The following is a 288,358-nucleotide window of genomic DNA, read 5'->3' on the forward strand; positions in this document are numbered from 1 at the left end:
GTGCTACCAGCAAAAGAGGGGTGGGTGTTCAGTTCGGTCCTGATGTCACAAGTAACTTCCTCAAGACCAACAAACTTGACTACATCATACGCAGTCATGAAGTCAAGAACGATGGTTACGAGGTCGCTCATGATGGAAAGTGCATCACTGTTTTCTCAGCTCCTAACTACTGGTAAGCCCCTTACTAAGCTCGTATTGTTATCTGTCCAATCTTTTAATAGAAAGGCCAAGGTTCACGGAAGAACTTTACTGATTTTTGGCCGAAATGTCAAGGAACAGCAAGGTTGTTTTTACAGTTAGTTTGTTAAAGACTTTATTGCGTTCTGTCTAGTCCATATTCCGTTGTATCAGCTTATTGTTCTATACAAATGTAAGGTATGTATATTTGTGTTGGCTCAGGTATAACTTACTGTAATGTTACTTCTTTGTAATTTTTCAGTGATTCCATGGGCAACAAGGGAGCATTTATCACATTGAAAGGCAAGGATATGAAGCCGCAATTCACAACTTTTGAAGCCGTGGTAAGTACTTATTTATCTCTCTTAATCTCTGTTATTATAACATAATACTCAGAACCTTTGTTTATTTTAATCTATTCTGTTTTTATGTTGTTAACCTTTTCTACTTTAAATTTCAGATGTCAACCAACATTAATTTTCTGCATTTTAATGTTTATTTCTAGCAGTATCATTTTTCAGCAAATAGTTTTTTGTTGATATAGATGTTGAATAGCAACATATATTTTGTCTATATTGTTTTAATCCATTTATAACAATTTTTGTAATTAATGTAGCAGTTGAGACACCATGTTGTAACATACAAGAGTGGTCTGAAAAGTTTCCGACCTCAACATCAAGATGGCAGCACTCGTAAATAAAAGCTACTGGATATTGTTGATCCTTCTATTGACAGTTTTCATCAAATTTTCAGCCATTTTTGATGCACAGTTTTTATTTAACAGTCGTTTGAGTGAGTTGTAAGGTTTTTGTGTGAAAATGGACAAAATCGAGTATTGAGCTGTCATTAAATAATTGTTTTTGAAAGGCAATACACCTTTACAAATCAAAGAAGAGTTGAATTCTGCATGTGGGGACTACATACCACCACCATAATTTACCACTGTGAACTATTGGGCTGCTGAATTTAAACGTGGCTGTAAGAGCTTGGGAGATGAACGTTCAGGACGTCCAATTACTGCAACTACCAACAAAAATATTGCCAAATTTAAAAAAATAGTGCTAGACAACCGCCGAATTAAAGTGGGAAAGTTATCAGAGGCTATGAACATGTCCAAACAACGTGTTTGTCACATATTAGATCAACATTTAGGCATGAGAAAGCTGTCCATGCGTTGGGTGCCGTGTTTGCTCACGTTAGACCAAAGAAGTGTTCGAATGAACATTTCCAACACTGTTTTGGCGCAGTTTAGGCAAAATAAATCCAAGTTTTTGCCCTGTTTAATTACTGTAGATGGAACTTGGATACACCGTTATATGCCCAAAACAACAAATTCAGTCCAAACAGTGGACTGCAGTGTGAGAACCGCAGAAAAAGTAAAAGCTGTTTTTTTCAGCTTGGAAAGTGATGGTAACTTTTTTGGGATAGTCATGGAATTATTTTTATACATTATCTTTAAAAAGGAAAAACATTACAGGAGCATACTATGCATCATTACTTGACAAGCTGAAGGCAGAACTTACGGAAAAACAGCCACATTTGCGGAAACAGAAAATCCTGTTTCATCAAAACAATGCACCATCTCACTCAGCGGTTGCCGTGGCGAAAATCCACAAATTACGGTTTGAAGTCTTGTCCATCCACTTTACTCACCAGATCTAGTCCCAAGTTACTTTTTTTTGTCCCCTCATCTAAATATTGCGCTCGGACAACAAAGATTTTTGTCAAATAAATCATCTTTGTTTTTCTGCAGAGAAAAATGCAGAGTACTATTTGGATGGTTTACAGAGATGGGAGCAATGCTGGGAAAAGTCTGTAGAGTTACAAGGAGACTATGTAAAAATATAAAAGAATTTCAGACAAAATTTCTTGTATCTTTGTTAGGTCGGAAACTTTTCAGGCCATCCTTGCATTTGTATTGTTGTACTAGTGTTTTTACATTACTATTATTATTTGAAAGTTTTTATTTAATTTTAGTGATAGATAAATAATTGATAGATGCTATATAAATATTGTATCTACAACTTATTGAACTTAATACTCAGTAATAAAAGTAATTGTTGTAGGAATGTTATAAAGTAAATGTTCTATAAAGGTTGAATAGAAGGAACTACAAATAGTTTAATATTGCTTTATGCTACAACCTAAATACTAGTATATTGTTTTATTAATATTATAATATTCTTGGTAGTACAAAATTCTAACACTATTTTCTCTCTGTTTCAGCCTCATCCTAATGTAAAGCCCATGGCGTACGCTAACGCATTACTTAATCTACCATTCTTAATGTGATAGTGGTACATGAACTTGTACATTGTTGTTACCAATAGTTCAATTTTCAGTGACAGTTTTAGTTTTCATCATATTTTGTTCATATGTTCAACACAGGTGGTTAAAAACTAAATTAGATTGAGTAATCTTCCAATTGTTTCTTTATTTATTTTTGTACTGAGTACAAACAAGTTTCTTGTTAAGTTAATGGTGTAAAAGACTAATATACGTTCAGTATAAAAGTCTTGAAAAATACATAAATTGGCAATTGTTCACCTTTTTGTATCTCTTTAATCGGAATGCCAGCTTGTTATTTTATCATAATATATTAGTCTATTAAATTTTATATAAAAACAAAATAAAATTGTAAAAACATTGTAGCAGTAATCACAGCTAGAACAAATGTTTTGTACACTTAAAAGTGAAGTTTTAATTACAGAAAACGAATAAAGAGCATACTGTTTTAGTCCTATATTTATTCCTCAAAATATTATATTTTATTAACCCTTCAATGTGGGGATTTCCAAGACCTCTAGTTTGTGTGAGTTTTATTTGCTAATGAGCGTATAATGACATGTTTATGCTATATTTAAATTAAGTATAAATAGTGCAGAAATGTTGAAAAGTCAGAAATAATGAAACCCCAAACATTTTTCACATTATGCAAAAAACAACTAACTTTCACAGATAGACCTAGGCCTACAACACTCACAAACACACACCCACTAAATCAATTTTGTTATTTTTTGCACTTACTGGACATTAGTATAGTATTTAGACCAAAACTAATAACCTGTACTTTTGTCAGAAATCAGAAATTTATTGTCATGTAACATTACACAATTATTGTAGTAGATAAGATCTACAATGAACAGGTGACTCGTCAATATAATTTAAAATATACTTATCCTTTAAAATAATGTATAAACATAATTAATCATTCATTCATGAATAATCGTTATTTAATCACACAAACAGTGATCCAGTATGTTTTTATATATATATATATATATATATATATATATATATATATAAATTTCACTGTATTTATTTCATCACTCATTATTTTTAAATGTGTTTTATGTTTTGTAAATTGTTTTATTTTAGGGTGAGAATAGCTACATCTAGCTTTTAATTTTAATATGAATAACATTATAACCTGTACCTGAATAGTTAGAATGTAATGTTTCATGTGTGTTTATATATGTATATATATATATATATATATATATATATATATATATATAAAATAATTATATATATATATATATAAACACACATGAAACATTACATTCTAACTATTCAGGTACAGGTTATAATGTTATTCATATTAAAATTAAAAGCTAGATGTAGCTATTCTCACCCTAAAATAAAACAATTTACAAAACATAAAACACATTTAAAAATAATGAGTGATGAAATAAATACAGTGGAATTAATATATATATATATACATTAAAAAGTTTTAAAATGGTTGGAGAATAATTATTCAATGAAGGTTGCATCAATTAGAAAATCATTTTCTGAATAATATTCTTTCTCTATTAAGATATTTTGTAATTTTATAGAGAACTTTCCTAGAGCCAAAAGGATAGAGATATTGGAATTTTGTTGTAAAATTTTAGTCCTTTGTAATAAGGAGCATTTCAAATAATTTAGTTCTATGGATTGGGTATGTAAGTTTGTCTCTCTGTCTTGTAGTGTAATCATGATCTTTTGTGGTGATATTATTAGGTAAGTTTTTATGGGTATACATTAAGACCTCATATATATAAAGTGATGGAACGGTCAACAAATTTAGTTTTTAACTGTAAACCTACATGATGATCTAAAATTCAATTTTTCTATATTCTCAAAGCTCTTTTTTGCAATTTAAAAATATAAAATTGCTTTGGAGGAAGAACTCCATGCCAATATGCCATATTTCATGTGAGGAAAGAAATAACCATAATAAACTGTCATCATCACTTGAAAACTGACAATATTTTGTAAAACTTAAGGCAAAACACGCAGAACTCGGCTTACTTTCTAATTTTTCTATGATGTTTTCATCAATGTATAATCCTAAAAACTTTACTGTATTAGAAACACCTACCGAATGCTCTTTATCGTCAGCATACAATATTAAACCTTCCTCTGTTACTCCCTGTAGGTCATTTATATAAATTAGAAATAATGTTGGACCTAAAATGGATCCCTGAGGCACCCCCTTACTTACAGACTTCCATTCAGATTCATATTTTATGCTTCCAATTTTAATCAAGGTTTTTTTTGTTTCCTAGATTGGAAATAAGACTTAAACCAGTTTAATTCTTTTACACCATAAAATTACAATTCTTTAATAAGAATGTTATGCATAACACAATCAAAAGCGTTAGATAAATCGCAGAATACACTGGTAGTGGCCCGTGACTCATCCAGGGCTTGAGAAACCTCATTTACCAAATGAGCCAGGGCCCCTTCAGTGCCATGACCTCTCCTAAAGCCAAATTGGTTCTTATGAAATAAGTCATATTGTTCCAAATATCCAGTCATCTTTGTTACTGACTACAAAACTTATTACAAAACAATTATTATTTTACCAACTCGTGAAACACATTGTAAACACAAACTGATCTGTAATAAACAAAAGTGCAGAGCAGACGTCATGTTGCAACACAGTCAAAATTGAGCCATCTGTTTGGTTTCTATAAACAGCTGATAAAGAAGAAAACATTTTTTGTGAAGACGAAAATACAGAATGCAATGTCCTGTTTGTAACAATGCAAAATATTGCTGGAAGTAGTTCAAACTGATGCCGCTAGATCACATATGTTTATGGTCTGCACTAAACCTTCACATTCACGTGATACCATTGCAGTCGGCCTCGTTCATCGGCCATAACTGTCTCGTTAAACCATGTTGAAGGGCTAAAGAGATCAAACGTTCTTATTAGGGGATGTGAGCTGTACTTCTTTTTAAGGGCTGTGAGCTTTTTAAGTGAAATTGTGCCTAGGGATATTTCTGATAATTTATGTTGCCTTTTATGTATTTTATTTCTTTTGTTATATGTCAAATATGAGGTAAATTATAAGTGAAGTTGGTCTATACAGTTCTGTCTATATCTATCTCATATTGACTGATATTTAGTAATAATCACTAAAAATGAAGTAAATATCAATTAAAGGAAACCATCAAGACTCAACAACTGGAGAGTCACCGATAAAATAAATATTACCCAAAGTAGTAATAAATAATGTGTAAAAATACAGGTATTTTATATCACTGCCGAAAATCAGTAATTAAAATTAAACCATAAATAGAATTATTTTGTTGTGGAATAGTTTAAGGTAAACGTTATTTATTTATTTTATTGTTCCAATAGTACTAAGAAAAAGTTATTTGCAATGCAGAAAAAGATCTGGGCAAAATAAAGGAATCTAGCAGTATTTGGCTGAACGTTAGAGAAGCTTATCACTCAGAAGGCTTGTATAATTTCTCTTGTGTCTATCTGTCCGCACAATATATTGATGATGAATTGATATATAGATTTCATATTTTCTATGAAGCTTCACTTCCATAAAGACATCAAGTCCAATGATGGTGCATGTCTATCCATGGAATTTGGCTGAGTGTTAGCAAAACATAACGTTTGGCAGGACATCTAAACGAATTGAGCTATCAACTTAAAATTTTGTATATATTGATATTATTAAGAGGGTTATCACCATTCCTCTTCTGTCTTGTCTGTCTATTTTCCAAAGAATATCTCAAGAATTAATAACTTGTAACTTTAACTAAGCAACATCGAGTTTGTCTGAACAACGTGAGTGTAAGGGTAGTCTAACTGCTCACAGAATATCTCGAGAACGATGTGACCCATAGTCTTTAAATTTTATATATGAAACTTAATTTCTTCATAAAAAATATCAATGTGCTATGAAAGAATGAGTATATCTTAAGAACTAATTAAAGTTATGGACTTTGCATGTATCTTCATTTCTACTTACATAACATAGAGTTTGGTGATGGTGCAGGTCCCTCAATGGGTTTTGGTAATTTGCGTATCTGCAGTATATCCTGAGAACGAGTTCATCTGCACATTTTATATTTTGCGTGAAAGTCTTTATAGACAGGATTGAGTTCAATGATGGTGCTTGTCCCTCCGTGAATTTTGGCAGTACATCTCAAGAATAATTTCATCTGTAGATTGTAAATTTTGCATGAAACTTATTCTTTATAGACAGGATTGAGTTCAATGATGGTGCATGTCCCAATGAGGGGATTTGGCTGAGTGTTATAAAAATCTATTTTTGAAACCTATGGTGTACTCGTACCTTGTAAGGGATGTTAACAGTTTACAAAGTTAATTGATTTTTTGCATATATTTGTCAAAAGTTGTCTCAACAATAACTATTGTTTCAGATTAGTAGCGAGTCTTACCAAATCTAATTTACACTTACAATTACTATTCATCCATTTACAGATTTTTTTATTGTTAGTTGAGGAAAAGAAAATTATCTTAATTTTTTGTACTAAACAGGCAGTTATATCAAAAAGTTATAAAAATCTGGTCTTATAAAATTACGAAATGTCATATATATATATATATATATATATATATATATATATATATATATATATATATATATAACATATTTATACATGATACACATATTATGTACTTGTTTTTCATGAAATCCATAGTTGCCTCACTTCCAATTGTCTTTGTGGAAACTTTTGGGACAGTTGTTTTCATGCTGTTGTCTATAATCTATATTTTGAAGTATTCATGTGAAATAGACAAGCTATATTTGCATATGCACTAACTGTAAGTGCATCTACATTCTAAAAAACTATTTTATATATTTTTTGCTTTGTTACTCTAAAGATTCTATACTAGAAACAAGAAGCAAACTAGAAATTTATTTTAGAAACTATGGAACAAAATCTATTATTCTTTTTTTTACTTACAAGTTTTTTGTAAATTTAAAATGATATATTTGTCTCTCTCTCTATTAATATTAAGAATTATACAATTCAATTCATATAGGATAGTTTCATTAAACATTCCCACAAAATTTCAGTGTTTGGGGTTTGATTCAGCTTTAAGGGTTATTCCAAAAGTTTTGAGGTATGACTAGAGCTTTAGTGGAAAATTATCTTCTATAATATAACAATTTTTTTTTTAATTAACACATTTTTAATGCTCACGCTAATGTGTTTCCATATAATTCAAAGTGACAAAAAATTGTTTTCTAAATTTCATTGTTTAAGTTTCATTGATTTTTCTTGAAAATATGTTTTTTTCCATGCGTATTGAGGTGTTCATCACGTTTTGGTATGCACATGACAGTCTTACATTCTTTGTTTTACTGTAACATTTAATGTTTGTTCACATTGCCAGCAACATGGATGGAATCAGAAGAGGAAGTATGATGTTCATCTTTAAGTGCATTTCTTATTCTAAGGGGTGGCCTACCACCAAGTACTGAGACCTCAAGGGTCTGTTGTGTATGATTGTGCAATCATGATGTGTACTATGAAAACTAACAATTTACAATTTTAAGCAATCCTACAAAAATTAAAACAACCGATCAGGTCTTCCTGGAAAATTTAATGTTACACTTACTAATATTTACAAATTTATATATTTACCAGTGACCTACTCCAGCTAGTAGTTTAGGATTGGCAGGAGCCTTTCCAAAGCATAGTTAAAATCTGTAATAGTCATTGTTTTCACACACTAACCACCCTACTGCACCTGATCCATAGTCTCGTGGGTTCAAATTTTAGTATTCAACAATTTTATTTTAATATTTAAATGACTTCTACTTTTGTAAGTCTGATAGACAATAAATTAAGCAAATATTTGTTTCTCATGCTATAATTATGCATATCCTGCCTAAAAGTGTAATTCTGCAGCTCCTCTTTTATATTTACTAATCATAAACAAACAAGGATGGGTCATAATTTGAAGCCTCTTAAATAGTGGTAAACAGGTTTGTCTTTATGAGGTATTTAAGAAAATGTTAAGTAAGCGCTCATCTTTTACATTTTAGTATTGTTTCTGAATTGACTGCAGTCCAGCATTTGGAATTGTAGTTGGGTCCAGTAAGTACTTGACATTGTGCAGCATCTGCAACTCTGTTAGTTATCTCATTTCATTTTCTCAAGTATCACTGCTGCATCAGACAACACAGATTCTTTTAACCAATTGAGATATGAGAGCCAATCTACTCTTGAAACGTGAGATCAATTTTTGTATTACTGGGAATTTTTATATGGAGGAAATTTTTAATGCATTTATAAAAAGTACCTCAATCTGTTAAACTGTTTATTCTTCACCACTATACAGTACAATTACCATCTGGCGAAATGACGAAACAATCATCGTTGTGATTCATGCTATCATTGTGACAAATGATAGCGTTATAAGGGGCAACAAAGAGACAGATTTCAATATTTGACAAGCCTAAAGCGGATGGCAGTAAGTACAAAATCCTGCCGCAGACTTCTGTCAAATTGTGTTAAAGATATACATCATGTCTATTTTTGTTTTGAATGTATTTTTATATCCAGTATTTTTTTTTAAAAGGGTTCTGTCTAGGCTAGTGGTATTTTAATAAGTTGTACTGGACATATTTAAAAAGAAAACTGTACAAATCCATTTAAAAATTTCTAGTGACCTCTCTGGGAATTGTACCCTTTATGTCAGGTCAGAGATCTGTAACAATTCCTCTTCGCTATAAGAAAGGTCAAATAATACTATTACAACATTTGTAATTCTGGTATTTCACATATACATCATTTTCAAAACTACTTGTTAAAACATACTTTGTGCAAAATCTTACACTAAAGATATAAATACAGTTATCAAGTGCATGCCTGTACTTAACTCTTGTCCCAGTTGGAAAAGTTAAAACTACCAAGACAGGTACATTCACCTTGGGACAAGGCTTGTTATTTACCAGATGATAATGTTAGTGGTTGACATAGGTACGTTATTATTAGGATAACATCCCAAACTTAGTGTTTTAATGTGTAATTCAGTAACCCCTGTTCTAGAACGAATCAAGATAGGTATAAAAACAGCTGAGCGTATGTTAGCAGTTCTTGCGATTGCAATCTTTTGAAATGTTGTGATTTGTTTCGAAGTTGTATTGAATAAATGTCATTACCAATTGATATTCTGGTTTAAAGTCTTATTGTAGACGTTCTAGAAATCCTCAAAAAAAGCTTTAGTACTGCTGCAAAAAACTCACATTAATGAGCATGCCAGCCCTTGTAAGCGGCAAAGTTTGATTTGAATTTTGCCTTGTTCTGCGTTTGTCCACCAGACTAAGGAGTTTTAGATTATTTTGGGTACGGTATATAGCTAAAGGCCATGTGTTATTTTTGCCTCAGTTTATGCCAACAAAGCATCTGTATGTCATGTACCATGAAGCAGATAATTTAGATTACACCAAATAAAACAGCACATTTCAAGGTCTGTAATCTTATTTCTTTCTCAGATGAATAATGAACCTAACACATCTATAACTGATGTTAACATAACCAAAGCATTGAGAGACAATGTCAGAAATGGCAACAAAAATGTTGTTTTTACTGCATGCATACTTTAAAAAATATGCACATAAACACTAATTATAATAAACTGAATTAAATACTGTAGTACAGGTCCACAATACATCTGCTCTTTGCAAATCTGTACTGACTAAAGCCAGAGAGGAGACATATATTCCACTCTGATATAGCATGGAAAAGTATAGAAACCATTTTGAATAGCCACAGCATGACATGTTTGTTTGGCTGTTCATGTATTTCCACACAATCCAGTCGGAAACATTCAGCATTGCATGTTAAAAGTTGTGCATTCTTTGTAAAAATCAATTATTAAATAACTTGCCTAAAGATTAGGTGAATATTAGCCTGGTATTTCCAATACATCGATAAAGCACATTGATTTGCACTCTTCAACAATAACTTATTTTGTTCGTATTTGGATTATATTAACTCTTCATGTAACATCAGACTAATAAAACCATAAACATATTTTGTATAAAACTACATAATAATTAAATTACAGACTTAAATTTTGTATTTGTTTTATACACACAATTAATTTTTTAAAAAAAATTCTTTTTAACTTATTGCCAATTTGTAGTGAGTAAAATAATTATTACAAAATAATACCACTTTTTTATTTAAAGTAGAAATCTCACAGAAGCAACTTTAGTGCTGACGGTCAGCTCTAATATTACCAATATCTAGATAGAAGTACTATAGCAAACTTCATCTACTAGTCTCTTTAGTTTAACAGCCTTGGTGGGATTGTAGAGATAAATTCAGTCATAATTTATAAAAGTCTTTTAAGATTCATTGTAAAGCGTAATAAAGAATATTTTTTAAATGACTCATTAGAAACTTTATTATATTTCTATTAAATTGTAGGTTTGTATTAATTTTTATTACAATTATGAAGAAAAACAGTAAAATTAGTTGTTTATTGATGAGGTGGAGAAACAGCTACTTGTTTTTCCTTAAGCCGACATAGGGAACTCTGTCACCACAAATTTCTTGATTCTATTTTGTTACGTGACATATAGAGACAACATAGTAATTTTTTTACACTAGATCAAGTTCATATAAATTTTAAACCGCAGCAGCAGTGCCTAAACAAACTTCTAATTCTAATTTTTGTTCTAATATTGCCCTAGATGTTTTTTCTGTCAGCTATCAATAAACTGATGAATTTTTGTGGAAAGGTCACTCATTTAGTTGCTTTATATCACAGGGTAGATGTTGTATTGTGATATTTAGTGTAATATAATTTAATTTTAGTTTATAGACAGAATAATGGATCAATTGTTTGGGAGCAGTGAAGTCGATACTTTTTATATGCTTCCTCAGAATCGATAAACCAATACAATGGAGTATCGAAGGACCCAACAGAACATAACGAAAGTCTTACTAATAAAGTAACTTCAATACATGTGTCAATTGGTAAAATGTCAAATTTAATATGATTATAATCAGTTGGTTTATTTTGTGATTTTCTCGTTGCCATCATGGTTACCCATGGGACAAATGCAAATTTATTTTTATCTTTAAATTTTCACAATAGATTATTTCTTGGGTCAAGAGGAATATATGTTTTCCCAACGTTTTAAGTCTCTAGTACATTTCTATCAGACATTTTCGCATGGACAGACAATGACTCAATTTTTAGAACGTCCTGGTGTCATTGTGGTTTAAAAAGATTTTAACTCTTATAAGCTATTATTACGGTCATAATTGAACCGTAAAAACAATCGTGACAACCGTGTTTTTTTTTTCGTGTGTGTGGGTATGTGGTGGTGTTTTATAAATGCTTCGTAAAACATAAAATGACAAAAAGCAAGAGGTTTTGTTTTAATAGTTAAAGACAAAAAAGCAAAACTGTAGGGTCTGGTACACTTATATAAGAATACTCTGATTCCGTCAACTTCTAAGCCAATCACTGATAATTTAAGGTGGACCCTCCCACCAGCTTTACCACAGACCAATGAGTCATAAATGTATACTAGACCACAAAAAGACGTGGAAATTAAACATGCTAACTCCCGCATTCGACCACCATTAGACCACACACCCATCCTGACTTGATGTCTTGAAATATGCAGATAACTCACTTAGAATAGCAACACAATATTGACATAAGAGTTGTAATAAAACGCTTATTTAAATGTTATTTTTTGTGTCTAGGTTAGGCCATAAAATCAGAATTGTTAAGGATTTAAGTCTCCCAGTTTGTTTATTAATTATATTTACTTAATTTTTATTTTTAAATAAATTTTATTAAATTGATTCTCATAGAGGCCACCACAATGTATTTGTTAAGAGTAAAAGAAAAACCATTGAATTTCAAAGCTAGTATATTCTAAAATGATTCCTTCCAAATTGGAGTACAACTGTTCTGCTACCAGAAAGAATAAAATGTTTACCACAAACAGCAAGTTAAAAAATATTCTGTTTGAAGAGGAACTTTATTGTATGTCAGACTTTAAAAACACAAACTTTGATAAATATTGACAACCCAAAACCAATTTTCAGACTTTAATATCAACTAATTATTTCAAAGTGTATTGACGATTGTACTGCCTTTGGCTTATTCAATGAAAAACTATTCTATTCTATTCTAAGTTGTGGCTTAAAAGTGATTTTTTATTGTTACTTCCGCTTAAATTACCTGTCTCTTATCAAGCTATAATTATTTATTTTTATTATTACAGTACTAATATATCAGTGGAATGGCTCAGGTTGTCAAGCTACTCCCTATTTTAGTATTAACTTAAATTATTATTATTGAAAAAATGGTCTCAATTATCAGGTATATTTAGCAAATAAATTTAGTTTTATTATATAAAGTATTTAATTTTTATTTAGATATTAAAGCTACTTCTAAATGTACTCTGGTGAATTACTATGAAAAGCCTTTTTGAGGTCTCCTGTATCTAATTATATTTGTAGTATTATTTAGTTTTATACAGTGATATCTACATTATTATACTATTCACGAAGAGTGCCCTGTTATAGTATTTTACACCAAATTTAAATGTAAGGTTAAATCTCACGTTTTTGTAAAATAACAACTGTTTTATAGTAACTCATTTAATTTATTGCCCTTTAAGTTGAAATATGTTAACAAGAAAACATGTATACTTTGCTCACATAAAAGTTTATAAATAAACAATTTTTAAAGCCTTACGTAGTTTTTAATGTACATGCTATTTGATAGAAATTTAAGTATAAGTTAGATTTCTGTATAGGCACCATGTTCTTGGATCAACCAATAAGCTGTGTTCTACAAAGCATAGCTATGGTGGGAAGGGTTGATCCAGTGTTAATGTTTAGTTCCGGTTTACCTTCCTCTTAATAGAGCGTCTTGAATCTGACGCTGTCTCAGACTTGACTCCTTTTGAACTTCTTCGTCACCATGCCTGTGAAGTTGGCACATAATTGTTTAGGTTGTTTTCTATTCTTTAAATTATTTGAAAGTCTTAATTTTGTGGGTTACTTTACAGTAGCCCACCCACCATTTAACTTCGAGAAAAATGCATGCCTGTCAATAGTTTTTCATTAGTTTACGTTGGTTTTGTCATTCCCCGACATTTGTTTAGGACGTTTTCTACTTTTTAAAATTACTATTTGAAGTCATGATATCTGTGAAGTTAAGCCTCTCAAAATAGCCCACCTACTTAGAATTCATTAGAATCGTTAATTTTTGTTAGTTTAAATTATTTTTTTTCATTCTCGACATTTGTTTAGATTGTATTCTATTTTTTTTTGTTTTTTTTTTTTTTTTTTTTTTTTTTTTTTTTTTTTTGTTTGAAGGTCTTGATCTTCTGGTGGGTTGGCACTTCCACAAAATTAAGACTTTCAAATAATTAAAATAAAATAGAAAACATTCTAAACGTTGAGTTTGACAAAACTAACAATTCCCACCAGTATTAAGTGGGTGGACTTTGGTAGCCCACTCATGAAATGATGACTTTCAAATAATTTTAAAGATTAGAAAACAACCTAAACAAATGTCTTGAATGACAAAACTGAGGTAATCTAATGAAAAACTAATCATTTCAACCTGTTTTAAATGGGTGAGCCAACTTCAGGCAACCCTCCCACAAAATGAAGACTTTCAACTTGTATTGCTAAAGAATCCAAATTATTTGTGTCAGCCAACTTCACAGTAGTCCACCTAAAAAGTGAAGACTCAAATAATTTTTAAAATTAGAAAACAATCTAAATAAACATTGGGAAGGAAAAATCTAAAAAAATACTAATGATTCCAACCAGTTATAAGTGGGTGGGCTATTTTGGGTGAGCCAACTTCACAGCCATGTGAAATGAAGACTTTCAAATAATTTATAAAACAGCATAAAACAAATGTTGGGAATGACAAAACTAATATAAACTTATGAAAAGCTTTCAACTTGTATGAATTTTGTCTCGAAGATACATGGTGGGTGGGATAATGTGAAGTTGGCCCACCCATATTGTTATATCAAAAACTAATGGAAAGAGATCAAAACAAACATTAAAAATGTCTAAAAAAAAAGTAAACTAACGATTACAACCAGTTTCAAGTCGGTGGGCCAACTTTACAGATGTTTCTTCATTGACAACTTTTTCGGATCTCTTCAGATGAACATGACTCCAGAGTCCAGGAGTCTAAATTTGATGAAGCATCAGATTCCAGATGCTATCCAACATTCAAATTGAATCAACCCCCTCCACATAGCTATGTTACATGTAAAAAACTTGGTTACTCCATTGCGCTTAAAAGCCGTGTCTGTAATATCCTAGTGTACTTAATTGTGCACCTAATGAGACGATGAGAATACCTCTTCACCTAGATTACACTATATGTTGTAGTCCAGATGTCTCTTGATGTCTAAATGATGTATAGAGTTCATTTTGAGCTTCTTTGTCAACAAGTTTTTTAGATCTCTTCAGACAAGCATGACTCCAGATTTCAGGGGTCAGATTGGAGACAGCATTACATTCCAGATGCTACAGTGAGGGGAAGATAAACTGGAGCTAAACTTAACATTCACAAGCATCTTTGTTGTTCAGATGTTCCCTAGCTTTGACTGTGTCTGGCCAATACCATGGCGTATAAGTACCAAAAAGAGGATTACATTTGGCAATGCTTTGATGTCTATTGAAAGCAGTGAACAATTGCTACTTTTTATGCCTGTTGAATACCATATGTCAATAAGTCTCTTTGTTAAGTATGCACATCAGGTAAGAAGAAATCTCTGGTTTAATTCACGAAATCAGAACATTCTTAAAATGTTTAACATGTATCATAATAAAGGGTTTATATTATGCAATTTTAACAACCAATTTTTGTATTGTTTTATAAATGAACTGCATCATTTTGGATTAATTTATGGTAATAGAACTGGTTTACTTTTATACTGTACAGTACACGTTTCCAGATTAATTGGAACTGGACGTGATCCGAATAAACTGGGAATATAATAAAACTACAATAGATTACATAAAATAGGGATTTTAGTTATTACATATAACAGTAAAAGAGGGCCAATTTATTATTTTGTCTTACAGAGATTATTTGTTATAGATGAAAATAAAATAAATAAAAAGAATTATTGTTTACTAGTTTGTAAAAAACTCAGTCAGTCTCTTTTGTTTTACTATGGCACGTTACTTCTAGAAGTACAATCACACATACATCTAAGCCATCATTTCTGCTAAGTATCAGACTGTCTATAAAAGAACCATTTCGGTGGTTCTGCACTGTCACATAAGTCATGATACCTTCCAGTTTTTCACTTCCAGATGTATTTTAACTACTCTCTGTTATCGTGTGAGAACATGTACCAAATTTACAGCAATTATCAATCCCTCAAAGGCTTAAATTAGCATCGTTAATTTGTTACTATTATACTGAACACTGAACATGTGTTAATAAAAATACAGATTAAACTGAACATATGTTATTCATTAAAAAGTTTTACACACTCCACTGAGTAAAACCAATCCAGATAACATGGAGATCTGGGTAAATGAGGTTTGAATAAAAAGGGCTGTACTGTATCTATAATGAATGAACTGAGAATGATATTGTTTACTTCTTAATACAGTGCTTTTTGACTCTGGATTTGCCTGTTGATATTCCAGGAAATTGTTAGACACTATTTTGCTAGTTGTACACATCATCATTCAAACCTATGCAAAAAGTTTATTATTGAAGTAAAGTATATACTATTGTATATTTTCTTTTTCAGTACATTGTAAGGATCATTTATCTACAGTTTGATCTATTTTTATATTTTAATTTAGGATTTTGTTGGCAATACAAATGTATAAAAGGAAAGTAAGCCAAAAATTCAAAAGTACAACCTTATAAAAATATAACACTTTTTTGTATTTTTCTCAAAATACATAAAATGTCCCTCAAAAGGTTTTTTTATACAACACATAAAAGAAATTCAACTTGCTATAAACTATGTAATTTTTTTTAGAAAATAGTAAAATTTTGCATTATTACAAATCACATATTTACATTAAAACATTTCTACACGTTTTCAAAATGGTTATTAATTTCAAAACTTTCGCTATAATATACCATTTGATTCAATCACAAATTTATAATAAAATGAAAATAACTAAATATTAGCGATTAGTCAAATCTAGTAGCTTGTCATTATAGAAGTGCCGCTACTTGTGTTTGCAATGGATGTCTTTCTTTGAACCAAACAGTAATAAACAGATGTTTGAAAATGATGCTCACGTCCAAGAAGAAATTCTGAACACAATGATGTAACCAACCTTTTCTCTGAACAAAACTTTCCACATCAAAAGTAGAAGAAAAATCCCGTTATTTTACATTTTATTGAAGTGGGCAAGCAGAAATGGGAAACCAATGTTTTTATTGTAACTGTATAATTTTGGTGGATACTTGGTATGCATTACTACTCAATAAATAATGCATCAAATTAAACTGTGAAACATCCCAAATATTCTTATATACAACTTGTTCTAGATACTTAAATCTGATTTTCAATAACAAGTTTTGGTTAAAAAGATTACTGCAATTCTAAAGATGAGTTTAAGAGACTACTTGTTTGACAGATCTAGAGTTAAGTAAATTATATGTTATTTTTATTTTCAGTTGGAAGTTTGAAAAAGTGTTGAAGTGGATAAACCAAGGCAAAAGGTTTCCTGGTGAAACATACAATTCTGAAAATTTTAATAAGGAATAGGATATTCCATTATTAGTACAAAAAGTCGTCTTTACCTGTACAATCTTGTTTTCTGTGCGAGGTAACAGCTGAGTTTAAATAATAATAATGAAACAAATATAATTTTATTTATAAAAATTATGTAATTGAAACACTATAACAATGTAGGTAATTTAACACAAATTAATGACAACATTAATGTTTATTGTTTCTATTTTTGTACTGCTAAATAAATTAGTAGAAACAGCCGATTTATTTATTTATTTTTACATTACCAATTCAATAACACCAAGAAATGGATTCATATCAAAGCTTAAGTTGTTTTTCATTGTAGAAGTCTTGGAAACTCAGCCAAGGTATACACTGAATTGTCCAAAAGATATTTTTGGTAGTTTTTCCTCGAGGATTTTTCTGTCAAACCTTAGATTACGTGGTGTTCTTCAGATCACGCTCGATATACAAGGGAGTTTTCTTGGAGGGGGTGTTGGACGAGAATGTATCTTGTATGCATTCTATTCTAAGTGTGAACATCCTGTGAACCTGATCGATGTAGAGGCTAGTAACTGTCAAAATGACACGTGTTTTGAACGTCTGTTTACAACTACAAGTATTTCAAATACTACTGGTAACGGCAACAAATTACTAAATAATTCTGGTGTTATAATACATAACTACTGAGACACCGGAAGAATCTCCATCTCTTCCCTATTTAAGTTGGGAAAATGATGGTACTCACAACTGCTATAAAAAGAAAATTACTCAAGATTGTTAGCAATCTTTACGTGTTTGATGATACTGGTTTTGATTTGTATTCAATCATCTTTAACATGGGGGCATACAGGAAGACTTATGTTATTTCTCACCTAATTTAAGATTGTTGGTTATTTAAAGTCAAAATCAGATCATCTTTATTTTACATAAACTTCAAGTTTAGTAATTGCATCATAAAATACAATACTTAAACCTTTCATCTTAGTTGTCTTGGGTCTTCCATTTATAACACACTACATTCTGAAATGCTGACGTATACAGACTTTTAATTAAATTTAAATTAGTGAGGTGTTAAGCAATTATGCTTAAATTCCTTAAATTATATCTTATACACTGGTAATATTACTCTATACCATTATTATACTGACTGCAGATGCTGCACCATAATGCGTGCTTCTTAATGTCTAGGATGATTAATAAATCAGCACTGAAGTTGTGAAATTAATTATAATATTGTATTGTGAAGAAGCTGTTTTCAATTATATAAGTTTCAATGTCAGCTGGCCATTTGATTTTAACCACCTAATAACAATACTAAAACTCATATACCGTTACACCCTTATTTTACATCCTACAATTATGGAAGATGTCTCACTTCAAAGATATTATGTACCCAAACACTTTTTAGTTCTTTTTTTATTGATTATTCAGAAAAGCATTCAAACAATCATTTGAATATTCAAAAAGTGAACAAGAAAAACTAAAAAGTGATTGGATGTGTATAAAGTCTATAATATGAAACATTTTCCATAATTCTATGAACACGAATAAGGCCATAAAATTTTATTTAAGTTTAAAAAATTGTACTCATGGGCTAAAACTTAAGGTTGTTCACTACAGCCGGCTCTTAAAGTTAGTACAGTTACTTCTGTGGTATAAAGAAATATTTACAATGTTTACTGAGAAAAATGTATTAATAATCAAATCACTTTACAAAATTCTCATGATGTGGAACTATCCATTAATTGCATCAACAATCATTTTAGTTAACTGAGGTTCCAGAGTATCTCGGTTGTTTCCATTGACCTAAAAATACACAAACTTTTAAATAATAATTTCACATTAAATGAACTAAGAAAAAACACTTCACTGTTTCATACTCTCTCATCTCGAAAATAAAAATTACGAGGGTCATCTAGAAAGTAAGGTCCATTTCACTGTAACTATTCGAGTGATAAGCGAACAGCGCAATGCACATACACGTCATCTCCCAGCAAACTTTGTGTATGAAATGATGCCATTTGCAGTGAAATTTGTAGAATGCTGTTTACTGTGTGAATTTAAGATGTTCAAAACAATTTATCAACCCGCCGATAATACTATCAGCTATCCAGTTTTTGACAGCAAGGAATGTTCCAGCAGCTGATACTCATAGACAGGTAGTGAAGTGTAAGGCCCTAATGCGATGAATGACAGTACAGTGCAGAAGTGTGAGAGAGCTTTCATAGATGGGCAAGAACATGTCCATGATGAACCACGATCTTGCCAACCATTAGTGATCACGGTTGGTCAATGTCGTTGATGTAAAGATTCGTGAAGGTTGGCGATTTACAATTTCATTATTAGCCGTAAGTAAAACGACATTGCACAAAATTGTCTCTGAACATTTGAAATTTTGAAAATTGTGCTAAGGTTAAGTTCCCAGGCTGCTTACTGAGGAACTAAGAAAAATGGGTTGTGCTCTAGAGTTTTTGATCCGATGTCATGAGGTGGGTGATACACTTTTAGAGAACATTGTTACAGGTGACGAGCTGTAGGTTTCTCACATAACCCTAAAAACAGAACGCCTGTCAATGAAATGGCATCACACGATGTCACCAGTTAAAGTCAAGGCCAAACAAACAATCTCAACACGCAAAGTTATGGTGACTATGTTTTGATATAGACATGGAATATTGTTAGTTGAGTTTATGGAAGAACAATAAATGCAGCTGCTAATTGCGATACTCTGACAACTTCGATGTGCAATACAGAATAAGCAATGTGGTCAATTGACATCTGAAGTTCTCTTTTTGCACAACACCAGACCCCACTCTGCCATCTAAACCCAAAATCTCATCAGATATTTTGGTTGGGAACAGATTAACCAACCACCGTACTGCCCAGACTTGGTGCCGAGCAACTTTTTGGCTACCTAAAGGAGTTTCTCAGCAATAAGCCCTTCGACACTGACGACGAAGTGAAAGAAGCAGTTAAAGAGTGGTTATCCTCACAGGTGGCAGACTTCTACGACATGGCATTCAAAGATCATAGAATGTTATGACAAAAATGGAAAATATGTTGAAAAATTATGAAAGATGTCAGGAATACAATAAAACAATTTTTTAATCTGTTGTTATTTATTTTTTATAAGAAATTGGACTTTACTTTCCAGATGATTCTCGTAAAGCCATGTCGTTGGTTAAAAAAAACTTATTACATTTTACATCATTATGTTCCATCACATGCTCAGATTAACACTTTTCAAACTGGATGGAGTCTTTCTATATAGATTCTTATATATGATTTTAATACATTGCAATAACCACACTTAGAGGATTGTTAAGATAAGTAAATATTCAGAGGCTTTCAATTATGAGAAAGAAAATGTAATAAAAACAAAATACATCTAGATTGGAACATCATTATTAATGCATTTTACTATCTAAGTACTGGGTAAAAATCAAGCAATAAAACAACTAAATTGATTTTGTACTAAATTCATACCAAGCCAAATATGCTGTTACACAATAATAAATTATTGTGTTAGGCCAACTTAAGAAGATGTAAAATAAAATTACAATAATCTTTTTTTCATTATCTGTTAAAATCTTGCATATACTCAATAGAGCTCAGGCCTATTGCCATGCCTATTGTACAATGTTGTTGTAAAAAAAACCTGCTGCTAGTCACTTGTTTATTGTCTGCCACACAATCAACCACATCTATAAAATTGTGGTATACTGAATTAAATATATTTATTCATCAAAGTGCATCTATTATGTACCAAGAATCTTGTCATCTTCTTTGGTTAAAGGTTAGTTTAAACAAAATTATAATACATATATGTGGGTGTTAATAAAGTCCCGCATGGGCTTGATAATTCCCAAACGATTACAAGTTAAACAATAAAACTTGCTATATTATTACTGCACCTATACATCTACTTTTTGAAATAGCTTTATTTTTTGTCATGTCAGAGAGGTGGCCCACAATGAGTCAGAAGAAAAATTTAAATAAGAGCATAGGTCAAATAGTACATAAAATTAAAGGTTTTTATTACTAGAGTACAATGTCACAAACACAACCTCAAAAGGTTCAACCTTTAAAAAATTGCCCTGGTTTAAAGTTTGAAACATTTACAATGTAGATCCTGTTCTAGGTGGTTTAATATTCTTCTCTAGGTTCAAGTTGTGAAATTTAAACTTAGTAAATAAATACTGGACTTAAGAAATAGTTTTAAGGTAGTTAGTGACAGTTCACATTCAATAGAGGATGGTCTACAAGGAGTTCGGAAGAAAGTTGCTGTAACTTAATCATATTCAGTAAAACTTTAAAAATCTGTCATTTTGTTCTGAATTAACCTTTTTAAGTGCTGTTTACTGTATTCATCTCTGCAATCCAACCCCTTTGAAATGTACATCTTGAGCTATGCTTACGTTTGTTCACCAAACACTTTTTACATTCTTAGCCTTTCAATGTTAACATCTGAAAGTACATGTTTCTGTGATATTTCTGTAGTTAGCAGTCATGTGTTTGAATATATTTACATATTATAATGTATTTTTTGTATTTCACATAAGTCATTACCAATTTACATTTTTACTTATGTACTATATTATATAAATTTAAACATTTGTTTTATTTTATTTTGTTTAGGATGTTTCGAAGTATGAAACTCTAAACTATTTATCAAACTGGATTACTACTAAAGCATTTTATAATATTTAATCAATTTTTTATCATAAAGTTTTGATTTTTTATAACATTTTTAAAAACCTGTTAAAGTTTGGTTGTGCCCTTTTAAATTTTAGGTAACATTAAATGCCTTTTAAATTGGCTTTACAAGTCTAGAATATAGTGCTCCTTTACACAAAGTTTGTGGAGAAGTCACACCTATTTTAATTGTCACTTGTCATAAAGAGTGAAAAGATTCAGATCACTGAATATTTCCGCATCAAGTTTATATGGCTTCCACAGAAATTAAGAAACATAATCTTACCTCAATGACAACTGCAGAGGGATGTTCTGATTTCAACCGATCGACATAAGGTAAAGGTCTGACTGGTATTGTTACAAGTAGCACTCTGTTCTCACAGAAAATCTGTTTAACTTTATTACTGAAGTCTTTACTGAATAATTCCATTTTTCCAATCTCATCAATGATTCCAACTCCAGTTTCCTGAAAAAAGTTGAAAAGTGCTGAAACATGTACACCATTTGCATCTTTGCTCCTGCAAACATTCAAATGTTCTGCCATACTTTTCCAGATTCTGACCATTACATAAAAACCAAAAAGCAATTGTTTGGAAGCTTGCATTGATTCTTTTCCTCTAGATGTAAAAGTTACATTTTTGCATATATAATTATATTTTTGTGTAGCTAAACAGACAATATGAAGTAATGTTAAAAAATCTGAATTAGTGGTGAATCCATTGGAGAAAATATATAATAGGTATGTAACCATTTGGATGTCAACATAACCTCTTTCATTGTATAACAAGGTTCCTTGTGCGCAAAAGACTTACACTTAATTTGTAGTTCAAAATAACATTCCCAACTCAATAAAATTTGGTTTACCCCAGAAATCCATTCTTGAGCCCACTATATTTTCATTGTGATTTAAATAAAATTTACTTAAAACTGACAATCAATACAATACGTAAACAATTTTATAATCTTTTGTGTCCAAAAACAACAACACAGTAAGAAATTGAATGTTATTAAACCTGTTTGGTAACTCCAACCAGTTTTTAACCAAAAATCTCTCACTTTGAGTCTCATACGTCAACGGTTGTTTAATGTACATAACTACTGTTTCTCTGTTTAGTGGATATCCAGCCGTGCTAATGAGAGTGAGAGATAACTGTCTCTCCTTGTTGTTTTACAATAGCAGTTAAAAAAGTGTGAAAAAATTGAAAATCACAAGTTGTCAGTGTAGTCAGTAATATGGTTGTAATTGGCTAAGCACAATAAAACCAATTGAGAATTATCGCCAACTCTGTGAAGTTTATGGGAACAATGTGATTACTGAAGGTGGAGTGCGTCGGTTTAAAAATGGCTGAACTAATGTGCACGATGACGAACAAAGTGGATGGCCAAGCATTGTGACTGATGAAATTGTCTCTAAAGTCGATGAGAAGATTAAAGAAAACCGCTGATTCACAATAACAGAACTCTCGCTTAGTTTTCCTCAAACTTCAAGGAGTTTCTTACACAAAATTGCTACACAGAAGTTAGGTTCCCACAATTTTTCTGCAAGATAGGTACCAAAAATCTTAACAGAAGCCCATTAAAATCAGCATATGACTGTTTCATTGACATTTTCGGACACTTACGAAAAATATGGTGACTCAATTACAGGAGACGAGACTTGGGTAAAACACTTGAATTGTGAAACCAAATTACAGTCTATGAAGTGGGGGCACACACACGATGTGGAACTGCGGGGGGATGTGACTATCTGGTTGAAGTCTCAGACGGCAAAACTTTATAACGCTGGAATTTCAAAACTAGTTCACCGCTACGATAAGTGCCTAAATGTGTATGGTGACTATGTTGAAAAATAGTAGTTTAGGGTCACTTTCAAATGTATATAATACAATCTTTTCTTGTACTTTGTTTTTTGTTTGTATCCAAACATGATCTACTTTCTGGTTAGTCCTATCAATGAAAATTTTTCATACTTTTTATTGCCGAGAAACTTAAAACATATATTGCTCTACAAACTAAATCATGGACACCTTAAAAGACTTGATTGGGTATTTTATAAGTACAAAAAGTTAGAATTGTATTTTCTACAAATTTGGTAGTTATGTTTTTGTACATTATCCAGCTTTGTTCAGTTACCCTATATATTCTTGAAAGGATCATCTGTTGAAAATCTGTACAGATGTTCAGGTCATTAGTGTTAACTTTTTTCATGTCACAATATTGGCCAAGAATAAGAGATGAATTGTTACTGCCACATTGACAGCTTCACTACCAGCTAGGATTTCACTTGGATTGTAACACTGACTGTTTCTGTATTGTTCTTATATGTACTCACAGACTTGGCCAACAAGGGCAACACTGCTTGCTCAAAGGATGGTATATTCACTGCATACTGACCCACTATTGGTCCATTATGTCGTACTCCTGGTTCACTGGAAATGAAATCACATTTCAATTTACAAATGGGAATTTGTTTAATACAGAGCCAATGTATTTTATTGAGGTACTAAATTAAATATATTCTTTATTGAGAACAAAATTTACCCTGAGTTAAAAAAAATCTATTTATATGTTCCAACCATGAAGTAAAAAATCCCATTGTGATATTTATAATAAATAAGAAGATGAGTCTTGTATTATAAAGATGAATCTAGTTAACAAAAATTATTAATATCTTAAAAACAAGATACAAATTTAGACAAATCCCAAAGTAAAATCAAACATTTCCAACCTTTTGACGTGACAACGTCTTAAATTAGGTTGCGGCTCGGAGTCACTCATGAAAAAGTGTAACGCCCGGTAACGTTACGATGCCCGTCCAGTGGGTCCGCCGCACGGGATCCGCACGGGATAAAGCAGATAACTGTGGGTCCGCCGCACGGGATAAAGCAGATAACTATGTTTATTCGTGAAAATGTGGAGTGCTTAGATTCGTCATTTACAACAACTACAACAATAAAGGTAAATAATTGTACACTGATATTTCATTATCGTAAACTATGATTCATTGATTAATTGTTAGATTGACACAAAAGTTGAGAAACTGAGTTTATAGGTTATGTCATACTATTGACAAATGTTGATAGTGTTAAGTAAATTATTAGTTTAAATCACTCTGCAATCAATCGTAATTCAGTCGATTGAGAAGAAACAGCGCATATTGCTAGTCAAACATTTAAAATAACAAATTATAACCTCTAACCTGTCATAACAGTGCGACCAAACAAACGAACTAAACCGACCAATCACCACGCGCGAAGTTAGAATTTAACTGTGTTTAGCAAGAATTTCAAATTCCAATTTTAGTAAATGTTTTATTCAACTTTACCATTTACAATAACAAATTTTAATTAATTTCAAATTATGTACAATGTTTTAGTAAACAAAATATATTTCTATAGTTAAAATTTGTGCAATTCTTATTTTCATTCAATTCCTTGTTCCTATTGTGCAATTTAATAATATTCATATCAATAAATATTCTACCGAGAAAAAGACGTTGTCACGTAAAATCTTCGCCCGTAAAACCGACTTTACAGGCAACCATAATTTTTTATTTTGATGACTTATTTGAAACAAATGATTCCTATGCACTTTTTAAGAGAAAAATATCAAAAATGTGACACAAAAGTAAATTAACACACTTGGCACATTACTTAAGACATCACACACAAGCACTATGTACTTTCAGTTTGGACTCTTTTAACATCAAAGATGTTATAAATATTTAAAACACGTATACTTTAAATTAGTTCAATAAGGCAAATATCAATTAACTGTGTTACTAAAATTAATATATTAAATTAGATTTTTAAGAGACTAACAGTTTTGTGATCAAATCAAAAGTAGGTCATTTGAAACACAAATTAAACAGATTAAAATACACATGAGTGAGGTACAGAATTAAAAGTATTATTAATGTAATTAAAGTTATATTATTAATAACTTACAACAGTTTTTTTATTTACAAATTTTTAAGAAAAAATAACATACACAGACAGATAAATACATGTTAAAGACCCATGGTTACATTTAGACTTCACTTCTTTTTGTATAGGAAATTATTGTGAAGTTTATGAGAAAAGTTAATAAACTATTACAACATTTCTCCTAACAGAATTCTTGCTAGCACAGCTCACTGTCCGTCGAGCGTAACTACAGGAAATTATTGTGAAGTTTATGAAAAAAGATAAAAACTTCCTGTTTATATACAACATTTCTCCTTACAGAATTCTTGCTAGCACAGCTCGCTGTCCGTCGAGCGTAACAACATCAAATCCCTGACGTCTTCCTCTCACTCTCAACTCTTCAGTGTAGAATCCATAGACTGGAATATTCAGTTTCTTCAAAGATCCACAAACCTTTTCCACCAGTGTGGTTTTTCCACAACCTAAAAGAATAATATACTGTATATAGTTAAAGAAATATTAAGATAGCTTTAACCAATACAGTACTAAATTATTGCATTGCTGTATATATTAGTATAAAGTCAGAGAAAAACTTTAAGAATTTGAGATAATCAAGTGTGAGTAACAATTTTTGTTAATTTGAAAGACTAATCATAGAGTGTTTATCATAGCAGCTTATGTGAAATTCAGTTTAATGTTTTTATTGTCTTTGATAATGACTTAATATTTATGTCTTACTTAGATCCATTATTGAGACTTGTGAATCACTACTGAACTGAGTATCATGAATCATTCCAATACTGGTTTAATGTCACGCAAGTTTTGTGACAAATTCGTGTAGTAAAGTATATTTATTCTTTATAGTCTTTTCTTGATAATCATCAATTTAAATTTAGTGGCCTATTCTTTTTAAGAGCCAGATAATCCAATCTTTTGACACAATTTCAGGGATAGTTCACAGAGGAGCTGTCAAAATCGCAGGAATTAGGACAGGGTTTTGCTTGAGACAAAATTATGCACAGATCGCACTCTTTTAAACACTAGTGTCCACATTTGTACATGCAGGTAATGTTTGATGTCTTTTCACACATTTGGTTCATGAACAAAATATGGTTATAAATTTAATTAAATCAACTTCTCTTAAAAATCATGCTTTTTATATTGTAAATAGATGAAAGACTTTTTCATGAGTATTAAATCCTCTACAGTACAAATTACAGTAGAGGATTTAAAACACAAGACAAACACATTAAAGATATTAAATGACAAACACTCTACACTACAGCTGAAAAGAAACAAACAACGAATAGGAAGAGTGGTTCCGGAGGAGGAAAGGAAATTACGCTCGGAAAGGATGAAGAAATATTGGGTGGATAAAAGAAGAAAGACTAGAAAATATAAAGTGACTAAAGTGGTCCAATGTAGGCCATAAAATTATAAATAAATAAATAAATAGATGAAAGATTGGTTCATTTAAATCAGAAATATTTTGTTTTACTTTTAAGGATTATGTTATGAAAAAGAAGACAAACATATTTTTAGTTGAAAGGTAATAAATGACAGTTAATATATGTATCAGGAAGTTTTGTAAGGGAAATCTAGATTAAGTAATAATGGTCTTGAGATATTTTCAAAACTAAATCTACAATTTAGCTGGATACTGTAAACTGGGCTCTAATAAGTTTGTTTCTCTGCCATTATCTTCGTTTCCATATTTATGATCACTATCCATTAGTATACTTTCTGTGAATTGTATGGCTATCTAATAGGACACAATCTTAAATTTTACATCAATAATCTTAAATCTTGGACTGTATTATTCCATTTATTGACATAGATTTATAATAAGTATATATCTAACTAGTTATCATTTTTTTCTCATATAAAAATTGAAAAAACTCTATTAAAAACCTTCATTGAAACACACAATTCTTAAACTTTTGAGTACAAGATAAAAACGTATAAATTTTAAAATTAATTAGATGAATATGAATGATACTGGTATTTTATGAATGATATAAAATTTTGCAACCAAAAATAAACTTAAGTCATATGGCAAACTGTTTAGCATATTTTTATGGAATAAAATTCAAGAGGCCTTTTATAGCCACGTTAAGACCAAGACCTCGAAGGTAATATTATTTGTCTTTTTAAATCTTAATTTTATAACAAAAATGTTCAACAGCTTGGTTTGTTACATGTTTTTGATGATAGTAAAGATTCATCACTATCATCAATCTTATGATGATCATTGTATTAATAAATTACAACGGCACTACAAGTACATATTTTAAGGCTTTATAAGGGGGTATAAATTGTTCCATACCTATATATCAACCTAATTTTTAGATAATACTCGCAAATCACAAAATTACCTGGTGGACCAGTGAGTAGAAACTGTCTAGTTTTTTTATTCATATTCACAATTTGGTTTTTAACGCTTGTTTGTTATGGGTGTACTTGACCATGAATCCTGAAAACAAAAACACATAGATAATTTCAGTTTTGTACCATACAATTATAAAAATCTTTACTTGCATTTTAACCCATAGCACATAGTAAAGCAGACTGATGTAAATGTGAGTTGTTCTGTTCAGTAACATTGTATAGTTATTTAGCACTTTTAAGACATAAAAAATTGTGTACCACAGCTAGTTATTATATTGTGAGTTCCTTTATTACACTAAAGGTGGACTAGTTGTTTTACATGTGAAATGTGCTTTTCACTCTTACATTATACCTGTTCAGCACTCTAAGGGATAAATAAAAGAACTCCTGTTTTAAAATGAACACCATTGGATAAATTAATACAAATAAACTTTACAACTAAATAAATCAATCTACTTTTGTTGTAATATTCGTAATGGTGTAGATTTAATAATCAACCATTTTATTTCTAGATTAGATTTTATACACTTTTATGTCAATTATGTGCAATGGTCAGACTTGAATATGGAAATAAGCTTTACTTTATTTTTTATAAAAAAGCCATTTTATGTATTAAATATTTTTAAAGTAAAAAACAGAATGTATAGTTTATGTAATCACTATAAAAAGTGTTGAAGAAATTTATTCTTTCTTACACTTTTTTAAACGTAACTAAACTGCTTAATTTTAGATCAGGTGCACAAAAAATTATTTTAATCCACATTTAAGTGGCTCGTAAAATAGCAGAAACAAACCATCTTTCAGTACTACTCCCACTGTTATTTTCAGTCACATATTTTGTTCTTTCCATTGAAATATATGTTTTGTGCAATCAACACAATTTCAACAGTACAATATTCAGTGGTGTAACTAAGACTTGGCTTTGAGGGGTACATATCAGCTGATTGAAGAGCACACTACACAGAGAGATATTGAATACACCTACATTTAAATTAGATAGGCCTAATTACAAGTAAAACGTTTAATGGCCGCATTTCAAACAAGTGAGATTGCTGTTGACTGAATATTTTTCTTAATTTTTAGGGCTCTTGTGGAGGGTTTTATCTTCCTCATCCTCGCAAAATTACCCCACTGACACTATTCCTTAAAGGGAGCTTTATTTTAGCTCTAAGGTTAAAAATGGTACTAAGGAAGATTTAGTATTCATTCACTACTCTGGAAGTATTGGCCTAGCAACCCCATTGTGCTCTCCTTCTACATAAATGTAAATATCGAACAAGTCATCATAACTTGAATAGAAATTAAATAAGAGGCATCAACTATATTCTATGTAGAATCACAAACCAAATTTATTAAAAAACGGAAAATACAGAACTTTTTCTAAAGACATGTTAACTTTAAAATAATGGAACTTGTATTGTAAGGGGTAAAAGAGTTTAATCCAAAACTCAATAAATTAAAATTAATTTAAATATGACAATAAGTAATTAGTGTTCTTAATGTAAAGTACAGCTGGACTGAAAATTGAAGAACATGAATTCTAGAATTTCATGTTGATTCATAAATAGAATAGTTCAAGATAATCTCATATAAATATAGCTTATATATCTATATTTGGAGTGTTCGCAACTGATTAACTCAGCATTAGTGAACTAAGAGATTTGTTATAAAAAATACTCTCCACTATTATGTACTTGAAACTGCTCTACAAGAAAATAAAACAGAATTTGTTAAATTAAAGTTGAAAACAATGATCCTCTCAGCAACTTTCATTTCAGCGTTTGAAAGTGCGCCGAATTGTACATTCAATTAATGGGAATATGTGAGAATATCAATTGTTAGTAACCCACATATGAATGAAGTGATTGTACCTAACTGTTCCTTGAAGTCTGTAGTATACATAAAAAGATCTTTATCTTATACTATTTAGGCCTACCTGTAGAATGTGTAGTACACTATCATGTTCTTCCAACACTTTATCAACTTAGAGAAAGTAATAGTTTTTCCCAGATCATCTTTTTTTAGCTTGTCACACTTGAAAAAACCGTCATACACATAAATAAATGCTAAATCCGCATCAGCTAACCATATACAGATCCTTGAAAGTTCTGACTTTGTCTTTTTATCTAGTTGTCTGACGGTGAAAATACTATTATTTATGTGGCTGACTTTTAATTATATTAAGGTAGGAAAAATATATGAGAAATAATTATCTTCTAATCAAACCATTTCATACCCTCTTATTTCGACCTACATCAAATTTAGCATGGCAGACAACCAATTTCTTTCTTAGGAAACATTTCTTTATTGATTTCAAGAACGACCACGTTTTGTCCTTATATAACACAAATTACCTTTCAGACTCTATAGACTATAAACCAAGAAAATATGATTTTTAATAATAGTGGTACCAATTTTTATTGTTGTCTAGAGATCTTAAATAATAATGACTGAGATCAAATTTAATCTTAAATGGAAGCAAGTATTTGTAAAATACCAGTAATGTAACAAAGTGTTGTCCGAGGATGACTTTTGCTACTGCAGTAAAATAGGAACTTAGGTTCTACGATAAAAATAGGTGAATCTTTGAATCTTTTACTTATTGACTTCCCTGTGCTCTGCAATTTCGTTCTTCTAGTGCCTATGACGGCGGGTCAAATTTAATTAATAAGTAGTAAGAAAAGTAGTTACATCAATTGACTATAAACATTTTATTATTACTTGCTATGTTTTATAATACATTAATATAACATATTATTGTGTATAAAATAGTATATCAATATAGTATACACTCATACGGATCATGTTGCAATTCAAGTGACCAAGGGTTTGTCTTTGTTAAGAGTGTTGAAAAATAATTTATCTGCTGGTGTACTATGCTCATATTTTTAGTTATTTAAGGTATGGAATTACTTTATGAGAACGTTCTCCATGGTCAAAAGACTCTTTATTTTACAAATACAGGCTTTCAGAATAATTTGTAATATTCCTTCCCATGTACATTGTAAACCACATTTTATCAAACTTGGGAGTTATTACACTGCCATCTATGTATATCTTTTATCTTTTTTGTTGTTTGTGAAAAGTAATATAGTTAATTTTCAGGATCATACTGCTGTACATAATCATGATACTAGAAACAAACATAGGCTAATAAATTATAGGTGTACATACAGCTTGACCCAGAAGAGCTTTCAGTATCTGGGTATTAAATTTTATAATGTTTTATCATGTAATATTCAGGTTATACCTCTGAACTTATTCAACCAATGTATAAAACAATATTATTAAAGAACTGTATCTACAGTGTAGAGAAATATTTTGGCTTAAATGACTTTGTCTAAAAATACCTAATGTAATATCTTCTAACCTTTGTCATACTTGTTAAAATAATGTGATTGACAAATAAAGCTTGATTGATTGATATATTAATCTTAATAATGTTATTGTAAAGAAATTTAAAGTTATTTTTTTAGTTTATAAAAAATGTACAAATAGATTTTCCATAAAGGATAATGGGATTTTGAGCAAGAGTTACTGAAACACACTTCAAGAAAACTAAACAATTTAACATCGACCAACAGGTTAAGAACTAATATTCTTTTCATGTAGAGGAGCAAACGTTGACCTTGCTTGTGCCGAACCAACACTACCATGCTGCTAATCTGACTCTCAGGTTACTAAGATGTTAAAGATATATGACAGAACAGATGGCATGCAGTTACTGCCCTGAACTTTAAAGCATATAAATCAGCCAAAACTTTTAAGACATTTTTATAACTCTCAGGGCTGAAAAAAACATAAATGTAACTTTAAATAAATCAACTAAATAATTTCTTGTAATTTTATTATACAACCAAGGAATTCTGGTTTCAAATCTTCCCTTAAACAGTTAAGTAAATCAATTTGATAAAATGAGTAACAATCACATAATTTTCCAATGTAATTTTTATTTTTGTTGTTGCAATTTTTATTTTGTGCATGGTCTTTTGAGATCAATGATTTAATCTTCAGATAATTCCACAAACAAGATGAAATCATTAATTTTGAAAGGCCTGCCAAAAAAATAAAAAACATTGGAAACTTGTATGATCTTTACTAGTGTTGTACCAAAATGTTCCAATTGCTCCACGAATCTTCAAGGTAACTAATTTATATACACAATATTTGTGGTATGTTTAAAAATTAAACTTAGCTTTATAGCAAAAGTCCTAATTCTTATGCTATGTATATTATATTTGTTTATAAATACGCTAATTTTAATGCCAACATGTTAATCAGCAATTCCACAATGTTCTACTATTTTAACTGCGGATATTAAAAACCATTACATAAGTGATATTTTACAAAACATTATCTTACAAGGTAGGAAAACTTCATAATTTTAAAATACATTTAATGAAAATTTACGGCATAAAATGTTAAATCTTGAGTATATAAAAAAAAAAACAGGTAAATGGAATTTATAGGGTTGAAATCAACAAGCACATATTTAATAAGGTTAACTTCATTTATTTACACTTTTTTCTTTTTCCTTTGAACATTAGGTGACCTAGGTGGAGATGTATTTTTTATTTCCTCCAAGACAGCAGGTACTTGTTCCAGAATCTGTTTATCATCTAATGCACAGTCGTGATCTACCCAGTACTCTTTTAGTTTGTTTATCACTCTTGCAGTATTCCGATCCACTGGAACACATTGTAAACATTATTTTTGTTATTCACATATAAATAAGTTTGTTTAATTTAAATGGTATTTTTGGACTGCATTAAAATTTCAACAGTCATCTACAAGCCTTCAAAAATAAATTGTTACTTTTCTTCTTCTAAGGGGTGGCCAATTTTAAAGTACTTAAAATTTGTGGGCCTATTGAACACTTTGAAAGTATGAAAAGAAGTTCTAACCGTTTACACTTTCTACAATCGTAAAAAGTTATAAACAACTGACCAGTTATCCTTTAGAAAATTTACCATCATTTCCAAAATGGCAAAATGATCCTTTAATAATACAACAAAGTCAAAAAGCAAGTTTTTCATAGTCTTGTCTTGTTCATTATTTAGGTTAAAGGATAGATTATTATTAGAGGTATCCACTTCAATTCCAAACATCTTAACTTAGTCTTTAAGTATTATAACAGTGTAAATGTTTCAATATTATATATAACATAATAAGCATATAAACAACACTCAAGTGCTGTTGTATTCAAGTACAATATTCCTAAAATTTCAGTTCTTAGTTTAAAATGTAATTAAAATTTCTTTTTTCTCTTAATTCTCCTTCACTATATGAAGACATGCATGTCCCGTAATTAAGCCCAGTATCTGAGAAGATAAACATCCGCTCATAGAGAGATCAGATACCACCTTATGGAAGGATAAATAAAGAAAAATCAGTTTATTAGTTTGTATATTGTAAGAAAAACTATGTAAATAATTAAACACTGTGAAAGTTATCAGCTTTTTAATAATGTAATTAGTAGAATCTATTATTTTTGTAGTTTCATCATTCAGAATGACTTTTTATGCAACAGCAGCATTTTGTCTAAATTATTTTTGGTTGTGACACCATATATGCCATAGAGCATAAATTAATGAAGGTATTATATATTGCTTTCAAAGTTTCCAAGTATCACATTTCAGAAATTTGGCACAGCGGATAAAAATCAAAGGACATTTGTGTACAACATAATCCACATGCTCATCCCAAGAGAGATGTTCATCAATGACGAGTCCCTTTCAATGATAGAAAACGTGTGTCTGGAGTGAATTTAGAACTGTTTTCTACTTGATAAAAAGTTATGAAAAATGGATTTAGAGGGAATTTAAAAGAAGATTGTTATTATCAACACATTTGCTGCGGGGGACTGGAATACTAGGTTCACTTAACCCTGACTTATTGCCCCAGTGTAAGGTTAGTGGGGAAGGTTATGAAGCTTGCTGAGTGCAGTGCCGGTTCCACTATTTTTTTTTTTACACAAATCGTTCATGGATTGCCATCTTGGTTTTTTTCTCTGTTGCATGTTGTCTTTAGTGTATTGTGACTGTGTATTCATAACTGTAGTCCAATGGAGGAGAATAATGAAATTGTTGAACACTTGTTTTCTGACAGAGAAGAATCCAATTCTGATGATTACGACTTGTGTGAAAGTGGATATTGTTGTTGTGGGGGAGGGGAAGAGAATTGTAAACTTTTTTCAACACATAATTATTTTAAAATTAAACAAACTGATTTGCGGGAGCCAATGGGGATGGAAGCTGAAAAACCAGTACAATATTGAGTATGGACTTGATGTGAACTAGCACAAATGTTGGTGTGCTGGAATTCTAGCCCCAAAAAATGAAGGAATATTGCCTTTAACTTACCAAAATCCATGATATTGCTAATAATTTACCTCAAAATAATTTATTACTAGAATATAAAACAGAAAGATGTTTTTATTATAGGAAGTAGTAACACTGAGCATTTCTCAGATCTCACTTTTTGATTATAGATATAAATTTTGCCACTTTTAGCTTATTAGGAAAAATCCTACACTAAAATATATTTAATTACATACAAGTTTCTGAACCATAGACATGGCTTATTAAAACAATATTTAAATTAAAAAAATTATTTCCTGCAGAGAATTGATTTCCAAAATATAATTTTTTCAGCTATTCAAATACTGGTAAAAATTGAAAACGCCTGTTAGTAGAAGAAATATCGGGAGTTGAAGAAATGTCTGGCATTACAAGACTACCTAGCCCAGCATCCAAAGTCATTAACCACCAAAAAAGGGAACTTACTAAAATCCTTTTATAAAAAACTCATATATTTGAAATGGAGCTAAGTTATTACCAACTTTGAATTTGATCAATTTATAAGTGGTTCTAGCTTTTTTATTTGGATTTATGCTTTAGTTTAGCCTAAATTCTAGTTTGCAAATCTTTGTCTCTGGAAATTCTAAGATGTAGAGCCAAGATAATTTCATTTTGTTATTTTCATTTCATCTGTAAATAATTTAAAGCTGTTTTTAGTAACAGAACATAGTTTTAGAAATATGTACATAAAAACTATAGACACACATAGACTACTATAAAACACATTTACTTTTTCAGATTATCAATGAAAGCTTGGTAGACCCCTATCCATAATTTATTTGACAAATCTTTCAAAAATACTTTTTTGTTATCTTTAGAAAATTGTTAATAAATTTTGTTAGTTACATTTTTATTTTTCAATTTGTATAAAATATGTGAAAAAGTTGTGTTGCTGGTCCCAACTTACTCGGAACACCATGGTCTTTTAACACTCTACCACTGACTGGGAACCTGGGAATCTGCCACTTAGCATACTCATCTAACAATGCAGTCTCATGCTTGTAAGTGAGCATCTCCTTTATCCACTCCTGGATAGATGACAACTTGGCACGTTGCTGCAGCATGATTGTGTTATACTTGCACCACCTGTTGACATAGAAGACATTTAAGTAAAAATATATTCGTTCAATAATTTATATAACATTTAAGAATAATATTGATTTATTAAATTAAAAATATTGTACTAGAAAAGTATTAAAAAGTTATTTCCTCAAATTCAAAAGTGTGTAATATTAGCAATAATTTATAAATCTACAAGAAGGTGTGTTTGATCCAGTATTTGTGTAGAAAGAGGAAGAACTCACCTTAAAAAAAATTTAAGTTCCATGATTCTTATAATTAGTTAAAAAATTATATTTATTTAAAAACCATTAAAATGAGTGGTAGTGTAAGAAAGTTGTCAAAATTAGGAGGTGGCAGTGAAAGTGTTAATATTTTGCATAGTTATCGTTATTTGAGAGAACACTAAATGGATGTGAATGTTGAGAGTCACTCCATTTCACCTTCCTCTTAGTGTAGTGTATGAAATGTGACGCTGCCACAGACTTAACTCCTGGAATCTGGAGTCATGTTCGTCTGAAGAAATGCAAAAAAAAGTAGACGACGAAGAAGCTCAAAATAAACTCTTTATATCGTTTCGACATCAGAGACAAAAGTAGTGAGAGAAAAAAGTAATTTATTAATGTGTCAAAAAATATATGTCTAAAAGTGTGGAACTACAGTTGCTGGGTATTAGAAAAAAGTCAAGGAATTAATTTCATAAGGTATCGGCTTATTTTATATTTGAGATAATGCAACCCTTTGGAAGTTTGACAAATGACTTACCTTAAAGTAATATTGTCATTTCTGTGAGCGATGATAAAGAGTCCCATGTCTCTGTGAGACGAGGACATCTTCAGTCTTGCATTCAAATCCAAAAACTGAAATCACACACATTCAGAAACGTTTGTATAGAATAGTTTATAGTAATAGATATAGTATTCTATAACAATCATACTATAGACAACAAAAGAGCCAGAACTTCTGTGCAGTAGTTTTTTTAGTAGCTGCACAACTGGATCAGTATTAGATAATGACTTTTATATCTGATCTAACCTCGAGTCCAGAGAATCTTCTGAAGCACTGAAAACTCCAAAATGCCGAAACATATGGAATTACATACGGAGAGTCTTAAGACTCTGCGTCCATATATATTGTGTTAACATTTGTGGTCCAAAGTCATTTTCAATCTTTATGATTTATTTTAGAGAAGGGAGAAGAGTAAGCAAAGTGTTATATTCTTTGTATAAACTGGGTACCTTTAATGATTATGAACAATATTTTCCTTCATTTATTTGCTGTCAACTTTCCCAGTCTAGACAATTGGGTGCCAAAATAAGCTGTAGAAGGAAAACTTTAAAACAAGTTTTTTATTATTTTAACCTACAATCAACCCCTCTTAATGCTAACTTCCAACCCCTACCAGCAGCGAACGTTGTTTGTATTAATGACTCATCAGAGATCTCTCCTCAATATCTTGCCCTTAATACAACTGATCTGAAGTTGGCCTCATCCCAGATTACTGATTTATTTAATTATTTAGCTATTATATGGTATATTTAAATAATACACCATTTTATAAATCAGTCACAATTTGCAAATTCTTATAAATTGCACTATTCTTCGTAGAAGTAGGCAATTCCTGCAGAGATTGATAATTTTAATGATCTAGGAGGTTTTAGACTTGACATCCTCTACAAGTAAGAATCACAGGTCATTGCAATTAGGATCATTGTTGAAGTTACAAGAGCCTCAATGCCTCTCTTTCATCCACTGGCCACCTTGGCCATGTCCATAGTAAACCTGTCTTCATTGACTTGCCCCACATACTTGATGTGGTGTAGACTTGTGGCCAACTAGGGTAGAAGTGCTATCCACCAGGTGCCTGATTTTACAACCAGGTAACCACAAACTAACAAGTAGAGCTACAATAACAAGAACTACATTAAAGTTTAACATGTTTACTTCTGCGTTTAAGCAACACCATCCAGTTTTTGTGTTCTAAAATTTTCAAATTTCACACTCAAAAACAGTACATATGAACTTATTTTGTATAAAAATTGTGTTTTAATCAAATCATAAGTTTCCGATTATTGTAACTCTACTAGTTAATTTGCGGTTGACGTTCAAACTCGGGTATACTTTTTGATCCGAGAGTATGTCCGTAACAAGAAGTAAAAAGGCATAAAAACAAAAGGCATAAAAACAAATCACTGAATTTTGTCCACATATTAAATTTAAAGAGTTATACCTGTACCAAAGAACAACAAATTAAGACAGTTTGTGGGTATTAACCTCCTTCCTGTATGTGTCCGAATGACATTGAAGCATTTAAGCAAGGGTATTATCAGAAGAGATGTACTAGTGTTTGAAAAATTAAACTTTTTATTACCTCGTCTTCATTCCTGAATAAAGGTGTCATCCTTGAGACTGGATTCAGCTCAATGTTTTTGCCACTGTTGTATAGTTCAATAAAACTTTCCACATCTGGTTCCTTTGGCATTCCTGCAAAAAAATTACTACCATAATATTGATTTTCCCCTTGATTTATTTTATTATATAGAAAAGCATGTATCCCATATTTCAGTGTACCAAACATCTTTATTAAGAATAAAAACTATACCCAAAAAAATTATGCGCATTAAAACACACTTGTAATGTTTTCTTACAATCATAGAAGTAATCATATAAATATGGCAAAACTTTGTATATATAAAGTAGATAATGCAATATTGTATATAAGTATATTTACCCATGTGTGGGCCAAGTCCACATTTGATAATGTCCTCGACAAGGGAACCCCAGAAGTTGCCAGCCAATATAAGTGAGAACTCCATCCATATTCTCTCTCCAGATATCTGAGCAAGACCGGCCCCATTCTCCTTGATGGCATCCAAGGTGTCTCTGTCATGGTTATCAGGCACTTCTGCTATCCTCCCATAAAACCTGCACATTACTAGAGTTAAGCTGGACAAGGGTACTCTAGAAGTTGCCAGCCAATATAGGTGAGAGCTCCATCCATATTCTCTCCCCCAGATACCTCAGCAAGACCGGCCCCATTCACCTTGATGGCATCCAAGGTGTCTCTGTCCATGGTTTTATCAGGCACTTCTGCTATCCTCCCATAAAACCTGCACATTACTAGAGTTAAGCTGTACAAGGGTACTCTAGAAGTTGCCAGCCAATATAGGTGAGAGCTCCATCCATATTCTCTCCCCAGATACCTCAGCAAGACCGGCCCCATTCTCCTTGATGGCATCCAAGGTGTCCTCTGTCATGGTTATCAGGCACTTCTGCTATCCTCCCATAAAACCTGCACATTACTAGAGTTAAGCTGTACAAGGGTACTCTAGAAGTTGCCAGCCAATATAGGTGAGAGCTCCATCCATATTCTCTCCCCAGATACCTCAGCAAGACCGGCCCATTCTCCTTGATGGCATCCAAGGTGTCTCTGTCATGGTTATCAGGCACTTCTGCTATCCTCCCATAAAACCTGCACATTACTAGAGTTAAGCTGGACAAGGGTACTCTAGAAGTTGCCAGCCAATATAGGTGAGAGCTCCATCCATATTCTCTCCCCAGATACCTCAGCAAGACCGGCCCCATTCTCCTTGATGGCATCCAAGGTGTCTCTGTCATGGTTATCAGGCACTTCTGCTATCCTCCCATAAAACCTGCACATTACTAGAGTTAAGCTGTACAAGGGTACTCTAGAAGTTGCCAGCCAATATAGGTGAGAGCTCCATCCATATTCTCTCCCCAGATACCTCAGCAAGACCGGCCCCCATTCTCCTTGATGGCATCCAAGGTGTCCTCTGTCATGGTTATCAGGCACTTCTGCTATCCTCCCATAAAACCTGCACATTACTAGAGTTAAGCTGTACAAGGGTACTCTAGAAGGTGTCAGGCAATATAAGTGAGAGCTCCATCCATATTCTCTCCCCAGATACCTCAGCAAGAACCGGCCCCATACTCCTTGATGGCATCCAAGGTGTCTCTGTCATGGTTATCAGGCACTTCTGCTATCCTCCCATAAAACCTGCACATTACTAGAGTTAAGCTGTACAAGGGTACTCTAGAAGTTGCCAGCCAATATAGGTGAGAGCTCCATCCATATTCTCTCCCCAGATACCTCAGCAAGACCGGCCCCATTCTCCTTGATGGCATCCAAGGTGTCTCTGTCATGGTTATCAGGCACTTCTGCTATCCTCCCATAAAACCTGCACATTACTAGAGTTAAGCTGGACAAGGGTACTCTAGAAGTTGCCAGCCAATATAGGTGAGAGCTCCATCCATATTCTCTCCCCAGATACCTCAGCAAGACCGCCCCATTCTCCTTGATGGCATCCAAGGTGTCTCTGTCATGGTTATCAGGCACTTCTGCTATCCTCCCATAAAACCTGCACATTACTAGAGTTAAGCTGTACAAGGGTACTCTAGAAGTTGCCAGCCAATATAGGTGAGAGCTCCATCCATATTCTCTCCCCAGATACCTCAGCAAGACCGGCCCCATTCTCCTTGATGGCATCCAAGGTGTCTCTGTCATGGTTATCAGGCACTTCTGCTATCCTCCCATAAAACCTGCACATTACTAGAGTTAAGCTGTACAAGGGTACTCTAGAAGTTGCCAGCCAATATAGGTGAGAGCTCCATCCATATTCTCTCCCCAGATACCTCAGCAAGACCGGCCCCCATTCTCCTTGATGGCATCCAAGGTGTCTCTGTCATGGTTATCAGGCACTTCTGCTATCCTCCCATAAAACCTGCACATTACTAGAGTTAAGCTGGACAAGGGTACTCTAGAAGTTGCCAGCCAATATAGGTGAGAGCTCCATCCATATTCTCTCCCCAGATACCTCAGCAAGACCGGCCCCATTCTCCTTGATGGCATCCAAGGTGTCTCTGTCATGGTTATCAGGCACTTCTGCTATCCTCCCATAAAACCTGCACATTACTAGAGTTTAAGCTGTACAAGGGTACTCTAGAAGTTTGCCAGCCAATATAGGTGAGAGCTCCATCCATATTCTCTCCCCAGATACCTCAGCAAGACCGGCCCCATTCTCCTTGATGGCATCCAAGGTGTCTCTGTCATGGTTATCAGGCACTTCTGCTATCCTCCCATAAAACCTGCACATTACTAGAGTTAAGCTGTACAAGGGTACTCTAGAAGGTGTCAGGCAATATAAGTGAGAGCTCCATCCATATTCTCTCCCCAGATACCTCAGCAAGACCGGCCCCATTCTCCTTGATGGCATCCAAGGTGTCTCTGTCATGGTTATCAGGCACTTCTGCTATCCTCCCATAAAACCTGCACATTACTAAGTTAAGCTGTACAAGGGTACTCTAGAAGTTGCCAGCCAATATAGGTGAGAGCTCCATCCATATTCTCTCCCCAGATACCTCAGCAAGACCGGCCCCATTCTCCTTGATGGCATCCAAGGTGTCTCTGTCATGGTTATCAGGCACTTCTGCTATCCTCCCATAAAACCTGCACATTACTAGAGTTAAGCTGTACAAGGGTACTCTAGAAGGTGTCAGGCAATATAAGTGAGAGCTCCATCCATATTCTCTCCCCAGATACCTCAGCAAGACCGGCCCCCCATTCTCCTTGATGGCATCCAAGGTGTCTCTGTCATGGTTATCAGGCACTTCTGCTATCCTCCCATAAAACCTGCACATTACTAGAGTTAAGCTGTACAAGGGTACTCTAGAAGGTGTCAGGCAATATAAGTGAGTAGAGCTCCATCCATATTCTCTCCCCAGATACCTCAGCAAGACCGGCCCATTCTCCTTGATGGCATCCAAGGTGTCTCTGTCATGGTTATCAGGCACTTCTGCTATCCTCCCATAAAACCTGCACATTACTAGAGTTAAGCTGTACAAGGGTACTCTAGAAGGTGTCAGGCAATATAAGTGAGAGCTCCATCCATATTCTCTCCCCAGATACCTCAGCAAGACCGGCCCTATTCTCCTTGATGGCATCCAAGGTGTCTCTGTCATGGTTGTTAGGCACTTCTGCTATCCTCCCATAAAACCAGTACATTACTCAAGTTTACGCTCCACTAACAAATGAAAGACCTTAATACAAATTAGGTGTACTGTAAGCTATTTTTTATTTTTATTTTTAAATCTATGTAGTGTTTATTCCATAGTTCTTTCTTAAAGCTCCTGTACAAGGTCAGATATAACACAATTAACAAACCAGACATAAATTCTGGAAATGGTGGTCAAATTTCTCTCAATGGCAGAGTGTTCTTGGTACTTTGCTCATTGCCTTATATTTATTTATAGACTAGATTTTGTTTTATACACATACTAGCGAAAGGGTTATCTGCAGTAATTAAAATGCAACATGTCCTGCTTCTTATCTTAGTATTTTGTTGTCTACAAGGACTATTTTGTTTTTGGTAGTTAGTATGTACAAAATATTTACGTGAATCGAAATAACAGCTGTATAAATTTTACCAAATGTTTAATATCAGTTTATAGATCTCTGTTTCTTATTAATACTAAATTTTACAGTGAAACAGACACACAAACGAATCTGGTCTTCTCCTGGTGCAAGATTTGTTATGATTTCAGGTCACAGTGAATTACATGTCATACTTATAAGCAATAGTGTTTACGTAATTATGATCCATGTTCCGAAGTGTTTCTGTAGATGATGAAGGCAAAATTATTTGTTTACCAATAGCATCGTTTTGGAGAGCACTTCTTTAGACAAAGTGAGCAATATTCAGATATAGGTCAGTATGTAGAGTACTTTGATTAACTCGTAGATAGTTTAAACATGTGCTCTCAATCCTAGAATACAAGTCCACTATTCATTGTAGGAAGAGTTTTTGTGATCTTTTTGATAGACTGAAATCTGAACAAAAAGTTCAATTAGGAACAGAACTATATATGTGGATAGAAAAAATAATTTTGAAGCAATAATATTGCTACAAGTATGATGCCACCAAGAAGTTAAGATTAAAAAATTATTAAAAAAATGTCAACATTGATTAATTTTTGGTTTACTCTTGCTAAAAAGTCTTGTCTTTTCTAAATACAAAAATTACTTTAAATACATTAAAATACAACAAACATAAACAAAGTTAAATAAAAAAATATCTGTTATCTGGTAATATTAGCTATGACAAAAATAAGTATTCCCGAATGTCAATCGTAAAAAGTGAATGTTGCTAATATTCTTCTACCTTGCACATCAGCTGTTACGAAATATAGTATGTTAGTATACAAACCATATTGAACAAATCCAACACAATGTCAGGCAACTGGATATTATATGTCAATGTTAAAATTTAGGTATGCATGTGAATTCTATTTTTAAGAACTTTAGGGGATCTATAATGAGGGCCAGTTCTTTTCATATTATCCACTAACAATTTATATGCCTCAATATCTTGGTGAATATTGCTTTCTATGCTGATGACACCACGCTACTTCTAAATGGAAAGGCACCAGATGACATCGAAAAACCTTCCTGTACTGCTCTTAACATGGCATATCAGTATTGCTTTATTATTATCAGTATAGATGGAAACCTCACCTGGACACCACATCTTGACAATATTAGTAAAATATTGAACACCAGCCTTTACGTTATAAAGCAAATAAAACTAAATAAGTGATCATACTGCTAAAACAGCATACTTCTCTCTTTTTTGAGGCACATTTTCGGTAAGGTCTAATGGTTTAGAGTACAAATTTGAAAAGGATACTTGTCTTACGAAAAAAGGCCATTAGGATCCTCTTTGACCTCCAAAGCCAAGATTCCTGTAAAGAAGCTTTTAAAGCACAGAGTATCTTGACAGTGGTTGCATTATACATTCAGGAAGTATTCCTGTATGTCGACGGTTAAGATCTGCCAAAGCTGAATAGCATACACCAACACAACATAAGAAATGACACAAAGTACATTCTACCCAACAACAATCTCACATTGTATGAGAAAAAACCTTCGTAGATTGGTAGAAAACCGTTCAACCATATTATCGAAGATGTAAGAGTGGGAAACCTTTGAAGACTTCACTACACAGATGGCTTCTAGAACGACCCTATAGTAGGGTCGTTCTAGCTATAGCCTGGAATAATTCCTACTAAATACAATTTGATAACACTACAATTATTGTACTTTTATTTATTGAAAATACAGGTATTTGTAATCTTAACGATTACAAATAAAGATGATTCTGAATTAAACCATTTCAAACTTTGAAAAATAAGGTAAATTGAACAAAATAAATATTTAAATCTAACTTGTTCTTATAACAAACTTTACATAATTATCTTTTAGTTCTTGGAAGTATCCCATTTTCCGAGGCATTTCAGAATGCTTTTCACGCCTTATATGAGTTTTCAGAATAAAAATAAGTTATTGTAAAAATACATACCTGAAATATCTCAGTATCCTCAAGTAATCTTCTTGAATCCTTTTCCTGGCATCACCAACGAACACAACTCTTCTCTTCATCAGATCATCATATCCATGGAAGTAATCGTACAGTGTACCATCCAAACCTAAGCAATTTCAAATATATCGCAACAGAATCATTGATAAATAATAAATTGCGCATAGTGAATTATTTCAAAATTAAGAAATGACAAAACCCATGTGTGACCAAAGAGGTACAATGATTTGTTACTTCCAAATCCAATAAACAAATCTCTTTATTACTGTACATTTCTGAACTTGAGAAGCTGAAATACTTGAGTATATCAAGATGAATGAAAGATGTACAGTAATGGGTGAATGTAGTGTAATGTGGATACTGGCAAGTCCTACAATTCCTAGGCAAATACAAATCTCTGAGACTCCGGTTATCTCTTCAAGCTACTGAAATCTAATTTCTGATCAAAATTCCAACCACTTATCACCTGAGATGATCTGAACAGTTTTGCAGACCTTTCGTCATCAAAGTTATTTCTTGGGCATGCTGTTCATATATCTGCCAGGTTTATTTTGATAACATTACAAAATTATCAGCAACATTTTTAATGATAATTTCTCATAGTAAAACAATTAACATAAATAGAAATGATATGTATGTAGATTCATTACTAGAAATAAATCATACATTGGGTTTATATACTCGGGCAATGTTAACTTAAGAGTTTTTTTTTCCCTTAAAAAATGGGTTTATATCCCATTTGAAAAGAGTATTTCAGAATGGTCACTCTGCCAAAACTCAATTCAGAACTGTGTAAAATCTTTAAAAAAAACAATAATAAGTTAATATCACCATTGTTAATACTGTGATCCATCGAAAAATGCATACAGTTCAACCATAATAAAAAGTATAAGAAATGGGACACTGCTATTCTTCTGTTAGTCAAGCAGTAATCAGAGCACTGAATTCTTCTGCAATAAGCTGTGATATGGTGTGGAACTAAGCCAATGTGGAGGCCTTCAATGATAAAGCAAAACTCACGTTGTACAACATTATATACTGACAAAGCATTATAACCACCTCACCACATACTTCTGTAATTGTTTCGTAGTTAGCCACTACAGAGCACTAACAATCAAAGTATGTTACTGTCCGATTCTTTTAGTTCAAGCAAACACCACTGCTAGGCTCTCTAGTTTATAGTGTAAACACGTTTCACCCTTGTTAACACAAGCTTAGCAGTACAGGGGTTACTCATATAATGTTTTATACTGGTCATGCAAAATTGTAGGACACAATCATAATTGAAAGTACAATAATACTGATTTTTGTTCTTGAACAAGTTCCTCAGTTCCATGATATGTTAGCATGTAATTGTTTTAAAATGTTTTGAACACAAATTTCCAATACAGTAATAATATTTAAGTAACTCTCATTTTGTAGAAGATCTCCTTATTTAACCTCAATTTGCCTGTGTAATGATATTACGAAACAGAACAATTAGTACAGTTTAAGAGGATAGTTATACTCAAAAATGTTGAGTTTACTGACAGGATTTGAGTCTTCACTATTTCTAACAAAGACTCAAAACCTGTTGAGGTGTGCAGCCACTAGCTGTTTCTGTACACCAGTATAATCTATTTTGATACAAACACTGTTCAAGTCCTCCACATGAAGGAAGCCTACCTAGAAACATGGAGTTGATGGTTAGGTCTCGTCTATTGGCATCCAACTTCCAGTCTTTGGTGAACTCCACCTCTGCATGACGGCCATCAGTCTTTTTATCAATTCTCAAGGTTGTCACCTAGAAATGTAGATTGAAACTTAACTTTTTGAATTTGGTTACACACATTCTATTATACTGAATGTACAAATTGCTACCAATATTAAAGAAAAAAGAAATAAATAGGAAACATAAACAAATTGTAACAATCATACACATTTCAACCAACAAAATTTATACATAGCACATCATCACTTTGAAACTGAGAAGAAAAGAGTAAGACCGAAGGCATCTGGCCTTCATTCCTTGCCTTACTGACCGTTGCCTTCTTGTTCTCTTTGTTTCAGATGATGCGCTGCAACACCACAGACATTGCCGATATTGATTTTTTTCAATACTCTTTCTCCTTACCTAATACTTTGTGACATGTGTTGTTGTAATGAAATGCTCATTATATCTTACTATGCTTTTTTCACACACATTTGATATACAGTGTCAATTTATGGGGTAACAGTAGAGTATCTAATAAAGCTTTTATATGGCAAATAGAAAGCTCTTAATTAAAGGAGTACCAGACAGAGAGACATGTTTGCCAATTTTTTAAGAATTTCACATTATGACATTGCCTTGTATATATATTTTTTGTTGTCTCATGAAAGTTAAAGAAAATTTAAATGAATATCAAATCAGAGGAAATACTCACGATTATAATACAAGAAACTTATATATAAGCTTGACTTACCACCAATTAGACTAGAAAAAACTAAGAAAAGTCATATTTATATGGAAATAAAACTTTTTAATAAATTGCCAGAAGGAGCTTAGTTAGTTAGTACTGATAGGTTTAAGTCTGTAATTAATAGCTGGTTAAAAGAAAAAGCATTTTATTGTGTCAATGAATACTTTGCCTGTGATACTAGTGATATAAGTTTTTAGACACGTTTCATTCTTTCGTTGTTTTTATTCTCTTGTTATTGTTATTTGTAATGTTCTTGTTGTTAATTATTTATTAATTTATTATCCTTGTTAAATCTTCTATTTTGTTAATATTTTAGACTTTAGAGTGGTTGTACAAAATAACCGTAATTATTACTAAGTATTTTGACGAAGTCAATTGCATATGTGTACTGTGTTTAAAGACTAATAAAGATCTAGATTCTTGATTCTTAGTACTCTAGGTTATGTGCAGTGAAATTGTTTTCACTCTCAGTGCTGTGTGTTCCATTCTCACATAGTACAGGAATGTACTTTGTTTTGTTTTTTACATACAACTGGTTCTGCTGTCATATTTACACTTTGGTGAGCTTATCACCACACGCTATAGTAATCTTGATCACAGAGGACAGCCCTTTGACCTTTCGACCCCAAAATGAATAGGATTCTTCCTTGGACCAGGTGGATCCTATCTACGAAGATTAATATCAACAGAATATTTCTATAAAACATCATTACACAGACAAAAGAGACAGACAGATGAGAGGACTACCATTATACAGTGTGAGTTAAACGTATGGATATACTCTGTTTAGTTTTTGATGGCTAAAGATGGAGGGATGGAACTTGGGACACCTTTCTAGGTAATAGGAAATAGAAATGAACTTTTTTGTTATTGTTACAACTTTGCCAATTTCCCCAAAATAGGATTTGGGGGGAAGGCTCAAAATTTGTAAATGTAAAGACCCATTAAGTGACACCTCATTTGAAAGGTCTTGATAAAAGAAGAAGAACAGTGGAAACTAGAGCTTTCTATATCAATCCAGTATCTTTATCCATCAAAAACTAAACAAGGTGAATCCATACTTTTAACTCACACTGTATTACAAAATCAATAGAGCTCTTCCTTTAACAAGGAAAGTCTATGCACCAATTTTCAAGTCTCTACAACATTTTATAAATAGTTATGCACAGACGTACAGACAAGGACATTTTAACAAGGCCTTGTTGTGTCCTTAAGAAAACGGAGCTGATGAATATTGTTCATATTCTAATTTTGAAATATTAATTGATAATACTGCAGTAAATCGAGTTGTTTTAGATCATTATTGATTGAGGAGAAAACTATTTTATTTTTTTACAAAATATGTACATCTATCTAATGTTTGTGCCAATATATAACACATTATAAATCTTGTATGTATAAACCACTTACTTCAAAATTTTGATTGTTATTTATTCTTGGTGTAATTGTACCATGCTTTTCACCATTATTATTTATCATTCTCACACCCTCTTTGTTAAACATCTCCTTCATCTGATCAGGTGTTGCATTTGTAGCAAAATCTAAGTCTTTGGGCTTTTTGTTCATTAACAAATCTCTGAAAAAAAAAAACAAATAGATTAGATTTTAAATTGTTATACCTCTAATTTTTCAGTTAACTTTTAAAAATTGTCTATTTTTATAGGCTAAGAAAAGCAATCACATGTACAAAAAACTAATCTAACAATTACTTTTGGATTAAAACCTTTTTTAGGACAGGTTGAGAAGTAGTTTTTAAAAGGCTGCTGTAACCATAAAAAATGCTGATTAAATGTGGTTTTATAAACTACTGCAATTTAACAAAAATAAAACTATTGTTTGTAAAATCTTTAAAATTACATAGATTATGATTACATAATTATGTTTATATTGTTGCAAAAATATTATTGCCTTTTTTAAATTTTCTTATATAAATGATATTTGGAAACTTTTGCATCTTATAGTTATTACAAAACTTTTACTTAAATTTACTTAAACAAACATAAATACAGCGTTTTGTTTTTTCTGAAGATTATCAAATATGTATTACTTTTAGTAACAACGGGTCTAAGATGATAGCTTTACAAATGACAGCCATACAAATCATTTTAATTGGATAACATAAACCTAAACGAAGTGACATAACGGAATTTTCAAACAGGAGTCAGTTTTCAACCTTTCAATACCCAATGTTTTCTAAAATGAATAAACTAGAGAAACATAATATTTGATCATTGGCTGAGCATTAGCAAAGCCTATCCTTGGGGGTTAACACAATATTTCTTCTGCAGTCTGTCTGCCCGCATGATATCTGGAAAACAACTTAACCTATAGATTTACCAGGAAACTTCATTTCTGTATAGGCAACATTGAGTTTGTTGATGTTGCAGATCCTTTTATAGGATTTGGCTTAGTGTTAGCAAAGCCGAACTTTCCACAGGATATTTAGAAAACAAACTGAGTGATGGATCTGAAATTTTTTTTATTTTACTACCATGAAGAGGCCTGGCACTATTTCTCTTCTGTCTGCCTTTTTACCTCAGAATACCTCAAGAGATAATTTAGCTACTAGCATGAAATGTTGTAGTTAACTTATTCTACCTAGACAACATCAAGTTTGATGATGGCGATTGTCTCCCAATGGGATTTGGCAGAGTTTAGTGCAGACTTACTGACCACAGGTTATATTAAAAACAATTTAATTTATAGACTTTAAATCTTGCATGAAACTTAATTTCTATATAGATACGATTGAGTTTGATGATGGTGCATGTTGATTTTCCTCCATGGGATTTGATTGAGCAACACTGAAGCTTATTACTTAGTGGGCTGGCAAATGTTCTCTTTTATCTATCTTGAATAAATTGATTTTGTCTGTCTGTCCACAAGATACCTTGAGCATGACATCAGCTGCAGACTTGAAATTTTGCAATCAACTTTGACACAGCCTACTGGTGTTATATAGTCATACCTTATACGTATATTAATAATCTTGACTCATTAATACTTATACTCATAGAGATTGGGCTATTCACTATAAAAAAATAATTTCACTAATATTGTAAAAACAAATAAAAACTAGCCTACAAATTGAATAAATTGTTTTTTAAACATTTTACAGTTCTGACAATTTCATACTTTATATAATTAATTGCATATTTACCACAATGATTTACTGTAATTTGTAAAAAATTTGTATTGCTGTTCACTGAGAAATATCATTTTAAACCAGTTTAAATTAATCTGTCATTTGTGAGAAATGTGACAGAAACTTTGTTTAATAAATTCTATTTCATCCACCCTCAATAATTATCAATCTAAGGAAATGGAGCAGATTTCAGTCTCCAAGGTATTAAAGACTTCAAATCAGACATGTTTCATTCTAAGTCTAAATTAGTACTGTGTTGGTAATCTACCTGACAGCTCCACCAGCAATCCGAAGCTCATAATTATGGTTTTTGAAGATAGAAGCCAATGTTAATAGTTCTACAGTGAACAGTGAGCTGAACTCCGGGGTGTCCAACTTCATTATGATTGGATTCTCTCTTGCTTTGGTTTCTTGTGCATAAAATCGGAAACTGCTTTTGAAATACGGCTTTAACTGCCTGATTGACAAAATCTGTAAAGATAAATTAACACTGTATGAGATTTTGTATTTACAGTTTCTTAGACTTATAGCAATAAATAATATAGAAGAGATAAATTAATACAGTGTTAATAAATTCACAGCTTATACTTAAACTAATGTGTAATTTAGTTATATGTAAAACAAATAATATAAATAATAAACATTCTCTTCATATTGATTTATTGAACCACTGAATTTTTAAAACTGTACTCCTGAATAAGTGGCAATATAATGTCAAAATATTCTTCTGTTACAACTCATTGAAATAAAACCAATTATTTCACAAATATTGTAAATTTGCCTAACATACTACAACAAAGACTCTGAAAATGTTATGACATAGCAACTAGCATGACTTAATGTCTATGTTTCAAACTAATGGACCTTTGTTTCAAACAAACAAAATTAATAAAGAATTTCTAGTACCATGATCTAAAAAAAAACAAATAACATACCTACTCAATACCAAACAAAAACTCACAAGGTGTTCAAAAGTTTCATTACTTCCATATGTTACCTTCTTTAATAATAATTCTTTGTAGCACAATAATTATTTTAAAATATGGATAGAAACAACTTAACAATGACAACCCAAATTAAGGCAGTGGTGGATCCGGGCAGAGACCATGGCCTCCACCAAGATTTAAAAAAAGGATTTTTCTATAAGAAAAAAATTTTATTACTCTTGTAATGTAACCATAAAAAAATGTAATTAACTCTAAAAACTAAACATTGGGTATGAGTAATTTCCGTTCCAAAAATTTAATTTTTGTTATAATAAAATGCAAAACTGCCTGTTAGAGCAATGATAATGGTAAAAACTGAAACTAAAACTGAAGTGGCCAACTCCAAAAATGAGGATTGGATCTGCCCTTGCACTAAGGTTCATGCTATCTTATTTTCAGAATTATTTTTTAATGTATTAAGAAACCTCAAAACGTATTTGAGATACACGTATTTACTCCATTTTCCTAGGGATAAACCAAATTACACAATTCTAAAAAATCTCAAAACCATTTTTAACATTAACAACATTAAATTGTTACTGCAGGGTGACAATTAAGTCTCGAACCTCTTTTTTAATTTTTGAACCACAATATAAAGAAATACCAAAGTTCACACGTGATTACTGGTGATAGTAACGCACACATCTGCCCAATTACCGACTGGATAATCCCTTTGGGGGACGGTCCACAAGGAGTCAGACAAAATTCTTAAATAGCAGCATAGGTCAAGTTTGGTATCAAATTAAAGGAGCAGAGTACAATACCGCAAACCAGACTTCAAAAGGTGGATTCATTCAGTAGTTATAGCTATTTGAATTTTAAAACAATTGAACAATGTAAATTATTAAGTATTACAAGTAAACACCAATTTTTAAGTACCTGTGATCAAAGTAAGTGATCAAAATGTTCCCCTCCCATCATCTGACAATGTAGTAATCAAAGCCAGGAATCAATAATTATTACCAATAACACAACTACTGTTAGAATGTGAAAGTGGCAGATTGAGTTCGTACACAGCATCCACAGAAACTTAACGTTTGGGCAGGTATTACAGGAAATCAAATTATGGGCCCATTATTTATCAATGGTAATTTAAATGGTGACTCGTATCTAGCATGCTCCAAAATGAGATAATTCCCACACTACAAGCTGCTCTTGGTCGACAATTTCAAAGAATTTATTTCCAACAAGATGGCGCGCCACCACACTTTGCTCTCCTTGTTAGAGAATACTTGGATACAATATTCCTTCACAGATGGATTGGAAGACTTGGTGCAGTAGAGTGGCCTGCTCGTTTCCCTGATTTATCTCCGCTGGATTTTTTTTTTTTTCTTTGGGGATACCTCAAAGATAAAGTTTATCGTACTAAGCCTCGAGATTTGGCGCACCTAAGAAATCTCATAGTCCAAGAAACTCAAGATATTCCTCGTGACTACCTTCAAAATGCAGTGGATGGCTTTTACAACCGCCTAGGACATTGCCAGACGATGGGAGGGAACATTTTGAACACTTACTTTCATCACAGGTACTTAAAAATTGGTGTTTACTTTTAATACTTAATAATTTACATTATTCAATTGTTTTAAAATTCAAAGAGCTATAACTACTGAATGAATCCACCCTTTGAAGTCTGGTTTGCGGCATTGTACTCTGCTCCTTTAATTTGATACCAAACTTGACCTATGCTTCTATTTAAGAATTTTGTCTGACTCCTTGTAGACCGTCCCCCAAAGGGATTATCTGGTCGGTAATTGGGCAGATGTGTGCGTTACTATCACCAGTAAGCACGTGTGAACTTTGGTATTTCTTTCTATTGTGGTTCAAAAATTAAAAAATGAGGTTCCAGACTTAATTGTCACCCTGTATACAGGTTACTATCAAATTTTACTCATAATATTAATATTTAAAAATGTAATTTTGCTCTAGAAATAAACATGAGACTAATGAATGGTTAAATACCATGAACAATTCACATAGCAAACCTCCAAATAAGAGAACATGAAACTCATCTTTCTAAATCTAAAGACCTAAATAGTTACTACTAACCTTAAACAGTCTCATTGTAGAGATGATGATTATTAATGTTTTAAATGTTCATACTCTCTGTAGACAGCTTCCAAGCTTATAAACATTTTCCCAACAAATGTGCACTGAACTGATGTAATAACTATACCGGCTAAATGTAAATGCTGCAATAACCGATCTTAAATAAGATGATATCTAATTTTTATTAAATAAGCAAATTATTGAAATTGACTTCATAAATTTTCATTATTAAATATATTAATATTGAAAACAATATAAGAGAATTTAAATTAGATTCCAATTATGATATCTTATAAAGGTTATATTATGGATAAAAGAACTAGACTACACGTAGTACTTTACAAATAGAAATTAAAAGTCTCATCAAACAAAAAACACTATCACACAGGTTTTTAATTAGCTGTAGTTTTTCTTAATACATTATTGTCTTCTCTCTATTAAAAAATTGGTAAACTTAAAAAAAACAATGATCCATATATAATATATAATGCAAGATAAATTAACGTTGGTGTATTTATGTTCTTTCACTAATATTTCAAATGTTTAATACTCAATTGTAGGTTCTTATTTAAGGTAAAACATTACAAAATTTAAAACAACAATTTTTACAAAGAAATGATACCACTTAATTAATTATTTCAACACTTTTGAGAATCTAAATTGATAAACTACCACTGGAAAGCATATTTTCATCCATGTGTTGAGTCAGACAGAATAATCAGAGAATTCTGAGCCTGATATTAATTCACTTGCAGTACTATCGGAAACAACTTGACTTTGTTACTGGATTTAAATTATATTGTAAATAAGTAGGTTATTTTCTTTCCCTCATTGCATTTTTCTACAACTAAACCCCCTAGTTTTAGTGACTCCTTTAACCAAGGGGTCTCCAACCACGGCTCGTGGGCTGTCTCATCAGAGGGTTTCCACTGGTCCATGACCGGTCAGCAAATATTAATTTCCATCAGTAGCAAAGAAGGATTTCTGTACTGTTAGTGAGAGATTGGCACCAGCTAGGCTGACTTATTAGTTACTTATATTTAAATAATATTTATATTATTTAAATAATAATAATTATTATTATTAATATTTATTATTTACGTTACTATATGATTAAACTATAAAAGTACAATTATTAATTAAATATTGGCCACAGCTAAATGCTCAAACCTAGCAAACATATGCTTTACTGTGATTCTGTTTCTCACCCAACTTTTAACAAGCAACTGGTTCACCGCCCGTAGCCTACCCCTCTAGCAACTCAACCAAGTACAAGTAAAAGCATCACTGAACAGTACAATGCATTTTACTTGAAGTAGTACTGAAGTAGAAGTAATCATTTGGCGTTGCTACAAATGACTATGTACTCTGATGTGGAGTGGAGAGGGAAGGGTGACTTATACGCATGTGCTAGCCTAGATTCGAACTAGGTGACTTGGTCTGTAGCTCAAGTAAGTTAACAGTGCCAAACACATGCCACTATCCTAATCTAGCTTTACTTCTCACTCTCATCCAGTATCAGGTTCTGCTCTATTGTTGTTATTGACAATGACTAAATGCTGCCTCTAGAGTTTTCAGCATATGGTTTGTTACACTTAGTTCAGTTATGTCTCGTCAAAAGAGAGAAAAGTTTATAGTGAGTCCAGTGTGTTTTATGACAAGTGTAGTATCGACTATTTTATGGCGGAATCAAAACACCACTTTGTATTTGATTTATACAGAAATAATGTCTGTAGTAAATCAGTCTAATACTCGTATTTAACATTATGGAAAAAAAGCATTATAAAAGCAAATATGTTCAATTTACAAGTCAATCTGGAGCAAAAATGAGCAACCTTTGAAAAATATGTAGTCTCATCGTCACAATTTTACTGAGAGTAAACATCAGTACAAAGTTGCTGTTCAATACAATACATTATCAGTCCTGACTAACATTAAGAGTTATTCAATTGCTTTTGATAAGTCAATGGATATATTCAATTCAGCTCAAATGCTTCTTTTTAAAAGAGGTGAAAATAGTGATTCAGAATTCATTGAAGAATTGACTGATGTTTATTCTATGGAAATCAACATTAATGATATGTTTTTAATGTAAATTAAACTATTCTAAACTCCAACTTGATCTAAAAATAGTTATGCAGTTCAAAAATCTGAATGTGAGAAACCAATGAAATTCCACTGTATTATTTAGCAACAAGCACTATGTGAGCTTGATGAAAAATTAGTGGAGGTTTCAGAAATAATAATGGCTGTTATTAAGACAGTGAATTATATTAGGTCTCACCTTTTGAAACATCACCAGTTTAAGCATTTCTTTCAGAAATCTAGAGTGAATATCGAAAAGTACCCTATAATATTGATATAAGTTGGCGAAGCAGCAGAAAAGCGTTATAAATATATTTTAAACTAAGCTTGATTTGCAGTAGATCTTACCACTTGAATTATTTGAAACTTCAGAACAAAAAATTGGTTTAAAAAATTTTTTTCCATCATGTGAAAGTTCAAAAGACAACACTTGCTCCTTTGAAACTCTTTAAAATCAGTTGGGAAAGATAACTTCTGATCATCTTGGAACTTGTAAGAAATATGCTGAATAAACTTCTGTGCTTTTCCCGTCACATAATATAACTGATATCATTGTGAAACTAAGGAAAGAATTTCTAACTTGGCCTGAAAAGGTTAAACTATTTTAACATCCAACTTGTTTCTTCAGAACTTTAACTTGGGTTGGTTATACTTACTGCAAATGAGAACTTCAAAGAGTGCTACAAGGAATGCTACAAGAATGCAGATCTTTCATTTTAAAGATAGGTTTTCAAATGTATTTCGTAGCCTAAGCTTATTTATCAACTGTATTTATCGATAATTTGTTAATAGTCAATCAGCAAATTGTTACATATCTTCGTTTTTGCATTGATTTCCTTACAGGATTTTTAGTGATCACTTCAACAGAACAAAAGACATTGCAATTTTTGCATCAACATAAATCTATGAACCAAATTCAGAAAAATGACTTGGTGAATTAAAGAACACGGTACTTTGGGATTATACCGACCACACCAGTATGAAGAACACAAAAATATAAATTTATAGAAACAAACATGATAGAACGAAAAAACAACTCTTTAATTACAAAATTACATCAATCAACCAGCATTTCCAGGTATTGTGATCGGTATTGTTGTCGCTGTTATCTTATCTTTCTCGAGAATCCCGATTACGGCAGGCCACGCGGCATCACATGATTATTTAAGTTTTTTGCTCGGTACATAATTGCCTTTCCATTACAATTCAATTTATATTTCTGATCAGCCCCTCTAGAATTTGATATTTTACTGATAGGTACTATCTCGAGGGATGTTTTTCTGTCGTTGACATCAGCGCGGGCTTCAGCAGCACCTTTGCCGGAGGCACTCGCATTTTGGGTGGCGGAGTGTGATCAAGAATAAAAACAAGTTTTGTGTGTTTTTTCAATAAAGAGTTTAGTTTTTGTTTGGTAATGTTTGTTTTTGTTGAATTTTTGTGTTTAGAGAAATGTAGGAGACTCTGCAATCACGTTATCTACTAGACCGCTCGACTTTGACCTCTGTCTGAGGATGGGGAGGGGTTTGCGATAAGACAATTCCTGTTTTATATTGACGAAATATTGTTCTACGCTAATCTAGTAATCAGTAGGAGCAAAATGTCAAATAATGATTCATGTCTGGGTGTGGTCGGTATAATCCCAAAGTACCAAGAACACAATAATAGAGAGAACCTTTTTGATGAACACCTAATTATATTTTGCACAAATCTCTCATATACACAGAAGAACAAGGAATGGCTTAACATAAAAGTGTGATCAATGTATTGTCAACAACTAGGCCTATAAAGAATATTAATTTGAGTAATTACAATGTAATATATATTACAATTTTAGTAATAAATGTATTTATTATGAAAATGTTTGACATTATTCTTTAGAAACCTACTCTATTAGCTCAGTAACTATATAACTTTCAATTATTTGTAATTAGTATACATATCTAACCATGTTTTCTTTTAATAAAATATATGTTATAGTTCTTGGCCTCTCAGCCTCCTAAAATCTTTTCGTTTGGCCTTGAACAAATAAGTTTGGAAACACCTACTCTAACATTTACAGCACTACGGCTATTTCCCAAAGTAATCTGCATTAAGTAATGGCTGTTTTTCCATGAATTTAAGTAATTTAAAGTGTTTGGCAAAATATCTATTGAACAGTAACCATAAAACAGATTTTCTTTTTTTCTTGGTAACTCAATACAATAAAGAATGTAACTCATATCCTACTTACAAAAAGGTTGATAACTCATGTGTCAAAAATCTAACATTAATAATCAGGATTTGATGTTGCTAAAAAACCACTTTAAGACAAAATTAGTTTAAATCATCAACATAATATATAACATTAGTAAAACAATGTTTTTTTAGCTGAAAAATTTCCTGATCGATATATATATATATATATATATATATATATATATATATATAATTTCAATAAACATTGAATCACAAAAAGTACTTGCTCCGCCGGGAGTCGAACCCGGATCTCTCACTTGCCGGGTGAATGTGCTACCATTACACCACAGAGCGCTTACTTTTTCCGATTCAATTATTTTGTATTTGGCCGTATCTGTCACATTTTATACAAGTTTGACAGGTATTTGGTCTTCCGATCATATGTTAGTTTGCTTATTTAAACGCATATGTATATGACCTGTTTTGCTATTACACCTCTGAAGTTATCTGATTTATAAATAGTGGTATTGTAATATTGCATAAATATTTAATTTATAATATATGTATATGCCATTTATTCAACTTGCTGTACACTGTACTTTAGAGAAGCCAAATTTATTTGTAATAACAAAACAGTTAAAGTACAAAAAAAAAAAGTTATTTAATGAGGTATTCTATTTTAAATTAAATTACAATTTTTACATTTTATAATTAAAATTGCAAATAATGTTTATGCAAATAAAAATTGCAAGTGTAGAATAATTAAGTCAAATCAACAGCTTAAAGATTTGCTCAAATCTTTTAATTTCAACTGGCTTTTAATTTCACCGACTTGTGTAATGGCAACGTCGAATACTGCCACTGATAAAGTAATAACACACATACTTAATGGCTCGTTGCTGAATACAGCTATATCCAAACCGTTACGTATAGGAGGTCATAATCTGAGAATTTTCAATGAGTCAAGAGTCTTACAACTTTGTCTCCAACCCTATAATACGGTATTCTTGGACAAATTTTATGACACACTATTAAAAAATGTTATACAGGGTGATTCATGAAGATATGCAGAAACTGTGGGAGTTCATTCTAGATATAAAAATAATGAGAAAAGTTTATATAAACATGGATCTAGAAATACTTTGTTAGCACGTTACGGCTAACAAAAGATTTCACCCAGACCAACGATTAAAAATTGTGATTTTTCACTCCATTTTACACGGGTTTCCTCAAAAACTACTTAACAACTAAATTATTTCACAGGATTGCCAACACAACCACATTTTAAGAAAAATTAGGTTTTTAATTATATAGATATTTAAAACAACTCTTTATAATTTGGTAGGTACGCTAAACGTATTAGCTTTAATAACATTGCGATGACTATTCTCGTTAATGCAATCACAACTACCATTTTTGCAATGGTCTAATGGTTTGCATCACACAGTTGTGAGTTGTAGAGCTTCCAGAAATAAAGATAATTTAGACCACTTACAAATTTGGAATTCATGTTTACCAAATGAAAATTTAAATTATTTAACTCTTACTCTTCTCCAAATACAATGTTAAACTCCAGTGACTGCCATGTTTAATTAAAATTTGTGCTGTCCTTTTAAGAAACATAGCTCTTAATTCAGATCCCACTACATTTTTTAATACTATTCTTGGTCACAGGGATGCCCTACAGACCGGCCAGGTTGGGTTTGTGGTTTCACATGTGCAAGTATACCATAAATTATTTATTGTATCTATTTCTTACTTATTTAAATTCGTGTTTGTTTTATTAAATGTTATTTTACGTGTTTTTACCTTCCGTTAACTTTTACGTTTTTACACACGTTATGAAGGGACTTTCATCATTCTGAAACATGTAGGTTAACATGAAATCTACATAAAACTGTCAACTGTTGTCAAGTTTTGGTACTATATAATTGCCTTTAAAGTATGCAATAAACTGGTATCTGGACATGTCTTATCTAAAAGTTAAAATTTATCATTTGGCTTTTAGGGAACCTGTATGCTTTAATGATGTCTCACTATGTAGTATTTCCATACATATCCCAAGGAATTTGTCTGTGTGGCAGTTGAGCCATACCTAACTTGGAAATAGTAGCCTGCTAATTCAGATTGTATAAAACATCAGTTCGAATCATCATGAAATTAAACTATGACAGAGCTAACTGATTTTTTTTTTTTTTTGTTTCAGAAAGCTAACCTGATCTCGCTAACTCTGCCCAGCTTGTATTTATTAGATACACACTTTTCTTTTGATTGTAGTGTATACTGACACAGGGCAGTGATATACACTAAGACAGCAGTGATAAGACAGCTTGAAAGTGTTCTCACATCAAACAGCATTTGAATCCCTCCTTCGTCAGGCTGGGATCAAACTCAAGTTTTCCTAAAGCATTTAAATTTGAAACCAATACAAAAAAGTTCAAGCCCTTATTAAAACATGATCTGATGCCCTACTATTTACTCAGTTTGTGAGTTCAACAAACACAATTTATTGAGATTAACATTCAGCAGTGTTATAATCCTGGAGGTTGATCACATATTATGTATTGGAAATTGTACATGGTTTGTAAATAGATCTGTCTGCATGCAAATGAAGCATGAAAAGCCGAGTAACTATTTAGTTTTAAGCTAAATACGTTAAAAATTTGTAACTATTACTATTAACAATTTGCAATTCCAGTATCATAATAACTCAACGTAATAGTAAATCTTTACCTTCCCAACAGTTTTTTTCTTACAAAATATAACACATTAGATTTTATTCTACATCAAAGCCAGTAAAATTAGACCGTTTATTGTAGACTATAAATGAACTAATTAACGGTTGTTATAAAATGTATAATGTTTTATTGCAAAATTAATCTGAAAACTCTAACCTCACTCTTCGCCACCAACCAATCAGCCTCTTCGTATCACCATAACAGTTCAACTCTTGAAATTTTGACAAAGCTGACGAAATCTTACACCAAAGTGAAAGTATCCAAACGCATTATTTACTCTTTGCTTAAGGTTGATATATTTATATGAACATTTTATGAGAGTCGTAGAAAGTAGTATTAGGTGGATATAATAATCGAGGCGCCGCTTATGAAGCTTTATTATTTTGTAAAAGGATAATAGGTGTATATAATAATTAAAGACAATATATGAGAAAGCTGAGTTAGAAGGATCATATCGTTGTGAGTGACTAACATTTCAAAATGAGAAAAAAGTTCATGTAGAAAGTAAAAATGAAAATTATTTGTTTATCATATAATGTTATATGACAAATATCGTATACTTCCAGTTTAACTCCTGTTCTATATTATTCCCAGTTCCCATCAGTTCATTACTATATGGTAGGACATGTCCAGAAAGCAAAACTTAATGCGATATTTTGTCAACGTTAACTCAATATTGAGCGTATCCGTGTGGGTTAAAAAGATCAGACATCTTTATTGTCATATGTTAATTTGTATTAATATTTTTTAAATGGGCCGGCAGAAAATAAAATTAAGAAATAGGCTAGCCTATATACTGTTGCCTTGTACGTCTGTTAAATAATGCCTATTAATAATATTATTTTATTTTCAATAACAAGCTATTTATCAACCAACACAGGATTTTCATATCGAGTAAGAGCAGATATATCAATAAATATAAACTTATAAAACTAAACAATTAATTACAAAATATACTGAGATAATAGCAATAATATTCTCTGTCAAATGGGTATGATACATACATGAAAATCTCAGAAACAGCAATTTAATTGGAAGAGAGGAGATACTAAAATACACCGTTGTTTTCAATATGTGATATTATTTATGTTTTAACAATAATTGATTTATTGTATTATCAAGAAGTAATTGAATTTACAGTACATTTTGATCAGCCGATTAAGCAGCCCGTGCAAAATAACGTCGCAACGCAAGAAAGAAGAAAAATAGAGCAGACAATCATCACAGACTGAGACAGTGAGTGAGACAGATGAAAGAAAATGGTGAATAAACAAGGGGTTTGGCCACAACATATTTTAGTGTTAACGCATTAGAAAAGTGTCAATATTTTTAACTAACGACGTTAGATTTTTGTCCATCTAAAAAATGTAGTCATAACATTACATATATTTATTCGAGAGTTTGTATGTTCAGATTTTAAACTTAACGTGATTTGTATATGTTGGGGTTATAAAAGATTAAAAAATGTTTAGTAAGAAACTTCATGCTGACGTGAAGAAATCAACCCAGAAAATACAAGATGTTAAGAAAGAGTCGCCTACTAGATTCAAGCATTTAAGAATAATTTTAGGTATGTAACTATTTTTTACTTATAAGTCTAAGTTTACTTATCTAGTCCATGGTTTTGATAGACCCTATCCTGGTTTTTATTATTTTGACACACCATAGTTTGTAAGAACCCTTAGTGTTCACTCTTTATTCATATCCTACTTAACAGATAAGTACTAGTTTACTGTATAATTTATTTTACGTAATTGTAACCCCACTATATCATATTTATTTATAAATATGTTCAAATATAGGCCTAAGTTTACCTACATACTTTTGTGAAAAAACTTGTAACTAAAAAGGTCTACATCACAATGAGATAAGTCCAAACATGCTGATAAGAAACATATAATTAGAATTATTAGTGATGTTTGTACATTGCTTTGATAGACTCTAAAACATTTGCTTATATTTCCATTGTAATTAGTTTAATTTTATACAATCAAGGAATAAATAAGTGAGTGATGATGATATATCAGACAAAAAGTTTGAGAGGGTGCTACAAGTAGCTTGATGTATGTACTAATGTAAACATTAGAAGTCAAATAAATGAACCCTTGGGATACAATTTTGGATATTCGCCTTGAGTAAAATAAATTGATTTTTAATTTGTTGCTTTGGGGCATTTGTGTTTATTTTTATAGAGTTTATAGGAAATTATGTGGAATAGAATTATTTGGCTGTATAGGCTAAGGCTGGTTATGTTAACATTGGCTAGGCTAGGTAACCTACCATATTTTTACCTTTACAGGAGAGAAGCCTATCCCCTTTTAAGTCTTGCTTTTCCCACCCTTATGGACTACTGGCATGTGTGAGGAGCTTATCAATGAGAATAAGGAGGAGAGTCAATACAGTATAAGGTTGATGGTACTGATAAAAAGAGCTACCCATTCATAAACCAGATTTGAACTTGCACTATCTCTAACACAGATCTAACACCTTAAATTGCTTGACAGGAAAAACTTTACAATGGCATCAAAGGGATATTTTCACCCACCACAATCCTAAACATTAAACTTTCAAACTTATTGAGACCAAAATGGTGTGATGGATTTCATCATGACAGCTTGTTTCCATGATAAATAGCTTTTAATTTAGTATAAACACCCAAACATATTGTACATGTGTTTCACTTTTCTCCTTTTTATATTATATTCAATACAATATCATAGACAGACAAAAAGTAAGGTAATTCTAAGCAATATATGGGTCAACCTCGATTTTTCTCATATTACAATATAATGTTCCAATAGTCAATTAGAAAAGGAAATGAGTAGAATTTCTTGCCGGAAAGCAGTTATAGGGAGCAGGCAACCGCCAGACGGTCATATATTGCTTAGAGTTACCTATTAGTGATCAGGGGCACTGACGTGATCTGGGCTTCAAATTTGGAACTACTCGAGTTAATTTTTTTTCCAAAAGAGCAAGCAGCGCGAAGCGCTGCGCAGCGGGCAGGCATCGTGCGTGACCCTTTTTTTTTATTAAAAATTTCTGATAAATTGTTATTACATATTACAATATAATGTAGGTAATGTATGTAAAACAATTTTAAACACATAATTACATGCTGGAAAGCAAAGTAAACCAATAATCCGCCCAATACAAAATCTCCGTAAAAATCTGGTAAAGGAATCTGTGTCATTCCTTTGGCCTGAATCAATTCAGTATATACGAAGATCACGCACGATGCTTGCCCGCTGCGCTGCGCTTCGCGCTGCTTGCTCTTTTAGAAAAAAAATTAACTCGAGTAGTTCCAAATTTGAAGCCCAGATCACGTCAGTGCCCCTGATCACTAATAGGTAATTCTCGCGGTTACCTGCTCCCTATAACTGCTTTCCAGCAAGAAATTCTAGTCATTTCCTTTTCTAATTGACTATTGGAACATTATATTGTAATATGAGTTGCCTGCTCCCTATAACTGCTTTCCGGCAAGAAATTCTATTCATTTCCTTTTCTAATTGACTATTGGAACATTATATTGTAATATGAGAAAAATCGAGGTTGACCCATATATTGCTTAGAATTACCAAAAGTAAGATAAATTTAAACTAAATGAATCGGAGTAAATTTGTTTAATTTAAATTGTATTTATCTTTATAACTAATAAGAAACATATTCTGTACCATACAAAACGTATTTGATTTTCTACTATACACAGAAATCTGACAATACAGTTACAAAATCTAAGTAAAAACAATAATGTGTATATTTCTTCTTTCCTCTCATAGGTTACTCATTTTGTTTCTGTCATCAACTACGCTTTCAAAATCAGTTTAAACAAAAAAAAGTTATAAACAAATGTTTGAACTTGACATGTTGAGGAAACAGTCTTGGGTAGCGTATGGTAAGCGGACCCAGTTTTTATATTGATTAATACAATTATTGATACCTAATATTTATATATCAAATACACGTCTATAAATCATATCTATAGTCATAATAACAGTCGTATTTGAAATTAATATAATACACATAGTATCAATCTCATAAATAATAAATAAGATATAACGATTAAACAAACAATTAAAAATGGAAATAGGAAAAAGTTATAAATAATAATGAAATCATAACAAACATTTATAACAGAAAATACAAAATAGTATGCATAATTATTTATATGTTTTCTCCTGGATAGCAATGATTAACCACTTTCGAGAAGTTGTTGAAGTATCTTCTCTAGAAAACCATACATCTCTTGTGTACAAATACTCACAGAGATGATCTACAAGAAAGTCGGCTGATATGGCCCTTTTTAAACTTCCTTTCACGGTCCTCCATGAGCTTTCAACTGTGTGTTATTATCTATATAAGAAAAATACGTTTACTATGTGAAAAATTGTTGATACAAGTTAGTTAAATTGTTCAAAAATCAATATCATTTGGTTATATCAAAAGTTATAATTAAGTAATATCATTTTTCAGTATCAGTAAAAAATATCGGGTCCGCTTATTGTACTCTACCCACAGTCTCATTTTCACACTCTCCCAACATTATTTCTTCTTCTTCTTCTAAGGAGTTGACTATTGTCATGCACTTATGGCTCAAGGGCCTTTTGCACACCCTGGAAATATACCATGAGGCCAGCCAGTTTACAGTTTCAGCAGTTCTACAATCCACTGGAAACAACCAATCAGGTCCTCTTAGGGAAATTCACCACCCTTGTCCAAACTACTATAATAATAATAATTCTTTATATTGCAGTATAAACAATTAACAAAATTGCGTTGCAAGCGTCATTTCAACATTTTGATTTAAAAAATCTATAAACTAAAAACCTATCTTATCATAGGAACAGTTTAATTCCACATACTCATGTGTGAACCTAACAATATATTGTATTTTTTAATGTTTTTGGATATCAGAAAATGGATAAATAGAATAATAATAATAAAATATTAATTTTCATCCCAGCGGCCCATCGTAAACTCATCAACTGAGTAAAATGCCTTTGACAACAAAAAGTGTCTTAATCGAGATTTGAATTGTTTGGGTTCATTAATTCGTTTGAGATCTCCAGGGAGCTTATTGATTAACTTGACACCCATTTGAGATGGCAAGTGTTCGAACATAGCTGTTCTATGCTGTTCTGTCCTGAAATTGTTCCTGCCTTTGGTCTCGTACTGATGGACGTCCCTGCCCCTGAACCAGTTCACATTTGGAATCGGCAGTACAGGGCAACGTCGAGAATATAGAGGCTGGGTAAGGTTAGAAATCCAAGCTCCCTGAAGGCAATTTTACAAACGACTCTCTGGTTTTAATTTCAAAATTATTCGAACAGCTTTCTTTTGTGTTCTAAATACTCTGTCAAATTTGTATTTACAACAGCTGCCCCATAGCCTCAAACCGTAGGTCAAATGTGGATGTACTATGCCAAAGTAGGCAGTTTTCAGTACATCAAACGAGCAGAAATTTTGCTAGATTGCGTAAGACATAAGTGCCTGAGGCAACCTTTTGAGCAAACTCTGTCAATGTGATCGCTTCAGTCAGTCCCCTGTCCAGGTACATCCCCAGAAAACTTGGTGGATTCGGCTTCATCTAAGATAGCTTCATCCGCCATCACAATTGGTCTGTATTCGTATTCTTGTTGACGGAGACAAAAATTTTATTACGTTAGTTTTTGGCATAGTTAGTTTTTAGATTTATATTTGAAAAGTGCTCGATGCATGCGTTTAGTTCAATAAAGGCTTTGAATCTCAAGATCTTGTTTCGTACTTGATCTGATGCAGAGAGTCGTATCGTCCGCATATTGAATCACCTCTCCATTTTGAATTGATGAATTCAATCTGTTGACGTAAATGAGAAAAAGTATGGGCCCCCAAAATTGAACCCTGGGGAATACCGTACTGCATTTTTACTTTGCCTGACAGGGTGTTCGCGATCTGCACACACTGCTCTCTGCCACTGAGGTATGACGAAAGCCATTTATGCGGCTGACCCCGAACACCACATGTCCATAACTGATGCAACAATGTCCCATGATGCACACAGTCAAAGGCCTTTGAAAGGTCGAGAAATATGCTGATCACTTGTTCTCACCCCTCCAAGCCATCAACAACACAGTCAATGAGTTTTATTACAGCATCAATCGTCGATTTGTTTTTCCTGAATCCGTACTGCTCAGTAATGAGTCAGCGCTCGTTGAGGAAGGTTGTGTCTGATAAGAGCTCACGTCTCTCTTGGGGTGAGTCTTAAATTCGCGAGTGAATCAATTGTCAACCTGCCGCGCTGTGTTAATACTATTGGTTTTTGGGAGAGTTTTATTTTGGTGACTGCCACATAATTAAATTTTTTAAAATGTCTATGTGTGGGATGTGCCTGAAAACAATTACGGTTAAGCAGATAAGGTTGTCGTGCAAAGACTGTGTTAAGGATTTTCACGCAAGTTGTCTAAAAATGAGCAAGGCTGATGTAGAGTGTGTGACAGCGGATAACCTAGTGTGGAGAATGCCAACCTTGTGCTTCAGAACGGCGAAAGAGTATGAGGTTCGAGTCTCAAGCAATGGAGGGGAAACTCACCATAGAAGACGTTATGAAGAAGATTATTGAAGTGGCAGAAAGCCAAAGGGAAATGGAGAAAAACTTCAATAAGTCGTATGAAACACTCTACAGTAAAAATCGACGAGAGTACCGAAGCCGTCAAGATACAAAACTGAGGAAGTGGAAAAATGCCTCGCAATAGTTGATGGCCTAGTTAAATGAGAATAAAATACTCAGGGAGAAAATCAGTTCTCTGGAAGCACGCATCGAGGAGCAGGAGCAGTATTCAAGAAGGAACACTGTTGAAATCCATGGTATCCCACAGGAAAAAAAATGAAGACGTGGTGTCTGTCGTAAAGGAGGTGGGAAAAGCGTTGGACTTCAATATATCCAATACAATGATTGATGCCTGCCATCGTCTGGGAAAAAAGATCTGAGCCCAACAGTCCTCCGCCTGGAATAGTGCTGAAGTTTGTAAGCCGACTAGATAAAGAAGAGCTGCTAAGAAAAAGACGTGTCAAAAGTAACTTCTCGACGCGGCACATGAACCTGGAAATGGACAAGCCGGTCTATATCAACGAGGTCCCTGACACCGATGAAGAGGAAGCTCATGGCAGAGGCACGGAAGTTTAAGCGTGAGAACAATTATCAGTTCGTTTGGGTGCGGGATGGAAGGATCTTTTTACGAAAAGAGGAGACTTCTAAAGTTATTCATGTAACTTGCCAGGCTGACCTGCCAAAGGTAAATGTAAATAAATAGCTTATGTATGAAGGTTAAACTCAGTACCAGTATCTATTTCTTTTGTATGTTAATACATTAAGTGTTATTTTTTTTATTTTATTATTATTATATTATGTAGGTCAACTTTGAATAAAAAAGTATACTAGTTATTTTGTATTCAGTATTAAGTAAATATAAACATAAAATCTTTAATTATGACTAATCAACATTCTGTAAAAATAATCCATCAAAACATAAGAAGCCTTCGTAAAAAACTGTTGATCTTTTTATACTTGAAATTGAACAGAGAAATACTTTTCCCGATATAATTATTTTATCTGAAATATGGATCAACAGTAATGAAATAAATTTTTTATGAAATACCAAATTATGTTTTATATTCAAACTGTAATGATACCTACAGAGCTGGTGGCGTTATCATTTATGTTAAAAAATTCAATAACTGTTATAAATTCAACAATAGTAGAAATGCAAACAGCTGACGCATTAAAAATATCATTAAAATTATGTAACTTTGACCTTTGTATTTTGGCTCTATATAGATTATATTCATATACAATAGATTCGTTTATTAAAGAGTTTACTAATATTTTAGATGGTTTTAAAGAAGGAAAAAAGTTTTTTAGTTTGTAGGCGACATTAACATAAATATTTTGGAAAATCATTATCTTGTAGATAATTATCAAAGGTTAATGGCAGTAAAATGGTTTAGAAAGTCTTGTTAATGAACCTACAAGAATTACAGTAGATTCAGCAACATGTATAGAGATCATGTCTATGCGCGTTTATATGATAAGCGCTCGGTAAACAATCGATGTCACAACAATACACGCTGGTATCACAGACCACTCTCTGGTATGCATTTGCTCTTGGTGGGGTGGCGGAGGGGGAGAACCCGGCCCCCTCCTCCGCCCCACCGGACGGCCAGCGTATCAATTATGTGAATCTAAAGCAGCTGTTAGCCGCTGAGGATTGGTCTTGTGTTTACAATAAACTTGATCCGTCGTCAGCTTTTGATTCGTTTATTAAAACATTTAAAAATTGTATATGTTGTAGCAGAGAATCAATATTACAAAAAAATAAATTCAAGAAACTAAAACCTTGGATTAATGATACAATCTGTTACAAGATTAAAAAAAGAAATTCATTATTCAAATTAGTCAAAAATCATCCTCAAAACATTCAATTGAAAAATCATTATATACGTTTTTAGAAATAAGCTATTAGAGGAAATTAGGATATTGAAAAATGATTATTATAAAAATAAATTAGAAAGGTGTGAAGGCAATACTAAAAAACACTTGGAAAGTTTTGAATGACATTACAAACCAAAGAACAAAAAATAGCAAAACCATAGTCTTAGATGTAAATGGCAAACTTGAATATGATTCAGAGTATGTAGCAAATGAATTTAATCAGTATTTTTCTTAATGTAGTAAGTGGATTAAAATTGTCCGATAATGTTCCATCTGATTTTTTTCTAAATTAAACATAAGAAATTAACTTTATAGATAAACACCAACAAAGAACTATATTTTTAGAAACTGTATATGAGGAAGAAATCCTTGGTATAATTAATTTATTGAAAAATAATACTTCTCCAGTATAGATGAAATTAGTTCATACACTATAAAAAACTGTCGCACCAGAAATAGTCACACTATTCTCTCATATTTGATCAATTTTAGTTTTCAAAAAGGAATTTTTCCAACACAATTAAAAAAAACAGGCCGTTGTAATTCCTATATATAAAGGTGGACTAAGCAGTACGTGTAATAGCTATCGCCCAATCTCATTGCTTTCTTGTTTCTCAAAAATCTATGAAAAACTCATGAAAAAGAAAATTGTTAATTTTTTAAATAAGACCCGATTTTTTTTAGTAAAAATCAATTTGGCTTCAGAGAAAATATGAATACCGAAAGCGCTCTATTTAATTTTACCAAAAAATGTATACAATGGGCCTAAATTCAAGTAAATGTATAAGTGGTTTATTCTTAGATATAAAAAAAGCATTCGACACTGTAGATCATACAATTTTATTAAAAAAAACTTTATAGGTGTGGTATTCGAGGAATAGCTTATTCTTGGTTTGAAAGTTATTTACGGGATAGGTATCAGTGTGTCAGAATGCACTCCACATATAGTGAAATGGGTAAAATCTTATATGGCGTGCCCCAAGGGTCAGTATTGGGAGCAATCCTTTTCATTATATATATAAATGATCTATGCGATGCCAGATTTCAAGGAACACTAACATCATTTGCTGATGATACAGCCCTTAGCTATGTCAAAGATAGCTGGACTGATATCCACGTTGCTATGAGCAAAGATCTAGAAATAATTCAGTGGTGGTTCACAATGAACCATATGCTTTTAAGTACGGAAAAAACAAAATATGTCAATTTTCAGTCTCAGAAAAAATGACATTATATTTGAACCTGTTTTCTATAGATGTGCTGACTGTATTTTGAAATCAAGCCAAATCAATAATTGCTTAACAATGGATTGTTCAACGATACAAAAATCGGATATTATAAAATATTTGGGAATTCATATGGATAGTGAATTTAATTGGAAAAAATTCACATATCGAAAATTACAAAAAAAACTCAATAATATTATATAAGAATTTTTTATTTTTTAAGAAACATTTGCAATTTAAAAATACTTAGAATGTTATATTTTGCGCTTGTACAAAGTCGAATTGAATACGGCATATTTCTTTGGGGAAGTGCGTATGATTCAAATTTAAACTCATTACTTATGCAGCAAAAGCACTTTGTCAGATTAATAACCCACAGTCATATATTTGAACACTCACGACCATTATTTAATCAGCTTAGGATTTTCCCTATCAAGATGTTATTTATATATAATGTATTAAAACAATACTATGATTTGATAAATACTACCAACTTAGAAGCAAATGAATACAGCTTAAAACTAAGAAATTCAGGAAATATAAGAGTTCCAAAACCAAACAATACTTTTTTTACTAAATCAATTCATTTTTTATGTCACCGTGGATTTTTAATAAATTACCTAACAATATAAAAAAACTCAAATAACAAATTAAGTATTTTTAAAAAAATTGGGAAGGTGGTTGTTTGAACTAGAGGATATAAATTCAATTTTATATATTCAGACATAGTAACTGGTTTTTTTTTACCTCACGGCCCATATTTATATATATTTTCAAATAATTTGAAAAATCTAATCTAACTCAAACAAGCAGGTTTGATTATAACTATTATTATATTATGTTTTTGATTAAATAATATATTAATTTATATCCTCAAGAGAGATCTAAATTGTTAAATTAAGTTGTTTGCTGATGTTTTTTTATGTGTTAAAATATAATAAGGAACCTCCAAACAGGCTTAGCCTTGGAGGCCCTATATTTTCTCATTTATTGTATAGTATAGGCCTAAGCGCATTTAGATGTAGGTTATATTTTAACTATAAATTTAGTTTTATAGGTATTTTGAAGAAGTAATTTTTTATTTCCAGTCTTTTGTAATGGTGCAGTCAGACCTGGCAAGATTTAGGAAATTATAACCCCATTATATTAACTTACCGTTACGTACTGATGTATGTATGTAGCCTGTAAGAAAATGAGAAAATAAATCATTCTTTATTCTTATTCTTTATTCTTAAGAATTTCAAACTGTTCAAGAAAACCTTCAAGCCTTCTAATGAAAACCTTTTTCGAAAATTTTGCTCATGACAGGAAGAATGGATACAGGACGGGTAATTACTTGCGATGCATGGATCATCCTTTTTAAAAGATCGGAACCACTCTTGCTGTCATCAAAGCTGAAGGGAAAACGCCTTGGGCGAAGGACAGATTTAATCAATTTAGTAAGTGGTGTCAAAATGTGCTTGAAGCAACGCTTGATCAGCCACACGGACATTCCGTTGATGTCGCTGGACTTCTTCGGCTTGAGGTCTCTCAAGACGACTGCCATCTCCACCTCCCCCACAGGAAAACAGAACCATGGAAGAGACCGGTCTCACTACTACTAAAGATGGTGTAGCGTTCCCTTGTTATTTATTGACAATCAAAGAGCAGGTTCTTAGCAGTTGGCTCCTGCCCATCACATAATCTACAGAGTGGATCTCCCCCTTGCTTCGGCAGTACATATACTAAAATTAGAATGATATACAGAGGATTAGCATGGCTCCTTCGCAACATTATGGAGATCGATTGTTTTAAATACACTGAAATAACATCAATAATATTAACATGTTCTCAACAACCGAAATGATCATAGGTTTTAAAATTACAGTGTAATGTCAACCAAAATTTAAAAATGCCAGTTAATTTCTGTGTTCTTTATGACATATATTTTTAATACGTACATATGTATTTGCTAACTTATAAAGCCTATTAATACTAATAACAAATAGTAGATAGGGACAGAGTGGCTTCTTTCTCTCTGTAACATTGCTTCCTTTTAGGAGCCATCTGAGATCTCTGGTATCTAGTGGAGTTTTTTAGTTTGAACTATTATAATTATGAAGAATAAGTGTATGTAAAAACACTTTTGTTTACAGAAAATGTGGACCTGGAAGAAGCCAAAGTCTTCTTTGATGCAAACTTCAGTCACATTTACTACATATTTTATGATAACTTCATCATCGCTGAGACAAATTTGAGGCAGAAAGGTAAATAACTTACTGATAAACATTTTTAAGTATTGTCTCGTGAAATATTGGTGTGTGATCGATCTATAAGTTTGTATATGATGTATGGGATGCTGTAGGTAAAGAATGTATATTTGCAACCTGTTTAGAATTTGTCTTGAGTTTTCTCTTTTCATATGAGATTATCCTTTTTTTTAGAGAAGTTAATTTTTTTCTATATCTATGATTCTTCTCTTTTTACTGATTTTATAACCGTTTATCTTCTAACTCTCACATCTGTCTTACAACATTTTTTGCTCTACTTTATAAGTTACTATTCAACAATTAAATCAATCTGTTAAAAATGAGTAAAACTATAAAAGACTTTTTATGTTTGCGATACTGTCTTAAATATTTTAACAGTTTTGATTTAAGCTAATAATCTTTTCTGTTATTGAACTTGTACCATGTGTTGAAGTGAAAAGATGGTTGTATCTAAATACAACACTTATTAGTAAATTTTAGTATATTTCCAGTTAATGTAGTATTTTATATTCATTTCAAATCAGCAACTAATATTGAAATTAGTAGAATATGGTTTACCTTTCAGTAACTTTATTGCCATCTAACAGAATAAGAGTGTAATATAAATTGTTTGCAATTCAATTTTTATTCACTTTATGTAATACATACCCACAATCCAAATATATACTTTAATATCTTGTTAAAATTGTGTAAATATTTTATTAGTAAATTCTAAATGAAAAAGGCAACTTGTATTTCAAATATACATAATTTGTCATACTTATATACAATTTTTCTTTTAGAACAGTATTACAAATTTTAATTTAAATATATATCTGTTTTTTTTTTTTTTTTTTAATAATCATGTATACAATATTCAAAACGTATATGACCAATGCATTTTCAAAATGCTTGATGCTAACAGATATATGTAGCATTTATTAACACATTCACTGCAATAAATGCTAATTTGCATTTTGTGATGCCGTGGCGAATACAGAAGACGCCATTTGGCATTTGGAGCGGAAGTTGCTTCCCAACGGTTCAACGTTATCATTTTGTCTGGGTCAACAACTGATCTCGAGTAGCCTAGTGACGATCTGGAACATTATCCTGTGCGTTTTATTTTCTTGTATGCATTTCATAGTTTAACAAAATTATTAACAATAAGAACCACATGCCACGTGATTCTAAAAAAACTAACAATTAGTGATATCGATAGGAAGGATAGTACCTACTTTTGGCAGGCTTGGAAAGATAAGCCAGATTTATGCCTCAACGTGTTTTAAATTTTAACCCTTTGGGTGCCAAGGGCCGATATTATCGGCTCACTATATTTAACCAAAGCGTGCCGAGAGCCGATATTTTCGGCCCGTTACGTTTAACCGAAGTGTGCCGAGAGCCGATGTTTTCGGCCCATTACGTTTAACCGAAGTGTGCCGCGGGCCGATATTTTCGGCTTTGCTATTATATTATTTTTTTTAATTATATAGTAAGCGAATCTTCATAACAGATACATCAAACGAAAGGGGAAGAGTTACTTAACAAATTAATATATAATTTGTCGGACAGGATATATATATAAAACGGTCCAGGACAGTATGTGTCAAGTGCACCCGGGGTTGCCACCTTGACTGTCTCCCCCGCCACGAGTGTAAATAGACTGAACGTTTATGTAACAATGTATATATTGTATATAGAGACATTTCTTTGCATAGTTTTTTATAGACTTAGTAACATTTTTCAATAGGCCTATGCTATAGACTATAGGCACTAAAAAATAGTGAGTGATTGAAGATTGGACTTTTTCTGACTTTCAATAACTGAGGGTGAGTAAAAGCAAATAATATAAAAAATAGGCTGTTTGTCATGATTTTATTTTTTGTGAACATGCATTAGGGTTCTAACCAATGTTTTTCAACCATCTCAATGCTAGTTTAATAAATATAGTTTTGTTTAGAAAAGCCCTTACAATAACATTCACTTACATTACATAGTCAATATTTTAGCATTTTAGTCCAAATGTAAAGTTTTATCAAAAATTTTATAAAACTTTTATTTCTCAATATTTCTTTCTGAAATTTTCTATATTGGTTCATAATTATACGTACTAATGTAAAATGTAACATATGTTTACATATATAGTAAAATAATATAAGTTTTCTAATTAAAAAAAAAAATAAATAAAAATTTTGATTGGAGTTATACAATTTTTAGTCTTACATAACAAAATAGCTGTTTTGTGCTTGGCACACTTGGCTGTTATAGGCCATTTACCACTGGCACTCAGGAAACACCCACAGCTCACATGCATGGCATTACTCAAAACGAATCTTGAAATTTGCTTGGCATCCAAAGGGTTAAAGCGTATCTTGAGAATTATATTTACATAAAAGTTTGTGTATATTAGTAATTTAAGGACTACTGCAACACAAACTGTATTCAGTATGTATTTTTACAACTTGTCAATGTTTTAACTGTCAGTAGTGAATGTGTCAATAACTTGTTTATAAACAGGTTTATTAGGTTTATTTATTCCAAGGTAGTACAATTAACCAAGTTTTCCTGTCTGGTATTGTGACTTCTGAAGTTTTATTTATCAACATGAAACTCACACATCTTCTTTTATCTGAGCTAAGGAATGAATTTGTAAACAAGGAAGATAAAATAAATGTGTAACACTCAAAAGTAGTGAGGTTATTAAGATTCAAAATCACCAGAGTAATAAATAAATAATAATAGCCTTATCTACTCTTGAAACCCTCTTTTGCGAGAAACAAGTTTTCCAGGGGTTAAAGAATATGGATATTAAAAAAACACAAGGATTTAGTACGTTTTAAAGTATAAGGGTTATATTCATGCACTCACTTGCTTTCTTGTCAAATACATATAGATCTTGTCAGTCAGGCATATAGGTTTTCGGTATGTTTATTCTACAGCAGCCTTTATTGCTATGTAGCTACCTTTGCTAAGTCATTTAATATTCATGTTCTTATTTTTGTATACTAACAATAATTTCTTCAGTTTTTTTCTTATTTATCTTTAACCTATTGGTAACACACCAGAGATAAGATTTTGCCAAGACATGAATCTTTTTCTGTATAACAAAATTAAGACTTTTATTGCTGTCCGAAATTTGATACTATCTTTGGTACTTTGGGATTATACCGACCACACCAGTATGAAGAATACAAAAATATAAATTTATAGAAACAAACATGATAGAACGAAAAAACAACTGTTTAATTATAAAATTACAAACTTACAAGTGTTTCCAGGTATTGTGATCGGTATCGTTGTCACTGTTATCTTATCTTTCTCGAGAATCCCGATTACGGCCGCGCGGCATCACATGATTTGCACGGTACATAATTGCCTTTCCATTACAATTCAATTTATATTTCTGATCAGCCCCTCTAGAATTTGATATTTTACTGATAGGTACTATCTCGAGGGATGTTTTTCTTTCGTCGACATCAGCGCGGGGCAGCACCAAAGGCCGGAGGCACTCGCATTTTGGGTGGCGGAGTGTGATCAAGAATAAAAAACAAGTTTTAAGTGTTTTTTCAATAAAGAGTTTAGTAATGTTTGTTTTTTTTTTTTTTTTTTTTTTGTGTGTTTGGAGAAATGTAGAGGTAAAACACGGAAGTACAACAAAGCGACGAACCAGCTGAACGGGCGGCGAGACTCTGCAATCACGTTATCTACTAGACCGCTCGACTTTGACCTCTATCTGAGGATGGGGAGGGGTTTGCGATAAGACAATTCCTGTTTTATATTGACGAAATATTGTTCTACGCTAATCTAGTAATCAGTAGAAGCAAAATGTCAAATAACGATTCATGTCTGGGTGTGGTCGGTATAATCCCAAAGTACCCTATCTTCTTTACACCTTTGTACATGTTAACAGAACTCAGAAGGTCATTATCATACAGGGTGTTGAGAAGTATGGCACATCTTTCTACTTTTTAAATGTGTCAGTGTAAATATAATAATTTTAAACTTATTATATTTCAATGTTTATTGTAGATTTTTCAATAAAGACTTTATGCCCTTTGGAGAATATCGTACAAGTTTGTATAGATGACAATGTTGAATTGCACATCATATAAAGCCTGTTTCTTTTCCTGAGTAAGGAGCCACAAAGGATCATCCTTTCAAAAGTGGTGACCAGTGAAAGTAATAGCATTTCATAGTAAAATCTTTAAATCTTTCATACATAACTTACGTCATTCACAAAGGAAAGAATTTTCATTAGAAGTATCTGTCAAGTGCTGGAAAGTTAATTTACAAAACCGTTTAAGTTGTACACTATAAGCTTATGAGCAAGGTCATACGTAATTTGGATCATGATGTCTTCTTTTAGTTAATAGACAATAGACAATAGACAATAGACAATGTACTTTTATTTGCAACAATCATAGAGAATGGCATTAGCGTCAAAAATATAACATCACATTATAAGAACAAATATTAGTTGTGTCAATATTATTACATGTTTATGTCAAAAGTTCTCCAAGATAAAAATTCATTTATGGAATAGAATGGGTGTTTCAACAGCCAGGTCTTTAATGTTTTCTTTTATGTTTTCTTGGGACTTGATGTCAGCAGGCAGGCAGTTTGAACAACTTCGCTCCCATATAGGATGGCTTTTCTTCAAATTGAGCAGAATGGTGTTGGGGAAGAGCGAAGTCTGCAGTATAGCGAGTGTTGTTGTTGGTGTACGTCACGGCCACGGGTGAAGTTATTCTCATGGGCATAAGTTATTACACTGAGTATATAGAGTGATATTACAGTTAGAATTGAGTGATCAACAAAAGCAGCTCTACAACTGTCTCTTGACTGCAACCCAGCTAGTGTTTCGTATGCACTTCTTTTGTAAGATTAGGGTTCTTTGTATATTTGACGAACTAGATATACCCCAAACTAAAATACCATACCGAAGATGTGTTTCAAAAAGTGCATAATAAGCAGTTTTTTGCCGTCTGCACATCACTAATTGTCTTTATTCTTCGGATTACATAAAGTCCAGAACTTAGCTTCCTGCAGAGACTGTCAACATGAAAGGTCCAATTAAGACTTGTGTCAATTATAACACCTAGATACTTGGCAGCTTCTACTCTATCTATGTTAGGTAGAGTTCCCGCTTCAAGCTTTCGTCTTCCCATTTATTAAATGTTGCGATTTTGTTTTCATTTAGTACCAGGCTGTTCTGATGGCAGTACTGAGTGGCTACATTCAGTGCTATGTACGTTGACACTTCAAGTGGCTCTGTTTCCTTGTTACTTAATAAAAAGCACAGTATCATCCGCGTACATGATAGTGGTAGCAAATTCTTGCAGATACTTAGGCAGGTCATTTGTAAAAAGTAACAAATAAAACAGGCCCCAATACAGAGCCTTGAGGTACGCCTCTCGAGTTTGTTAGCAGGCTAGATCTCACCGAACGAGTCATACCATTGTCCGAATGAACCAGCTGAACCAGTTGTTGTCTATCAGTCAAATAGCTGTCAAACCAACTCGCTGAAATTCCAGAAATTCCAAGAGCTTTCAGTTTTGTTAGGAGTTTGTTTTATGATCAAGGCTGTCAAATGCTTTACTAAAGTCTAATAAAACAGATGCACAGGTATTGCCATTTTCAAGTTGATCAATAATGTGTTCTATTAGACTAACTATAGCGGTTGATGTAGAACGTCCTTTGATAAAACCATGTTGCTGACTAGTTAGTAAATTATTTTCCAGGAGGTGAGTAACAAGACGAGTCAGGGCCACCTTTTCAAAAACTTTAGATATTGTTGATATCAGTGATATTGGTCGATAATTACTAGCATCAGAGGTGCTACCCTGCTTGAAAAAGGGGAATAACCTTCGCCAATTTAAGGCCTTGTTGGAAACCTCCCTTCTGCGAATGATCGGTTTATCAGTAGAGTTATTGGGTCCCGTCAGTTCCATTACACAAAATTTCAGCAGCTTCGAAGATACCAAGTCAATTCCATAAGAACATTTTGTTTTTAAAGAAGATATGATCTTTATTACTTCGTCTGAAGTGGTAGGAAAGAGTGTTAAGGGTGGAACATTATTCTGAGCAGGTACAAGTAGGGGTGGTTTTGGATTAGCCTCTAGAGCCTTGTCTGCCGCTGTAACAAAACCTAGAATTTAGGTAATCAGCGATCTGGGTAGAGTCAGTAATTTTCCCTAATACCGGATCCATTAAATTCCTTCGGACTATGTGATATTTTTTGTTTTTCCTTTCATTATTTACTACTGCCCATAAGGCCTTTGACTTATTTTTCTGCATGAAGAATTTTGTCTGTTACTTCTTTACGCCTTAACTCTTTAAGTCTTAAATCATAGGCTTTCTTTTTTGAGGCAGTGTCTTGCTTATGAATCAATTGACCATAGTGTTGTATACAATCTGTGCTTGTAAAAAAAACTTTACGTAGTCTTTCAGCCTCAGCATCTGTTATTTTATTTCTCCTTTTTTTCCTTTTACTCTAGATTTTTTTAGTGGGCAAGCAGAATTTATTATCATTCCCAAGGTGTTACTAAACAAATTGTAGGCTGTGTCTGCATCTATAGCAGTAATCAGATCTTCCCATGATTCTTGTTGTAGTTTTATTTTAATGTCCCTCATGTTCCTTTCAGAAAATTGTCGTTTTTCAGTCATCTGGGCTGTTGGTTTTACCTGCTGGTGGTGTAGCGTACAGAGCTGTGCCGTATGGTCAGAGATCCCCTCATCCAAAACCTCCACTGTTATTGTTTCATCTTCTACATTAGTACACACACAATCTATTGATGATTGTGAAAAAGGTGTTATGCAAGTGGATGGAAGAGAAATTCTGAACATACCACAGCTTCTCATTATATCCTCCAACAGCATGTTGTCTCTGTTAACGTTTAGGCAGTCTATGTTGATGTCCCCCATAACAATTATCGGACACCTCCATATCGGTACCACTTGTATGCATTGGGATATAAATCTCAAGGGATTCCTCTAGGTTGCCTTGGTTTCTATAAATACCTGCAATGTACAGACACCGATCCTGAAGTTTTATTCTTATAAGGCCATTTCACAAACCATCTCTACACTCTTCACTTCAATAGAGATTGGATCAATTAGAGTTATTAGTGAGTTTTTGCAGAAAATACCCACACCTCCTTTTTTATGAAACTGCCGACAGAAATCAGCAATCAAAGTATAATCAGTCAGGTTAGTATTGTGCAGCTGGTCATTGCTCAGACCATGCTCAGTGAGGATTAGAATATCAGGCTCAAGTCGTTGAAGAAGATGAGTTATTATGTCAATTTTGTTACTGAGCCTGTCAACGTTTTGGTGTAGAATTTTTAAGTGTTCCTTGTTCAATTGGGGTATGGTAAAGCTGTTTTCATTTTGAAATTGCTGAGGCCGGTCTTGTCTAAAAAATATTTGTCCTGTTCATCTTCTGCTCGTGGTGGGCTCCGCTGGCCTGATTCAGATGGAGATTGTTGGCTTATAGGAGGCCGGGAATTGAACGTGAATGAATTAGACTCAATGCAATCAGCATTCGGCAATTGATTGTTTGTCATGATCGAAATGTAGTAATCAATGTTTGTGGTGTAGAACTCTTCTATACTCTCATCTTTAGTTCGTGATCTTGCATTCATCGAGGCTTTATTACTGAGGCTTTAGCGACTCCGTGTGTGTCTAAAACGGACGTCACCTGTAAGGTGTTACCAATGTTCAGTCCTGTGGATGCTTTAGCATTATTGTTACACATCTCAAATCCTTCTAAATTTACACATGTTGTGGTTTTTTATATTTTTGAGCTTGGAGAGACACACTAAAGAGGTTCTTTCCCTTTACGTCCCGTCTAACTCCTGATTTCCTTTGTTCCCTGAGGTAGACTTATTCAGGGTAGAATCTAGAGGATCATCTTTATGATTGCATTGTTGAGTAGATTTAGATGCTATAAAGTTAGTAGGTAGGATTCTTCCAGACTCAATTTAGATGAAGGTGAGTGTTGTCTAGAAGTGCTGACATTTGTTGCTCCAGTTGGTCTTGCCCTCCTCTTAAGGATTTAGCATCTCTGAGTTCACTGACAAGGATTGTGGTTGCAGGTAGAGGGGTGACTTCTATGGAGGTTTGGGTGGAGGTGTTTATTATTGCTTCCAGACTTTTAAACTTTTCTTTCCATGGCATTAATGGCTGTTTTTTAAGAGTCCGATTTCCAAGAGAACTGAGGGGAAGGTATTATTTGTTTGATAGTCAGGGACAATGTTTGAGTTCCTGTAGTCCTGAGCTTCCTGTCAGTTTTTTTCAGGTGTCTGTTGCTGCAGTGTCATAATTTTACTCTCTAATTCTTCAATCTTATTTTCATAGTCTTTAATAAGTTCGATCTGTTTCCCGTCATGGTCCTCAAAAATAGTTTGTGCTTCAACCACATACAGTTTTTCCTTGGTCAACTGTACTTCGAGCTCGGATATCTTTTCTTGGGAGCCTTTCCATATGTGCGACATACTTTCCTTCGTAGTTTTCTAACTCCTCTACTTTGGCTTCTAGACTATTCAGTTTGTCTTGGAGTCTACGATTTTCATTTTTTAAGTAGTTGTTTTCCTGGAGTAAAGCGGATCCGATTTTTGGCGGCTACTATCAAGCTTTCCTCGCTACTCTGTGTGTCACATTCTGTCAGACTTTTTTTCGAGTTCTTGGAGTGAGTTGCTTAAGGGGTTAAGTTCAGAGTTGCTGTTTATATGGGGTTTAGTTTGAGGGAGGTCTTGTGAGACAGACTCCGCCATTACTAGGGCTTCATTAAATTTTTTGTTTTTTAAAATTGTTGGTTTTTTGTTTTCCCATGTATGTGCTTGTATTCTGTGTATAGGCATATGTCATTTTTGTCTGATAATGGCGGTGGTGTCTTCCCCAAAAAATATAACTGTGTATTTCATAGTTTTGTTGTTTTCTGTAATTTCTTTTATTTGTGCTGGCCAGTAGGGGTAACCTTTAATTTTGGCAAAGACTAAAGTGCCAACTTGATATAGAGAAATTATTGTGTGTTGCCATCTTGATTAGAGGTGGGGCAGATTGATTAAATTCCAATAAATAAAGGTATTAAGGTCCTTCAGTAATTGGTGTGCTATTAGCAGTGAGCACAATGTGCTGTTGTTGCGTCCACAACTTCAAGGCACTGCTTGATTCCAGTTCAAATACAGTTTTATGCCAGTATTGTTTGATTCCTATTTCAATTTGTAGAGTTTAAATACAGTTTTATTAAGCCTTTTTTTTTAGCCTTAATTTATATAGATTGAAATACAGTTTTTTAGGCCAGGTTTGTCTGCTTCCTATTGTTAATTTTTAAACTTGAAATCATTAGCAACTACTCAATTCATCACCATGATACCAAGTTAAACCCTATCAATAAACTACTAAACATGTCAACTAATGACTTTGTGATTATGTTGCCTTAAGCACGACGCCCACTGCGACCAGCCCGGCTCAGTCTTTTTGTAAAGTCAAAATACACTCAATCAAATGGCACCCCAAGAGGCTGGGCTGGGCCGGGCCGGTCGCAGTGGGCGCTGTGCTTTAGCGTAAGGTACTGCCTGGAGTATTCTTTTCATTATGTGATAGGTACTATTTCAAGAAATATTTTTCGTTTATGCAATGTAGGCTGGAGGAATTCATATAATCAGACCTTTTGGAATCTGATCTGTTATGTGAGATCAATACTTCTAAAAGTCTGATTATGTATGCTTCCAGCAATATAGGTGCAGCAGCATCTTATGATGCCCCGAAATGCTGGCATAAAATAAAAAACATCCCTGAAAACAGAACCTATCAATCAATGTATAACTTTCCAGAGGGTCTAATCATTAATGCAATATTCATGTTTTGCTTAAGGCCATTGTTCACATTTATCAGAGGAATGTGAGAATTTAAATAGCTCACATAATTTCTGAAACAAAAATATAAATATTAGCTACAGAGATACATATAGGGGTATTATCATGTATGCATCCCATAGATTAACTTGACAGTCTCCTGCAACTTCTCTGTTTGAAATCTTGTGTCAATATTTTTAGTTATATGTTGGTGGGCTATTAAATAATTTTCCCTGTGTAACGACGCTGTAAATAGCAGAATCTTCTTTAACTCATTGGTACACCAAATGCTGATTCAGACAATCTGATGCTGAAGGTGTACCAAACTGCTTCCGAAATACTACACCTGCTCCCATAGACACATAAAAGTCATTTTGAACATTTGCAGAAATAAAATGAGCAAATACTGCAGCAATAGGATCATAATAGAATTGCTGAAAGGTTCAATATTATTAATATATTGCAATGTATTAAAATCATAATAACAACTATGCTCTTCCTTTTTTTATTTATGTGTAACCCTTGTAGAGTGAACTGGAACCTTTTTAGTTTTGTCAGATTCATAATATGTTCAGATGGAAATCTAGAGACTATTTCTGCAATTTATTGATTGGCTTCTATTCCCTATCTTATGTATCTGAATTCTTCACTATTTAATATCATACATTACTCATTGCTGCGAAACATTTTTATTTAGATTTCTAAGAAAACTAAACTGACTTTGCCTCCTAAATACTTAATCCTAAAAAGAATTATATTCCTTTTATTGTTTCTATTGTTTATGTGGCCGAATTTTCACTATTTAATACTATATATTACTCATTGCTGTGAAACATGTTTATTTACATTTAGAAGAAAACTAAACTGACTTTGCTTTCTAATAATTAGTTCTAAAATTATGATAGTCTTTTATTGTTTTTACCATTCTACTATGGTCTTAGATTTTGTCAGTTTCTAAGATGTATCACTCTAAATTGAACAATCTATAACAAAAATAAATTCTAACAATGTGAACTTTATTTGTCTTCATAAAAATTGATTATATTTAGCAGTCGTAAGGCCAAATACATTTCACAAAAAAAAAAAAACAATTTTTGGGACCACGGATATTCGGTACCCTATATTAAGAGTTTCAAGAGAAAGGTAATAATTACATCTGATTGTTATACAATATCTGAAAATATAGCCGCTTCAAGGTTTACTGATTGTTCTGATGCTTCAGTCATGAAGAACACTACAAATTCCCTTAATTTTACATTGTACAACATAGTTAGTACTAACAACAATTAAATTCCACAATCTTGTATCATCTCTTGGCCGTTAAGTACTGATATTACTTCACTGAAACAAGTTTCTGACTTATAGTGGCCAAATTTTGTTATTTTATTTTATTTCTGTATTAATAGATCTCATTATAAAATTAAAGGTTTTTTCCTATACTGTCAGAATATATTGGGTTTTTCATTAGCTCCACATCCATACCTTAACTTTTGAATAGTGAATAAATGCAAACTACATCATTGATTTCAATAAACTTTTATGTCTCATTATGCATGACCATTAAAAGTAGAGAAGAGACTTTTTTATGGTAATACAAGCGAAATAAAACCATATGTTAATTATGTTTCTTCTTCAATAACAACAATTGTTTTAGAATAGTTGATTTTTTTACAAAACAAGTTAACTGTAATTTTTTTTTTAATTAGTGATGAATCTATACAATAAAACATTAGAAAAACTTATTGAGAATCAATATTATTGTGTTTTGAAAAAAAATTACAAATCAGTTGAGTTCAATTAACTTATCCTGTTTCAACTGTCAAATTAATGTTGCTATGTTTCCAGAGCTACCGTTCCATTTAGGTAAGTTGCCTTTACAGATTTCCTGGTCTTAGTAGCATGTGCCAGCTGACCGATTGACCTGTTGAGTGCATGCTCGAGGGAGTCTAGTTTTAGTGTTGTATTGTTTTGATTCAAATCGTTAAATTTTATTAGTTTTGCGAAAAAGTGCTGCATTTGCTGTTTTGATTTCAGTTTGGCACTTCTCTATTTTGTGTTGTTGCCAATATTTTGATTCACTCATGTTTCTGTTTTCTGTTATTCATATTTATTTTAGATCATTATGAATTTTATAAGTGTTGTTTTGGTAGTGTCACATTTTATGCTATTGAATTACAATATGTCATCTTATGTTTGTAATGATATTTAAAGCTTTTAATTTTGTCACTAAAGAAAAAGCCTTTTCTTTAATTTCTAAGATTTGTGTGTAATTGGAATTTTAATTAAATTTTAACTCTGTCTTAATTATTACAGTCACTTACAAGTTGATGATTTGTTGCTACAAAATAGAATGATTTATGTTGGTCTGTTAAATCGGCTGTAGGACAACTGAAATAATATAATCGTGTGATTTGAAAAAGAATTTTAAACATTTTGGATGGTATATTATATGCTCCATTGTTTTATAGATATATACATCTCCATTGTTTCTAGAGTTTAAACATATTCCATAAACAATAAGTTTGATTACATTTAATCATAACCATGATGAATTACAATACTATGAATATAGCCTACATACTGTTTTAGTGTATCAAATGTAACCCATCATTCTGCATTCATCACTTAATATGTAATACATGAATATTTTATCATACATGAATATGTCATACATGCCAATGCCTGAGCTTTGCTTCCATAACTTCAGGCTTAATTATTTCTCATTCATTGTTATCTTTTTCATCCAGCATGGCAATGAGAGGAAAATTATCCCCCTCAACGTAGTCAAAATTATGCTTCTTGAAGTCGTTTACAATTTGAAATATTAGATGCATTTGAAAGTTTCTGAATCGTGTACATGTTTTCAGTTTTACTAGTTAAACTAAATTCAATGAAAGGCATGAAAATTTGGATACTATAAGTTAACTATGTTGGTATGTCACCCTTTCATGTGTGATATTCCAAAATATTTCTGCATCACAGAACATATCCTGTACAGTTATGTGAGGTTTTTAGTGTAACATTAGTGACGGGCGGATTATTACTTCCTAACAGATTATTATTTTTAAACATATATTGGTGGTATTGCATCATCTCTCAAGCATGTTTAATACCAGCCTTGGTTCACACAAGAATAATTTGTAAAATTAAATTGATCTAAGTACGAGGCGTGTTTTTTAAATAAGTATTGTGGAGTGTGTAGACAAAACGTTATGAGTGATGAAATGATATTGAAATGGGTAAGAACTTTAAATTATGGCCACAAAAATGTTCATGATGAGAAACAGAGTGGACGACACTCAGTGATCACCAACAATTTGGTGCAAAAAGTGAAAATGAACAGACATTCCACAATTTTTTTATTATTTTAAGTAATTTTCTCAAGTTTTAAGATGTTTTTTTTTTAGTAACATATTTCAAGAATCCACATGTGGCAAAACAAACTCAAAATCTCATAACAGCATTCTGATAGCAACAATTTCATAGTTCCCCAAACAGCTTCAATTTAGCCCAGTGACTATCATTTCTTCTTCATCACAAGAAGCATCTTGAAAGTCAGTACCACGACTACGACAATATGCATCAAATGTTTGCATTATAGTCTCTGTTAAATCAGGCAAGAATTTTCTATAACAATAATATACAAAAGTTTATTTTTAGATATGACAATTGCCTTAATATTGATGTAAATTATGTAAAAAAGTAGATAAAAGTGTGGACTTTCATATAAAAATAAAACTTACAAAAAGTTTACTTTTATTTTTATATATCAAAATGGTACTTACTTACAAAACATGTCTCGTATTATACTCTTTAAATTTTATTTTTGCATGTTTACTGAAATTAAAAATCATTAAATTGAAGAGATAATTCAATTATTCTTACGTATAGATCTAATTCAGATATTGTACAAAATTTAAGTTTTGTTACTTTTCTAATTTTTTATTCTTATTTGTTAATATGATATAAGTTCCCTTTGCTTAAAAATTTTAAAACTTTTCAGCCATATGTTGTTGTGTACGTGTTGTCTACTTAAAAATTAGTAATAAAAATTGTTTTAGCTACGTCATTGCCTATCATTTTCACAAAATAATCCAATCACCTTACTTAATGCAAAAAATACTTTTCTATAAATTATGCGTTTAAATCTCAATTCGTATATCGAATTTTATAAAACAATTTTATCGTTTCAAAAGTGTTATGAATAATTGATGAGATAATAATTGTATTAAACTATATAATTTGTGATTAAATGGAAAATAACTGAGAATATATTAGGTTTAATTATATATAGGTTTACTTTAATAATGATTATAGTAATTTGTGACATAATAGTTAATCATTATTCAGAAGTGAAGGATCTGTGTGTATTATTTCCACCACTTAAAGCCTCACGTATTGATGTTGCTGCTTTTATGCAATGCTCCCTTAGTTTTCTAGATTGTTTCATTTCTTAGTATGATTAAACAATTTTAAAGAAAACATTCTTTAAGGAAAAAATTAAAATGCGTTGGAGTGCTGAATAGATTATTGTTAAACCTTTTAGTACGGGTGGTTTTATGTTTCTTTTTTCAAGACCATAAACATTTATACAAGATTTCTGATCAGTTTACATATTTACGTAGAACATATTTGGACTTTTACACAAGCACCTAAAAAATTATACTTACAGGATTATTCTCAAGCTTGTTGAATAATCTAACCTCAAACAGGAAGAAATCGGATAATGAAATCGTATCACATAAAAGACACCAATAGGCTTGTCTCCTCCACTAAGTGGTAATAAATAGCTGTTAGTGAACGGAGAGTTGTTGTTGTCTATGAACTGACGAGAGTGTGACATGTCGAACAGTACACAAGGCCCACCGAGAGGAATTGGAAGCAGTGCTGCTGACACTGGACAAGATCCTGACGTTGTGCCCGGAGCTACTGTCTCGTCGATGGCAGGTGCACAGTCTCTCCCGTATCATCACCAAGCTCCTCCATCCCGGCAACAGCTGGAAATTGCGGCGGGAAGCAATCAGGTACATTTGATTTTGTTAGTAGGAGAGTTTAGATTTTGATAACGTAATACAGGATAGCGCAAAAAGAACACATGTATTTTAAAATGCTATAAGTAAGTTTATGTTAATCACAAAAAATGGTAATTAACACCAAATCAATCAGCAAACAACTCAATTTAAAAATAGGGCATTAAGAATTTCAAACCACTTTTTTTTAATAACATCGGAAAGATGGCATCCTTCTGCGGTAATACACATTAAAAATCTCTCCTCAAAGTTTTCCATAACTGTTGTCAAAAGTGTCCTGTGATACAACAACAATATTTCTTTGCATATTCCAGCTTTCATATATTCGAGTGAACGAGTTTTATGAAAATTACTTTTGAACTTCATGTGACCCCATAAGAAGAAGTCGCACAGTGATGGATCTGGCGTATGTGCAGGCTAATAGACATCGTCTAAACGTGATCATTTCTCTAACAACTTCCATAGATGTATTACTCATATAAATTGTAGCTTCATCCTGTTAAAACTATATTTATGCTGAATTTATCCCCAAAGCTTCAGGTTGTGGCTGCAAAAATGTGCATAAAATTTCCACATAACGTTGAGAATTAACTGTGACAGTCGCATCATCCTCTTCAAATTTTCGAGACCATACACAAAACCATAACTTTAAGACTGCAGGTTTTTAGTGCATTTCTTGTATGTTGTTAGCTGATTTTTAAACACCATTGTCTTTTGCAAAAGCATTCTTTCACAAAAATTCTTCGTTGATCAAAATTGATGTTGCACGATCCACTGCGCTATTGATACTAAAACTGGACGCTCTAACCTACAAAATGGCATCTTTCAATGTTCACTGACAGCTCCTCTCCACTGATACTATACTACTCAAATTCATGCATTCTTTTTGCACCACCCTGTATTTACCTAATTTTTTTGTAATTTCCACTGCTTAAATCGATAAAGGAAGTATAGTTGGTTAAGTGTTCTCATTCCTGATTTATTATTTTGAAGCAGAATGTCTACTTTAATTCTGCAATATAATGTTTACTCATGTCAAATATCTCATTTAATAATTTTTAATCTAAAATGGTAAATAAAAGATTTTTTTTATTGTGACTGAACTCTGCTGAGTAATGTTTTAAACCCAATGTGTTACTGAATTAAAGCAACAAACTAAGTGTTTTACATGCTGTGAAAATGGCAAAGTATAGCTATAAGTTAGCATCATCAGTTTACACTGGGTTCCTAACACATTCACAATGGCATGACTCCACCGGTGGGTCACAGGTTTTTTTATGTTTGGAAATATGTTGTAACTATTAGAAATTCGTTTTAGATGAAAAATAATATGAACATGAGAGCTGCATTAGGATAGTATCCTAATCCAAAACATGGGAGGTAAGTGAATACTTTGAACTTTTCTTTTCCTGTTTCAATCTATATCCCAGTTTGTCTTTTTATAAGAAAAAAAAAATTTGGTGAATAAAAAAATTAAAACCAAACTTATTAAAATAAATTGTTCTTTTTTTTATTCATACAAATCATTCATAATTAAAGACACATAATCATTAGTATTCATTAATTTACTATAATTATTGGCCCGGGATTAAAGTAATACAAAATACATTAATTGCCTTTTTTCAGTACAATATTTTTCAAGGTTATCGATTTTGGTCTTTTTCTTCATAAGATCCTATGGCATTTTCTAAAATGATGGTGGCTACTGTACACGTCTGTTATAAACTAATTATAGGTTAGTATACTCACAAGTTTTTATAATTATAAAATTTGTACTATATTTTGACTATGTGTAGTAAAAGTTTTGTTTAGAAAAGTTATTAAAATATATAGGTTATAGATGGATGTAAGAATATAGTTTTATAAAATTAGTACTGTACAATAATGTTGTATTTATATTTGTTTCTCTCTACACCTGTTGATTAACTCTTCTGATTTTCTCCACTTGTACTGTAAGGTGTGTAATTGTTGTAGGTTTTTCCTGCTTTGGTACCAAGCTCTAGGAGAGAACGCACCAGATGCAGTTCACGCTATGTTTGCTACTCTGGTGCCGGGATTTCCCAGTCCCATCCCGGACCATCCGGGCCTTACGGGACTCACCTACCAGTCTTCGGCAACTGTGTTTCATGACGTCAGCCATGGTAATTTTGAATCCTTACTCATGGCCTAGTTGTTGATTATTCATTGTACTAACTTTTAGTGTGAATTTTAGGATCATTTATTTACTACTCTTACTTTTGTACCAATGAAAGTCAGCTGGCATCAGACTTCACCAAATATGCAACCCTACATCCTCATATTCTAGTATCTGTAGTTGCTTGAAATATCAACATCGGGTCTTGTCTTCTTCCAATATACTGGTGATGTGTTCCCTTTTCCTCATAACACAACTCGAGTCGTGTTACTAACCAGAGTTTATTATACTCAATATTCCACCTGATTCAGTTCAATTCAATTCAAACAGCTTTATTCATTTAGCATATATTCATATACGAGGGGGTACCTAAAAAAAAACCGGAATTATTTTATAAAAATTATATATTATCAAATTTTTTACAATACGACCTTATCTCCTTCAAAATAATCTCCATTACAACTAATACACTTGTCCCAACAGTATTTCCATTGATCAAAACATTTTTTGTAGTCATCTTTAGAAATGGCTGCAAGCTCGAGCTTCGTTTTTTTCTTAACCTCCTCAACGCTGTCAAATCGTTGACCTTTCAAGCCTCTTTTCATGTGTGGAAATAAAAAAAAAGTCGCATGGAGCGAGGTCAGGCGAGTAAGGTGCGTGGGGCAGCGGAACCATGCTGTTTTTGGCTAAAAACTGCCTAACTGAGATGGCTGTGTGTGCCGGTGCGTTGTCGTGGTAGAAGAACCAATCTCCAGTCTGCCACAAATCGGGTCTTTTCTGGCGAACACTGTTGCGCAATCTTCTTAAAATCTCCAAATAAAATGTTTGGTTGACAGTCTGACCTGGAGGAACAAACTCAGAAAGAACAATGCCTTTAGCATCAAAAAAGCAAATCAACATGGTTTTGATGTTTGATTTGACTTGCCGACATTTTTTTTGGACGAGGTGAAGATGGCGACTTCCATTGGCTTGACTGTTGCTTCGTTTCTGGGTCATAACCATAGCACCATGACTCATCACTAGTAATTACCTTTTCCAGAAAATCGAGATCATTTTCGAGATGTTCTTTCAGAAGGCGGCAAGTTTCAACTCGATGTGCCTTTTGATGGTCAGTCAGAAGTCGAGGAACAAATTTGGCAGCAACCCTTTTCAGTCCTAAATCTCCTGTTAAAATTCGCTGAACCGAGCTCCAAGTTAACCCACTACTCTCTGATAGTTCCTCAATTGTCTGTCGACGGTCGGTGAGCACAAGTTCACGAATTTTCTCAACATTTTCGTCCGTTCGAGAGGTTGATGGACGTCCAGAACGAGGTTTGTCTTCAATCGACATGTCGCCATTTTTAAATCGAGCGAACCACTTGTAGACCTGAGTTTTCTCCATAGCATCATCTTTGTAAGCTGTATTCAACATTAAAATAGTTTCTGCAGCATTTTTACCAAGTAAAATACAAAATTCACAGCTGCACGTTGTTCACTTAAACTTGCCATGACAAAAAACTAAACAAGAACAAAACAGGGTTAGCGAAAACAGTCACTACGAACGAACAGAATGCACTAGGACAACGGAACTGGGGTCACTGAGCTCGCAATGGGTTGCGCGACACACGCCTAGCGGCAGGAATGTGTACTACACGCTGCCGGCTGCCAGCAATACAATTCCGGTTACTTTTGGGTACCCCCTCGTATACAAGAATAATGTCAGTATTTTAATTCATATCCTTACTATATAAAAAAACAAGAATACATACAGAAAATACAAGATATGTCACAGAAAATAAAGAAAGTTTAAAATACAAATATTACAGTTAAAAGGTTACAATTTTAAAACAGTTAAAATTTAAACCATTACAATTTAAACAGATTTGAGTGTAAAACTTAATCATGGAGTACCCTACCTCCACAATCATCACAGGAATTCATCAAAGGAATATATGGCCTTGTTGATGAGGAACTTTTCAAAATTTTATTTTAAATTTATTGAACGTAGCCTCTGACTTAATTTCAATTGGAAGATTGTTGTAAAATTTTGATCCAATATTTTGGATACTTTTTAAAAATTTGTAAGGTATGTGAGCTTATTGCTACATTATTACGATTTCTTGTGAAATGGATGTGATTACCTCCTACTGATTCCAGTTCCTGAAGTTTATTTTTTTTATAAAATAGTTTCAAAGCAATGATGTTATTGCCTATGAGCTTTATATTTCAAATAGTAGTGTTCATAGCATTCTTAATAAGGATTTGAACATGCACTGTTTTTGTTTTTTCATGGTTCAAAAAATGTTATCACCTGAACAAATAGAAATAAGAGAGGTCAGGTCCCTAAGTACCTAATTGAGATAGCTGAAGAAGGTAATGGTTTCAGATATTGTTATATTTTCAGGTCCCATTAGTGCTGCAGAAATTCAGCCTGTTTTTCCACCTCAAGGAGGCGAAAAACAACCAGATGATCCCATGAAGTTCTTTTTGGATGCCCTCTTGGAGTTCATGGTTACTCAGGTAAATACAAGACATTTTTGATTTCAAGAATTGATCGCAGCAAATATTTAGAATTATAATGCATGCTGGATTAATTTAAACTTAAGAATTGTATAAAGGTTGTTAACATGTAATCAGTGATTTAAAGTCACTAGTATTTAATTATATCAATGGTATTATAAACGCTGTAGATAATCCTTAAAATAGATTTTTTTAGAATTTTGGTGATATTTAAGAATATTTTAACTAAAACTTAGGTTATTAAATTCTTAAGCCATGATTGACTAATTAAAACATTTCACTCATCTTTTGGGTTTACAACTATTTATCTGAAGACAAATTATTCTTTATTAACCTTACTTTTGTTGTGTTCAGGTGGCTAGAGTTGAATGGAAGGACAAGATCTACAAACAACACAAAAGTTTTATGTTCCTGTTTGATCGCTTCAAGATGTATTATCTTCCTCACATGTTTCCCACATTTTCCCATGCCACTAGTCTTTATAAACCAGTCTTGGGTAAGTTTGGCTCTTATAAACCATGTGGTTTTTTTCAGTGGAAATTTATATTTAGTTGTTTTTCATTATATCAGAAAAAAGTACTGTTCAAATACAGGATTGTTCAAATCATGTACCACTGCTTTATTAAAATGCCATTTTATTAATTTCTTACTATTTTTATTAATTTACTAATGGTATTCACTTCAAATTTTGTTACTATATGGTATATATTATGTTGTTTTTTATTGGTAGGAAAATTCAAATACAAACATTTAAGTAAAATGTAAAAATATTTAATATTTTCACGTAAAATAATTTTTACAATTGAAATGAAATGAAATATGCCTTTATTCAAGAGGCAATTCTATCTGCTGTATGTTTTGAAACATTTGTAGTGTAAATAATGTTTTGGTGTACATAGCCTAACTTGTTTTCCAAGATATTCTGAGACAGGCATAAAAACAGACTGAAAAACAATTAGAAATCCTTTTTATTAATAGAATTCAAAAAAAGAAACACCATGCTCTAGTATTTTTTGGCGTGTTAATGGTTCAAAATATCAGTTCAAGTTGTAATATTTTTGTATGTACCTTATCCTCTAATGAATAAAAATCCTTAGTAAATATTTGAATATTCCCAATCTTCAACGACTATGATGTTCTGCAGACTTGGCGCTGTTGAGGCCACGGTTCACCAGCGAGGACAGGAAGCGAGTGGAACCTTACATCAATTGTCGGGTTGCTTTCATCAAGTGGATCGCCAACTTCACTCATTCCACCAAGAAAGATCAACCAGCCCATCCTTTCGGTAGATCTGCCAGGTTAGATCATTTTATCACAACTGATTTGTAGTAAAAGTAGTACAAAAATAGTAAAAGACATTAAGCTATTCCTTGTCCTTTCGTTCAGACATATAGACACTTTTTTATTTAACATATTTTACCGAGATAAAGTACTGATAGATGACAGTCATAGTAATCGATTACACGAGGAACTCAACTATTTGCAAGCAATGATGACAACCAGAAGTATTTTTATCCGTAGTAATCAATATTTCTCAGACAAACAGTGTTATTATATCTAGCCTAAAATTACTTTGAACATCTCTTAGCTTATTTTGTGAATGAAATTATTTTGAGATGTTAGCGATTGTTGCAGTGTGACCCCCAGTGAGAGTGAGGGTGAAAGGTCACCCAGCTCGGACCTGCGAAGGGTCAGTGTTGGCACCAGTGTGACACCCTCCAGCAGCCTCACAGTCACATCGGACGACTCTTCATCTCTGATTCCGTTCTTGGCCCATTCTGACCACTCCTTGAGGTAACTAGTGCAGAAAAGTTGTACAGTAAGGCGTCGTGTATGAATAAGATCCAGGAACTATTTTAACAACTGGAAGATGTTTGAGTAATTTTTCATGCTATTATATATCAAGGAAAATTTATTTTTTTATCTAACTGGTAAAAATTTGTATAATTGTTATAGTGAAGACCCGAATATAACAGCCATCAACATTGTGAGGGACGTGCTGTACGGAAGTAGAGAGAACGTGAACATGATCCACGAAGTGTACCGCCAAGCATTCCTGCTGAACTTTGCGTACTCTCCAGCTATCCGTCGAGCCATCACTGTTTACAAGGACTGGATACAGATGAACGTAAGTTGAAATTTGTGCTCTTTTGTCACATTTGAATGTAGTAGTATTTTCTGTTTAACTTTTTTATGTTATAAATTATTTGTTTTACTATAAATATATTCAAAAACAGTATTGGTTGTAACTATTTTTGGAATAGATATATTTTTAAGTTATTACCATAAGAAAATTTCTTTTTTCAAGCTGCCTTTCTTTGTCCTTCTTCAATCATATCTTGAACCTCTTTTTTAAAGAGTGCAGGCTTGATTTCTTCTTCTAACATGCAATCCACTGGTTCCTCAGGTGTAACCCTGAGTATTACATCCTCATCTACAATTTTTGTATCAATATGTAGGCCTAGTAAGATTATGGTATTTCAGAGTGTACTATGTTGAAGTGGCATGTTTATTGTTAGAGTAGTAAAGATCTATAGTGATGTACATATGTTATAAAGTATGTCTGGTATAGGTACCTGAATTACCTCCATTCATGCTAGAGCCACTGGACAGTCATCGTAGTTCTGGTCCCTCTTCCGCAGAGTACAACAGTATTGAGGTGAGAGCATACAACTATTACATGTATTAAATCTCTATCAAAATTTACGAGAAGCTGTTTGATTGTAACAAATTGTCATACATTTTTAAGCAGTGGTTGAGTGATTTGATTTCTGTGGTTGAGTATCAAGGCCAGCTTGTTATCTCGATTTTCAGAATGTAATGAAACAAAAAGATTAACTCATCTAATATTCTGTCAAAGCAGTGACTAATAGTACACTATGTGTACCAGTTTTAACTTCTAAATGTCAGTCACTTAACCCGTGGATCTAGGCATTATTAACAGTTTATCCTGGCAGACTGTGTGTCAACACACTTTCTTAACTTATCAAAACTCTTGTGCTAAAACCAGACTTTTTGCCTTCTAAAATCGTAAAAACAACTAGAAAATGGAATAAAACACTGGCTATCAGTATTAAAATTACTTAAAAATACAGTATTTTTGTTTACAACTACATGACCACAACTCAAAAGGTCTACAGAAAGTTTGAAGGCACACAATCTACTAGGATAAATTGGTATTAATGCCAAATACTACATCGGAAATTCAAGATAGCACTGAGGTCATGAGTCCAGCCAGATCAATGGGTTGAATTATTAATGTCTAGAAGTAAAAAACTGGTTCAATTCAATTCACAATTTCTTTATTTATCAAAGCACAAGTGTACATGAATGGTGTCAAACATAATGTATACAATTTATGTGTATAAAATAGCAGAAGCTTAAACATTTTAATTAAAACATTAGTAAGCTGAACTATTCATCAGTATTTTCTGGAAAAAACCTCTAATGAATAAATAGGTTTTCCAATTAGAAATGTTTTAATTTTCTTTTTGAATATGTTTCTGTTTTCTATGTTTTTTTTTTAATCAAATGGCACATGAAAAACTTAATTTCTGCATAGCTAGATTTCTTGGCATACAGTTCTAGTCTATGACTATCATAAGCACTGGTTGCTGACTGTTTCTTGTGAAATAACTGTGGGAACTTCCCATTTTGGGTAGTTGGTCTAAATTTCCCTTAATATGAATTATCAACTGATTTTATATGATTAATATAAAATTCTATGAATTTACAATCCGTAAACAGTAGTAAATCCTAATTATCCGAAAATGTTTTTACGGAATCCTGAAAACCTAATTTTAATATTATTCTAATAATAGCCTTTTTTGTAAAATTAGAATTGTATTTTACTGTTTGATTTTGCACCATATAGGAACAGGCCAAATAATATTTGAGATTTCACAAAAAAATTTAATTTTAATTTTTTATAATTGTTTACTTTTTTACATCATTCTTAGTGCTTACAGTCCAGAGGATATTTTTAAAAGAACTTTATTGATACTTATTATTGAGACTCATAGTTTACAGGTTATCCTATTTTTCATACAAAATCCTAGTACTGCGTAACTTTTTTTATAATTAACCTTTTTACGTCCTGACCATACAAAATCTAATCTAATCTATAACCCTATGGATATAGCAAACCAACTGAATATCTACCTAACTAGTGTTGCTAAAACAACCTTAGCACAACAACCTAAGCCCAGACAGAACACAATGACGAGCAGGATTACTAACTGTCCCTGCTTGGAACTTCACCCAACCACTTCAATAGAGGTAAAACAAGTCATCCAGTCAATGAAATCAAAAACCTCCTCAGGAATAGATGAACTGTCACCAAAAACATTGAAGCGACGTAAAGACGAACTTGCACAACCACTAGTAAATATTGTCAACAAGTCTCTCTTACAGGGCACATTTCCTTCTCAGCTAAAAATCGCTAAAGTGCTACCAAAACATAAGAAAGGTGATAAAAAGCAACCATCAAACTATCGGCCGATTTCACTTCTGTCAGCTTTCTCTAAAATTATAGAAAAAATAGTACTGAACAGACTCCTACAACATATCAAAACCTTTAATATGCTTACAGTTCATCAACATGGCTTCACTGCGGGTAGGTCAACAGTAACAGCATTAATCAGCCTAATAGAAGGACTTATAGACAATATAGAGGCAGGAAACACTGTGACAACCATACTCCTAGATTACAGCAAGGCATTTGATTGCCTTAACCATGAAATGCTTTTAAAGAAATTAGAGGGAATCGGAGTGACCGGTGTTGCTGCAAGTTGGTTTAAGAGTTACTTGGAAGGCAGAACCCAAGTGGTTGAAATAAGTCATACAGATCACAAAGGGACAATGCAAACAATTCGGTCGGAAAGCCAAAAGCTAGATAGAGGTGTCCCGCAAGGATCAGTCCTGGGCCCTGTCCTGTACATCATTTTCACCAGCGACATGCCAAATTTCCTTGAGCGGCACTGCTCATTGCTTATGTATGCAGACGACACAGTTCTTATAAATAGTACAAAAACCCCTGAAGAACTTGAAATTAAAGCATACATAGCATTTAACATGGCACTTGAGTACTGCCATAGCAATGATTTGGCTGTTAATGAGAGTAAAAGCACACAGCTCTTCTTTGGATCAAAAAAACACCAAGTAACTGAAATACCTGGACTAAACCAAACCGAATATGCTAAACACCTAGGCCTCACCATTGACTCAGACCTGTCATGGAGTCTCCATGTGGATACGGTATGCTCTAAACTCAGTTCTGGTGTATTCGTTATAAAAAGACTCAAATCGATCACAGAAGATCAGAGCATACTCCGAACAGCATACTTTGCTCTTGCTGAGTCACATCTTCGATATGGCCTTGTACTATGGGGAAACTCTTCCAAAACAAACCTCCAAAGAGTACTGATACACCAGAAGAAAATCATCAGAGCCATGCTGGGTCTAGGTCCTCAGGAGTCCTGCCGAGGAGCTTTTATAAATTTAAAAATCCTCACAGTGGTAGCTCTCTACATTCTTGAGGTAATCCTCCATGCTGCACGTCAAGATCTCCCCAGAAGAAACAACTTACATAACCACTTCACAAGAAACGGTAGCGACTATGTTCTTCCCAATCACAGACTGGCACTCTATGAGAAGAAGCCCTCATACATCGGTGCCAAACTTGCCAACTACCTGCCTGATGAGCTGAAAACTCCAGGGCCAATCAAGAATATGAGACAGCGACTTATCAACTGGCTCCTAGTTCGACCCCTTTACTCAATCGACGAGTACATTCGGTGGAGGGAAGACCCGACTTTTCAAAATCAAAACTAATTTTCGTACATGGATTCATCAATTTCCAACTCTTGCAAACTTTTGACGACATTTCTGTACTCAAAGTTCATGAAATAAAGAGATTTGTCTATTGTCTATTGTCTATTGTCTACACCCCACTCTATTGTTGACAGATTATAGATGGTTACTCTAATCTTTAAGTCTTACATATTGTATGATTTATATCATGTATGATTTTTTGTTCCATGACAAAGTCTCCAGATGAAAGTTCACGGCAGACTAGACTGCGAAATGACTCCTACATCGGGGCTGTTCACAAGGAAAATCTTCTTGTTCGGGCTGGACTTCAGGTAATCAATGATTTGGTTCAATTGTTTTTCTTATTACTGTTTGTTTCTACAGTCTGTTACATTTGTACACAATAGGTACAAGTAGTTATCATTGTTGATTAACAGTCAAGTATTAACATTTCACAAACTATTATGTTATAGACTATATTTTTATAAATATGGCAAGCAATTAAAAATCACTTTGTTTATACTAAGCTATTTTCAATAGTGTGACATAAATAGCAAGACCTACGTAACCCTTTCAGTGCTGCGATGTCTTCATAGTAGACAATATGAACAATATGAAGTAGGTATGCTTAAATTGCCGCTGTCTACATAGTAGATTAACTGCGTATTTTATTATTATTTCATATATTACATTTTTGTTTTAACTGATCATTTAGTTTACGGCATTCTCCGAGAACCGAACTATCAATTGTTATTGATTTTTCTCGTTCACTGTCTCCCCTAGTAGTGCTATTATTTCTGAACTTTTGATTGGTTTGTGCAAAATAGTTTTTGTCATATTTTTTTTGTATTGGGGTTACCATGATATCATAAGATAAAACAATATATTATTTTTATTTAGTTTTACAAAATTTTAGGTAATTTAGGTTTATCGAAATTGGTTGGTTGGTTTTTTTTACTTTTTACTAATTTTTTTCCAGACGCTTGCCAAACTGTGAGAAATGGTCTGGCAATTTATGCATATGACTTAATGTCAGTGTTTTTTTTTTGTTTTTTTTGTTTTTGTTTTTTTTGTTCTCTTAGGACAAGAAGCTTATAAATTGTACTTATTCCTGTAAGGACCTTTGCGCTGCTTCCGGAGTGATAGGATATTCAGGATGGGTAAGGTTAGGGAGTGGGGCCGCCTCCTATCGAGATCCATGAGGAAGAATTAGGGCACTACATCTCAAAGTCATCCCGGAAGAAGGGAGGCCAGCTGTGAACCAGCCTCTCCAGTCAAAGTAGGCGGGGGGGGGGGCACACCCTTGTTGAGGTTAACAAGAGCCTCTGAGGTAAGGGAACAAACCCCACCAACTCTAACAGCCATCTTCCACAGTAGACTAGACCTATTGAATTGCCCATGAACCCCAGAATCTCAACATTTGCGGTTAGTGATGTGCCGCTACTGGACATCCATAAGGTTGCCCAGGTTGAAGTGGCACATCGGTTTTTGCTGTGCCCAGTGGTAGGTTCAACTGGTAGGTATAAACCAGCCAGAAGTGATCCCTGCTGGGTATAATGTCAGTGTTACTGAAGTGGTTTATTGGAGCAGAGAAAAAGCTACATATTTGTAATGTAACTTGACATTGTGTATGTATTAGTCTGTACAGCTGCCGTGTTATCTGATTCTTGTTGGCGTCCTTTTACGCATGAATTGCTTCCCAAGAACTACATGTAGACTCACTTCTGTGGATTTATAACAGTTGTAAAGTATTTCTACATTATAAAATGTTAACAGTGAAGATGTTATAGTTTTACAGTCATAAGAGAATTTGTTTCTTAACTTTGTCATTATTGTTGGTGGCAGAATGTACTTCAAGTGTTCATCACGCACGCGGCCAACGTGTTCCTGCTGGAGATTAGCCAGGAGTTCTCCGTGCTACTGGAGGAACAAGTGGACACATGCAAGCGTGTGCTCAACATCTACAGATACATGGTTATGCATACCCACATGGAGGCGAGGACCTGGTGGGTACAAGTAGACTACTGGAGTTACTAATAGTAATTGGGAAAAAAATTGGTACTTGAAAATTAAGTGAGTCTTAAGAGTGAAAAGACCCCTGCATGATACAGCCTGTTACTGTAGGAACCCCTACTTTACAATTGCTTTGAAATATTTCCAGTAACATAGTTTCAATGGAAGTTCTGAGAAATATTCTAATAATTATAAATATTTAATTTCGTAATAACTTCAAAACTTAACTGTATATATTTTAACATCCAAGTATGCATTATAAGAGATCCATTTCTGCATTTATCTTTGTGAGGGAGGGACAGTGTAAGTTCTCTCTAGAATTTAAATGCGAGTACCAACTAGAGAATTAATAATACAATTAATTAATAATATATATGTATATATATATATATATATATATATATATATATATATATACATTACTTTTCTTATGTAGTGCTATATTGTTTTGTAACCCTTTGACAAATTTAGGTATATCCAGTTCATCCACCACTTTTCATTGTAAATGGATAACACAAACTTGGGTATATAATTTGTAGGAATTAGCCTTACAGTCACAGATTTGATTCCCGCACCTGACATCAGGAATTTTTGCAGTCAACCGTACACTTATACTGAAAGCTCTGGTAGTGTACATATTAACATGTTCACTACGAAACACCATATACGTGTGCCGCTATGTCCACGCCGATAGACGGATAAATACACAACATTACGTCATATAAATTGGGAATAATTCGTAACATTCACCATAGACCACAAAAGTAATTTTTCATTCAGTTATGTTAACATACTTCATCTCAAATGTTCATATACGTCTTCTTGTATTTCTCTTTTTTTAGTTTTTATAAGGTGCCACACGTTTGTGTAATTTGGTCCTAGGCGTTTTAATTTTTATTAAATATTAAAAATCCTAACTAGTCCACAAATGGACTGTACACACTTTGTCTATCAGAGAAAATGAACACAAGACAGAATCAGTGTCACTTTTGCCACTAAGCTCACAATCAGTTTCACTGTTTGTATTTTAAACCAAGTAACTTTTATTTCTTTCTATTGTGTGCAATTGGCTACATATGACTACAACACACACTTGGTAACTGTAATACTTCTGCAACTGAAGACAGTCAGGTGGGTCTGTAATAAAATTGTAAATCACAGTTTTACCAACTGTAGTGTGACATCACTAATTTTCATATTTGCAGATTAAGCGATTCACAGATGCGACAAATTTAATATCCCACACATTTGCTGTGCCTGGTCTATAATTTTGTATTTCTTTAACATGGTGTTGGTGAACATACTATTAGCTAATAAGTTTTTGAGACTGTATTCCATTAAGACTGTTGTGGGGTGTGAAGTGTCTCTATAAAGTTCAGAAGTTTTATCACTTGATGTGATGCTCAAATTATTTAACACCTAGTTGAAGAACCAACATTGTAAAGTCTCGTGATGGTTCAACATCAACGGTGTGACAGTAACCTCTTGGTGATGCCTCAGAGTAACTTGGAGTGTAGTTTATTCTGGCCGAGACACCATACATACAGTTATTATGTTTAAAAACTAGCCAAAAAAGACTTTTTGCATTTTGAATGAACAAAACTTTTGCTAATGTACAATAGAATAATATACATAATTGTCCTTTTAGGTAGATTTTGTATCCAAAATTGGCCTATTCCAATTCTCCTCATGGTAGGAGACATAAGAAAAGATTCTACTTAACTTCACTAAACATGACCCCCAGAGCCCAAAACCAGTTATATATATTACTTATATATATTATGGACATTATAATATGGCAGTCGTTTAAATCTTTAACAAATTTACAGCATTATTTATGGACCTAGAGAACGTATTAAAAGTTTTCTTGAATGCTTGTAACATTTCTTTTTTAATGAACATGTTTTGTATATAAAGAGGATTTTTAGGTACCAATTAAAATATATAAATGTCATAATAGATAACTTATTAATATTTCAGTAGTCTCAAAATCTACTTACTTCTTCCAGCTGACCCGGAAGTGCTATTCATAACAAAACATGTGTTAAGAATAGAATGTACCTGCAGATGTAATATAGTATTGAAAGTACAATGAGATTTGTTCTATGTTACACTATTCGTCGTTATTTATTAAAGTGAAACATAATAATTCTATTGTTGCTTAGAATCTATTCAGTTAACTCATAAACTCGGTTAATTATGTTTTGATAAATCAAAACTGTAGTAAAAGTAGGCTATTTTTATATGTCATATTCAAACTTTCCAAAAACCTATTAGATATTGTGTTTCCTTGGAATAAATATTTATTTGTATTTCTAGGGAGCAATTGCTTCTGGTTCTTCTCCAAATAACATCTTTAATATTGAGTAAAACTCCCCCGAAAAGAAAAGAAGACACTCTTGGTGGAAAATTAGCCCCTGCAATATTTCAAGTGAGTAACTCCATGGTTTATAGATTAACAGGTTTTCCTGGTTAATTCAAATGTGTCAGGATTGTCCCATCCATGAATTGGTTTACATGAATTATTACTTTTCTACAGACTCTGATTGTGACTTGGATCAAAGCCAACCTGAATGTGGTGATATCAGCAGAATTGTGGGATGAATTTCTGGCTGTGCTCAGCTCACTGACTCAGTGGGAGGAGCTAATCCGGGAGTGGGCGGTAAGTAAGGGTTTCATTGTTTGTAAAAAAAATCACTAAATAGGGCAAATCCAGTACCAATTTCTGAGATACGCCACTTCATTTCTCCAATTATACAAGTTGTGTTATTTTTTTTTAATTAATGATCTTTCTATTTTTATTTCATGACTAACTATTCCAAGTAGTTGTTTTTATTATTAAGTAAATTCAATTAATTACTACTACACGTTCTCGTAACACATTGGGAGTTGTGTCAAGTCATTACAAGGTTCGTCTTAAAATATTTGACCTTATGCTATAGACTGTAGATGAATCACTCTGCAGCAATGACTGATATATTCCCTTCAATATCATCTCCTTCACAAACTAATATCTTATTGTAGTGCTCTTCCCAATTACCAACACTCTTCCTTTTTCCATCTACCTCCCATTTCCATCACTCCTCCTATTTCCATTGCTCCTCCCATATCCACCATTCCTTGACGTTATTTTAAGTATAGCTACAGAGACATTCTGTGCATTTTAAAAATGTTTTTCTAATTGTAATTTATTAATTAATAATTATTTGTTAATTAATAATTGTAATTTTTATTGTTCCTGACTTGAACTTCAGCTGCTACAAATCAGGTGTTTTAATCTGCTAACTCGTACTTCCATCAGTTTCTCAGTGTTTTAGTCTGTCGAGCAATTACATATTTCAATCACATTCTATGTTGAGTTTTCTATATGTTTTGATTGATAGTGGTCATACATTTTGGCGAAGCTATATACTATGCCTGAACATTAACATGCAATTTTCACCATGAGCACTATTAGTGCTGATGATGGTGCCTCAAAGAATTATTGTATTAAATTTATTTATTTATGAAATATGATTTTATTTTCCAACACTAAGGAATGAACAAAAATACATGATATCACCTGACAGCATCATTAGTACTGGTGATGTCACAGTGGTATCATGGACATGGACCAAGTGAGCGAAACCACTATATTATTAGACTTAGCTTCAATGTGTCATACTAGATTCATGTACCCTATATATCAATAACAAGGATAGATAAAGTTGTTAAACAATAGAAAATAGTTTTAACTTTGTATGTTACATGTGTGTTACATTAATAATAAAGCAGCTTAATATGGAATTTGAAAGAACATATACTTAAATACATATTTTTATGGTGATCGAATGTTTGGTTCATCCATGATGGTGTTCGGTATTCATCATATTCATCAAGGAAGCTTCATAATAAATTAAAATAGTTTGGCCAAATTATAACAGTTTACATAAAAGCCTGGAAGCTCAAAATTATAAACAGCAAATTTCTTTGCAGAAAACGTTGGACACATTGACACGGGTGCTGACTCGCCATGTTTACAACCTGGACCTGAACGACTTACCACTTGACCGTCTCAGTGAGCAGAAGTCCAAGCGCCAGAAGAAGAGCGTCTCTCAGCGTGGGTCCGTAGGCACAGACCAGACTCGTGATAATGACACTCCCTCTGAGGCAAAACATACAACAGACTCTGCATCAGGTCAGCTTACAAGATACATTAATTACAGAAATTTATTTATACTTTTTAAATGTGTTGGTACTTCTGAACAGTGTGTGATTTAGACGAAAAACTAAGTTCTGTATTAAATATCAAAGACTATTAGATAAATCCATTTCATATTGTCATTTTCAGTAGTTTGATTCCGATTCTTTCAGTAATATGAATTTTTACTAATAATGAATTTTTGAGCTGTAAAATTTGGAATCTATTGAGAATGTTAATCACCTATAGGAGCTCAAGTTTAAACCAAGTACAATGAGTAGATGTGACTTTTGCCCAGAAATGTTTGTTGGCGGATAGGCCATAATAGAATTTGCCACCAGTCTTATTGGGCTTTCATGTATCTAAATTCCTATCCAACCCACTAAACGTTCATAGACTTTAATTGTATACATAATTTGTTTGAAACTGGTTAGATCTGGCACTTTTAACACATGAAGATAATAATCAAAGAAATTTAACACAGACTAAGAATTGACAATCAACAGGATCTTGATAGTGATGTAATTGGTGGCCGTTTAGGTGCAATTCCTACAATATTTAATACTAGAGTGTGTTGTATTTTGACAGGACCGACAGTAACATTGAAGAGTTGTGAGAGCTGGCCAGCGCTACGGCGGAGTGCCAGTGAGTCCACATTGAGCTGGGCCAGGCGACGGCGGCCCTATAGACGCAATCACCACGACCAGACCAACACCACACACATCCCAGGTACAGCTCAGCTGTCCTTGGCTCTCTACTTGATAGCAAAAGAATGTGTTTTTAAAAATGTAACTATTCTTTCACTTGTGAACTAATTCAATACTGTTCTGCAATTTTAATAATCTTATTCAATTTTGAAAATGCATAAAAATGTTGTTTTTTTTTTTAATCTAAATTTCTGCCAAAAGTTACTTGTGACATTTGTTATGGCACGTTTATAATTAATCATTAGTTTCTATATAATGTACAAAATCTTCACACAAAAAGTTAAAAAAATCTCAATAAATAAAAACTGCAGTTTAATTTCAATTGTTACATTTTTTTACACACTAAAAATAAATTTTTACGTAAAATTATGCAAAAATCTATTTTAGGGAAATATCTAATTGCTCAAAATACTTTGTTGTATTGCATACAAGTGTACAAATTTCATACAATACATTATAAGGTCAACACAAAGCTAATTGAAAAGTTAATTAAATGAAATCATTTGGAAGAAATTGCATATTATGTACAAACAAAATATAATATAGAAACATATAACTTATACACTTACACATTCATAGTACTGTTGTTTCAGAAGGCAAAATGCAACTTCAACATTCTGTATGTAATACTTTAGTATAATCAATCGTAATTCTGAAAATGGTGTGTTTTTTATTACATTTGTTTTGAAGTATACAATGATGTCAAATTTTATTATATTATTCTAAATATCAACAAGAAAGCTAATAAAAACTAATCTTCCTGAACCTTAAAAAATGTACCTATTACAATTTTCATAAATAAGTAAATTAATTTGGTGTCCGTGACCTTTGACAAAAATAAAATGGTATTGTCTGTAATACAGACTGTGGATTTTCAGTGCTGTCATCGGGTGTAGAGCAGGAGGTGGCTAGAATTATATCTGGTGCCAGGCCAAGACAAATGGTAAACGGCAAGTCCAGGTCAATGGATTCCATCGCTCACCTGTCAGGTAAATTATTTGTTGTGTAAGCAATTTTATACCAATGTTTAGTGAGTAATATATGTTAGTTAAAATAATGAAAATATAACATGATTGTGGCTAAATTAGTGTAGATTTGTTTTCCTACGAAATCTGTATTATGGACTTTAAAATGTATTAAATACACAACATAGATAAACCAATTGAATATGAATTTGTATTCATTTAATATAGGCAAGGTTTATCTACCACACATGCACTTATAAACTAGTTGAAGAAATTTTTGGTTGTTTAGAGAAAAGGGCCTTGAAGCAGTTACATTCTGTGACCTCAGTAAGACCTTTGACTGTGTACCACACAAGCTTATAATTTCAAAGCTCAAGCATTATAATGTGAAGGGTTTGAGACTAAAAAGTTTTCAATTGTACTTAGGAAATAGAATACAATATGTACAAAGTAATATAATCATCCCTTCTGCCTGCTTCTTGTGTTGCGCAGCGTTCCGTTGCTTTTTGTAATCATAATAAATTGCCTAATTAGTAATGTACCTGCAGATAATAATTCTCTGTGCAGATGATACGACGGTCATGAATAGACAGGAAAATGGTTATCAAGTATTGGAGGAAGCAAAAAGCAACCAAATCCTTGTTGAAAACTGGTTGACTGCTAATCAATTGGTTTTAAATGAAAAGAAAAGAAAAACACTTGTGTTCACTTTGAAAGAAAAAAGTCACACTTAGACATATTTTCCCTAAATTCTTAGGAATAACCTTAGATCCAACTCTTAATTGGTATAAATAATTATATAGTCAATCTAAAGGCGAAACTCAGTAAAAGTACTTTTGCTTTAAAACAATTGTGTGGTGAGTTGGAACAGGATGGACTAAGACAAGCTTACTTTGGCTTTTTTCACTCAAATTTATCTTGTTTGATTATATGGGGAGGAACTCCTGTTACAAGAAATATTAATAGCACAAAACAAAACAATAAGGGTAATAACTGGATCACACAGACTGGTTCATTGTAAGCAAATATTTATATACTTGAGAATATTTACTTTGTAATAATTGAACATTTTTCAGTGCCTTTTTAAGTTCAAATAAATTTTGTACAAGAAGCTCCATACATTCCCATAATACTAGATCTGCATTTTTAATCAACTTACCTCAAAATAGGCCACAAATAGTGACAATATCCAATAGTTATATCAAGCCGCTTAATGAATAATATACCTGACAAAGTAAATAAACTAGAGCAAAATGGGTTTAAAGCTTGCTTAAGAAACTTTATTTAAAACTCCTTTTTATAAAGTAGAGGAGTTTTTATTAAAGGGTTGGGCTGAGTCAGATTTTATAGTGTAAAAAAGCTTAATTATAAGTGTATGTTTAACCACATTTAGGTAAATTTTACAAGGTTTCTGTGTTTAATTGTTAATAGTTTTTAGTCTTTGTTATTCAATGACTATTTATATAGTTTTTTATCTATTTATTTGTTCTTTATTGACTATTCAAAAACTATTGATTTGTTATTTGTTATGTATTTTAATCATTGATTTTAAATTCATTGTAATTCAGCATGAAATATTTATGTAATCACCAGTAAAAAGAAACTGGTGCTATATTACCAACAACGGGTACTGTAAAAACAATCAAGTTATTAATTTTTGGATCATTTCATTTACATAATAAAGAGCATGAAGTTTATTTATATGTAAGCTCATTGTAAACGATTTGAACCATTTGCAATAACAAAATTGAAAATCTTAAATATATTTTCTCATAGGATAGCTGTAATATTATTTTTTATGGCTACCATTTTTAATTGTCCTGTGATCTCCAGGAGATGGCAGTGCCTATTTTGATCCAGAACTGTCCAGGTCACCCTCGCCAGCTCCTTCAAGTGGCGTGGAGAGCAATTCATTTAAAGAATCCCCGATGCAGATTGACATGCTTAGCTCAGATGGTACAAATATTGGTAAGTTCCGTTCAGTAATAAATTTGACATACAAATTTTAATGGACATACTTTTAATGGAGATATTAAAAAGTTTAAGTGCAGTACAGTTACAATTATTGACTGTAGTATCTCAAAATCCTGTCCTATCAAACATGTGACAGTGAAAACATTGAGTCAAACTGATTATTAAGGACAAAAATCAATTGATTACAGCAATATTCATATTTCTTGTTCTTACTCGATACTGAACAGTAATTATTTGTTTTACAGTACTATACTTAACATATTCTACGGCAGAAACATCTGGAGGAAAAAAGATAATAATAGAAGAGGAAAGGAATTATAAGAAGGACACTGGTACCTGTAGGAAAGGAATTATAAGAAGGACACTGGTACCTGTAGTAATAACTCCATTTAATTCACCCAACTCTTATACTTGTCACAATATACTTATACTTGATACAAATAAAGTCATTTGATTGATTGATGCTTTAGTGCAGGTCTGTATAACACATACAGCACTCACTGGTCACCGAATGCTTGTATGTTGTATGCTTGTATGTATCTTGTGAGGGGAATCATTAAAAAATTATCATCCTTGTACTCAAGACATGTTTTTGTTATATGGTCTTGAACTAAATGGCTTTTATTCTAATAGTGAAAAACAGATGATTTGCAAAAAGTCATGATTGTCAATGAAATTGTATTAATAATATAAGGAGGATTATATGCTCCATTTATTAACTCTAATTAATGTGGTGTAGTTTGTGACTCGTATCTGATTATTCAATTATTTGTAAATATCACTAAATATAAAATCACATAAAAACCAATACTTTTTATTTTTTGAGGCCTTATTACAGAAAAGCTGTTTTCATCAGACATTTCACAAAAGTAAACAAAATATGAAGTAAACATTGATAAATGTAATTAATGAAGAGGTAAATTTTTTATTATAAATTAAAAATATGAATTATAAGCTTTATTGATCAATATGTGGGATAGATGTGACGGAGGGTGACAGACGCTCGGTAATGTCCGGGGGCTCGGTGCGGGGCTGGTTGCCGGATGTGGCAGTTGTGTTATGGCGGCGCATGTTGGGAGCATTGGGAGACATCAACGCCATTCGAGACCCTGCCTTGCATGCCCAGGTCTTTCAGTACCTCGTAGAACTTGTGGAGACACTGACCAAGGTACCAATGGTTCACTCACTAATTTGAAAATACTTAATTGAACCTCTAAAATTGTTATAATTTATTTTTGGGATGAGATGATTTCATGTAAAAACTGTGTGTTTTATATTTCTAGATCAAGTTAAATCAAGGAGTGCCAGGAGATAATCAAGCAACACCTCCTCTACCAGAGTTAGTTCCTCCAATCACCCTGGTGGCGCCGTGGTGTTTCCAGGTTAGATAGTTATTATTTTAGAAAGATAACAGAATCTATATGTGATGTCAGAGGAGTAATTCATCAAAAAAACTAACTACAGGATCTGTCTCAGAAGTTCCAGTAATTCATTTTTGCAATTGGTTATGTAATTAAACTTTATGTAGATAAAGTGAAGCATAAAAATGCTTATACAAGCCTTCAGAGGGAAGCCTTATAGAACTCGTAAATGAAGTTGCACAAGAAGTTCCAGGAGGCTCAGTAGGATGAACACTCAGGGCACCTGTCAACTACAAAAACTGATGGTATTGTTCAAAAAATCATAATAACTGTTGGGCATTGATCAAAAAATGAGTGTTCTGGTGTTGGCCAAAGAAAATGGTTTGCCCACATTAGTGTTTCACCACGATGTAACAGAGGATTTTGACACAAGGTCAACAATAGAACTCTGCTTGAGTTGAGTGCTCTAAAACTCCTTGTAAATGGCTTCCAGAATTTCAATATTTGCTCCAATCTTTGATTTTCATCCTTTTAGTTCGCTCTTCATATTTCGGCTTCTATATTTCTCTGTGAACACATTGTTCACGGAATCTAACAGGGAAAATAATTTCCTTTACAAAACTGTACAATCTCTCAATTGCAATATTCCTTACGTCACCACTACGACTTTCACACGTTTATCCTCTACAAACTCTCCAACACAACTCTCTTGCTTACTCTCGATCATCTCTTCTCTCTTGTCACTCTCAATAGCTAGGCTCTGGTTCTTGATCACAGCCACTGGCTCTTGATTTATAGTCATTGATAACTGCCACAGCCACTGGTGCTTGCACGTTGCTGCCTGCAGTAGCATTGTTTCACCGGGCCCATTACCTTTAGGAAAAAACTGCTTCATCACACATTATTAAAGAATATTTATCATGAGATGCCTGTTATATTTTTATTTTTAAACAAAATTAAAAATTAATTCTTTCCTTGTAAAATATTGTAAGGCACCTTTAATTTATTTCTTCTAAAACAATTTTTGTGAGTTTGTTAACATGTATACTTTTAGATATTTCCCTGACCTTTATTAAAGCACTAAATGATATACTGTGATAAACTACTCTTTATTATTTGAAGAACAAATGGAATAGTAAGTTATTATTCTACTACATATTTTAAAATCTATTTATATAACCACAATTGATTTTGTATTTGGACTAGTCTGACATGTCATATATATCCAATGTAAAATTCATTCATTTATTACATTAAATGCTTTTCCTCTGAATAAATTGGATTTTAAGGTTTTTTTTAGAAAAACAGATAAAAGTTCATTTGTCTGATATTTTAACATCTATTGACTGCTAACTGTGATGATATTTTTAGGCACTGAACCTGTCTGATGCATTCCACAGAGGCAAGCTGTTTGCCTACAGACTGTTGTGTAATATAGTATTGTCCAGCCATGATGTGCCCCTGCCCCCTGGCCTCCTCACACAGTTCTACAGGGTCGTCCACATGGCTCTCACTTCTAGCGATCAGGTGAGTCAGCATTAATATGTTCAGTCACATTTAACTAATGATTCAGGAGACAGTTTTCAAACATCAACAGTTTTCTTTTGTTTACATTTCTTTTTTCTTGTGTATTGTATAAATTAAAAATGTAACGGGATAGTCTCTTTTCTTGGACCCTTCAAGAATATCAGGGTAAATATCAGGAATGTCCCAAGCTTATATTGCATTGCGTATTATCAACATCCTGCTGCTGTTAGATAAATCATTAACAATATACAGAAAATTATATGTTACCTTTGACTACTTTTTGTATGTTGAAAAAAATGCTTAAAAGTTTTTGCCATTTCTCAGGTCTGTGGTGGAGTTCCAAAAAGGACCACAGCTTATAAGTTTGTGATGATGAAAGCATGTAAATTGTGTCATCTCAACATAGCAACTAGTTTTATTTTGTTTCAATTGTATCAAGTAATTATTAACATCAGATAAAAAAAATTACACTCTTGTCAACACATAATGTAGTTATGGTTTGACAGTATCAGATTATAGACACTGCACTAAGAGGAAGGTGAACTGGAGCTAAACTCAACATTTACACTGTTGTCAAGATGAAAACTCAGCTTATAACAATATTTAAAACAAAAGTAACATTAAGAAACTGTGGTGTTTTCAATAACTGATATAATTATGTACATGAATAATGAAATATAGTTTTTATAATTAATATCTTCTATAGAATAAATAGTGATATTTTGGGTCAGTTAACACTTTTACTTCCGGTTTATACCAAATGAGACTGACTACTCTTAATATGCTCCTACACCACTGTAGTAATTATATTCCTTACTTACAGAGTACTGTAAATACTGTTGTACGATACTGTGGACCAAGATTCTTCTCACTACAGTTTTCTGGCTTCTCACTTCTACTACTGGATTTCATACATGCAGCGAACACAGTCGTTTGCTGTCCAGAGCTCAGAACTGTAAGTATTTTTCTTATCATTTGTTAACTGTACCATTGTTTCTTGTTAAAATACAATAAATATCTTTTAACCCATTGCGGATCACTGACGAGCTCAGGTCGCAAAAGCAGTCTGCTTTTAAATTTCCCTCCAAATAGTTCTGTTAATGTCTGATAGATCGGGCGATCGTCTTCACTTGTCTACTAAGAGTGTTTAACAACGGTCTACGTTTAGAGTTTTCAAAAGTTTTATAAATATCCTACAGATCGCAGTTGTATGTCGAAGTTGAAAAATCATTCATATGAGTTAACTCTCTGCTTTTTAGTGCTTCTGATTGGGTGTTTTCCTCAGTTGTTATTATAATACTTTTGAGGTTAGTGACACAACTAAACGACGCAGACGTACATGTTGGTGGGTTTAGTCTAGACAATGGCCCGGATGTTGCAATCGATTCGCCCGAGCCGCTTTATTTAGACTATGATTCAGACATCATCCCTGCCACGCCGTAACCTTGCTCGCGTGTTATCGTTCCTACATCACGGATACCCCAGCAGGCCCATGTTCCATCTGAACGAATACCTTCGCAGCTGAATTTTCTAGTATACAATAGCGAACAATACGATGTGGCGCACCATTGCTGTTCGTGCGGCCGCTGCCCGTGAATTAATTCGCGCCCGCTGGTGCCCGCGCGCCAAAACAATACGATCCGCAATGGGTTAAAAGAATAATATAGTGTATGTATATTCATATTATTTATTATCTTTTTTTGCATATTATGACATTTTAAAATAATAATGTAATGCTGTATTTTACAGACTCCAAGAACTGAAGCCATGTCCATTCTGGGGACATTGTTAAGCTTTCCTTCCATGTTTTTCCAACTACCTCTTCTCCAACCTACTGCCAAAGAGTTTATGGCAAGACCTGCACCTGATGCCAAGGTATTTATTTGTGCTTTGTAAGTACTTAATTCTTTATTATTTCACAAGAATTCTTTAATTAAAATTTTTAATATTAAAAACTTAGAATTATAAATATTTTTAAATATTCTTATTTTTTAAATTGTTTACTTACGTTTGTAACTAAAATCTCTATATTTTCTTATGTGAAAAACTTTCACTTTTTTTTGTTATGTGTGCATTACCCCATTGCTTAAAATGCCAATCACTATTTGATACATCACGGTTGTCAAAATTGTTTCTTAATGGATAGCTGTACAAACTGACACAAAAACAAACACTGTGTACATAAGAATCTGTAAAACTTCTGACTAAAATTGTTGAATGTAGATACAGTTTCTCTGTTCCATCTTTTATGGCCTTAACCTACAGTAAAAATAGTTTTCAACAATCACTTTACAACCAGTCTAGAGCTTAGTATTAAATATATGATATTACTAGAAGGTAATTCATTATGCTTTTTAAAACAGTAAAAGAAAAAAACCGTGTAAAACTAAACAGAACTGAACCCATCTGACAGGAATAAAAAGGATAAACAGATGTGCTTAAATGCTGAGTGACTAGTGGAGTAGTGGTGTGATTTTTAGCAGTTGGTGTAAAAAATGTACTATAAAAGTGTGTACAGGAATGGGAAATTTGCATGTTCAAATATAATAGTTTTACTTGAATCAATGCACAACATAATTAGCAGGTGACATTTAACAAGTTGAAAAAATAATAAAATAACAGTTTTGAGTTAATTATAAGAGTTGTACAGGAACATGTGGTGAAGATTCTGCTGAGGAGTGGAAAGACTGAAAGTTCTGGTGTTGCAAGATGTATAGCTCTCTCCAGCTTGGGGATCTTCATATATCAGCAACTGTCTCAGGTGAACTCCATGCCTGTCCACCACACCCCCCCCCCCCCCCACCCCCCCCCCCCCCCACCCCCCCCCCCCCCCACCCCCCCCCCCCCCCACCCCCCCCCCCCCCCACCCCCCCCCCCCCCCACCAACTTGCGTATCCAAGTTCCTGAGTTCCCGCAGGAAGTTTCTCGCTCTTGTCCAGCAGATGAAAGCTGCACGTCCTGCGAGTTCCCATCCTGGCCAGCCCCAGCTGTGAGAAGAGCAAGACGACAGTGCTGAAATGCGTGGATAGTGGTGTTCCGGTGCTCTCTACGAACGTCTGCACCTCTCCTGATTGCATCCTGTAACATGTGTGTAAATATGGTCTGTAGCCCAACTTCTTGTCAGTCAGATATTTAACAGATCTTAGGTGATAAGATGAGCTCTTGGTTTTCATCACACTTGGCGTCTAAGGACATAGCGTAACTACCATTCAACACTTCATGCCTTCCCTGGAAAATAAGCTATCTTTAATAATTATTGGCTTCTAAGAGATATTAACCCTTACAGGTGGCCAAAGTGGTTGTATAGACTGGTGAGGGAACATCTAGATAGTCTTAAGTTGGTGTGATGACGTTGCCACTCAAAGTGTTAATCTGATAACAGTCGAAATTAATAAATCATTCATCTCTGTACTCAACAAGTTACGTCTTGATTTTCTAAATGTTATAAAAAAGTTAATAACAAAAATAAAAAAGGGTAAAAATGTAAGATTGCTATACAACAGTATTAGTTTTTTTTTTACAATTCCAGATGTCATGATTTAATATTTGCATAAAAATAATACAAAACGATCCCTGAACACCATATTAAAAAAATTTAAAATATAAAGGATTTTGTATTTAAATATTCTTTGTTTTTAAATTATATACATAATTTGTTATTTTAAAGGTAGCAAATACTAGGACAACAAAGCTATATATTTTCGTATTTAGAATATATTTGGAGAGAGTATATTAACAGGGGACTCGAAAATTGTTGCCTCAGGATTTTGTTCTCTATGAAGGGGAAGCAGCCTGCTCTAATTAATCTAAGTCAACTGAGGGCATTTTTTTCTGTAAAAACTGCCAGCTGTTTGTAGTCTACAAACAGCAGAAAATGGGTGTGACCAATGTTTTTACCTCAGGTCAGTTAACATTAAAATTTTCGTTTAAGCTAATTATAAGGATGTATTGTTACATTTTTAATGATATTGTACAATTCAACGATCCTAACACATCTGGATTTCTTTTTTCTTCTTAAGGACGTGGGCCTATATGAGCCATGCACTTAAAACCTCACAGGGTTTTTGGTGCACCCTAGAAGAATACCAATGAGGGACAGTAACATCATTTTCAAGAACAGAAAAACTCACCAACCCCCCCTGTCCCAAGACTACCAAAGAATGGTGATTCTGAAATCTTAAAAATAATCTATTGCCAATTCTCATACTAAACGGAGATTCTAATAAGCTTTTTATTAACCTAAGGTATGATTTAAACATCAACTGCAATCTCTGTTCCATTCCTTGAAAAAAAAATAAAACCCCTTTTTTGGATGAAACTGTCTGATAATATAAAAAGTAATCCAAAGGCAAGGGGTTACCACACTCTCTATTGTACAGGGATTGTGCAGAATTTCAAGGAAATAGCTATATTTTAAAAACAAGGGTTGTACTACCTAACCTTCTTACTATTAACCTTCCATAGATTATAATTATGGGAATATTAAAACGTATTTTAAACTTACAAATGTTTTGTTACATTATCCAAAACCAACCCTATTAATGATAAAAAATATTTAAATATAAACGTAACGTATTTTTATAGTGAAAAATATTAACCGACATAGAGCTTCAAAAAGATTGTTTAAGTGAAACCAAAAATTGCTGGCTCATTTTCCTGTGATAACAGACGCAGCAGACAAGTAGCATTACACATACATAGAAAAAAAGAAACTGAAAGATGAAAAATATTATTTTTTTTAAAGTACAATAATTTTTGTTAAATTAGGTTTGTTCTATCTGGGATTTTATTAAAAAGACAGAGCAAACAAAAAACAACCACCGTTTTAGCAATTAGTAAATTTGGGGTACTAACCGATCAGTAGGTCAGTTAGTTTGGCAAATAGACCACAGTAATGTTACGTATTAACCTGTTTTGAAAATTCAAAGTACCGGTAAAAGCAACGATTGACTTAAGATCAGTAAATTTGTGTATTGGTTATCTTGGAAATACAAGAATGTACTTTAACTTTGATGTACCTGTTCTTTTTACCTGTAAAATTACATCTTTTTTTTAGCACTATCAACACTTATACATTTACATATCTTAATATTTCTATTGATAAAATTAAAAATAATCTTCAGCTAAATTGTTCAAAAGATTAAACCTAACAAAAGTCTAATTATGAAAGGTTGGAACTCACATTTGGGCAAGTCCAGAGCTGCGGGAAATACGTAGTCCTGTTCTAGACAAACTCTGGGGTTTAACCACCGATCCCATAGCCTCCTGCTCATAGTTCAGGAAAGGAGTGGAGAGGTAGCAGGGAATGTTCCGGGGGGTATCCAGACTCTCCAGACACTCCGGGCTGGTCTCCCCAATGTACTGTAACAGCTGTCAAACATCCCAGTTAGCCTCCAAGCAATTTGAGAAACTTTTTTAACTATTCTTCTGGAAATTTACAAATGACCCTAGTATGGGCAGGTGATTTTGAGACTTTGATCGAATATCTATATTCTTATACTTTAATATTAACATAATTTCAGTTTATCCCAAAAGAAATTTATAATACAAAAACTTACATCCATCTTAGGTTGTCAAGATCGTCTGCGGAGTTTTCAAACGTGGGCAGAGAATGTTGGGGCGACCGAGTGTCTGAGAGTGTGTTGAGGAACTGATGGTCCGACGATTGCAGGAGTTAAAGCATCTTTTTTCGTTCCATTGTTGGGCTCACTGTTTCCACTTGTCCACGTTCAGCTCATTTTTCCTAAACACAATAATGTAAATCAGTTTGGTTGTAAAAACTTAAAAAAATAAAAAAAAACGTAAAATACGTTAATATACACAAACAATCAACTGAAGGAATATCACTAAAGGAATATTTGACTGTATTTGGAATATTCAACTCACTGAAATATGAAAATTAAATGTTTCAAACTAATAATAATGTGTAAAAATATGATGTCTTTGGTAGCAGTTGTAAGAAATTAAAACGAGGTAATACAGTGTGATTTAGTAAAAATGAATACAAAGTATAATCTATCCTGAAGTTTAAACTTTTAAATTACTATAGGAAAACCAATGTATGGATAGATATAAACAATAATATTATGCTTAAAGCCTTGGATGTTCTGAAAAAAAAAAAAATAGAGTTTTCGTGATTATCTTGAGCCAGACTTTGAGGTAAGTGCCAGTTTGGTACTAAGCGTGTTGACTAAAATCAGATAATTACCTAACCCCTTCCTGTGTAGTTATTGATCTTATATCAGACAACTGTCATTTTCATATAGTAGCTTTGCCCATTCGGAATGACATGGTAATTAATATGTTAGAATTATATTATTAGTTATTATGTATTATTACACATGTGTACAACGAGCCATATCCAAAAGTAAGAAAGTGATGTTTTCACGGCAGAGGGATTTCTTTTGACATGTTGGCTACATTGCCTCAACCTGTAGTTTTTCCCTTCCAAACAAGATAACGGATGATGCCGCATATTTCGCACTTGGCAATTAATGGAATTGACATGTTTTACGAAATGTACTGTTGCATTGACAGTTCTCAATGTACTGATCTTGAACCAGTTTTGTTGCAGAGGGGAGGAATTAGGCTACATGGCAGTGTAGCCAACATGTTGGAAAAAATCTTTCCGGCCATGAGAGCCTCAATACACTTACTTCTTGAAATTTGTTTAATTTTTGTAATTTGTTATAGTGGGATGGCATTACAGTAACTCCAGGTAAGTTTCTACATAAGTGAGTAGATATTTGTTGTCAAAAATACACACTTTAGAACACTTAAACTGGGAGCTCACTTCACTTTGACTGTAGTCAGTCAGCCATGTTGGTCCGTCTGACTACAAATTTTCAAGTTGGTATGCCTGCTGATTTTCCTAAGTAGTAACATTACCCTTTGATTTGTTCTTTATCTATTACAACATTCATTGTATTATGTTATAAACACAAAAATAATAAACTAATAAACATTATAAATGTAGTATTTATATGATATTCACAGTGCTTGTCTTTCTACAGAAATGAAAAAATGAAAAACTATGATTATTTTTAATTAGGATTTTAGAAATAGCTGTAGATTGGGAGGAATAAATGAATAGATGGTACTGAAAGGAGAGAAACAATTCTGAGATAGTGCCTAAGGGTAGACATACCCGTGTGTTTCAACTGTTCCGGAGTACAGTAGAGGATGGAAGCATCCCAAGAGGCCTTGCCAGCAAGGTCCCGCAGGATGATGCGGACTTGGGAGGACGCAGTAACTAGTCCCGCAGTAACTCCCCCTCCTGGCACCTCCAGAGCTGGCAACTCAACTAGCGACATCAGCAGATTGGTGTTCAGCACAAACAGCTGGAATTGCAATCATACTGTCTCAGGAGCATTCAGAACTACATACATTTCTTAATACATTTACTGTGGCTGTCTGGAAGTCCAGTCCCTCCCTTCACCCTGACTCCTTATTGAATGGGCAGGGAAGGTTGTGCTGCTTACCAGGTGTAGTGCCAGTTCCGTTTCTTTGCGCTAACAAACTGTTATTGGATTTCCATCTTGGATAATTTTCTGTGTGTGTGTTGTGTTTGTTGTTGTTTTTAATGTACCATGACTGTGTATAATTATGTTCACTGTAGTCCGAAAGAGGAGGATATTGAATACATTGAAGACTTGTTATCTGACTGAGAAAAATCTGATTCAAGTTAGACCGTGTTGATGGTAAAATGGTTTGAAAATAGTGTGATAATGGGATATTTTTGTTGAGTTTGAGTGGGAAAATGTAAATACGAGGAAATACGAGGGGTATTAGAAAAATAAGGTTCCCATGATTTTTAAAAATAGACAGCTCTATATTTCTACCCAGTGTTATACATCAATTTAAAACTTAAAAGTTAAGCTATTTTTCTACATAATCACCGTTTCTGTCCAAACACTTTTGTAGACGATGCTCTAACTTTTTTATCCTCATGTTGTACAATTCTGCCGCCAATCCTTTGAGGAATCGAGTAACCTCTTTCTTGACTTCATCATCGGTACTGAAGCGTTGGCCACCCAAGTGTTCCTTTAATTTTAGGAATAAGTGATAATCACTTGGGGCTATGTCTGGGCTGTAGGGGGGATGGCCGATATTCAACCAATATTGTCTCAACTTTTTCAACAACTCCATTTGAAACTGAAGGCCGTCCACGTCGGATTTCATCGTGAATTTCCATGCGGCCTTCACTTGAATTCTCTACACCATTTCCCGAACGTGTTGAACAGATATGCAATTTTCCCCATAAACTTCGATTAACTGACGATGAATTTCAATAGGTGAAATCTGTTTTGCATTTAAAAAACGTATCACAGCACGAATTTCGCATCTGGCGGTAACAACGATAGGGAGCTCCATCTTCGAAAGCAGTTAGGCCGGCACTGTTGGACGTAGCGAGGCGCGAGTGGTATGGATAGAGAGAGGGACAACTGATGAGTAAGACAGTGTTGCCAGATTTCTCCCAAAAATATTGCATTCTGTCTTTGCGGCATAGGGAACCTTATTTTTCTAATACCCCTCGTATAAAACAATACAGGATTTTAAAAAATAAACATAAACTGATTTGTGGATGTCAATAAGGATGGAGACTGAAAAACCAGTGGAATTTCAGCCCCAGAAATGATAATCAATTCCAGACAACAAGGGTCCTTGAACATCTTCAATGAACTTTTTGGTTATATTTTTGGGTTAGTTATTAGATTGTATTTTTACAAATGTTTCATTTGTTCTCTTACTCATTTTCCGCAGCAAATGTGTTAAGTTCAGCTTAGTCTTCAGTCAAAGTCGAATCTCAAACTTTCCACAAAAGATTTGGAACCGAGCATCTTGGTGAGATTTGACAAATCGTATCTACCGAGATTCATGGATTACTGAATTGAGTTATTTTCATGTCATACTACTTCCAAAAAAGTTTGGTAGTCAATAACGTTGAAAAAGATAATATCCTTTCAGATTTGCTGAGGTCGACTGTCTCCCTCCTCCTATAATCTGTATAACACTCCCAATAAATGGGATACACAGCAAGTACCACTAAAATCATGATTAAATACTGTATTCAAAAGTAATTAGTAGTTTCAGGCTCCAAATTACGCTGTGCTGTATTCAATTTCATATACCATAATACAATAATTATTAAGTTTTCATGATACTTGTTGTCAATAAATATTAAGACGGATGAACTGTAAATCCAGTGTTTTGCTGCAGAGAATTAAACAAACCTTTAACTTGTATAATAAACATACATTTGAATCTGTAATGCAATCAACTATATTGGTGATATGAACTGGAAAATTGCTTTGTTCAGAAGCTAAATTACAAGACATTATTCACAAATATTAAAAAAAATGGTAGAATGGTTTGTTTGGTGATAATTTTATTCCCAATCATACATAGGCTAGAAATTATAAAAATGGTGAATTATTTTTTGAAATTCAGGAAGATCATTTGAGATTAAAAAATTATGGATTTGACCATTTTAGCTATATAATTTATAGATTTCCAAACACAATTAAAATATAATATTTATTATTGTTTACAGATTAATGAATAATTTCATCATTAATATTTTAACAGCTAAGTTTTCCGGTTCAGACCGGGTATGTGAATAATGTAATAAAATGTGTACCCAATGTTTTACACACACTGTGAACAGGAAAACCTATATGTTGGTTACGAAGTTACAGTACAAACCTAAGAATTAATATTTTAAAATGTTCTACAAAGGTAAATCTGTGCTATTAGCACCAAAAAATTATAAAAGAAGCACAAACCCGTAAAATCAAAACAAGAAAAAGAATGATGGTAATTAATAACAATAGACGGTGGTAATATTTAACAAAACATACAATTTACAACATTGAGATTAACTAAAAAAACAGTCCAGTTCATCATTGATCACATAATAATATTACTCATTTATAAAAACTTGAAACACAGCCATTAATTCCTTATTATTTATATGATGAAAGTACAATTCAAGCATCAAGTAAGGTCTTTTATTTATGTAGCAATAGTTTGTGTTACATAATCTTACATGTTTTACAAATGGTTAATGTGTTTACTGACTCAAGTGTGAAACTTGCCTTACTCATGATCAGAAATACACACAGTATCTCCTAATTGTATAGAGTTTAGTATGGTGCTCTTTATGATTTACATAATACTTGACAAAATTCAATACTTCTTATTATAACACATCAATATTTAAGCTAAAACAAATTATTAGTAGACTTACTTATTCAGAGATTCCCCCCCCCCCCACCCCCCCCCCCCCCCACCCCCCCCCCCCCCCACCCCCCCCCCCCCCCACCCCCCCCCCCCCCCACCCCCCCCCCCCCCCACCCCCCCAAGTTATAGTTCAGGAGCTGTGACTGCGACAACCGCACCTCCGGGAACCACCACCAGTTCGTGAAATCAAGCTCTTCAAAAAGTCTGTTTTACTTCTTTAATTTCAATAAGAAGTTTGGTTTTAGAAAGTACATTTCCTATACAAAAACATGTTTTGCTTATTAATTTCATTACATTTCTTTTTCTATTCACCCGAGACTTTAATTTTATTATGGATTCAATTTGTTTTGTCAAACAGAAATGTGTTATATTTGTGTTTTAAAAGGAACTGAGACATTTGATTAATTGTAAACTATTTCCTAATTTATATCTCTCATTGTGTTTAGCAGCTTATTAAGGTCTAGTTTATCGGTACAAGCAACTATATCATTCATCATTAAAATGATTAGCTGAATAATCATGAAACGTATTTATTCCAACAGAGTCGATAACTAAATATACTCCAGTCATCATATCCAAGTGGAGTATATCAGCCAAGATAACATCATCATTATCAATGGGGCTACAAGCCAGATAAAGTCAGCTACATAAATAACTACTCCACCTGCAAGCTTCTGCTTTCATTATGTCCAAGTGGAGTATATCAGCCGAGATAACATCATCATTATCAATGTGGCAACAAGCCAGATAAAGTCAGCTACATAAATAACTACTCCATCTGCAAGCTTTTGCTTTCATTATATCCAAGTGGAGTATATCAGCCGAGATAACATCATTATTATCAATGTGTGTACTAGCCAGATAAAGTCAGCTACATAAATAACTACTCCACCTGCAAGCTTCTGCTTTCATTATATCCAAGTGGAGTATATCAGCCGAGATAACATCATCATTATCAATGTGGCAACAAGCCAGATAAAGTCAGCTACATAAATAACTACTCCACCTGCAAGCTTCTGCTTTCATTATATCCAAGTGGAGTATATCAGCCGAGATAACATCATTATTATCAATGTGTGTACTAGCCAGATAAAGTCAGCTACATAAATAACTACTCCACCTGCAAGCTTCTGCTTTCATTATATCCAAGTGGAGTATATCAGCCGAGATAACATCATCATTATCAATGTGGCTACTAGCCAGATAAAGTCAGCTACATAAATAACTACTCCACCTGCAATCTTCTGCTTTCATTATATCCAAGTGGAGTATATCAGCCGAGATAACATCATCATTATCAATGTGGCTACTAGCCAGATAAAGTCAGCTACATAAATAACTACTCCATCTGCAAGCTTCTGCTTGTTACATTTAGAAAACATGTAAAGTCTAGTATCCCATATTAATCTGCTCCTTCTTCATCTACCCAAATTTAACTCAAGACAAGTACATCTGGACTTCTTGTCAATTCCTGTAGTTTTAGTAAAAGTATGCCATTGTTTTCCTTAGGCTCCAGATATTTTGCTGGATAATAATTAAATCTTTTAGGCAATCTTTGAAAACATTGTTACTAAGAAACTTTAACGGTTAAAAAGACATTTAGAACACAATAATACAATGCAGTTACTAAGGCACCATTCAACCAATATTTTACCTTCGTATAAATATTTTAATTAAATAAAATTTTTCCAACATTTTTAATTCATTCTGATGGAGGTATTTGTGTTAAGTGCAGCATTTTCATTTCCACTTGTTCCACTGTAGTTAGAGCTATCGCTTTGGAGCCTTCCTCCACACAAATAACACCGTTCTTCACATAAACAAATTGCATAAAGTTCCTCTTCAAAGCTCTTGCTGTGTTGAAAACATGGTGCCTCGCTGCTGTTAGGCTTTCATTCGTGTAAACCACATCCGCTAATCCTAACCATTCCTAAATCTGTATTATAATTTTTTTAAATTTTTTTTTTTACATTTATATTTACGTAAGAGTTCCTCTTTAATGTTTCTTCTTGTAAAACTAACAATAATATATCTTGATCTCCGACCACTTTCACCTCTTGGGCTACAATTTCATCTACAAGTATTCTTAAGCTGGTCTTAACCTTATCTGTTTCAATTAATTTTTCGTTCTTTTCCTCAGCTACTCCACTTATTTCTAAGCAACTTGATCTTGAGTACTGCTTTATGTGAGCAATCTGTTTTCCAACTCTTTTCTAACATATTTTCTTTTCATATTTTCAAAACTTGTTTCATACTGTAACAGACATTTGATTAAGTGAATCTCATACATATCAACTAATTTGTTGAAAGTTTCGATTCGAGTTTCACAATTTGGTCCCTTGATTCTTCTCGCATTTTTTCAATGTTTACCTTCTCTTTTGCCAGTTTGGTTTCAACTCTCATGCTTTCTCTTCTGAATCTCTTTTATAAATCACAAAGCCATATTCATTTATATTTTTCAAAGTATTCTACATCATCCTTTGACCTCTAGTCACATGAACCATGACAAAACAATTCACAATAATGACACGTAATCGTTGTCTGGTCGTAATGACTTTTCAACATATATAGGCTACAACTACCATACATTTTGATTAATAAAGACGAAAATGAAACAATTTGCTGGGGGAACAAAACAGTACTCAATATTGTGTCTATATATTGAGTAGTGCGTTCTTTTCTAAAATACAAAAGTCCCAAATGCGTAAAAAACGTTTCGAGAGGCACTCTGCATATAAATATATATATATATATATTAAAAAATTTATATATATATATATTTAAAATATAAATATATATATATATAAACGTGGATTGTGTTTGATAAAAACAATTTCTATTTCAATTTATATATTTCAAAGTATACATTAAATAGTGCTTTGTATAACTAAAAGATGTTCCAACTTCAACCATAATAGGTAATTGATTTGTAATCGTATAAGTGTAGAAATACTTTCAATATTAAAATTAAGGTGACAATTTTATGGACCAGTGACTATTTTCAAATAAAATGTTATTTGAGATAAAACGTAAATTTAAAATTTTCTATTGAAAATGTATATACAACAATACCAATGTCTACTATTGGGATGTCTCACATACTTCTTTTCTAAATCAAATCTAAAAAATAACTACTACTACTAAGTTAATAGTTAAACCCAACGGATAGGCCTTAAAAATATTTAAATCCATTAAAGTGCACTTGGCGAATGCAAAAGTGAAAATGGAAAAATATAAGTTTATTAACTCATTCATCAATTGAATTCTAAAACTCGCGTTATATGGGAACCGGCATGTTTTAAGAAATCATGGTGCATCAGTCTGTGCAAACCCTCTCCTAGTGTCAAAAAATAAAACAATGAAAACAGCAAACATGGAACCCTCAAAGAATTAAAAATACAATGGAACAATATTTTTTGGCATAATTAGAAATATCTTTTAGCTTGGTTACTCTTTACAAACCATAAAATTCTCTAATATGAATATTCACAAGTAGGTTAAAACATTTGGGAGGTGTTGCATTGTTCTCAAACAAGGCACAAATAAGGAAAATTCACTTGTTCACTGATGTAGAAAGCTGTGCTTTGAAGTACCTGGCTTCAATCTGATACGACATAGTAATTAAAAGATAATAGGTTTCGCGTTGTATCTTACACCAGTGAACGGCCTTGATGATTATTAGGATTGTTAAGAATAAAAGAACAACATATATATATGGTACGAATTTTGTCTGACTCCTTGTGGGCCGTCCCCAAAGGGATTATCTGGTCGGTAATTGGGCAGATATGTGCGTTACTATCACCAGTAAGCACGTGTGAACTTTGGTATGTTTTTAAATTGTGGTTTAAAAATTAAAAAAGAGGTTCCAGACTTAATTGACACCCTTTATATATGTGTGTGTGCGCGCGCGCGCGCGCGTGTGTGTTTAAGCATGTACGCACGTACGTACGCGCGCGCGCGCGTGTGTATTGGTATTGTTCTTACAAGTTTATTGTTACTGGCTCCATTATTAGCAAATTAATTTTAAAGATGGAATATAATGCATTACATCTTAAAATGCCGTACGAACGATGGTTTTGAGTTTGTTTAAAAATTTATTTATTCTGATATTTTCTCGCTACTATCACGGGTACCCATAATACTAATGTAAAAATGTTTGCTACAGCTCAGTTAATAATATAGTGATTAATGTACCAGTTATGCCAGTTTATAATGATCGCCATTACTTTGCAGAGAGCGCAGAACATCTTGAGTCCAAGATTCCGATCCGAAGAAAGCAGAACACTGCTTACGCTTATATGGGATTTTTAACTTGATCACTTAAAAAAATTAAGACGATACACAAGAAACAAAAATTGGGATTATTTTGCAATTTGAGACATTAATTTTTATTTATTTTCATCAAATCTATACGCTCAATCTACAACTATGTTTTGGTAGCTGTAGCCTCCCTTTCAGAAAGCTTATCTTAAACCACACTCCGATGATTTTATGTGGTCTGGAAGAAAATTCTTTGTTGTTCAATCGGCAAAAAGATAGCAATATCAGTGACAAGGAATCAGGAATGCGGGTACTTCATATTCTTTTATCGTCACTGATACCATTGTTGGTGAAAATAAAGATAATACAGTAAGGTAACCGACCAAAGGTTTTACCACCTTCATGGAATTGTTTAAAATACAGAAATCCACATATTAGGAGTGCTTTTTACAGATAAAATCGTATGCCATATCGTACTAAGCCTGACTTTTATTTGTCATACAAGTACTTTAAACAAGTTTTAAAATATAAATTGTATTGTAAAAATTACCTACTACTATCGAACTCGAAGTTGCCTATGTAGAAATGAAACCTCACGCAAAATGTCGAATAACGTGGGAATATAAAGATATACACACAAACTTAAATGAAATTTTTTTCAGTCTCTCAAGTTATAAGCCTTAAAACCCTTTAACGGGTTTGTGTTTGTGCCTAAAATATGTTGTTTTGCAGAATTGTTCTTTTTGCTTTTTTAATTTGAGGTTTTTATAGTTTGATATATACTTTTTATATAATTAGTATATTTTTAAAATTGGTTTTAGTTTTTATGTATGGTCCATTATCATTTTCACTATCCGTTACCTTATCATCAACACTCAAACTAAGCTAATCGTCTGTTTGTGCGTCAGATATTTCATGGTACAATAAACACTACAAATAAAACAATAAAACACTCCAGGACGGGTGACACGGAACAACACGCAGCAGCTGTCAGCACTGTGCGACTGCAGCAAGCTGACCAAGGTGCAAACACTTACGAGATTGGATCAAGGAAGTGCTGACATGATGTAGGAAACGCCAGAACTACTTACGCGACGCGTGGCTGTCATTAAAATGTTTATTGCACAATATCACCTCAGAAAATAGAATAAAACATGACAATTATAAAGCTGCGTAATATTACGTCAGTAACACAATTTTACACAATTGCTATGAACGTAATATTACGTCAAAAACTCCTGCAGGAGCGCTTAGCTAATAACACTCGTATTTTACCTTTTGTTGTTTGTTTAACAAGGCCTTCGCTTTTTATAAAAAAATATAATTTAAAATTTTGAGGGTTGTATTAAGATTTTCAAATACCATATGATGGAAAATGTAGCTTCAAACAAATGCAGTTTCTTTAAAAAAACAATTCACTATTCGGAAATATCTTCACATTTTGAGGAGAAAATCCCCATTAAAAGCGTGTTGTAATTCATCATATTTACACAGAGATATAAAATAAATGAAAAGAAAGTTCGAATTTGTTGAACGTTATATTTGGAAAATGAGCCGTGAAAGGCCATCAAAAGCGAACATAAGTTATTGATAGTTGATCTCTCATATGGCACTGTATACATAGTAATATTACTCAACCAGTGAAATTAGACTCTGCTGAGGTAATCATCCTATTCATACTCCATAAATTATCTGCAATACTAGCAATATTAATGTGCGCTGTGGTGGTGGATAGTGAATATTTAATTAGTACACGTATCAGTTTCTAGTTTCTCGGTGAAATCTAATAACCGTAATAATGCTTGGTGAATTGGAATGCAATTAATAGATTAGCTTAGCAAAACCAGAAAAATTATAATATAAGTTCTTTTTCAAACTTACTATCCTTACTTTTAAAACTGTGCAACAAGTATAAAATTAGAAACTCCACAAAATAGGTTTTATCTATTCGTTAATTTGTAAAATTTACTTAAGAAGGATTAATATCCACATTCAATTACATTTTAAATTTATTTGAAAATATTTAGATCCCCTATTTTTCCTAGCTTAGCTTCCATACTGTTGCCTAATATTTATATTTGCATGTACTACATTTAAAAATAGCAACAATTAAATCTTTCACGCAACTTGCAGCTACTACAGTAATTCAATGTGAATGTTTTGTTTCAGTTCGATATCATTGAAAGACATGGAAGAGATCAACGCGAACGCGTTTGTTCCATACAGTGATACCTTGCAAGAGCTGTAAGTTTTGTTATCATTTTAAATAAATAAAGTAGCCTTTTTTACTCACATATATTTTGATTTGTAATCATTTATTGTGATAGTATCTAATCGTCATTGTAAGGCCAGAAACTGTTTGCAATGTATATACACACAACCTGGGTTTTTTTGAAATCGACACAACATTTTCTCTAAGAAAGAAACCTATCGTCAACTACGCTAGTTTTGATGGAGGTCGAAATGGCAGGGTATCAAAATTGTTTAAACTATGCAATTAACTTTTTTCTCATATACAATCTTTAGTCAGTACGACCCAGTACAAACCAATCCATGGATAACTAATTACATATTAAGTGCGTGACAGCTAACCATGTACAAACCATTACAGTGGGGAAATTTCTGTCTCCTTAATCTAGTTGTAGTCAATGGCGTAGTTTAGCGGGTACAACGGTTATCGCCAGATAACCGGATCAAGCAACATCGAGCGTGGCTACTGCTTGGATGGGTGACCGCTGAGCAGTCCTGTCATTGCAAGCAACCCGCCTGCCCGGCCGTTGATGGTTCGGAGTCACCTTTAAGCTGTTGTTTCTCACGTTAAGTGTTCGAGAGGGCTAACTTCGCCTCGTAAAATAAGACATTTAATTTACTTTGTCTGGCGGTTGGTGGTATAAATATTATTGATGTCTGGTGGTCAGTTTTGTGCTGAAAACATATAATCTGAAATATTATTGTTTCATATGTTTAACAATTTCGATACCTTTCCATTCCAGCCTCCTCCAAAACTATCGTAACTGTCTTAAAAAATGTTAATTTAATTCTTACAAAAGGGTCTCTATTGTTTACAAAGAAATCCAGGTTGTGTACTTATTTCTTATATTTTATTGTGTAAAAGTGGTTCTCGGTTTAGGAGCCGAGTGTAGAGCCTGTTAAAAGTCATTTATGTGTTTTATAGTAACAGCCGGTTAGATAACTCAATTAAATTGTGCGTTTTTATCTATTTTTAGTTATTTTAGTATTTTTATTGCTGTATTCGGCTAGCATGAAAAAGGGTACGTGGCTGGTAAAATAAAAAATGAGGCTGAGGAAATTTATCCTCCATTATCCCCTGAAAGTGCTAGATTAGTAAACCTTAATTGAAAACTAGTAGGTACTAAAACTATTGTTTTAGTGTTTGGAATATATAAGGGTATATAGTGCATATTAAACATTAACATGAACTTTAAAAACTTAGCATCTATTAAACTATTAACTTTAGAAAACTAAGTAGCCTGACTTTATTTGTAAAAGATTTTATGAAGAAAAGCAATTTTTAAAAAGCTTAGGATTTTTAATAAACTTTGCGAAGATATAAAATGTAAACTTAAGTTTACAAACGCGATATCTAAGAGTTTGTGAAGAGATGTCGTAGTGGAGAGCTAAATGGTAGTTGTCTCTACTGGTCTACATGGTAGTAGTCGATGATAAAATTTAGCTTTATAATATTAATTTTTACAACAAAAAACCCACAAACAGACAGGACAGTAATTAAAAATATTGAGAAATATGAGCATATAAGAATCCAAACATATTTATACTTTTTTACAAACTGTTAAGTTTATTACTATATAAAATGTGTTGCAACGAAGAAAAAGAGCCAGAGTATATAATATATAGTAGAGTGTCGTTCAAACAAGTTTTATGAAACCGAAATAATTGAGTGAGGTAATATTTAGTCAGGGATAAAACACAAAATCATCAATGTTATAGGAAAACGCTGTTGAGCAAGTATTGCGCTTGCAGATCCATTTCATTATATTGGAAGAGCGATGACCTTTCTTTTACGCTGCGTTTATTGTATGGTCGTTAGTTATTTAAATACAAAATTACTTAGTTTTCTTACAATTGATTTCCTTAAAAGGTTGATTAATTGATGTAATTTAATCTATACCAATACATAGCTTTATAGAAGTACCTTTAATGTGTACTTGAAGTTGTCATATAATTTTGTAGATTAGATACATTTTCTAAACTCACACTAAGCACGTATCATATCAATATAATAATTGTCATACGCAAACAACTTAGACATACAATTAGACAAATAAAGATATAGCCACGTGTTAAAAAAAGTACGTGGCAATAAGTGCACTTGTCAACTTTATTCTTATTACACTTCACTTTATGATTTCAATTGTTTGCACCTTCATTGGTGAGTTTGAATTTGTCCTAAAGGGCGAAATTGATTTCTTATACAAAAAAATGTTTTATATATAAATATATACACACACAAATATGTGTGTGTGTGTGTGTGTGTGTGCGTGCGTGCGTGAGTGAGTGAGTGAGTGAGTGCGTGCGTGCGTGCGTGAGTGAGTGTGTGTGTGTGTGCGTGCGTGTGTGTGTGTGTGTGTGTGTGTGTGTGTGTGTGTGTGTGTGTGTGTGTGTGTGTGTGTGTGTGTGTGTGTGTGTGTGTGATGTTGAAATACTCTGAAGGAAAATGAGATCTATTTTAGAGTAATTTGTATACGGACACAAAATGTATCATTTATATACATGTATATAAAATAAATGTATTAAATATAATAATACGTAATGTAATATATATGATATAAATGATAATATACAGTATAAGTGACACATTTTGTGTCCGTATAAAAGTTACTCTAAAATAGATCTCATTTTTCTTTAGAGTATTTCGATATGATAGCTGAATAAAATATAAATAAACGATATTACATAATAATATTTCGAGTTTGTATTGTTCTGGTATGTGAGGACCATATATGAGTACTTTACGAGTGCAATTAGATCTAATTTTAGATGGAATGAAGGCGTAATCCAATGAGAAGGAATTTACAAGCGAGACCCTCCTTACTAATTCTAATTGCACCCGGGAGACAACCCCTGGAATAACAACTATGGTGGCTAAGACGAGCCCTAGCTGGTTTAATTCCAGTGCACCTTGGTATGCATTTGCCCTTTGCAACCCTAAGGTAACCCGAGCTTAAAGATATTAACAAACCGACTCTTTAAATTATTGATCCTTTATATTTCTATTTGTTAAATATATACGGCGTTTTCATTTATCTGTACTTTTAATATATCTGTGCATATATAAGAAACTAAAAAAAATTTCCTAAAAGCTTTTTTCACCCTTTATAGTCTGATTCATGTGTCATAATAATTTGATGACCGTTTCATCTAATATTTTATGACTGTACGCCATTTCTCTATTCAATCCCGTTACTTCAGAAGTGGTTCAGATAAAATTTGTTTCAAAAATTTCTTTATAATTTTGATTGTATTTCCATCTTTAAAGATTTCGCAGGAATATGTCAGTACTTATGCACATCCTCTAACAAAAAATGACTATTTAACATCTGTGAATATTTCAGTAATGTTCAAGTCATCTCTAGATTACCCATCCTAAACTAAACTTCACCATATTTATTTGAATCTCAATTTTGAAATGACGAATTTAATAAGTTTGTTCCAACAGATACATAACTCAGATGAGCAGTCTCAAGAGTCTGAACAAAGACGTCTTCCGACATCTGCCGCACATCCAGACTGTGTGAGTAACCATTATTGACATCTCAAGTGGCATTGTGACGCGAAGTGGACTGTTTTAGCCATATGATTGGTTTTAAGCATTTATCAAATTAATTTCAAATCAATGTCACAGTTTTTAAAATCTAATATATTTTTAATTCATATCAATTAAAGTTTTGCTAAAACAATTTCAGTAAAAAAGCGTTATAATAATATAGCAACGTAAGATTTAAGGTTAATTTACAAACAATATTCTCTGACTTCAATTATGTAAGATAAATTCATACTTTTTTTACATTTTTACATACAAAATGTTATTTATATGATTTTACTTGTTATTAGAACCCCCTTTTTTTATTTTTTAGTTTACAATGGTTTATATATTTTGGGTTTGATTGATTTAGGTCATAATGAAAAGTCACCAAACACATTTTTAAGATTGAATAGCTTTTGTTATTTCTAAACTGACTTGACTGCAGTACGATTTTTCTCTAGGTTTTCTCTTAACTTTAATTTAGAATAATAAATGTTTGTCAATTTAATGCAATCTGCACAATAGAGTGTTTCAATATTTACTTTTGCATTATTTTATACCCTCTCAGAAAGTACCTATGACATTAAAAGTGAAGTTCATTATTGATGATTTCACAACTGATATCAAAACAGGATTACGTTAACTTTCATCGTTCTGTGTTACAACGTAATCACAAAAACTATTTTTGTAACACAGAATTATTGCAAATATTCCCAGTTCTAACTAAGAATATTTAACTAGTAATAATATGAGTTATCTAGTTTCAAAACCAGATCGATACCCTTTTTAGATTTTAAGGTTACCATGCTTACTGCTGTTTAGGATTAATATATTCATGATTAAAGACTAAAATATTTAAAACCTCATAAATTTCCTTCATTTTAATGTTGGGTAAAAGTATGGGTTGGTTGCAAACACTGATAGTTATAGATATCAGTTTCAAACGCAGAAATATCGTGTTTATTAGTATTTATCCCGCAAGGTTGTTGCTTGAGCAGTAACTGTAACTGCAAGTGCATGTAATTCACATGGAACCATAATTCTATTATCAGAAAAATTATCATCGTGAAGAAGTCTCTCTGTTTGTTCTCCAAAAACATGTTATATAGATAAAAAATCTTTATTGTTTGACGTATTGTACATACAAATTATTTCGTAATTTGAAACAATGTAATGATTAGTTTGAATTCATTGAACAATAAATACACAATTTACTTTGTGAATATATTTTTTCCCTATTAGTTCCTAATAAAATCTAACTAGCTCATTATTACTACTGTTTTGCCTCACATAGACTTTGCAAAACACTTCTTTTCATACACAAAAAAGCACAATAAATTTGAAATTGAGATGAATTCGAGTTTGATGAAAAAACCGATAGATATCAAGGATTTATCACAAAACTAGAAAGATCACAAGAATATGTTACAAAACCAGATATATTCAAAATAAAAAATGCATTTTCTCTAAAGATTTTATACAAAGAGTTGAGGCCGTAATCTTATGTCTCTTCTATAGGAGCTTACAGAAAAACGTTTTTTTATGTTACAACAAACAATCAATTTTACGTGTTTTTCGTTTCGTGATAAATGTATAAAAACGAAACTTCCTGATTTTGAAACTACAAGACATATATTATTTGACCTTAAGCTCAAATACAAATTTGTAATTTACTATATTAATTAATTTTTATAAAGCTTGGCCTTATTAACGTTGCATGATATTACTAATAGAACAGTTTAACTTATATTAATTTAGTGTAATATATATATAGTATTCTGATTTGGATGACCTAAAAAATGTTTCAGAATACAAAAATCTATTTTGAAGAACGAAATGTTTCAAGAGTTCCGTATCGAGTCTCAGTTTTAATGTAAGGATTGGACGGTGTGGGCAAATAAATTTTAAACAAAGGATGTTATTAATTTTTTAGTCTCTCTATGAAAAACAATAACATTAACGTGGTTTTACAGAACAATATCACAAGTGCCCAACATGAGGGTGTTGCCCAACCATTTGTTCTCTCCAGCCAATCACCTTAAAGTATTGTGAGTATCATCTATAATGTTATATGTGCTGTACTTTATCAGCTGTATATTAGTAATATTAACATGCGTGGTAACATCCGGAGGAAGGAAAGGTATAGTTCAAGAACTCGAGACAAGTGGGTCCTAAAAACTGAAAAATGTGGAAGGAAAGATTCCACTCAAATATATGAGATGTGTTAAACAAGGTGGATAATATTATGTTAGCCCCAGAGCCCCTGTATTCCTAGATACGCCCCTACAATATTGGATGGATTGTTGATTCAATAGAGCGATTCGAGTAATCGGACGCTGATTGTAATCAGGGAGCCGATAACTGTCATTACTCATAAGCGTGAACAGTTTCTGCAACCCTCAGAGAGCTTTATAGCTTCATCAACATCGAGAAATTGGATATTACCTGTGCGTTGGATGATTCACGTTTGTGTACTATTGCTAATTTAAAAAATTGTGTACAAATACTCCCAGATACGTATCTGGTTATTGGATGATGTGTTGATACAATACAGAGATCCCAGAAATCAGACGCTGGTTGTAGTCAGGGAGGAGATCACTGTCATTACTCATAAGCGTGAACAATCTCTGTAGACCGTCAGAGAGCTTTATGGTTTCATCAACATCGAGAAATTGGATATTTCCTGTGCGTTAGATGATATAAAATTGGCGATATATTTTGATAATTACGTACATTGTGTACAACCCTTCCTAGATACGTCTCTGGCTATTAGATGATGTGTTGGTTCAATAGAGCGATCCGAGTAATCGGATGCTGGTTGTAATCAGGGAGCCGATCACTGTCATTACTCATAAGCGTGAACAATCTCTGTAGACCGTCAGAGAGCTTTATGGCTTCATCAACATCGAGAAATTGGATATTTCCTGTGCGTTAGATGATATAAAATTGGTGATATATTTGATAATTTCGTACATTGTGTACAACCCTTCCTAGATTACGTCTCTGGCTATTGGATGATGTGTTGGTTCAATAGAGCGATCCGAGTAATCGGACGCTGGTTTTAATCAGGGAGCCGATCACTGTCATTACTCATAAGCGTGAACAATCTCTGTAGACCGTCAGAGAGCTTTATGGCTTCATCAACATCGAGAAATTGGATATTTCCTGTGCGTTAGATGATATAAAATTGGTGATATATTTGATAATTTCGTACATTGTGTACAACCCTTCCTAGATACGTCTCTGGCTATTGGATGATGTGTTGGTTCAATAGAGCGATTCGAGTAATCGGACGCTGGTTGTAATCAGGGAGCCGATCACTGTCATTACTCATAAGCGTGAACAATCTCTGTAGACCGTCAGAGAGCTTTATGGCTTCATCAACATCGAGAAATTGGATATTACCTGTGCGTCGGATGGATTACGTTTGTGAACTATTGCTAATTTCGTACACGGAGTATAATCATTCATAGGTACTTCCATGACGTTACATTAACATATCTTTGAGACCATAATTTAAAGCATAGAATAATAAACTTTACTTTTATTTGTGGTATTTTAAAATATATATTTTATGAATGTTGTTTAGACAAAAAAGTATTAAATTAATAAGTCTATTTTACTAAGTAAATACACGTGTGTATAAATTTGAATTAAACTATACAGCTCAGATTATAATACATTTATAGAACCTGCTCTTAATTGAAATATGTTTTCCATTGTAGTGTTTTTTATCATTACCCATCATAATAAGAGAGTAAGATAATATTCATGGTCGTTATAGAATATTAGATGTCAGCACTATTTCGTTTACCTTTAGTTTCAATATGTATAATTAATAAATCCTTTCAATCTTATACAAATAGATTAATAATACATCTAAATTACTTGTAACATTAAATTATAAAGACAAGTTTATTAATTAAATTAAAACTAATAAATTATTTATTTTCTTCTATATGATTATTTATACTCGTCATGCTATATGTTATATAAATCTTAAAATTACAACCGATTTAGGCTATTTACCGATTACATTAGAATAATCGGAGTAGGGCATTTCAGTTAGTAGATTTCTAGTTTTATGAACGACATTAATTGTCGTTTGTAATTTCGATCAATTAAGAAGGTACAAAAGTAATTTGAAACTGTTGTTTTTAGTTTTGAGCGATTAACTTAAATTTTGACTCATTAAGTTTTTCGGATTTATTTATTTTATTTTATATTTTATGGAGTATAAACAAATATTATTAGTTATTACTTCTAGTTATGTTTTCTTTCATAGTATCTATTAATTTTGTATCGCACCATTTTTCACTTACCTCACCTTGCCGTGCGTGGTTTAATTTTTGAGAAATAATCATTTAAGTTTGAGCTGATATTATATGAAACTGATATGTTTTATTTTATTTTGAGATGGTAAAATCTCAAAAAATATTTGCTCTCTTTTATTTTATTTTTTGAACAAATGGTTACCAAAAAGGGAATAAAACGTTGACTTTAAAATGCATTTGCTTTGTAATTCGCTAAGATTAAAGTAAGAATGTGCATTTTAAGTTTAATAAATAGACAGTCATAACTTGCATATGACTTGTTTAATCCAGTATACATTTAAGTTTAATAAATAGACAGCAATAACTTGCGTATGAATTGGTTACTCCAGTATACATTTAGAGTTAATGAATAGACAGCAATAACTTGCGTATGACTTGGTTACAGGAGAGTAATCCACACCGGACTGGAGAACATCCCGGCTTTTAAGGCTTTGGGGAACAACTTCATCATGCATATGGTGTAAGCCAAAACACTTTAAGAGTTTCCTATCTGTAAAAAGAAAAAAATATTATATTATTTAATTTGAAATCTGTATAAAATTGTTTAATAATTGAGGTTCAAAAAATGAGTTAAGTTTTATAGAACGTACTGTAAGGACAAAATCCTTGTGATACGTATGAGCTGAAATAAACAAGGAAATCCCTGTTGTTGTACATCCCATCTCGCTGTTTACAATAAGTTTGCTTTTTTATTTAAAATGTCGTAACTACTTACATTTTAAGCTCAATTCAATTTTAAGCCAATTCAGCTCAGCTATGTGATTTATTACATTCTACTTAAAACTATATTATAAAGAGAGTACATTTTTAATAAATAAAACATCGCACCAGATTATTATATTTGTTATGCAATTTCTTGGCAACTAACTTAAGAAAAAAATCATTAAAATTTAGCTTCTCAAAAAAGGTAAAAAGCGAATTTGCTTACTCGTTGTGGTGGTAATAAAAAAATGTTAAATGTACTTTTTAAATTTAGTTGTAAACCCGATACGTACTAACTGACATACCATTTATTTGTAAATCATTAATAATGTTTTTTTAGTTGTTTTCGTCAAATAATTGCACATGATGTACAGGTTTATTTTTTGTGCATATCTCAATAATTTACGCCTATTGACGAATTCGTTTTTATGTAAGTCCATAAAATTTGAAGATTGAAATGACCACCATTCTGATGATGTAAAATAAGGCACGTCTAATGAAAATAAATATATATTTAACATTAAAATGCTATTATTTATCAAGTAAAATAATAGGTTAAAGGTATCAATCATACAGTCTTTTATAATTTGTTTTACTACGCAGCCCAAAAATTATATTCTTGACTTTCATTGCAAACAGATACTTAATTTTTAATTTACACATATAAATTCCTTTCTCTAAGAAATATGAAAAGCGATATCGGTACAGTGTTACGGAAAAACGACTATATGAAAATGACAAAACCTTCAACACAGCAGTTTATTTCATAGTTTGTTGTCAATTCAAGTATAGTCAGCTCTTATTTTTACTATTCATTTTTCAGAGATTTCGAAAGCAACAAAATAAAATGTCTCAAGAAGAATTCAGTCCGAGTTAGAACTGAGCAGTTGTAAGTATTAAATTGTATATTTTACTTAGATTATAGGCCTACTAGTCCAGTTTTTTAGTGATAAGTCTTTTAGAACTACGGGGGCAATAATGCTTAGCAAACAGTCGATACTCAAATACAGGCTGTCTTAATTGTTCTGGAACGGATTATATTATTTTTAATAGTTAAAAGAATGAATATTTTGTGATTTTAAGTATTGTCAATGTTTATTTTGGTCCGTGTAAATATTTATCAGTTGAGAATATTTGTGAATGTTTTTCTTATATTACTTATTTTTTTACTATAATTATTTAGTGTTCATCTTACTTCTCTATTTTTAGCGTAGTTTACACTTATTTCCATGATTATTTATTAGTATTTTATAAGATACGCGGATGCACCAATTATTTTTTAAACTGACATTTTCAAAAAGTCTATCTTATTAAACTATTTATTTTTCAAAATAATTTAATTATAATTACTTTAAAACCAATTGAATGATTACAGTGAAAACACATTTCAACGACATTAAGTCACTATCAGTTACTCATTGAATCTATATCATATGAAATATTTGTATTTGGCGCTGAGTTATAGGTATCGGTAATTAGGAACATCTGTTTCCGGTGAACATCTGTTTCGCCCACAGAAGGTTCCGTAACTAGACAGTGACTGCTAACCAAATTTCTTCAGCTCTTTTTTTACAGTTCGGATGACCCTAGTGACCCTGAGTCTGATGAAGAATTAGCAGTACCATTGCCGATGGACACTGATACAAACAAGAACAAAATGTTTTCTAAATGAATGTAACACACTTGTTTAATTTTAAATGTAAAATAATGGGTTGTTAATTTAAATTACTAACAGTAAGTTTTTTAATGTTATCTTAATGCTTGCCATTGGAGGATTAAAATGTGTTCTCTTGGTTTCAATTCAAAATTTACAACTTTAGCAAAATGTAATAATTTTCTTTTGGACGTGGTATTTTAAAGCTGTTGAAGCAAATTTTTTTTATCCAATTACAAATGTTCCAATTTTTTTGCGTAAGAGGCATTTTTTGTTTACAGTATATTATATTAATGTTAGTCAGTAAGGATTAACATTAAATTTTGCTCAATTTTAATGATCAAAACAGTACCGTCATTTGTTATCTTATAAAACATAAACAATTAGGCCGCAAATCAATCAAAACAGTGAAACAATAATGGTTACGAAACAAGGCGAAGAAATTACTAGTAGTAGCGCCTACATTTATAGGCCAGAATCCAGGTCTCTTCTTTTGTCTCGCGATCAGTAGACGGTGTCTGCTAACCAAATTTCTTCATATCTTTATTTTACATTCTATGTACAGTATGACTATTGGAAATGACTACTTAATTAAAATAAGGCCATTGTTAACAATATTAACAAATAAATAAATATAATAATAAGTTTAATATTAATAAACAAATAATAATATTTAAATGTAATTTAAATAATACAATTAAAATTTAATTTTAATTAAAAATTAAAAAATAATTAATTTGATTTTTAAAATGTATTTAATTTAAATAACCTAATAATAAGCTACCCGACACAGACTCTGTAGGCCTACTCACATCAGTGCTATGATGTTTAGACAAAGAACAGTAACAAGACAACAGTTGTCTGATGTTATTTTCGTTCCAGCTTGCTTGCTTACAACAAGATTTCGCGGGTTGAGGAATGGGCCTTCAACGGATCAGAAATAGGAAAACTGTGAGTATTTGTCCATCCACGTTCTTGTTGTTGAACACCTGTAAACTTAGAGAGCCTTGAAAACCCAGCCTGTGAGAACTCGCTTGCAATAATAGTTTACAGCCGAATTACAGTAGTTTACAGTGTCAAAAATCTCAAGCTGTTTGGTTCAGAATTGCTTCTCATAAATTTCTGATAAAAATAATTTTATTTTTGATTTTTATGACTAAAAACAATAAAAGTAATTTTCTAGCTTGCAGCAGTAAAAATAAATTTATGAGTGAAATTGCTAAAGATGTTACTGTTTATAGTATTATTAATGATTTTCTGAACTACTGCGATTGACATCATAGCAATACCGAAGTCCGGAAAAGGAAAATGTGTACAGATAGGCTACTGCACTTGACGAATATAATGTGTTGTGCCATTTTAAACATTTTATATAATTATGAGCACTGCTCAAAGCATATTTTTCAACCACTGTTTTAAAAATAGCAGTAGGACTATCAGTGAGTAGTAAAGGGGGGGGGGGTGGAAGAGAGAGTTAATTTAAAAATGTTGTGAATTCTTTCGTTTGAATAAAAATTTTACTATTTAAAGATGTTAATATAACAAGTATTATGAACCTGTGGAAGCTGTTAATTTTTGCTCTACTGTTGAAACACTTTTACGACATTATTGGTAATTGTTGAATCATGGGAGTTGGCTTGTTAAATATTATAGTTAATATGCATCTATACACTTAACAGGTATAACCGAAACAATTTTGGATTCGTATCTTGAAAATGAAACAACCCATCATTCTAAGGCCAAAATTAGGGGCATAGAAGTGTCTGAGTTTAACATTATTTGTCTGTGTTTAAACTCAAGGATATTCAACTACAGCTAGCCTTTATGTAAGTACGAGTATCTGCAAAGTTTAAATTACATAATACAATTTTTTTTAAACAACTGTATATCATACTTTTTTGAGCGAGAAAAACGAGAATGCATTAATGTATTGGAACTTTCATTATTAAAGTGTGGTCTAAACTTTAAAACAATCACAGGTGTTGTAGAGGTAAAGAATTAATTGAATTTCCAATACTTCGAACTCGAAGTTCTAAGTAATTGGGTTATATTTACAAGGCGCTTTTTCTGAGCTACGGTTCAAGAAAACTTGGGATCCTAAGATGTTTTATTTATTGGTCTGTTCGATTGGGAATCCAATCCTCTCACGTTTGACTTTTGAGCTGTGAGAATTATTATGTCCAATAATAACTTCACGGCATTTTCACTATCAACTAAACTTATAAAACGAAATAAAAAATATATAAAACAAAATCTAAAGATAAAACGTTTGCACTGCGGGTGCAGAGAAACTCAACACCGCGTGCAAAGTAACCTGATTACATAGTCGGCTTCAGCAAATTGGGTTACGTAACGGTAGGCTTGTTATGAATTTGTAACGTGTGTTACATGATGTTAGTTTTTAGTGACAGCTTTGTTTGTGTTTCCAATTCTCAGCTTGGTATTTGTCACTTGTCAATTATTTTCACCACGGACATTTACGAATTAGTAGGAATAAAAATCAGCATCTTTGTTTAAATTTTATTTTTGACGTTGAACGAGCTGTGAACAGGATTTTCAGACATCCGTCGTCCAATAACACAACGTTTCGAGATCTGCAATCTGGTCCCTTCCTCAGGTGAAAAGCTAACGAAACAATCTACGATAATATAAGCGTCATACCAATGCGTTGTGACGCGCATATAAGTAATAATAAGTAATCACGACGTGTTGTGTATTAGCTCAATGCTCTAATACGTGTCAAAATAGGTCTACAAGCAATAACCAATCACTGACAACTGGCCAGTGTCAAAAACGTTTTTCTCAAAAATGTATGTAGTTATCGAAATCTACAGTTTATTGTACTGTATGTGACTTGTGTAGTTTTTATTGAGAACGAATGAATCTAGAATCCATTAATGAGTTAAAGGTTATAGTAGATATTTCTAATATACTCAATGTCATAAAAACCGGAAAAAAGTAGCTTGTGTTCAAACCATACAGAATCATATTATTGTTTCATCTAATAAAAAAACTAAAATGTCACGGTTCATTTGTTTTCAATGTGAGGATAAATTTCCTGTGCGTATTCGCTTCGCTGCTTTTATTTCGAACATTACAGTGCAGTTATGAATATTACTTTCATTTGTCTCTACATATTCATAATGTAAACTAATGTACGGTTGATATTGCAAAACCTTTGTGGAGTTTTTATTACGACAAAGAACTTTGTTTATTTCATTCGAATACACTTTCAATGACTTTGGCTGTTTCGCAATTTGAAATAAAATTGTAATTTTAAGCTTAGAAATGAAATTAAATTTTACATATGCCCCGCCTTCTTTATGTAGCTTTTTTGTAACAACTTTATACATTACACATTACACTTTATACAACTTATAACTCACTAAAATTCACAACCACTGAAAATTTATTTTAATCTTAGAAATGGATGAACTGTAAATTTATTTTTTATCCTAGATTGAAAGTAATTATATTATTTCAAGCCCAAATATTTAATTTCAGTCATTGATGGCTTTAAATGTGTAAATTTTTAATGGATTTTTCTAACGTGAAAAGAGTGTGGAATGTAAAAAAATGGATGTATAAAGTAAACAAAGTTTTGGGGGAAAACACTGTCATTATCAATTCGTTGCCTACATTTAATTATAGCTTTTAAGTTTTAATCGATTTTTTTATTTCTGTTAAAATTGAAGCAAAACAATATTAATTAAAACTCATCAAAATTGTAAACATATCGATTAACAGATAATATCATGAAGCTGTTTAAGTTAAAATGTTTATTGTAGAATACGTATTTAAATATCCGTAAAAATATTTCATCTAAACAGATAACAGCTATGTAATTTGTAATAATTATATAGTGCTTCTGAGATATATATAATTAAGACCATGTTTAATGGATAAGCAACATAAACCACTTACATGTCGGTCGTTCTGTATAAACGATGTATAGCATAATTTACATATATAATAATAAAACATTATTATACATTTCTAGAACTACATTTTTAGGCCCAACCAGTAACATATTCGCTACTGCGATCGTATTCTGAGGGCAGTACGTACGAAGTTGTTTTATTTGTTTCTATTACACAAACTATTCGTAACAAGTTATAAGTGATATCTAGAAGCTTAGCCACATAACTACTCGTATAATAACAATGTAGGTAAAGATGAATTCAACCGTGATCGGCCAAAGTTAGCCGAAGATCTGCTTACACACGGACTGGCCACTTTATAAAATGTATTTTTGGCCGTCTATGCTGCGTATGCCACTTGTTATCGCGCCAATCTGCAATCGAATCTGGACTGTTTTGTTATGCAAAACAGTCATCAACTTATGAAACTAGGCAATACAACGTGATGTAATCGTAGAATTTTAAATACATATACTCTTTGCATTTACAATGTCGTTAATAAACACGTTAATAAAAATAATAAGTCCAAGATGTGAACACTGAGGTACGCCATATACTCCTATGAACTCGGATGAAATATAACTTAGCATCTTTACCTTCCTACCTCTTTGTCTTCTGTTGACAAAATAGCTGCAGAAACTCAATTAAGAAATATCCTGAAAACAGATAATCAAAAGCCGTTCAGTCTTGGAGAGATATTACTAAACGTGCTAAGATAAGAGATTTTTGGCCATCAAAAATAAAGCTATTTTACCCAAATAAATTCACAATGCTTTTACAAAATTTATCAGAATATAGTACAGTTACCAATCTAATATTTTCTAATAATAACCAGAGAGACGTTAAAATGTAATTAATTATTGCAGATACGAAAACAATGCTGTTAGTAACCACTGCATACCTTATTGTATAAGTTATTCTAATTAAATTTTGTAAAGACATCATTACCAATTATTTAATCATTAATAATCGTTTGATCTTCACTCTAAAATTTGTGTAACATCGTAAAAGAATTGTCTCTTACAATACTTCTACAACAAATAATCGTCCACAGCAGACGAAACTTCTCCATCTTTTATACATGTTAACTTTGGAAAACGCATAACAGTGACGACATCGCAGGAAGTTCTATTAACCATTAATCTTAATAACTGATAATTCTGAACCAATAACAAATATTTCCGATCTCATTGGAATGAATCTTATCGGTCCTAATACGGACCCAATACAAGATTCTCATATTTCCTGGTACGGACTTGATAAAACTAAATTCAGGAACAATAAAATGTTAACATAAGTATTCCAACTGTCGCCACAGAGCGTCATAGCTGAGGAAGAACAGGTTTCAGCTTAACACCAGAGGAGGACAATACTTTATTTCGTACCTACTAATTTTTTGAAACGTAATTTTTTATTCGAGATTTGCCACATTCTAGGTACATATTTCTGCTTGTTTTTTATGGAGAAGCTCAATTTTGTTATAGAAGTTTGACCTGGTATTATGTATTTATTTAGTTTGATCCACCAATATGAATTCAATATTTTATAATCGCGCAAAGGTAGAGACATAATTATAAAGCTCTTAACAACAATGTTAGACTTACTAAACTATTTAAAAATATGTGCAGTATGACTCAAATATTCAATTAATACAAATTCAAGGTTTGAGTTTTTAATTTAAATTATTTGGAACTTTTTTAAGCCGTGTTAAATATTCTAGAAGAATAACTATATAAAACACTCAATATTCAATCTTGTCGTAACTCTGAACCAAAGTGTTAAATCCCAGGCAGGAACTGTAGTATCATACGCTCTCCACTAAATGTATAGCCTACTATTAATTTATTTTTCTTACTGCAGTGCGTCACCCAGTAGTTACGTTACTGAACATAAATTTTGGGTTTTCACTAATCACTTTTACCGGAATAACGGTTTAGGTCATTTAGACATCAAAACGTATCGAGTTTGGCAGAAAACATGTTTACTCATTACCACTGTGTGACTTCAATGTATTTACATGTAACTAAAAGATTGATATCTTTGTGTATAAGATTACAAAATATTCTTATATTTAAAAGGCTGTATTTGAATGTTATTTTATTTTAAGGCTTAACGATGTAAAGAAAAATCCTGTTTGTTTTATATTGAATTACTAATGGTATGTCATAAATTGTTGTTGAAGTACACCGTGTGTTTTAAAAGTTCCTCCCGCCTATTTACTTTCTTATGAATAGAGATGGAGTGATTTATTTTGGGAGATGTTTAACTTATATGACCAACTGAGGAGATTATTATTTATGAAAATTTGAAAATTAGTATGCAAGATACATTTATTCCAGTTACTGTGTCTCCTGGTAACCAATAAGAGATATCATGACAAAATCAGCCATGGGTATTCCCAGGACTTCGTTTGTTGAATCTTGTGGGGGTTTGTAAAACAGTTCAAACTTTAATTGGCCACCAAATTTGATTGGGTAACATTAGAGACCTCTAGTTTGTGCCATCCTTCTTTTTTATAATACCTTTAAAATGAGTTGTCACTTGTTAGAGATTCTTATTTAAAGTGACTTACTCCAAAAATACCCCATTTGGAGAGAGGTCAAAAGTTTTCATACATCAAAAATTTCCTCAGTTGGTCATATAAACATATCCCAAAGTAAATCACTCCATCTTTATTCATAAGAAAGTTAATAGTATGGGGAGGAGTGGGACTTTTAAGACACCCGGTATTTCGTATAGTTTAATCCTAAGGAATGCAAAACTACTTCATCTTTAACGACACTGCAACAGCTTGTAGTGAAGTATGAAGCTGTGTTAATATCATACCAAATGCCCAACCTTTTACTGTTACGTAGGTATGTTTTTTGAACATTAGTAATATATTTCAATATTGGTACATGTTACTGAAGGTATTTTTCATCTTTAAAGGAGTTTCAGAGGCAACCGGGAACTGACCGACCTCTCTCCAGACGCCTTCAGAGGACTAACTAGCCTTAGAGACCTGTAAGTTGACATTTTATCTGTGAATCTGTGAATTAAACAATTCAAGGCGCATTTGTGCGTGCATCTATTAATAGTCTTTACAAGTGTAATTCCTTTTCTTGTCGTTTTAACGTGGTTGTAATTAAAATTTTATATGGTTGGCTTCCGTTTACGATACCCTTATAGTGTAAATTAATTTTACTGTTTATCACATTATATATTATATTTTCATGAATTCGCCACAGACTAGAAAGACACACTCGGCTTTGGTAATGGTAAACATACTCGTACAAACTTGTCTTAGCCCTGACAGAGAGATAATGTTCAATGTTTATACATGTGTGAATACATTTCCGCTCCCTTGTCCTCCATTCAGGATGTGTATCAGCAGCGTCGTCCTCTAAATCTTTACTTTAAAAATATGGACCACATAAAAGTTAGTCATATTTTAATTTTTAATCATGATTTAATTTATTGATTATTTTCCAATTCAGCCTTTTTACTTGTTTATTTAATTTTCGTAATCATATTTAAAACTCTATTAACAAAATATTTTCCACGTCTTTTCCCGGTATGTAATTAGGACTAGATTCTTGGCCATTTAACACCCAGCATCTGTCCTAGGACTGACTCTGTTTGCTGTCAAAGGTGTGAAGAAGCGATGTGCCCGCTTAGCACTTCTCTCGTCCTAGTCGAACACAAGTGATAAGCAACTCCATTATCATACCACAGAAACTGGAGACTTCTGTTAGCAAACGTTACATCCGACGCTTGTCATGCTAATGGCACAACAACTTCGCAGTTTGCTGAATATTGACTCCATTTCTGTCAATGCATCATTGAAATCCTTCCTGGATCAAAGCCTTCCTTAGATTCCGGTCGTTTTGTTAATATCCATCATGAATTGATAAAACAGTGCGTTTATTAAAATAACCCCAATCATCTATATTAAGCGGTTCCACGAAAGTAACCACGACACACTCAAACTTTAAAGCAATGGTCGAAAAGACCGTCTGCCGAGTTGACAAGAATTTCTAATTTAAATATTACAGATAGCAATCAATTCAAAATAAAAATCTGTTCTCATGCATTAAAACAGAACTGACTTAGGTAGCATGTTATTTAACAAGAAACAACAAAAATGCAATATCTCCTGAATATAAGATAAGGTTATTTTGCTCGTTAAGTTAAGAAAGACACCAGACTGACCTAAATGTATAACACTAATTACATGTTACATTCCTCAAAAGCTAATAAATAGTAGCCTAACTCTTATACTCCATAACAACAATAATAAAAGTAAACGACATACAAACAAATTTCACTCCAAAGATCGTAATCCCTGCAGAGCAACTGAAAAAACGGACAAAAATATATACCAACTCAGTTTTGGAAATAACAAAAAAAAAAAAAAAAAAAAACACACACTTTTACCATAACTTAGATATTGTGGGAAGGGTTTATTCAATGTGATTGTTGAGTTTAGCTCCAGCTCACCTTCCTCTTTGTGCAGCGTCTGGAAGCTGACGCTGTCACAGACTTGACTCCTGGAATCTGGAGGCATGTTTGTCTCGAAGAGATCGAAATAGTCGGCGACGTAGAAGCTCGAAACGAACTCTGCATCATTTCAACATTAGAGACACCCATACTACACAGTATACTGTTATCTAGGTGAAGAGATATTCTCATTGTCTCGTTAGGTGCTCAATTGAGTGCACTACCGTGTTTCTGACACGATCACTAAGCACGGTGGACCGATCCAATTTTCTACACATTACGTAGTTATGGTGGGAAGAGTTAATCCTATGTGGATGTTGAGTTTAGCTCCAGTTCACCTCCTTAGTGGAGCGTCTGAAATGTATATTTTCAATCAAGTAGTTTGTATACGTCCGTGTATACAAACACTTTGACTTTGTGTATATATTTTGACGGCTTTGTTTAGTTATTTTTGTATAGATATAGTTCAGACGTTTTGATCAAAAGGGTTTATATTGTAATAAAATAATATACTGCATATGTGAAATTTATTAGCGTTGCTGATTATTTTGAAAATCATCGTGTTTTAAAAGATTGATTACGGAATGTGTCGTTAGGTTCTTTAACAAGTAATGTTGATTTTGTTGTAACACAATGAGTGTGAATGCTGAGTTTAGCTCAAATTTAACCTTCCCCTTAGTCCAGCTTCTGAAATCTGACGATGTAATAAAATTGACTTCTGGAGTCTGGTAAATCATGAATAGATAGAGATTTCAGACGCTGAAGTAATCAAACGCTGAAGTGGGGCTAAACTCAACATACACGCTTAATACACCTTTCCGACCATCGCTACACAATGAGTGTATTTATTAGATTAGTATATTATTCAAAATCGTGATAAAACTTATTACTTATTTTTTTAAGCTTTGGGGGACCGTTAATGATAAAGGATGTACTTTTTTCAACATTTTATAGACTATTGTCTTATTTTAATTTCAACAATATGTCCTATGATTAATTGACCCTGATACATTTGTATATCATAAATATTTCACAACATTACTGAAACTGAAACACTCCCTATTAACTGTTCTGCAGAGACCTCTCTGAGACATCCATCACTTATCTGCCAACTGTGGGACTGGAAGGGCTAGAAATGTTGAGGCTAACGGATACTTACACCCTCAAGATCATCCCCTCCATTCATGACCTAAAAGTAAGTATATTACTTTGTAGAAAAGATTTTTTTAGAAGCTTCTTGAAAATTCTTATGCAATTTATGTATTAATGAGCTACATACGTTTCTCTTTCGTGAATCTATGGAAATTATAACCTACTTTATAAAAAATAACTAATAATATGTATTGCAGAAAAATTTATAAAATGATGAAATTTCTATATCAACAAAAACATAACAATTTGTAATGTTTTAAGTATTTAAATTTATATTTTGTGATCCTTACACTTCCACTTCTCGTGCTTATACTGCGTATGACGACCCTAACACCTTCTGCAAATGGATTCTGAGTGTTTCTATAGATGTATGTACGGTACTCGTATATTTATCTTATTATATCAATGTAGATCTTTGTATACTCACAATAGGGCAAAATTCTCATTTAAATGTACCCGATATTACTGAATGATCTATTAGTTTGTAGAACAGTAACCTACTGAGTTTCTATGGTACTTAAAAATATCTAAAATGCTAAAATATGTTATCATCTCTAATTTAATGAACTTCAAAACATGTATGTACTGACGATAAAGTTGGAAGATATTAAACATATTCATCTTTCTGAAAAATTTTTGTAAAAAGTAGTCTTTTTTACAGTGTTAACAAAAATACCTATCATTTAACCCAAATAACCCATAAGTTGAAGGAGAGTTTAATATCAACAGTGTGAAGTGGTATAATTCCGAAATATATTTCATTTTGGGTTAAAAACAGATAAGGGTAAAGTAAAGGTAGAGATTTTCAGTCAATATCATCAATATAATTTAATTTATTATTTAAAAAATTAAAAATTATATTTCATTCAAATTATTATTGTGCTATTGGAACTAGATTTTTTTAAATGCTTCATTTTGAGCAGACAATCGTTTATAGTTAGCTGCAATTATTTTCAAATAAAAAGGTTTTGAAGAATGTTTACAGTACCTACAATAGTAACCCAACATTCTGTTTTTGAAACAGAGCTTGCAGAAAGCGGAACTCACCTATTCCTTCCATTGCTGTGCGTTCAAGTACCCTGCTCGTCATGATCCAGCAAGACATGCCATGCACGAGGTAAGCTTCACTTTAGAATAGTGATAATACAACAGCTGGTTTTAGCAAGACAGCAAAACGTTGATGGAAAAGTAGAAAAAGGATACAGTATAGCAGTATAACAATAATTTGAGTATAAAAGTAGAAAAAGGAATTTGAGTGTTTACAATTAAAATGCTTTTGTTATTTAAAAATACTGTGAATTTATCTTTAAACTTGGCCTAACACTGTGATTTGGGTTGTTTTATATATGGAAACATTAGTTCCGAATGGTGTTAGTTAATATTTTTTTTACATGTGGACACAGTAGTATGTAAAGTGTTACACCATTATGTGGTGATCTCACTTTAAAATTTTGTATTTTAAGGGTTAAATAGTTTAATACTTTGTACTATGTATTTATAATATACTAGGTATTTTCACCATAATATATTAATATTAAATATTTTAAGGTAAATTAGCATTTATAATTCTCACTGGCATTATCAAAGTGAAACCAAAGCTAGAACAAATATAACTGTAGGCAAATTATTAGAGTTTGCAGTCGTTTTGTTTTGTTTAACGGGTTATATTGGTTGCTTTGCTATAACATTATTCCTGGTTTTTATTATAAATGTACTGATGTGAAATCTACTGTAGTCAATAATAGAAATAATAAACAACTATAATCTGCATGTTGTGAATATACTTCACTCTTCCGACGTATGATTACGCATATGATTTGAGGAAATAGAAGTATATTATTTTTCAATCTGGTGTTTCACTGATGTGAAACAAAAATGTTGACCATACTTGACGTTTAAACGAAATATGTTGATTTAAAAAGCTAAAAATGTGATGTGTTGTACAAAATTTTATTCTTTGACTCACATAATTCCAAATATAGTTTCTAAGTTTCGTAGATTATTTCCGGAAGAGAACCGCCGAATTCCCATGATCCACTGTGTTTCTTCCTGCCAAAAAGAGTTATTTCATACTCTCAAGATCTCCCAGTGTTACTCTTAAAAAAATAAATAAAATAAAATAAAATAAAAAAGAATCTGTACCCATTCCTTATTCCATATTAAAAAGTACTATCTCAAAAAATATATAGTTAAAAATGTGTAATATACTATTCATCTCATTATTTTGTTATTATTTTATTATTATTGAAAGTATTCAACTAACATTAGTCCTGTTAAAACTTCTATTCTTTGCATGTTAGAGTATTAAATTTCATTATGATTCCAATAAATATACATAATTGTCAAAGTATTACTTAATGGGTTGGGCTGTATACAGCCTCAAAGACCTTTGGTCATGTAATTGTCTTATATTTTTAACCTTTTTTAGGAAATGTTTTACTTTTCTTTTCTCTTTAAGGTGGTGCAATTGATTTTGGGTTTGGAAAATGTGTTTTTATGTTAAATTCAAAGAGCAAATATAACTTGCCTGAATACAAAATAATAGTATAAAATGTTTTGTTATCACTTCACGCAAAATCAATTTACTAATTAATTACTATTACTAACTAATTTTACAAACTAACTATTGAATTTAAAGCAGGCAGTTTTGTAATTACACCCAAAAATAAAGGGCTGAAGATAAAGATGTGAAATTGTTTGTGTATACATGAGAAATAGCTTTAGGGATTGGCATGATTTTATTCATTTATGTCTAATAAACATTATTTTTTAATTGCATATTTTTTAAATGAAATTACATTTTTTATAAACAAATTAAATGTCACTACCTGTAAAGATAATTCAATTACACACTATAAAGAATTAAACATTCATCTTCTGATGTTTTTAATTGGGCCTGATTAAAAAAATGCCTGTAATTTTACTTGAAGTAATAAAAGTTTTTTTTCTTTTTTGTATTTAGAGAAGTTGTCTTAAAGGGCTATAAATTCAATATTGACAAATATTTTCCAACCCCAAAATCAATTTCAGTACCTTAAATGGTTATTGCATTCATGTTTCTTATTGATCCTACCTCTTGCGTACTAATGCGTTTCTTTCTACTTTTTCAAGTCTGGTTTAAAACCATTCTCTTCACCAGCCTAGGCCAATACAAGTATGAATACTTTCTTTATAAGATATTATTACACAGTAATGTTTGCATAGAAGGTTAACACATATCCATGAATTTAAATTTTTCACTAGTTAATATATAGTATGATTTAATTTACATTAAAATCGATTACTTAGAACAAAACATTTTTTTAGAAATATCTGGCTACGGTTAAGGAGATGTGTGAGGGTAACGATAGGACGAAGAGATTTGCCAGTGAAAATTTCGGTGCCATCATCATGGAGGGGCAGCCTAACTTCTTGCCCCCTCTCTCCGGGGAACATACTTTCCACCACAACACTCAGCCTATCATGGTGCAAGAGGGGGTGCCTTTTAATACGCAGACTGGCTACGACCAAAATGAACCGGGGGCAGGTGTGTAACCATGCTTGGTAGTTGTAAGCTAAATATTAAATGTGTTAATACTGAGTAACTGTATAAATATTTTTTTTTAACATAAAGGATTTGAATGAGGTAAGACGATTGCTATAAGCATATGTAATCGTTGTATTCCAAAATATTTGTTTGAAACAAGAAGTTAAGTTATGAATATAAAAATTGCAATTGTTTAGAATAAAATTTAATACTTGCAGCTATTGTTTACTGTTTCAAATAATACTCTCATTATGTGTACTTTACTATCACGCTATTGCTATATTATTTACAACCTTATGTGTTGTCCTGATCAGAATTTAAAATGTAGCATTTTTTTTACTAAAAACACAATAATATTCTGTTTTACAACCCTACTCATAACACGCCTTCTTAGAACATAGTAAAAGTTCAAAACAAACATTTCTTAAAAAAAAAAAAAAAAAACAGTACAAAAAGTTTAAATAGAATTTGTATTTCGCATAACTTGTTGTGTCTCTGTAGTAGGTCAATTATTAATTTTAATCAGCACTTTTTAATAAATATTACACTAGAGTACAAATAGTACAAGGAACACGTCAAAGAGAATATGGAGCCTGTAGATTTTGTCATGATGGACACCTTATCATATCTTGGCAGAATGTGATACATTAGCAAGGAGAAGAGAAACAATTGTAGACTGGTGAGAAAAGAACTGACAGTCTTTGTAACCCCATTAACACCACAATTTGATGTCACTAAGATCCCCAGCTGAACCAGTGACCTTGAAACCCATCTCTTGTTGACAGACTGAATTTAGGTGGGAAAACAGTACAATAGGCAGTAATTACTATCATCTGCTATTTATTGTGTGCTTTCAGAACCATGTGAAGTATTGAATTTAATGACAAACAATTGTGAAAAAAACAAATTTGAATCATAATGCTGGAAAGAGTTAAAGTGGTGATGTTCTGTGAAGAGGCGAGGTTGGCAAAACTGCTAGAACTGGGTTTTTTTCATGAGGAAGGAGTAAGAAAGCACAAAAGTACTCTTTTATTTTAGGTCTCTTCTATTTTAAAATGTATAGATTTTTTTTATAATATATTTATGATGATGTAATAAAAAACAGAAAACTCTTTGTAATAGCAAATAGCAATATTTAGAAAACTAAAAATTATTTGATGCGTATTTAACATGTTTTTAAATGAGACATATTGTTTAATTCTATGGCCAAAAATAAGGGTTTAGAACTGTTTGAGGTTTAGCATTGTTCATATGACACTGAAATCAATATGATCACCATTATAGCTGGCTCTTATCGAATCCATAATGGGACATGTCAATATACAATGTTCAATAAAAATGTAATGTTAAATTATAAAAAAAACCAGTCAGATAAAGGCCTGCAGTGTTTAAGAATTGTGGTATTTGTAAAATCAATATAAAATACAGGATTTCCCTAATTTTCAAACCACTTGCAAAGAACTATATCTTAACATATGTTAGGGTAACGTTGTATATAAAGTAATACCTAACATTAAATTTCTATTATATAATATAATTATTAACTTTAAATTAAAATATGATAATTCTCCAGAAGTTTGCTGACTTCTGGCTGATTTATACCTGCCAGTAGAATCTAACCTGGGTACATTATAAACCGATATGTTTCATACATCTAATGAATGTCCAGAAGCGGCACATGACTAACCACAGATTTAAAAATATTAGAGTAAAGATAAATATTTTATTAATAGGTCTAGTTCACTTGGAAGGTGATTATTGGAATGAGTTATTGATTATATTTGAGGTTTTCTCAGGAGAAGAAACTTTTTCCTGCCCGCTACACTGGCAGAGGCTGAACAAAGTCTGAATATCCTGTCAGGACCTAGCTCCTAATAGGATATCATTGGAGGGTGAAACAAAAACGTTTTTACTATGACCTATTGATTGTCAAAACTATCACTGATTCTTGAGGATATGGCTCTTCAAATGAACTTGACAATAAGGTATTGTTGTTACCCCAAGATGAATTAAATAGATATAAACGATTACCTGCTCAATAAGAAAGAAGCTTACCTAAATGGTTATTTGTGGTAATTCAGAAGTAATTTAAAGCCATTAAAAGTAAACCAACAAAACAGAAATTAAAACAGGCTTAATGTAAAATTAATGTATCCTCTATTTGGCAAATCCCATCACTAAAGTCACGTAATAACTTATTTTTTTGTTCTAAATTAGATTTACATCAGTTGGTACACACTATTGTAGACAGTGCATAAAAAAATTCAATCCTCAATACAAGTAGATCAATCTTTCAAATGAACAATTATTACTAACTAATAATAAATTCAGATTCAGATTCTTTATTGCTGTTAAATAACAGATATGTTAAAATATGCTTTGTCACATAAGTCACTTTGATATAAAGGCAATATTACATAGTATAGTCATGTCTATAAAACTTAAGTAAAATAATGATAATATCCAAAACAATAACTATAACAATTACCAAGAAATAACAACAATGCAACATAAATAAAAACAACAGTAATTTTATAACAATAATAAACATAGGTTTAAGTAACATGTATAAATTAAACTTGTAAATAATCTAAATAAATAAGGTATCAATATCACAGGCTAGAAATTCATCTACAGAATTAAAAACCTGTTTCTTTCACAATTTTTTATTACAATTTCAAACTTTTTCAAAGGTACATACCATGCATTTCTTGTAATTCACTGAATAATTTAAGTTCCATAAAAACATAACTGCTCCATGTGTTTATAATCTTACTGAAAGTAAGTCAAGATGGTAAAATAGTGATGAGTGTCTTTTCTGGAAGGTAGTTTTATTCAAAGACTTACTATTATCTATTAGACAACAGTATATATTTAAAATTTGTTAAAGTCATAATTTTAAATTCTTTGGAAATTGGTATACACAACTCCCTATCTGAAACATTCTTAATTGCTTTTAAAACTTTTTTTGCCATTTAAGAGCAGTTTTTGCACTACTAGAATTGCCACATAAAGATACACCATATATTATATGGGAATGAAAAAATTCATAGTAAGCAGTTACCAGCATATGAACAATATCACAGTTTCATAGTTTTATAAGAATCAAAATTACTTGAGACAATTTTTTTACTTAATTGCTTCACATAGCTTAACCGACTGTCAAGATGTGAACCCTAACAACTTGACAGATTTGAAATCTTCATAAATAGAAATAGTCTAGTGAAAATATAAGCTTTTCAGTCATTTGGTCATTAACATCTGTGCAGACATGGGGTCCCTGGGAGGATGGGCAGATATTGAGGCACCTGGACCTACCAGATCTCATTCGGACACTGATGAAGTCTTTCACCAGACCTCAGCAAAGATACCTCACTCTCAGCAACAGGCTATTTGCGGCAACCTCACATACAAGTGTGTAATTGATATTAGAAATGTAGCCTCAAAAAGGGTTTGATATAATATACAATAATAAACCTTCTAACACTTTTTATATATTTTTTATTGTACAATGTACACTTTGGATTCAATGAATTGATCATTAGGTACTTGTAGGTTAAAGTAAATGAAGAAAATAAATAATTGAAACAAAATTGTCAACTATCTTGGTGGCTAAATTTTTTTGTATTTAATTTCATATGTGATCAATGTATATTGTTGAAAAATCTATCGAATAATACATTTTTTGTTAGAAAATCTCTGTCATTTAATAGTACATTATAATTAATTTTGGCACTTTTATAAATTTCTAAAAGTTCTAAGGTTAACAATAGGTGACTTATTTTGCATGTGTGTAAAATTTCAAGATTGTTTTTGATGTTTTGTGTATGTATGGCCGGTGTTATTTAAATAATCAGCATATTTTGAATTTGATGATGTCTTCAATGCTTTTATATGTTCATTAAATCTAATTTTGAAGGATCGGCCGGTTTGTCCAATATAGTGGTTTTGAAAATCATTGCAATTTAATTTGTATACTCCACTATTGTTAAATTTTGACTTTGGTTTGTTGAATTACTTTTGTTCTTTATTATAAGACTGATTAAAATATATAAAATGTGTTAAAAGGTTTATTATTATGTGATTGAGATAAATAGCAACTTAGGATGAGGTTGATATAAAATTTGTTGATATACCTACTTAGATTCCTAATAGTGAAAGTGAAGTAAGGCTTGTTAAGTTACAAGTAATCTCTAATGAATCCTAATATGGAAATCAATTGTAAATCAAATCCAATGTTCTGTTTAGAAGACCCCCAGTCCAGTGTTATCCAGAGCCAGATGCTCTGAACCCTTGTGAGGACATCATGGGTTCAGACTGGCTAAGGACCTCGGTATGGCTTGTTATCGGCACAGCGTTCCTCGGTAACACTGCAGTCCTCGTGGTTCTCATCTCTGCTCGGATCTGAGACCTCGGTACCTCGCTTCCTTATGTGTCACCTGGCCTTCGCTGACCTTTGTATGGCTCTTTACCTTCTCCTTCTGGCAGTTACTGATCTCCGATCTACTGGGGTTTACTTCAACTACGCTTTTGACTGGCAGAGAGGTGACAATCTTTTTTACATTGACAGACCTCATAATCATGTACATTCTTTTCTTTTACCAGCTTATTTACTGAGCTATGTCTGAGTTTTACTATTGTGGCAAGTAAGGGTCGATAACTGGTTGTTCGTGTTGGATGAATGATGAGTATCATTAATGGTTGTAAAAGAACACTTTCAAAGATGAAACGTTAATAATGACTATTAGTGACAAGATGGATCGCAAATTATTTTTTAAGTTCCCATGAAAAGAATGCAAACGCATCGTAAATGGTGTATATATATATATATATATATATATATACATATATTATATTACAAATAAATATGAAAGTGTAAACTTCATATCCCCAAATTATCTTAAACAGCTTCATTTACTTTAAAAATTTTGTAAAATATGCACAAACTAAAAAATTACAATATTGCTTTATTAATATACTGAAGATTATTTGTATCAATTGAAGTAAGAAAATAATTATAGTTGTTTAGTTCAACATAATCAATGTTGTTTGAAAATAGAAGGAAATTCAATGCTGAGGAAAGTAATTACTCTTTTTCACATTGAAGAATGTAATGAAAATATGTTTTCATCTTTTTTTTTTGGGATTCATACCTTTATTTTCTGGATAATGGATAAGACCTCTGTTATTGTTACAGGTAGTGGGTGTCAAGTTGCTGGTTTCATGACAGTATTTGCTAGCCAGTTGTCCATCTTTACACTAAGTCTTCTCACAATAGAGAGGTGGTTTGCTATTAGACATGCTCTGTACACCAACAGAGTAGATCTCACACTCGCTGGTAAGGTCATGCTGGTGGGGTGGGCCTACGCTCTGCTGCTGGCTGCCCTACCACTGTTTGGTGTGAGCAGCTACTCTAGTACCAGGTTAGTTGTCTGTATTCGCTCAGTTCTACACACCACAGATTTAATAGTTTTTCTGATAGTATTACATTAGGCCAGAGGACTTTTGAAATGTGGGTCTCGCACCATCTAAATGTGTTACAGCTCCAGACATCCAGCCGTCTAATAAGACTGATTTTCATAGTATATAATCTCATAGTACCTAATATCAAAGCATCCTTCCAAATTAGGAAGTCCATTCATTCACTGTATACATCTATAAGATTTTTTGTACATGATTAAAATAAATATTATACGTACATGTCAATTGTCAATGCCTTAACAACTTAGAAAATAAAGTTACACCTACAAGTTATATGAATACAATCTTGTATACAAAACCCAGTAGACAAAAAGAGAGTATTTTTTTAAATGGGTTTAGTGTATTAAATGCCCTTTCTTGTAGTCATTATTGTAGCTTGAGTTTGAAATATGTGAAGCTTGTAGTTGTTTTTATGAATTAGGCACATTACTAAACATTTTAGGCTCTAGATAATATAGAAAGTTTTCATTTAAACCAAGTCTATGATGTACTGGTTAGAAATAACTTTTATCTCGAATTACCATGCCGTATATTCATAATTAATAGCAGCCCTCTATTCTTAAAAGTATAAATGATAATATCTACACTAAATCAAGAATACAGGCCTAAAGTTAATATTCACAGATTGTAAATATATTTAACAGAGTGAGTTGATAGGTTTATCAGCTAATATAAGAATTGATTTTTGTTGTATTTTAAATACTTTTAGAGCAACATATGAGTTACTCCAAGCCAGAATTGCATACTTGATGAAAGGAGAAACTATTCATACATAATATTGATCGAAATGTTTGTTTAGTTACATTATCTACCTAAATACTATAAATGGTAGTTTGATGAGATTATGTAAGGTGTAGGAATGAATGGTAGGATGATGCTTCATGATTTTTGTAGCACCTTTTGCACGTACAACAATTTGATCTTTTATTGGTTTACTTTATACAGACTTTCAAAGATAGAAGAAGTTATTTTAGTGTTCATAAATTGTGAAGTTATCTTTGTTCTAAGTAGGCTTTTCTATTTTTTTACAACACCACAAAAATGGCTATTAATTTAAGTAAAACGGTAAAAATACCAATAAAATTGTTAAAAAAGGATCTTTTGTACTAAAAATTAAAGTTCACCAATCATCAATTGAACTGACATTGTAAATCCCCCTCCCCCTTAGTCACACTGATGGTCTAAAGCTTAATGGCTAGCTAAAGAAATATTAAATAAATTGAGTGAAAGCTCATCCACTGAAGCTATAATTAATATGAAAATTATGCAATATTCTCACACTTCAAGAATAATCTTGTGCACTAGATCATTATTAAAGAGAAAGTTCAATCCTCACCATAGTAAACCAAAGCAAACATTCTTGATGAAGATAACCAACCATTGTATCTATCTATATGATGTAACCCCTATCACTCTATCTTTAGTCTCTAATGAACAATAATCTCATACAAACATTAATTATATGTTCCAGCATCTGCCTCCCAATGGACACACACGACACTCTCTCTGTAGCCTACATCCTCTACCTTTTGGCGTTTACTGGAGTAGCATTTGTACTCATCTGCTGCTGCTACACACAGATCTATCTTTCACTTGGGTAAGTTTTTGCTGTCCAAAGTGCTCTAATATCTTAAGTGTGGTTAGCAACTAAACACTAACAAAACATTTCACTCATAGTCATAAACCTATTAGTTAAAAACAATATACTTATTTGAAAAAAAGAATGTTATTCCTTAAATCTTATTGTTTCAAGTAAATCAACTTAATGTGTGATATTTATGCTCCATTTGATCATTAAAAATAACTACAAAATCGTTATCTTTAACATTTACAGATCAAGTTTAAAATATTAAACTATATTTTTAAATAATATGGAATTGACACTGTAATAGAAACCATGTAAATGAGATTAATTTCATAATTTGGCAAACAAGTTTAAATTACAGTAAAAGCGAAACTTTACATTTTCAAACCTTTTTAATAAGATCTTTCAAATTTAATGTATTGTAATTTTTATGGAAAAATCAAGACTTAATACACTGACTGCGGTAGATGCACTAGTGCAAGGTATCCTCCATACTCAAGACTAGAACACTCAGTAAAGAGCCACAGTTAAGGTGTTAAAACAAAGTTTAAAGTTATTGATGATGAAAGGTTTGAAAGGATAATAGAATTTCGGTTTTAAAAATGGGTATAATTATTTTTATTCATTTTTCACCACTTATGATCCAATTAAATGGGAAAACAAGTATATTATATATGTATAACCATTATTTATTTTTAATATATCATTTTGAATTTGATTACAAATCTTCAAGAATTCATGGGACACAAACAACATCCTAATGAAGACAATAAGTGTATGGTGTGAAATGTACGTAGATGTAGTATGATAAAAATTACATGGGGTTGATAAAAACATTTACTTGGGTAGGAAACATTTTTAACAAAGACATATTATTCTTTGTTAACGCAGATATGAGACAAGACATCCTACAGGTGAAGGAACAGTTGCTCGCAAGATGACCTTACTAGTGGGGACAAATTTCGCTTGCTGGGCTCCCATTGCTTTTTTCTCGCTCACTGCAGTTGCCGGTTACCCTCTCATCGACGTTACTCGCTCTAAGATTCTGCTAGTGTTCTTCTATCCGATTAACTCCTGTGCCAACCCTTACCTTTACGCCATCATGACAGCTCAGTACAGGAAAGATTTGATTCAACTACTTGCCAGGTAAGAATCAATTAATTTAGTTTGCAAAAGTAGTCTTTAGACATGCTTAAAGATAGGTTATGTCTAAGTTAACTAGTCAATTTGTGGCACAGTGCTGCAAGATAGTTACCTGGAAGCCAGGTATCAAATATAAAGGACTTTACTTCCTACCACCCAATGGACACACACAACAACCTCTCTCTATCCTACACCCTCTAGATGACATTCTAACTCTGGCGCCCTGAATGAGTTAAACAGACATGCAAGAGTGTTAATGGGGTTGTCGGGAGTGATACTAGGCTATCTTATCTGAAAGATGCTGCTTTCACCATAACAACCTAGTCCAAGACAGGAGTTATGTCAGCTCATACACAGTGTGTTAATGTCAAATTTAGTTATAAGAAACTAGTTATAATGAAATATGGCAAATGATGTAGCCTAATTCATGCCAATCCTGTGACATTGTTAATGCTTAATGTGGGACAGCAATAAAAATTCTTGATTCTTGAAATTTCTAATGAATAAAGATGCCAATCTCAGTAAAACTCCCTTAAACTGACTGCACAATGCAAGAATAAGATACTTTCATATAATAACTATATGTGACCCCAAGACATTTAGAATTGTGGTTGAAGCAATAAAAGTTTCCACCAAATATTTTCTTCAGTTTACTGCTTATTTGGAAGTACTTATTAGTATCTTACATTTAGTATAATCACTAATAATGTACAAATAAGTCTTGATAGCTTAAATTCCATTGCTGCTTAGCATTTAGATACTGTTTGTAAAGAGTAGTTTGTGAAAGATTAATTGTTCGTTTTTTGTAAACAAAGTCAAGCTAAAAGAGTCAATTATTTGCTAAAAACTCTTGTATTTGTATAAAAGGAGAGAATTCACTTGTGATGAATCATACTCGTCTCTATATTTAAGAATAAAATATTGTAACTATGTAATACCATAGTTTTATATTTTAAAGATTAGATGGTATTGCATAGTGCAGTTGCCAGTATATTCGAAGTCTCGCAACAATAATAATGCTTTTATGTAAAAAATTCTATATTTTGAAACTGGTTTATGGTGTACCTATACTACATAAAGAAACAAATTTAGTTTAAAAAAATCATTCACATTTATAACTAATAATTGATCAAGATTTAACAGAAAATGGCACACGTATCCTAGAGATCTAAAATACAGGTAAAATGCTTTTCCTTCCTCAAATCTCTCTTAGAACAATCTGACATCATGTCAATTCGTTCAAATATACCTTCAAAACTATGAGCTGATGATTTAATTTTGTTTGAATTCTACATAGATTAAGATCCCTTTCCATCCCTTATCATTGGGCTACTCATTTTTGAATAATTTATTTTCAGAGCTAGTCAACAATAGAGTATATTATATAGAACATTTATAATTAATTTTCACTCTCCATGTCTTTACCTGGGAGTGCCAATGGCCAAGTTGTCTAAAAAGTCGGCCTTTGGATCTTACTTAGAGATAGCACATCTTCAAATCCTATCTGTGACTGCAGCACCTTTTATCAGTACCATCAACCTTGTACTGTATTAACTTCTCCCATAATTCTATTTGATAGAATCCTTTCACAGGCCACTGGGCCATGAGAACATGCAGAAAAGGTTTGCAAGGGGATAGGCATCTCTTTCCTTCTTTAAACAAACCTTAGGAACCACTAGTATAATTAAACATGAATATATGCCTCATCCATATAATCCTTAATTTTGTACAGAATATTATATATGTTATAGAACAGAAGTTTTGCATAATTTAGTCATTACCAAAAAGGATATGTTGACAGATACGGTCTCTGCACAAAATGTGCACAAGAATACAAGATGGTGTACTCTCAGCCAGGCAAAAGCTCCACACTATCTCACCTGCCCACTCCCTTACTGCATCAGGACAGTATTCAGACTGCTGAAGTGGCTGTGTGACATGTGAGTACTTAATTCGATAGTTGACTAATCAACAAGTAGCCTACAATACACATTTACTAATGCAATATGAAATGAATAGAACCATAGGTGATTCCAAACAAGATGCCCATATTAACATCACCTCAGCAACCTCTAAGGCTACTGAAGAAAATGTAGCCCATTATTGAGTTTAGTAAATACATCGTCAAAAAAGATTAAAATTAATAATAATAATCTAATATTATCTAATAATAGTCTATAATAATAAACAGACCATGATTCAATGATTTCCCAACATCAGAAATAACGAGAACCTGGCTGGAATAAGCTAGACAGGAACTGGTATGATAGCTCTACATTTGTGTAGGACTATAAGAATATGAGACTAGACCCTGTCTCAAAATGACTTAATTTGGGACACTTTAATTTAACACCAACAAAAATTTACTCTTACATTGTTATAGAATAAAATCAGATCCTTGTGGGATCTTGAAATTCCAGTCAAGATTCTGAATGGAACTCAGGGTGACGTTAGGGTGTGTCTGTCCTATACTTGTGTGGGATTACAAGAGCATTATGGGACTAAACCCTGTCTAGGGCTAACCTACTTTGGGACACTTCCTTTTTGAACTTCATTAAGAATTGACTCTCAAATTGTTGCAGATTAAGACCAGACCCTGGATGGGATGAGAAAGACTGGAGCTCGTGATTCTGAATGGAACTCAGGGTGACGTGAGGGTGTGTCAGCCCTACACTTGTGTGGGACTACAAGAACATCATGTGATTAAACGATGGCTCACATTGGGGCACTTCCTTCAAAGTCAATGTGGACTGATTCGATTTATGTATTAAAAAGAAGCTACAATAGCATATATTTTCTTCGGCTAAAACATTGAGTGTAATATTGTGTGACAATGTGGGAAATGTATGTTGGTCATGAAATGTATTTGTGATAATGATTCAATTAGTTCTGGTTATTTTTAATTAATTGAATAATTTTATCTAACTGACAGTAATTAAATGAAAAATTTGGGTTAAGACTTTGTGATAGTACCACCACACCATTGACAATTCACTAGGACTTTCATCTTGCAGATTTATTTTAATATGATAGTATCATAAAAGATTTATTATAACATTTGAATCTTAGAACTATTTTAACTTCGTAACAATCAGCTAAAAATAAAAAGTAGGTACAATATTAAGATTTTATCTATCTCCTATTTTTGAAATTTTAAACCATAATGGTAGTACAAAAATATAACGACTCAATATTGGATGACATTATAAGTAATCATGAATAGAATGGCTTCCATTCCACATATTCATGATACAATATTAGGGTATTCATTTAAAATTGTTATTATTTGGGCTTATCCTACAATTATCTTTGCATAATCAACGTCTTACTGGACATCAGGTGGTTAAACCTTTCAACCACCTGATATGAACTCTTCATCTCAAATTTATCTTATTATTACAACATACAAAAACCAGTTAATAAATATGATAATATGTGTAATTACTGCAGTTTTATTACAGTAAAACTGTAGTTTTTAAATACAGAATCGGATATTTTTTTGTAATCACACATTACAATAAGATTAAAGAGTCATATGGGACAAATCCTGTGTGTGGCTCTGAGTTTTGTTAAAATTATTGCGAGCTTACTAATAAATATATGTTAAAGAGACAGAAAAGAAAACAAGAAACAACAGAGCACTGAAAAATAAAATGAACTTAGTAACATATTTACAGTATTGGTTAATTTAAATAAGTTCATACTAAGAATGCTACATATTTGTTGTAACTACACCAACTGCAGTAATTGGCTGTCACTACAGAAATACTTTCCTTTCTTTATAATGTTCAAAGATTTTTAAACCAGTTACTTTATGAAAATAAACCAAACAAATGCAAAATATTATAAAATATATTGCACTAAATAAAAATGTAAAACCTTGGATTTAAATTTAATTGGAAGTAGGGTAAAACAGTGGCAATTCAAAATTTATCAATTAAAATACGTTAAAATTTATGAAGTGAAAGTTTGACTGTATTTAGACTGTTAGACTGTTTGTAGATATTTTAAATATATACATACAAATAAATTAAACTGTTGCTTTGCAACAATCTCACATTATCTTGTGTGTTCTGTCTGAATACAGCTTGAAATACTTGTAAAGGTCACAAATTTGGGAATCCCACAGAACAAATTAAAGACCTGTCATGTTTGATGTTAAGCCCAATTTTTCAAAACATCAGCTTTGTTATTTCCTAAAATCCCTTTAAGGCGTGAAATTCAACTAAGAGTAGGGTTGTTGATCCTACTGAGAAGAAATTATCTGATAACAATCCAGACAATTTTGTAGTTGAACATCTTCAAAAACTATCTCGTTATTAATAAAACGTAAATAGGAATACGCACAACATATATGTACATGGCAACATCACTGAATGTCTAATACCCATGCCACTTCTTATGTTATAGCCATCAGCAAACCATTTCAATGCTTCTGGTGGAAAGGTATTACTTCTCTAAGAGGTATCAATCATTACCTTTAACAGTTTGGCAGAGGAAACCTTTTTTGCATGTTATCAAGGATCATGTGCAAAAATATCATCTCTCTCCCTCTCAAGATCACCAACATAATTTTACAGTTTCACCCAGATACCAACCAGAGTCTTTCCTGCTGAATACTATAAGGGGTGATTTTTCTTTAATTTCATCAACTGAAATCTTCATCCTTTCAGGGGTCTCTTGAGCTTCAGGAAAAGAAAATAGTTGCCTGGAGCCAGGTCAGGTGAGTAGGGGGGCTGAGGGACGACAGTCATTGCGTTCTTTGCACAAAACTCATGGATAACTAATGCAGAGTGAACAGGAGTGTTGTCATGATGAAGAATCCAATCACCACTTTGCCACAGCTTGGTCTCTTTCTTCTCACAGCATTATGCAATTGTCTTAGGGTTTCAAGATAAACAAAACAATTAATTGTCTGACCTTGTGGAAAGAACTCATAGTAGACAACACCTTTATAGTCAAAGAAAACCGTAAGCATGACCTTCACATTTTATTTCACTTGGAGAGCTTTCTTGGGTCTTGGAGAGCCTTTTGATGTCAATTGTGATGACTGGGCTTTGTTTCCATGTCATAAAAATAACCCATGTCTCGTCTCCTGTAATGACCTGTTTCAAGAAGCTTTTATCATTCGCCATTTCAAGAAGTTCCTCAGAAAGCTGAATTCGGTGTTGTTTGTGGTCTTGGGTCAACTGTTTTGGAATAAATTTTGTCTCAACACGACGCATTTGAAGTTTTTCAGTTAAAGTTTCTTGACATGAACCAAATGAAATGTTACATTTTTATGTCATTTCACAGATTATTAGTCGATGGTCTGATCGTACGAGAGCGTTCAATTCAGCAACATTGTCATCGTTGATTGATGTTGAAGGGCAACTGGAATGAGCATTATCTTCTGTCGATGTTCAGCCATCTTTAAACCTCTTGTACCACTTATGGCCATGATGACCTTGGGACTTTTCCTATTGACAAATGGTTAGCTCTTTTGATTAAAAAGTTCATATTGACAAGTTAATTTGTTACCTGATAAGTTAAGTTGAAATATAATTGTAATCCGACCCTTATTATTGCAGGATTCTTTACCTTCAGATTTTCTTTGTACACAACCCAGTTTGTGTTTTTACAATTTCTGTAGATAACACCTTCTAACTTCATTTTTGAAATATAAGTGAGTCTTGTTCAGAGAAGTATGGCCTATCATCAGATACATACCAGTCTCATATTTTGTTGACCACAACTCACCCATGTCAGGGATTCCAAAAATATGAACTGCAACGCCCTGCTAATACGATAATTTAATTGATATAAGTTCACTTTTTAAGGTTCCGTGGTATTATCTGGAGGTCACTCTGTCCCTATCTACTATTTGTTATTAGATCTGGATAGTGCAAAGGCAGCCACAACTGTCTGTGTCTGCAGAGGCCATGTCTGGCACTTCACAATGAAAGTGTCTGGAATACCTGGCACTCAAAGGGTTAATTATGTGGACAAATCGGACCTTATCGTTAACCCTTTGAGTGCCAACGTCCGATTTTACCGGACGACAAAAGGTGTCTGAAAAGTGCCAACGTCCGATTTTACCAGACGTTCGGGAAAAAGTCACTAAAAATTTTAACCTTTAATATTTTTAAATAATATCATATTGAAATGTTTGTGAAGAACCGTTATTTTCAAAATAAATTGTTATAGTACACTTCCGATCAAACTTTAAATTATGAAACTCACATATAAATATTTTTGGTTGCCATAGGTACCGGAAACAATGTGACAATAGTTTCTTAAAAGTTGTATAACTTACTCATTATTGAAGATAATAATATAAATTTTTCAAGATTTACAGACAATTGCATACGATTTCCAGTGATAGGGACTAAGAAAAGGATATGAATTTTTTTTGTCATAATAATTTGGTTGAAAAATGAAATTAAAAAAAAATTTTTGAATTTTTTTTTAGGTAAGTCCATTTTTGGTATTCCTAAATTTAGTGTTATGGTAACTTTGTTATTTTATGTTAATTAAACAGAGTTTTCAGATAAAAATAAAAAAGAATCATGTTGATAACTTATTAAATAATCGAACTGTGAATTTTTTACTAAAACCTTGCAAAATGCCTTCAAAAGGGCTGGCACTTTTAGGTACACCCACTAGAAAAATACCTGGCACTTTTCAGTATACCCAGTCAATAAATACTTGGCACTCAAAGGGTTAAAGGACGTTTGTTTTATTATCTTTCATTACAAATGTTGTAGACTAGTTATTAACTTCAATATGAAGACTGTTGCTTATATAAATGACTTGGAATGTGTCCTGAAGTAGCCACATTACAACCATGACAGGTGGATCTTGTATGTCAAGCATAGTAACTATCATATAGTTGTACTGAACTGTTGACGCTTCCTGTTACTGGCTTATGTGTCTTGTAGAGAGTAATCTAAGTTGATATGTTTCTTTAGATTATGCTCTGTCACTGTCTGTGCACAATTAATGATTGTGGTTTTGTTCCTCACTGAATAAGTATAGGGCTTAGATATAAGTTATCTATGTAAATAATGTACATATGGATTTATTATTTTAATATGTTACAGTAAAAAATGTAAGGTGTGCAACTGTGTTGAGCTCAATAAAAAACAATCACTAATGTGTGGATTTGTAAATGATTTATGCCTGTTCCTGAGTTAACCAAATGAGCTGAAAAATCCTAAGGGACATAATGTCAGGACAAAATTTCATGTATTTGTTCTGATCAGTAACCTAATAATCAACAACGTTGTTATGAAAGCTTACGTCCATGTTTATAATTATTGCCATCAGTATTTTTAGTTTCAGAAACACACATGAAACCAATTCTGTAACCTGTTGTGCCTTCTCCAACAACCAGATTTTTTAAATTTGTTCATGAGCATAAATATTTGTGTGTCTGACAATCATTTCCCAAACAGATCTGCCAAAATCACAGTATTTCCGGGGATGACAGTTTCTTATGCCAAGCAAAGAAGTTATTACTCTGGACCCAGGATTTTTTTTTCGTTCTTGGGTGGAGTAATATTTTCCTAGTTAAGCTGATTAGTTGGTTAACTTCCACGTGCATTGTACCTAGGCCTAGGTTGGGCAGTACTAGGACCGGTAACATTTTATGATGTGGGTAGGCCTAACGTGTTATATTGGAGCATTTTGGCTTATCGCCTCATCTAAGGAAGATGAAGGCCGTATTATTTCTGCCTCGTCTACATCAGTGTTGGAGACTATTTATTGCAAACTGGAACATATTCTTCATCACTACTAAAGGTCTATTCACACACATGTTGTGTCACAGTCCGTCACAGTTCAGTCACAGTTCAGTCTCAGTTCAGTCACAGTTCCGTCCGGAATTCGTCAGTCAACTGTCCGTCAGTTGGCTTCAGTCAGTTGTCAGTCAAGGATTCAGTGATTGTACAATCAAGCTTATTTTATCATGAGTGAATTAAATCGGATAATATATAATTAACTCAATGGCTGATTTTACTATAGTAGAGTTAGCTGCAATAGCGATAGCCTTAGATGACGAAGAGATTGAAAATAAGAGAAAAAAACGAAGGATATGGGTTCATGATTTATGGAAGAAGAGGGAAAGTCAGGGAGAGTTCATCACGTTATTTAAGGGACTAATGGACGATGAAACTAAGTCTATCAATTTTTCATCGTTCATCTTGATGATCGTAACAATATAAAATATAAACTCTACACAGAAATACAACTTTTATATAAAAACGCAATCCTTTAAAATAGCAAACACATCCGTCATGCGACCGTCAGGCGTCCGAGCAATCCAAAAATATCGGTGGGAAGAAATCTGAAAATGACCGACGGATGCCGGCAGAGCGACTGACGGACCTGCGCCGGGTGAGTGTAGATAGCGCAACAGGAAATCCATTATAGAATACATTTTTTGACTGTGACGTGACTGATGTGACTGACTTGTGACGCGCCGGAACTGATGTGTGTGTGAATTGACCTTTAAAATGAAACCCAAAAGTCATCACTATGTTCTGAATGAATGCCTAAATCAGATTCCTCATCATTGCTTAAATTATGTTGAACAAGTTATACATGGTCATAACTGTAATAGCTCACCAAAACATACAAATACTACTTGAAATACTCATAAATAAGAAATAACAACATCTGATTGGTAAAATAAAATCAGCTGTGTCAAACAGCTGTTCAACGCAGTGTATGTAGCTGATGCAGTACGTGAGAATGTAAGTAAGAAATTAATCAGAGATTACAAAATGTTTAGACAGGTAACGAAATATGAAAATAATTATTATTACATTTTTAAACTGAGAAAGTTTATTATTAACACTTTCAATCCCGTGACACAATGGTGGCATTGTGAACATGGCACAGTACTAGTATCGACCCCAGTGCACCACTTGTACCGACAAAGTACCTGTGGTACCAAGTATAAGGGTATTTTTAAGCCGCCAAGTTTTTTATTATTATATACTAAATTATAATGATAACTATATTGAATGTCTAAGAAACAATGGTTCAAAGATAAAACAAAAATGATAACGTAAAAAATGTATTTACAAAAAATTCTATACATAACAGTTGTATAACAGCTTCATATAACATAACAGTTACCACTCTCTGCATGTGATTAGTTACTCCCCAGTCATGAACATGTGAACGGAACGGTCTGATGCCAACATTCGCGCCACACGGTCAGAGCCAACAATTGCTGCCAACTGTGCAGAGTCGTACCTCGTGTAGAGCACTGTCACACTCAAAGAGCCTTCTTCTGTTGTCTGCCTGTCACCCTGCAGATGGTACACACGATTAGTTTGTACTGATATCTTAATTAAAGCAAAACTCTGAAATGTATATGTATCTTCACCACTGTGAGATAGAATAAATCGTTTAGCAAACTGATTCTGCAACCATAAGAAGCCAAAAAGGCAGTGTACAAAATTCTTTTACATGTGCAAAATTTAATCATTTTGTGACTATATGCATATAAAGACTTAACAATCAATACTACACATGTTGGGGCCAAGTGAAACATTTTGTTACAAACTCGAATATATAAAAGCTACTGACACATTACAAACTGGTAGACAACAGAAATAGATACAGTTTGGTATCTACATAACAAGAGGGTTATCAGTCAAACACATAAAATCAAATTGGAAACCTGTCAAAAGTTTCAGTTTGTTAATAAATATTCATTCTAATGCAATACTGTTGTTTGTTGCAACATCAAGTGGTCCCAAAAATGACTTAATTAATACTTTTTAACTTGAAAAATTAAGTATAGTAACTAAAACATTAATATTTTATCATTATATCTATTGAAACAACTATTAATCAAGTGAAATCAGATTCTTGCCTTTAATCACAAAATGTAGGAATGAAATCAAGATCATAAAACTTTTACCACTGTCTGAGATGTTTTGATCACATTAAAGGAAAGATTTATTCTCAGAGTATACAACAAACGACGTAGTCAGTGTTAATGAAGAAAAATTAGAGAGTGACATGAATAGAAGTATTAGTATTATTATTTGGCAAGTTTAATTCTTTGACGATTAGATTGGAATGGGTGCACATTAGGATATGTGCTTATTAACAGCTGGTTTTAGACCTTGGTTTTAAACCATGATAAAAATGTTAGACTTTAAACACTTTCCTGTCCTTATTTTCAGTTGTCTCATTTTATTAATGATTGATATACTTGCAAAACCACCAAGGTTTTATTGTCAAACAAATATTTTATGATGAAGTTCAGTTTGGTTTTTAAAAAATAACAAATACAAATACTTTGAAAAAAAAAACACATTGTATTAATTATTTGTTAGTATAAGACCCAAGATTTTAGACTAAAATTAAAGCCACAAACATGTTTGAATTTTAACATTGTTCTTATGAGACTAAAATAAAGATGGCTGCCAGTACAGCTGCTTCTTAAAGAAATATATATAATGTTTTAATTTAGAATAAACTTTAGCAGAATATTTGTGTAGAGTAATGAATTAATAAATAACCTCTTTGTTACACCAGACAAAATTAGGAACACACACTATATTCTTACAATTAAACAGAACATAACGCACCTGCATAAGGTTGCACAGCTCACTGTAGAAGTGAGGGATGGTTGGAGGCTGGTAGAAGATGATGTGTCTGATGCCTTTCAACCGGATTCTTCGGAAGAAGTGGAACCTTTCGCTGTAGAGGAGAAAGTGGGCACTTGAGTGGAAAAACATGTCACGGGCTCTCGCAATTTTGGCATCCTGAAAATCAAAATTAATCTTTTCATCACCAGAAAACATAAAAAAATATTATGATTTTCTTTAAAACATTCAACACTTCTATACTAAAAATATTTTCTGTACCCTGACATACTACACCAATGGAAAAATTGATAATTTAATTTGAAACTTTACAAAATCCCAACTTCCACAATTACACAAAATCCCCAACTCTCTAATGCATGGAAGGCTTTTAAAACATCAGTTGAAGTTTTTTAAAGTGATTAAACTATATAGCATATACCATTAGCTTGCTGTAGACATATCATAGTTACCACAGACACATGTTCAATATTTTTAGTTTAATGTTAAAAACCCTTATTCTAAAAAAATATTTTGTTTGAATATACAGTGTGTAACAAAAAGGTTGGGCTGGCTATGCATTTTCAGATTTTATGATACTAAGCTAAAAATGAAGGAATGAAGGATAACATTTTCCCAATTTCCACTTCGTTTAGCCAAAAGCCGCCATTTTGATTTTTTGTTAACAAATTATTATCTTTAAAACTAGTAGATCTAAAGACACCAAGTTTTACACATAGGTTTGAATAGGTAAGAAGAAAATAAAAAAAAATTGTTGTGTTATTTTCTTTCATATTAACAAGATGGCGTCTTTTGAAAATTTTTAAAGTCAAATAACAAAAAAACCAATATAGTTATATAAAAAATATACTAGACACCAACTATTTGGGAATTTTTATTGGAATTCCAACGGTACTAGTTTCAATGGAATCTGTCTGGGCATAAGCGAGCACAATCACTTTAAAGGTATGCTTACACAAGTTAGAAGCAGCAAACATTTTGTCTTCGGATATGCATTAGCTGTATTACATCAGTTATAAAAAATTTATAAGGTGATAGAGAACGAAAATCTGAATTCAGTGTGGGGCAAAAACAAAAAGTGGGGCTCAAAGTTGATGATTGATTATTCATGTAGGCTATGTGTTACTTTCTTTCTTAGGCGCACGCAGCGGTCGATTTTAAGTATTTATTGCATAGATCCCACTACTTATATATCTATTATATATTTTAGTAAATGTACTTAATTTTAGAATATTGATATATGGACATACATGAAATATATGTAAATTTAACAACAATAATAGCAAATACATTTTAAAGTTTTATGAAATTAATAAAAAAATGTGTTAAAAAAAAAAACATGTATCTAAACATAGCCTATTTAGGGTTAATTAAAAAAATCTTGTATTTTTTACAATACCTGCTACATTATATAAATGAAAAAGAGGTTTTGAAATAGTTATTGTAATTCATATAGACTTCCTGAACAGTTGGTAAAATTTGTATGTGGAGCGCCAAGGGTTAGAACCGATGTGTAAATTGAAACTGGTATCAGAATCACTATGAAATTTCAAACTAGAGATTCCAATTTGCTCAGTCTGACCTAGGTTATCACTATTAACAGGTTACACCTGTTGGTTACTACCTTGGAATATTCACAGATCTGCACAAAGCTGACTGTCTCTTTTTTGAAATGGTTGCGTATCCGGACATAGTCGAAGTATGAAGGAACATAGATGACTGTATGACTCATAACAGACTCCTTGTATTGAGGCAGCACTTTGTTGATGAAGTGGTCGAACCGAGCATCTATCGAGCTGACAGCAGAGCTACACTCTATCCTGTTGAAAACCTACAACATAATTCAAAACTTTGAAAATAAGGTTTTTTTTGTTAGGATAACAATAAAAGGCACATGGTTTAAATGTAGAATACTTTCAAATAGTAGAATACATCAATCCAAGAATTACTACTCAAGTCAGTAATTCTGACCTGTTAATAGAATTACTACCAACAGTCACCAAGATTGTTTATAAGGGTTCACAATCAGGTCACTTGCGTCATCAAACAGTCCAGTAATGTTTATCATAACGTGTTATACCATGGCTAAGGGGGATATGAAATATTTTTCCTCATTGTACTTTCCAGATTCGCTTAACGGTAATACACAAATCACTTAGTGTATATTTTTACTTATAAATAACAGGAATCTATGGTATTTTACATCAAGACAACAATTTTAGTGTTGGAACTGGAATAGAATTGTTTTTGGTATCGGCTATCTCTAAGTATTAGAAATAAATGTAATTAAATTAACTGAATAAAATAAGGATGAATAAAACTGGTAATTATTGCACATTGGCATTACAGTTAATGATTAAAAGGGCAGTCCGAGCACTTAGCCTATGAATGCGTGTGCTTCTTGGCGGCGAGTGTGTGGACACTTGGCTCAGCGAGGGTCTATAATTGTTCAGATTATAAACCTAGCATAAGTGTATGTAATATGCTGTAAAGGCATTCTTTTCATTTACGTTTCAGTATAACAGCGTTATATTTTATTTTGTAAAATATCTTCTCTATCTTTTTTAAGAAAAATTTAACAATCTAAAACAGTGAACTATTACATTCATAAAACACTTTATCTAGATTTAGAGCTTATATACTGCAAAATCACGTGTTTATAGAAACAAACTTTTAACCTTAAAACTACTTTAAGTTTTAAGAAAATTCACAATCTTCTAATATTTTTATGACATTAAGCTTCAAAAGCATTGTTGAAAGATTTTTAGATTAACATAACAAACATTACTAATTGAGTCATTATCATCAAGACTACTTTTGACTCAACTCACAGAACTGTCACAATATTTCAGAACTGAAACATGCTCCAACTCTTATTGATCATCTATCTTATAAATTTGTTGATTCCTTCTGGTAATCTTCATGAAATATGTGATGAAAACTTCAGTTCCTAGACATGCAAATTAAATATATTCTAGAAAGCTTATGGTTTTTTTATACAACATTTAATTGAAGTTCACAAATTACCCGTAATACTCTATTTTTCTCCTAGAAGTTAGTTGCATACCTGAGGTAGTTGCAGCACTATCTGACAAATGGTGCCAGTTCTGATCGGATTGACGACACAGACCTTGCCTGCGTAGTTATGACACCTGCGAGAGAACAGTGCAGAGAACTGCGGTAGACTGTGCGCGCAGAACAACAGAGTCTGTCTGTAATAGCGAGTACGTCCATTTAGAGCCCAAGGCCGCACCTGATAATTCATGAACAATATTGTCAAAACAAGAAATTAATTTTTAAGAAAACAGCAAATTCACAAAAAACATCAATTTAGGTGAACATTCCTAACAGTTATAATATTCAACTATGTTACACATTTTAACCCTTTCATCACCATGATGCGATTTAATCAGCTTTACAGTTTCTTCCAAGCACAGTCACAAGCCAATGTAATTAGCCATCAGATTTGATCGATCAATGTGCTTAGACAAAGGCATTCAGACCCCAAAACATCGCGGAATTAATTACATTTACGAAGATTGATAGTCAATAGGTAATAGATAATTACATATACACTTTTATAATTTTAATACAACAGGTGTAGAAAAACTTTAAAATATTTTGTTATTTTTAAACTAATAAAATTAAAAAGCAGGTAAGCTATAAGATTTTTATACTTTACATATAAATATAGAAGAGTTGAAGATGAACGAAACAAATAAAAAATTATAGATCTATATATTCTACGAGCGGATTTATGATGGTTTAAGCAATCATTAAAAAATTAATGAAGTTCACTGCAGCGTTTTTCAGCTGTAGCACATGTTGGCGTGTAGGGGTTGCAACATTTAGTCAGTCCGCTGACTTAATGTATGGTAGTGATCATGTGTCAAGTTGTCCAAGTCTCAAAACCTATAAACTGGAAAATTATTTCCCAACTGAATAATAAAAGACTTCAAATTCCTTTTCCGACTTTTTATGCAACATCTTTGGTATATCCCGTCTTTTCACGACTTATCGACTTATATTATTAAATATCTACACAAATTCTTGACTTTCTCCAAACACTAGATACCCTGTAGTACAGTAACTCTCCCTAGGGGTTGCATGTACACAATATTTGTAACAATACTTACCCTGGCAAAGTTAGTGCCGTGACTCTCCCTAGGTTGCATGTGCAGATGATCCCAAACGTGAAGTAAATGGTCCCAATTCTAAAACAACATTGTTGGCATTAAAATTATTAAAAACTTGAATAATATTCAACAAGCTTAAATTAGAGAACAACTATAGTTGTACCCTAATTATAGGTTATCTAATTAATAATTAGTTATATATTAGGTTATCTTTAGTGTACAACAAATGTACAAAAATCAACTTCCTAAAACTTACTAGTCCGATAATTACAATTTAAGCCAAATAAATTATCAACTTTAACAATAAAATCTGGAAACTACAGCAAGTTTTCAATCTATATAATTTCCAAGTTTAATTAAACAATCCATTGCTTTAACATTAGCATTTTTATGTTGAAACAATACAATAGAATCCTGCTGACTCAAATTAACTGTGACCAAGGAATTTAGGATTAACCAAAATAAACATGTTATAGAAAAATATACATAATTATAGTAACAGCTTAAAGCAAAAATTCACTGTGAAGCCATTAAAAAAATGTGATTAATCAATTAAAGCATTGTTGTGGGCCTAATGATGTGTAGGGAGTTATTTGCATACGGTTTACTTACCTGCATCAAAATGATTTCAGCTTGGTCCAAAACCAGTAGCTCGATTGAAGCAAGAAAGTCAAAGTCTCTGTCTGCTTGACCCTCAGCCCCAACTATTACACGCAGACCGAGTGGTGAGGCAATAATGATGTCTGCAGAGTAGAAATCTGCATATAGCTGTAAAAATATACAAAAATATGATTACATAGTTGATGTAATTCATACTCCAGTCACTTTCCACTCCGAAACAACCAAAGTTATCCCATCTCATGCTGGCGTAGGTTACAATAGTGCACCTAACGAGATATAGAGACTAACGTCAGTGTTTGACGTTTGTACTGGCTGCAGTCTACTATTGCCATCCAGTCTCTGACATCAAAACAATGTGAAAATGAGTCCTACTTCAACATGAGAAAGCTTCACACAATCATGATCGGTGTGACCTTATCACATGTAAACAATAAGATAGACAACATAAGTACCTTGTGTTTCATAACGGTTAAACCATTAAGTTAACACCAGCATTGAATGCACTGGTTGTTGACTTAGGCAGTCACCGACCATGCTTACAGCCACGTAAGTACAATTTATAATGACTTTTCACCAACTGAGCAAAACAGAAAATAGTTTCAAACTTCTAATTATAAGTCTATAACTTAGTTCAGGTAACTATTATAAGATTTTCATGTACTTGGTATCATTTATTTAATAAAATTATGCAAAAGGTTTGAAGTGTCTCTATTTTGAAAAGTTAAAATGGAAAAGGTTCTTTTAATGGTTTGTACTACATTATAACCATTTTGAATTAAATAGTAAAATTTTGGCCTGATGATGCTTTCTTTGAAAGTGAAAGGCCTGACAAATATAAAATTTTATTGGATTATTTGATTTAAAATAATTAAACAAAGGATAAGCCAATTTAATTTCAGTCATCGTAAAATGATACCGTAAGACCTACCTTTAAGCTTTTCTTTGTTACAGAAATGCCAATTTTAAAATTATCATCCGTATCTCCAGCAAAGGTCTTTTCGTAATCTTCTGGTTTAGGATTTTTACGGGGCATTGCAATTTCTCCAGCACCAAATTCATCGAAAAATCTTTTTTTGTTGAGCACATTGTTATTGCCTTCTTCAAGAAGAATGGAAGCAAGCATATCTACAATTCTGAAACACAACAGACATATTGTTATAAACATAACTTTTGAAAAACATTCCTAAAATATCCTTGAATGTGCATATAGCTCACTTAAGATTTCACTCCCGCAGCAGTCATTCACTTATCGTGGTGCTTATGGGATTTACAACTACAAAGGGAATTTCATTTAGTGTAGTTACATATTTTATAATTGAGTGTTTTTATGTGAAAACAGTCTAAATTCACTTGTAAATATTTTGTCCAACTATATGATACTCAGAGATCTCTTAGTACAAAGAAAATTCCATTACTTCAGTGTACTAAAAATCTATACATATTTTAGGTAACTAAAGTAAGATTCTGAGTTTTCTTCAATATGAATTTTATTAGAAACTTATAAAAAAAACTAATTGGGAATAATATAATAACCTGGTAATACTGTAATACTTGGTAATGACCAAGTCAAATAAATAAAAAAGAAAAGTAAATATACAATAGGAAATATCTGATTATTTTTTAACCACACCGATTACCACATGGATTACGAGATTACAGGGCTTTGTATAGTGGTCAATGTGTCAAAGACTGTAAAATTGAAAATATTTGTATATTAACTAATAAAATCTTTTGAAAAACTGAATAAATCAATAACAATACCTGTGTCAACTGTTTAGGTAGTATTACTCGAAAAGAGCAAACCCTTCTTGACTTACCTGAGAGCTGAGTTTCGAAAAGGCACAAGAATCAAAACCTTGGACCTCACAAGTCCTTGGTCTCTGTACTCATCTGGAATATCTGATTTGGAATCTTCTTTATTCGCAAGTCGAGCATTGTGGTGGACAACTTTCAACCGTGTTTTCAGGACATGGTTAATTGCATGCAAGCAGTACACAAATCTGACCTCTTCCCCATTGTTTAAAGTGCGTTCTGGATAGTACAGGTCTTGGTAGTTATTAACAACAGAAAGTAATTCTTTTTGCAAGGGCGTCAGTTGATCATCATCACTAATAGACTCATCAACATGCTTCCGATTTGCTCTCAGAATATTTCCCTGTATTTGGGATTTCATAAATAACTTTTCCCAATCAACACATTCTATTCTATTTGGGACCTCTCCTGGTTTTGCATACACTACATCATTATCAATTCTCTTCTTCTTCAATTTTGGCGAGGTGTCTTGCGATGGTCTTGGCAGAAAAATTTTTAATTGGCCTAAGACGGGCCAGTTTTTTGTAATTTCTTCAACCTCCTGAGGAACTGACGACACTGCATTGTACAAGTTGTCGTCAAGATCATACTGGATATGATCTTCAAAAGGATCACAATCTGAGGATGAACTGACCTGAAAAGTCATAAGAAAATAAATAACAAGTAAAATTATTGCACAATAAGTTTACATACTCTTGAACTGTACATAGCCTAAACACAACAGTTTTTAATATACATAATTGCCTCAAATAACAAAGTAGTAAAAGAATTGTTCTTAACCTGTGAAAGCGATTTTACTATTAAATTATATTGTGGAAGTATTAAAAATGTCTTTTGTATTAAACTTTGTTACTTCCATCAAGTATACAACACAGAAAAAGAATTGCTCTTTTAGTCAACTAATTAAACACTAACACTTCATAATTAACACTATTAAATAGTTTTATTAAAAGAAAACTCATCTTGGCTTTTTTTATAATCTTCCATAAAATATAGGCGAGAGTTTCCTTTTCATAAAAAAAATACCATTAGCCCTAAATTATGGACTTAATAATATAACTACGAGATAGCTAGGTTTATTAAGTCTATAGCAATTATAGACCACAAACAGAAGTAATATGGAATCATTCAAAGGGCTAAATTAAAAGTTTTGGATTTTTCTTTAGGCAGGAACACTCGAGCAGTAAAACCTATTGAAATTTTATTTTAATTATAAAACGGGCATTTTTAATGTATGTAATGTAGATATACATCTTTAAATACTGATTGGTTTGTATATGTATGTGTAGGCTATGTCTGTATATTGAGATGAATACATAATTTTACAATAGTTTGTTTACTGACACTATTACATCACATTTTAAAGTAGATTTTTAGAGGATTGAAGAGATAAATGACAACTCTGTGGTTAAATCCATTAGTAGATTCACAGAGGTCACAGACAGTGTAGTGCTGGCATTCAAGACCCTGACAAAATGTGCTGCATGCTGCTAGTACTGCTTGTGAACCTTCAAATGTCAAATTTAATGAATCACTATGCCTAAACAAAAATTAGTAATTTGGTATTATCTGGAGGCCACTATTTTTGGAACAATTATTCTCACCGGAAACCTAAAAAAAGTACATTATTAGAAAGAACAGACTTAATTTGACTTACTGTGAAAACTATAAGTCATTATGGCGATCAGTTCTTGTATTCATTCTCCATCGGTAGCAAATATCGATACTTAATATTCATATATCGATTACGCAATCATATCAACATATATATATTCATAATAAAAATCACATTTGAAATTAAAATAATTAATGTAATATAAATACTGACAATCTCATAAATAATAAAGGAGCTATAACGATAAAAAAAAGAATTAAAACTGGAAATAGGAAAAGTCATAAATAATAATGAAATAATAACAATATAACAAACATGTAGGGTAGACTTTAATAAGCGGCCTACACTTGTTATTCGATTGCTATTATCGAATGGATTGATTGTTTTTATCCGAAGGATAATTCGATATTACATTTTATTTACTCATCATATGATTTCAGCTTATTAGTTATTTTAACGTAAACAATAAACAACAAGAAATAACTAATATTTTGAGACTTTGAAAATAAAATGGCCATAAATATGAGGAAAATATGTAAGATATTTCTCACAAGTGGCGAGATTTGTTTAAGTAGCTTCAACATGTAGGTTTCACTCCTGGTAACACATGGGGAGATTTCTTTTCTCCATTTCAGCAGAGGGGTTACTTATTGATATCAAGCTGGGCAAGTTATAAATATTGTAAGGTTTCTTTGATATCTAAGTCTAGACCATAGTTGGTTTTGTTCTTTTGTAAAATTTGTGTATTTAAAATTGTAATGTACGAGATTATTCTTGTTATGGTAATTTATTATAACTCTTATTGTGTACGATTTTTACATACATTGAAGTTGGATAATATATCGAATTGTTAGATAATAGCAATCGAATAAGGAGTGTAGGCCGCTTATTAAAGTCTCCCCAGCATGTATAACAGAAAATACAAAATATGCTAACTATTTATGTTTTCTCCTTAGTAGCAATGATTAACCACTTACAAAAAGTTATTAAAAGCATTCTCCCCAGAAAACCATACTTCTCTTCTATACAAATACACAGATGATCTGAAGCAGGTTAGATGATATGCCACTTTTTAAACTTCGTTTCATGGTTCTCCACAAGCTTTCTACTGTCTCTTATTGTCTATAAAAGATAATATACTACATTTATTATATGGAAAAGTGTTTGTACAAGTTAGTTATCATTCAAAATCAGTATCGGGGCTGCAGTATAAAAAGAAACCACCACCACAATAGAATCATAGTATATCCTTAAAAACAGTAAAAAATAACTTAATGATAAACTGTTTTGTTACATTTTATAAATACACATAACAGATAGTTTGTATATAACATAATTCGTGTCAACATTTTTGTTTATATCGTTTAGATAATCATAAATATGATTCTATTGTGGTGGTGGCCTTTTATTATACTGCAGCCAGTATCCGTTGGTTATATGGATAGTTATAATTAAGTAATCTCGTTTGTCAAAATGGGTCTGCTTATTGTACTCTACCCTTGATATAGCATACCATACCTCTATATTGTTACTAGGAGTTTGCATCTCATCAATATCACTGTTGCCCTCTGTTTCACTATTAGAATCAAGATCACTTTCCTCATTGACTTGAGCGCTTTCTTCTATAAGGCTACCATTTGAGGCAGAATCATCCCCAGAATCTGAATCTTCATCACTTACTACTGATTGAGTTTTTGATTTCGAAAAACATGAAACTAGTTGAGTAAATGCATCTGGCTCAGAATCACTTCCTGCATCTTCCTTGACTAGCAAATTAGTTTTCTTCATAGATTCTTGGTGTTTTGTAGAATGTTCAACTTTTGACATAGCTGTTCCACGCTTCTTAATGTTTTTGATTTGTTTATCACCAGTAACTAGGTTGTTTTTTGAATGAACATGTTTGTTTTTGAAACCATTTTTATTTTGTTGAAAACGTTGCCTGACTCTGTCTGTTTTATGATTATTTACCTTTCGAACCATGATTCTTATTATAGGCCTAAGAAGTAACTAGGAAATATGACAAAATAAACTGCAAAATATACACCAACACAATTAACTAATGCCAATAAATACAAATGACACCAAACATAACCTGCAAAACCACAAACACATGCTATGCCAGTGCATCTGTAAAAGTAAACTAAAAAACACAGTTGAGATCAGCTGTTGAGCTCCTGATTGTACACCATCTGTGACTTATAAATAAAGAAGGGATAACCTTCGCTCAAGCTGCATGGAATAATCACAGAAATGCTACAATGCTACTGGTTAAGGTGCATAGAAAATAAATGTTTACATAGCTCCACGACCTTTTAGATAGCGTCAGTACTTATTAGCTTGTAGCACTGTAACAAATCTGTTCTTCAAAAACAGATTAGCGATTGTTGGAATTATTGTGTGCAGCCTGTATTTTCTACTATTGATATTGCTTTATTTGCAACCATGGGTAAATATTGTCTAGTTTGCTTGCCTGGGGTCTTGGATACGGATGGTTGAGTTAAGTGTGATAGTAGACGCTTATTACTGATTCATAATAATATCTAAAACTGAATACGGCAAATTTTAAAATTATAAGCAGCAGAGAATCGTTCATCTGCAGAGAATTATTTCAGGATGAGTAATATTTAACTCAGAAATAATTTTAGATTGCAACTTTGAAAGAATTACTACTTTTTGTTCACAAAAATTGCGCCTTTATGGAGATTAAACTCGGTGCTCAATTATTCTTTCCCAGATTCCAAGCTCCTTTTTAGTTGTGATATAACTGAATCTTCGTCTGTAAACTGTACAACTTCAGGGGTATTTGTTCTCGTTGAAATAACATTTATAGTCTGTTCATTCATAAGGGGTTCTTCTTCGATATATTCATATTTGCCAACCAAAGGTGTTCTTAAAAAATAGTCAGCATTATCTAACTACCTGTCAGAACCGGATTTAAGCATAGGCGGGATAGACGTGCGCTTAGGGGCTCGCACCACAAAGGGCCTCGCACCAGAATTATAATTACAAAATAATTATCAATGGTCGTGTTTTTATCATAGGTAGTACTTTGTACGTATATACTTGATAGAAGACTATGACTGTGAATGTTTAGGGCTAGTCTATGATGATATTGGGATTAGAGCAGCGGTTTGACGTGCGTTTGAATTATCTCTCACAAGTGCGAAGAGCGGGAAGCGGGCGCAGCACCTGCGTAAGTGCGAGCAAGGTTCATGTTGGTACGTGACTTGTCAATTACCCCCGCTCATTCTCACTACTCCTTGTCATCTAAACAAACATTAGCGGTAGCAGCAATCGATGCAAGGTTTGGGTTCCTTAACAAATTGGACATTCTCTGCAATGATGAGATGTTACCAGCAAGCAAAGCGTTAATAGACAGCTACAACGCAGGTCTAGACGAAGAATTGGGCAACGAAGTTTTACAATTCAAGAATATTTCTAATCAGTTTCAAAATGAATATAAGGAAGGTGAAAAACACATTGGTAAAGAAAGGTGGATGTATCAAGTTATGTTGGAAATAACGTAAAAGATTGCTTTATTAATATAGAAGTGGAACTAAGAATGTACTTTTCCTTGATGGCGACTATTGCTCTGCAAATAGACCATTCTCTAAGTTGAAGCTGATCAAGAACAAACTTTGGACCTCTATGTCATAAGACAGGCTAAACGTTTTGGCTTTGCTTAGTATAGAACACGACATTCTGAGACTCGTTAACTTTGAGGACATCATAAACAGCTTCATTGCGGAGAAGCTTAGGTGGAAAACAATAAGCAAGAATGACTGAAGTGAACATGATCTGCAGAACATTCAATTTATGGCTAAAATTTAATCCATACGTACTTATTGACTTGTACTTTTCTTGTTGACTTACCAATGCACATTAAATTTATATTTAATTTTGTCGCTTTTAACCCTATACCTAAGTTATAAATTAACGACATGAGAGTGGTTTAATATCTTAAACTTTCTCATCCAAATGGGTCCAAACATTATTTTATAACTGACGAAGCATTAATTTTTTTAGGCCATACAATACTGAATATTTAGCGCAAATCCCCTCAAAAATTACCATTTTGCAGCTAATTTTTAAAATTCTCCCCCGAGGTGAACCCCTTTTCATTGTGGCGTACCTATTCAATACCCCCCAATCCACGAGCCCAGGGACTGCACCACAAGTTTAACTTAGGGGCTTGTGAATCCGGCCCTGCCGCTTGTATACAAATTTATAATTTAATCCATTTATGAATGTAGAATAGCGGAGTAAACGTGAAGTTGTTGTTACTAGAAGAGCCTTGTTTGGATCAAAATGGATTGTAGTGGTTTGTTATCCACAAGTGTAAACTTCCTCCCAAATAAATACTGATAAAACTTTTGAAAGGAGCAGAACATTGTCCTAGAACCCTAGTACAAATCTGAATAGCCCCTTTCAGCCGATGACCGTAATCTTGACATAAATCCAATAGGATGCTCTGTTCCGTCTATAATGTGTGATAACATCCCAGATAATCCAACTGGACTTGCATCTATAACCAGAGTTAGAGAAAAATTTGGGTCAAATGGAACAAACACCTTATCACTTGCTCTTTCCTGTTTAAAACTGTTGAATACAATTTCACAATATGAATTCCATTTCAATTTGGAGTACATTAGAGGTTGGTTTAAATACTGTAGAATTTGTAGATGCACGATAAATAAGCTTTGAGTAGTACGCTGTAAGACCAAGAAAGTTATTAAGCTCCTTGATATTCCTAGGGCGAGAAGCATCTTTTATAGCTTTCACCTTAAATGGAAATTTCTTGAGACCATCAGCACTAATTACATGACCAAGGTAACTTATCTCGTATTAAAAGAACTTACATTTCTCGAGATTCAAATGAAGATTGAATTACCTTATTCACTGCAAACACTTCGTGAGTCTGTCTGAATTATTATGCCATCAATAAATGCACCTTCCAGATACAAAGTGACGTCATCCATGAACTTTTAGAACTCATTTGAGGCAGTTTTAATACCAAATGAAAGTTGATTCATCAAGAAAGTCCCCTTATTTGTAGTCATTGTTTGTAACATGTTACTGTTATCATCGACCTCCAAATGTAGATACGTTTTGTGAACATCAAGGGTGTAATAGTATTTTCCTCCCTTAATTTTATAAGAAACCTTATTCAATTCTTGGAATTGGCTAGTGTGAATCAATCAGTTGAGGATTAAGAGTTAATTTGGAATCCAGACATATTCTGACATCCCCATCAGACTTAGGTGCCAATACAAGGTGTGACCTCCATTCAAAATATTCCACTTTTGTAATAACTCCTTAACTTTCAATATTGCCCTTCTTTTTCTAATTTTTCTCGTAATGCATACTAAACTGGTCTTGCATTTGCAAAGTTTAGTTTTAAGGCTACAGCTGTAGTTGCGAATCAAACTAGTTTTTTTAAATGTCCCTAAAAGACTGACAGATTTCTTCTCTGAGTTCGTCTGTGCTATTTATTAGTCCAGCAGAAGAATCCACGTCAACCTTGTTTACACTGTAATGTTATACCTTGTATTTTTATTACTTAACTAATATGTATATTACATTTAAATGATTTTTAATTTCAAACAGTGCCATCTCCCACAAGCAATATTGGAATGTAAAACAACATTTCTTACAATTAAGTATTAGTAAATTAGTAATTTTGTGTTTTTTACTGCCACTGAGAATTGAGGTTTACTGCCATTTTGATACATGGTTGACGTCCACTTCGTTAGATTAAATTGCGCATAGACACAGCAGACGCTCGGCGATGAACAAATATAGGTAGAGAAAATATGAACTTCAAGTTAACTATTATTTACAAATAACGATATTTTGTTACTTTGCATACACAAAGTGTAATACGTTATAGTAATCGATAAACAACTATCGTATAACTAGCGAAGAAGGTACATGAATTTAAATCGACAAAAAATAAAGGTATTTAGTTTGTTGGCGATTTCAATGTTATCCTACTAGTCATAACACAGACTAATGCTCTAGATATTCTTTTCGGTTACAGTTTTAGAAAAACTATTATATGTATCAACCTGACATCTAAGAGGAAAAGCACGGTGTAGACAAACAAATTTTGTTAATTTTTCACATAACAAAATAGCTTTTTATTTAACAGTTTCTTAGAAGCAAGTACGCTGAACATGAAACATAATTTTGTGTAATAAAACTATCGAAGAATATAGAAACATGTGAATTGGAGTAGTGTTTTCCATGAAAAATATGTTGAAAGATAGTTCATAATTTTGTATAGTCACTTTTAGAGAATACAAAACAGAACATATTAATATTTAGTGAATATTCTTTTAATTCATTAAACAGTTTTAGTTTATACGAAACAAAAGTTATTAAATAATAAAATTTTAAATGGCAGACATAAACTTCAAGATATTTTTATTTGACAGATCAATGGCCCACCGAACTTAAACAATTATCATAAATTAAATAAGTTTTAAGATATTGCTAGATTAAAGTTCGACCACAACAAGGGCTTGCAAAAATACATTTTTGTCAATCCCTATGGGTTACAGACAGACTTGTTATTCCGAAAATATTACTGAAACATCAAATTAAAACTAAACTATAATACATAGTTTACTGAACTTCGAAAGTCAGTTCAACGCAAGATAAATTATAATTTGAGTATTTGTGGTAATGGGGGAGGGGGTTACAACCCCCAACCCCCTGGATAAACGTATGGTTTAGTAAGGGAACTGGGGTTTAGTCGCTAAATCATAGATAAATAAATGTTTTTGTAAAAGGGAACACAAATCAAATTGACAAAAGCAGCGTTCCAGTCGCAAGCATAGAGCTGTATATTATCATCATACGTTGGAATGAGTTATTATGTATTGTCATGTTGGCTAACTTGTAAAAAAAAGATGATAAAGCAGTATTATTATTCATGTAACTTATTTTTTAGCTTGTAAAACTATGGGATTGGCTTCAGTTTATGTAAGTTGTGTTTTACAATTAAATTTAACGTATGGCAAGTATATTTTGAGTTATTTCCTTGATACGGATAACGCCCAGAAGTGCGTGCAGTATTTATAAGTAAAAAATACCTACGTGTACCCATAACAGCATTCCTAGCCAGAGATATTAAAGAATTTATAAAACGTGGTCCCATTCCCAATCGATATCATATCTTCTCTGAAATATATTATAGCGTATCGAGTTTAATAACTTATTAGGAACTTGCGTGGACCATGCAAAAATGGCACCATGCACATGATAAAGGAAGTAGCTTAGCATCCTCAAGAAGGGGGTTATAAGACCATTTTACATCTATTTAAGCACCTAATGAATAGCAAAGTTTGGTAGTGCTCTGTTCAGTCTGTGTGCTCTGAAAACAGCAATAAAATAATGACAGAACAAAATACTACGTGACTGTCAAATTTGATCAGATTGTTTAAAGAATCTGTATGGGCCTCTTAAGTTTGGCCAAAATACAAGTGCCATGTGATCCTGATATGGAAAATTCACCATTCGACATCATATAGCGGTTTTACCTTTTCATATACTTAGATTTCAACCATTAAGGAAAGACAGCAGATACAGTAGTAACAAGAAATTATGTAAATCAATGTAATCAAAATATTCATTTTCAAACTAATTAAAAAAGTATCTTCTTAGGTATGAATTTCTTAAAGACTCCAAGAGAACGTTGTCATTAGCTATGTAAGTATAATTGAATAATAAAACAAATCTACACTAGAGTTTAAACCAAATATAATTATTTAAATTTGTACTTGTTTCGAAAAGGAAGGAAAAACCAATTCAATTTCGGCCTTTGTTGCGATAAAACAAAACGGCGATGAGAAAGTACAAGATTATTTAGCAAATTAAGGTCTTTTAAAGCTGATGAATTAAATGAGTTCCGACTCTGAGCAATAAAGAAGCAAACAGAACGTTTAGTATTTTGGGAGATTTTTGGGGCGAATTCTTGTAAATGCATTATTAACTGCTTATTCTGATACCCTTTTACTGCTGCGACTTGTATCTATTTTAGTTTACGAGAGTTTGTAATGTTTTCAGACATTAAGTATATATAACATTTGAATCCATTATAGGAGACTATTCATAAGACAACGTAACGATTGACCTACTTGAAACACTTATTTTGCCTGAGGAAATTCCTAGTTTTTAATCCCTCCACTGGAAATTTAATAAACCCTTGGACAAACAGAGGAGATATTAAAAGATCAAACGACATTTTGCTCGGAGGTTTCAATCTAATTGATGGAATATCAAACAAGGTCTGTTTGCAAGAATGCTCCAATAACTGTAATTGGTTGTGAGAGTGCCTGTAAACCTAAAACAACCGGATCCGGCAAGATTATTGCTCGCCGTAACTGCTTGATTGCAGCGCTGTATCACATCTGCTGGTAATTGTACCCTGTCTTTATACCGACTTTATGGATATAACATTTCACATCCTTCTACCAGTTGAACTCCTCTTCTGGATAACTTCTCGTATTTAATAATAAAATAAGGAGTTGACTATTCAATCTCGAAATTGATGAATAACAAACTTATTATATTAACATTCAGTATTCCAACATAAAAACTGAGGAAGCAAGTTAGTTAAATTTAACATATTAATCTACTAATCAGACTATAGTTTATACGTTTTGGAAATAAATGTACTATTATATATTCGGAAAATGTTTACAAATACTGTATTGCCTTTAACCTTGTATTGAAGTACTAAATTAAGATAGGTGATAGTTATATACACACCAAACGTATCGGCTAGTACTGTTAAAAAAATAACAGCAGATATTTTTGGATTATGTAATATAATAGTTATAGACGGTTACTCTCATCAAAGGCTTAAAAAATAAAAATTCTAGTCCTTCCTAGATATAAAGGTTAAATGCTGAATTATGTTTACCCTCCTTCCTAACCTGCATCTCGATGTGTCATGCTGCATTCAAGGAGGAAACTTTCTAAGTAAGTAAACTTTGCGGCTACTGTTTTTGAGTTTTTAGTTTACAATATTCACGCGTTTTAGTTTTAAAACTTGGTAAAAGAATTGAAGGAGTCGGTCAGTGTTACAAGTCTTCAATGGTATTGAAGTATTGTATAAGCCCTCACATTCTTGCATTCAGCACGGTCTATAGGTACCTACTCATTATTGTAACATTATGTTACACACAGCTTGGATGAAGGCATAATCTGCTTTATGGAACGATTGCAGTTTCTTGTTACAGAACAAAACAATGAAACTAATAGATTAATGAAATGGATACTCGTAGAGAAGGTTACCTAGCAACATTTCAAGAATGACACTTTTGGGACCTTTATTACAATAAGGGAAGGGGACCTTGAGTACTTGACTGAAGGATTGGCATGGATTGTTTTTATGCGAATTTCCGTATAGTGTTTTACGTATAACATGTTAGTACACAATAAGCAGAAGCACTTTTTGTTTGAAGTTTATTGTTGACGATGGATGGTTTAAAAGGATAACAGGTTTTCGGTTATTTGTCACTGTTAATGTTACAAAATTGAAACACTACAGCTCGAGGATTTGGACATTTAATCTTTTTTAGCCTTAAAAACCCTTAAGGCATAAGGTTATTTGCCTAATTCTCAACACCTGAAGAAGTACATAGATTGGAATAATGGAAACGCAATGTTCCGTTTTTTTACTAATAACGATGGCAAACCTGTTATCTGTCTGGCGTTTTTTTATATGATTTGATAATTAAAATTAACTCGCTTGCACCGAGTAATATCTTGGTTCAAGATAGAATACTAAACTCAGTCATCGTGTTGTAACTATTTGTACAAAGCTCATTATCGAGTCAAAACGAATGTATCAGTAATAACACTACCTTTGTCATTATTTTATTTTTCATTTGTTGTCGCCAATAAAGTGCACACTGTATAAGTTGATTACATATAATGAAATAAACAAACTCATATTGAAAACGTGATAATCATATTCATGTCACTTTCACGTAGTAAATGCAAATAGGAGCCTTTATTAAATTTCTATGTAGAGTAAAACCTATAGCCTATTTTAGTTTGAACATTGTTGTGTATATTGTTCATGAAGATCCAAAACATAGAATCCTAATTAAATACATTGTTCAAAGATTATTAAACTCTATTAACGTAATTTAATATAAGTAAATTAGTAATTTAAATACATAAGCTTACAATGATTTAACATTTAAACATTGTATTTACCTATCCCTTTTCCTGGATAATCACCTGGACAATCCTGTATTGTCAGTTTAATAGTAAACACACATTATTATAGGGCTACATTATTGAATTCACCCACAGTGTAGAGATAGCTGGAACAGTGATGGTTTCTGGTGATTCTAATGTTTACATTAATTAATGACAGTGCTTCAACCATGTTAGAAGCACAATAAACTTGTTTCATTGCTGCAATGTTGGTATAACTGGATCAGTCTGGATTATTGTTTCTGTAACAACTTAAACCCAGTTACTGGCTACAAACTCCAACGGCACTTTATTACCATTCCCTGTGATGCAACTTAATTGTCGTTATAAATTTAATGTTCAAAAGTACTGGTGAGATCTTTGCATAAATTTCATTTGGAAATGGATTGTTTTTCTTCAGTGTGATAGTTTAAGGAAACATTTTTGTACTACTAATATCAGACATGTAACAGTCACTACTCCAAGTAAAAACTAATAAAATTAAATATTGACATTAATTTGTGTAAAACTCTAGCATCTAATGGAAATAAACGAATAATATACATTTTTGTATATTAAAAATTATTGTGGAAAAGAGTAAAAAATAGTATGACGCATACCGATGGCGAGGCTATCAAATTAACAAAACATAATAAAATAGAAGCGTCAGCTTCTTCACTTGAAACTAATAATGTGACTTTAGGTAGGCTAAGTATTAGATATCTGGTTAGGCTGAAAATATATCATCGGTAAGTAATGGAAGGCCATTGACAGTAAGATTTTTGCTATTTCGAACAATGGTGATATTAATTAGAGGTAAAGAGGGAGATCATCGAGAGCTAAAGTTTATCAAGGGGGGAGCATAATCGCGCTTTTGTAAATCAAAGTGAAAATTGAGAAATGCGATAATAAAAATCTGTTATTGGAATACTAAATTAGTATTGTAAGTAATATAAGTTCTAAAATTAGGGTTTGTTTAATTGTTATTTGAATTAATCTATAGCATTACAATGACACTAACACAGGCAGTATATAACACAAGCTTTACTGAACCCCTGAACAGACCACCATTTGACGGCCAGACATTGGAACTACTGCACCATTGTACCATTGACTTCTACCATTGCCTGGGCATCACTAGTAAATCCTACTGACAGCCCTGGTCATTAACCACATGGAGGAACTATTGTACAGTAGGCTGAGCATTACTAGTGAATCATACTTACTGGCCGGGTCACTAACTTCATTGGGAAACTACTGTACCTTTGGCTGGATATCACTACTGAACCCCACTGACTTGGGTCTAGTCATTAACCACATGGAGGAACTATTGTACAGTTGGCTGAGCATTACTAGTGAATCCATACTTACTGGCCGGGTCACTAACTTCATTGGGAAACTACTGTACCTTTGGCTGGATATCACTACTGAACCCCACTGACTTGGGCCTAGTCATTAACCACATGGAGGAACTATTGTACAGTTGGCTGAGCATTACTAGTGAATCATACTTACTGGCCGAGTCACTAACTTCATTGGGAAACTACTGTACCTTTGGCTGGATATCACTACTGAACCCCGACTGACTTGGGCCTAGTCATTAACCACATGGAGGAAACTATTGTACAGTAGGCTGAGCATTACTAGTGAATCCATACTTACTGGCCGGGTTACTAACTTCATTGGGAAACTACTGTACCTTTGGCTGGATATCACTACTGAACCTCGACTGACTTGGGCCTAGTCATTAACCACATGGAGGAACTATTGTACAGTTGGCTGAGCATTACTAGTGAATCATACTTACTGGCCGAGTCACTAACTTCATTGGGAAACTACTGTACCTTTGGCTGGATATCACTACTGAACCCACTGACTTGGGCCTAGTCATTAACCACATGAAGGAACTATTGTACAGTTGGCTGAGCATTACTAGTGAATCATACTTACTGGCCGGGTTCACTAACTTCATTGGGAAACTACTGTACCTTTGGCTGGATATCACTAATGAACCCCACTGACTAGGGCCTAGTCATTAACCACATGGAGGAACTATTGTACAGTTGGCTGAGCATTACTAGTGAATCCTACTTACTGGCCGTATCACTAACTTCATTGGGAAACTACTGTACCTTTGGCTGGATATCACTACTGAACTCTACTGTAGTGGGCCTAACACACATGGAGGAACTATTGTACAGTTGGTGAGCATTACTACTGAATCATACTTACTGGCCGGGTCACTAACTTCATTGGGAAACTACTGTACCTTTGGCTGGATATCACTACTGAACCCCACGGACTTGGGCCTAGTCATTAATTAACCTCATCGAGAATTAATTTACCGTTGGCTGGGCATCACTAGTGAATCCTACTGACTTGGCCCTAGTCATCAACCTCTTCGAGAAGCAATGCACCATTGGCTTGGCAACGCTAGTGAATACTATTGATTCGCCCTTTTTTGTTAACAACATTAAGACGTCCCTATTTGGTTTGGATTGTCTCTATTTTCAACAAGGAGATGTACAGGCTTATGGAATAAATACCTCAGAATAAGTAATATGAGTATTATTTTAACGATCGGGTTTCGAGTAGTTGAGCGATAGTTGGTAACAACAGATGGGCAACATACGCTGCACGTGACTACATCCTGCCTACATAAAAGATAAAACACAGTATTATTAGCTCAAACATTAGAGCAATTTTAGAGCTCCATAACGTATCCAATACATAATTTTTGACAATATACTCAAGACTACAGTTAAGTTTGTAATGCGACAACAACTTTGATTCATATAATTACAACATTCAAAAATACATATTCAAAAACATTACACTTGTAACTATCTTTTTTAAAGATGTAGTTTGGTTAAAAAACGATGTTGTATACTTGATATTTGTTCAAGCGGAAATAACTACCGTTATTGTGGCTTTACTAGTTAGTACGTGGTTAATGTGCAAAGTTGTGTATCTATACTTTTAGATTCGAGAGTAGTAGGATAGTAGCGGTACACAGCATGATGGAGGGGAGACCGGGGGTTTCCTCTAGAATAATATGTGTTGATATACACAAACCTATGTTCATTACGGTGTGCCGCCCTCATCCATGCTGCCTCATATTGCCACGTCTCATATATAATATAATGATTTATAACTATTAACTATTGTAAAACTTTGTTAATATTTTATTATTAAAATGAAAAAAATAATTTTAAATTTTGCCCCCTGTTAAAGTTTATCAGGCATGTGCGTGAGCACAGAATAGTACGTGCATAAATACGGGCCTGGTTATAGTAGTTTTTCAGAAAATAAAAAAAATCATGTCAGTATCACATTTTTTTTATTTTGATGCCCATACAGATATTTTGGTTGCCGAAATGGCAGGAGCACATTTTGCAGAGTTCCTGCAATGTAGTGGGCAAAAATTCCCAATTTATGGCGTCCTTCTTAAAATTTTATAAATTTTAAGCGAAAACACTAAACGCGCTAACATCTAAGTTATTTGGTGTAGAACCTTAGGTTGTCCGGTGTTTAAGACATTGGAGGTTGCCATATTTAGTATCAGCGCGTTGTATAATGGCACGTCTACATCCCGCGATCTTTACTTTACTTAGCAAGTCTTGTACTAAACAAATATTTTGGAAATTTTGTAATCAGAAGAGGGAAACCATTTGGGCAATAGTACCTATTTTATACTGATTAGTGCCTTGAATAATATAGATTTGGTTATGATGACGATGAAAATCGATTTTAGTCAATAATGTTGAGTTTAAACATTTCTCTTGATTAACAGTAGGGAATTGATGGAATACATTAATTTCCAATATAAAACTTTTTTTGAAAATGAATATTGAAAAATTCAACTCTTATCACTCAATTATGAAGAAGAGTTGAGACTTCTATGTGAGAATGAGAACGAAAAAAACAATCTTTATTTGATATATGTTAGCGAAAGTCTAAGTAAATTGAATCTAGTTGGTCGATCTCTGTTACTTTTGAGGCTATCTAACTTGAAAATATGATTCAGAAACCGCTAAGCTTTATTTTTGTCTGCAAGATGGACTTGGTAACTACTTCCAAAAAGTATAAAAAGTCGTTAAAAAGCGTCGTATTGATATCTTAAATCTTAGTGATATGATTTGGTATGTAATTTGAAGAAGAGATTATAGTGGATTCTGGCCTGAATAGCTGAACTGATTCCTGGATGTGATGGAGTTGTCCGTCTGTCCGATTGAAAGCAATTAAAAACTGTTTGTACGATCACTTAAGACACTATACACTCTAGTAGTATTTCTCGAGTGGAACCTGATACATCTGAATAATGGGATTTCTGTAACGTTTGACAAAAGTGACCATAATAAATATTGTACTGTCCATTTCAAAAAATTTCTTATTAAAAAAAAAAAAAAATAAATGTATTACAGTTACATTTGGTGTGCATTTAATTCCTGTCACCTATTTCAATTTCATACTTGGAGACAGCTAAGGAATGATACAGGATTTTATGCATTGTAGCAGTACACAACACTAGAATGTTTTTTTTATATTTAAATAAGAATCGTCCAGTAGTAGTACGAGTATATCAAAAGTTACTTTCTTCCTCGGGTCCATTGATAACATGGTATTATATAGCGTGTAAGTGAATGTTTATGTAGGACAATAGTTTTGTCGTTCAAAAACACTCTCGGGATTGAATATTTAAATCTTTATTTTGGGTTTTAATAGGAGAAGCTATCCAGAAGAGGAGTTCACCATCAATTTCGGGATTAAATATTCAACAATTTATTTTTTATTAAATACGACAAGCTGTCGTAAAGCGAAGTTCAACTGGTAGAAGGATGTGAAATGTTATATCCATAAAGCCGGTATAAAGACAGAGTACAATTACCAGCAGATGTGATACAGCGCTGCAATCAAGCAGTTACGGCGAGCAATAATCTTGCCGGATCCGGTTGTTTTAGGTTTACAGGCACTCTCACAACCAATTACAGTTATTGGAGCATTCTTGTAAACAGACCGTGTTTGATATTCCATCAATTAGATTGAAACCTCCGAGCAAAATGTCGTTTGATCTTTTAATATCTCATCTGTTTGTCCAAGGGTTTATTAAATTCCTAGTGGAGGGATTAAAAACTAGGAAAAGTCCTGAGGAAAAATGAGTATTTTTAGTAGTACAATCGTTATCTTGCTTTGTCTTTTATAATGCAGCCAAATTTCTATGTGCTCTTTAAAGAAATGAGTTTTTAATGGAAATAAAAAAAGATACATTTTGCAAAGTAAGAGGAAATGTGCTGTAGTAGTCGAGTCATTAACAGGGTTGGACCATATATTTCGTCCTGTAAAAAACTAAATGTTTCATTTTGTGCAGCCACCGCTGAGTAGTTAAAACTACTGTTAAAAGTAGATCCATATGGCAATTACGTCAACAATCTGTATTGGAAATATGCTACATTTTGATAGTATTCTTCTACAGCACAACATTTATTCAGATTGTATTCTAGTATTGTTTTTAAAATTGTTATAAAAATATGTTTTTCATAAAAGTTTTTTCTTGTCAACACTTTTAAAAACTATACTTATGCTTACAATGGATTGTTTTTGAATTTTAGAAACACTCAACACATGTTTTATTGGATGTAAAAGCTTATTTAGCCCGTTGTGTTTAATATTTTTTTTTAAATTTTAATCTTGACTATAGCCCAAGTTAAAAATTTCTTTGGATAGGTAACAGCCGTTAGCAATAATACAAAATAATTTTCGGTGATTATTTACAAGCTACATTTCAAATATTCGGTTTAAATTTAAATTATTTTGTCTTGCCAGAAAGGTTACGAATTTTAATGTATTGACAATTTAGCGCAGTCATTCTCGTCATTTCACATTTTTAGATAGAAATGTATTTCAACATATGTATAATATTAGATTTAAAAAGGTACTTAATTTTAAACCTAATTATAAACCTAAAAATACTACAATTTAGCTCGTTTAGTCTAGTGTTTGTATTTGTAAGAACTTTATTTGTGCACAATACTCCTTACAATAAATATATTCTAAAAATAACGTAGCTATGGTAGGAAGGGTTTATTCAATGCTACTAGGAAAAATACTTACATACTTAAGACTGAGAAGCCTACTTCGGTTAAATGTAGACACTTCCGGACGTTTAAATTTACTTACGGCGCCACTGTTGTTTTGGTCAGTGCTTTATTGCTCAGATCAAATTAATAAACTATACTATAAGTCTGCAGCTCTCGGAAATCTACTTCGGTCAAAAAGGCTCTTGTAATCTACTAAGAATATTCTCTGTGCCATAATTGAGTCTGCCTTGTTGTTTCATGTGCTATGGTAAAGAAAATACATATATATATATATATATATATATATATATATATATATATATATATACATACGTAGGACTGAGAAACCCTTTACTGTCTAGAGGGAAGTCCTACCTAACCCCTATATATTTTCGGTATATGGTGGAGATTATTATTAAGTTCATGCAAAGTTTCAAAAATAAGATATTTATACCATTTTTCATTATAGAGGTCTCGTTATTTTTCAGACTTTAGACTGAGAAGAATGGATCGTTGAGACAAGTTATTGTCCATTTCACAGTTTTATCTTAAGCCACTGTTAAAATTAAAAATCGCAATGTCAAGGAACCCTACCAGTTTGGAGCACCTTAAGTTACAAAATTCAAAGCTTTGTTCATTAAGGTTGGTTTTTAATAGTGTTCATACATTATTTATAATGAATTTAATGTTTATATTTCGTACTAACCCAATTTGGAATAAAAGTACGATATTATTACATATTGCCTTTACTGTCTGCATTACACTATTGATCGAGCACTGTTATTTTATGTTTCAGCCACTTTGTCAATCTCTAGTAGATTAAAGTGTCAGCAGATGTTTGGTGTGATTTTAAATTGATTTATAAAATATAAGTATTATAATTTTTGCCCCAGTTCCAAAATATTCGAGGAAACAACCGATCTTTCTCTTTTATATCCTTACTCGGATTACTACGAATATTTTACAGAAAGGATAGCCGAGGTTACAGGTTTTTTTCATTAATTTTTATTTAAAAGATACAATGTATTGAAATACGAGATTTTATTTTTATTTCGACATTAAACATAATTAACACTAATTACTGAAGAAAAATTTAACTTTCTTGATAAAAATGTATCTAAACATCATAAAATAATTCTTGAAGTTCCATAAAATTAAATAAATCAACTAACGAAATTTATTATTTGAAACAAAAACCTACAGATTTACGTACATTAATTGGTTTCAATGGGCAGTTTAGAGGCCATTAAAACTAGTTAGCCATTAAGTTAAAACAGGTTGAAACCCATTGTGGTTTAGAAACAGTTTTAACAGTTAAAAAATTGTAACATATAAGTATCATTACTGGGATTTCAACACCATTTGAAGGCCGCTATCTGATCCGTTTACGGCACAGCTCCACCGTCCAGTAACCAATCTGTCGCTGTCAGAGCAGCTATCGGATTTCCACTCATCAGGATTCTCTCGTAAAAAAATATCAGCTGAAATTCTTTTTAACTGTAAATAGTTCTTTCGGCTAGTCGGAAGAACTAGATAGATTTTGTGACAACCGAAATATTATTAATTTATTCTCATAAAATCTACACGTACTCAATCTCAATCTCTCTAAAAGTATTTGGTTTACATTAAATATTGATTGCATAAATCTTATAAGGAAATATTATAAGCGTTCCAGAACCCTTCTTGGTTTTTCGATAGGTTTATAAATAATGGAGTTGTTACTGTATTTACATTTGAATGGTCACATTCTTGATAATAGTACATAGATAGCCAACAATTGTGTTGATTGTCGAGGTATTGATAAAATATTTTTTATACCAAGTTTCCACTTGATTAGGTTATTTTATTGTTACCGTTTCCAATAGCTTAGTTATATAGCATATATCATAGTTTTGTGTTCTGGGTTCATGTTAGGTGAAGTTATGTAGAACTGTTTCTTAGTACTACTACGAAGACAATCGCAATAGGTTAATTTTTGTACAAAATCTACCTAAATGTGTTCAAAATTATAATTGTTTTAGAATAGTTTAAAGTAATACTATGTGATGTAGAGAGAATTTTTATTATCGAGATGGATTGTTTTGATAAAAGGATAACAGGTAAAGATAATCACAAATCAGAACTTCTGTATGAAATTACTGAATAACTCTATTACTGACACTAACATAGTGTCTGTATAGTGATTATTATTTACTGACAACCTGCAGAAATCGTTGCTTAGTTGAATGCCGTTGATTAGCAAGTGCTGTTCAAGGAGATATTCCTATATGCAGGACTTATTACCTACTGGGGTATCGGAGATTGTAACAATGTTGATGGAGTTGTGAATTAAAGATTGAAAAGTAAAGTTATATCTTTGTAAACTGATGAAAATATACAAATCTCCAATTCATTTTTCGTGCCTTAGGAAACGCGACTTCCTAACAGACGTGATCTTCATAACACGAAACAACGAGACGGAATAAGATACCCAGAGGTAATTTTCTTCCAATGTACACTCCTTACGTCACAGATGGTAGGGAATGATGCATTGATCATGGTAATGGTCCGAGTGGCGTCTCCACTGGAGTGACGAGCCAGTATTGAGTGTTGTGATTGGAATTTTTCCCAGCCATTATAAATCACATAAAAGTTGCTTTAGGAAGCTTCTTATTCTACATTAAGGTTCCAGATAGTACTGGAGGAGTCCTTTAAATGGCACATAATATGGAGTAACGTGACAAAATATGATGCTGACTTGAAGTTTTTTCGAATGTTCCATAACATACCTCAAAAATGCTAAGGAACCTATCTTTGTTTAGAGTCACGGTCCGAGTTTCGTCCCTATTAGAGCTAATGTCGAGTCCGACTGGAGTAATGAGATAGGGTTTAGTAATGAGATTGAAAAAGTCACTATTTAATACCTCAGAGTTTGCTGGTGAAAGTTTAATAGGTTAAAATCAGGATCCAAATGACGTTCCTTTAGGAATCATTTGAATCATGACAGTAATTATACTATAAATTACTCCATTGTGACACTGGCTTTGAGTATCTTTAATTTTGTAAAATTAAAACAATTTTTCTCTTTAAGTTCCTTGATTTTAGTAAAAATATTGAAGTAGTTTTATTTTTGAAATTGTATTTTTCAATTATGAATTAATTATTTAAAATAAATTATTGGTTTTAACTAATTAAAACATTTATTACATAGTAAATAAAGATCTATCTTTTAATATCAGTGTTTGAAATCAACCAAACCGCTTCAAGAGAGTATCTAGAATACATAGATCATTAAGCATGACAATCATCAGTATGTTTTTTTGGAAATAAAATAAATATATGCTTTACATTATACGGCGGGTTTCCTCTCTGGACATCTACAATATTAGGAACATTTGAATGAAAGATGAGTTGTTGTCTGCTACTTTGAATATTTTCTATCTGAAATTTTAATACATTTACTTTGCCGCAATAGAGCATTCTTTAATCGTTAGGGTTCTGTAGTGCTTCCAGTCAGATAGTGCCTTAATTGCAGTGGTTTTATTACATCCTTACGCCATTATCTTAAATTATATTTCTCCAACATACTACAATACTCAAGAAATTATAGATTATAAGTTTATTGTTGCTAAAACTTTAAACATTTCAATACTTCTTCTTAACCTTGTCATAAAACAATGTAATTAATTGGGTATGTACAATTTCTGGTTCTGTTGGTTTTGAAATAAATTACTTGTCTATCATATAAAATTGTTTGGTATTGCATAATTGGTGTTAGTTTTTAAATTTTAATATTCAATTTCAATATTACCCTCAAGAGTTAAACAAGTTCCTGACGTCCTTTTAATTATGTAGTGGTGTTACAGTTTATTCTCCAAGTGTTTGTAAAACCACATATTTTTAATGTTTCTTTTCAGTTGGCTTAGATCTCTATCACCCAATAAAATTGTTCAATCCAAAGAGTTAAAACATTTTGTTCTGGTCGTGGAGAAATTAAGAGAAATAATCCATGTTAACCCTAAAACGATTGGAAAAAATGAATCTTAATAAACTTGTTTGTCGTGTCTTGAATTGTGAAAGAAAGATGCTTTACTTCTTCTCTGACAAAGAAATCGCAGTGAATTGCCTTATCGAAATGCCGAGCGACTGTCAAAGACAAATGTACACCTGTTGACTCCCAGGCTGTTGATGGCTCCATCTCTCCTGTCTGAAAGGTAAAGCTTGTTCATTTGTTGTCACTGACCTGTCCTGACATACCACTTCGAGCCGTTATCGTTCAATTCTCACATGAGAATACAAGGTGAAGGAAACTGGTATCACGCATAAAATATTGTCTCATAACTCAGTATCTTTTATTTGGTGTAGGAACGAATTCGGAGATCTATCGGCTAATTATTGGCTCATTGGCTCTCGTGCTTGTTGTTGAATTATAATCTTACCGGATTCCTGACACAAAAAATCGCTTTCACACATCTACCCTTCACACAAATAATTTGAATTTACAGAATAAAACTTTAGAATGCACTAGAATAATTTTGAATTATGGCAAATCGATATATGTGGCAAATGAGTTTAAATATCTCCTGTATATCTTCTAGTTAAAGACTGTTACAATTAGAATACAACTGGATTTATATGTGAAATTTTGAAGGATTTGAAGGGGGATATACAGGGTGTTTCAGACCACTTGGCCGTAATCTCCTGTGGTTACACAGTTTGACACAGCGATGACATAAAGTGTAAACCTAATAAACCTCATTCGGCAAACATCGGAAAATTGAAGGTCACAGGTTCCAATGTAAAACATTTCAAATAGCAAGATATGTGGCTTATAATTGTGAAGGGCTTTAAATAGTGATGAAATATTTGGTACAAAATGTATTAAAATATATTAAGTTTTGTCCAATTTGTTATTATGTTAAATAATATGTGTTATTTGGACATTTTTTAGTTTTTCTTTATACCTGTGGTACTGTACTTTTGTACTTAATTTGAGCTTATCAATTTTATGCTGAAAATAATTACAAACTAATTTTATGAATGGTATGCCGTTTTACTGTTTTTGCAGGTTTTTCTGACAGTACACTTCAAATTAAAAAAAAAAATCAGCCCCGTGATTATAAAATCTTAATTGAAAGCATAATGCATGTGACACATCAAATGAAAGGTTATTAAAAAATAAACCTTTTTTAAATATATACCTTATTTATATCTCACCTAGTTTACAAGTTTTTTAAGAACCTCGCATTTTAATATGATTTAGTGAAATATGTATGATAACTTCGCAATGTACTATTAAAATGCAATTGATAAAATATTGCTACACTACGATAAACATAAAAGTCCTAGAATGGAAATTGAGAGGTTTGGTAATTACACAAGATCCATTACAGCGTTTTTAAATGTCTTTGTTCAAACTTTAAAACAGCTGATCAACAGGGCCGTGCGCAGAATTTTATTTAGGGGGGGTTCTATACTTATTTTATGAAATAAAAAAGAAGAAACTTAAATAAGTAATAGATTAAAAATTAATACGTATGGAAAACGCACGCTCCGTCGCTCTATCGCTCTGGTCCGCGCATGCGCGCTCCGTTTTTTGGTCCCGCGCGACCAATTGTGTAGCGCGTCGGAGCTCCAATTTTTAAACAGTATATAACACAAATCAGGCGGAAAGCGCGCGCAATCAAACGATTGGAAATATTTGCGCGCGCATGCGCGTAAACTGACGGCGCAATAGAGCACAATTAAACTGATATATGGAAACAATATGATATATCCCAATCTTCAAGGGGGGGGGGGGTTTGAACCCCCAAAACCCCCCCCCCATGCGCACGGGCCTGCTGATCAAGAATTAAATTATATTATAAAGTGTGTTTTTAATGTATACAATCATTTTATGATGTCATTCCGAGCTGCAGGACAAGAAAAAAGTATCTGCAAATCTACAGTCAGTGCCAACAAGCTACATTTGCAATGACTTATCAAAATGATTGTATACATTAAAAATTGTTGAGAGTTACTAACCCATCAGTGTTGTGCTAATAAAACATCTAAACTAATAATGCATCTACAGTTTGACATTTCGAAATGTTTTTGTTAAATCAACCTTTCTTCTGACTGAGCCATAAGGGATATTAAAATTTAATTTACTTTATTAATATAGAAATAAATTGACGTTTCAATGATGATGTGCAGACTAGTGGGTAGAACATAAAAAACTTTAGTCGTGGTTAATCGTATATTTTTACATATTTTAATAAATCTAGTTCACGAAGATGAAGGGAAAATAAACAGAATTTTGAAAAATTAGAAAATATTTAAATTTCTCTTAAGAAATTAAACATTATTTTGCTTAAAAATGTTGGTCTTCTTGAGAAATTAGGACTGGAACAATTTGAAAGTCTGCGTGTGTGAGGTTCTAATAAAGTATCAAGTTTGGGTCTCACCAAAATGTTGTTCTTCATCACAGAGACTTTATCAAAGGGCTTCAAAAAGAAAAATACTGACAATTAATACTGTTTACTATGAGCGCGTTCATAATGGATGCAATGTTACCAAACTACTGCTGTATTGAATTAGTTTTACTACACCTATATTTAACTTCTTTTGGTATTGTTTTTGGCAAGAATATTATAGGTTATTATCTTTATTAGTCAAGTTTCTTTTGACTTTCTTGCCTCTGATTTATGTGTGCACTCTACAATAATAACACTTTTTGGTATTGTTTGTATATATGTGCTTATTCTTTACATTATCACTTACGTATAAAGCAGAAATTTTGTAATAGTCTAGTATAATATATTACCTTTGAAACTAACTTTACTATATCAGGCTTTTTTGGTACATGAGCTATAGATACGCTTTACAGTCAAGAATCTTATGACTTTTCCTGGCTTAATTAATCTGTAATTCACCTTCTTGAATTAGTTATTGACAGTTATTGTGTGTATATGTACAATACGCACACAAAACTGTAGGGATGTGCCGGATGTCCCCCCCCCCCCCCACCCCCCCCCCCCCCCACCCCCCCCCCCCCCCACCCCCCCCCCCCCCCACCCCCCCCCCCCCCCACCCCCCCCCCCCCCCACCCCAAATTTAAAAAAGGTTTTAGGTAAACAAATTTTCTGAACGAAGACTTTGGTATGGACTTCAGTTCAATCATTCGTCAAGAGTTAAGCATAACCACGGAATAACCTGAAACAAGCTGGCCTTCCATGTTTACAAAAACCGCTTTTTGCTGCCCTAACAGTCTTGGATGTAAGAAGTGGAAGAAGAAGTTAAATATGAAAGAGGGTGCAATTCTTAAAATTATGATTTGACGGTGATAGCCATGGACGTGATATCGACTTATCACCTCAACAAAGAAACAAATGAAGAAGTAACATCGCATTTTGGTTTTATCCGTCCTGGCGGCCGAAACCAAAAAACATTTTAAATTCCAAAACAGTTTGACTCAGAAAAAAAAACTGGACAAAAATGATGTTTATGGTGCTTATATAGTGGGGCTTAATGATGTTTGCTTAAGAATGAATCTTGTGAGGCACTGGATGGTTATCAAGAATACATTAACCAAAATCTTTTTCTGCACACCTAAAATTTGTTTTTGGTAGATATTCCTAATTAGACAACGATCTTGCTAATTGGTCTTGTTGTTAATGTTAGAGTGACAAGATAAATACCCAATGACTGCTCTTAAAGGAAATTGAGGCCTATTACACCCCCAAAATGTCAGCTTAGTGGAAGTGAGTAAAGCCTTGCGTGAGAGGCAACTTGCACTACACGGCTACGGTCAACATCTGAACCCTTCATGCGGTAAAAATTGTGGCTGGCTGAATGTATTGCTGTGAGAAGTGATTGACAACCTGGCGGAGCTCAGAAAACATCTTTGTTTGTAGATTTTACTTCTCAGCCACCAACCACCTGAAGTTACCAGTTGGGAAAATCTTTGGTTTGACGACAGCGAGAAGCCTTACCAGGAAAATGTCCTCAGCAGGGATCGGTATTGTGTTGATGGTTGAAGCCTTCTGAGATTAAACACCTTATTAAACAGGGATTGGTGACGTTAAGAGGGAACGGACATCGGGAAACATAGGAAGGAAACTGCCTCTAACCACCATCCATAGCCAGTTAAGCCTTCTACCTAGTCATAAAACTGTCAATTGTAATAAACTATCAATTTTTGTCATATAAATATTTCAATCTGTAAAAAAATAAATTATATGCTTTGGAAGCCTATTTGAATAGTAATTACTTTGATATACTGTGTCTTAATGAACACTGGTGTGCTCACGAGGAACTCGACCTTTATGTGCCAAGTGGTTTCTATTAGCAATTGGTTATTGTAGGAAATTGTTTTTCATGGTGGTGTGTCTATTTACATAAATAAAAATGCAAGTTCAATTTTGAATTAATTGATATTAGTAGTTTTGTGAAGAAAAACAAATTTGAGGTGTCTGCAATCAAATTTTCTAAGTTAAAAATTTAGTTTTTACTATCAATTTACCGGACCCCTGACTCTTCAATAGATGTTTTCACTGATAAAATGTCTCAGGTGTTGGATAGTATCTCTAGTTTGTCTAAAATGGTGAATTGCAAGATAATAATTTCTAGTGATCTGAATCTTGATCCTAGACACTCTGACCGTAAGACTGTCAATTTTTTAAACATGCTTAGGTCATATGACTGTTACTGTTTAAATTTAGAGCCAACTAGATTTAGCTCTTGTATAGATAATTTTATCTCTAATATTGGAAATAATGCAGTAGTTTGTCAGGTTGATCACCACCATTTGTCTGACACACTCTGGTCTTATTTTAAATGTTGACTTAAACAAATTGTCTTTAATTACTGACCTTCCAAATTTTACTGATGCTACCACATCAGATATTAGCGTATACTTATAGGGTGCTCAATGAAAAAGCTGTATCTGCCCTATTTAATGGTCTGGGTTAGTTCTGATTGGGAAACATTTTTCTCATACTGTAAGAATACAAATGAAGCATTTGAACTTTTTATTAACGATTTAGTGGTTAGGTTTAATAACTGTTGTCCTTTAAGGAAAAAAAAATGTAAAAATAAGGAAAAACCCTCAGTAGCCCAAAAAACTGGTACACTCCGTACTTAGGAAAAATTAAATCTTTTCTTGTAATATGTCATGAAAAATACAAAGCTAGACCATGTTCTAAATATAAGGAATATTATTCTAGGCTAAAAAAATTGTACAGATCAGAAATAGTAAAAGCCAAGAAAACAATCTAATGCAGATTTCATTCTGAAATCTCAAAATAAATGTAAAGCAGCCTGGAAGATAATCAATAAGGAAACTGGTCGTTTAATTAAACAAAGCACTCCAAATTTACCCATTAGTGCTACTGAGTTTAACAATTATTTTGTTAATGTTGGTAATAACAACCAACAAGGTTTTCCTATTGATAAAATTGCAACCCCACTTGAAATTTTACAGTTAGTTAAACCTGTAAAGGATCCTAAACTGTATTTTAAATTTAACTTTGTAGATTGTGTTACTGTGAATAAATGTATAAGTAGTCTAAGTAATTCAAAGGCAGAAGATGTTTATGGGCTTTCAAATTATGTTCTCAAGAAGTTAGGTTTTAGTTTTGCTCATTCCTTTAACGATTCTAATCAACTGGAGTTTTTCGGAGGGAGTTTTCCCCAACTGTTTAAAGGTAACAGCTGTAAGTCCCATTTTCAAAAAAGGTGATAGGCTCAGTGTAAATAATTACCGTCCGATTGCTCTTGTGCCAGTAATATCCAAGCTGATAGAGTCCATTGTTAAGGATCAGTTAGAAAACCTACTTTGAAACAAACCATTTTCTTACTTCTGCTCAGTTTGGATTTAGAAGAGGATTATCTACCATTAAGGCGGTAGAAAATCTGGTTTTCAATGTTATGGAAGGGGTTTTGAACACAACGAAGAAAACTAGAACAATTACTTTTTAGACCTTAGTAAAGCTTTTGACCTTGTTCCACATAAAGAACTTCTAGAAAAGCTTAATTTCTATGGCTTGGAGAATGTTGAATTATCTTTTATGAAATCTTATTTGGTATACAGGTCCACAATTTTGTAAAACTTGGAGACCAAAGATCGGACCTGAGGATGGTGACGAGGGGGGTTCCACAGGGCTCTGTCCTTGGTCCCTTTCTTTTCATAATTTTTGTTAAATGACTTACCTAATTTTCTTCCAGAAAAGTGCCTTCTTTATGCTGATGACACCACACTTTATTACATCTAGTCCTGATCGAGAACGTAATGAATTGGTCATTGATTACATGAAGGAGCGTTGTGATCTTTGGTTTCATCCAATAAGCTTATCTTAAATAATGATAAAACTGAAAAAATCATCTTTAGTTTAAGTTAAATCTACTCATCATAAGACAGTTAAACTTCTTGGAATTAATTTGGATTCTAAATTGATGTGGGACATTCATACAAAGCATTTATGTACTTGCCTTTCTAGAGTTTTATTTCTGATCCGTAAATTAAAAATGTGTACTCATTTAGATTTTAGTGACCCAAGCTTATTATGCATTTTTTCATTCACGTTTACTTTATGGTATTACTCTTTGGGGTAATTCCAGTGGAGCTCAAGAAGTTTTTTATGTGGCAAAAAAAAGTGGTCAGGTGTATAAAAGGTCTGGGGGATAGAGATTCATGTCGAACTATATTTCCTGAGCTTAAAATACTCACATTACCTAGTCTATTTATCTTCTACAGTCTCACCCATGTCAAGGAAAACTTAAATAGTTTTTGTTTCAAGAGGTTCAATCCACTATTACAATACCAGAGGTCAAGATCTATTGGATGTAAGATATGCTAGACTGAGTAAAACCCAAAAGTCTTTTAGCTTTATTTGTATAAAAACTTTTTAATAAATTGCCCTTGAAACATTAGAAATCTTCCAATTAACGCTTTTAAAACAAAAATTAAAAATTGGCTGATTAGTCAAGCATTTTATAGTGTAGCTGAATTTGAAAATGGGAATTTCTATTCTATAAAATTTTAACCAAGATATTATGTATAAATATGTGTGTTTTTTACTTGAATCTTTTGTATTTATTTGTGTGTTTAATTTATTTATAGGTTTTATTCATTTATATGTTTTTAACTTATTACACGTATTGTTATACATTTTAAATGTAGATTTACCATATCTTATTCACTTTTGTTGACTACAAATCTATTCTATTTGACCTATATAATTTGACATGTAACCTTTAATATCTAAGATTACACTAAGGCTGTGTACATTTGACTATATCTATTGCAACTACTGTTGATTAATGACAATAAACATATTTCATTTCATTTCATTTCAAATAAACCTTTTAACACATTTTATATATTTTAGTCAGCTTTATAATAAAATAAAAGTGATTCAACAAACCAAAGTCAAAATTTAACAATAGTGGAGTATACAAATTAAATTGCAATGCTTTTCAAAACCACTATATTGGACAAACCGTCCGATCCTTCAAAATTAGATTTAATGAACATATAAAAGCATTGAAGACATCATCAAATTCAAAATATGCCGGCCATTTAAATAACACCGGCCATACATACACAAAACATCAAAAACAATCTTGAAAATTTTACACACATGCAAAATAAATCACCTACTGTTAACCTTAGAACTTTTTGAAATTTACAAAATTGCCAAAATTAATCATAATGTACTATTAATGATAAAGATTTTCTAACAAAAAAATGTATGATTCGATAGATTTTTCAATAATATAAATTGATCACATATTGAAATTAAATACAAAAAAATGTAGCCACCAAGATAGTTGACAATTTTGTTTCAATTATTTATTTTCTTCATTTACTTTAACCTACAAGTTCCTAATGATCAATTAATTGAATCCAAAATGTACATTGTACAATAAAAAATATATAAAAAGTTTTAGAAGTTTTATTATTGTATATTATATCAAACCCTTTTTGAGGCTACATTTCTAATATCAATTACACACTTGTATGTGAGGTTGCCGCAAATAGCCTGTTGCTGAGAGTGAGGTATCTTTGCTGAGGTCTGGTGAAAGACTTCATCAGTGTCCGAATGAGATCTAGTAGGTCCAGGTGCCTCAATATCTGCCCATCCTCCCAGGGACCCCATGTCTGCACAGATGTTAATGACCAAATGACTGAAAAGCTTATATTTTCACTAGACTATTCTATTTATGAAGATTTCAAATCTGTCAAGTTGTTGGGTTCACATCTTGACAGTCGGTTAAGCTATGTGAAGCAATTAAGTAAAAAAATTGTCTCAAGTAAAACTATGAAACTGTGATATTGTTGATATGCTGGTAACTGCTTACTATGAATTTTTTCATTCCCGTATAATATATGGTGTATCTTTATGTGGCGATTCTAGTAGTGCAAAAACTGCTCTTAAATGGCAAAACAAATTTAAAAGCAATTAAGAATGTTTCAGATAGGGAGCTGTGTATACCAATTTTTAAAGAATTTAAAATTATGACAATAAATTTTAAAATATACTGTTGTCTAAAAGATAATAGTAAGTCTTTGAATAAAACTACCTTCCAGAAAAGACATTCATCACTATTTGTACCATCTTGACTTACTTTCAGTAAGGTTAGAAAAACATTGAGCAGTTATGTTTTTATGGAACTTAAATTATTCAGTGAATTACAAGAAATGTGTATGTACCTTTGAAAAAGTTTGAAATTGTGATAAAAAATTGTGAAAGAAACAGGTTTTTAATTCTGTAGATGAATTTCTAGCCTGTGATATTGATACCTTATTTATTTAGATTATTTACAAGTTTAATTTATACATGTTACTTAAACCTATGTTTATTATTGTTATAAAATTACTGTTGTTTTTATTTATGTTGCATTGTTGTTATTTCTTGGTAATTGTTATAGTTATTGTTTTGGATATTATCATTGTTTTACTTAAGTTTTATAGACTTATGACTATACTATGTAATATTGCCTTTATATCAAAGTGACTTATGTGACAAAGCATATTTTAACACATATCTGTTATTTAACAGCAATAAAGAATCTGAATTTATTATTAGTTAGTAATAATTGTTCATTTGAAAGATTGATCTACTTGTATTGAGGATTGCAGTTTTTTTTATGCACTGTCTACAATAGTGTGTACTAACTGATGTAAATCTAATTTAGAACAAAAAAATAAGTTATTACGTGACTTTAGTGATGGGATTTGCCAAATAGAGGATACATTAATTTTACATTAAGCCTGTTTTAATTTCTGTTTTTGTTGGTTTACTTTTAATGGCTTTAAATTACTTCTGAATTACCACAAATAACCAATTAGGTAAGCTTCTTTCTTATTGAGCAGGTAATCGTTTATATCTATTTAATTCATCTTGGGGTAACAACAATACCTTATTGTCAAGTTCATTTGAAGAGCCATATCCTCAAGAATCAGTGATAGTTTTGACAATCAATAGGTCATAGTAAAAACGTTTTTGTTTCACCCTCCAATGATATCCTATTAGGAGCTAGGTCCTGACAGGATATTCAGACTTTGTTCAGCCTCTGCCAGTGTAGCGGGCAGGAAAAAGTTTCTTCTCCTGAGAAAACCTCAAATATAATCAATAACTCATTCCAATAATCACCTTCCAAGTGAACTAGACCTATTAATAAAATATTTATCTTTACTCTAATATTTTTAAATCTGTGGTTAGTCATGTGCCGCTTCTGGACATTCATTAGATGTATGAAACATATCGGTTTATAATGTACCCAGGTTAGATTCTACTGGCAGGTATAAATCAGCCAGAAGTCAGCAAACTTCTGGAGAATTATCATATTTTAATTTAAAGTTAATAATTATATTATATAATAGAAATTTAATGTTAGGTATTACTTTATATACAACGTTACCCTAACATATGTTAAGATATAGTTCTTTGCAAGTGGTTTGAAAATTAGGGAAATCCTGTATTTTATATTGATTTTACAAATACCACAATTCTTAAACACTGCAGGCCTTTATCTGACTGGTTTTTTTATAATTTAACATTACATTTTTATTGAACATTGTATATTGACATGCCCATTATGGATTCGATAAGAGCCAGCTATACTGGTGATCATATTGATTTCAGTGTCATGCTAAACCTCAAAACAGTTCTAAAACCCTTATTTTTGGCCGTAGAATTAAACAATATATCTCATTTAAAAACATGTTAAATAAGCATCAGATAATTTTTAGTTTTCTAAATATTGCTATTTGCTATTACAAAAGGTTTTCTGTTTTTTATTACATCATCATAAATATATTATAAAAAGATCTATACATTTTAAAATAGAAGAGACCTAAGAGCACTTTTGTGCTTTCTTACTCCTTCCTCATGAAAAAAAACCCAGTTCTAGCAGTTTTGCCAACCTCGCCTCTTCACAGAACATCACCACTTTTACTCTTTCCAGCATTTTGATTCAAATTTGTTTTTTTCACAATTGTTTGTCATTAAATTCAATACTTCACATGGTTCTGAAAGCACACAATAAATAGCAGATGATAATAATTACTGCCTATTGTACTGTTTCCCCACCTAAATTCAGTCTGTCAACAAAAGAGATGGGTTTCAAGGTCACTGGTTCAGCTGGGGATCTTAGTGACACCAAATTGTGGTGTTAATGGGGTTACAAAGACTGTCAGTTCTTTTCTAACCAGTCTACAATTGTTTCTCTTCTCCTTACTAATGTATCACATTCTGCCAAGATATGATAAGGTGTCCATCATGACAAAATCTACAGGCTCCATATTCTCTTTGACGTGTTCCTTGTACTATTTGTACTCTAGTGTAATATTTATTAAAAAAGTGCCGATTAAAATTAATAATTGACCTACTACAGAGACATAACAAGTTATGCGAAATACAAATTCTATTTAAACTTTTTGTACTGTTTTTTTTTTAAAGAAATGTTTGTTTTGAACTTATACTATGTTCTAAGAAGGCGTGTTATGAGTAGGGTTGTAAAACAGAATATTATTGTGTTTTTAGTAAAAAAAATGCTACATTTTAAATTCTGATCAGGACAACACATAAGGTTGTAAATAATATAGCAATAGCGTGATAGTAAAGTACACATAATGAGAGTATTATTTGAAACAGTAAACAATAGCTGCAAGTATTAAATTTTATTGTAAACAATTGCAATTTTTATATTCATAACTTAACTTCTTGTTTCAAACAAATATTTTGGAATACAACGATTACATATGCTTATAGCAATCGTCTTACCTCATTCAAATCCTTTATGTTAAAAAAAAATATTTATACAGTTACTCAGTATTAACACATTTAATATTTAGCTTACAACTACCAAGCATGGTTACACACCTGCCCCCGGTTCATTTTGGTCGTAGCCAGTCTGCGTATTAAAAGGCACCCCCTCTTGCACCATGATAGGCTGAGTGTTGTGGTGGAAAGTATGTTCCCCGGAGAGAGGGGGCAAGAAGTTAGGCTGCCCCTCCATGATGATGGCACCGAAATTTTCACTGGCAAATCTCTTCGTCCTATCGTTACCCTCACACATCTCCTTAACCGTAGCCAGATATTTCTAAAAAAAATGTTTTGTTCTAAGTAATCGATTTTAATGTAAATTAAATCATACTATATATTAACTAGTGAAAAATTAAAATTCATGGATATGTGTTAACCTTCTATGGAAACATTACTGTGTAATAATATCTTATAAAGAATGTATTCATACTTGTATTGGCCTAGGCTGGTGAAGGGAATGGTTTTAAACCAGACTTGAAAAAGTAGAAAGAAACGCATAGTACGCAAGAGGTAGGATCAATAAGAAACATGAATGCAATAACCATTTAAGGTACTGAAATTGATTTTGGGGTTGGAAAATATTTGTCAATATTGAATTTATAGCCCTTTAAGACAACTTCTCTAAATACAAAAAAGAAAAAAAACTTTTATTACTTCAAGTAAAATTACAGGCATTTTTTTATCAGGTCCAACTAAAAACATCAGAAGATGAATGTTTAATTCTTTATAGTGTGTAATTGAATTATCTTTACAGGTAGTGACATTTAATTTGTTTATAAAAAATGTAATTTCATTTAAAAAATATGCAATTGAAAAAATAATGTTTATTAGACATAAATGAATAAAATCATACCAATCCCTAAAGCTATTTCTCATGTATACACAAACATTTCACATCTTTATCTTCAGCCCTTTATTTTTGGGTGTAATTACAAAACTGCCTGCTTTAAATTCAATAGTTAGTTTGTAAAATTAGTTAGTAATAGTAATTAATTAGTAAATTGATTTTGCGTGAAGTGATAACAAAACATTTTATACTATTATTTTGTATTCAGGCAAGTTATATTTGCTCTTTGAATTTAACATAAAAACACATTTTCCAAACCCAAAATCAATTGCACCACCTTAAAGAGAAAAGAAAAGTAAAACATTTCCTAAAAAAGGTTAAAAATATAAGACAATTACATGACCAAAGGTCTTTGAGGCTGTATACAGCCCAACCCATTAAGTAATACTTTGACAATTATGTATATTTACTGGAATCATAATGAAATTTACTACTCTAACAAGCAAAGAATAGAAGTTTTAACAGGACTAATGTTAGTTGAATACTTTCAATAATAATAAAATAATAACAAAATAATGAGATGAATAGTATATTACACATTTTTAACTATATATTTTTTGAGATAGTACTTTTTAATATGGAATAAGGAATGGGTACAAATTCTTTTTTATTTTATTTTATTTTATTTATTTTTTTAAGAGTAACACTGGGAGATCTTGAGAGTATGAAATAACTTTTTTGGCAGGAAGAAACACAGTGGATTATGGGAATTCGGCGGTTCTCTTCCGGAAATAATCTACGAACTTAGAAACTATATTTGGAATTATGTGAGTCAAAGAATAACATTTTGTACAACACATCACATTTTTAGCTTTTTAAATCAACATATTTTGTTTAAACGTCAAGTATGCTCAACATTTTTGTTTCACATCAGTGCGTAAAATAATGCGTAATCATACGTCGTCGGAAGAGTGAAGTATATTCACAACATGCAGATTATAGTTGTTTATTATTTCTATTATTGACTACAGTAGATTTCACATCAGTACATTTATAATAAAAACCAGGAATAATGTTATAACAAAGCAACCAATATAATCCGTTGAACAAAACAAAACGACTGCAAACTCTAATAATTTGCCTACAGTTATATTTGTTCTAGCTTTGGTTTCACTTTGATAATGCCAGTGAGAATTATAAATGCTAATTTACCTTAAAATATTTAATATTAATTTATTATGTTGAAAATACCTAGTATATTATAAATACATAGTACAAAGTATTAAACTATTTAACCCTTAAAATACTAAATTTTAAAGTGAGATCACCACATAATGGTGTAACACTTTACATACTACTGTGTCCACATGTAAAAAAAATATTAACTAACACCATTCGGAACTAATGTTTCCCTATATAAAACAACCCAAATCACAGTGTTAGGCCAAGTTTAAAGATAAATTCACAGTATTTTTAAATAACAAAAGCATTTTAATTGTAAACACTCAAATTCCTTTTTCTACTTTTATACTCAAATTATTGTTATACTGCTATATCCTTTTTCTACTTTTCCATCAACGTTTTGCTGTCTTGCTAAAACCAGCTGTTGTATTATCACTATTCTAAAGTGAAGCTTACCTCGTGCATGGCATGTCTTGCTGGATCATGACGAGCAGGATACTTGAATGCACAGCAATGGAAGGAATAGGTGAGTTCCGCTTTCTGCAAGCTCTGTTTCAAAAACAGAATGTTGGGTTACTATTGTAGGATCTGTAAACATTCTTCAAAACCTTTTTATTTGAAATCAATTGCAGCTAACTATAAACGATTGTCTGCTCAAACTGAAGCATTTAAAAATATCTAGTTCCTATAGCACAATAATTTATTGTTGTATTTATTTCACAATAATAAATTTGAATGAAAGATATTTTTTGCTCAGTAAATGAAATTATATTGATGATATTGACTAAAAATCTCTACCTTTAGGCTACCCTTATCTTTTTTAACCCAAAATGAAATACATTTCGGAATTATACCACTTCACACTGTTGATATAAACTCTCCTTCAACTTATGGGTTATTTGGGTTAAATGATAGGTATTTTTGTTAACACTGTAAAAAAGACTACTTTTTACAAAAATTGTCCAGAAAGATGAACATGTTTTATATCTTCCAACTTTATCGTCAGTACATACATGTTTTGAAGTTCATTAAATTAGAGATGATAACATATTTTAGCATTTTAGATTATTTTTAAGCACCATAGAAACTCAGTAGGTTACAGTTCTACAAACTAATAGATCATTCAATAATATCGGGTACATTTAAATGAGAATTTTGCCCTATTATGAGTATACAAAGATCTACATTGATATAATAAGATAAATATACGAGTACCGTACATACATCTATAGAATCCATTTGCAGAAGGTGTTAGGGTCGTCATACACAGTATAAGCACGAGAAGTGGAAGTGTAAGGATCACAAAATATAAATTTGCCTACTCAAAACATTACAAATTGTTATGTTTTTTTTTATATAGAAATTTCATCATTTTATAAATTTTTCTGCAATACATATTATTAGTAGTTTTTTATAAAGTAGGTTATAATTTCCATAGATTCACGAAAGAGAAACGTATGTAGCTCATTAATACATAAATTGCATAAGAATTTTCAAGAAGCTTCTAAAAAAAATCTTTTCTACAAAGTAATATACTTACTTTTAGGTCATGAATGGAGGGGATGATCTTGAGGGTGTAAGTATCCGTTAGCCTCAACATTTCTAGCCCTTCCAGTCCCACAGTTGGCAGATAAGTGATGGATGTCTCAGAGAGGTCTCTGCAGAACAGTTAATAGGGAGTGTTTCAGTAATGTTGTGAAATATTTATGATATACAAATGTATCAGGGTCAATTAATCATAGGACATATTGTTGAAATTAAAATAAGACAATAGTCTATAAAATGTTGAAAAAAGTACATCCTTTATCATTAACGGTCCCCCAAAGCTTAAAAAAATAAGTAATAAGTTTTATCACGATTTTGAATAATATACTAATCTAATAAATACACTCATTGTGTAGCGATGGTCGGAAAGGTGTATTCAGCGTGTATGTTGAGTTTAGCCCCACTTCAGCCTTTGGTTACTTCAGCGTCTGAAATCTCTATCTATTCATGATTTACCAGACTCCAGAAGTCAATTTTATTACATCGTCAGATTTCAGAAGCTGGACTAAGGGGAAGGTTAAATTTGAGCTAAACTCAGCATTCACACTCATTGTGTTACAACAAAATCAACATTACTTGTTAAAGAACCTAACGACACATTCCGTAATCAATCTTTAAAAACACGATGATTTTCAAAATAATCAGCGACGCTAATAAATTTCACATATGCAGTATATTATTTTATTACAATATAAACCCTTTTGATCAAAACGTCTGAACTATATCTATACAAAAATAACTAAACAAAGCCGTCAAAATATATACACAAAGTCAAAGTGTTTGTATACACGGACGTATACAAACTACTTGATTGAAAATATACATTTCAGACGCTCCACTAAGGAGGTGAACTGGAGCTAAACTCAACATCCACATAGTATTAACTCTTCCCACCATAACTACGTAATGTGTAGAAAATTGGATCGGTTCACCGTGCTTAGTGATCGTGTCAGAAACATGGTAGTGCACTCAATTGAGCACCTAACGAGACAATGAGAATATCTCTTCACCTAGATAACAGTATACTGTGTAGTATGGGTGTCTCTAATGTTGAAATGATGCAGAGTTCGTTTCGAGCTTCTACGTCGCTGACTTTTTTCGATCTCTTCGAGACAAACATGACTCCAGATTCCAGGAGTCAAGTCTGTGAAAGCGTCAGCTTCCAGACGCTGCACTAAGAGGAAGGTGAGCTGGAGCTAAACTCAACAATCACATTGAATAAACCCTTCCCCTAATATCTAAGTTATGGTAAAAGTGTTTTTTTTTTTTTTTTCCAAAACTGAGTTGGTATAGATTTTTGTCCGTTTTTTCAGTTGCTCTGCATGGATTACGATCTTTGGAGTGAAATTTGTTTGTATGTCGTTTACTTTTATTATTGTTGTTATATTGTATAAGAGTTAGGCTATTATTTATTAGCTTTTGAGGAATGTAACATGTAATTAGTGTTATACATTTAGGTCAGTCTGGTGTCTTTCTTAACTTAACGAACAAAATAACCTTATCTTATATTCAGGAGATATTGCATTTTTGTTGTTTCTTGTTAAATAACATGCTACCTAAGTCAGTTCTGTTTTAATGTATGAGAACAGATTTTTATTTTGAATTTATTGCTATCTGTAATAATTATTTAAATTAGAAATTCTTGTCAACTCGGCAGACGGTCTTTTCGACCATTGCTGTAAAGTTTGAGTGTGTCGTGGTTACTTTCGTGGAACCGCTTAATATAGATGATTGGGATTATTGTAATAAACGCACTGTTTCATCAATTCATGATGGATATTAATAAAAAGACCGGAATCTAAGGAAGGCTTTGATCCAGGAAAGACTTCAATGATGCATTGACAGAAATGGAATCAATATTCAGCAAACTGCGAAGTTGTTGTGCCATTAGCATGACAAGCGTCGGATGTAACGTTTGCTAACAGAAGTCTCCAGTTTCTGTGGTATGATAATGGAGTTGCTTATCACTTGTGTTCGACTAGGACGAGAGAAGTGCTAAGCGGGCACATCGCTTCTTCACACCTTTGACAGCAAACAGAGTCAGTCCTAGGACAGATGCTGGGTGTTAAATGGCCAAGAATCTAGTCCTAATTACATACCGGGAAAAGACGTGGAAAATATTTTGTTAATAGAGTTTTAAATATGATTACGAAAATTAAATAAACAAGTAAAAAGGCCTGAATTGGAAAATGATCAATAATGATCATGAGTATTTTTATGATTATGATTATTAAATCATGATTAAAAATTAAAATATGACTAACTTTTATGTGGTCCATATTTTTAAAGTAAAGATTTAGAGGACGACGCTGCTGATACACATCCTGAATGGAGGAGAAGGAAGGGAGCGGAAATGTATTCACACATGTATAAACATTGAACATTATCTCTCTGTCAGGGCTAAGACAAGTTTGTACGAGTATGTTTACCATTACCAAAGCCGAGTGTGTCTTTCAAGTCTGTGGCGAATTCATGAAAATATAATATATAATGTGATAAACAGTAAAATTAATTTACACTATTATAAGGGTATCGTAAACGGAAGCCAAACCATATACAATTTTAATTACAACCACGTTAAAACGACAAGAAAAGGAACTACACTTGTAAAGACTATTAATAGATGCACGCACAAATGCGCCTTGAATTGTTTAATTCACAGATTCACAGATAAAAAATAAACTTACAGGTCTCTAAGGCTAGTTAGTCCTCTGAAGGCGTCTGGAGAGAGGTCGGTCAGTTCCCGGTTGCCTCTGAAACTCCTTTAAAGATGAAAAATACCTTCAGTAACATGTACCAATATTTGAAATATATTACTAATGTTCAAAAAACAAACCTACGTAACAGTAAAAGGTTGGGCATTTGGTATGATATTAACACAGCTTCATACTTCACTACAAGCTGTTGCAGTGTCGTTAAAGATGAAGTAGTTTTGGCATTCCTTAGGATTAAACTATACGAAATACCGGGTGTCTTAAAAGTCCCACTCCTCCCCATACTATTAACTTTCTTATGAATAAAGATGGAGTGATTTACTTTGGGATATGTTTATATGACCAACTGAGGAAATTTTTGATGTATAAAAACTTTTGACCTCTCTCCAAATGGGGTATTTTTGGAGTAAGTCACTTTAAATAAGAACCTCTAACAAGTGACAACTCATTTTAAAGGTATTATAAAAAAGATGGATGGCACAAAACTAGAGGTCTCTAATGTTATCCAATCAAATTTGGTGGCCAATTAAAGTTTGAACTGTTTTACAAACCCCCACAAGATTCAACAAACGAAGTCCTGGGAATACCAATGGCTGATTTTGTCATGTTATCTCTTATTGGTTACCAAGAGACACAGTAACTGGAATAAATGTATCTTGCATACTAATTTTCAAATTTTCATAAATAATAATCTCCTCAGTTTGTCATATATAAACATCCCCCAAAGTAAATCACTCCATCTCTATTCATAAGAAAGTTAAATAGGCGGGAGGAACTTTTAAGACACACGGTGTACTTAAACAACAATTTACGACATACCATTATTACTGAATTCAATATAAAACAAACAGGATTTTTCTTTACATCGTTAAGCCTTAAAATAAAATAACATTAAAATACAGCCTTTTAAATATAAGAATATTTTGTAATTTATTTATTTATTTATTTTATTTTCAATTTTACATGACAGCTACAGGACATGATATAGCACAAACAAAGTACAAAACCTTCAATTATTCCCAAAACAGCTATCTTAACTAAAATTAATGTACTCTTAATATGAACTTTAACATAACAAACTAAACTAAACTAAACTGCTGGCAGTTACACAAATTGATATTAAAATTTCTTTACACAACACAAATAAATGAACTCTATAAAATTTAAAAAAATAACAACTTGCTTCATTGTACACATACACTTCTACAATGAACAATAAATTAAATCAAAATAAAAGGTTGCTGCATATCTTTAAAATATTTTCCAAATTATCATTAAAAATATCTATGTTTGATTGGTTTAAATTAAGAAACCGTAGAGTCTTGTACAAAGGAAAGTTATAATGAGAAACTATTCTACATGTAGGTAAAGCAAATAAATTAAATTCTCTAAATATATGATAAAAAAAAAACTACATGTCAGACGATGGTAGGGGAACATTTTGAACACTTACTTTGATCACAGGTACTTAAAAATTGGTGTTTACTTGTAATACTTAATAATTTATATTGTTCAATTGTTTTAAAATTCAAATAGCTATAACTACTGAATGAATCCACCTTTTTAAGTCCGGTTTGCGGCATTGTACTCTGCTAAGTAAGACCTTCAATTTGATACCAAACTTGACCTATGCTGCTATTTAAGAATTTTGTCTGACTCCTTGTAGACCGTCCCCAAAGGGATTATCTGGTCGGTAATTGGGCAGATATGTGCGTTACTATCACCAGTAAGCACGTGTGAACTTTGGTATTTTTTTTAAATTGTGGTTTAAAAAATTGAAAAAGAGGTTCCAGACTTAATTGACACCCTGTATAGTTATTCTTCTAGAATATTTAACACGGCTTAAAAAAGTTCAAAATAATTTAAATTAAAAACTCAAACCTTGAATTTGTATTAATTGAATATTTGAGTCATACTGCACATATTTTTAAATAGTTTAGTAAGTCTAACATTGTTGTTAAGAGCTTTATAATTATGTCTCTACCTTTGCGCGATTATAAAATATTGAATTAATATTGGTGGATCAAACTATATAAATACATAATAACGGGTCAAACTTCTATAACAAAATTGAGCTTCTCCATAAAAAACGAGCAGAAATATGTACCTAGAATGTGGCAAATCTCGAATAAAAATTTACGTTTCAAAAAATTAGTAGGTATGAAATAAAATATTGTCCCCTCTGGTGTTAAGCTGAAAATTGTTTTCCCTCAGCTATGACGCTCTGTGGCGACAGATGGAATACTTATGTTAACATTGTATTGTTCCTGAATTTAGTTTTATCAAGTCCGTATCGGGAAACATAAGAATCTTGTACTGGGTCCGTATTAGGACCGATAATATTCATTCCAATGAGATCGGAAGTATTTGTTATTGGTTCAGAATTATCAGTTATTAAGATTAATGGTTAATAGAACTTTCTGCGATGTCGTCACTGTTATGCGTTTTCCAAAGTTAACATGTATAAAAGATGGAGAAGTTTCGTCTGCTGTGGACGATTATTTGATGTAGAAATATCGTAAGAGACAATTCTTTTACGATGTTACACAAATTTTAGAGTGAAGATCAAACGATTATTAATGATTAAATAATTGGTAATGATGTCTTTACAAAATTTAATTAGAATAACTTATACAATAAGGTATGCAGTGGTTACTAACAGCATTGTTTTCGTATCTGCAGTAACTAATTACATTTTAACGTCTCTCTAGTTATAATTACAAAATATTAGATTGGTAACTGTACTATAGTCTGGTAAATCTTGTAAAAGCGTTGTGAATTTATTGGGATAAAATAGCTTTATTTTTGATGGCCAAAAATCTCTTATCTTAGCACGTTTAGTAATATCTCTCCAAGACTGATAGGCTTTTGATTATCTGTTTTCAGGATATTTCTTAATTAAGTTTCTGCAGCTATTTTGTCAACAGAAGACAAAGAGGTAGGAAGGTAAAGATGCTAAGTTATATTTCATCCGAGTTCATAGGAGTATATGGCGTACCTCAGTGTTCACATCTTGGACTTATTATTTTTATTAATGTGTTTATTAACGACATTGTAAATGCAAAGTGTATAGATATTTAAAATTCTACGATTAAATCACGTTGTATTGCCTAGTTTCAAAATTTGATGACTGTTTTGCATAACAAAACAGTCCAGATTCGATTGCAGATTGGCGCGATAACAAGTGGCATACGCAGCATAGACGGCCAAAAATACATTTTATAAGGTGGCCAGTCCGTGTGTAAGCAGATCTTCGGCTAACTTTGGCCGATCACGGTTGAATTCATCTTTACCTACATTGTTATTATACGAGTAGTTATGTGGCTAAGCTTCTAGATATCACTTATAACTTGTTACGAATAGTTTGTGTAATAGAAACAAATAAAACAACTTCGTACGTACTGCCCTCAGAATACGATCGCAGTAGCGAATATGTTACTGGTTGGGCCTAAACAATGTAGTTCTAGAAATGTATAATAATGTTTTATTATTATATATGTAAATTATGCTATACATCGTTTATACAGAACGACCGACATGTAATTGGTTTATGTTGCTTATCCATTAAACATGGTCTTAATTATATATATCTCAGAAGCACTATATAATTATTACAAATTACATAGCTGTTGTCTGTTTAGATGAAATATTTTTATGGATATTTAAATACGTATTCTACAATAAACATTTCAACTTAAACAGCTTCATGATATTATCTGTTTAATCGATATTTTTGCAATTTTGATGAGTTTTAATTAATATTGTTTTGCTTCAATTTTAACAGAAATAAAAAAATCGATTAAAACTTAAAAGCTATAATTAAATGTAGGCAACGAATTGATAATGACAGTGTTTTCCCCAAAACTTTGTTTACTTTATACATCCATTTTTTTAACATTCCACACTCTTTTCACGTTAGAAAAATGCATTAAAAATTTACACATTTAAAGCCATCAATGACTGAAATTAAATATTTGGGCTTGAAATAATATAATTACTTTCAATCTAGGATTAAAAATAAATTTACAGTTCATCCATTTCTAAGATTAAAATAAATTTTCAGTGGTTGTGAATTTTAGTGAGTTATAAGTTGTATAAAGTGTAATGTGTAATGTATAAAGTTGTTACAAAAAAGCTACATAAAGAAGGCGGGGCATATGTAAAATTTAATTTCATTTCTAAGCTTAAAATTACAATTTTATTTCAAATTGCGAAACAGCCAAAGTCATTGAAAGTGTATTCGAATGAAATAAACAAAGTTCTTTGTCGTAATAAAAACTCCACAAAGGTTTTGCAATATCAACCGTACATTATGAATATGTAGAGACAAATGAAAGTAATATTCATAACTGCACTGTAATGTTCGTAATAAAAGCAGCGAAGCGAATACGCACAGGAAATTTATCCTCACATTGAAAACAAATGAACCGTGAATTTCTAGTTTTTTTATTAGATCAAACAATAATATGATTCTGTATGTTTTGAACACAAGCCTCTTTTTCCGGTTTTTATGATACTGAGTATATTAGAAATATCTACTATAACCTTTAACTCATTAATGGATTCTAGATTCATTCGTTCTCAATAAAAACTACACAAGTCACATACAGTACAATAAACTGTAGATTTCGATAACTACATACATTTTTGAGAAAAACGTTTTTGACACTGGCCAGTTGTCAGTGATTGGTTATTGCTTGTAGACCTATTTTGACACTTACTAGAGATAGTGTGCATTGAGCTAATACACAACACGTCGTGATTACTTATTATTACTTATGCGCGTCACAACGCATTGGTATGACGCTTATATTATCGTAGATTGTTTCGTTAGCTTTTCACCTGAGGAAGGGACCAGATTGCAGATCTCGAAACGTTGTGTTATTGGACGACGGATGTCTGAAAATCCTGTTCACAGCTCGTTCAACGTCAAAAATAAAATTTAAACAAAGATGCTGATTTTTATTCCTACTAATTCGTAAATGTCCGTGGTGAAAATAATTGACAAGTGACAAATACCAAGCTGAGAATTGGAAACACAAACAAAGCTGTCACTAAAAACTAACATCATGTAACACACGTTACAAATTCATAACAAGCCTACCGTTACGTAACCCAATTTGCTGAAGCCGACTATGTAATCAGGTTACTTTGCACGCGGTGTTGAGTTTCTCTGCACCCGCAGTGCAAACGTTTTATCTTTAGATTTTGTTTTATATATTTTTTATTTCGTTTTATAAGTTTAGTTGATAGTGAAAATGCCGTGAAGTTATTATTGGACATAATAATTCTCACAGCTCGTGAAAGTCAAACGTGAGAGGATTGGATTCCCAATCGAACAGACCAATAAATAAAACATCTTAGGATCCGAAGTTTTCTTGAACCGTAGCTCAGAAAAAGCGCCTTGTAAATATAACCCAATTACTTAGAACTTCGAGTTCGAAGTATTGGAAATTCAATTAATTCTTTACCTCTACAACACCTGTGATTGTTTTAAAGTTTAGACCACAAGTTCCAATACATTAATGCATTCTCGTTTTTCTCGCTCAAAAAAGTATGATATACAGTTGTTTAAAAAAAATTGTATTATGAAATTTAAACTTTGCAGATACTCGTATTTACATAAAGGCTAGCTGTAGTTGAATATCCTTGAGTTTAAACACAGACAAACGATGTTAAACTCAGACACTTCTACGCACCTAATTTTGGCCTTAGAATGATGGGTTGTTTTATTTTCAAGATACGAATCCAAAATTGTTTCGGTTATACCTGTTAAGTGTATAGATGCATATTAACTCTAATATTTAACGATCCAACTCCCATGATTCAACAATTACCAATAATGTCGTGAAAGTGTTTCAAGTTTAGTATTGTTCTGGTAGAACTAATTTTAATATGGGCAACAGTAGAGCAAAAATTAAAAGCTTCTAAAGGTTCATAATACTTGTTATGTTAAAATCTTTAAATAGTAAAATTTTTATTTAAACGAAAGAATTCACAACATTTTAAAATTAATTCTCTCTTCCACCCCCACACTACTCACTGATAATCCTACTGCTATTTTTAAAACAGTGGTTGAAAGATATGCTTTGAGAAGTGCCCATAATTATATAAAATGTATATATATATATATATATATATATATATATATATATATATATATATATATATATATATATATATATATACATGTAACGTTTTTAAATGGCCCAACACATTATGTTTGTCAGGTGTAGATAGAAGCCTATCTGTACACATTTTACTTTTCCGGACTTTGGTATTGCTATGATGTCAATCGCAGTAGTTCAGAAACTCGTCAATAATACCATAAACAGTAAATTCTTTATCAATTTCACTCATAAATTTATTTTTACTGCTGCAAGCTAGAAAATTGTTTTTATTGTTTTTATTCATAAAAATAAAAAATTAAATTATTTTTATCAGAAATGTATGAGAAGCAATTCTAAACCAAACAGCTTGAGATTTTTGACACTGTAAACTACTGTAATTCGGCTGTAAACTATTATTGCAAGCGAGTTCTCACAAGCTGGGTTTTCAAGGCTCTCTAAGTTTACAGGTGTACCACAACAAGAACGTGGATGGACAAATACTCACAGTTTTCCTATTTCTGATCCGTTGAAGGCCCATTCCTCAACCCGCGAAATCTTGTTGTAAGCAAGCAAGCTGGAACGAAAATAACATCAGACAACAGTTGTCTTGTTACTGTTCTTTGTCTAAACATCATAGCACTGATGTGAGTAGGCCTACAGAGTCTGTGACGGGTAGCTTATTATTAGGTTATTTAATTTTATTATTTAAATTACATTTAAATATTATTATTTTTTTATTAATATTAAATTTATTATTATATTTATTTATTTGTTAATATTGTTAACAATGGCCTTATTTTAATTAATTAGTCATTTCCAATAGTCATACTGTACATAAAATGTAAAATAATGAAGAAATTTGGTTAGCAGACACAGTCTAGTTACGGAACCTTCCCTAGATCACCGGAAACAGATGTTCCTAATTACCGATACCTATAACTCAGCGCCAAATACAAATATTTCATATGACATAGATTCAATGAGTAACTGATAGTGACTTAATGTCGTTGAAATGTGTTTCACTGTAATCATTCAATTGGTTTTAAAGTAATTATAATTAAATTATTTTGAAAAAAAATAGTTTAATAAGATAGACTTTTTGAAAATACCAGTTTAAAAATAATTGGTGCATCCGCGTATGTTATAAAATACTAATAAATAATCATGGAAATAAGTGTAAACTACGCTAAAAATAGAGAAGTAAGATGAATACTAAATAATTATAGTAAAAAAATAAGTAGTATAAGAAAAACATTCACAAATATTCTCAACTGATAAATATTTACACGGACCAAAATAAACATTGACAATACTTAAAATCACAAAATATTCATTCTTTTAACTATTAAAAATAATATAATCCGTTCCAGAACAATTAAGACAGCCTGTATTAGAGTATCGACTGTTTGCTAAGCATTATTGCCCCCGTAGTTCTAAAAGACTTATCACTAAAAAACTGGACTAGTATAATATAAGTAAAATATACAATTTAATACTTACAATTGCTCAGTTCTAACTCGGACTGAATTCTTCTTGAGACATTTTATTTTGTTGCTTTCGAAATCTCTGAAAAATGAATAGTAAAAATAAGACCTGACTATACCTGGATTGACAACAAACTATGAAATAAACTGCTGTGTTGAAGGTTTTGTCATTTTCATATAGTCGTTTTTTTCCGTAACACTGTATCGATATCGCTTTTCATATTTCTTAGAGAAAGGAATTTATATGTGTAAATTAAAAATTAAGTACCTGTTGAAAGTCAAGAATATAATTTTTGGGCTGCGTAGTAAATAAATTATAAAAGACTGTATGATTGATACCTTTAACCTATTATTTTACTTGATAAATAATAGCATTTTAATGTTTAATATATATTTTTTTCATTAGACGTGCCTTATTTTACATCATCAGAATGGTGGTCATTTCAATCTTCAAATTTCATGGACTTATATAAAAACGAATTCGTCAATAGGCGTAAATTATTGAGATATGCATTAAAAATAAACCTGTACATCATGTGCAATTATTTGACGAAAACAACTAAAAAAACATTATTAATTATTTACAAATAAATGGTATGTCAGTTAGTACGTATCGAGTTTACAACTAAATTTAAAAAGTACATTTACAATTTTTTATTACCACCACAACGAGTAAGCAAATTCGTTTTTTACCTTTTTTGAGAAGCTAAATTTTAATGATTTTTTTCTTAAGTTAGTTGCCAAGAAATTGCATAACAAATATAATAATCTGGTGCGATGTTTTATTTATTAAAAATGTACTCTCTTTATATAGTTTTAAGTAGAATGTAATAAATCACATAGCTGAGCTGAATTGGCTTAAAATTGAATTGAGCTTAAAATGTAAGTCGTTACGACATTTTAAATAAAAAAGCAAACTTATTGTAAACAGCTAGATTGGATGTACAACAACATGGATTTCCTTGTTTATTTAAGCTCATACGTATCACGAGGATTTTGTCCTTACAGTACGTTCTATAAAACTTAACTCATTTTTTGAACCTCAATTATTAAACAATTTTATACAGATTTCAAATTAAATAATATAATATTTTTTTCTTTTTACAGATAGGAAACTCTTAAAGTGTTTTGGCTTACACCATATGCATGATGAAGTTGTTCCCCAAAGCCTTAAAAGCCGGGATGTTCTCCAGTCCGGTGTGGATTACTCTCCTGTAACCAAGTCATACGCAAGTTATTGCTGTCTATTCATTAACTCTAAATGTATACTGGAGTAACCAATTCATACGCAAGTTATTGCTGTCTATTTATTAAACTTAAATGTATACTGGATTAAACAAGTCATATGCAAGTTATGACTGTCTGTTTATTAAACTTAAAATGCACATTCTTACTTTAATCTTAGCGAATTACAAAGCAAATGCATTTTAAAGTCAACGTTTATTCCCTTTTTGGTAACCATTTGTTCAAAAAATAAAATAAAAGAGAGTAAATATTTTTGAGATTTTACCATCTCAAAATAAAATAGAACATATCAGTTTCATATAATATCAGCTCAAACTTAAATGATTATTTCTCAAAAATTAAACCACGCACGGCAAGGTGAGGTAAGTGAAAAATGGTGCGATACAAAATTAATAGATACTATGAAAGAAAACATAACTAGAAGTAATAACTAATAATATTTGTTTATACTCCATAAAATATAAAATAAAATAAATAAATCCGAAAAGCTTAATGAGTCAAAATTTAAGTTAATCGCTCAAAACTAAAAACAACAGTTTCAAATTACTTTTGTACCTTCTTAACTGATCGAAATTACAAACGACAATTAATGTCGTTCATAAAAATCTACTAACTGAAATGCCTTACTCCGATTATTCTAATGTAATCGGTAAATAGCCTAAATCGGTTGTAATTTTAAGGTTTATATAACATATAGCATGACGAGTATAAATAATCATATAGAAGAAAATAAATAATTTATTAGTTTTAATTTAATTAATAGACTTGTCTTTATAATTTAATGTAACAAGTAATTTAGATGTATTATTAATCTATTTGTATAAGATTGAAAGGATTTATTAATTATACATATTGAAACTAAAGGTAAACGAAATAGTGCTGACATCTAATATTCTATAACGACCATGAATATTATCTTACTCTCTTATTATGATGGGTAATGATAAAAACACTACAATGGAAAACACATTTCAACTAAGAGCAGGTTCTATAAATGTATTATAATCTGAGCTGTATAGTCTAATTCAAATTTATACACACGTGTGTTTACTTAGTAAAATAGACTTATTAATTTAATACTTTTTTGTCTAAACAACATTCATAAAATATATATTTTAAAATACCACAAATAAAAGTAAAGTTTATTATTCTATGCTTTAAATTCTGGTCTCAAAGATATGTTAATGTAACGTCATGGAAGTACCTATGAATGATTATACTCCGTGTACGAAATTAGCAATAGTTCACAAACGTAATCCATCCGACGCACAGGAAATATCCAATTTCTCGATGTTGATGAAGCCATAAAGCTCTCTGACGGTCTACAGAGATTGTTCACGCTTATGAGTAATGACAGTGATCGGCTCCCTGATTACAACCAGCGTCCGATTACTCGGATCGCTCTATTGAACCAACACACCACCCAATAGCCAGAGACGTATCTAGGAAGGGTTGTACACAATGTACGAAATTATCAAATATATCACCAATTTTATATCATCTAACGCACAGGAAATATCCAATTTCTCGATGTTGATGAAGCTATAAAGCTCTTTGACGGTCTACAGAGATTGTTTCACGCTTATGAGTAATGACAGTGATCGGCTTCTTGATTACAACCAGCTTCCGATTACTCGGATCGCTCTATTGAAACAACACATCATCCAATAGCCGGAGAAGTAGGCTTATCTAGGAATGGTTGTACACAGTGTACGAAATTTGCAAAAATATCACAAATTTTATTTGTGAATTTGTAAATTCTTTATTGAACATATTCTTAGAGAACAGTACAATTTAAAAATTTATTTATCGTGTAAAATGGATGGTCTTGAAGCCAGAGTTTTAGTTTGTGTCCAAACTGCAGCCGGTCTCTCCTCTTCAGTTCTAGTGGGAGGGCGTTCCACAGCTTTGCTCCGACATACGTTGGCTTCTTCCCCGTGGGCGCTAGGCGGTGAGCTGGAAGATGGTAGTTTGCAGCATGCCGAGTGTTGTAGTCATGTTGCTGTGCTCCAGTCATCACTTCATCGGGTGATTTCAGGTGTACGTAGGTCACAGCTTCTAGGATGTATAGGTTGACCACAGTGAGAATCTTCAGTTCTTGAAAGGCTTGCCTGCATGATTCTCTTGTGAGTAGGCTTGCAAGGATCCGAATTGCTCTCTTTTGGTGTATTAGGACCCGTTGCAGGTTGCCTAGTGTGGTACCTCCCCAGACTGCAATACCGTATCGAAGATGTGATTCGTAGAGAGCATAGTATGCAGTTTTAGCTGTTCTTAGGTCGCTGATATGTTTCATCCTGCGGATCACGTACAGTCCTGCGCTAAGCCTTTTACAGAGGTTGTCAATGTGGTGTGTCCACGTCAGAGAGTCATCTATTGTCACTCCAAGATACTTTGAAGTGCTGATTTCTTCCAGTTCAGGCAGTCCTCCTACAGTGTCTTTGTGTCTTCCAAAGAATAGCTGTTTTGTTTTTGTCTCGTTTACAACAAGGTCATTGCCATGGCAGTATTGCACTGCCATATTAACCGCCGTGTAAGCAGCTATCTCTAGCTCTTCTTGATTTGTTTTCCCGAGCAGAAGCACAATATCATCAGCATACATCAGTGTACTGCTGAAATCCTCCATGTACTGAGGAAAATCGTTTGTGTAGAGGATAAAGAGGACTGGTCCAAGAACAGAACCTTGCGGCACTCCTCGAGTGATGGCTTGTAGTCCTGAGCATATTTGGCGTGTAACTCCTTTGGCTGTGTATTTCACTTCTGTCATCTGGCTTCGTCCTGTGAGATAGCTTCGGAACCATTCCAGGGATTGTCCTTGTATTCCAAGCGTAGCTAGTTTTGATAGCAGGTGGTCGTGCCTAAGGCAGTCGAAGGCTTTGCTGTAGTCAAGGAATATGGCTGTGGAAGTGTTTCCATCTTCGAGTTGATCAGCTAAAAACTCTACAAGACTTATCAAAGCAGTTGTAGTTGATCTACCTGGTAAGAAACCGTGTTGATGTGGAGTCAAAAGTTGATTCATTGATAAATGTTCTTAAATCCTATTAAGAACAAGCTTTTCAATTACTTTAGAGAAGGTTGGTATCAATGATATAGGGCGGTAGTTTGAAGGTTGTGTGGTGGGTCCTTGTTTGTATTTGGAGTAGACTTTAGCTATTTTTAATGCAGATGGGAATATTCCTTGGCTAAATGAACTATTGATAATTTCTGTTAAGGGATCGACAAGCTCCTCTTTGCAGATTTTCAGGAGTCTTGTAGAGACATTGTCGTAACCGGTAGAGGTTTTTACCTTCAATGATTGAATGAGTTTAGTCATTTCCTCTCTGTTTGTTGGTTGAAGTATCAAAGTTGGGACATTGAAATTTTCTGCTGGTGTTATTTTCTGTAAATTAGTGTGTCCATTCATTTGAATGGTTTCGTGGGCTATATTGGTAAAGAACGTGTTAAGGTGATCGGCAATCAGTTTTGGTTCCTGTACATGTTTTCCGTGGATATCCAGTGCTAAAGGTAGGGACTTCTCATCTTTTGATTTCCTTTCAGAATTTATAATTTGCCAAAGAGTTTTTGATTTGTTATCTGACCTTGACACTGTTTCTGCATGGTCTTGTTTCCTAAGGAGTTTCAGCCTCAAGTCATAGTCTTTTTTGAGCCGTGACATTATCAATTTGTCATTTTCACTTCCTGATATATTGTACCTTTCTTGTGCTTCGAGAAACTGTCTTTTCATGTGTATTGCAATTTGGTAAGTCAATGTGTATTTGGGTTTTTTTTAATTTTATACCTGATTAATGGACATGTAGAGTCTATTGAGTTTAGGAGTATTTTTTGAAAATTGTTGTATTTTTCTTCTATGTCCTTTGCATGGTAGACTGTTGGCCAGTCTTGCTGGCTAAGATAATATTTCAGGTGAAGTAGATTCCGTTCACACATATTTCTTTGTTCGATAGTGGGCGGTGGAGGTGATTTTCTATTACAGTTGATTGTGCAGAGTTGACCTGTGTGGTCTGATATCCCAGTGTTGACTATTTCTACATTGAGGTCCTTGAGCGTAATATTAGTACAGACACAATCAATTGACGTTGCTGAAGTTGGCGTTATTCTTGTTGGTGGCAAGTCTAGTCTCTGGATATCATGTCCGCTCAACATATCTCTCATCAGAGTGTATTCATGATTTTTTGTTATACTGTCAATGTTAACATCCCCCATGATGATTATTGGATTGTTTGTTGGAATACTTTCTAAGACATCTGAGACTATCTCCAGACTAGCTTCAATGTTTCCCTGATTCCTGTAAATTCCAACAAGAAAAATGCAGCATTTTCCAAGTTTCACTCTAACTGCTGCTACTTCACAGACCAGTTCCTCACAGAGATCATGCGTGTTGTGTATTTCAACATCATCTTATATATATATATCTTTATATCATATAACGCACAGGAAATATCCAATTTCTCGATGTTGATGAAGCTATAAAGCTCTTTGGCGGTCTACAGAGATTGTTCACGCTTGTGAGTAACGACAATGATCTGTTCCTTGACTACAACCAGCGATTGATTTTTGGGATCTCTTTATTGCATCAACGCATCATCCAATAGCCAGATACTTATCTGGGAGTATTTGTACACAATTTTTTAAATTAGCAATAGTACACAAACGTGAACCATCCAACGCACAGGTAATATCCAATTTCTCGATGTTGATGAAGCTATAAAGCTCTCTGAGGGTTGCAGAAACTGTTCACGCTTATGAGTAATGACAGTTATCGGCTCCCTGATTACAATCAGCGTCCGATTACTCGAATCGCTCTATTGAATCAACAATCCATCCAATATTGTAGGGGCGTATCTAGGAATACAGGGGCCCTGGGGCTAACATAATATTATCCACCTTGTTTAACACATCTAATATTTTAGTGGAATCTTTCCTTCCACATTTTTCAGTTTTAGGACCCACTTGTCTCGAGTTCTTGGACTATACCTTTCCTTCCTCCGAATGTTACCACGCATATTAATATTACTAATATACAGCTGATAAAGTACAGCACATATAACATTATAGATGATACTCACAATACTTTAAGGTGATTGGCCGGAGAGAACAAATGGTTGGGCAACACCCTCATGTTGGGCACTTGTGATATTGTTCTGTAAAACCACGTTAATGTTATTATATGTCATAGAGAGACTAAAAATTTAATAATTTCCTTTGTTTAAAATTTATTTGCCCACACTGTCCAATCCTTACATTAAAACTGAGACTCGATACGGAACTCTTGAAACATTTCGTTCTTCAAAATAGATTTTTGTATTCTGAAAATTTTTTTAGGTCATCCAAATCAGAATACTATATATATTACACTAAATTAATATAAGTTAAACTGTTCTATTAGTTATATCCTGCAACGTTAATAAGGTCAAGCTTTATAAAAATTAATTAATAAAGTAAATTACAAATTTGTGTTTGAGCTTAATGATAAATAATATGTCTTGTAGTTTCAAAATCAGGTAGTTTCGTTTTATACATTTTTCACGAAACGAAAAACACGTAAAATTGATTGTTTGTTGTAAAATAAAATATGTTTTTCTATAAGCTTATATAGAAGAGACATATAAGATTACGGCCTCAACTCTGTGTATAAAATTTTTAGAGAAAATTCATTTTTTATTTTCAATATATCTGGTTTTGTAACATATTCTTGTGATCTTTCTGGTTTTGTGGTACATCCTTGATATCTATCGGTTTTTTCATCAAACTCGAATTGATCTCAATTTCAAATTTATTGTGCTTTTTTGTGTATGAAAAGAAGTGTTTTGCAAAGTCTATGTGAGGCAAAACAGTAGTAATAATAAGGTAGTTAGATTTTATTAGGAACTAATAGGGAAAAAATATATTCACAAAGTAAATTGTGTATTTATTGTTCAATGAATTCAAACTAATGATTACATTGTTTCAAATTACGAAATAATTTGTATGTAAAATACGTCAAACAATAAAGATTTTTTTTATCTATATAACATGTTTTTGGAGAACAAACAGAGAGACTTCTTCCCGATGGTAGTTTTTCTGATAATAGAATTATGGTTTCATGTGAATTACATGCACTTGCAGTTACAGTTACTGCTCAAGCAACAACCTTGCGGGATAAATACTAATAAACACGATATTTCTGCGTTTGAAACTGATATCTATAACTATCAGTGTTTGCAACCAACCCATACTTTTCCCAACATTAAAATGAAGGAAATTTATGAGGTTTTAAGTATTTTAGTCTTTAATCATGAATATATTAATCCTAAACAGCAGTAAACATGGCAACCTTAAAATCTAAAATGGGTATCGATCTGGTTTTGAAACTAGATAACTCATACTATTACTACTTAAATATTCTTAGTTAGAACTGGGAATATTTGCAATAATTCTGTGTTACAAAAAAGGTTTTTGTGATTACGTTGTAACACAGAACGATGAAAGTTAACGTAATCCTGTTTTGATATCAGTTGTGAAATCATCAATAATGAACTTCACTTTTAATGTCATACTTTCTGAGAGGGTATAAAATAATGCAAAAGTAAATATTGAAACACTCTATTGTGCAGATTGCATTAAATTGTCAAACATTTATTATTCTAAATTAAAGTTGAGAGAAAACCTAGAGAAAAATTACTGCAGTCAAGTCAGTTTAGAAATAACAAAAGCTATTCAATCTTAAAAATGTGTTTGGTGACTTTTCATTATGACCTAAATCAATCAAACCCAAAATATATAAACCATTGTAAACTATGAAAAAAGGGGTTCTAATAACAAGTAAAATCATATAAATCACATTTTGTATGTAAAAATGTAAAAAGAGTATGAATTTATCTCACATAATTGAAGTCAGAGAATATTGTTTGTAAATTAACCTTATTATTATAACGCTTTTTTACTGAAATTGTTTTAGCAAAACTTAATTGATATGAATTAAAAAATATATTAGATTTTAAAAACTGTGAAATTGATTTGAAATTAATTTTAGAAATGCTTTAAACCAATCATATGGCTAAAACATTCCACTTCGCGTCACAACGCCACTTGAGATGTCAATAATGGTTACTCACACAGTCTGGATGTGCGGCAGATGACGGAAGACGTCTTTGTTCAGACTCTTGAGACTGCTCATCTGAGTTATGTATCTGTTGGAACAAACTTATTAAATTCGTCATTTCAAAATTGAGATTCAAATAAATATGGTGAAGTTTAGTTTAGGATGGGTAATCTAGAGATGACTTGAACATTACTGAAATATTCACAGATGTTAAATAGTCATTTTTTGTTAGAGGATGTGCATAAGTACTGACATATTCCTGCGAAATCTTTAAAGGTAGAAATACAATCAAAATTATAAAGAAATGTCTGAAAAAATTTTTATCTGAACCACTTCTGAAGTAACGGGATTGGATAGAGAAATGGCGTACAGTCATAAAATATTAGATGAAACGGTCATCAAATTATTATGACACATGAATCAGACTATAAAGGGTGAAAAACGCTTTAAGAAAATTGTTTTTTAGTTTCTTATATATGTACATATATAGTAAAAGTACAGATAAATGAAAACGCCGTATACATTTAACAAATAGAAATATACAGGATCAATAATTTAAACAGTCAGTTTGTTAATATCTTTAAGCTCGGGTTACCTTAGGGTTGCAAAGGGCAAATGCATACCAAGGTGCACTGGAATTAAACCAGCTAGGGCTCGTCTTAGCCACCATAGTTGTTATTCCAGGGGTTGTCTCCCGGGTGCAATTAGAATTAGTAAGGAGGGTCTCGCTTGTAAATTCCTTCTCATTGGATTACGCCTTCATTCCATCTAAAATTAGATCTAATTGCACTCGTAAAGTACTCATATATATTCCTCACATATCAGAACAATACAAACTCGAAATATTATTATGTAATATCGTTATTTATATTTTATTCAGCTATCATATCGAAATACTCCAAAGGAAAATGAGATCTATTTTAGAGTAACTTTTATACGGACACAAAATGTATCACTTATACTGTATATTATCATTTATATCATATATATTATATTACATATTATTATATTACGTACATTTATTTTATATACATGTATATAAATGATACATGTTGTGTCCGTATACAAATTACTCTAAAATAGATCTCATTTTCCTTCAGAGTATTTCAACACACACACACACACACACACACACACACACACACACACACACACACACACACACACACACACACACACACACACACACACACACACACACGCACGCACGCACATATTTGTGTGTGTATATATTTATATATAAAACATTGTTTTGTGTAAGAAATCAATTTCGCCCTTTAGGACAAATTCAAACTCACCAATGAAGGTGCAAACAATTGAAATCATAAAGTGAAATGTAATAAGAATAAAGTTGACAAGTGCACTTATTGCAACGTACTTTTTTTTAAAATACACGTGGCTATATATTTATTTGTCTAATTGTATGTCTAAGTTGTTTGCGAATGACAATTATTATATTGATATGATAAGTGCTTAGTGTGAGTTTCGAAAATGTATCTAATCTACAAAATTATATGACAACTTCAAGTACACATTGAAGGTACTTCTATAAAACTATGGATTGGTATAGATTAAATTACATCAATTAATCAACCTTTTAAGTAAATCAGTTGTAAGAAAACTGAGTAATTTTGTATTTAAATAACTAACGACCATACAATAAACGCAGCGTAAAAGAAAGGTCATCGATTTTCCAATATAATGACATGGATCTGCAAGCGCAATACTTGCTCAACAGCGTTTTCCTATAAAATTGATGATTTTGTGTTTTATCCCTGAATAAATATTACCTCACTCAATTATTTCGGTTTTAGCAAAATTGTTTGAATGACACTCTACTATATATATATATATATATATATTTATAATAGTATTTATAGTAGTATTTATAATATAATATACTCTGCCTCCTTTTCTTCATTGCAAAACATTTTTAGTAATAAACTGAACAGTTTGTAAAAAAAATGAATAAACATGTTTGGACTCTTATATGCTCGTATTTCACAATATTTTGACTTACTGTCCAGCCTTTTTGCGGTTTTGTTGTCGTAAACAAATATTATTATAAAGCTAAATTTCCGCATCGGCTACTACCATGTAGACGAGTAGAGACAACTACCATATACCTCCCCAGTACGACACCTCTTCACAAACTCTTAGATATCACGTTTGTAAACTTAAGTTTACATTCCATATCTTCGCAAATGTTTATTAAAAATCCTCAGTGTATTAAAGATTTCTTTTCTTCATCAAATCTTCTACAAATAAAGTCAGGCTACTTAGTTTTCTAAGGTTGATAGTTTAATATATATTTTTATGTTTCAAAGTTCATGTGATTTCGAATTAATGTTTAATTTGCACTGAACATACTTAATTTGTAAAAATTTACATAACACTTTTAGAATAATAGTTTTAGTAGCTACTATTGTTGAGTTAAGGTATACTTAATCTAACACTACAATGAGATAATGTAGGATAAATATTTTAGCCTCATTTTTTTATTTTACGTTTTACAAGCCACGCAGCCTTTTTCACACTAGCCAGATACAGCAATAAAAATACAAAAATAACCAAAAATAGATAAAAACGCACAATTTTATTGCACTAAGTTATACAACCGGCTGTTAGTGTACAATACGTAAATGACAACAGGCTCCTAAGATTTGAGAGCCACATTTCACTAAGTACATAACCTGGATATCCTTGTAAGGAATAGAGACGTTTTTGTAAGAATGAAATTAACATTTTTTTAAGACAGTTACCATAGTTTTGTTGGAGGCTGGAATGGAAGGATATCGAAAGTTTTAAAATAGAAGAAACAATAATTTTATGTTAGATTATATGTTTTCAGCATAAAACTAAGCATCCGACATAAATAATATTTATACCACCGACCGTCAGACAAAGTAAAGTAAAATAAGATCTGGTCTTATTTTACCAGGTGAAGTAAGAGTTAAGAAGCCCTCTCTAATTCTTAAAGTGAGGACCAACGGCTTAAAGGTGACTACTTCAACGGCCGGGCAGGCGGTCTGCAATAAGCTCAGCGGTCACCCATCCAAGCAGCAGCCACGTTCAATGTTGCTTGATCCGGTTATCTTGCGGTAACCGTTGTACCCGCTACACTAAGCTATTGGCAAACGATTACGAGAACTGGATTAAAGAGACGAAACTTTCCACTTTAAGGGTCCGTACTTGGTTAGCTGTTGTGGTTGTGTTGTACTTAATATTTATGTATCTATCCAACGATTGGTTTTAAATGTTTCATGGAAACTAAAATTTTATATCAGAGAAAAAATAAATTACACATCTTGAACATTTTTGATACTATCCCATTCCACCCTACACAAAAACTAGCGTGGTTGGCGATAGGTTTCTTTCTTAAAGAAAGAATTTTTGTCGATTTCAAGAAAACCTAGGTTTTGTGCGTATATAATACAAATGGTATTTTGCCTTGTAAGAACGATGATCTAATCCTGAATGTTATAATTCTATTTATTCACAATGAGCGTTTCCAATTTGCAATTCGTACTATTTTAACACATTCACTGCGGTGGACGAGCATGCTCGTCATGCGAACCTGGCGCGCCTGGCGGTGGACGAGCGAACTCGTCATACAGCAGCTGCTTTCATATTGCCCCAGTGTGAGCTGAGCAGTTGCCTGGGAAGGCTGTAACACTCATAGCGAGGTGTGCCAGTTTCGGTGAGTCCAGTTGGTGTGATTCGTCCCCGGTTCGCCATTTTCGTTTGTTGTGTATGCTTTGCGATATTGTGTGAGTGGGATTATAGTGTCTGTTGACTGTGTAAGTGTATGTACTCATAATGGAGGAAGACGATAATGTTATTGACGATAATTTTTTCATCTGATGAAGACAATGAGTCGAGTTCGAACAGTTCTAGCGACGGTGAAGGCGGCATCCCCCACCCCAGTGGGCTGACACGGCCAGCGGACATGGCTGGTTTACGTGACCTGCCGTTTACTGGTCAACCTGGCTTGCTCGTTCCCATTCCAGGTGACAATAAACCAATTGACTGGTTCAATCTCCTTCTTGACACCGTTGTTTTTAGAGAGATATTATTAGACAAACCAACTTGTATGCCCTGGAACTATTTTGTGGGCCCCACCACTACTCCCGCGTCTCGCATAACCAAATGGAAGGACTTAGTGTTGGCCGAACTAAGAACATTCTTAGGCCTTCTACTGTTGACTGGCAACGTCAGATTGAATCGATTGAACGATTATTGGAAAACTCATCGGTTGTTGAACTTTCCTATGTTCAAGGAGTACATGTCTCGAGATCGATTTCTTGGCATTTTGAGATGTCTGCATTTATTCAAGAGTTGATACCCCTGATCACCCTGAACCTGCTAACAACCGGTCTTTTAAAATTCAAAATATTGTTGAATATTTCAAACAATAAGATGCGACAGATCTATTATCCCGACCGTGAACTGACAATCGACGAAGAGATGGTACTGTGGCGTGGCAGACTGGTCTTCCGCCAGTACGTAAAGGGCAAGCGCCACAAATATGGGAATCAAAATTTATTCCCTGAAAATGAACCCGAGGGACTCATGCTGCGCTTCCATGTTTACACGGGGAGTCATGACTCTTGTAGTGGCAAAGGTCATACCGTCAAAGTCGTCATGAAGCTGATGAGGGACTTCCTGGGGAAAGGCCATTCCCTGTTCATGGAATAATTTTTATAATAGTTTTGTCTATATCATCCAAACTTTTACGTCATTCAAACCTACACTAACCGGCACCCTACGCATCGACAGACTCCATACACCTCCAGCGGTGAAGGCAAAGGCATTGGGCAAAGGTGAAACGATAGCAAACTATGCCCAAAGTGTCATGATTGGAAAATGGAGGGATAAGCGGACGGTGACCTACATCTCCACACAATATGACAACGAGATGGTCCAAACCACCAACCGGAGAAACCAAAAACGAACGCTGCCAAAACCAATCATGTACTACAACTCTTACATGAAGGGGACTGACCGCTTGGACCAAATGGTATCGTATTACCCCTGTGAGCGCAAGACCCTGCGATGGCACAAGAAAATTTTTGTGCACTTTCTCCAGGTTGTTGTTGTAAATTCTTTTTATCTGTACAACATGTACAACTCAGATAGGCTGTCCCTGTATGACTTCCGAGTTCGTGTACTTGAAGACCTGCTCCCTCCAAAGGAAGCCCCACTGCTCATCACACCGACTCGCAAACAGCATGCATCGTCTCTCCAAATCAATGAAGCGCAAAGGAAACGGCAAGTCAGTTACCCGGAGGTGCCGCGTTTGCTACCAAGAAGGCAAGCGTAAGGAAACAGTATACTATTGTGCAGTGTGCCCTGACGAACCAGCTCTGTGTGAACTCGGTTGCTTTGATAAGTATCACGAGGGCAAATAAGTAGTTTTTAGACTTTGGCGGTGGGTGGGGATGTATATTAGTTTTTTTCTAATTTTTTACTCTGAGAGGGGGAGTGTTAACTGTTTTTGATGTTGTATATTTTTCAAAACTAGTATGTAATATATACGTGTAATTGATGTACTGTCTACGTGTCATTCATGTACTATATACGTGTAATTCGCGAGTGTTTGTGCCGAAACCTAGTGCGCAGCGAGCACATACAACACGGTGACCGGCACACCGGTGCGGATGACGAGCAAACTCGGCACGGACATGACGTCAACCGTTCCGGCCAACGAAGCTTCCGGGATACCTTGGACAACCCTTTCGGCTATCCTGACTCCATTTTGGGTAAGTAAAAAAAAAAAAAAATCCCGCATTTTCTGCCACCAGTAATTTTGTCATCCGCAGTGAATGTGTTAAGTAACCAAATATTACACTTTTAAAAAGATAAATGATCCAAAATCAAAAAGTGTAATAATAAAAAAGGCTATTTCATTTATTTAAAACTATAACAAAACTTACAGCTCTTGCAAGGTATCACTGTATGGAACAAACGCGTTCGCGTTGATCTCTTCCATGTCTTTCAATGATATCGAACTGAAACAAAACATTCACATTGAATTACTGTAGTAGCTGCAAGTTGCGTGAAATATTTAATTTTTGCTATTTTTAAATATAGTACATGCAAATATAAATATTAGGCAACAGTATGGAAGGTAAGCTAGGAAAAATAGGGGATCTAAATGTATTCAAATAAATTTAAAATGTATTTGAATGTGGATATTAGATGATTTTAATCCTTCTTAAGTAAATTTTACAAATTAACGAATAGATAAAACCTATTTTGTGGAGTTTCTAATTTTATACTTGGGATAATCCTTATCGCACAGTTTTAAAAGTAAGGATAGTAAGTTTGAAAAAGAACTTACATTATTATTTTTCTGGTTTTGCAAAGCTAATCTATTAATTGCATTCCAATTCACCAAGCATTATTACGGTTATTAGATTTCACCGAGAAACTAGAAACTGATACGTGTACTAATTAAATATTCACTATCCATCACCACAGCGCACATTAATATTGCTAGTATTGCAGATAATTTATGGAGTATGAATAGGATGATTACCTCAGCAGAGTCTAATTTCACTGGTTGAGTAATATTACTATGTATACAGTGCCACATGAGAGATCAACAATCAATAACTTATGTTCGATTTTGATAGTGTTTCACGGCTCGTATTCAAATTATAATAATCTTCAACAAATTCTAACTTTCTTTTAATTTATCTGTACTTGTTTATCTTACTTACATCTCTGTGTAAATATGGTCAATTACAACATGCTTTCAACTGGGATTTTCTCCTCAAAATGTGAAGATATTTCCGAATAGTGAATTGTTTTTTTAAAGAAACTGCATTTGTTTGAAGCTACATTTTCCATCACATGGTATTTGAAAGCCTCAATAAAACCCCCACCATTACATAAATTATATTTTTTTATAAAAAGCGAAAGCCTTGTTAGCCAAACAATAAAAGGTCAAATATGAGTGTTATTAGCTAAGCTCCCCCTACAGGAGTTTTGACGTAATATTACGTTCATAGCAACTGTGTAAAATTGTGTTACTGACGTAATATTACGCATCTTTATAATTTTTATGTTTTATTCTATTTTATGAGCGTGATATTGCGCAAAAAATATTTCTATGACAACCACGCGTCACGCAAGTAGTTTTGGCGTTTTTTACATCATTTCAGCACTTCCTTGATCCTCTCGTAATGCGTGTTTGCACCTTGGTGAGTTCGCTGTAGTCGCACAGTGCAGACAGCTGCTGCGTGTTGTTACGTGTCACCCGTCCTGGAGTATTTTATTGTTTTATTTGTAGTGTTTATTATACCATGAAAATATCTGACGCACAAACAGACGATTGGCTTCGTTTGAGTGATGATGACAAGGTAACGGATAGTGAAAATGATAATGGACTATACATAAAAACTAAAAATGACTTGAAAAATACACTAATGATATAAAAAGTATATATATCAAACTATACAAACCTTTAATTAAAAGCAAAAAGAAAAATTCTGCAAAACGGCATAATTTTAGGCACAAAAACAAACCCGTTAAGGGGTTTAAGGCTTATAACTTGAAGGAATGGAAACATTTCATTTCAGTTTGTGTGTATATCTTTATATTCCCACGTTATTCGACATTTTGCGTGAGGTTTCATTTCTACATAGGCAACTTCGAGTTCGATAGTAGTAGGTAATTTTTACAATACAATTTATATTTTAAAACTTGTTTAAAGTACTTGTATAGACAAATAAAAGTCAGGCTTAGTACGACATGGCATACGATTTTATCTGTAAAAAAAGCACTCCTAATAGTGGATTTCTGTATTTTTAAACAATTCCCATGAAGGTGGTAAAACCTTTGGTCGGTTACCTTACTGTATTATCTTTTATTTTCACCAAACATGGTATCAGTGGACGATAAAAGAATATGAAGTACCCGCATATCCAGATTCCTGTCACTGATATTGCTATCTTTTTTGCCGATTGAACAACAAAGAATTTTCTTCCAGACCACATAAAATCATCGAGTGTGGTTTTAAGATAAGCTTTCTGAAAGGGAGGCTACAGCTACTACCAAAACATAGTTGTAGATTGAGCGTATAGATTTGATGAAAAATAAATAAACATTAATGTCTCAAATTGCAAAATAATCCCAATTTTTTGTTTCTTGTGTATCGTCATTAATTTTTTTTAAGTGATCAAGTTAAAAATCCCATATAATGCGTAAGCAGTGTTCTGCTCTTTCTTCGATCGGAATCTTGGACTCAAGATAATTCTGCGCTCTCTTCTGCGAAGTAATGGCGATCATTATAACTGGCATAACTGGTACATTAATCACTATATTATTAAACTGAGCTGTAGCAAACATTTTTACATTAGTATTATGGGTACCCGTGATAGTAGCGAGAAAATATCAGAATAAATAAATTTTTTAAAACAAACTCAAAACCATCGTTCGTACGGCATTTTTAAGATGTAATGCATTATATTCCATCTTTAAAATTAATTTGCTAATAATGGAGCCAGTAACAATAAACTTGTAAGAACAATAATACCCAAAACACACGTACACGCGCGCGCGCGCGCGTACGTACGTGCGTACATGCTTAAACACACACGCGCGCGCGAACACACACACGCGCACGCACACGTCCACACATATATAAAGGGTGTATCAATTAAGCCTAGGAACCTCTTTTTTAATTTTTAAACCACAATTTAAAAAAACATATCAAAGTTCACACGTGCTTACTGGTGATAGTAACCGCACATAATCTGCCCAATTACCGACCAGATAATCCCTTTGGGGAAACGTGTCCCACAAGGAGTCAGACAAAATTTCGTACCATATATATTATTATGTTGTTCTTTATATTCTTAACAACAAATAATCATCAAGGCCGTTCACTGGTGTAAGATACAACGCGAAACCTATTATCTTTTAATTACTATGTCGTATCTGAATTGAAGCCAGGTACTTCAAAGCACACAGCTTTCTACATCAGTGAACAAGTGAATTTTCCTTATTTGTGCCTTGTTTGAGAACAATGCAACACCTCCCAAATTTTTTAACCTACTTGTGAATATTCATATTAGAGAATTTTAATGGTTTGTAAAGAGTAACCAAGCTAAAAGATTTTTCTAATTATGCCAAAAAATATTGTTCCATTGTTTATTTTTAGTTCTTTGAGGGTTTCCATGTTTGCTGTTTTTCATTGTTTTATTTTTTGACACAGGGAGAGGGTTTGCACAGACTGATGCACTCCATGATTTCTTAAAACATGCCGGTTCCCATATAACGCGAGTTTTAGAATTCAATTGATGAATTAGTTAATAAACGTTATATTTTTCCATTTTCACTTTTGCATTCGCCAAGTGCACTTTAATGGATTTAAAATATTTTTAAGGCCTATCCGTTGGGTTTAATTATTAACTTAGTATAGTAGTTATTTTTTAGATTTGATTTAGAAAAGAAGTATGACTGTGAGACATCCCAATAGTAGACATTGGTATTGTTGTATATACATTTTCAATAGAAAATTTTAAATTTGAAGTTTTATCTCAAATAACATTTTATTTGAAAATATTTCACTGGTCCATAAAATTGTCACCTATAATTTTAATATTGAAAGTATTTCTACACTTATACGATTACAAATCAATTACCTATTATGGTTGAAGTTGGAACATCTTTTAGTTAGACAAAGCACTATTTAATGTATACTTTGAAATATATAAATTGAAATAGAAATTGTTTTGATCAAAACACAATCCACGTTTTATATATATATATATATTAATATTTAATATAAATATATATATATAAAATTTTAATATATATATAATATATATATATTATTATATGCAGAGTGCCTCTCGAAACGTTTTTTTACGCATTTGGGACTTTTGTATTTTAGAAAAGAACGCACTACTCAATATATAGAAACAATATTGAGTACTGTTTTGTTCCCCCAGCAAATTGTTTTTCATTTTCGTCTTTATTAATCAAAATGTATGGTAGTTGTAGCCTATATATGTTAAAAAGTCATTACGACCAGACAACGATTACGTGTCATTATTATGAATAGTTTTGACATGGATCATGAGACCATAGGCTCAAAGGATGATGTAGAATACTTTGAAAAATATAAATGAATATGGCTTTGTGATTTATAAAAGAGATTCAGAAGAGAAAGCATGAGAGTTGAAACCAAACTGGCAAAACAGAAGGTAAACATTTGAAAAAATGCTAGAAGAATCAAGTAAGGACCAAATTGTGAAACCGAATCGAAACTTTCAACAAATTAGTTGATATGGGTATTGAGATTCACTTCAATCAAATGTCTGTTACAGTATGAAACAAGTTTTTGAAAATATGAAAAGAAAATATGTAGAAAAGTGTTGGAAAAACAGATTTGCTCACATAAAGCAGTACTCAAGATCAAGTTGCTTAGAAATATAGTGGAGTACCCTAGGAAAAGAACGAAATATTGAAACAGATAAGGTTAAGACCAGCTTAAGGAATACTTGTAGATGAAATTGGTAGCCCAAGAGGTGAAAGTGGTCGAGATCAAGATATATTATTGTTGTTTTTTTTTTTTTATTTTTTTTTTTTTTAATTTTTATTTTTTTTTTTTTTTTTTTTTTTTTTTTTTTTTTTTTTTTTTTTTTTTTGTTTTACAAGAAGAAACATTAAGAGGAACTCTTACGTAAATATAAATGTAAAAAAAAAAATTAAAATAAATTATAATACAGATTTAGAAATGGTTATGGATTAGCGGATGTGGTTTACAGGAATGAAAGCCTAACAGCAGGCGAGGCACCATGTTTTCAACACAGCAAGAGTTTTTTGAAGAGGAACTTTATGCAATTTGTTTATGTGAAGAACGGTGTTATTTGTGTGGAGGAAGGCTCCAAAGCGATAGCTCTAACTACAGTGGAACATGTGGAAATGAAAATGCTGCACTTAACACAAATAACTCCATCAGAATGAATTAAAAATTTTGGAAAAATTTTATTTAATTAAAATATTTATACAAAGGTAAAATATTGGTTGAATGTTGCCTTAGTAACTGCATTGTATTATTGTGTTCTAAATGTATTTTCAACCGTTAAAGTTTCTTAGTAACAATGTTTTCAAAGATTGCCTAAAAGATTTAATTATTATCCAGCAAAATATCTGGAGCCTAAGGAAAACAATGGCATACTTTTACTAAAACTACAGGAATTGACAAGAAGTCCAGATGTAGTTGTCTTGAGTTAAATTTGGGTAGATGAAGAAGGAGCAGATTAATATGGGATACTAGACTTTACATGTTTTCTAAATGTAACAAGCAGAAGCTTGCAGATGGAGTAGTTATTTATGTAGCTGACTTTATCTGGCTTGTTGCCACATTGATAATGATGATGTTATCTCGGCTGATATACTCCACTTGGATATAATGAAAGCAGAAGCTTGCAGGTGGAGTATTTATTTATGTAGCTGACTTTATCTGGCTAGTAGCCACATTGATAATGATGATGTTATCTCGGCTGATATACTCCACTTGGATATAATGAAAGCAGAAGCTTGCAGGTGGAGTATTTATTTATGTAGCTGACTTTATCTGGCTTGTTGCCACATTGATAATGATGATGTTATCTCGGCTGATATACTCCACTTGGATATAATGAAAGCAGAAGCTTGCAGGTGGAGTAGTTATTTATGTAGCTGACTTTATCTGGCTTGTTGCCACATTGATAATGATGATGTTATCTCGGCTGATATACTCCACTTGGATATAATGAAAGCAGAAGCTTGCAGGTGGAGTATTTATTTATGTAGCTGACTTTATCTGGCTAGTAGCCACATTGATAATGATGATGTTGTCTCGGCTGATATACTCCACTTGGATATAATGAAAGCAGAAGCTTGCAGGTGGAGTAGTTATTTATGTAGCTGACTTTATCTGGCTTGCAGCCCCATTGATAATGATGATGTTATCTTGGCTGATATACTCCACTTGGATATGATGACTGGAGTATATTTAGTTATCGACTCTGTTGGAATCAATACGTTTCATGATTATTCAGCTAATCATTTTAATGATGAATGATATAGTTGCTTGTACCGATAAACTAGACCTTAATAAGCTGCTAAACACAATGAGAGATATAAATTAGGAAATAGTTTACAATTAATCAAATGTCTCAGTTCCTTTTAAAACACAAATATAACACATTTCTGTTTGACAAAACAAATTGAATCCATAATAAAATTAAAGTCTCGGGTGAATAGAAAAAGAAATGTAATGAAATTAATAAGCAAAACATGTTTTTGTATAGGAAATGTACTTTCTAAAACCAAACTTCTTATTGAAATTAAAGAAGTAAAACAGACTTTTTGAAGAGCTTGATTTCACGAACTGGTGGTGGTTCCCGGAGGTGCGGTTGTCGCAGTCACAGCTCCTGAACTATAACTATTCAATTATGATACTATATGACATACTCACAGGGCATGCAAGTGTCCCTTGTTGATATCTTGTGGGATGTGGTCCATCCGCTCCCCCGAGCAGTGACAGTTCACGAACTGGTGGTGGTTCTCGGATGTGCGGTTATCGCAGTCACAGCTCCAGGAGTCCGCCATCAGCGCCAGCTCTGACAGCCACAACCATGTCACTGCGGACACTATCAGGGTGACGGAGGTCCACCTCATCCCTGGGCAGAACAAGGGATTTCCTTTCATCAGTAACTCAAAATTTAATAACAATGACATTAAAACGTAATGAAACAAGTCAACTTTTGTTATGAAACAAAAGCGATATTTGTTAAAGTCATTTCAATCAACCTTATACTTTCTTTTGCTCTGTTTACTTATAATCGGGCCAAAACTACCAGTTAATAAAAAATTAAAATATTTTAACAGTTGTACTACGCAGGGATATTACAAAAATTATTTGCATAACTACCAATAAATATTTCAATAACTATAGTTGAATGCAGTTAAATAGCTTTTATTATAAAGCGTTTCTGTTCAATATTTTACCTAATATTCAGTACCAAATTTGAGAGTCCCAAAGCACCACTCTTGGCTACACTACAGAAGACAGTAGTATAGTCAGGAGTATATGTATGAGGGTCGTTTAAAGTAAAAATATATTTAATAAATAAGTATTATGGGTAAAACGTCTCCTTTACCCAATAACTCATCGAATGGACCGATCAACAATGTTGAGCCAGATTTAGCAAATACCGTCCCGGATACAGCTACATCTTATACTAATTCCGCTACTAAATACATCGTTGAACACGGAACGTTGTTTACCAACCATTGCTAGTTTTATTCAATCTCACCACAGGGTCAAGTAGAGACAAAGAAAAACATATTGCAGGAAAAAATAAGTCAGTGCAACAAATTATCACAACAATTCACGATTCTATTGTTTACGTACGTGAACAGCTGAATAACGTGAAATACTCGGTCTGCGCATGTACTCATGACACATAAATGATTTGTGTGACTTAGATGAATTGGGAAAGAGAACATTTATTCACGTAACACCCACTTCGTGGCTGCTTCTGCGTATTATACTACCTTGATATTTGCTCAATGGAGAACAATTGAAGAGCCATTACGGTCAATATGTAACAGTTAACATCTGACTGTGACTTGAGGCATAGACCAGTAATTCTGATACACGCAAGTCGTACTTTGTGAATGGTTTTCATAAAATATATCTCAAAATATCTATTTAACGAAATAAATCATGGTTTAACATAATGACGTACTTTCTACCGAAGTATATGGGGTGTAAAACAATAAATTAAAATTAGCCTTCAGAGTTAATAATGATCATTTATTGTAGTAACACCCTGATGTTATGTACTGACATGGCCTGAACACTTTTTTTATGTCAATGCAAAGTTTCCAAATAAATTTCCTAATAAGAACACTCCTCTTTAACTGGACAACTACAAATCTTAGCCCTACGAAGTAAGGATGAATGTTGACCACGAAATGATGCTGCCTAAAACTACTTCTGCACAAAAGTTGACCATAAATTTCTGACCACAAAGCAGCCTAAAGCAAATCCGAACTGATTATCCGGGACATTAATTAATAAAATAAAAACAAATTCACCAGAAATGCTACTTTATAGACACAGCTCGCGGGATACCAACACACTAGTACCGTAAATGTCTAACTTATTTTTTTTTTAATGTGCTATATTCTTGTACATAGTATACCATGCTTGATCATAACATACATAACTGCAAACCATGATATAGAGAATACACTGAGATATATTCAACAAACTGAAAAACTTGACTCGCTTTGTTTATCATCCAACGTCAGGGAAGATGATCTATCATAACACGAAACTCATTAGCTATTTTAATTATAATGCTTGAGTAGGTCTTTCAGGCTGCGCTATGGGGTTAATTGAATATTCAATGTTTAGGTAAAGATAAATTGTAGGTAAAGAGTTTGGTATTTGGCGTTATTGTGTGTTAAATAAATTAATGAGGTCGTCAAAACTACCTGGCTGTTCCCTCATAAAGAACTGCTTCTGCGTATCTTCCAACGACCAGGCTCCGATACAAAGGAACAGCTTCAAGAGTTCAAATTTCGACAGCTGCCGAAAACAACCAAAGGCCAAGATCTCAGGGGCTTTCGCATTTCAGACCTCATATATAATCCATGCTTAAGTAGAATATTGCCAAGTAAAAAGCTATTTAGCAACTTAACCGATTTACCATGATGGGGAGGAATGAAAGCACAACGACATCAGAGAATATCATTGACTGTAATTTTGCTGTAATTTTTTAAATAATATATGGTCTCCGTATTTTTTACAAACTAACGGGCAAACAACAGTTTCAACAACAATAAGTTATTACCAAATCATTTAACACATGTATATACACAACCAAATATGGAAATTTCCACACGACATCAGAGAATATCATTGACTGTAATTTTGCTGTAATAGCTGTAATTTTGTTGATAATGTATGTCTCCGTATTTGAGCATTGACAAACTAACGGGCAAAGAACAGTTTTATCAACTTAAAGTTACTAGCAACGAATTTGACACAAACGTATGTAGCGCTAAATCTCCCAACTTGCAGCCGTAATGCGTAAACAATATTAGTAACGGTTTGACCGCTATCGGACCCGATATCACAATTTTCACGTAAAAATTAAAAGAATTTCGCACGTAATGGCGTTTTACGGCCTACCCAAGGGAAATACAGCAAAATATTACTTGAACTTTCTTGTAGACCACATTATACACTAAATATTGTTTGATAATGTGGACACAGTTGAGGACACGTAAATTGAAAACCTCAAGTCCGAATTTAACCAACAACCGAATCCCTCCTGTCCCCGAATTCCGCTCATCCCCGAATTTAAGGCACTTACTTTGGGGGCCTGGGGGCGTAGCCCCCAGCGAGCCGAAGGCGAGTTATATTAATAAAACGGTAGACCTACATAAGTTATGAATTCAATGATGGAAAAGTTAATTTTCTTTATTTTTCTCCATTACTGAGGAATTAATTTAATTTACCGTTTCAGTGGCCGTGAATGTTGGTAGTAGACTGTGCACTTTTATAAAAACAAAATCTTAATAGTACACAAGACTGATAATACAGTGCAATAACTACGTTTTAAGAAGAATCCAGCAGTAATTTAAAAGCTGTATGCTTAATATAATTTTTTTGTCAATATTATTAGGCCAAAGCACTTATGATATTATTCCAATATTACTGAAGATTCGGGTCTGAGATATATTAAAAGTTTGTATCACGTACATTTAACCATCAAAACTGGTTAAACCTCAATTACACTCAGTCCTTAGGTTCACGACGTTGATGTCATGAAACGGTTGATGTCTCTAAACTTTGAAAAATTGTTCGTTTAGTTCACGCTGTGTCAAAACATTGCCAAAACAAATATAGTAGTGCAATATTGGCCTTGGTGTGGAGGACCGTTTTTAGGCTGGTGTGGAGGAGATGTTTACAGTTTAAAATCTCTTGAGTCTCTCCACACCGAGGCCGAAATATCTCAAGATAAAAATACCGTTGGAAATATTTGACGCGTTATGAATCAAAAAATCTTACAGACAGGGTGCAACAGTTAAAAATTTAATTGAATAAATTTATCAGAACAATAAATATCATCAGAACAAATAATTATATCAGAATTTGCGTATGCGTTTAATGAAACTTTTCTTTGAGAATCAAGTCCCTTTCTTGACCAGCTGTCCCCTCTTAATCAAACAAGGCTGAAACTCGTGGTAACACTCAAAACCAAGCAATTCAAAATATTTCAAATATTTTTAGTGAATGTTCTCCACCGCTCTACTTCGTTTTTTATAAGGGGGCTCAAAATTTATGAATTTTAGTATGATCGTCATCGGCCACCGACCAGGATAGAGGGCAGTCCTGACTGCCTACGATGTACATGCTTATCACGTATAAGATTTGCTTCTATATGGACACCTTTCTTTATAATCAGACCTTACTACTTAGTCATTGTACACTCCTGACTGAACATTAATAGATTTCTGATCATGCCTGAAGTTAGTTACAATAATGAAGAGAAATATCCGTCTCCAAACCTCAATCTGTTTCGTTGTACCAACAGAAATATTTGGTCTTGACCTCCAGCAGCAAAGTTCTTTGGCAAAATACCTGAATATTTATATCACTGATATTAGTAGTTAATTAGGGAGATGTGCCCATATCAAGTATATATTCATGCGATAAAAACTTCTTGGCGGATCTCTTCTCATGTGTTGAGCTAAGCTTCCAAGGTTTTGGACACTAGTTTGAAAGATAAAAATGAAAAATTCTTTGTTTATACAGGCAAAGTTAGGGCCGCATGGTCCTTTCTTACAATTAACCTGCGACAATGTAACATTTTTAAAATTAATTAAATATCACCTTAAGAATAAAAAAATAAGGAAATAATTACATTTAATTTAAAGAATGTGGAGGAATTAATATAATATTTTGACAGACAAAATTGAAATTTAAGAAATTTAAAAAATTATCAAATTTGAAATTTTAAAAGCATATAAAATTAATATACTTTTAATATAGGAATAAAACTAAAGTATTTATTATAACTAGTTATTGCTAATAAGTCCTAACTTTTATTACATACAATCTCACATTCATCCCTCTGCCAGTGTCATGCCCACAGTACCTCACACCGAATCTGCCCCGGCTAACCGCTTGATACATATCTTTCAGTTACACCACAGACCGGGAACGGCTATCGATGGAGGCAATTGTTTGGGGAAGGGCATTCCACAACCTACAAGTCCATTACATGGAGTGACTTATCAAACACTGCAGTCCTGTGCTAGTTGGAGTGTCATTGTTATAGATGGTGAGTTTTTCAAAATATTTAATAAATTTACCATGCAATATATTTTTGAGTTTCTGATCAAATGAACAGTTGGCATAGTATCCTATAAACCGGCATGATGGAGTATCGAACTACACGAGAGAAAGAAGTGAAAATGTTATCGTACAAACGGAAAGATAGATGGACAACTTCCCTTTGACTCCAAAATCAAGAGAATTCTACTTTGGCCCAATCAAATGTTTGCACCAAGTGTCATGTCTCTAGAACCTTTCTATCAGAAATTAGAACACAAACTGCCAGGTGGAGGGATAGACCTTTCGACCATAAAATAGTACAGTTTTTCCTTGGATCAAGAGGGATATGTGTAACATGTGTCGAGTCTCTATGACCTTTTTATCAAGATACTCCACACAAGAACAGACAAAAGGACAGACTGCCCTTTAATATTTTGACCGCGAAATCAATACAGATATTCCCTGTACCAATAAAATCTCTGTACAGAATTTTAAGTATATTGGAATTTTTTTTATCAAGAGTTATCGCAGATAGGTAGACGGACAGACAAACAACGCACGATGTTTAAAAGGATCTGTTGAGTTCTTAATGACACAGTAAGTATTTTTTGTATTTATAAGATTAGGCTTTTCAATTTTAAGCCAGCTAAATACACTTTATATTCAATTAGAGGCACTGATCTTTATTACCTTTCCAATGGGCCATCACAGATAACCAGATGCGGCTTTGTTTAAGTGATTGGTTGAGGAACAGTAAACCAACCAAATCACTCGTGAATGTATCTTGAATTTCAAATTGGGTAAAATGAGCTAAATAGCAACGTTAGTACAAAACTGTACGTTGAAACTTTAAAAATATAGGGTTACCTTAACATTGAATAAAGTTTATCCGATTTAAAATTATTATACAGTGAATTCCTGTTGAATGTATTTGTTACATAATCTATTCTTGTTAAATTTAATTGTTATATAGTCTATTACTGTTTATATTTATTTATAATATAGTTGAACTCTTTTAATATTTTATATAGTTTATTAGTACTAAACCTAAATCTAGAATTTCAAGTAACCACAGTAAATAATCCAGCTTTGTAGATATAATTATATAAATAAGAGCAAAAATATAGCGTCATAAAAACTTAATCAGGCTTAAACAAATTTTTGACTCTGGAAATAAAATAAATTGATATAGTTTAGTATTTAAGCAAACATTAGAAGTTTGAGGAAAAGTTTAATAATCTTGTAACAGAATTAGGTACTATTAAAAATAAAGTTAATTTTATTGTTCTTAGGGAAATATGGATATGTAGTAATGAAACACATTTGATTAATATACCAGGTTACAAACTATTCACGAGTTGTAACAATAGTTATAGAGCTGGTGGAGTTTTATGTTTTGTAGATAGCTCAATCGATTGTAAAAGTAAATAAATACCCCTTACAATGTGAGGACAGCTGATACTACTTTTCTACATATTGTATTAGAAAAGACATATTTTCAAACTAAAGTGCATGTACAGATTACATTTTTTATCTGAAAAATTATTGTTGTCTAAATTATCCCACGTTATGTCAGAGATTAAAAATAATTTGATATACATTGGGGATAGAAATATCTTATTGGATACGGATACAGCAACGCAAGCTACACCAGTATATTGAATAATAATGGGTTCATATCATTATTAAATACTCAAACAGGAATAACAAACAACTCTAAATCATTTATTGACTATATTTTTGTGAGACATACATCTACAAATTTTTGTCTAGCGCTGTGTTTAGATGTAGGTATCACAGATCACTGTATGCTAGGACTTTTTCATAACTCGTCACACACGCCAGGGAATCAATCAAATAGCAATGCAAGGTTTAATAAACTTATACTTGATTTAAAAATATTGTCAAAGGTGAATTTAAAAATACTGACTGGCTCAAGGGGGTTAATATTTGACACAAGAAATTTTAAGTAATATTGTTAATAACAGTAATAAGATAGTTTTGCAAGACTTTAAACTAAGGAAAGGTAAGTTATTGAGTCCCTGGATTACTAAGAATATTCTTAAAAAAATAACGAAAACGTAAAACTTTATAACATTTCTAAGAGACGACCGTATGATATAACATTTCAAAATTATTTTACAACTTTTCCAATACCTTAAAACTGGATGTAGATTGAACAAAAAACGCATTTTATACAAACAAATAAGAAATTGTTAAGGCGATGTTTCAAAACAGCAGAAAATTACTGTCAATTTAACAGGAAATGAGAAGGATAAGTGCACTGCCTTATTGAGCTAGATAATACAACATGGGTAACTGAATTGAGTGTTATCGCTCAAGAAATCAATAATCACCTTATCTCGGTACAAGCTGGTCAGCCAAGTACAGTCACTGCCGAAACACTATCTCCTCATTACGCTCACCATAACTCGTTTTTTAGCTCCTACCACAATAGAAGTCAAATCAGTTGTTTTTAACTTAAAGAACAACAAAAGATCAGTAGTTTTGGACAAATTCAGCGTTAGTTTCTTGAAATACATAATCAATTATATTTTACCCGTATATTTTATTTGATTCATAACAGTTTTAGTAAAGGCGTCTTTCCAGAAAATCTTAAATTAAAAGTGTAGTTGTACCTATTCTAAAAAAACATAATTCATATAAATTGGACAATCTAAGCCTATAAACCTCCTTTCAACCTTTTCAAATTTGTTTGAAAAAATAATGTTGGTACGGTTGGACGTTAAAAAAATCCGACGTACATGATGAACTCTAAAAGTAATTCACACGATTTTATTGTGACACGACTATTTATCGAATTCGTTTTGCAATCTTGATATTATTGCTTTTTCAATTCTTTTAATATTCTCAATCAGTTTTAAATTTTTATAAACGGAAAAATGGAAACATAAAGAATTGCAATGCTTGGAATTAAATGTAAATTACTTACCTATAATACTTTATTTATTTTACCAATACAGAATACTAGTGTAGTAAGAGCGATTGATTTATAGATCACAACTAGAATATCTTTACCATTTAAAACAATATTTTGAAAAATAAACTCCACCGTAGTGTAAAGGTAGTGGTTGTTTTGGCTCTCTAACTACAGATACAGTTGCCGGGGATGTCAGAAAGATTTGCAACTGGGCTGGATCGTTACCCATAACAACTTTTAGTAAAATAAATTAAATGCTGGCGTAGAAATAACCCCCTAAAAAGCTCCACACCTTGAAACGCCAATTTAATATTTTGTATTTTATTTTTAGTCTACCTTATTGACTCATCATCATCGTTATCTAATTTTTGTCATTAACCTCAACATTTTAGTGTCATATTTCAACCTTGCAACCCTCATTCACATGAATTCAAATTCGTGCTATGGTTACATATTTATACATTTTTAACATATTATGTATTCTCTTCAAGAATAAATCCTCATACAATAAAACATTTGATTTTAGATCGAATTTTGCTTACAGATTATTTTAAAAAATAAAGTATACTATTAGAAATAATTACAATGTTGGTGTATATTTGTTACATTCTCCATTTTAGTTTCCCTATGAAAAATAAATCTATTATTAAATGCGTAAATTTCCTTAATAAATATTCTTATTTTTAACAACTAACGGGTTTTCATAATAACTGTTTTTCCCATATATTAGGTGCAGCCAGTTTCGTTGTTGCACATACATTTTCTGTTTAGTACTTTATTTAAACTTAATAACAACAACAATTGAGTAAACAAATTACATAAACAAAACACTTTAATAAGAATTACCGATTGTGGTGATGCCATTAAACAGTGATATTAAACAATGCGGCTATAAACGGTAACTAATATTGTTTAGTTTACACAGGAACTGTACGAACAAAACCATAATTTGCCATTAGAGATGAGACTGATCAATTCCAGTTTTGTTCCACTCAGTAAACATTAATTGTTTCAATAATGTATCATTGGCTTGCTTCCATAGCTCAATATTAACTGTCTTTCATAATGAACTAGTTCTCTATGTGGAATAAAAAATGCTAGAGTTTGTTGCTTTTATTTATTTATCTATGCAAGTTTCCAGTCAGGTTCGATGCGCTTCGCATTGTTTACAAAAATGCCAAGCCACTTAGGCGGCTGCAGTATAATAAGCGGCACAATCGAATTACAATCGAATCATCGATATTCAAGACCATCTAAAAAGACGGAAAACAAAATTTCGGACCAAATTAAGTAATACGTATTTCAAATAGCAATATCGTTCTGCTGGTTTTAAATCTTAAAAATTAATATATTAACGACAGATAAAAAACTGCCTTTGCTATCCATATCTATACAATTTTACAAACAAAACAATAACATTTATTTACCTTTTACTATTTTTAAGGATAAAAGTGTCTGACTCCTTGTGAAATAAAGAACACTCGTACATCGTCATTATACCTGTCGCCATAAGTCATATACCGTACCCCTGATTTTACTTTTAATTATTTTGGAGCAATTATGGCGAACTGAATTACGTTTATGCCTTTGAAATTGTATTATAGTAAAGCTATACTTTTATATTTAAATATTATTGTATTTGTTTCAGATTATATAAAATAACTAAACTTTATTGAAATTATGTATGAGCATTGTAGTACTTACGATTACGTTAGCCAATCTGAAATAGTGTCCCTGCAGTACTGATGCCGTCAAAACTACATTAATTAATTAAAAAGTCATAGTTTGTTAGATTCCAACTAAAACAGTACACGATTTTTGAGATATTTTTAATAACAAATTTAGTATGTTAAAAAGTCTTCTTAAGTTTTTTGATACGTTGTGTTTGTTCTAACTTATCTTGCAACGAAACGCTATTTGATTTTGTCCTTTAATTCTAGTTTTCATCTCCTCACTACAAACTGCATAATTCGGATTTAAAGGAGCAAGGTTATTATCTTGTAACCATTTAAAAAATTTTCAATGTGTCAAAAGACATTTTGAGACAATAACTGTATGTCCATCGCCATTGTTCTTGCCGATGTCACTATTCTACAGCTGTCAATGACGTCACTAGGCTACTCGGTACGTAAATTAAATAACGGCTGGAAATGATTAATTGTGAATATCTATAGGTCCAATGTTGTATTACATAATATCGATATTTATAATCGATAATCTTAATTCGATTGTGTTGGTGGCCACTTATTATACTGCTGACCACTTAGGCTAGAAAAAATCCCTGCTTAATTATATAAGTAATAGCTTGAAATAAAATAATTTTGCGATAGATTTTTTGTTGTATCTATTTTTAGAATTTCTCTATCACAGCCGTTTAGTGTATAAAACAAGTTTATAAACTTTCACAAGTTTATAAATATAAAAAATACATGTTTGTACGATCAATTATAGCCATTTAGATAATTTGGCAACTGAATAACTTGGCTCAAGAAATTATGGCTGCAATATAATAGTAAAGTATTTGTTCAGTATACTGTATATAAGAACTTAACAAAATGTTAAACTGTAATATTGTCAAGGATTCCTAAAGTTTTTTTTGTATAACAACCACACCTTCTCATACTTATACGAACATTGTAACCATCGGTAGCCAGCTGTTTGTGTTGATACAGGTATCGATTGGTTATAATGTAATTGTATTTCCAAGAAGCATTTGTCATCTCGTTGACTTCCATTTCATATTGTTCAATAATAAATAGTTGTAAGCTCTTACGTCTCGTATGTGGACCTTAGAAACAAATTTTGTCAGAAAAATAGACTTTATTAGTTTAGTATTTTTTGTGGTTTTCAAACGTATTGACATTTTGAACTATTACAAAGCCTCAAAGATAAGAGTAATGTTTTCTTTCAAATGTATGTAAGTAAATTAAGAGGATCATTGAATGAAGTAGAAAATACTGTTCCCGTGGGTAATGCATTACCCATACTGCCAATAGCAGTTCCAATAAGAATTTAATATCCACAGCGCACCTTCAGGCACTGGAGAGCGAATCAGTTTCATGAATTCTAAATTTGCCAATTACTTCTGAAAATACAATTCACAACATATGCAATACATCTATTACTAAAAGAGCTTGTTGTAAAAACGATAGCGATGTTTTGCAACAAAACGTCTTGACAGTTTAGCGCCAGTTAACGCTGCATGAATGATGAATAGATTCTATTTCCATTTGGGATTTCTCATTAAGCCTGGCGCTTTGTTTTAAATGTGGTATTAATCTCAAACCGTACTTCGTTATTGAAGTCCATTCCAAGTTCTAAAGCACTACTAACTAATAAGGACGAGGACTAGTCAGAAAGAGAAATATTATTGCTACTCTCCAAATTATAGCACGGTTCAACTATAGCTCTATTAGGACCGCTGGTCAGCTCAGAACATGATAAAAATACATTTATGTCACCCAGGTTTATGTGTTCTTGAGCATTACAGATTACACCATAGCCGCGTTGCGTGTGTTACAGATTACACCATAGCCGCGTTGCGTGTGTTACAGATTACACCATAGCCTCGTTGCGTGTGTTACAGATTACACCATAGCCTCGTTGCGTGTGTTACAGATTACAAACGCGGAGTGTGCGAAAACGAGATATCAGTAATTACTGTATAATGGGTTTCGTCCAGATCTCATATTCTCTGACTAGTTGTTAACATTATTGTAAGACCATACGAGGGTCTGATGGTGCTTGAATAGCTATGCTACAGGTTATACTGAAAGATATGGAATTTAACTATGAAACTTAATTACCGATTTGGTACAAACTGATATTTACAAGCAACAAAATAACAGTATATTTAAACATAAAACCCAGTACAATTGAAAATATTAGCAAATGGACGTACTTTTCATTCTTCCCTCTTAGTAAGTATAGCCAATGATAATGATAAGATACATAGGTTTCGTTATAAATTTCTTCTTCGATGAATAAATGAAACTGTTGATGTGAGTGTACCTAATCTTCTTACAGTTTGCGGATGTTCCACAAACCAGTCTGTTCTGTAAAGAAACAAATAAGATCTTTATTTGAGAGTGGATTTCAGAGCGCATAACTGTTTTACAAATCAAAGATTACATTCTAGAAGCTCTTTTCTTATTGGAAATTATTTATAAATTTAAAAATAAACTCTCTAATAATATATTTTTTATTTATGTGAGGCCTTTCGTGCTCAAAGGAACACATCAGATCCACATAACTGAATGGTTATTATTGGAGTGTTTGCTTTTAAATTTATAAATCAACTCTTGTCAATAGCTATAATCAAATCTAAGTTTAGGCACCTACATATAAATTATAATGACCATATTCATATGAGCAGTTCAATAATTACTATTCAGCTTCCAGTTATAGAGATGTGTGAGCAAACGTTAGTGCGGGTGTACATTTGGCCACAATGGTCCGATTTGGAGTTTAAATTCATTAGCAATTTTCATATTAGTAAAACTAGAAGTACTATAGCTATATAGAAGCAAGTAGTGAAGCTTTGATATTATTAACAGAAGTATGCACAGTATCCTTAGTCGAACAATGAAGAGAAGCTATATGGGGACATAATTCATAACCGAGACTACGTTTTATATGATCGGATTTATCTATGGTCAACTGAGTCGATTTGCATACCTTTGAGAAATACCCCATCTTTCCACAGCAGTTACAGGTGGCGTTACTCAAAGGGCATTTGATTTGTAGATGCCAATTGTCTCCATTGTAGAAACACATTTTAGCTTTTGCTGCAGCTAAATTATTTATAGAAGTCTGAACAGTATCCTTATTCGAACAGCAAAAAGAAGCTGTTAAGGAGACATAATTTATAACCGAGACTGTAAGTTTCGTACAGTCAGATTTACCTTTGGTCAAATGAGTTGATTTGCATACCTTTGAGAAATTCCTCACCTTACCACAGGCGGTACAGGTGGCGTTACTCACAGAACATTTGATCAGGAGATGCCATTTGTTACCACAGTAGTTACACATTTTAGCTTTTACTAAATATACGGTAGTATCTCTTATGATATATGAAGTTTTTTCATTAAAATTGTGTCCTTAATACCATTAATCGCAGGAGTATATTTAAGTATTCTTGTGACTGCTGAATATTTAGTTTTTTTTGAACTATAAGCATTTTGAAGTGATAGGGACAGCTTTTCTAACGTTTGCCTTATGAAGGAGGAGTGTAAGAAACTGATAACACCGTCTCGTATCCATTCATATTTATGGTCCATAGTAACAGCTTTATAGTTATAATCATTGCTTAAGATCTTTAGTGACGCAAGTTCTGGTCATTATGTTCTCCAGCTTCCTGTCATCCATTCTTAAGTACCTGTTTTGGAACTAAATCCACTCTTGTTTAAAAAATACCCATTTTAGTTTTGTTTTAATTCTTATTTAAATTATAATATATATATATATATATATATATATATATATATCGATAAAACCTTTAGAATTATAACCAACAACAACAACAATAAAGAATAATCTATAGTGTTTGCATTTGATCAATACAAGACATTGTTACATATATTGTTAATAAACTTGTATCAAAAATTATTTTACTAAATTTATGTAAAACAAAAACGATATATTAAAATGCAAGAAGTTAAACTTTTATGTTAGATTTATTTAAAGAACTAATGGTCTAGGAGACGTGAGACATATGCATTACATACTGGGGGTTTGTTAATGGCAGAGGGATTTTCCTACCAAATAATTCGATTGGGACTAGAGTTAGATTTAATTGACGCTGAAATTTGGAGTAACAAAAGAGTTATAAATATAAATCGATATTGTTTTCCCTGATTATATGTTTTAGCTTGACACACTTAAGACCATACACATGAATAACAGTTATACTTTTAGAATTTTGATCACCTACATATCTGAAGAAACATAGAATAGAGTGCAGCAATGGAATTGGTTTTAAATATTCTACTATTTATAAGAACGATATACTATCTATTGTTGCATACATTATGAATAAAACGATAAAAATTTTGAACAAATACGAAAGACCACCATCTTAGAGCTATTTATCCAATAAGTTCGTGTTCACAAACTCGTGTTATATTGAGTAAGTCCTAGCATATAGTATATATGTTTTAATAGGAGATGGTTTTGTGGCTTGGGAATCATGACTTGTTAACATTTGTAAACATTAACCGGAATATCTGTTATGAGATTACTTGTAGTAGGCGGAGATTTGTCTTAGATGTACCTGAAATGCACTCATCTCAATAACATTACATCTGATGAGAAATATTATTTCCAAGTAAAATAGGAATTCTGTACAGAGGAAACCTAAATGGTAACCATAATTCATAAACTAGGAAATAAAATTACCAGCAAATGTTCCGCCGATAGGCTTTAATACACTTATGTCAGAAGAGGAAAAATAAGGGGAAAACCAAACAAGGATAGAAGATCTATCACCATTTGGAACAGTGCAGGAGGAGTAAAAGTTATTTCGCAATAACGGCCAAAGGCTTTGTGCAGCGGACAGGGAACGAATAAGCTACGATAAACTATGAATTTATGTAGGTTTAAACCAACATTGTAAAAGTTTAAGGGTAAGCTATGTTTTAGTTAAGTGGTTGACACTAATATCACTATAACAGTACACGTGACTCGTTAATCGATTGTTATTATCGAACGAATCCATAATATCCAACTTTTATATTATAGAATAATAATACGCAACAATAAATATCATAAATAATAATAACATAAACAGCAAGAATAATACATTAACATTTTTCATAACATAAATTTAACAATAACATTTCAAAATAACAAAACCAACTGTGGCCTAAATAGCTTGGCCTATTTATAGCTTGTTTGGATAGCAATGAGCAACCACATTTGTGAAATGGAGAAAAGGTTACTCCCCTGTGGGTTACCAAGAGCCAAACCAACATGTTAAAGCCACTTAAAAATGTTGGTATTCAATTGAATTATCTCACAACATTTCCTCATATTCATCACATATTTAAATTCTCAAAAAATAACTACTTCTTGTTGTTTATTGTTTACATTAAAAAGTACTGTAACTAATAAGTTAAAATGGTATATTAAAATAAATAAATTGTAACATCGAATTAATAATTCGGATAACAACACTCAAATCATTCGATATAAATATTCAAATGACGAGTGTAGGCCACTTATTAAAGTCTCCTCAAATTTCATGAATTTGTGTCCTAATAATTGATAAATATTAACAATTAGAAGTTGATAACGACTATATTGTCTCATTAATCTTACATAAACTCTAAAGTAGGTCTCTTAAGGATCAGAGATATTTTACAATCGATTGAACGCAGTTTACACAGTTATTTCAATAGTAACCACCTTAATGTGAAACTGATATTGTAATTTGGTTCAGACAGTATTCGTTATAAACATTTCCCTCAAATTTCATGAATTTGTGTCCTAATAATTGATAAATATTAACAATTAGAAGTTCATAACGACTATATTGTCTCATTAATCTTACATAAACTCTAAAGTAGGTCTCTTAAGGATCAGAGATATTTTACAATCGATTGAACGCAGTTTACACAGTTATTTCAATAGTAACCACCTTAATGTGAAACTGATATTGTAATTTGGTTCAGACAGTATTCGTTATAAACATTTCCCTCAAATTTCATGAATTTGTGTCCTAATAATTGATAAATATTAACAATTAGAAGTTCATAACGACTATATTGTCTCATTAATCTTACATAAACTCTAAACAAGTAGGTCTCTTAAGGATCAGAGATATTTTACAATCGATTGAACGCAGTTTACACAGTTATTTCAATAGTAACCACCTTAATGTGAAACTGATATTTGTAATTTGGTTCAGACATCATTCGTTATAAGCAGTTTTGAAGCAAGGATCTGTTACTCGCTCTTTATAAATCTAAGATAACTTTGATGTAATATTGTGTTCAAATAAATAAAAATAGACGCTCCAGTTTTCAGTAGAATGATTGTCGTTATTTCTATCTTTACTGACAAAAGTTATTTCTTTGTCTGTAGAAATAATTTTGTATTAATATTCTTCAATTGTTCCAAAGAAAGTAAAAGGGGTGTGATGACATAATTATTCTACAGTTCAAATAAAATACGCAGGTATAGAAATACGCAATTTTTACAGTGTAATCTCAATGTAAACTCAGTTTCTTTGTATAAATAGCTCACGATTACAATTACGAAAACTACGATATTGCAAATTAAGCCAAAATTAAAAATACGATTTTTAAACTCAAATTCTTATATTTGGTGCAGTTTACTTCTTTAAATGTAATCATTGTTAATAGTTGAAATTTAGTAAAGATTTTGACTGTATATGATAACTAACCTCGCATCCATGTTGTGGCAGAAATTTTGTGATAATAGCAGATCTCCAAACACCACCATGGATTTATATGCTGAGAGATTTGCAATCAATTCGAAAATGTTAATAATAACCCTATTTTTGATCAGTTATATTTAAATATTGGGTAGTTTTTATTATTCTCAGAAGTTATTGTTTATAAAATGTTTTATAATTTTCTGCTATTTATTTGTGCATATTGTTTCAGTCGTTCATAACCAGAACGCCACAAAGTGGCAAAATATTTTAGCAATGAATGACATGTATATCTTCTCATATATTTACCTAATACAAATTAAGTTACTCCAGATTTCCAAATTTCTTCAGTAAAGAAAATCAAGACGGGTTTAAAAACTAATTAATGTTTATTCGAGACTTGATTACTCTATATAAATTAAATTAACTGCTTCTATGGCATTGTAACTATAATCAACCTTGTATACATAAATCGATGTTGATTTTCCAGTTATTAGACATATTATTAATACTCATGGTGTTGTAATTTGATTTGAACTTCAGTCAATTACACAAGATATAAAATATGTGGCAGTACGCCTAATAGATTTATATATAAAATTTAACTTATACTACACTATTACTACTTGTTTAAATTTAAATTTAAGATTTAATTAATTTAAACATGCATTTGACACTTAAATAAATTCAAATATTAATACTAATTAACACTATTAATTTATCATTTCAGTTATAAACCGACTTCCCATATAACTTGAAAAATTATCATAGCTCATAACTGGCTGAGGGTTAGTGAAGCTTATCACTCGTAGTGGTGGAAATATTTCATTTCTGTCTCTCTGTTAGTCTGCCATGAAGCTTCATTTCTATATTATGAATACTGAGTTAGATTGTGGTGCATGCCGCTCCATTGGATTTAGCTAAACGTTAGCTAAATTGATTTCATTGGTTTATGAAATAAACCAATGAAATATCCATCGTAATTTTAACGAAATAAATAGTAGAATAAATAAATTTGTGAACAGATAAAATATTTATAAAAATAAGTGATTTTAACATTTCATCTATAAACACGCGCAGCTTATACATACATTGAAGAGAAAAAACTAATAGACTAGAAATTCAATTTAAAATGTCGGTAACAAGATTTGATTTCAGCGCACTTTTGCGTTGTAGACCCGCCCTATCTCAGGGACATGTTATTATTCTAACGCTGCTATGAAATCCAAGTCAATGAAAAGAAAAAATGTGAATGCATCATTTGGCAAGATAACTCGAGAAAGATAATCGGGAATTTTACACTGTCAAGAATGAGTTCTATGACTGTGCGTGTCCAATCATGGAATTTGTCTGAGTGTCATTGAAGCTTATCACTCAGTAGGCTGACACAATTTTTTTTTTCTGCTGGGGGATCTAAAAACCTTTTTTTTATATAATGCCTGTCTGTCTGTCTGTTCACAGAACATCTCGAGAATGAGCTACGGATGTGAAATTTTGCATGCAACCTGAACAGACAGCTACACGACACTTAGTATATAAATGTCCTGGAAAGAAAATGTCTAAGAACAAATACAAACTAATTTGAAATAATCAATACTATGACTTCTAAGAAGACTAGGAGATTTGACAACATGTTCCAACAACAGACTTTGTAGAACTTTAAGAGACTGGCATCACAAAAGCCATTAATCTTTGAAGCAACTTTATCAAAGGTCATTGTACAAAACTTCCCCAAACACAGACTGCAAGAGACAGCGTCACACAAAGTAATACGGTTTCAATCTCCATTGATAAATATATGTTTACGAAATTCACAACTGAAGAATATTAAATAATTAAACATTAATTAAAAACTGTATGTAATCCAATGATAACTGTTTTCTTTCAAATTTTAATTTAGCCACAGATCAGAACTCACGTTCTGTCGATAAGAAAATTAATCCATAATTAATTTATTGTACTTACTTAAAATATTATACAATATTTAGTTTAATTATGTTAATTATTACAATTTTAGTTTATTTCAATAATATATGTAAGGGTAGACAAATGATTAGGATAATTATAAAACCATCATAATAGTTTTATGATAGTTAATTTATTGTAATCTCGAATAAAAAGGAGGAGGCTATTATACGTATAGCTCTACACCAGAACACAATTGTCTCTGGAATTAGAAACTATACTTTAGACGATTCTTGCCTTATAAGTAACCGTTTAATTTTGTTAATTTAATCTGATGTAAATTGTGTTCTGGGGTAGAGCTAGAGGTACAGCCTCCTTCTTTATATCCGAGATTACAATGAATTAACTATCATAAAATAACTATAATATTCTTGTAAACGGACATGTTGAATTAGTTTTTAATGTTTCTCTGTGAAACGATTAATAGTGTAATTGATTTTCAACAGTTAAACTTCGAAATATTAGAAGCTACGTTTTACTAAAAAGAAATATTGATGTCCTAATAAACTATTCAACAACACCTTGTTTATTTATTATTATTAAGTAAGTGAGCGGTTCACACTTCAATTACATAAGCCTATGACCTATGATTATCTCTTACTACAATCATTTTAAAAGCCGCTTTAGAATTAATGCACGTTAAAATTAAAGGCCAAGTTCATATTCCACCTTTGCACGTCTCTAATAATGTAATGCGTTACTTTTTTGTCTGACATTAATTATTATTAGTTTGAAAATGTTATTTATCTATTAAAGTTAAATATTTAATATCTTCACGAAACCACTTGGTATTTGCTTTTAATGTTAAGGTCAAGACCAAAGGAAAGAACCAATAACTATTTAAAATTAATATATTTGTATGAGCCAGAAGGAATAAAATGTGTTTAAATTAAGGAGAAGCCTATTTTAGGAATAACGGTGACATAATTCTTGGTTGAACTTTTTATGAGGCTTGATTTTTTAACAGGAGTTATTTGTTTAAGGGAATGCGGATGATGAAAACAAATCTAAATACAAACATACCAGCTAATTACGAACCTCACCACCGATTTCAGTACAGATATATTTGAATTTTGTTGTAAGGTATCATCCGCTGCGACGTAGAATCCTCCCAGTTCCATATCCTGGCATCATCAATCGGATGCAATCCAGTCGGCCGGCCATATATGACGTCACTAAACCGTATCGATGAGGTTTTATAACCGCGCGGTATTAATATAACAAAAACAAACCATCCCATCCGGTTACGAGGCCTGCCAATAAGGTGTCTAAACAAATTAAAATCTATTATTACTTTAATATTTGTGTGACCCAAACCTGAACATATCAACACATATTATGATTATCATGAGATTGTTTTTAAAGAGAGCCCAATCCCCTTTAGAGCCTTATTCTACCCGTCCTCATGGGCCAATGGGCCACTGGCATGTGCGAGGATCTTATCAAAAAGAAGAAGGAGGAGAGTCAATACAGTACACGGTCGATGGTACTGATAGAAAGTGCAACAGTTACAGACAGGATTTTAACCTACACTATCTCTAACACAGACCCAAAGAATATTTATCTGTGACTAGCCTGCGATTATACTCAATGCTGCACGAGAGTTAAAACTGGAAATAAAATAACCATTCATTTCGTGTGAGAACTGAAGCAGAGGTAATCATGTGAGGGTTACTTCACGCATCCATTCACGCTAATAGATGAGAACTATTTGGTCACAACATCTCTGAGGTAGAAAAATGTTGTCATTAGTTCCTTCTGCTTTTCCAATACAAGTTTCTGAACATCTTGCTGGTAGTTTCTCTCGCGTAAATAAAATTTCCAGAAACCAAATTTAAAGCAAAATAAAAGAAATATTATACTACTAAAATTATTAAAATCGATACATAGTTTTGAAAATTATAATAGACCAGTTTTCACTTTATTCATGTTTAAACTGCGTGTTTATTTGTTGGAAATAGTATTTTGTCCTAGATTGAATATAATAACTTGTATTATATTTTGCCTTAACAAAGACTATTTTATTTCAACGATCAGGTTCTCTCTTTATGGCTGTAACTTGGGCCTGACATTTTTTTCGTTAAATAGTAACGATGCCAATTTAGAGCCTTAAAGATGTCCTAAAGGTCGAAATCGGTTGTTCTCCTAAAATACTTTAATTGTAAGAGAAGCTTAAATACTTACTGTTAAACAATTTGTGACCAATACTCGTACTATCGGCTAATTTGTGAAATAGAATAATCATAACTCATTGTGAGTAAACAGTACACTTCTAGAACATACCGATTACTATGATGCAAATTGACCGCGTTATTTAATCAAAATAGGCTTGCCACAACGCATTGTGAGTTCTTTGTATTTATTCAAATACCTTCAGGAAAATGTTGAATTTATTGACAGCTTTGATGTAGTAAAGGTTTCAATAAGTGTTTCTATCAATGAAATTGTACAAATATGTTTAATAAAACTTAAAAGGCAAATAATATAATTTCACATATATTTTATTATATCAGATAAAGTTTTAATACTTTAACAAAATAATAACCGATTATATAAATACAAATCCTAATATTTGTCTAATAAACCGAGATAATATGTACTATTATACAATATAATATAAAATATTTTGTATTTGTAATAGCTATAATCGACGAGGTTATATCTGTTGGCTGGAGATGACTTTCCACAGCAATACATAAACATTATTAACGCTAATTAGGCTAAATCCTATTTTAGAATTATGATTACGTTAAAATATTATTCAACCAATGTACATAATCGGAAAATCTTAGAAGATAGTCATACATCAACTGGTTCAAAATTAATTTATTTTTGAAATATCAAGCTGTACATCAATACAGCTAAAACTTTTAAACGGAAGCCTATGTTAAGTATCAGGGTAATTCTAATTCTATGTTTACTATATAATATGTCTCGTCTCATCAGTGCCTAATGCTACCACTTATGTCAATTTTAAGGTAGTTACTACACTTACTACACCAAAGGCATTTAAATTAAGCGACCAAGCGTTTTTACATAAAAACTGCCAAAACTCACTTACAAGTATATATTGACCTCTCCGGGAATCGAACCCGTAACCTCTCGGTTAGACAGCTGCAGTCTTACCCCTACGCTACGGAGAATGTTATTTTTCCATCCTACCTTTGTGTTTAAGAAGTTAAAATTATAAAACATTACAATCAGTCTGTCAACTCGCATTTTGACACGCTCAGTTGGAGAGGAGTTTCCAAATTTATTAAGACAATATGTTAATAGTTCTTTGAGCGGTGTTGCCGCACAATTATAAAAAAACTCAGTTGTGATTATGCTCACTATCATACGATTTTTGCTATGGTTGCAAGCAATCTATATTAAAGGAGATTTGTGAGTTTTTATAAACATTTGAATATGCAATACTCCTTACGACGTCGAAAATGGTTGATATATTTGGAATAGACATTAAGAAAAAAAATACGTTTAAATTATTGTGTATAAAATTGGAACTGCGTTCGATTTCATCTTATTCAATAATTGTATATAAAATTTATATTAAATTTTAATAAATGTAGAATCTTAGATGAAATTAACTAGCCGTTATTAACCTAAAATAAATAACAAAAATGTTAATTTAGTTTTGCTTCAATATTTTTAACACGTTCAATTCAAGACATTTTCATATATATATATATATATATATATATATATATATATATATATTTTCAATAAATATTGAATCACAAAAAGTACTTGCTCCGCAGGGACTATATATATATATATATATATATATATATATATATATATATATATATATATATATAGTGGTAAATATAACAATACTATTTAGATCTTATACTTTTTGGAGAAGAGTGAAAAAATCCAGATGTTAAAATTAAGCAATACACTTAGTTACTGGTTAAAAATGTGTTGATTAAAAAGATCTTTGTAATAATTACGTAGTGTCAAATAAACATATATGATACTTCTTTGTTTGTTTGTAAAACGTATTTATTTTTCTTTTTAAAGCCGTACAAAGGATATTGCGAGTGATATAAATAATGATATTCCGCATTTAGTTTCAGCATTATTTATTTCAACATATAATTTTCAAGTTTTTAACTGTAATATCGTAAATGTGAAAAAATTTAGTAAGTTATATCATACTGAACCAGGTGTTTTATAAGTAAAAAACACAATTAAAATTAGATTGTTACAAATACATATTATAATTTACTCTTTACGTTTAGTATATAATTGTGGCCAGTTTGTCTAAAACATAAGAAAGTTATAGCTTTTAGAAATTAATCCTAAACTAAAGTAGGCATACAACAACTAAATCGTATTATAATTTTTTCATAGTAGCAATAGGAGTAAAGTATAACTCATAATTCTACTAGCCTCTTATTAAAAAAGCTTATTTCCTTAATATTTAAAAATATCTGAAATAAATTAAACTTGCATAATAACACAGGAGCAATAAATCATCCTCGTTATTACTTATTTTTAATAAGAACTACACATGTGTTAATACAAAACATGTTTACTTAGCTATAAATTACATACGTGTAAAGTAACAGAGATAGAACTAACTAGAAGATAAGAGTATTTTCCGTGATTGCACGGAAATAACTAGGACGGCTGTGGGCAAGCCATTTCTCCCAGATTGCATTGTGGGTATTTTTTTATTAACGCAGGGACGGAAGTAAATAGTGTAACCATATTTTCGCTCCAACGCGTTGTTGGTGTTTCATTACGTATAATTAGATTCGTTGAAACTTGATATTTTGATATTTTAATATAGGCTTAAACTTCATTTTCTGAGTATCCTCACTTTAAAACATTATGAACTTGTTTAAATGTTTTGGAACCAGGTAAAAAGCTGAACAACAACGTCTCATATCCGTTTTTCTGACATACTTGTTCCTAAGAAATTGTTAATCTCAGAATTTTACAGTATACAATTTGATTTAATGAACACAAAATAAACTTTAGCCGTTTGCCAATATTTAACAGCTTATTAAATAAATGAGGACTATACACGTTACGTACATTAGATTCAACAAAATGTATCATGGTCAATGTAATTGTAAATGTAAACTACATAACACACTGCTCTTGTACACGTAGGCCATGAAAAATAAAGTAAGTTGTTTTTTATGAATAATAAAGAGATACGTACACGTTTCCACAAACAGCTGTAAATCATAAATTAATGTAAATGTTGATTATAGGATTTTAGAGACTCTTTTGGGATTCTTCTTAAATTATTAAAATATACACTTTATATATTTAAAATATTAATATTATATGTGATTCATGATAAATTGTGAATTTTGCATTGGCAATAATACATGCCAAGACTACGCTGTTACAGCAAAGCGATAAACGAAAAAACTAGATATATATATATATATATATATATATTTCATAGTGGTATATATATATATAGTTTTTTCGTTTATCGCTTTGCTATATATATATAATTCGGCGGAACAAGTACTTTTTGCGATTCAATGTTTATTGAAATTAAATAAGGCAATTGCTATTTATACAAATTTAATGTGTGTGTGTATATATATATATATATATATATATATATATATATATATATAGTTTTTTCGTTTATCGCTTTGCTGTAACAGCGTATTTTATATATATATATATATATATATATATATATACGTAATATATACGTATTTGACACCCATATTTGAGTCACATTTATATTTTTTGACAATATTTTAAAATTTTAGACAAAGAGTTTAGATTATCTTTAAATATAATATAACAAGTTGCTTATAATTTTCTTTTTCAAATTCCTAGGAAACACAAGTGGATTCAAGTTTTGAATTAATTACTAACACTCTGAACCAATATTGTCTATCCTTCAGTTTTAATGAAAACTTGTTCCATGTAATAACCAGAAAATATTTTACGTAGGGAAAAGCTCTGCAGCCATTATGAAAAATTGAGATTATTGTTTGTCTTAGGTTATTGGTTTTCCCTTGAGGCGTTTGCGTCCTTTGATTTTGATCTTTAGCAACTAATTAACAGTGTTTCCATTTTATAGTAGACAAAAACCTAATTAAATCTAAGGTTGCCGACTGCTGATACATTGGGTTTATAATTTATTTCAGTTTCATAAATGAGCTGTGATTGTTTAATGCGTTTTATTAAAATTTTTTATGCTTTAAAATGGATTTCCTTAAGATGTTTTTATGTGAATATTACTGATAGTAAGAGAAACTACAAAAGAATGGTTAGTTAACGAAGTGCGTTGTACAGCCAAAAGTAGTAAAAATGCCACTCGTAACAATGAAACTGACTTCGAAATGCGTTAAGAATTAAAAAACTTTTTAGGTTAATAACATTTTGGATATTGTTTGTCTAGTATTCAAGAAGAGCCATATCATATTGTAATAGAAAATTAGAATTCCTCCTTAAGGAAATGATTGCCAATCGTGATAATTTTGGCAGTTTAAAGTGATAGTGTTTTTTTGCACAGATAATACGTTTTAGGTACACGCACTAAAATTAAATTTTAATAATAGTGAATATTATTTTATATCGTTGTCAGCCAGAGAGATAAAAGACTGAAAATGGCCATTTCAGCTTAGGATTAATGATTTAATTCTAAGGAATAATTTCTGGAAGAATTTTATGAGACACTAAATTTAAATTTTGTATTAGGAAAAACCAATTTAAATAATTTGATAAGTACAATGTACTCAAATAAATATATTTTTGATAAAACAATGACAAACTACTAAAACGTGCACGTTATTAAAGTTTTTAAAAATAAATCATTAAGTTTCGAATGTAAGGAAGTTGTGTTAATAGTTAAAGAGCTAAAAGAAATTTTACTGGAACCTATTAATGAACCTGTTAAAGGAGATAATACTTTAAGTTGTGTAAACTTTGTCTCTATAGGCGATATAATTTCGTTGAGCCGGATATTAGAATATAAATAGATTGGTTAAAACTATAGATGCTATAACTAATTATCATACAGATTTTATGTTATTGTTAGTTTTGTTAAAGATATTGTTAATTTGCTTACTATTAAGCATTGAAGCGCGTAAGTTTAATGTATTAGATGGTTTAATAATATTTTGTAAATCTTCTTACATTCAAACTGGTATGTAGACAGATTGAAAATACATAAAAAAACAAGTATTTTTTCCCCCCGTTGGAAGTCAGCATTATTTTTCCAACTAGATATTTAGTTATATACAAGCAACACACACTCAAAAAACGAATTAAATTTTCTTAAGGGAGAAAATTTGTCTTTCTAAATTTTTACTCCATGTTTAGGCTACATTCCAAATTAATACATGCATCGTTGCGTCATTCTAAATCAGTGAAACCCATGATTTAACTCTAAATTTAACATTCATCCATTTTCTTATCTATATTGTTACGTAAAATATGTATACGGTACACGTAGAGTACATGTGGTTGTGGTTGAGAACATTTCAGTGTTACAGATGTATTAACTCACCTGATCAGAACGTATCACGTTAATCCTCGACAAGAACAACACCACAGTCACGCAGAAATATAACCTTGCCCAACCTCGGGCGAGAACACACTGAGACAGGGTCTGGGTGCCAGAGCGCTCGGCAACAATTAACACTCGCGTATCTTCTAGAGCTGAAGATGATTATCGAGTGGTTAGCTGGAAGCCGCTATTCTCGGCTGGCAACCACTGTTTTGGCAGAGGGGGGGGGGAGGGGAGAGTAACAGAAACTCGCTGAGAACTGTCATTGCAATATTTATGACTGATCGTGTTGTGCAGCTGTTTACTTCGTTGCGGAGTTTCACTAACGTAAACTCGCGCGCGTCGAGACGACTTAACGCGTTTATATAGTACAAACCAACGGCAGGTGTAACGTAGAAGAATACTGTTTCTTGGCAAAATATTTACATTTGCGTGACCTTTTGTTTTATAAACAATTATACATTTTTCCATATTTAGGTCAAGTTATACAACACTATTAAGAAACACAAGACGATGACTAGTATTATTGTAAACACAACTTAATTAGTTTTTAAGCATTAAAAGATCCTTCGACTTCTCAGGTACTCATAAAAAATATATATTTACCCACATTTTCTAAAGTGGTCGCTTTTGCGAGCTGAACAAACTTAAAACCGACTGTCAGCCAAAAGATGTAAACGATCTTCCAAAAATTTCAACAGACCTCAAAGTTACGATGTTTGCTGATGATTGTTCTTTTCTTGTTTCCAATAAATCCCCACATTTGGCTATATCGAATTCAAACATCCAGTTGCAAAGTTTAAATCAGTGGTTCAATTTAAATAAACTTAAATTAAACATCAGCAAAACTAATATCATCCAGTTTCATCTAGGGAACACAAACCAGTTTAATATCCAGGGTCTTATCAAACTAGGAAGCGAGGAAGCCAAGCAAGAAATCTCAGTTAAATTTCTGGGTTTATATATCGATAATAGGCTCACATGGGGCGGCCACGTGGAACATGTCTGCAAAAGGCTTCGAACCATGGGATTTGCTCTCAGCCGTCTCGCCAAGGTCTGTAGCCAAGAGGTTCTACGAACAGTATATTTTTCTCACGTTCAATCGATTTTGAGGTACGGGTTAATGTTCTGGGGTCCATCCAGTGTAGTAAATTTTAATAGAGTATTTGTCCTCCAGAAATGGTGTTTGCGAATCATCTCAGGACGTAGGAGATTCGAAACTTGTAAACCTCTTTTCGGTGAATTAAAAATACTTACTCTGGCGGGTCTGGTGGGGTACGAGCTATGCTCTTTTGTTAAGGGCAATCCAAAGCTTTTTGTAAGCAATGGACACTACCATCAGTATCCGACCAGATCAAGAGGGCTGATATCTGTGGCTGCACATAGTACTAGCGCATTTGAGAGGGGTCCATACCACTTGGGTGCAAAAGCTTTCAATGCATTGCCATTGAATATTAAAAATGAGCAAAATCTACGTTTATTTAAAAAAAAAAAACTAAAGACACACTTTCTTGATAAATGTTTTTACTGTGTAAGAGATTTGTTAAGTTAGATATAGTTTTAGTATTTTGACGTGTAATGTAAAAATGTATTTTGCATTTACGAATAAAGATCTTGAATCTTGAATCTTGAATCTTGAAAGATAAAAGTAGCCATTTTGAGACAAATATTTCTTTTCCGGAGGTTAGGCATTTAATAATCGAGTCGGATGGTATAAGTTACGAGTTTTAATCAAGAAAAAGTGTTAATAAAAAATTTGGTGTGATATTTTTAACCCATTTTGTTACCATCCAATTTCGACATACAACAAAGATTATCGCGCTGATGATCTATTTCTTTCTTATGGGATATTATTTCATTAATTTCACGAAAAAAATAGGTTATGCCTTTAAACAGCAAAAAACAACGACAATGGGCTCTTGGACTTCAAAGGAATAAGAAGTTTGAGAATCGACATTCTCCGCGTCATGGCGCGTAGTAATGATTCATTAAATTTGAGACATTTTTATTTCATTAACATAAAAAATGTCAGCTTACCTTATAAATTAAAATATATATACTTTACCGCCTATTTAAGTCAAATCTAAACTATAACAGTATTGTTTTATCCTAATACTTTTTTGTTTCTGTTTGAAGGGATCATAACATTTATAAAATCCATCAAACACATTGAGGTCTTATACAGTTTTTAATTGTATAAACCAAAAAGATATTTAATAAAAGCCTTGCCACCAGTGAAGTTTTTCTAATTATGCACCAGGCAATGCATTAAAATGATTGCTTAAACTTTCTCCCAAGGATATCGTGGAAGGCGTTTGTATCACCTTTATCAAGAAAATGCTGATTGGCCTATGGCTGCGGTAATGGAGATTGCAAAACTATTACGGCGATTCTGAGAGATAATGCCTTCCACATGCTCTGATCACATTATCAAAACGTGCCTTATGGCAAACGCTATAGGCTTTGATCTTTCCCATGGAGGTGTATACATACTTAGTGAAGTAAATCACTTTCCTCTAGCAAAATTTGAATTGTTTAAAGCGACTTTAAAAATTGCATAGGTACTGGAACTATGAGGATAAGGCCTTGTAAATGGGAGTCCCTATATTGCCCTTTGTGCTTTATTAATATTTTCCAATAATAATTCATTACCGTTATCGTGTTCTTATGAGAATAATAATCTGTGGTAGAATTACTAGGAGATAAATATTTTCACTAACAACGCATAGTGGACTCCTGTATTGGGCTTAGAACTTATCGTCTGTTGTTATCAAATGATTTCTTCACTACATTAGTAGTAGAAGGATCGGAAACTGTTTTAGAGACCCAGCAGGGATCACTTCTGCCTGGTTTATACCTTCCAGTTCAACCTACCACTGGGCACAGCAAAAACCGATGTGTCACTTAAATCTGGGTAACCTTATGGATGTCCAGGAGCGGCACATCACTAACCGAAAATGTTGAGATTCTGGGGTTCATGGGCAATTTGATAGGTCTAGTCTACTGTAGGAGATGACTGTTGGAGTTGGTGGGATTTGTTCCCTAACTATCAGAGGTTCTTGCTAACCTCAACAAGGGTATGCCACCCCCTGCCTGCTTTGACTAGAGGGGCTGGTTCAGAGCTTCTTCCGGGGAGACATGACTTTGAATGTAGTGCCCTAATTCTTCCTCGTGGATCTCGATAGGAGGCGGCCCCTACTCCCTAACCTTACCCATCATGAATATCCTGTCACTCCGGAAGCAGCACAAAGTTTCTTACAGGACTAAGGGCAATTTAGAAGCTTCTTATCCTAAGAGAACAAAAGAAAACTGTTTTTAGATCCTGGCCCAAGAGGAGATTTTTTAAAATGAGTTAAAGTTTATGCTTCGGAAACATTTCGGCTCAGATTCAAACATGGTAGAAATCACTAAAGGTCTTTTGTATTTTCCAGAAGCTCAGCATTTGAGTTATTTCGAACTAAATTCAGAACCATAGGTAAAGTGAGGTCTCAAGATAGTTACCTTGTTCTTTGTTCGCCTTATTAGAGCATCCGATCTTATTTTCATTTGCGGGCGGCTATTTTCTCAGAAAAAGAGGCTTAAAAACTGCACGGATATTTCGAGTGACAATCTTACAGTATAGGTATTTCTACAGACTATTCACTTTGTACGTTATTTCGTAAACTAAAATAAACCGTGGAAAAGTCGCTTGTCATTGTCCTGTGTTAAGCCAAGGATAATTTTGATATGGTTGGCACCTGTGGTAAGACTGGTTTCTTAAAAAAAAACGGGTCGGTTAAGTTGTATGAATGCTAAAACTTCAAATAGTTAAGCTCTAATTTCTCTCATCAGTTTGTTAAAAGCCCCTTGTGACATAAGTAAGTAGCAGTAAACAGTCTATGAAAAGAAAGAAAAGAATCGGTTTCAAATTTTGTAGCTCTGGATTACACAATAGGGTTCAATAGTAACACACGATACCTTACGCTGTAGCAAATAAACCAGACAGAACGTTGAACAACTCTCGATGTAATAGAACTAAATTGCAGTACCGTTCTATTGCACCGAGTCACAAATATTTAGCCAGGACAAGAAGTGGTAATGAACTATCGTTGTGGTGGAACTACAGTCTTGGGAAGGAAAACACGTACACGTAGAATATAATTAGACTACATTCTTTCCATTTAATATAGACTAAGTATAGTATACCAATATAATTATACACCAACAATATTATTTCATCTTATGTATTTTGGTTTTTAACCGATTAATTAAATATTTTTTTTATTTTTCAATTCGAAACCGAGTAAGCTATGTAATTGACGTAAGGTTTTTCGTTTCGTATTATATAAAAAAAGAAAAGTATAAAGAGTGGTTTATTAGGTACCATACAAAAAGATTATTGGCTCCTATAACCATATACGTCTATTTTGGGTTATTAAAAAATCACCTACCTCCTTAACTATCTGTTTCTATTTGTAGAAAGATACAAATGTTATCTGTAATGTCCAAATTATTTATTTGTGTATATGAATGTTATCTGCAGTGTACTCATGTCTCAGCATATATAAATTCATAATTTAAGTTTAATTACTATATACTATAAAACTTAAAGGATTCAACTAGGAAAAACTTATGATCAAATTCTTTACATATTTTCCTTCACAAAATTAAATTATTATTTTGATGTCACTACATAATAAACACATGAAAAATGAATCAAAACTTTAAACGTTTTTAATGGTTTTTTGGAACTGAATGAATGTATCATTCTGATGAGCTAAAATCCCCCAATAGTAAATTTTTTCTTACCTTTAATATAATACATTTATAGTTGTATGTTTCTGAACTCACGTGAGAAATAAATATCTTTTGGAAGAGCATACTTAGAGCCAAAAATAAAAATGAGCAAGCATCAGCAAATAACTTCTGACAGAGTAACTAGCGCGTTAGAGTAATTAATGGTATTTTCTGATTGAGAGTAATGTTATGAACTAGTAGGATTGGAACATTACAAGGTGTGGTATCCGTTACGAAGGGAGTACTTTTCAAAAATTAAACTTTTATCGTGCAATATTAGTGGTTTTCCGAAGTTTATTTGGACTGTACTTTTAATCCAACATTATTAGAGAATAATTATGCAAAAATAAAAATTTTAACTTTCTACTGTAATATGCGTAACAAGAATATAAAAAGAAGACACAGTTTCTTGATTTCATTTTTATATAAAATCGTTCATGAGAAAAATTCTTCAATTGAATATTAGTTAGTCGACGCATTCTACCGAGAGCGGTCTTTACTAAATTCAAACTTAACTTTCTCAGAAACGAATTGGAGAAACAAAGTTACTAGACCTGATCGTTTTATTGTTATATTGTAATTGCAAACACTGCAGTAAAATGTATTTATTTTCTTGTCTCCTTTATTAAAAATATAATATTCAGTTAAGAAGGGGAGGACCCATTATGATATTCCAATAACAAAAAAAGCAACAAACAAATCAGTAAGGAAGAAAAATAGTTCTTTATTAACATTACACTTCCGGCAGGAGGATATTGAGTACGCGTGTTGCTAAGAATTTTTTTTTTATTTTTTACTCTTTGATTACTCCCTTAAGGTTAAAGCTGTGTTCCTAGCTTATTGATTACAGCAGCACCCTCGTCAGCGTCTTAATTACGAGGAGTCTTAGACATTTTAAGTTATATAATACAGAAGAAGCGTATCTTCAAAACCTTTAAACCATGTATCGAAACACCTGTTTTACGTTTAAAAATTGTATTCAATTCCAAAAGGGTGGATCTAATATGACGGAGAAATATTTGAGCTAAAGGTGGTTTGGAATTGTACTATGAAGAAATAATAATAATAATTTTAATGTAAATAATTAGGGACATTTAATATTCACTCTGTCTATTTAAAAGAGTGGGGAGGGGGATATTGACTAGTAAATATGTGGCACGAGATATAGAACAAATCCACTGCATAATAACTACTTAGCTGGCTTACCCTGGTATACATTCCAATGTTTGTAACAACAGTGCAAGATTTGTACAATTAAAGTCAATTGTAGACTTAATGTAACTGTGGTTTTAATCAAAGTTTGTAGTTAATTTGATTTATGGTGTCATTACAATACAAAATGAATGTGTAAAATGTTTCCTGGAAAGAAAGTTTCTTTCTGCATGCGGTTGTTGGATGGCGAGTTTTCAGTCATCAAATACCATTTAAATTTAGATCACTTTTAAGTCTGCAAAAGCGGACGTTACCTCTTTTTCAATCCTTCTTCTCGTATTGATGTCCATGTCGTTCATTATTGCTTGAAATTTCAAATTATCATTAGGTTAATAAACGTATTTTGCAACACACGAGCTCACAAAACACAATTTCTCGATCGACTAATTACTAATCAAAGCTTCCTATTCAAAGTTTAATCCCTCGAGCCCATTCCATTCGGTAGTTAACTCATAGACGCAGAATGAAAGCAAACAAACAAACAGTACACCCTGCCCTGCATCAAGGCTCGGTTAAGTTTGTTTTCTTCGCGAAATAGCGGATCGTGCCTTTCAAGCAACAAACAGCACTAAACTCGTGAATTTGTTGTAGTAACACTCGATATTACCCCGGTATATAAGAAATGTTTTAAAAATATATATTAATTTAGGTATATTAAATTCAATATCGATTCCGTCTAAATTATAGTATAGTTTTCAGATGTCTAATTAATATGTTTTATTGCTACAAAATAATTTATTTAAGCTAGCACTCTTTACAAAAAAACACAAAATCGGATCCTCAAAACCTTTTTGAATGCGTGGTCTTCGGTCGTATAAAATTACAACTAGATCCAGTTATTCGCTGAGCGTTGACGAAAATGGATTTCTGTCTTTGTGTGTGTCCATCTGCATAAACGATATCTTTCGAATGAGTTAACTTCAAGGGTTAAATTCGGTTTGAAACGCAATCTCTTCTATTAGTTCTATATCTAGGTTGAAAATAGTAAACATCGATCCATTGGGATTCATTCTCCGAGCTATGATGTAGTACCTGCTTTTCGCGAACGTGAAGCTATTTAAGCAGTTAGTGCAATCAATACATGAATTGTTTACTTAAACTTTTATGACAGATTCCAGCCCTCGAAACATCGTCTTTTCTGTAACTGTAACACAATGGGAGCAAATGTCATCCTCACAAGTCATTAATTTTCTTCATGTCTGTTCAATGAGTACACTGGTGTATATTGGATGGGATCTATTCATTGCACATAACTTCACTTTTCTCTTTTTTGCATGCCGAATGAGGTATGTAAGTCCGAGGCTTTCAAAATATGCGTTTTAGAATATTTACTTATATATTAGAGTAAGATTTAATTTGTCCTTACTGCCTAAAATAATCGCCGGGGTTGAGTTAACCTACGAACCTAGACGTTAAATCAGGTGATTATTTCCCATTGGCCGATTAACATCGTCTGAGGTCACGTGATCGTCAGATCTATCGGCATAGTGTCTGCTGGACGTTCCCGGGGCAGTGTGTGGTTGGAGCTGTCCATGATATGATCTATGGCGTTGGTCTTTGTCCATATCTCGCAATTTAGTAGTTTTGACAAGTCTTCCTCAATGTAGGCTGCGATGAAGCGTTTTCTAGATTTTCCTTATTGTAAAACCCATCAGAGTTATGGTGGAGTTTCGTTTTGTCTGGAACAGATGAGTTCCTTTTGTACCATGTGCCCCAACCCGACGCCAATGACTGAAATGTTAGCGGAGTCACCAACTGCCCATCTACCCATGGACATCGAGTCGATCCCCCATGGGAGACCCTGTGGAGGAGAAAAATCACGTCGGTGAGTGGTATCATTTTTAAACCCCTTTCTGTAACTTGTTCATATCCTCAATCATCGTCTTGTTTTAATGTTTTAACCCCTTAGCTACCACATAGTTCATTACTCCTGAGCCCAGTGTATCAATATCGTTCAGGTGTTACCAAATATACATGTCTTCTAATTGACGTCATATCCCAAAAATGTGAGAGTAATTAACATTGAGATGAATCTCATCTCTGTACCCCATTCCGGATTGCTGCTTTAGGCCTGCGGGTTCTTGACCTGATTACTTTTGTTATGCGTATCTTTAAATTTTAAGATGTTTCTAAACACTGTTAAGATCAGTGAGGTACTGAAATAAATATATACCCCACTTTGCCGCTCTTAATTAAGCGTAATTACGTTCAAATCACGTCTTCCAAAAGGGACGTTTTCGGACTTCCTGAACTTTATAAATTTGAACTGTAAGAAACCAATTGTTAACTACGTAAAACAATTACTGAAAATACAAACTTTTCGTGAACATTTACAACGTTTTAACCCTCTTGATTAATCTTATACTGTCAAAGAGTGCAATAGCTACTGGCTGTCTGCAATAGTCTTCTTAAAAAAACTCCTATGACCAAGATGGATTATAAAATAGAATTGATAAAAAATGTCTTATTTTAACACTCGTTGACATTATTGCGTTAATTACATACATATTAATTTTGGTGTATGTAAAAAAATACCGAAATAGTTTGTTTGATTAATTTTAGTTTATATTTTTTATATAGAACTTATTATTATTCTGTATTCTGGAGTTACCAAGTTATTTTTTTCCAGTATAAATGTATTTTTGTAAAATACAAAAAACTTTACATTTGCACCTAAATAGAATTCTGAAAGAATGCCTAATGAAACTTTCTTTAAGTTGTTAACTGACACTACTAAAATATTTATGAATTTATATATAAAAATATTATATACTAACAAGAGTATAGTAATGCAATTTCGTGAGTTCTTTAATTCTTCTTACAGTATAATGCATATTTCAACTACCGTGTCTATGGACGGAAAGCTGTACGTGATCTCAGCTCTGCATCGAGGATTCTCAACACCCTAATGAAGATTCTGAACGTCTCCTGGCTTACTCACATAATCCATGAATGTTTTTTTAAATTTTAACTATTTCAGGTGAAAGTCTGATAATATAAAAAGTAGTATTGCTTATAATATAACAATTAGTACAGTAATTTGCTTTATCACAAATTAATTTCTAATTTATAATGTGTCATTCCATATTTATATAGATTTCTTTACTTAAATATTGTACATCTACATTACCATTTTAACTGTAATGTTAAAGCTGTACAAATATAATGAGTTATATATTGTTTATGTTTTATGACACACTACAAGCAATAAATGAAACAGTCAAATTCAATACTTTACTACACTAAATTTGCCAACATTCTGTGGTGCTTCACTGTTTACTTTTTAGTTCTAAATACTTTATACAATAGAGTTTTTCTAATTTTCTGGCGGTTTAATAAACACAGACAAGTATTTGGTGGGAGAGACAAGTGTTCAACCTATGTATGAACGTAAAATCGTATAAACACGTTGTAGGCGAGATTGATCAGAGAGGGAACGGGGAATCAAAGAAATGGTAATAAGACCAAGGAGCATTCTTCGACCGGCCTTTTATACTTTCCAGCTCGGGTGTCACCCAATTACGTTGATTTTTTTATTCAGAGAGGCGTGTTTTAATAACTTAGGTTCTGCCACTTAACTTGCTTTCCGGTGATTATGAATTAAAATTTAAAAGCCAGACTATCAAGTAAAATACGGTTTCTGCGACAAAGTCATTCACATAACACTAGTAGCAATAATTAAATCCTACACGAGTTCAAAAATGGAAACATACTGGTCAAAAACATCCGTTTTAAACAACCAAGAAATCCTCCTGTATTTAAAAAATCCAGAAGGATTTTTAATGCTTTTAAACCTGAACATATTGGGGCACTTACTAACCTCTAGCGATAGAGTTGGATATACACACAAAGCGAGCAATACAAAATACGTAAATAAAAGTAAAGCCTACTTCCTCACGCATTTGTGTATGTACTTCCTTTAAAGTTTCAGTTAAGGAAGAAAGTCCACGATATTCTTGGGAATTTACATTTGTCATTCTATACGAGTAAGAATATTAAAAAACCTGTTTCAAGAATGTCTATGATAAAGGCTATATAGTGCAAAATTAAATCTATAAGACTTTTAGTTAGTTTATACAAAAAAGGTTTCTCAGTTTATACCAAGAAATAGTGTATACAATTTCTTTATAAAATTTCTTGTTTACACTTCATAATAGTAGTTGCTATAAGGAAGATATTATTTGTAACTGAGACTGTAAGTTTTACATAATCGGATCTACCTTTGGTCAACTGAGTTGATTTGCATACCTTTGAGAAATTTCCATCTTACCACAGGATTTTGTATTCTTCATATACAGGTGGCATTAATCTCACTGTATTTGAATCGCAGATGCAATTGTTTCCACAGTAGTAACACAGTTTAGATTTTGCTGCAGCCAAATTATTAATTAAAGTTTGCACAGCAACATTCGAACAAGAAAAAGAAGCTATTATGGGAACACAATTTATAACCGAGACTGTAAGTTTTATATAATCGGATATACCTTTGGTCAACTGAGTTGGTTTTTCTCACGTTTGCAAATACGAGTTAGCAATCAAATTACCATGACTATGCTAGCAATCAAAATCTAGAATGTGATAAAAGAGAATATTAATGAGTGATTACTGTTATAAGTCATAATAAAAATATACTTTATCGAAGAGCAACACTTCACTAATATAAAGAAGAGTTCAAACTAGATTCAGCCTAATTTAAATCATTAAGACTAATTACTTGTTTACAATTCTGAATTTCTTCCCTTGCTTTTCCACTTAAAGCAAATACCATATTTTTCTAATCCGACTAATTCATTACTGACCATAACTAATTGTCTCAACATATTTTAGATGAAATAATTGAATCTAACATTGGAGATGATAAATGATGCATCATACACCCCTCCATCACTTAGCTAGATGCAAACTTGGGCTAACTTTAGGCAAAGTTGTGTCTGTTGAGGAAGTGACTCCTCTTGTAAGGTGTTCCGAGATATGTTCGTATAATCTCACCTGTGAGTCAATATACACAATATCTTTAAAACAACTGAACTAGTTTACAAAGTGTGGTGCCATAATAGTATGTTTCTTAACGGAAATATAAATCATCACTGAGGATGAAATATTTTAATCATTACACTTTTAGGACTAATAGATTTTTTATATTTTCTCAAAAATATTAGGATACTAAATTATTTTATTAGTGATAAGCAGATTTGCAATTGTAAAAGTCACAAGACTAAAAATCCATGTTTGTACCATTATTGGTAAAATAAATACCAAAACAAGTAAATACTAAATATTAAAGTAATTTTTCAACTAGTCATTAAAGAATATTTCCTTTTTTTAAGTAATACACAAATTAGCTAAGAAAAATATAAATTTATGCAATACATACTGTACTTGTGTATCTGGAAAAAATGATTTACTAATGGAAGACCTACTATTAAGCAAGTAAGTAGCAAAGTACTAACATAGCAAGTACAATATAAACTGCTACAGTATAAAACAAACCCCACAAGAATTGAGTGAACTTTTGTCAAAATGTACAATAGTTCACGTTCTACCTCACTGTTAGGATCTGCAGTGTTTACCCTAATGAAACAGTTACTGCGTTCAGGATAAGCATCATACAAGTAACAAAACATAAAAAACAATCTCTACGTTAAAGCACGGAACATCAAGAAAAACAATGTTTGGCAATCATTAAGTACGGTAAACTGAACAGTTATTCTACAATTTATCCTATTAAATTGATAAAAGTCGTCTAGTTATGTTCAAAGCATATCCTAAAAATTCACTGTTAGCAGTTTTTATATTACTAAACTTCACAACGTCCTTTAGAGACTGATCTGTTCACGGCAACCCGAGCCATCCCAGTTCTGCATTACCAACAGTTAACGCTGGGACGACAAATAACTCCTAATGTGACTGCCGATATTCGCCAAGGCTGCCAATCTTGGCAGACTCCTAGAACTGTAAGACTGAACTGTTCATGGCAACCCGAGCCATCCCAGTTCTGCATTACCAGCAGTTAACGCTGGGACGACAAATAACTCCTAAGGTGACTACCGATATTCGCTAAGGCTGCCAATCTTGGCAGACTCCTAGAACTGTAAGACTGAACTGTTCATGGCAACCCGAGCCATCCCAGTTCTGCATTACCAGCAGTTAACGCTGGGACGACAAATAACTCCTAAGGTGACTACCGATATTCGCTAAGGCTGCCAATCTTGGCAGACTCCTAGAACTGTAAGACTGAACTGTTCACGGCAACCCGAGCCATCCCAGTTCTGTATTATCAGCAATTAACGCTGGGACGACAAATAACTCCTGACTACCGATATTCGCCAAGGTTGCCAATCTTGGCAGACTCCTAGAACTGTAAGACTGAACTGTTCACGGCAACCCGAGCCATCCCAGTTCTGTATTATCAGCAATTAACGCTGGGACGACAAATAACTCCTGACTACCGATATTCGCCAAGGTTGCCAATCTTGGCAGACTCCTAGAACTGTAAGACTGAACTGTTCACGGCAACCCGAGCCATCCCAGTTATGTATTATCAGCAATTAACGCTGGGACGACAAATAACTCCTGACTACCGATATTCGCCAAGGTTGCCAATCTTGGCAGACTCCTAGAACTGTAAGACTGAACTGTTCACGGCAACCCGAGCCATCCCAGTGCAATATTAACTGTAATTAACAATGGGAAAACATACCACTCCGAAGGCCACTACCGATGTTCGCACATCGTGCCTATCATGGCAGACTCCTAGAACTGTAACACTGACCTGTTAACGACGACCTAAGCCATCCCAGTGTAGCTTTAACGGTAATTAACGCTGGGACAACAAACAACTCCACTATCGATGTTCGTCCAGAGTGCCAATCCTGGCAGACTCCCAGAACTTGTAAGACTGAACTATTCACGACGACCTAAGCCATCCCAGTGCAATATTAACTGGCAATTAACGTTGGGACAAACAAACCACTCCGAAGGCCACTACCGATGTTCGCACATCGTGCCTATCATGGCAGACTCCATAGAACTGTAAGACTGAACTATTCACGACGACCTAAGCCATCCCAGTGTAGCATTAACGGCAATTAACGCTGGGACAACTAACAACTCCAAAGGCCACTACCGATGTTCGAACATCGTGCCAATCCTGGCAGACTCCCAGAACTTGCAAGACTGATCCGTTCACGGCGACCCGAGCCATCCTAGTGTAGCATTAACGGCAATTAACGCTGGAGCAACAAACAACTCCGCAGGCCACAACCGATTTTCGCACAAACTGCCAATCTTTATGGACTTCTAGAACTGTAAGACTGATCCGTTCACGACGACCCGAGCCATCCCAGTGTAGCATTAACGGCAATTAACGCTGGGACAACAAACAACTCCACTATCGATGTTCGTCCAGAGTGCCAATCCTGGCAGACTCCCAGAACTTGCAAGACTGATCCGTTCACGACGACCCGAGCCATCCCAGTGTAGCTTTAACGGTAATTAACGCTGGGACAACAAACAAACCCACTATCGATGTTCGTCCAGAGTGCTAATCATGGCAGACTCCTAGAAGTAAGAGAAGCACATTTTCCTGATGAACGTTACAAAACCGGTTGATTACCAGATTTAAATAGTTCGTTAAATGATCCTCTTTCGAGTAAGGCTTAATTACGGCCACTGATACCATACATACCGTAGTCAACGTTTAAACAGCAACACCTGCTTGTATCTAATGTTTTAGAACATGTTTGCAACAGACTGCATTAGGATCGATCACTTGGGAGTGTATGCCATGATTAATTGCCATTTAGCAGGTTACATAGACAGCAGTAAAGAAGCTAAACAAACTCAATGGCACAGACTGAAATAGCTGATTATGAGAAACAGAATAAATAATGCCAGCCAAACCAATACATTTCTATATTTAGCCAATGATAAATTTCTAACATTAAAACTAACAGATATGTTACATTAATATCAAGTGATGAATACCATGATATTTGATGATAGATTGTATGGAAATATAGCTCATACCATTAGCTGCCAATAAAATGTAAATTACATTGATTGATATGAAATTAATTAACTTTTAATTATTGCACTGCGAATTTCTCTGAAAACCGTAACACCAAAATTTGAATAAACAAAGTAGAAATACGCCACACCTCATGTCACGTAACTGGATACGCTGAAATTGCATGCAAAATTTAAAGTCTATAGCTCATTTCATTTCCGTGATGTTCTGCGGACATATAGACAAACATACATAAAATACATGTGAATCATAATAGAGAAATTCTGTCAGCCTATTTAGTTATAGACTTCTATCACCCTCATCGAAATTCCATGATTGAACATGCACCATCATATAATTCTTTCTTCAATATGTAGAAATTTTAATTCATACAAAATTTAAAGCGAATACAAATTTTTTCGTCACTCTGTATGGTAATGGGCTAGTTTTTAATACAAACCTGCGAAAGTCATCGTTTCACTCGTAGCTTTAGTTAGCTGATGAGCGATAAAATATGTTATATTTTCTTATGGATGAATAATTGCTCGACTATTAAATTCCAGATAGTTTTTAAAAGATTCCTGTACCTGCATTGTTATGAAAAGTATCGTTCAATTTTCGTCTCGAAGTTCTATTACGGTGCTGAATAGCACTTTCCATGCAATCCCGCTCCCCAATAGGTTACTTGCGAGACTAGTAATGAAACGTACTTTCTCTAGATATTTTATCACATAATACGTTAATTATTTATTAATTTAGGTTCCATAGCATTTTTTAAATAATATAAATTCCAATGAGGTAGGGACACTACTTCAATCAAATTTCAACTCTGACTTTCCACTCTATTATTTTTATTTTATTCTATGACGAAAATTGTATATGCACGTGGTAATATATTTTATGTTACGACTTCATATCGTAGTACTCAGTGTGAAACATTTATTCATTCTGCTATTTTGTGGTTGTCATCATAGTTACCCATAAGACCAATGTATAACGTAGGCTAACGTTGAGCCAAGACCTGAATATGAACTCTATGTTGCTTGTATAGAAATAAAGCTTCACGCAAAATCTCAAATCTCAAGAGTTAACACTATTTGTTTTGAGTTTAAATTTTTGACGTGACAACGTCTTAAATTAGGTTGCGGCTCGGAGTCACTCATGAAAAAGTGTAACGCCCGGTAACGTTACGATGCCCGTCCAGTGGGTCCGCCGCACGGGATCCGCACGGGATAAAGCAGATAACTATGTTTATTCGTGAAAATGTGGAGTGCTTAGATTCGTCATTTACAACAACTACAACAATAAAGGTAAATAATTGTACACTGATATTTCATTATCGTAAACTATGATTGATTGATTAATTGTTAGATTGACACAAAAGTTGAGAAACTGAGTTTGTAGGTTATGTCATACTATTGACAAATGTTGATAGTGTTAAGTAAATTATTAGTTTAAATCACTCTGCAATCAATCGTAATTCAGTCGATTGAGAAGAAACAGCGCGTATTGCTAGTCAAACATTTAAAATAACAAATTATAACCTCTAACCTGTCATAACAGTGCGACCAAACAAACGAACTAAACCGACCAATCACCACGCGCGGAGTTAGAATTTAACTGTGTTTAGCAAGAATTTCAAATTCCAATTTTAGTAAATGTTTTATTCAACTTTACCATTTACAATAACAAATTTTAATTAATTTCAAATTATGTACAATGTTTTAGTAAACAAAATATATATTTCTATAGTTAAAATTTGTGCAATTCTTATTTTCATTCAATTCCTTGTCCCTATTGTGCAATTTAATAATATTCATATCAATAAATATTCTACCGAGAAAAAGACGTTGTCACGTAAAATCTTCGCCCGTAAAACCGACTTTACAGGCAACCATAATTTTTACTTTAAGTTTAGGAACTTGTGTTCTGTTTACTTCAGCATGTTTTCAATTGAGAAAGACACATAAGTTTTTTTATTCATCCTGGATTATGTTTTTTAGGTTGTAAACTGTTGTCCAGATTCATATGACAAACTCTAGATACTATAGCGATCTAGTGGAAGGTCTAGCTAGACATCAACAACCAACTTACTTATTGAGAGACGAGATTTTGTGAAAAATATTAACTTCAGTAGTCTCATCGAGCTACTATATATTAAAATTTGTAAATAAACAATAAAGAAATATATAATTTACTACATATATAAAACCTATTCAAGTTCATAATTTTTATTTGCCTCACAGTTCAAGGTTATTCCGTTCAAAATTTCCAAAGAGTCTTGTTATAGCTCTGCTGTTAGGCGTTTTAGAATAAAACTGCAAAAGGTTTTAGAATAAAAGTTTATCCTTATTTATAATTTGCATATATCGCAAGATTTCCAGATGGTGAACGCACAAAGTTTATTGATTGAGCGTTAGCGAAGCCTATCATTCAACGGGTTGAAAATATTTCATTTTTGTATGTCTTTCTGTCTGTACACACGATAATATAAGAACAAATTGGGGTAATAGACTTCAAATTTTACATGAAGCTGATATGAAAGTTATTAAAACAGCGTCAAACTATAAAGAACAAATTTGGCTTTAACTGGCGAAGTCTCTTTATATGGTATCTTAGTGTTGGATTTAGCACTACCCATTTAATCGTAACTAATATTTTATTCAACTAAAATTTGACGAAATAGCTAGGAATTTCATCACCGTAGTCATTGGATAGCAGTTGAACGGACAAAGACTCGATCGAAGTTTTTTAATAGTTGACCTAAACTGTAGAAAATAATACATACATTTTATAACACGTGTTTACTGTTTTAGTGTTTTTACAAATAAACATCAATATAGTAAGCACGGCGATAGAACTATGAGATCATGAAGCTTCATGCAAAATTTCAATTCTGTGAGTAATTTCGTTTACGAGATATAGTGCAGACAAACAGACAGAAATTAAATTTTTTCTGCGTCTCGAGTTAGAAGCTTTGATATAGCACAGCTATAAGTATGACGATAAGAATATGAAAGTTAGAATTATTATTGCGTTATAGTTGCTACTATTCATACTATAGTTATTATTTTTGTACTGTAATTAATGTTATATCAGCTCTTTATGAATTGCCGATAAAAAAACTGAGTTGTGATGAGAACAATGATAGTTGAGCCAGTCTATCAACGACGACATGAGAAAGGGTGTCAAAGTAATTATCCTTCACACTCTACAGTTACATGTTTTCCCTCGCCCTTTCAGTACACAACCATGGTCTCATCTCTCACACTGCTGTCTCATTACCCTTACTTGTCTTTGACCTTGACATCTTGGCTCTAATGTTAAGTGTCTAGATAAATATGGTCTAGATTAAATTAGTACTATTACAGCGATTTCTACTCAAAACAATTGTGATGGAAGTAAAGTTCTTTCAAATGAATGTTTATCTTGAAAATTTGACGCTTAACTGCTTTATCTATTTTTCTGTTTGAGATTGCAATGATGTTGATTTCTAAGTAAAGTAATTTAATTGCCTTTAAACTACATAGAAATCATTAACAATGCAATTTCAAACATATGGCAGTTGAATGGTAAGATCGAGTAGTAGTTGCTACTTCATTCGGATATTTTAAATTGCACTAAATACTGCCAACTTAACAAATAATAATTGTGTTTAATTAAATTAACCATCCCTGATGAATAAATAATATATTCGTGAATAAAATTGAATTTATATTATCAAGAACATCCAATTGAACGTGCCACCTAATTTTTCATTATTGGCACTTTTGAAAAATTTTCTCTTGTATAATTATTTTTTATTTTCTTTTTACAGAGGAATAATTAGTTCTATTTTATTTTATTATACAGCACTTTACGTAGAATATAAAACTACTTAATTTTCACTTGCCCATACATAATTTAGTTTTTTAATCGCTGTTTTATATATATATATATATATATATATATATATATATATATATATATATATATATATATATATAGGGAATGATATGTTACTAAATAATTCCCTAATTAAGAAATTAAAGATATATAATTAGTCAAAATAATAGTATTGTATTTACAGATAGAGGATGATAACTCTTTATAATAATGACCAAAACAAAACAGGTGGTCTATATCTTTTACAATATTAAAAATAAATTATATTTTTAAATCAGCTGACCAGCTGACACTACATGAGCCCCCCTAGGGAGACTGGAAGTCAGGGATCAAGCCGTAAACGCACATTGCGACCAAATCTGGTAGCGTACTCTGGTGTTGCGTTGTCCGGGTCTGCAGCAGGTGTACCGATGCTGGGTACCGGTGTGTGGGCGCTTCTTGGTTGAGGCTGTGGGGAAGGGTCAGGTAGGATGTAAGCAGGCTTCACTCTGTCAATGCTTACTTTAGAGGCTTCTATCTGCGATCTGGATGGTCATAGTTTTGTCGTCACGGCTGAGCACTTTGTGAGGTCCGCTGTAGGGAGGTTGCAGGTTTCGACGCACAGTATCGTCACGTAAGAAAACATGAGTGCATGTTGATAATTCCTGGAAGACAAATGTCCTGAGGTTTGCTGTGAGCTGAGCCAGAGACAGGTTGAAGGCGAGATGTTTGACGTTGCAGCCTGACAAACAAGGTCAGAGATGTCTTCACTGCGTCCCAACCCCGGAGGGGCTGGCAAGGAGTGATCCAGGTAGACGTAAGGGTTCTCCGTATATACTAGTTCAGCAGAGGACGTTGTTAAATCTTCTCTGTATACGTATCGGATACCAAGCAGAACTAGAGGGAGGCTTGGAGCCAGCTTGATTCTGGGTGACAGATGATGGCCGCTTTTAGATGACGGGTGAAAACGTTCGACCATACCATTGGCTTGTGGGTGATAACTGGTGGTCCGTAGAAACGTTCAATCCCAAATGTAGAGGTGAGACGTTTGAAAAGTCCAGATTCGAATTGACGACCTGATCCGTTGTGATACGTTTCTGGGCATCCAAAACGGGATATCCAACAGTTCACCAAAGCTTCGGCGACTTCCTCAGCAGTGAATTTGCTGAAGTGGGTGAACTTCTGGCCATCTGGTAAACTGTCAATAACGGTCAAACAGTATCGGTACGGGCCAGCTGGTGGAGAGTGATCCAATTATGTCTACATGAATGTGACGAAAACGAGCAGATGGTGGGATTGACTGTTCCAAGTGGACTGTGAACGTGGCGTGAAACTTTGGCACGTTGGCAGAGCTGACAAGTTTGGGCCCAAGTGCGGCAATCTCGCTGAATATTAGGCCAAACAAAACGTTGAGATATGAGGCGAGCTGAAGCTTTGATGCCGGGATGACTTAAGGTTGTGTAGAGAGTCAAAAACCAGTCGTCTGAGAGGAGCAGGTACAAATGGTCGGAGTGAAGGATTAGAAGTGTCACAGAAGAGGTCAAACGTTTGAAACCAGGGACTGTGATTCTCTTGAGCTTCAATGCTGTGTCACGGTTCAAAAGATCTTGAAGTTCAGTGTCCTCTCGTTGAGCCTGCGAAAGAGTACAGTGGTCGACAGTTGTGATTCCTGAAACGGCATCGACACGTGAGAAAGTATCGGCAACGATGTTTGCAGATCCAGATATGTGCTGAATGTCAGTAGTGAATTGGGCAATAAATGATAGTTGATTGACTTGAACAGGAGGAAGTTTATCTTTTCTCTGTTGGAAAGCAAATGTAAATGGTTTATGATCAGTGAATATAGTACAACGTTGAGCTTCTAAATTGTGTCTAAAATGATGTACTGATGAGTAGACGGCATAGAGTTCACGGTAGTAGGCGGGCCACTCTATTTGTCTTGCAGTAAGTTTTTTGAGAAAAGAAAGCAAGTGGTTGCCATTCATTCTTGA

At 32.6% G+C, this 288,358-nt stretch overlaps 7 protein-coding genes across 8 annotated transcripts in view; 3 read left to right on the plus strand and 4 right to left on the minus strand.

The window, feature by feature from the left end:
- The window catches only part of LOC124352967 (serine/threonine-protein phosphatase 5-like), a 22,950-nt gene extending 20,028 nt beyond the window's left edge, over nucleotides 1–2,922 (plus strand). The window contains exons 9-11 of the mRNA XM_046802726.1: nucleotides 1–172; nucleotides 440–521; nucleotides 2,404–2,922. The exon at nucleotides 1–172 is cut by the window's left edge and continues 48 nt beyond it. Coding sequence (XP_046658682.1) covers nucleotides 1–172; nucleotides 440–521; nucleotides 2,404–2,469 — 320 coding nt within the window. The 3' untranslated portion in view covers nucleotides 2,470–2,922. The remainder of the gene's footprint in view (nucleotides 173–439; nucleotides 522–2,403) is intronic.
- Nucleotides 2,923–18,849: 15,927 nt separating this feature from the next.
- On the minus strand, nucleotides 18,850–59,847 carry LOC124352969 (cancer-related nucleoside-triphosphatase-like). 2 transcript variants are annotated; one of them, XM_046802728.1, is made up of 6 exons: nucleotides 59,746–59,847; nucleotides 28,150–28,247; nucleotides 26,094–26,256; nucleotides 24,202–24,298; nucleotides 22,156–22,335; nucleotides 18,850–18,980 (listed from the first exon to the last, which is right to left on the minus strand). In XM_046802728.1, exons 2-6 carry the CDS (start codon nucleotides 28,190–28,192, stop codon nucleotides 18,909–18,911), a joined length of 555 nt encoding a protein of 184 aa, XP_046658684.1. In that variant the 5' UTR covers nucleotides 28,193–28,247; nucleotides 59,746–59,847; the 3' UTR covers nucleotides 18,850–18,908. The 2 variants fall into 2 exon arrangements, with proteins under 2 accessions (XP_046658684.1, XP_046658685.1); XM_046802729.1 differs by lacking the exon at nucleotides 59,746–59,847 and adding an exon at nucleotides 59,585–59,739.
- LOC124352968 (CCA tRNA nucleotidyltransferase 1, mitochondrial) lies at nucleotides 32,654–52,747 on the minus strand. The gene is made up of 10 exons (XM_046802727.1): nucleotides 52,592–52,747; nucleotides 49,828–50,030; nucleotides 47,825–47,990; nucleotides 45,639–45,756; nucleotides 43,956–44,082; nucleotides 38,312–38,505; nucleotides 37,952–38,064; nucleotides 36,346–36,440; nucleotides 35,429–35,607; nucleotides 32,654–32,850 (listed from the first exon to the last, which is right to left on the minus strand). The coding sequence occupies exons 1-10, from the start codon at nucleotides 52,604–52,606 to the stop codon at nucleotides 32,678–32,680; spliced, it is 1,383 nt and encodes a 460-aa protein (XP_046658683.1). The 5' UTR covers nucleotides 52,607–52,747; the 3' UTR covers nucleotides 32,654–32,677.
- A 959-nt stretch (nucleotides 59,848–60,806) lies between the features above and the next one.
- Nucleotides 60,807–114,955, plus strand: LOC124354437 (probable Rho GTPase-activating protein CG5521). Its single transcript, XM_046804887.1, has 26 exons — nucleotides 60,807–61,159; nucleotides 71,415–71,525; nucleotides 83,210–83,227; nucleotides 86,217–86,388; nucleotides 88,369–88,535; nucleotides 90,912–91,027; nucleotides 91,382–91,523; nucleotides 92,172–92,325; nucleotides 92,663–92,821; nucleotides 92,984–93,155; nucleotides 93,600–93,686; nucleotides 97,075–97,170; nucleotides 98,684–98,844; nucleotides 101,171–101,282; nucleotides 101,391–101,513; nucleotides 102,827–103,028; nucleotides 103,620–103,760; nucleotides 104,617–104,727; nucleotides 106,537–106,671; nucleotides 107,658–107,845; nucleotides 107,961–108,059; nucleotides 109,410–109,565; nucleotides 110,389–110,520; nucleotides 111,315–111,440; nucleotides 112,216–112,359; nucleotides 114,827–114,955. Exons 1-26 carry the CDS (start codon nucleotides 61,054–61,056, stop codon nucleotides 114,953–114,955), a joined length of 3,459 nt encoding a protein of 1,152 aa, XP_046660843.1. The 5' UTR covers nucleotides 60,807–61,053.
- Nucleotides 114,956–115,242: 287 nt separating this feature from the next.
- Nucleotides 115,243–117,312, minus strand: LOC124352970 (probable Rho GTPase-activating protein CG5521). The gene is made up of 2 exons (XM_046802730.1): nucleotides 116,713–117,312; nucleotides 115,243–115,306 (listed from the first exon to the last, which is right to left on the minus strand). The coding sequence occupies exons 1-2, from the start codon at nucleotides 116,876–116,878 to the stop codon at nucleotides 115,272–115,274; spliced, it is 201 nt and encodes a 66-aa protein (XP_046658686.1). The 5' UTR covers nucleotides 116,879–117,312; the 3' UTR covers nucleotides 115,243–115,271.
- Nucleotides 117,313–126,242: 8,930 nt separating this feature from the next.
- LOC124352971 (thyrotropin receptor-like) lies at nucleotides 126,243–163,912 on the plus strand. Its single transcript, XM_046802731.1, is given in 18 exon segments — nucleotides 126,243–126,311; nucleotides 129,766–129,840; nucleotides 131,826–131,900; nucleotides 134,572–134,646; nucleotides 135,712–135,777; nucleotides 137,425–137,493; nucleotides 143,391–143,465; nucleotides 146,019–146,136; nucleotides 147,118–147,210; nucleotides 149,400–149,619; nucleotides 152,889–153,033; nucleotides 153,868–154,024; nucleotides 154,026–154,164; nucleotides 154,817–155,042; nucleotides 156,572–156,697; nucleotides 157,577–157,831; nucleotides 159,630–159,768; nucleotides 160,411–163,912. Coding segments are annotated over 17 exon segments (2,106 nt in total). The 5' UTR covers nucleotides 126,243–126,255; the 3' UTR covers nucleotides 159,766–159,768; nucleotides 160,411–163,912.
- Nucleotides 163,913–166,873: 2,961 nt separating this feature from the next.
- LOC124352972 (U3 small nucleolar RNA-associated protein 25 homolog) lies at nucleotides 166,874–178,811 on the minus strand. Its single transcript, XM_046802732.1, has 9 exons — nucleotides 178,141–178,811; nucleotides 175,013–175,641; nucleotides 174,124–174,328; nucleotides 173,187–173,342; nucleotides 172,575–172,652; nucleotides 171,506–171,691; nucleotides 170,063–170,269; nucleotides 168,421–168,597; nucleotides 166,874–167,127 (listed from the first exon to the last, which is right to left on the minus strand). The coding sequence occupies exons 1-9, from the start codon at nucleotides 178,600–178,602 to the stop codon at nucleotides 166,972–166,974; spliced, it is 2,256 nt and encodes a 751-aa protein (XP_046658688.1). The 5' UTR covers nucleotides 178,603–178,811; the 3' UTR covers nucleotides 166,874–166,971.
- Nucleotides 178,812–288,358: the final 109,547 nt, after the last annotated feature.

This window comes from Homalodisca vitripennis, chromosome 1 (genome assembly GCF_021130785.1).
Source record: "Homalodisca vitripennis isolate AUS2020 chromosome 1, UT_GWSS_2.1, whole genome shotgun sequence".
NCBI classification, from domain to species: domain Eukaryota; kingdom Metazoa; phylum Arthropoda; class Insecta; order Hemiptera; family Cicadellidae; genus Homalodisca; species Homalodisca vitripennis.

What these genes read in the sequence shown, in the direction of transcription:
- LOC124352969 (XM_046802728.1), bottom strand. Translation starts at nt 28,192, where the DNA reads ATGAATAAAAAAACTAGACAGTTTCTACTCACTGGTCCACCAG. An exon ending in GCTGTGCTAGCAAGAATTCT is followed by an intron (nt 24,299 to 26,093) that starts GTAAGGAGAAAT and finishes TTTCATTTCCAG; the next exon opens with TGAACCAGGAGTACGACATA. An exon ending in CCTCTGCAGTTGTCATTGAG is followed by an intron (nt 18,981 to 22,155) that starts GTAAGATTATGT and finishes GTGTATTTTTAG; the next exon opens with GTCAATGGAAACAACCGAGA.
- LOC124352968 (XM_046802727.1), bottom strand. An exon ending in TGGACTTGGCCCACACATGG is followed by an intron (nt 38,065 to 38,311) that starts GTAAATATACTT and finishes ATTTTTTTGCAG; the next exon opens with GAATGCCAAAGGAACCAGAT. An exon ending in AAAAGACCATGGTGTTCCGA is followed by an intron (nt 32,851 to 35,428) that starts GTAAGTTGGGAC and finishes AATGTGTTCCAG; the next exon opens with TGGATCGGAATACTGCAAGA.
- LOC124354437 (XM_046804887.1), top strand. Translation starts at nt 61,054, where the DNA reads ATGTTTAGTAAGAAACTTCATGCTGACGTGAAGAAATCAACCCAGAAA. An exon ending in TGGAGTTCATGGTTACTCAG is followed by an intron (nt 91,028 to 91,381) that starts GTAAATACAAGA and finishes TGTTGTGTTCAG; the next exon opens with GTGGCTAGAGTTGAATGGAA. An exon ending in TGGCGCCGTGGTGTTTCCAG is followed by an intron (nt 108,060 to 109,409) that starts GTTAGATAGTTA and finishes TGATATTTTTAG; the next exon opens with GCACTGAACCTGTCTGATGC.
- LOC124352970 (XM_046802730.1), bottom strand. Translation starts at nt 116,878, where the DNA reads ATGTCGCTAGTTGAGTTGCCAGCTCTGGAGGTGCCAGGAGGGGGAGTT. An exon ending in GGAACAGTTGAAACACACGG is followed by an intron (nt 115,307 to 116,712) that starts GTATGTCTACCC and finishes TTGTGTTTAGGA; the next exon opens with AAAATGAGCTGAACGTGGAC.
- LOC124352972 (XM_046802732.1), bottom strand. Translation starts at nt 178,602, where the DNA reads ATGGTTCGAAAGGTAAATAATCATAAAACAGACAGAGTCAGGCAACGT. An exon ending in CTCCTAGTAACAATATAGAG is followed by an intron (nt 175,642 to 178,140) that starts GTATGGTATGCT and finishes ATGACTTTTCAG; the next exon opens with GTCAGTTCATCCTCAGATTG. An exon ending in TTTCGAAACTCAGCTCTCAG is followed by an intron (nt 174,329 to 175,012) that starts GTAAGTCAAGAA and finishes GTTGTGTTTCAG; the next exon opens with AATTGTAGATATGCTTGCTT.